At 42.9% G+C, this 238704-nt stretch overlaps 75 protein-coding genes across 75 annotated transcripts; 38 read left to right on the top strand and 37 right to left on the bottom strand.

The window, feature by feature from the left end:
• Positions 1-2921: 2921 nt before the first annotated feature.
• On the bottom strand, positions 2922-4905 carry FOBCDRAFT_240646 (general substrate transporter; the record flags this gene model as incomplete). Its single annotated transcript, XM_031187420.2, has 8 exons — positions 2922-3067; positions 3132-3333; positions 3382-4104; positions 4159-4288; positions 4342-4566; positions 4621-4670; positions 4729-4755; positions 4816-4905. 8 exons carry the CDS (start codon positions 4903-4905, stop codon positions 2922-2924), a joined length of 1593 nt encoding a protein of 530 aa, XP_031038555.2.
• Positions 4906-6259: 1354 nt separating this feature from the next.
• Positions 6260-7450, bottom strand: FOBCDRAFT_137680 (uncharacterized protein; the record flags this gene model as incomplete). The annotated part of the gene is made up of 3 exons (XM_031187421.2): positions 6260-6298; positions 6355-7131; positions 7199-7450. 3 exons carry the CDS (start codon positions 7448-7450, stop codon positions 6260-6262), a joined length of 1068 nt encoding a protein of 355 aa, XP_031038556.2.
• Positions 7451-7996: 546 nt separating this feature from the next.
• On the top strand, positions 7997-10339 carry FOBCDRAFT_184278 (uncharacterized protein; the record flags this gene model as incomplete). The annotated part of the gene is made up of 5 exons (XM_059608594.1): positions 7997-8070; positions 8132-8632; positions 8768-9195; positions 9258-9870; positions 9916-10339. The coding sequence occupies 5 exons, from the start codon at positions 7997-7999 to the stop codon at positions 10337-10339; spliced, it is 2040 nt and encodes a 679-aa protein (XP_059465066.1).
• Positions 10340-11614: 1275 nt separating this feature from the next.
• FOBCDRAFT_137526 (putative arginine permease) lies at positions 11615-13393 on the bottom strand (the record flags this gene model as incomplete). The annotated part of the gene is made up of 3 exons (XM_031187424.3): positions 11615-12070; positions 12127-12817; positions 12903-13393. The coding sequence occupies 3 exons, from the start codon at positions 13391-13393 to the stop codon at positions 11615-11617; spliced, it is 1638 nt and encodes a 545-aa protein (XP_031038559.3).
• Positions 13394-15149: 1756 nt separating this feature from the next.
• FOBCDRAFT_250985 (uncharacterized protein) lies at positions 15150-16988 on the top strand (the record flags this gene model as incomplete). Its single annotated transcript, XM_059610931.1, has 4 exons — positions 15150-15222; positions 15283-15594; positions 15650-16548; positions 16635-16988. 4 exons carry the CDS (start codon positions 15150-15152, stop codon positions 16986-16988), a joined length of 1638 nt encoding a protein of 545 aa, XP_059465065.1.
• A 483-nt stretch (positions 16989-17471) lies between these two features.
• On the top strand, positions 17472-18674 carry FOBCDRAFT_275027 (uncharacterized protein; the record flags this gene model as incomplete). The annotated part of the gene is made up of 1 exon (XM_031187430.2): positions 17472-18674. The coding sequence occupies one exon, from the start codon at positions 17472-17474 to the stop codon at positions 18672-18674; it is 1203 nt and encodes a 400-aa protein (XP_031038565.2).
• Positions 18675-18877: 203 nt separating this feature from the next.
• On the bottom strand, positions 18878-20253 carry FOBCDRAFT_275026 (peptidase M24, structural domain-containing protein; the record flags this gene model as incomplete). Its single annotated transcript, XM_031187431.2, has 3 exons — positions 18878-19216; positions 19267-19980; positions 20041-20253. 3 exons carry the CDS (start codon positions 20251-20253, stop codon positions 18878-18880), a joined length of 1266 nt encoding a protein of 421 aa, XP_031038566.2.
• A 10174-nt stretch (positions 20254-30427) lies between these two features.
• Positions 30428-31706, bottom strand: FOBCDRAFT_162672 (putative arabinanase). The gene is made up of 2 exons (XM_031187432.3): positions 31482-31706; positions 30428-31433 (listed from the first exon to the last, which is right to left on the bottom strand). Exons 1-2 carry the CDS (start codon positions 31682-31684, stop codon positions 30497-30499), a joined length of 1140 nt encoding a protein of 379 aa, XP_031038567.2. The 5' UTR covers positions 31685-31706; the 3' UTR covers positions 30428-30496.
• Positions 31707-32908: 1202 nt separating this feature from the next.
• FOBCDRAFT_275023 (uncharacterized protein) lies at positions 32909-33304 on the bottom strand (the record flags this gene model as incomplete). The annotated part of the gene is made up of 1 exon (XM_031187433.2): positions 32909-33304. One exon carries the CDS (start codon positions 33302-33304, stop codon positions 32909-32911), a length of 396 nt encoding a protein of 131 aa, XP_031038568.2.
• Positions 33305-34383: 1079 nt separating this feature from the next.
• FOBCDRAFT_250983 (ankyrin repeat-containing domain protein) lies at positions 34384-35163 on the bottom strand (the record flags this gene model as incomplete). Its single annotated transcript, XM_031187434.2, has 1 exon — positions 34384-35163. One exon carries the CDS (start codon positions 35161-35163, stop codon positions 34384-34386), a length of 780 nt encoding a protein of 259 aa, XP_031038569.2.
• Positions 35164-35995: 832 nt separating this feature from the next.
• FOBCDRAFT_184271 (uncharacterized protein) lies at positions 35996-36870 on the top strand (the record flags this gene model as incomplete). Its single annotated transcript, XM_031187435.3, has 1 exon — positions 35996-36870. The coding sequence occupies one exon, from the start codon at positions 35996-35998 to the stop codon at positions 36515-36517; it is 522 nt and encodes a 173-aa protein (XP_031038570.2). The 3' UTR covers positions 36518-36870.
• Positions 36871-37407: 537 nt separating this feature from the next.
• On the top strand, positions 37408-38965 carry FOBCDRAFT_275020 (S-adenosyl-L-methionine-dependent methyltransferase; the record flags this gene model as incomplete). Its single annotated transcript, XM_059611496.1, has 11 exons — positions 37408-37494; positions 37553-37585; positions 37640-37727; positions 37780-37802; positions 37854-37872; positions 37926-38048; positions 38105-38127; positions 38176-38213; positions 38263-38400; positions 38452-38871; positions 38920-38965. The coding sequence occupies 11 exons, from the start codon at positions 37408-37410 to the stop codon at positions 38963-38965; spliced, it is 1038 nt and encodes a 345-aa protein (XP_059465064.1).
• Positions 38897-40150, bottom strand: FOBCDRAFT_39269 (uncharacterized protein). The gene has a single exon (XM_031187437.3). It carries the CDS (start codon positions 40048-40050, stop codon positions 39190-39192), a length of 861 nt encoding a protein of 286 aa, XP_031038572.2. The 5' UTR covers positions 40051-40150; the 3' UTR covers positions 38897-39189.
• A 448-nt stretch (positions 40151-40598) lies between these two features.
• Positions 40599-43234, bottom strand: FOBCDRAFT_184267 (uncharacterized protein). The gene is made up of 4 exons (XM_031187438.3): positions 42635-43234; positions 42386-42580; positions 41614-42304; positions 40599-41558 (listed from the first exon to the last, which is right to left on the bottom strand). The coding sequence occupies exons 1-4, from the start codon at positions 43120-43122 to the stop codon at positions 41019-41021; spliced, it is 1914 nt and encodes a 637-aa protein (XP_031038573.2). The 5' UTR covers positions 43123-43234; the 3' UTR covers positions 40599-41018.
• Positions 43235-44819: 1585 nt separating this feature from the next.
• FOBCDRAFT_184264 (uncharacterized protein) lies at positions 44820-47386 on the bottom strand (the record flags this gene model as incomplete). Its single annotated transcript, XM_059608593.1, has 4 exons — positions 45788-47386; positions 45438-45737; positions 45207-45377; positions 44820-45070 (listed from the first exon to the last, which is right to left on the bottom strand). Exons 1-4 carry the CDS (start codon positions 47292-47294, stop codon positions 44820-44822), a joined length of 2229 nt encoding a protein of 742 aa, XP_059465063.1. The 5' UTR covers positions 47295-47386.
• Positions 47387-48264: 878 nt separating this feature from the next.
• Positions 48265-49428, top strand: FOBCDRAFT_39232 (uncharacterized protein). Its single transcript, XM_059612177.1, has 2 exons — positions 48265-49110; positions 49163-49428. Exons 1-2 carry the CDS (start codon positions 48506-48508, stop codon positions 49395-49397), a joined length of 840 nt encoding a protein of 279 aa, XP_059467319.1. The 5' UTR covers positions 48265-48505; the 3' UTR covers positions 49398-49428.
• Positions 49429-51941: 2513 nt separating this feature from the next.
• FOBCDRAFT_240631 (uncharacterized protein) lies at positions 51942-53047 on the top strand (the record flags this gene model as incomplete). The annotated part of the gene is made up of 2 exons (XM_059610320.1): positions 51942-52157; positions 52451-53047. 2 exons carry the CDS (start codon positions 51942-51944, stop codon positions 53045-53047), a joined length of 813 nt encoding a protein of 270 aa, XP_059465062.1.
• Positions 53048-53427: 380 nt separating this feature from the next.
• Positions 53428-55122, bottom strand: FOBCDRAFT_224959 (uncharacterized protein). Its single transcript, XM_059609679.1, has 3 exons — positions 54753-55122; positions 54590-54690; positions 53428-54541 (listed from the first exon to the last, which is right to left on the bottom strand). The coding sequence occupies exons 1-3, from the start codon at positions 54883-54885 to the stop codon at positions 53711-53713; spliced, it is 1065 nt and encodes a 354-aa protein (XP_059465061.1). The 5' UTR covers positions 54886-55122; the 3' UTR covers positions 53428-53710.
• Positions 55123-55468: 346 nt separating this feature from the next.
• Positions 55469-58237, top strand: FOBCDRAFT_224956 (fungal-specific transcription factor domain-containing protein). The gene is made up of 6 exons (XM_059609678.1): positions 55469-55588; positions 55638-56331; positions 56391-56583; positions 56633-57137; positions 57192-57645; positions 57697-58237. Exons 1-6 carry the CDS (start codon positions 55505-55507, stop codon positions 57906-57908), a joined length of 2142 nt encoding a protein of 713 aa, XP_059465060.1. The 5' UTR covers positions 55469-55504; the 3' UTR covers positions 57909-58237.
• An 816-nt stretch (positions 58238-59053) lies between these two features.
• Positions 59054-62002, top strand: FOBCDRAFT_294121 (uncharacterized protein; the record flags this gene model as incomplete). Its single annotated transcript, XM_031187445.3, has 1 exon — positions 59054-62002. One exon carries the CDS (start codon positions 59054-59056, stop codon positions 61922-61924), a length of 2871 nt encoding a protein of 956 aa, XP_031038580.2. The 3' UTR covers positions 61925-62002.
• Positions 62003-62140: 138 nt separating this feature from the next.
• FOBCDRAFT_162648 (Rieske [2Fe-2S] iron-sulfur domain-containing protein) lies at positions 62141-63573 on the bottom strand (the record flags this gene model as incomplete). Its single annotated transcript, XM_031187444.3, has 2 exons — positions 62578-63573; positions 62141-62531 (listed from the first exon to the last, which is right to left on the bottom strand). Coding segments are annotated over exons 1-2 (1293 nt in total), but the record flags the coding sequence as incomplete, so codon positions are not given.
• A 784-nt stretch (positions 63574-64357) lies between these two features.
• On the top strand, positions 64358-66154 carry FOBCDRAFT_162646 (major facilitator superfamily domain-containing protein; the record flags this gene model as incomplete). The annotated part of the gene is made up of 5 exons (XM_054704911.2): positions 64358-64516; positions 64563-65064; positions 65102-65546; positions 65598-65839; positions 65886-66154. 5 exons carry the CDS (start codon positions 64358-64360, stop codon positions 66137-66139), a joined length of 1602 nt encoding a protein of 533 aa, XP_054560886.1. The 3' UTR covers positions 66140-66154.
• A 99-nt stretch (positions 66155-66253) lies between these two features.
• Positions 66254-68507, bottom strand: FOBCDRAFT_275008 (uncharacterized protein; the record flags this gene model as incomplete). Its single annotated transcript, XM_031187447.2, has 6 exons — positions 66254-66721; positions 66775-67667; positions 67726-68033; positions 68082-68183; positions 68243-68293; positions 68347-68507. 6 exons carry the CDS (start codon positions 68505-68507, stop codon positions 66254-66256), a joined length of 1983 nt encoding a protein of 660 aa, XP_031038582.2.
• Positions 68508-68969: 462 nt separating this feature from the next.
• On the bottom strand, positions 68970-70347 carry FOBCDRAFT_184244 (FAD dependent oxidoreductase; the record flags this gene model as incomplete). The annotated part of the gene is made up of 2 exons (XM_031187448.3): positions 68970-69056; positions 69190-70347. The coding sequence occupies 2 exons, from the start codon at positions 70345-70347 to the stop codon at positions 68970-68972; spliced, it is 1245 nt and encodes a 414-aa protein (XP_031038583.3).
• A 977-nt stretch (positions 70348-71324) lies between these two features.
• Positions 71325-73361, top strand: FOBCDRAFT_184242 (uncharacterized protein; the record flags this gene model as incomplete). Its single annotated transcript, XM_054704910.2, has 4 exons — positions 71325-71673; positions 71726-71900; positions 71947-72293; positions 72351-73361. 4 exons carry the CDS (start codon positions 71325-71327, stop codon positions 73349-73351), a joined length of 1872 nt encoding a protein of 623 aa, XP_054560885.1. The 3' UTR covers positions 73352-73361.
• Positions 73362-74561: 1200 nt separating this feature from the next.
• On the top strand, positions 74562-76469 carry FOBCDRAFT_137267 (uncharacterized protein; the record flags this gene model as incomplete). Its single annotated transcript, XM_031187450.3, has 1 exon — positions 74562-76469. The coding sequence occupies one exon, from the start codon at positions 74562-74564 to the stop codon at positions 76467-76469; it is 1908 nt and encodes a 635-aa protein (XP_031038585.3).
• A 400-nt stretch (positions 76470-76869) lies between these two features.
• Positions 76870-78603, bottom strand: FOBCDRAFT_138214 (uncharacterized protein; the record flags this gene model as incomplete). The annotated part of the gene is made up of 4 exons (XM_054704909.1): positions 76870-77031; positions 77095-77106; positions 77164-78496; positions 78557-78603. 4 exons carry the CDS (start codon positions 78601-78603, stop codon positions 76870-76872), a joined length of 1554 nt encoding a protein of 517 aa, XP_054560884.1.
• A 289-nt stretch (positions 78604-78892) lies between these two features.
• FOBCDRAFT_137026 (Six-hairpin glycosidase-like protein) lies at positions 78893-81379 on the top strand (the record flags this gene model as incomplete). The annotated part of the gene is made up of 1 exon (XM_031187452.2): positions 78893-81379. One exon carries the CDS (start codon positions 78893-78895, stop codon positions 81377-81379), a length of 2487 nt encoding a protein of 828 aa, XP_031038587.2.
• Positions 81380-82200: 821 nt separating this feature from the next.
• Positions 82201-83835, top strand: FOBCDRAFT_136913 (and other transporter-domain-containing protein; the record flags this gene model as incomplete). Its single annotated transcript, XM_059607965.1, has 10 exons — positions 82201-82422; positions 82479-82575; positions 82704-82746; positions 82808-82868; positions 82916-82957; positions 83024-83067; positions 83121-83198; positions 83257-83584; positions 83651-83729; positions 83777-83835. The coding sequence occupies 10 exons, from the start codon at positions 82201-82203 to the stop codon at positions 83833-83835; spliced, it is 1053 nt and encodes a 350-aa protein (XP_059465059.1).
• A 1282-nt stretch (positions 83836-85117) lies between these two features.
• FOBCDRAFT_184236 (Alpha/Beta hydrolase protein) lies at positions 85118-86925 on the bottom strand (the record flags this gene model as incomplete). The annotated part of the gene is made up of 4 exons (XM_031187454.2): positions 85118-86088; positions 86146-86321; positions 86392-86679; positions 86756-86925. The coding sequence occupies 4 exons, from the start codon at positions 86923-86925 to the stop codon at positions 85118-85120; spliced, it is 1605 nt and encodes a 534-aa protein (XP_031038589.2).
• Positions 86926-87505: 580 nt separating this feature from the next.
• FOBCDRAFT_320180 (uncharacterized protein) lies at positions 87506-89984 on the top strand (the record flags this gene model as incomplete). The annotated part of the gene is made up of 5 exons (XM_031187455.2): positions 87506-87941; positions 87998-88215; positions 88267-88682; positions 88762-89358; positions 89411-89984. The coding sequence occupies 5 exons, from the start codon at positions 87506-87508 to the stop codon at positions 89982-89984; spliced, it is 2241 nt and encodes a 746-aa protein (XP_031038590.2).
• Positions 89983-91010, bottom strand: FOBCDRAFT_224943 (NmrA-like family protein). Its single transcript, XM_059609677.1, has one exon. It carries the CDS (start codon positions 90997-90999, stop codon positions 90052-90054), a length of 948 nt encoding a protein of 315 aa, XP_059467318.1. The 5' UTR covers positions 91000-91010; the 3' UTR covers positions 89983-90051.
• Positions 91011-91175: 165 nt separating this feature from the next.
• On the bottom strand, positions 91176-92416 carry FOBCDRAFT_162623 (uncharacterized protein; the record flags this gene model as incomplete). Its single annotated transcript, XM_059608406.1, has 3 exons — positions 91176-91371; positions 91437-92275; positions 92350-92416. The coding sequence occupies 3 exons, from the start codon at positions 92414-92416 to the stop codon at positions 91348-91350; spliced, it is 930 nt and encodes a 309-aa protein (XP_059467317.1). The 3' UTR covers positions 91176-91347.
• Positions 92417-92725: 309 nt separating this feature from the next.
• Positions 92726-93765, top strand: FOBCDRAFT_250966 (uncharacterized protein). The gene is made up of 3 exons (XM_059610930.1): positions 92726-93186; positions 93250-93477; positions 93538-93765. The coding sequence occupies exons 1-3, from the start codon at positions 92766-92768 to the stop codon at positions 93756-93758; spliced, it is 870 nt and encodes a 289-aa protein (XP_059465058.1). The 5' UTR covers positions 92726-92765; the 3' UTR covers positions 93759-93765.
• A 716-nt stretch (positions 93766-94481) lies between these two features.
• On the top strand, positions 94482-96232 carry FOBCDRAFT_202524 (major facilitator superfamily domain-containing protein; the record flags this gene model as incomplete). Its single annotated transcript, XM_059609036.1, has 3 exons — positions 94482-95127; positions 95182-95754; positions 95820-96232. 3 exons carry the CDS (start codon positions 94482-94484, stop codon positions 96230-96232), a joined length of 1632 nt encoding a protein of 543 aa, XP_059467316.1.
• A 281-nt stretch (positions 96233-96513) lies between these two features.
• Positions 96514-99937, top strand: FOBCDRAFT_136586 (uncharacterized protein; the record flags this gene model as incomplete). Its single annotated transcript, XM_059607958.1, has 5 exons — positions 96514-96953; positions 97006-97199; positions 97278-97416; positions 98076-98281; positions 98340-99937. 5 exons carry the CDS (start codon positions 96514-96516, stop codon positions 99935-99937), a joined length of 2577 nt encoding a protein of 858 aa, XP_059467315.1.
• Positions 99938-100806: 869 nt separating this feature from the next.
• Positions 100807-103063, top strand: FOBCDRAFT_202521 (flavin-containing amine oxidoreductase; the record flags this gene model as incomplete). The annotated part of the gene is made up of 5 exons (XM_031187461.3): positions 100807-101179; positions 101247-102748; positions 102798-102891; positions 102943-103007; positions 103061-103063. 5 exons carry the CDS (start codon positions 100807-100809, stop codon positions 103061-103063), a joined length of 2037 nt encoding a protein of 678 aa, XP_031038596.3.
• A 1644-nt stretch (positions 103064-104707) lies between these two features.
• On the top strand, positions 104708-105768 carry FOBCDRAFT_136453 (fatty acid desaturase-domain-containing protein; the record flags this gene model as incomplete). The annotated part of the gene is made up of 2 exons (XM_031187462.3): positions 104708-105026; positions 105125-105768. The coding sequence occupies 2 exons, from the start codon at positions 104708-104710 to the stop codon at positions 105766-105768; spliced, it is 963 nt and encodes a 320-aa protein (XP_031038597.3).
• A 2097-nt stretch (positions 105769-107865) lies between these two features.
• On the bottom strand, positions 107866-109081 carry FOBCDRAFT_184220 (uncharacterized protein; the record flags this gene model as incomplete). The annotated part of the gene is made up of 2 exons (XM_059608592.1): positions 107866-108290; positions 108345-109081. 2 exons carry the CDS (start codon positions 109079-109081, stop codon positions 107894-107896), a joined length of 1134 nt encoding a protein of 377 aa, XP_059465057.1. The 3' UTR covers positions 107866-107893.
• Positions 109082-110013: 932 nt separating this feature from the next.
• FOBCDRAFT_240610 (uncharacterized protein) lies at positions 110014-111014 on the bottom strand (the record flags this gene model as incomplete). The annotated part of the gene is made up of 2 exons (XM_059610319.1): positions 110014-110265; positions 110325-111014. 2 exons carry the CDS (start codon positions 111012-111014, stop codon positions 110014-110016), a joined length of 942 nt encoding a protein of 313 aa, XP_059465056.1.
• Positions 111015-113108: 2094 nt separating this feature from the next.
• On the bottom strand, positions 113109-115111 carry FOBCDRAFT_184218 (uncharacterized protein; the record flags this gene model as incomplete). The annotated part of the gene is made up of 3 exons (XM_031187465.3): positions 113109-113439; positions 113495-114085; positions 114135-115111. 3 exons carry the CDS (start codon positions 115109-115111, stop codon positions 113109-113111), a joined length of 1899 nt encoding a protein of 632 aa, XP_031038600.3.
• Positions 115112-115707: 596 nt separating this feature from the next.
• FOBCDRAFT_184216 (fungal-specific transcription factor domain-containing protein) lies at positions 115708-118547 on the top strand (the record flags this gene model as incomplete). The annotated part of the gene is made up of 5 exons (XM_059608591.1): positions 115708-115760; positions 115818-117206; positions 117254-117978; positions 118026-118362; positions 118443-118547. Exons 1-5 carry the CDS (start codon positions 115740-115742, stop codon positions 118545-118547), a joined length of 2577 nt encoding a protein of 858 aa, XP_059465055.1. The 5' UTR covers positions 115708-115739.
• Positions 118548-118636: 89 nt separating this feature from the next.
• FOBCDRAFT_240608 (uncharacterized protein) lies at positions 118637-119668 on the bottom strand (the record flags this gene model as incomplete). Its single annotated transcript, XM_031187467.2, has 1 exon — positions 118637-119668. One exon carries the CDS (start codon positions 119666-119668, stop codon positions 118637-118639), a length of 1032 nt encoding a protein of 343 aa, XP_031038602.2.
• A 505-nt stretch (positions 119669-120173) lies between these two features.
• FOBCDRAFT_261512 (general substrate transporter) lies at positions 120174-121974 on the bottom strand (the record flags this gene model as incomplete). The annotated part of the gene is made up of 5 exons (XM_031187468.2): positions 120174-120564; positions 120617-120903; positions 120955-121504; positions 121582-121856; positions 121912-121974. The coding sequence occupies 5 exons, from the start codon at positions 121972-121974 to the stop codon at positions 120174-120176; spliced, it is 1566 nt and encodes a 521-aa protein (XP_031038603.2).
• A 1030-nt stretch (positions 121975-123004) lies between these two features.
• Positions 123005-123773, top strand: FOBCDRAFT_224936 (uncharacterized protein). The gene is made up of 4 exons (XM_059609676.1): positions 123005-123173; positions 123233-123468; positions 123521-123595; positions 123648-123773. Coding segments are annotated over exons 1-4 (420 nt in total). The 5' UTR covers positions 123005-123172; the 3' UTR covers positions 123756-123773.
• On the bottom strand, positions 123774-125429 carry FOBCDRAFT_224933 (S-adenosyl-L-methionine-dependent methyltransferase). Its single transcript, XM_031187470.3, has 9 exons — positions 125288-125429; positions 125201-125233; positions 125039-125129; positions 124953-124994; positions 124751-124905; positions 124665-124702; positions 124481-124618; positions 124008-124427; positions 123774-123957 (listed from the first exon to the last, which is right to left on the bottom strand). The coding sequence occupies exons 1-9, from the start codon at positions 125333-125335 to the stop codon at positions 123924-123926; spliced, it is 999 nt and encodes a 332-aa protein (XP_031038605.3). The 5' UTR covers positions 125336-125429; the 3' UTR covers positions 123774-123923.
• Positions 125430-125682: 253 nt separating this feature from the next.
• On the bottom strand, positions 125683-128075 carry FOBCDRAFT_224930 (uncharacterized protein). The gene is made up of 5 exons (XM_059609675.1): positions 127908-128075; positions 127792-127821; positions 127706-127737; positions 127593-127652; positions 125683-127539 (listed from the first exon to the last, which is right to left on the bottom strand). The coding sequence occupies exons 1-5, from the start codon at positions 127986-127988 to the stop codon at positions 125748-125750; spliced, it is 1995 nt and encodes a 664-aa protein (XP_059467314.1). The 5' UTR covers positions 127989-128075; the 3' UTR covers positions 125683-125747.
• Positions 128076-128664: 589 nt separating this feature from the next.
• On the top strand, positions 128665-131364 carry FOBCDRAFT_294117 (glycosyl hydrolases family 31-domain-containing protein). The gene has a single exon (XM_031187474.3). The coding sequence runs from the start codon at positions 128704-128706 to the stop codon at positions 131239-131241; it is 2538 nt and encodes an 845-aa protein (XP_031038609.2). The 5' UTR covers positions 128665-128703; the 3' UTR covers positions 131242-131364.
• A 196-nt stretch (positions 131365-131560) lies between these two features.
• Positions 131561-133491, bottom strand: FOBCDRAFT_294113 (glycosyl hydrolase family 71-domain-containing protein; the record flags this gene model as incomplete). Its single annotated transcript, XM_031187475.2, has 4 exons — positions 131561-132619; positions 132673-132725; positions 132776-133304; positions 133351-133491. 4 exons carry the CDS (start codon positions 133489-133491, stop codon positions 131561-131563), a joined length of 1782 nt encoding a protein of 593 aa, XP_031038610.2.
• A 1730-nt stretch (positions 133492-135221) lies between these two features.
• On the bottom strand, positions 135222-136816 carry FOBCDRAFT_320167 (glycoside hydrolase superfamily; the record flags this gene model as incomplete). Its single annotated transcript, XM_059612041.1, has 3 exons — positions 135222-136090; positions 136148-136227; positions 136287-136816. The coding sequence occupies 3 exons, from the start codon at positions 136814-136816 to the stop codon at positions 135297-135299; spliced, it is 1404 nt and encodes a 467-aa protein (XP_059465053.1). The 3' UTR covers positions 135222-135296.
• Positions 136817-137906: 1090 nt separating this feature from the next.
• FOBCDRAFT_138190 (uncharacterized protein) lies at positions 137907-138263 on the bottom strand (the record flags this gene model as incomplete). Its single annotated transcript, XM_059607990.1, has 1 exon — positions 137907-138263. A coding segment is annotated over one exon (357 nt), but the record flags the coding sequence as incomplete, so codon positions are not given.
• Positions 138264-139829: 1566 nt separating this feature from the next.
• On the top strand, positions 139830-141522 carry FOBCDRAFT_137079 (uncharacterized protein; the record flags this gene model as incomplete). The annotated part of the gene is made up of 2 exons (XM_059607972.1): positions 139830-141095; positions 141166-141522. Coding segments are annotated over 2 exons (1623 nt in total), but the record flags the coding sequence as incomplete, so codon positions are not given.
• Positions 141523-141890: 368 nt separating this feature from the next.
• FOBCDRAFT_320165 (L-asparaginase II) lies at positions 141891-142958 on the top strand (the record flags this gene model as incomplete). The annotated part of the gene is made up of 1 exon (XM_054704901.1): positions 141891-142958. One exon carries the CDS (start codon positions 141891-141893, stop codon positions 142956-142958), a length of 1068 nt encoding a protein of 355 aa, XP_054560876.1.
• A 393-nt stretch (positions 142959-143351) lies between these two features.
• On the bottom strand, positions 143352-144697 carry FOBCDRAFT_224921 (aspartic peptidase domain-containing protein). The gene is made up of 2 exons (XM_031187479.3): positions 144509-144697; positions 143352-144461 (listed from the first exon to the last, which is right to left on the bottom strand). The coding sequence occupies exons 1-2, from the start codon at positions 144614-144616 to the stop codon at positions 143415-143417; spliced, it is 1155 nt and encodes a 384-aa protein (XP_031038614.2). The 5' UTR covers positions 144617-144697; the 3' UTR covers positions 143352-143414.
• Positions 144698-146476: 1779 nt separating this feature from the next.
• Positions 146477-148242, top strand: FOBCDRAFT_320163 (uncharacterized protein; the record flags this gene model as incomplete). Its single annotated transcript, XM_031187480.3, has 2 exons — positions 146477-148012; positions 148063-148242. The coding sequence occupies 2 exons, from the start codon at positions 146477-146479 to the stop codon at positions 148165-148167; spliced, it is 1641 nt and encodes a 546-aa protein (XP_031038615.2). The 3' UTR covers positions 148168-148242.
• Positions 148243-148300: 58 nt separating this feature from the next.
• FOBCDRAFT_136710 (alcohol dehydrogenase) lies at positions 148301-149598 on the bottom strand (the record flags this gene model as incomplete). The annotated part of the gene is made up of 5 exons (XM_031187481.2): positions 148301-148600; positions 148660-148860; positions 148921-149313; positions 149372-149415; positions 149481-149598. 5 exons carry the CDS (start codon positions 149596-149598, stop codon positions 148301-148303), a joined length of 1056 nt encoding a protein of 351 aa, XP_031038616.2.
• A 568-nt stretch (positions 149599-150166) lies between these two features.
• FOBCDRAFT_137877 (uncharacterized protein) lies at positions 150167-151119 on the top strand (the record flags this gene model as incomplete). The annotated part of the gene is made up of 2 exons (XM_054704900.2): positions 150167-150323; positions 150380-151119. 2 exons carry the CDS (start codon positions 150167-150169, stop codon positions 151117-151119), a joined length of 897 nt encoding a protein of 298 aa, XP_054560875.2.
• A 2171-nt stretch (positions 151120-153290) lies between these two features.
• On the top strand, positions 153291-154940 carry FOBCDRAFT_261501 (FAD-dependent pyridine nucleotide-disulfide oxidoreductase; the record flags this gene model as incomplete). Its single annotated transcript, XM_054704899.1, has 1 exon — positions 153291-154940. One exon carries the CDS (start codon positions 153291-153293, stop codon positions 154938-154940), a length of 1650 nt encoding a protein of 549 aa, XP_054560874.1.
• A 1560-nt stretch (positions 154941-156500) lies between these two features.
• Positions 156501-158477, top strand: FOBCDRAFT_202500 (uncharacterized protein; the record flags this gene model as incomplete). Its single annotated transcript, XM_054704897.2, has 4 exons — positions 156501-156561; positions 156751-157279; positions 157463-157828; positions 157865-158477. The coding sequence occupies 4 exons, from the start codon at positions 156501-156503 to the stop codon at positions 158475-158477; spliced, it is 1569 nt and encodes a 522-aa protein (XP_054560872.2).
• A 1674-nt stretch (positions 158478-160151) lies between these two features.
• FOBCDRAFT_138026 (uncharacterized protein) lies at positions 160152-162858 on the top strand (the record flags this gene model as incomplete). The annotated part of the gene is made up of 7 exons (XM_031187483.3): positions 160152-160220; positions 160272-161622; positions 161682-161806; positions 161857-161950; positions 162004-162144; positions 162203-162435; positions 162493-162858. 7 exons carry the CDS (start codon positions 160152-160154, stop codon positions 162856-162858), a joined length of 2379 nt encoding a protein of 792 aa, XP_031038618.3.
• A 3316-nt stretch (positions 162859-166174) lies between these two features.
• On the top strand, positions 166175-167464 carry FOBCDRAFT_184176 (bacterial hemoglobin; the record flags this gene model as incomplete). Its single annotated transcript, XM_031187484.2, has 1 exon — positions 166175-167464. One exon carries the CDS (start codon positions 166175-166177, stop codon positions 167462-167464), a length of 1290 nt encoding a protein of 429 aa, XP_031038619.2.
• Positions 167465-169244: 1780 nt separating this feature from the next.
• Positions 169245-170717, bottom strand: FOBCDRAFT_136441 (uncharacterized protein; the record flags this gene model as incomplete). Its single annotated transcript, XM_031187485.2, has 2 exons — positions 169245-170262; positions 170320-170717. The coding sequence occupies 2 exons, from the start codon at positions 170715-170717 to the stop codon at positions 169245-169247; spliced, it is 1416 nt and encodes a 471-aa protein (XP_031038620.2).
• Positions 170718-175646: 4929 nt separating this feature from the next.
• On the top strand, positions 175647-176585 carry FOBCDRAFT_240590 (uncharacterized protein; the record flags this gene model as incomplete). The annotated part of the gene is made up of 3 exons (XM_059610318.1): positions 175647-175814; positions 175864-176233; positions 176443-176585. The coding sequence occupies 3 exons, from the start codon at positions 175647-175649 to the stop codon at positions 176583-176585; spliced, it is 681 nt and encodes a 226-aa protein (XP_059465051.1).
• Positions 176586-178649: 2064 nt separating this feature from the next.
• On the top strand, positions 178650-180302 carry FOBCDRAFT_250947 (uncharacterized protein; the record flags this gene model as incomplete). The annotated part of the gene is made up of 4 exons (XM_059610929.1): positions 178650-179028; positions 179079-179347; positions 179423-179541; positions 179603-180302. Exons 1-4 carry the CDS (start codon positions 178818-178820, stop codon positions 180300-180302), a joined length of 1299 nt encoding a protein of 432 aa, XP_059465050.1. The 5' UTR covers positions 178650-178817.
• Positions 180303-180473: 171 nt separating this feature from the next.
• FOBCDRAFT_224913 (uncharacterized protein) lies at positions 180474-181772 on the bottom strand. Its single transcript, XM_031187488.3, has one exon. It carries the CDS (start codon positions 181747-181749, stop codon positions 180586-180588), a length of 1164 nt encoding a protein of 387 aa, XP_031038623.3. The 5' UTR covers positions 181750-181772; the 3' UTR covers positions 180474-180585.
• Positions 181773-182515: 743 nt separating this feature from the next.
• Positions 182516-183452, top strand: FOBCDRAFT_261496 (uncharacterized protein). Its single transcript, XM_031187489.3, has 3 exons — positions 182516-182642; positions 182734-182834; positions 182943-183452. Exons 1-3 carry the CDS (start codon positions 182560-182562, stop codon positions 183284-183286), a joined length of 528 nt encoding a protein of 175 aa, XP_031038624.2. The 5' UTR covers positions 182516-182559; the 3' UTR covers positions 183287-183452.
• Positions 183453-183514: 62 nt separating this feature from the next.
• On the bottom strand, positions 183515-184945 carry FOBCDRAFT_261495 (PLC-like phosphodiesterase; the record flags this gene model as incomplete). The annotated part of the gene is made up of 2 exons (XM_031187490.3): positions 183515-184779; positions 184831-184945. 2 exons carry the CDS (start codon positions 184943-184945, stop codon positions 183551-183553), a joined length of 1344 nt encoding a protein of 447 aa, XP_031038625.2. The 3' UTR covers positions 183515-183550.
• Positions 184946-187843: 2898 nt separating this feature from the next.
• On the bottom strand, positions 187844-188272 carry FOBCDRAFT_136931 (endoribonuclease L-PSP; the record flags this gene model as incomplete). The annotated part of the gene is made up of 1 exon (XM_059607966.1): positions 187844-188272. One exon carries the CDS (start codon positions 188270-188272, stop codon positions 187844-187846), a length of 429 nt encoding a protein of 142 aa, XP_059467312.1.
• Positions 188273-189534: 1262 nt separating this feature from the next.
• On the bottom strand, positions 189535-190965 carry FOBCDRAFT_240587 (uncharacterized protein; the record flags this gene model as incomplete). Its single annotated transcript, XM_031187495.2, has 6 exons — positions 189535-189917; positions 189978-190108; positions 190161-190384; positions 190436-190677; positions 190729-190765; positions 190822-190965. 6 exons carry the CDS (start codon positions 190963-190965, stop codon positions 189535-189537), a joined length of 1161 nt encoding a protein of 386 aa, XP_031038630.2.
• Positions 190966-192447: 1482 nt separating this feature from the next.
• On the bottom strand, positions 192448-193623 carry FOBCDRAFT_294098 (amidohydrolase; the record flags this gene model as incomplete). Its single annotated transcript, XM_031187496.2, has 1 exon — positions 192448-193623. The coding sequence occupies one exon, from the start codon at positions 193621-193623 to the stop codon at positions 192448-192450; it is 1176 nt and encodes a 391-aa protein (XP_031038631.2).
• A 1345-nt stretch (positions 193624-194968) lies between these two features.
• Positions 194969-196766, top strand: FOBCDRAFT_162558 (double-strand-break repair protein rad21). The gene is made up of 2 exons (XM_059608405.1): positions 194969-195327; positions 195378-196766. Exons 1-2 carry the CDS (start codon positions 195064-195066, stop codon positions 196689-196691), a joined length of 1578 nt encoding a protein of 525 aa, XP_059465049.1. The 5' UTR covers positions 194969-195063; the 3' UTR covers positions 196692-196766.
• Positions 196767-207067: 10301 nt separating this feature from the next.
• FOBCDRAFT_240584 (beta-lactamase/transpeptidase-like protein) lies at positions 207068-208792 on the top strand (the record flags this gene model as incomplete). Its single annotated transcript, XM_059610316.1, has 4 exons — positions 207068-207145; positions 207336-207529; positions 207627-208325; positions 208375-208792. 4 exons carry the CDS (start codon positions 207068-207070, stop codon positions 208790-208792), a joined length of 1389 nt encoding a protein of 462 aa, XP_059467311.1.
• Positions 208793-210480: 1688 nt separating this feature from the next.
• Positions 210481-211414, top strand: FOBCDRAFT_294097 (uncharacterized protein; the record flags this gene model as incomplete). Its single annotated transcript, XM_054704893.1, has 2 exons — positions 210481-210532; positions 210657-211414. 2 exons carry the CDS (start codon positions 210481-210483, stop codon positions 211412-211414), a joined length of 810 nt encoding a protein of 269 aa, XP_054560868.1.
• A 1916-nt stretch (positions 211415-213330) lies between these two features.
• FOBCDRAFT_294093 (uncharacterized protein) lies at positions 213331-214499 on the top strand (the record flags this gene model as incomplete). Its single annotated transcript, XM_031187501.3, has 1 exon — positions 213331-214499. One exon carries the CDS (start codon positions 213331-213333, stop codon positions 214492-214494), a length of 1164 nt encoding a protein of 387 aa, XP_031038636.2. The 3' UTR covers positions 214495-214499.
• Positions 214500-215692: 1193 nt separating this feature from the next.
• On the bottom strand, positions 215693-217526 carry FOBCDRAFT_320153 (uncharacterized protein). The gene is made up of 3 exons (XM_059612040.1): positions 216686-217526; positions 216332-216634; positions 215693-216283 (listed from the first exon to the last, which is right to left on the bottom strand). Exons 1-3 carry the CDS (start codon positions 217301-217303, stop codon positions 216122-216124), a joined length of 1083 nt encoding a protein of 360 aa, XP_059465048.1. The 5' UTR covers positions 217304-217526; the 3' UTR covers positions 215693-216121.
• Positions 217527-238704: the final 21178 nt, after the last annotated feature.

Here is a 238704-nt window from a genome sequence, read left to right as displayed (position 1 = left end):
TTATAAGCTAGATTTACCCCTAATAATCTAATATTACCTAGTATATTATATCTTAATACTAGAATTAGCAGCAGATATAATATATATTAAAACCAGTAATAAACTATAATAAATTACAAAACTAGAAGTTTATAAGGCAGAAGCTATTAGGGATATAAATAAAATTAATAGATAAACTATATACCTAATTAAATAGAAAAACTACCTAGAAAATAAAAACATATAAGAACCCCCGAAATACCTTATAAATGCCTAGCAGCTCCTAAAAAACTTTTACCAAAATCTAATAAAAAGAAGGCATTTAAGAAATTATCCCTAAGACCTAAAGATAACTAGTCTATATTATTAGGAATATAATCTATCTAGAGCTTATGTATTATAGTATCCTTATAAGTATCTAATATAAATAAAATACTATCTTCCTTTTTAACCTCCTAAAGACTATAATATATAGCTTTAGAATACTTTTCCTTTACCTTAGTATAAATCTTTTAAATATAGGATAAATACCTAGTAGCTACTATAAGATAAGATTATAAAGCTGCTATTTCCTTATAAAGCTTTAAAAGGTTATTACTAGCCTTATCTTTATTTACTTCTAATTTCTTCTTTTATTTTATAAGGGTAGATACTAAGAAAGGCTAAATTAATTAGGAAAAAAAATCTAAGGAAAAATACTTATAAGATAATATAACTCTTATATTATTATAAGGTTTTTACTTATAAATATATTTATTATACTAACTAAAGTCAGGAGATATTAAGTATTTCTCCCTAGTTCTTACTTAAAAATAATAAGTATATAATATATCTGCCTGCTTGCCAAATAATATAATAGATTTAATAAGCTTTATAATATTATAATCCTTTTTAAGTCTTTCTAACTTGCATTTTATATAAGTTTTATAGGAATACTGCTTAGAGATATAATTAGATATTATATAATATAATAATAAAAGGTTTAAGTTAGAATGCATTAGATAAAATTTAGGTTAAATAGGATATATAGGTCTTAAGGATAAGACCTAACAGAGGAAAGAGATTATATTATAACCCCTGCAGTTATATTATATATACCCTATAATTTTATCTAATAATCTACTAATTATAAAATAAGTTATATAGGATAACTATTATAAGGATGCTATTATTTTATAAAGTAATATATCCTAAGGATAACTGCGTCTCCCTAAGGTAGTATCCTGGCACCTAGGACTCTTAGTATATAGATTATATTTATTAGTACTTTTATAGACTTAGCTTACTAGCTATTAATAAGACTTCCTTATATTAATAAGCCTAATATGTATTATTTAATTATTAGGAGATGTGATACCTAACCTGCTTAGTATTAAATGCCCTATGCACTCTGTAAATATAAACCTAGTATGGACTAGTTTCCCTGTTTAAAACCCTATTCGTTATAATAAGGCTAGGATAGTATTATATTATAATTAAATGCCATAGTAGTAGTAATATAAGGTCTTAAAGGGTATCTTATAGTTAGTTATAATATATTATAAACTTAAATTTAGGTTATTTTAAAAGACCTAAAGGGCAAAAAGGATTCTAGCTTTATTTAAAGACTATATTATATTATATTATTAATAATTATTTAATTAGATAAAAATATTATAAAATAGGGAATTTTTAACTTATTATCTTAGATAACCTATATACTTATTAACTATATTACCTTTTTTATAATTATATCTTTAAAATAATATATCTTTTACTTTAATTATTACTTAATAAAGTTATAAGCCTAATACTTATTAACTAGTAATATATTATAATTAGCTAATAAAGAATTAATTATATTTTTTATAAATTATAATTATATTAAAAATCCTTATAAATTTAAATTAAAAATAAACTTAATTATTATTTTTTCTTTTAAATTAGATAGTCTTTATAAGACTAGGATAGTATTATATTATAATTAAATACTATAGTAGTAGTAATATAAGGTCTTAAAGGGCATGTTATAGTTAGTTATGGCATATTATAGACTTAAATTTAAGTTATTTTAAAGGGTCTAAAGGGTAAGAAGGATTCTAGCTTTATTTAAAGATTATATTATATTATATTATTAATAATTATCTAATTAGATAGAAATATTATAAGGTAAGGGATTTTTAACCTACTAACTTAAATAACCCACTTACTTATTAATTATATTATAATAAACTTTATAATATAATAATAAAAGTTTAAAAAAACTAAGGAAAAAAAGATAATAATAATTATTATAAATTTAATAACCTTTAATTATAAGATCCTCTTACTTATATTGCCTTATTAAAAGCTAATTAATAAAGGCTTCCTTAATACTAAAATAAAGTAACTTAGTAAGCTAAATAGGAAGTTACTTAAAGGGGCAAATCTAGGCCAGAGGGAGAGGAAGCTCATTAAGGCCCATGGCTTATATGATAAGTAGCTCGAGGCCATCTAGTGGCAGGCCAAGAAGGTACTGGAGTTAACCGAGCCCTGATGATAGATAGACCAGGCTGGTCATAGTCTTCGACTATAAGGGCGTAAAGATAAGGGGGGTAGTATACTGCAATATAGATAGAAGAGGGGTGATTGCAAGGTTCTATAGGAGGAAAATATAATAGGTTTCTATAACAGCTCTATAATCTATTAACTTAATAATAAGTTTATTATATTGTTAGGCGCAGTGTATAATGCCTTATCTTATGGTTGTGTTTGAAAACACCTTATATTACTTGACCTAATAAGATTTAATTTTATAGTCTGCAGTTGCTTACCTCGAGTGAATAATTCACGCTATCAGACACATCAGGATTATGGTTTCAGCTTCCTGAACTACTAACACTATTGCACATCTGTTTTAACAGCATGCCTGCATCCCTGTATTATAAGATTGCCGACTACCAGAAAGTAGCTTTCTAGCCCTTCTAAACCTTATCGACATGTTCAGTCTTAGGATCAATGTCTTCCTTCGTAATACCCCCTACTGCAACTCCAGCCAGTCGAGTCGGTGTGAAGTTGGCACGTACATCATCTTGTGCGAAGAGTTCATCCATATCCTCCAGAGCAAGTCCTGAACATTCCTGTTAGTAAGGCCGAGAGAATTCTAAAGGCAGAGTTTTAGCTCGAGAACCCACCTTTAGTTTCGGGAACAAAGACCCAAGCAAATACAACCATCGTAAAACAGAACGAGCCGTAGACAAAATAAGTGCCAAACCCTCCCTTGCCAAGCGTAGCAAACATGCTTGGTGTGCTTTTGGCAACCACAAAGTTGAACAGCCATTGGCTGGCAGTCGCCATGCCCATCTGGAGAGCTCGCATACGAGCAGCAGGGATTTCCTAGATGCTGTTAGTTATGAAATGAAATCAGACAATATAAGTCATTACCGAGCAGTAGGTCCAGACCACAGGACCCCAGCCAAACTGATAGACAGCAGCAAAAATATAGATGGCCACTATGGCAACGTAACCTGGAGCTCCAACAGGAGAATCAGGCTTAGGAGGGTCGAATCGAACATAGAATCCGACGTAAAACAACGCCAATCCTTGCACAACAGCAGTCCATAAAAGACTCTTGCGTCTCCCAAGTGTGTCCGTTACAAAGAAGATAAAAATGGCACAGGACACCATCTTTACAATACCATAGATTCCGGTGGCGAACAATCCAGCTGAAGAGGACGATAACCCTACGGATTTGAAGATTGTAGGTGAGTAATATGTCATCGCATTGGTACCAGTGAGGTTACTCCACATCATGAGCATGATGCAGAGAAATGTGCGACGTCTATATGACTTGACGGTGAACGCTTCTTTAATCAGAATCCAGCCTGTGCTGTTAGCGGCTAATAATCCCTCTTCCTCGAGCTGTAAAGAAATTTTATCCATCTCATCCACTATATAAGGATGGTCCTGGGGCAATCCTCTCAGCTTGGAAAGAACCATGATGGCCTTGTTTGGGCTTTTCTGGGCAAGAAATCGAGGCGATTCGTTGGCAAATACCATGCCGAAAGATAAAATGACAGCAGGAAGAGCCTGCAAAGCAAGGGGTATGATGTATTGTGCGTGTCCCTTGACGTGAAGCAGGCAGCCGTAATTGATCCAGAACGCGAGCTGTCTCAAGACATTAGTCTATCTGTTAACCATTGACTTTTTATCGCAACTCACCGTCAAGCCTGTAACAATAGAGAGCTGGTAGAAACCAGTAAGCAGACCTCGGATGCCACGCGGAGCGTTCTCAGATACATAAAGTGGGCTAACGGTGGAGGCGATGCCGACAGCAATGCCAGTGATAAACCTATGCCAAGTTAGCACGGTAATGTGACAATCTGTGAGCCGTTACCAACTTACCTTCCGATATACATGAGTGAAAGATGGCCGCTAGCAGCAGCTTGCATGGCAACACCAACGAATACCAGAAGAGCGACAGCCATAAGGGAGAGCCGTCGACCGATAAAGTTGGCTAGCCACATGGATATAATACAGCCTAGAAATGATCCAGCCTGGATGGTTGAGACAATGTTCGAAGAAAGATTGGCGATTTCGGCCGCAGGTTTATCGGTTAGACCATACTGTCTTTGCCGTCTGTTAGTTCAGATAGAGACTTGACATCAAGGCGTAGCTACTGACTCTTTGAATGTAGGCATGGTAAGTACGCCTCCCATAACACCCATATCCATCTAAGGGTATTAGTTATTCTCATTCTTGGTTATTGTGTTAATGAGTTCGTATGCTTACGCCGAAGAGGAGTGCACCACCGCATGCCTGTAATCAGTAGTTAGTAAGTCGATCTGCCAGAGGCTTCTACAACAGTCACAAACTTACTATCAAACTAACCAATACAGTCCTCACATTGTAGATCTCTGGGGGGTCGTTCTTCGTTGCGTCGTTGCGCACAAACCTTTGCAAAAACATGATGAGTCTAGATGGTGAGACGATCTGGTGCGGTAAAGCTACTGATCAAACTCATTTATTCGTGACAAAACCATAACCTTTTAACTATCCCGACTCTGTAACTTCTGCGCTCAGTCACGAGTCAGTTCTAGAGGCCGAGGCGCCTCAAGTCTTAACGGCAATAGACGGCGACTGGATCTATCTCATTCAAGCCTACCCCGCAAACGCCTTCCAAGGATAGCGCCATCTATCTAAACCTTATGCAGGTCTAGGCTTGTAAACCCCACCAAATACTCTTTCCTCGCATCATTGCCACTTCGCTTAGTCCGGGGAAGGGAGTGACTAGGCTGTGAATACTGGGGAAGGGCGGCTGTAGACGGGGTATCACGCAACGAATTCGAGATATCCATTCCCCGCTCATGTGACATATCCTGCCAAGCCGGTGACTCGGCGCATTTGGGTTGCATTTCCACCAATCAGATTGACCACAGAAGATTAAGGACATCGACACTGGCCATGATCTCATTCTCCGAGGTATCTATTGCCGTCTTGACCCCACATCTTGTCCGTAGGCTTGGATGTGTTTTCGTGCTGCATCAGTTAGACTTGAGGGTTTACGGAATATTGCTGGTTAGTCCGGGGGCCTGAGTCTCCGCCAGGCAGTCCTTCGGTCTTTTGAAAGTATTACATGGGATAAATAGAAGTTATTTTAAAGAAAAAGTTATTATGCACTCCTTAAATACATATCATACTTCACTACTACGACCTCTTTAGTAATAAATAATTACAGCTTCCTCTTTTATAATATTATTACCTATTATTTATTTCTCCATATAGTATTAATTACTTCAGCCACCTTTACGAAGTATAAACTTATATAGACTATAATAGGGTAGTATAGTTAAATATCTTAGCAGCTTATAGTGGGTAGTAACCAGGCTGACCTGCACTGTTAAAAGCAGCGCCGATTTAGGACTAATCTATATACTTAGAGCTACTAAAGAGTATGCTCACCTCTGAGCCAAAAATGGCTCAGAGGCATTTCTATCTCCTAAATAGACAACAGATCCGCTTAAAATGTAGAGATATGTACCTAGAAGTCGCTACTCTGTAGCTTACAAAGCCTATGCTATTGCTAAGAGGAAGGTGCACATGTACAATACTATGATACTAATACCTTGTGACATATTCAGTAACAAAATACCTTCCAACGATGAACATTACTTCTGCAACATCCGTCTTCTAACATATACTGGATAGTCACAGCGCAGCGGAACAAAGACATCTTTCGAGCATTTGAACTTTACAATTTGGCCATTACTTATGCTCGAAACCTTGCCCTACACTGAACTTTGATCCTTCCTACGCAATGTATCTACAGTCCATCCAAAGGTCTATAGACCTTCATCCAACGCTAGAATCCGTCAGCATCCCACTGGAAGTCACTCGTAGAAGAAAGAAAACACTCACAGTATCATAAGGTTTCTCAGGGTCGACGAATCTCACATCTGTCGCAAGGCGAATCTTATTCTCAGGATCCCGATTCTTGCAGCTAGCATGGACCATGTAAGGATTATGGAAGATGACGTCCCCTGCCTCATACTCGGCAATGAGCCACTTCCTCTGTGTCTCCTTGCCATAGGCGACCGTGTCTCTGCTCAGAAAGCCACCATCATTCATATTCTTGTTGAAAGCACTGACCCGTTCCTCGTCGGTCAAGTTATGTGCGTTCTTGGCAAAATCATCCTCCGTTTTCTTGCCAACATCGGTTGAGCCTTGCAGGTACATAAGACCACCTCCCTCGAGGGAAACGTCACCAATGGGGATCCAAGCAGTCAGACTGGTGGGAGGACCTGCTCGAAGGTACATTTGATCAAAGTGAACCGGCGTTAGCTCACTGTTGGGCACAAACGCCCGTAACATCGTGCGTTGCAGCATGTGAGGGTTCTTCCAGCCTGTAAACTGACGGACGAAGTCGTGCAGCTGCTTATTTTTGCAAAACTCAACGTAGAAGTTGGCTTCGTGTGCCGAAATCATAAGATCGACGTATCGTTCACTGTCCGGATCGTCCTTGAGGCCGAAAAGACGGCGAAGGTTACCCGGAGGGAGGTATTTTCGGGTATCTGCACCGGAGTAAATGCCATCAACTAGGTCGCTACCCTCCTGGAGAAGACCGCTGGGAGCCATGTGTGTAAAATAGTCCCGGCGGCAGTCAAGAGAGGCTTCCTTGTTGATGCATCCCTTGACCTACGCACAGAAAGATTAGCAGCATGTTCATGATGCTTCCAGCGTTCATGTTAATGGATATACTGACGAATAGGTAACCATCTCTTTCGAATCTCTCATGCATTACCTCGATTGGAGTGTCCTTGGTTGTTGGTTGAAGATAACCAATCATATCGGACTCCATGGGCCCATAGTTCGATTCGAGATTCAAAGTTGCTGGGTCCTCTGGAAAGTAGTGCCCATAGGGATCTTGAGAGGCTCCGTTCAATACCTTGAGATTGTGAGCTGAAAGTGTCGCAGGCTCTTCAGCGGGCAGGATCTCGGTACGGCTGGGGGCCATATTGAAAGGTATCACGCTGAAAAGTGTTTGATGAGAGAGGTTATAAGAGCAATGGCTGGATAACTCGGACTTGAAAAGTCAGGATATGTCATGGCATAACGGATTGATTGATCATCAATTGACGAGTAGTGATGCTGTTCTTATATCCACTCCCGCAGACAACTCAAAGCGAGTGGTTACGATATAGTTGTCCGACAAGCTCCACTGAATTTCATATTCAATGGATCCAATTACAATCTTTCTAACGTAATTTCTAATGCACATTGGGTCAAGCCGTCGAATGGTCATTCGCAGAGCGCTAACCCACACAAGCAAAATGATTTCATGTCAGCATTATGTCCGTCTATAGCCGTCTACAGCCTAGTGTAGAATCTCGGCAATAGATGGTTATAGTTGCCCCAGTCCTTCCCCGCAAGGAAAAAGTTGGGGGTAACACATTCTCCGTGCTGCTTCAACCAATGGTACCTTGGTCAACCCTGGACTTTATCATCGTGCTCGACGGATTTACTGCTAAAGTTGGTCCTTTCAATATTTTTATCTGGAGCTATGACAAAGGGTTTGGGTTTCAGGCAGTACCGAGCGTGCGTTCGATGCCGTTCGCGGAAGACGCGTTGCGACTTGTGGGCCACCCCGCACCTCAGAGGTTAAGAGGAATAACTATCGCTGACTGATTGATTATAGAGGCTCTGGTGGTGATGCTGGAAAACCTCCTTGTGCAAAATGTCTTAGAGAGGGTGCCGAATGTATTCTTGCAGGTTCCCGAAGAGGAGGTGATTATTCTCACCATCGTCGCTCGCGTCAAACTACCAAAGACTATCGAGGAAAGACAGCCCGTTCGGTATCTTTAAGCGACCACGTCTCTCCGCAACAGACAAGCATTGCAAAACCCAGAGAAGATAACGTCCATGACAAGCTACAGAACCCTAGCGATGCTCTGCTTGTGCTTGCACATGCAGCTGGTCAACCTGAAGATGAAGATGGCTTGGACCAGAATCAGCATGCGTCCAACGAATATGAGAGCCAAGTAAATGGAACAGAGGCGTCACCATCAACCATCACGATGCAGATAGCTCGACCTGGCCACCTACAACCAGGAATGGCCAGTGAGGCAACCGTCAACGATTACCCTCCGGTCAAAGATAGGACTCTCGATCCGATCATTCTTATACAGTTATTGAGGCAGTAAGTAAACCAATCTGTGAATGAGGCTAATCGCTGAACTCAAATATACCATTTCACCCAATACTAGCTTATACGCAGTTTGCACCTGAACATGAGAGAATTTATAATCGTCCCATAGCTAACACTAGCCCCAAGCTATGCAGACAATTTCCACTGTTTCTTTCCCATAGTCCCCACGGATGTATTAAGACCAGAATGCATCCTTGAGACAATTAAAACGGAAACGTTTCTCCTCACAGCTATCCTAATTGTTGCCTCAAAAGAGCGGCCTGACCTCACAGAAACGCACAAATCCATCTGGGAGTACATGAGAGGTCTGATTCTGAACGTGGTCCTGGGCAGGGCTTCCGTCCGTAAGGTCGGGACCGTCGAGGGCCTGTTACTAATGGGTGAATGGACCCTGCACAACCGGACCCAAGTTGATGATGGTGATGAAGCTGCGGCCTGGTCAATCGTTGGTCTGGCTGTGAGACTCGCATACTTGCTACGTTTAGAGGATAGTGGCTTCAAGGGAGAAGATGTCGAGCTTGATTCTGTTCATCGAGAAAGACTTGCCTGGACATGTAAGCCTCCCATCCCCATGGCATAGATAAACTGAGCATCAAGCTCATATGTACCCTTTCAGTCACATATCTCTCAGACCGTCAGATCTCGATTCGAATGGGCCAAGCTTTTTGGTGCCGAGGTCCCGCTCTCTCAGCACGTTTCACTGCCCGAGACTTCCCGACGCTGCAGCCTACACGGTCTCACGATGAAGACTTTGCTTCGTTTATTCAAGCTCAAGTCGAATTAACGACGCTCTTCGGTAACGCACACGATATTCTCTTTGCCTCCAGATCAAGGACCGCTGAGCTCATGATGCGAGGTGACTACACCAAATACGTCGATGACACAACAAAAGCCATGTATTCGTGGCAGCATGCATGGGCATCTTTGTCCATCTCACCCCATCTCAAGAGTTGCTTGATTTTAATGCAGGAATATCTTCGTCTCTATGTGAACGCATTTGCGTTTCAAGCCGTCATCTACCGTGCATCCATCAACAATGGTACTGGCTCTGATTCTTCGAATGATTCTAGGCCAAGAGCTTCTAAAATATTTCCTGACTCTGCAATGGCGAGTCCCGATGCGCGACATATTTACGAAGCTGCCGATGCTGCAGAGGCGTTGATCAGGATTGCGACAGATGACATACATCCCGAGAAGCACCTGCGCTACATGCCTGCACGCTTCTACCTGTAAGTGTGTCTGGGATCATGCTAAATGGATGCTGACTGGGACAGTTACGAGATTCATTCCGCTGTTTTCTTATACAAAGCTCACGCCTGTGGTGCCATTTCTTCAGGAAAGCATACTCATTTAGCATGTCTAATGGGTCGCTTTATTTCAGTTCTCAAAGTTGCCGCAGTTGATGAGAAGCACATCGCGGCGTCATATGCGAGGCTTTTGGAGGGACTGTGGTTCAGACGAACGCATACTTTGTCGGTCAACAATGAAAATCTGAACAACATCAATGACGAACTGGGAAATTCTGCGATGGCAGATACACTGCCAACCGTGGGAACAGATGCTTCCATAGCTCAAGTTCCTTACTTTGACGATCTTGGCCTGCAATCATTTGATTGCACAGATACAATGGACGGTTTATTTTCAATGCCGTCAGTTGCTTCATGGGATCCGATCTCTTTCTTCAATATCACAGCTTAATAATGAGATTCAGACTTTGACAATACTGTATTTGAAGTTTCCCACAGCATTTCTTTTCTGACTAGGTAGTGCTTTCCCGGCGTCCTCTATGTACTACTTGTGGTTTTAAATCAATAATACATTTACTAAAGAGGCTATACCTGATAATATCGCTTAGATTCGGGCTTGACGTTTATGAAAAGGATAATTATATATATCACGGGCGTATATAGTAAAGCAGTCCCCCAGTAAAACCTCTCTAGGTAAGAAACAAATTAACATTTTAACTTCTAATAGTTAGTTCCTAAAGTACTCTCTTTTATAAAGATTTATCATACTTATTATAAAATATCCTTTTCTTAGTTAATTATATTTTTATATTAAGACAAGATGCCTAACTTAGTGGTTACAGATACTCGACATGTGGTGTAGTCCTACAATGATGAGGCCAGCTACGGGCGGGGCCCTAAGCATATAATGCAGTCGTGATAGGTAGAGAGCCGATATCATGTTGGTCCTACCGTATTGAACCTTGACATTGCAAGAATCAATGATCACAAGGAAATTGCACGTCATTCGAGCTATGCTTGTACTGATAGAGGGTGACATGCCTAACTGAAAATAAAGGCCGCTAAAAATTTGAGTACTGTTTATATATTAACATAATTACATACCGCGTACTAAGGATCTTTCTTCATTTAATAATTACAGCTTGATTGTGTGATCATCGCAAGGCATGCATGCTTGATTAATACAATCATCATCTTTGTTCTCCACATCGGATTAATCCCTAATCAAGCATGTAGACCAGAACTGCACCGCATTTCCACTTCCGCACCAATCAGAATCTCCATTTTCTTACCCCGAATTTCCCCTCTGGAAATGCGTCGCGTTTCTTCCACGAAGGCCCGTGCCAACCATGTAGACGACCGCGCTCTACCATGCAGTACCCACCTGCCGGTCAGCGAAAAAGAAATTCCCCATACAAAATGTCAAACTTCACTTGCACAGTGCTTGGCCAAAATTGAAGTTATTTACATGGAACAGATCGTGTCTTATTAAGAGTTTTATGCTGTTTCATATTTGAATGTTCATTTGTATTTTACATAAGCAGTTTGGTCGCATGGCACTAATGTAAAATTTCTCAAAATGTCTCCTTCATCACCCAGCCTCCCCAAAATTTCACCAAACTTTTATCTATAGCAGCTTCCTTTAATCGCCTTGAAAATGCCGCAATTCAGTTCAACCCTAGTAAGTGAAGAGCCCGCTGTTCAGACATAGCCAACTGCAAATCCTCTACCAAAAATGCACTAATTGAGCCATCTCGGTCCAGAATCCAACAGGCTCACCCAACAAAGAGCTTTCATAAGCTTCAATCTGAGGACGTTCCCAAATCAGATCTACCTTATGAGGCTTGATATACTTCGTTTTCTTGACTACCTTCCACCCAATAAAAAGTATTAGAGCAACGATCTGCATTGCATAGTTCTGAAAGAATGCTTCGACGCTCCACGAGCGGAATGCGTAGTACCCGTAGGTGAAGAGAATTGTGGTCTGGATGACAAGTGAAATCCAGGCGCCATAGGGTTGAAAGTAGCCATAGTAGGGACGGCTCTTGCGGTCGACGTTTTGAGCTACACATGCTCTGTGGTAATTGATGAAAGTTATGGACATAATGACGAACGAAATCAGTCCACCGCCAGTGATCAGAGCGATAAGCCATGTCAAGACAACAGCTGAGCTACTGCTGACCTGAGTGAAGCATGTCAACAGAACGTTAAGAATTCATGAAGGTAGTGCACACTTACCTGTAGGAAAGATAAGAGAGGAAATAGCATGACAATGTAAAAGCAATACACTGGAGTTCCTCTCTTGTTACAATACCGTAGGAACCGCGGTGCCCGACCTTCAAGGGCTAGTGAATACAATGCTCGAGTAGCACAATAAGTATATGTATTACCAGCTGAGAAGATCGAAGTGAGGATCAAGGCATTGACAATATGGGGCAGAACTCCAACGCCAAGTGTCTCCATAGCAATAACATATGGCGAGGCTGCAGCAGTACCGCCACCTCCCCCACCATAGTATAGCTCGACCAGAGTTGGGTGATTATATGGGACAACAATACCAACAGCCAAGGCCCCGATAACGAAGAATATGCAGAATCGGTAGTAAACGGTGATAAAGGCGGATTTGATATATGTAGATGGTCGTTGTGCTTCTGCAGATACCATTGAGATATATTCGGGACCAACAACCGTAAATGACGCAGTAAAGAGGGCAGCAAGAAATCCTTCAAAGCGGCCAAGGTCGCCGGTCGATAGATAACTCGCAAATGGGGTCGAGAAATGTCGAAAGCCGTATGCATCACCCTGAGGGTTGCCGCCAACCATCGTGATAAAGGTGAATGCGAAAAGAATAAAGATAAGTATGAGTTTTCCGCCAGAAAGCCAGAATTCTGCCTCGCCATATCCGCGTACCGCTACGATGTTGATAAGTCTGTTGTCACAAAGTCAGCAACTCTTGGTGGTTTTGGAACTCCGGAGGCGAAGTCAACCATCAGAAATAGTAGAGGAGGCCATACCCATAAAGAATAATAACAACAGCACAAATACCAGCGGTTGGCCCTGGTTTTGTAATCTCTGGACTCCAAAAGGATATAACCAGATTCAGAGCAGTGATCTCGAAGGGGATTAGAAATGCTTCATAGAGAAAAAAGTTCCACCCCGCAAGAAAGCCCAGGGCATCATCGACCCAGTAGCCCGCAAGTCGAATAAAGCCACCGGCGACTGGCATATATGTGTTCATTTCGGCCACGGAGTTATTGACGAGGGCAAGAACCATTGTGTAAAGCGTAAAGGCGAGCAAAAGATTGGCAGGGCCACCCTTGGCCAGCCCACCCCCGATACTGATGAAGAGGGCTGTTCCGATAGAACCACCAGCCGCGATAAGTTGAATTTGTCGATTGTTCAACCTGCGGCGCAGATGACCCGTCTCAGCCAGGCCATCGCCCTGACCAATGCTACCAAGATCAGCAGAGCCCACGTTGTCTTGCTTCTCTTTGTCCGAGTCCATTGGGGCAGACGAATGAGGATCCATGGCGTTCAGCATAGAAGAAAAGATAGAAAATAGACAAAATGATGTAGCGTAATGGGAAATGAGAATTCAAGATGGAAGAGACGGAATGCAATGGGAGGTGTACGGATGTTAAATAGTCAAATGAGAGATGATAAGCTCGAGTCCCACCTCCGCACCATCGTTCCATTATCCCTGTTATTCCCTAGTGGCTCTAACCGTACCGGATGAGCGGGTCGGCTTTCGACCTATCGAAAGGTAAACAAGCCTCTTGGTCTCGGAATCCCTCCTAATAATGATTCTAGCCATTGGGTGTTGAATCAAACAGCCGGGCCACTAAGATCCGGAACCGTCTAGACAAGCTGGGGAAATCCGGGGAAGTCTGCGGTTTTGCCCCTTGACTCTGTCCAGAGGCTGAAAAGCGACATGCGGGTGGCCCAGAGTGTCGATATTTGCAGTGGTTCTGGTTTCAATCTAATTTTCTACGATGTTATTGCTCCCTTTCGTCGCTTTCCATCCTTCATCGAAGAGTTACTAAGTTTATCTTTCGTCTACTCCTTATCTCTGCCATTGATACTGCCACGGATCGGAGTCTCCGCTCCTGGTCATCTTCCGCCATTTCTTGAAGTGCACCTTCCGGTTGGAAAGGGGCGAAAGATTGGAGTAGAGAGCCTTGTTGGCTGCACGCCACCATTTTCCCAACCCTGTTTTGTACATGCCGAAGGTGGGCATATCATAGTAGGGCCTTTTCTTTTCTCTTCTCCTCAGGCACGGTTTAATGTCGCTAGCCTCCGGTCACTGTTAATGATGAATGTTTGTTTAGTTATGCAGTGCCTTGATCGATGCTGCCTGGGGTAACTGTGGAAGTCCAGTATTTCGATTTTGACAAGACCGGCTACATGAATCACGCACTAAATTTGCATTCAACGCAAACCAAACAAGAACTTTGCATACCATGAATCAAGAAATCCGAATACCGATCCTTACCTCTTAAACACGGTCTCTCCCATATGCCAAGGTTGTCTGTTGCGTGGAGTTTGTAACCCCGCTCTTCGTAGAATAGGTCTATACTCAAACAAGCATAGGATCGCCACACGTTCCGCTCACGTGGTCGCAATCATCACCCAAACTTAAACCTTAGAACGGAAGCGGAACTTCGGGGTTTCAACTTTCAACTCCATGTTCCCACCTACCTCGGAGACGCGTTTTATCAACTATTCATGCAACGAGCCGGTCAGCACCTCCAGTCAATAATGGAGAACGTCACCCGTGAGCGAGACTCACGAAGTCGACAGGCGTGTGAACCCTGTCGGTGAGTAATCCTTTGGCGCAGAGTAGCTGGATCACTGATAAAATTCCTTGTATAGTGCCAGGAAGACTAAGTGTACAGCTGAGAGGCCCGCTTGTTCTTGCTGCACGCGTATCGGCCGGACCTGCAGGTATCGTTCCAGAGTGGCGCGACCCAGCAATGCATCTAACAAGAAGTGAGTTACGATTTTTGTCTGCTATCTGTGGCTGCTGACTCGAAATCAGGGCGAAAAAGGCGACTTCTCTACGAGACAAGTTTCAGGATTTGGAATCACAGGTCCAGAACATTTACGACCTGTTACAGTACGCCATCTGTGTCCAATTGATTCAACTGTCAGTTGCTGTTGCTGACAAGGGAGAAATGCACCCAACGATGGCTCAGCTTTACCTTCACAAGCCCCTGAGCCTGAACAGGAATCGATAATAGAGTCAGCCGAAGCACAACAAGATGTCTTCGATGCTGACGAAGTCAATATTCCAGATCAAGATCCTTCAATCCCATCTACATTCGCCCCCATCGAGTAAGTCCTAACTTCTTTCAACGACTGCGTCGAGATTACTGACGCTTCGTTTAAGCCCAGATGTACCACTCGAAGCGCTCGCCGATGTTGTTGACATCTACTGCAGGATGATTCATCTGCAACCTCTGCCCTTATTCCGACCAAACGAATTATTAGATTATCTGAGGTCTTCGACTCGACATCTTCTTTATAGCTTCCTGGCACTTGGCCTCTCGCTCAAGGCACAAATCGCCCATCTCCCAACACGGTCGGATTTGATCGAGAACTACGCACGCTGTGCCAGGGACGAGGTTCAAGATCTTGCTTCGCAGGGGATCGCAAGGCTCCAAGTTGTCCAGTCATTGTGTCTTCTCGCCTTGAGTGACATCCTGAGTAATCATTGACCACCAAGCCTAATTTGCTGAGTTGTCTAACAATAGTTGATTAGTATGCAAACCATATCAAGCGCAAATGACGATTGGAACCGCATCTCGACTCGAAGCCTGTCGTTTAGCGGCCAACGATGCGTTCTCCGAACCCGTCGACACCGACCTAAGTCTTCGATGCTCCTGGAGCGTATACATTCTTGAAAGAGTTTTCAGTCCTCGCTTCTGTGTCTCAGACGAAGAAATACCCGGTCCAGACTTCCCGCAAAGTGCGCATATACCTCCACCATCGTCTTCAAGTGGTAGCGAAGATTATCCATCGGATCTCTACAATCCTTACACCTCCAGCGTTGACCACGGTGTTACTGCTTACTACATAAGAATGGTTTCAAATTGGGGTCATATCTCGCTTTGGTTGCACCATATTCAATATGCAAAGCCTGAGTCTCCGTGGTTACCAGGATCGAAGTATGCACAGCTCATTGCGAGGGTATACGAGTGCGATTCCCAGCTTCCAGCAGGACACTTGCTGCGGAACGTCGCCTTCTCTAAAAGGTCTCCGACTGAAGTCCTGCAGCAGCGAGAATATTGGATTCCGTGGGTACTGATGCAAGTCCAGTGTCATGCATACTTATCCATCCTTAATCACCCTTTTATACACCTAGTTGCTGTACGTAATTGCTCCAAGGGGCTTCAATCTGGAATTTTCCTACAGCATACCATAGATGCAGCCAGATTCCACTCGAATTGGGTATTCCACTTCTTGCGACTCTGCGATGAGCATCAACTCGAGCTGCGTGATCCTTTTATCGGGCACTTGGTTGCCGCAGTCGCTACTATTCCCTGGCTGCTACAATTTGTGGAGGATAAGCAAGTATCTCAGAAAGCCGCACATGATGTCACCTGGTGCAGCATGTACTTGTCCCGCATATCACAGACGTGGCCTTATATATATCAGAAGGTAGATACTTGAATGGTAGCTACTCGCTGCTTTTGTGTCAAGATGACTCACAATACTTGTATTGACTCGGCTAACAATGAACGCAGTTAGAGTTGATACAGAGTCTGCAGCTCATCGCCGAGTATCATGGTCAGAATCTACACGACAACGGACGGGGAGTGACTTTCCCTCCAAGGTTGCTATGGGAGTTACTGGATCCTGACATGTGCCACAAAGGTCCTCAAAGAGGAGGTCCAGAACAGGCACCTCAGGCCAGAATCCAGATCACCACCCATATGACACATCCGTTGGCGGAATCGTCAACACGGCCTACAGCTAGTGATTTAGCTCCGGACTTGAGTAGCACCTTTGATGAGAATGGTGGGGATCCGGAGCAGGTCTACATAGATGACTTGGTGAGCCACTTCATGCTCTATAGCGGCTATGGGCAAATTGCGTAATGCCAGGAGTATATAGTTCTGCATATCTATCTAAAAACAAGTTTTTGTTAACACACGCACCTGAAGACATGTAAATCTTGACAAAACTCAAGCTTGGCCTGAATTGACTCAAGTCTTTCTGCCACAATACACTAAGGTAGCTTGCTTAGACTGGACTAGAACAAGTTTTGTCTCATACGCTAGGGTTAATTTACTCCACGCCCAAGTTCCAGACAAGGTTCAATTTCCGACAACTACCGGAACAACGTAGGATGAAGGGTGGGATCCGGCCGATCAGATGACCGGCACCTTTCAAGTGTCTGACAGTAAAGGAGTCTCGCCGCGAGTGAGAAATACGTACCAGACACATTCTCTTTGCTGTGCTGCGCCTTGTGTCGTGCAACATCACTAGACGCCGCGGCACAGTATTTAGACGGCGTGCTCCAGCCTAGAATAACGAATTTGTATCAATTCAATTTGTAGGTTTATTGCAGATCAAAACTAATGTCCCACGCTGCAAATCTTCTTTACCTGCCGGTTAGTGTATCCGCCCTGATCTTTGCAGAGCTTGACCCCCAAGACATCCTCCATCTCCGACAAACATGCAGTGTAGTCCATGCCAAAACCATCACAATATTTGCCAGGCGCTTTTTCACCGCGCGCAGAATCACATCAGATCATGAAAGCCTTCAGAAGCTCGAGAAAATATCCAAACATCCTCGCCTTGGCCAATACATTCAAACGCTAGAGATCGTTATTGACCATGCGTCACTCTTTAACCAGTATATGGCGAACACGCACGCAGTCAAGAGAGCACTAGACAACAGTGACTCAGAGGTCTTAGTCAGGACTGAGTGCGGCACAGAATGCTTGTCACGAGCATTATTGAACCTGACAAACTGCAGGAGAATCGGAATCAGGAGTGCATATCGGATACAAGGAGCTGGTCAACATATCAGCACGAAGCGGGGACCCGAGACTGCCCAGATCTTGGCAAATGAGGCAAAACTTGCTTACCGCATCATTCAAGCTGTTCTTACTGCTGTCGCGATAAGCCAGCTTCAGATTGAGATACTTGATATAAGAATCGGCAGCTCAGCGGAGATCAAAAGCTGCATTACTCCTGATCTACTCATTGGACCATCTGTCGCTATTATTGCCAAGTCTCGGCTTATTAGTCTTCGCCGGCTACATCTTGTCCTAAACCCCAACAACCCAAAGCTTGCGACAGATTCCTCGGCATGGGTACCGAGTTTCCTTCATTTCATCGGGTTACTACCTGATCTATCTGAGCTGGCTTTGGAGTTCGAGGGACGTGACACGAGAGGACGGTTCGCGCAACTCTGCACCCTGATGCGCATTCCAAAACTGCGGGCGTTGACAGTTGGCTGGACCGACTGTACAAGCATGGAACTGACCTTCCTGCTCCTTCGACACAGAAAGACGCTTCGGGAGATCAATTTCGACTCTGTCGGTCTTATCGATGATGTAGAGGCTTGGCGATGGCTTGTCGAGACTATTCGTGACAGCCTCAACATTGGCTTCTTTTCGATGACAGAAAGCTTGATTAGGGGCCAGGAGTTGATTGAACCGCACGGGGCTGGGCTCCTATCCCAACGGCTGGAGGCTATTGACACTCAAGGTTTATGCGATATCGCTGATTTCTTAAGTTATAGAGAGACAACTAGATGGGCTTCTTGCTGTTAAGAGACGTACATTTCTTAGGCAAGACGACGGTTGTCGATTTTGATAGTTGACAATCCGGTGTAGTCTTCCGTGAAGCAGCCGTTGTTGCTTATTAAAACTGTTCAATGCTCCAATTAAAGGCTGCCAAATGTGCTGAAATAGCGAGAATGTCAATTCCTTTCAGCTTCATGTATACATCTTGACAACAGTTGAAACCATCTGATCTAATCTAGTAAAGAAGACTCAAAGGGGAACTCTGAAAGAAGTTTGATGCCTGTTTCGGTAATTAATACCTGTTGCTCAAGCTTGACACCCTCGGTTCCCTCCTCCTCGCCGATATAACTTTCTACGCAAATAACCATACCCGGCTCGATAACACCATCATAGCCTGCATCGGGGAAGTCACCGTGGTGATAGAGATAGGGGTATTCACCTGTCAGCCCACATCCGTGGGCGGAGAGATAATAGCGATTCTCGTAGTATTTAGCTGGGATGTCCCAAGATTGATCAGAGTATTCGCGAAATGTCATGCCTGGTTTGAGGATTCTCATATTATGCGTAACCTATACACGGCGTCAGAGGCCTCTCCGTGTTGGGGAGAAGGATAACCTACCTGCTCATGTGCCACTCTATAAAGCTCCTTTTGTTTCTCGCTGGGAGGGTCGGGCCCAGCATGAAACGTCCGTGAGAAATCAGAATAATACCCGTGGCAGCCAACCACGTCAGTGTCAAGAGCAACAAGGTCGTTAGGTTGTATCTTGTAGCTTGCTGTCTCTTGAAACCAAGGGTTGGTGCGCGAGCCTGCACTTAACAAGCGCGTCTCGCAATAATCTCCATTTTGTTCAATAACAGACTTATGTAGCACTGACCAGAGCTCATTTTCAGTCAGGCCTGGACGAATTGCCTCGCGCAACTTTCCCACAGCAACCTCGGTGGCGCGCAAAGATGCAACTACACACTTGACCTCCTCTGGAGACTTGATAGCGCGTGCCATTTCGACAGGCCTTTGCGCATCTACGATCTTAAAACCAGAGTCGCGAAGTTGTATAGCAGTATTAGCATTGAGACGCTCCAAACCCACTGCAATCTCAGCCGTGGGCTTGTCGATGATTTGGCTGATAAGCTCGGCCATGTCCAACGCCCAAGCCTTTTCTCGTTCTTCGATCTTGGGACCGGCGGCGACGAAGCTAGCCGTTTTCGCAGCGCGTACTTCGTCGACTGTTTCGTATCCGTCAGCGAGATGAGAGCACCCTGTAAACTCGAAAAGGATCGATCGTTTGGCCGTGAGAAGGAGGTAACGAGATGGGGCATTGCGCATGCTAAAGATCTGTTGTTGCAAAGTGAATTAGTATATGGTCACAGCTAAGCTTGAGAGATAGCTACCTACTTGCATGTTTCGGGTACCAGTTGCATAGCGGATGTTGACAGGATCAGATAGGATGACAGCATCAACGCCGTACTTGACCATCTGCTCTCGAAGTCGACCTTGGCGATAGAGGCGGACTTGTTTGAGATCGATACCCTCGCTCTCCGGGGCACGATCCAAAAGTGCGATACCAGAGAGATCAGTTCTCTCAGCATGCCAATCGAAGTTAGCCATAATGAATAGGTGATCCAAGACTCGATGATGGAAGTTTGACGGCGAATGACAGCAGTTTTGTAAAAACTGTCACAAACTACAGTACTGAGAGGACGTTGAGATGGTTAGAACAATCGAGGGTATTTTATGAAGCCCTCTATACCTTAACCCGAGAGCGTTACTAACACACACGCTCTGCATGGTCGGAATTATCGAGCTTCGGTGTTTCCCGAACATCAGTCTCTGCAGCAAGATGGCGAGTGTAGCTACAGCTAGGAGCAGTTTAGTTGGCTTTCGGGCTTTGCCTTGTGGCTATTTCATTCCGAACCCGCTCACGTGACGGGCCGGAGTTTCGGCGCTGGGCAACTTGGAGCCATTGTGGGCGAGATTTGTGATATGACCTACAGCTGAACGATGTCATGATTAGTTCGTTCTTAGTTTAAAATTTTCAGTGGCGGAACGCTTGTCCACTCAACAGCAGCGACGCGGTTTAGCCAGTCAAGGTGCAGCCTTCCCGATTTCTAACCCTAAGAACTATTAAGAGGTGATTTAAGTCAAATCGCATACCAAAATAGGGTTGCAGGGTATGGAAATTTGGTTTAAATCGCTTTAGTTAAAGCTAAGTCGCTAATTAGTTTAGATTAGCCCTAACTCTATACTTAGGGTTAGCTAGTGCTAACTTAGGGTTAAAGTAATATAGAGGAAAGAGGACTTTAATTTATAGAAAAAAGAATAAGACTGCTTTTCTTTTTACTTTTTATTCCTAATATAAAAGAGATAATATTAAGTAGTAATAAAAGATATTATATAACTTAACCTAAACTAGTAGATACTTATCTACTAGTTATATTAAGTAGCTATTTAGCCTAGTATTAGTATTAAGTTATATTTTTAATTTCTCTATTAGCTAAAGGGTTTAATATTTAAGAATGTTAAAGATTACTTTAAATATTAAAATTATCTAACTTAAAGCTTATTATAATATCTAAAGATAATAGCCTAGTAGTTAAATAGCTTATTATATGAAATAAATATAATTATAATATATATTAATATCTTATTATTATATAAAATAATATTATTTAAATTAATAAGAGGTAAGGTATAATATAATAAAATAATAATTAATTTAAGTATAACTTATATAATAAGTAAATTTAATAGATAAGTAAATACAATAGCTTACTTTTTACCTTATACTTAGTTTTTTAAAAGCTTATAAAAATCTTAACTTAAGCCTAAAATAATTAAAATTCAATTAAATAATATATAGCTTATAGAATAAGTTATATAAATCTTTTTAGATTTTTTATTAACTTATTTTAAATACTTTTAATTAAAAATAGATTTTATATTATATAACTAAGTGTTTTTAAATAAAGTAAAATAGTTAAAATATTAAAAAAAATACTTTTTATAGTAAATAATTATATAATAATAAGCAGGTTAGCTAGGAAGTAAAAAAATAAAAGAGTAGCTTATAAGTAATTATTACTTAGCTAGCTTATATAAAGCTTTAATTATAAGGTAAATTATTATTACTAATAGCTTAATAATATATTAACTAAGATATTATAATAACTTAGTAATATTATATTAATAACCCTAAGTAATATGTTATTTAAATATAAAAGTAGGAAAGAATTAATAAGTTAATATAAGTCTATTAATTATTATTACTTAAGCTTTTACTAAAAGGTATATTATATTAAATAAAAAAAAGTATTTAAATACTAGGCTATTTACTTTATAAATAAGTAATAGAGCTTATTAAATTATTATACTTAAAGAGGTTAAGAGTAATAGGGTTATAAGTATAACAAATATAGTTTTAAACAGGGAAACTAGTCCATACTAGGTTTATGTTTGCAGATAGTATAGGGCGTTAATACTAAGCAAGTTAGTTATTATATCTCTTAATAATTAAGTAATACATATTAGGCTTATTAATATAAAGAAGTCTTATTAATAGCTGGTAAGCTAAGTCTATAAAAGTGTTAATAAATATATTCTATATACTAATATCCTAGGTGCCAGGATGCTACCTTAGGGGGATGTAGTTATCCTTAGGATGTATTGCTCTATAGGATAATGGCATCCTTATAATAGTTATCCTGCATAACTTATTCTATAATTAGTAGATTATTAGATAAAATTATAAGGTATATATAATATAACCGCAGGGGTTATAATATAATCTCTCCCCTCTGTTAGGTCTTATCCTTAAGACCTATATACCCTATTTAACCTGAATTTCATTTAGTGCATTCTAACTTAAACCTTTTATTATTATATTATATAATATCTAACTATATCTCTAAGCAGTATTCCTGCAAAACTTATATAGAATGTAAGTTAGAAAGACTTAAAAAGGATTATAATATTATAAAGCTTACCGAATCTATTATATTATCTAGTAAGTAGGCAGATATACTATATACTTATTATTTTTAAGCAGGGACTAGGGAGAAATACTTAATATCTCCTGACTCTAGTTAGTATAGTAAATATATTTATAAGTAAAAACCTTATAATAGTATAAAAGTTATATTATCTTATAAGTATTTTTTCCTAGATCTTCTTTTCTAATTAATTTGGCCTTTCTTAGTATTTACCCTTATAAAATAAGAGAAGAGATTAGAAGTAAATAAAAATAAGGCTAGTAATAATCTTTTAAAGCTTTATAAGGAAATAGCGGCTTTATAGTCTTATCTTATAGTAGCTGCTAGGTATTTATCTTATATTTAAAAGATCTATGCTAAGGTAAAGGAAAAGCATTTTAAAGCTATATATTATAGTTTTTAGGAGGTTAAGAAGGAAGATAATATCTTATCTATATTAGATGCTTATAAGGATACTATAGTATATAAGCTCTAGATAGACTATATTCTTAATAATATAGACTAGTTATCTTTAGGTCTTAGGGATAATTTTTTAAATACTTCCCTTTTATTAGATTTTAGTAAAAGTTCTTTAGGAGCTGCTAGGCATTTATAAGGTATTTTAGTAGTTCTTATATATTTTTATTTTCTAGGTAGTTTTTCTATTTAATTAGGTATATAGTTTATCTATTAATCTTATTTATATCTCTAATAGCTTTTGCTTTATAAACTTCTAGTCTTATAATTTATTATAGTTTATTTCTGGTTTTAATATATATTATATTTACTACTAATTCTAGTATTAAGATATAATATACTAGGTAATATTAAATTATTAGGGGTAAGTCTAGTTTATAGATATCCTTTTTTTTCTTTTATTTAATTTTAACTAGTCTGAGATATTTATAGTCTAACTTATGACTTAGTTAGTCTATTTTAATGTTTTTAGTAGATAGGTAAACCATATCCCCCTCCGAGAAGGTTAGTTTTTTTAACCTCTTAGGGTTATAATGCCATTATATCTGTTTTTTAATATATTTAAGTTCTATTTTTATTTCCTTATATAGGTTTTTTAACTTATTACTTTTAATTATAGCAGCTAGGTTAATTAATTTAGGTTCCTATGTATTATAATATATATCTGGTATAAATCTAAAATTTGCATCTAATGGTATAAGCTTTGTGCTTTTATTATAAGTAGTATTATAGGCTAGTTAGGCGTATAATAGCTTTTTAACCTAATTATCCTATTTATAGTTAATATAATACCATAAGTATTACTCTAGTACTTAATTTATCTATTTTATCTATCTATTTATTTAGGGTCTAAATACTATTAAGAGTTAATAATTTAATCCTAAATATAATATAAGTACTTACTAAAATTTTAATATAAAGGTAGGTCCTCTATCTAATAGGATTTCCCTTAGTAGTCCTTTTTCTCTTACTACCCTATCATAGAAGATATAGGCTATAGTTTTTGCATTTATTACCTCTCTATAAGGTAAGTAAATAGAAAACTTTATAAGTCTATCTATAATAACTATAATACTATTATAAAAGATTCCAGTTAAGGGTTTTTCTAATAATAGTAATTTAGTTATAAAATCTATTATAATTAAGCTCTATAGGCATTCTACTACTTCTAGTAGTTATAGTTCCCCATATGGTTTATATCGTTATGCCTTTATTCTTATACATAGGTTATATTACTTAATTGTTTTTTCTACTTCTTTCCTTAGGACTTTATATCCTTATTATAGTAGTTATTTAAGGGTCTTAGTGACTCCTTGGTATCTATATAGTAGATATAAGTGGAATTTATAAAGGAAGTTATATACTTTATTTTTTAGGATTTCTCTTATTAATATTATTTATATCTATCCTAATATCTGCATTAGTTAAGTAAACTAGTATTTTTCTTTCTGATTTTTTTCTAGGAGTTATTCTTTGGTTTTTAATGCGCTAAAGTCATAGTCTAGTTATCTACTAATTATATTTACTCTTCTGTTATCTAAACCTTTTTTATAAATAATCATAAAGTCGAATTTATATAGATATTCAGCATAATATAATTATTATCGGTTAAGTTCTTATATTATGGCGAAGTGTGAAATATTCTAATAGTTAGTATAGACTTTTATTTAGTATATACTTCCTATAAGGTAGTGTCTAAATTCCTTAAAGTAGTTAATAATTACTAGGAATTCTTTATTATAGATAGGGTAATTAAGTTCTGGTTTATATAGCTTATGTAAGTAGAATGCAATAGGGTATAGCTTGCCTTAGTTATCTTATTAACCTATTTATCCTCCTAGTATAAAGTCTAATAAGTTAGTCTTTAGTTCTATCTCCTTGTTAAGGTTAAATATAACTAATATAGGTTTACTAAGGATAGCTTATTATAGCTGCTTAAATATATCCTAGGCTTTTAGTAACTAAATAAATTTTCTTTCTTTCTTAGTTAGTTCTATAAGAGGGTTTATAATCTTACTAAAGTCTTTAATAAATTATTAGTAGTAGTTAATAAAACCTAAGAAGCTTTATACTTCTTTAACTATAATAGGTTTTAGCTAGTTAGCTATTACTAAGATTTTCCTTTATTTTATTTTAATTTTGCCTAAGGTAATAATATATCCTAAAAAGTCTACTTCTTTTACATAGAAGTAACTTTTTTCAGGTTTAACTAATAAATTAGTATCTTATAGGGCTTTTAAGACCTTATAAATATATTCCTTATATTCTTCTTTATTATCTAAGAAGATTAGGATATTATCTAAGTAGTATATTATAAAGATATCTAAGTACTATTAAAGTATATTATTAATTATCTGCTAAAATATTATAAATGTATTAGTAAGTCTAAATAGTATTACTAGATATTTAAAGAGTTTAAACTTAGTTCTAAATGCTATCTTCTATTTATCTCCTTCTTTAATGCAGATTAGGTTATAAGCTCCCTTAAGGTCTAGAGCAGTAAAAATCTGTTTACCTTATAGGCAGTCCTTAAGTTCTATAATAAGCAGAAGTAGGATCCTATCCTTAATTATAAGGGCGTTTAGCTTCCTGTAATCTATAATAAGTCATAGTTTCCTATTCTTCTTAGGAATAAATATTACTAGAAATCCTGCTGATAATATAAATATCCTAATATTTCTTTTTGCTAATTCTATTTCTAGGTATTCCTTTAAGGTAGTAAGTTCTTTTTTATTAAGATTATAAATCTTCTAAAATAATAAGTTATCTGTTTTAAGCCATATTTCATAGTCCTAGTAACTATGCTATAGTACCTTTATTTTAAGTTCTTCTTTAAATAGTTTCTTATAGATTTAGTATTTTTCTAGAATATTCTTAAGTCTTTCTTATTTTTCTCTTTCCTTAATCTTCTTTTATAGCTTTAGTTGCTTATCTAGGTTATATAGTTAGGTTCTAAGGAGACCTAAGATCTGGTAGTTTTATTACTTCCTGCCTTTTATATACTTATGTTATGCTCCTATTAGAGGTAGTGAATTCTTTGCTTTATGCTTTCTCTTACTATCCTCTTTAGTTAGGGTTTAAGATCTCTTGTTATTTATTGTGATTATTTTGTTATTACTGTTAGCGTCACTGGAAAAGGTGACTTGGCCAGTCCTCTAGTTAATATAAGGGTTTTTCTTTTATAGCCAGTCTATACCAAGGAAGATATTTACTTCCTTATCTAGAGGAAGGATATTAAAATCTATTCCCTGATTTCTTCCTTAGATAAAGACCTTAAGGTGATTAAGCTCTTAGTCTATGACTTTATTATTATAATTAAATAGTTATCCCTCTGCGTTAATTAGTAGGTAGGCATCTTTCTTCTTTCTCTATAGTAGTTTTAGCTATATGACTATTTTTAGGTTAATAAAATTTCATTTAGCTTTATAATTAATCTAAGCATCTAGCTACTTCCCCTTAATCTAAACTTTTAGTACTAGGCGTTTTAGTATAGGTTCTTTATATAATCCTAGAGCATTTAGTAATCTAAGTTATTCTTGCTTCTGCTTTTTGCCTATTTAATGCTCTGTTATAGATAGTATATAACTTTTCCTGATGCGTCTTGGTGTATTTATTTGTATTTGCTATTATTATACCCTTCTCCGTTAAGGCAGTTGTTAATAAATTCTTTATCGAATAGCTGTTACTAGAAATATTCTTCCAATTCTATGTTTTATTTATCTAATATAAGTCTTTATCTGGGTTATTTGTTATTAATTAAGGCCTGATTAGACCCTTCTCTAAGGTCAATAGGTTCGAAGATGTATTCTTTTTCGAGTGATAATTTATTACTATTTATATCTTTTTATAATTCTTCTCTGGTGTCTAAGCTTGCATTATTAGTTAACGGCCATTTTATTAGGTGATTAATCTGTTTGATATTAATTTGTTTCTTTTTATAAGTATACTTTCCTTAAGTTATTTCTTTAAATTCTTTTTTAGCTTCTTTAATTAGCTACTAAGAGTACTTAATTCCTTCTAGTAGTTCCTTTGTCTTATAGATTTATTTATAGTGCGCCAGGTTGAATTATAGTATAGCTACTCCGAGATTTTTATGCCAATAATGCACTAAATATCTATATATTTCCTATTTATAGTATAGGTTATTATTAGGTATACTAGGTATTACTACTAGGAAATAGTTATTATCTTTCTTATTCTATTAATAGTGCTTACACTAATAGTTTTTATATAATACCTATAAAATATTTTTATAGTTTAGGTTAGTAGGTAATATTCTAATATTATTATCTTTATTAAACTTTTATTCCTGGTATAGTAGATTTATAGTATTATATTAGTGGTAAGCTCTAATATATATTTCTTTGACTTTTTCTATATTTTTATATTCCTTGGCTCCCTGAATATACCTATCTTTAAGTAATAGGTATATTCTTTTTCTAACTTTATTATATAGTGGTTTATAGGGTTATTTCTATTTATTTTTAATTTATTTATCTTCCTTGCAGAGGTATTATGCTGTTAGTTAGGCTGCACCTCCTCTGTGTCCTATGCTTCAGGAGTATTATTAATAATAGGTATATATCCTGGTTTCTACCTCTTATTCCTATTTAATAGCTTTCTTTTTCTTTTAAAGTATTATTATAGTAAGTTTAGGTGCTTTATACTTTATAATATATCCCTTTTTAGTATTTACTATAATAGCTAATCTATCTTATTAAATAGTTATTTTTATAGGGATATTATTTATAATACTAGATATTAAGGCTTACCTATTTATTTTAGGGGTAATTATCTTTCTTTCCCTAATTACTCTAAGAGTTTAAGGTTCTCTAAGGTATTTCCTCTATTTATTTTCCTATTATTACTTATTCTCCTCTTTATAATACTTAGGGTCTTATTATTTCTCCTTTTTATATTATTTTCTTTTCTCCTTTATTTCCTCTTTGGCATTATATCTTTATTATGCCTTTTATAGGTCTTTGTAGTATTTCTTAGCTTTGGCTTATTCTTTTATATCTTTTTCTGCTTATTTCTCTTTTACTTCCCTAAGGCGTTCTCCTAGGTAGTAGCAGAGTTCTATATTATATCCTAATTTATATATGCCTAATATTTATATATATATTACTATTTAAGGGTCTTATTATTTAATTAGTCCTAGAGTCTACTTACCTTAGTTTGGGTCCCTGGCTCTTCTAGGTTCTAGGCAGCTACATACTATATATTTAAATTAGTTATAATTATAGTATTTACATTTAGATATATCTTACTAGCAGTAGTTATTACCTGGTTAGGTGGCTTTAAGTATTATAGGTCTTAATTATATTTTATATAAGGTGTTATTTTATTAATTGCCTTATTACTATCCTTAGTTTTAAGAGTTACCCTAATTATTATTATTATATTACTAATTAGGGTAATATAAGTTAAAATTATTTCCCTATTTATAGTTTACTTTCTCTCCTTTATATTTATACTATTATTTATTAATTTTAATTGCCATAATAATATACTTAGTTAAACCTCCTTTTAGTTTATTAGCTAGATATAGTTTATCCTTAACTTCTTCCTTTAGTCCTTTATAATATATTTCTATTAGGGCTTTATTATCCTATTTAGTCTTAGATATAAGTTATTAGAATTTAGTAAAGTAAGCTATATAGGACTTATACTACTTAAGTGCTAGCAGTTTAGCTGCAGCTTATTATTTTTTATTAATTACTTTAAAATTATCCTTAAGGGCTTATTTAAAGTTATCTTAATTAGTAAAGATATTTTAGGTATCTTATTCCTATAGGTTTTTCTTATTTTCTAGGAAGTCCCTTATAATAGGTTCCTATTATTCTTTGGCATCTCCTTAGATTAATAGTAAAGTATATAGTACTTTCTTAGTAGTAATATCTAGGCGATTTAGAAATAGTTAGAAATATGCCTTTATTTAGGTAATAAATAGGACCATATCGGCTACTTTCCCCGTAAAGGGTTCTAGCTTAGGTAGCTTTAGTGCTTCCCTAAGGTCTCTTTCTCTATTAGTAGCCTGCGTATTTATGGCAGGTAGTTTGTTAATACGGGCACAGAGAGTATTAATAGTGCCACGCATCTGCTGGATCTCAGCCATAAGTTTAGCTATACTAGGTAGTGCTCCTATATAAGGGGGTGCTAGTCCGGTGTTAGCGTTGCTAGTCATTTTAGCAGTATAATATTACTCAGTCGTTTAACGCAGTATATTCTAGATAAGAGCTATTAACATATAATAAATATGGTTTCAAACAGGGAAACTAGTCCATACTAGGTTTATATTTACAGATAGCATAGGGCATTAATACTAAGCGAGTTGGTTATTACGTCTCTTAATAATTAAGTAATATATATTAGGCTTATTAATATAAAGAAGTCTTATTAATAGCTAGTAAGCTAAGTCTATAAAAATGCTAATGAATATGTTTTATATACTAATGTCCTGGGTGCCGGGATGCTGCCTTAGGGGGACGCGGTTATCCTTGGGATATATCGCTCTATGGGACGACGGCGTCCTTATAATGGTCGTCCTGCATGACTTATTCCATGATTGGTGGATTGTTGGATGAAATTGTGGGGTACACGTGACGTAACCGCGGGGGTCGTAATAATAAGTAGTTATAATAATAGATTCTTTAATAGTAAAAAGAAATAAGCAAAGGATAAAGATAAAAATAAAAATAGAAATAGAAATAGAAATAGAAATAGAAATAAATATTAAGATAATAATAATATTAATAAAGGCAAGTAAGAGGATAAAGGTATAACTAGCCTATAGCGACTTAAATATTTCCTAGACATAGCGGGTTAAGTATATGATGTAACTGAAAATCTTAATATCTAAAATGACTAAACGTGTGAAAGAGGAGGAGGAAGGGGGTGAATGCGAGTTGAACGGGAGTAAACGTCTTTTTTAACCCATCAGATGGGTTGGAATATAATCCACACATAAAACCGGCCGACAAAAGTACTTCGGCCTTTTTGAGTGGTTTCTCCACCAGATATTTCTGTCAGCTCAGCTTGCTGTGTGGATTATTTTCCAACCCCTGCCCATTTTATCATATTTCACGGTTGTTGGTTCTGTTATACGGAACCGGCTTCTGCCTAGAATATCGCTGAATTCTCCGTAAAATGGAGAGTTCGTGGATCTTTTTGGGCAACGTTAGCGGTAAATTAATTTCATTTCTGTTGTTGGTTGTAAAGTCAGGCCACGGACTGACTAATGCCAAGGCGCTATATCCTGAATAAGAAACTGTGATTCGGTCGTGAAAGAAGACCTCTACAGAGATTTCAATCGCTGCTGTGATGAGGATGTTTCTCATGGTTTGTGAATTAACTAGTGCTAGCGACTATCTGATTCCCGCGGTGAATAATCAGCCTTATTACATCTAAGACAAGTTGGGAAGCTTAAAGACACTATCGGTAACCCAGTTATCACCATTGAGATATCCAGCACTCATAACATACAGCCAATCAGGGTTGTCCATAACCATAGCCTGTCGAGAATAAGCACCAGGCTGAGGAATGTCGTAGTAAACCCAAGAACCCGCAGCGCCAAGGTTAGTGTTGATGTAGATGCCGTTATCGCTGTTAGCAGTAACAATCAGAGATCCACTGGATCCTCCAGAAGGTGACCAGGTCAGATAAGGCGAAGAGCTAGGCGCACGGCTACCAGCTGTGAGGATCTGGTTGGACGCACTGTCGAAGGTGAGAGGAGAGTCGGAGATACGGTAGTAAACAGGGAACGCGGCGTTGTTGGGCGAAGCTCCTCCACCGTACTCGAAGGTCATCATCCACTTTCCGTTAGGAAGCTTAGCAACGGTTGTCATGCCAGGGCGTTGAGAGTAGGCAGTTCCCCGAACGTCGTTGACGACAGCATCCCAGGTAACACCATCGCTGGAAGTCTGATGAACCAACTTCTGACCATACGAGGGATCGCGCTGATCAGAGTAGTAGCACACGAGCTTGTTGTTGTACACCATCAGGAAGGGCTCCCAGACAGGAGTTTCACCGTTGTTGGGAACGGCTTTTCCTCCAGTAGCAATGTTGGAGATGTACTTCCAGGTCTTTCCGCTGTCGGTAGAAGCGTAGAGATCGATCTTGGTCTTGCTGAGATCGGTGGGGATGCTATTTCCAGCAAGGAGGATAGTTCCCTTGGCGAGGTTGCCGATAGCCTGGGGCAAGACGTATAGGAAGGGCTGGTAGCGAAGACCCCAGCCGTTCTTGGTGTCTGTCACATTGGACAGAGGCGCCCAAGTTGAGCCCTTGTCCTTGCTCTGGTAAATGGGGAAGTAGACCAGAGGTGGCTCTGGGCTGTAGTTCTCCCTGCACAGTGTTAGCTAATGCCTTCCCGGATCTTCCGGATTGACTCACCAGGTGGCAAGAATAGTTCCATCAGCAAGCTGGACGTTGCGACCGTAAAGAGTCTTGGGAGTGTTGTAGTTGGAGGGAGGCTTGTAAATGGTCTGGAACGTAACGGCATGATCCGCGACGGCCCGCTCCTCAATGGCTCTGCATGATGCAGGGTTGAGGAGAGCCAAGCATGATAACAACAGGGAAGCCTTGATGCCAAGCATGATGAAGAGAATGGTGTGAAATGTATGGATGAAGTGATCTGCTGATGATCAAGAAGGGCGGACGAATGTCTGTTTAAATATCTTGGCATCATGACAGCATACCCCTGCCCGATTTGGTGTTACATTTCCCAAAGTTCTCTAAACTCTAAGCTATTCCTGGGTCGCAGAATGTCACCGTTCAGTCCAACCTAAACAAGACTCGTAATGCCCAACTAGTTTTGAACCTTTATCTTGACGCGCCAATTAACCTCTCAGAAACTCGTCCGACTCAGCTAAATCGTCATGTTCCTGGCTCATAAGGTAGCGCACCAATTGACAACTGTCGCAAGAGTCTTTCCCCGCGTCATGTGCCGGTGGAAGCTCCACGCGCTAAGCTCTAGGTCCGGGGCGCTCCCCTTACATTGACTAGCGAGGTTCGGTCTGATTGGAGCGCATCGGATGGTTCTGGAGAATCTGGGGTCCCCAGGTCTCGTGGATTCGGCCTTCGGCACCTGACGTTTTGTTTTGATCTTGCAGCCAATCAGAATGGCATGTGCATGTTTTAATTGCCTCGGTCTATGGTACGATGCTTGGTGAATTGATGCTTTGTTTGGTAGATGAATTGTTTTGTCTATTTGTCTATGCTGAAGCTCATATTGATGAGCCATGCGGGTAGCATTTAAAGCCCTTTCTTTAACTAGTGTGCAGACGTGAAAGCCATTTACTATAGCGTTGAATATCGTTTGTAACTTAGCAGCTGCAGCAGAACAGGTAGCACTTTTATAGGAAGCACTCTTGGTCATTTCAGAAACCACTGCTGTTGATTGCAAAACTCTAATCTTAATAGAGGAGTACATCGCGGATAACATTAGACATGGCCATACCCAAACTGGGCAGGATGGCACTGACTATCGCAATGGCAGAGAAGATGGCGAAAATGGCAGCAGTCAACTTAATGATGTGATGTGCTTAGATAATAAATCAATTTAATAGTGAAGATATTATTTAGTAATAAAGGATTCATAATTACTTAAGGTGCTAGATACAAGGACAGTATAGTATATTATCTTAAAAGCATCTTATCTCAAGCGCATTTCATTTTAAGTACACTTTATCTCAACACCATCTCAACTTAAGAGCATCTTATCTTCAAGTATAGAAACCTTAGCTCCATTTAGCTATTTACTATTGCCATCTATAAAGCCTATCATAAGACCGGATTAATACCATACATTAAATCCCCTCTCAACCGCACTGCGCTCTGAAGCTCGCCACGCCAGTGACCTCAAGCTGAGGCTGCAAACAACCCTCCGGGTCCGCACTCGTCAAGATATCAATAATACCCCCATCATCACAGTTATCATTATTGTAGATGTACACCGAGCACTTATCACTGATCTCCCCAGTCGTGTAAGAGCCAAAGGAACCATTGCGGATTCCCTGAGTACACTCTTGGGTTCCGTCGCCGCTGTATGTGTCGCGGGCACCGGTACATCTTTCGCTGCTTTGATAGACGCTGAAAGACCAGGCTGGGTCTTGGCGGTTTGAGAGAGAGGTGGAAGGGTTGCGGCTCATGTGGATCGCGGCGGATTGGCCGAGGCCGAGGAGGGAGGTGATGGAGAGGATAATTGTGAACTTCATATTGAATTTTTGGTGAGACTTGATAGTGCTAAAGTTGATGAGTTTTGGCTGTCCTGTTTGCTTTGGTGTGCAATCTGTAGTATATGGTGTATGGTGTATAAGGTGTGAAACTTCTATCTCTGAAGGTATGTGGGTAAGATGCTTTGTTTATGATGTCTGTATATCTTTAATAGTTGAAGACGACCTGACCTCTATATAGTGCCCAACTACTTCCATCGACCTCATTGTTTCCCTCCTTACATTTGTCAGATGATGCAATTGATCAACACGCAAACGCCTGATCACAGAGACATCGCAAGCCGCCTTCCGTAAGAGACGCCACGATGACTCCCATTGAATCCATCCACTGCAGAAATCAAGCCATTGTCAGCCTTGATCCTCAAGAACGCGACGCCCGAGGCCCAAGCAGACTTCTAGCCCCCAACTACCCACTCACATGTCTTACAAAGGCTTACAAGAAGGATCAGTTGTGACGTTTAGACGTCTGATCACCGCGTGGGGTCTAGCGTAGTTCAAAAGTTCATCGGCCCTGAGCCGCGTGGGGTTAGAGTTTAGTGATATTGGAGATGGATCGGCCCGCTACAGTAAGCGTAACAAATACTCTGGCGTGATCCTTCAGCGTTTAAGACGACGATCGTATACACATCGGGCACTCTGTACGCCTTATGGGTAGATGGCCCAATGGGACGCTGGTGCCTTGACTCCACTGGTGAGCGTATAGCCTCCTTCAGATTTGGGTATTTAGCAACGCAGGAAGGACTTTTGTCGGGAGTGAGATTATGATACGTTTCTTTGCAGACTTCCATCTCGATTCCTTAGGGTTACTGAGTCATGAGCATATTAAGAAATGACTCGTTTGAGATCTGCATGTCAGAGTATGAGCGTGAATGGACCAGATATTTGCTTGGCGCTTACAGCTGAAGGTGATCAAGCCCCGCAAACATCAGTATGACGTTTGTCATTTCTCCAGCGTATGGGCTGAATGAGGCAATTAGGAAGCTAATTATAGGGATTGAAGGATATGCCCATTAATGAATGTGTAAATGTATTTTTGACTACTCTATCGACGGTTTAACATTCTACTTTGGCTCTAGAACCTCTACCATCTCTGACGTAGCCTTGCCCTGCTGCTGCAGTTGATTCGCAAGCTCAATAGCTGAAGTACCACTACTTTCAGCAGCCCTAGGATCAGCTCCATGTTGCATCAAGATTCTAGCTACGCCAACATGCCCAGCCTTGACTGCCACATGAAGAGGAGATGCACCAGTTCCAACAGAAGGAGCATCACTGTCAGGCCGAGCCCCCTTCTCCAGTAGATACCGCATCATAGGCTCATTACCTCTCCTCGCCGCAGCAGCAAGTGCACCTGAATTGTCAACCTTAGCGCCATACTTCAACAGTAGGTCGATCGCTGCAGTGTCCTTGTACAGCCCTGCAACCAACGCAAGCGGATACGCAGCTGCATCAGGCTCTTGGTTGGGATCAGCCCCAGCCTCAAGAAGAAAGCGCAAAAAGTCAACGTGCTGTCGACCCATGCATGCAACGATGAGAGGTGTTCCCCGCATGTCGAACTGCATGTTGATCACAGATGGATCCTTGGTGAGCAAGGCCTGCATAAGCGGGATTGAGCCCGTGTTGACAGCTGCTCGGACGATTTCCTCGTTGACAGGGACTGAGCGGTACTTTGCCAAGAGGAAGCGGACAGTATCGAATTGGCAATTCTTTATGGCTGTTGTGAGCACCTCTTGGATGGTTTCTTGTGATGGGGGCTGTTCGGTGGTTGAGAGGAGGGTTCTCATTTGATTGGCATCTCCAGTTGAGGCCAAAGCGATTAGCTGATCTTTGAGCGTGTCTGTCATATTCGCGATGTAAAGTGATGAATTCTTGGTGATGAGGTGTATTGAGTTGGAAGGTCTGAGTACGTTCTGATCCTTCAGAACTTTTTATGATCGACGTTGTTTTTCGTTTGTCATAGCCTGCGGCAACATCCCGTCCTGCATCACATGAGGCTGCACACTTCTTACGTGAGATTTCTGATCGGCAGTAATCGATTGCCTAGTAAATGCGTCATTCACGGCGAGGCATCGAGGCTGTGGTTTTGCGTACCCCGCTATCTGGAGCGGGCGGCAGTTGGGAGATCTGCATAGCTGAGCTGACATCGATCCTTCGTGTGCTAAATTAGTCTTCCGTTTGGCTTGCTCCTTGCATCGGGGATTATTCCACCGACTTGGCATCCCGGAGCTGACTTCTTGCTATTCCACTTTGCTGACGGTTATGTTGATCTATGCTCATCGCGAGCGTGATGTCGATGGTGATGGTATCTGTCTCAGAGAACAAACAAGTTCATCGTTAACGATCTCGATCTTGGGAGAGGAACTTTTGAGTACGCTGCGATCAGCCTGATATGGAGCCCACTGATAGACTGGAGGCTTGAAAGGATGCGAAGGAGTTCTGTATGATGTCTAGGTGGGATGCGTGGACGCTCGAAAACAGGTCAAACAGGGCTTCGTCTTGTCTGCCAAGTCTCCCAGGTGCGTTGCTTGACAATAGTATAAAAACCGTTCCACGTCGCTCCATTCCAACCTCTATCACATCAAGGCAGCATACAAGCAACATCACAGTCTTTCGCTTCATTCCCTTCCATATCACAACACTCAATTTCATCCAGCCCCAACTCCCAAGCCATTCAAGATGAGACTCTCAAACATCCTCTCCCTCACCCTCGCCTTCATCAATCCAGCCACCGTCCTCGCAGCCCCAGCAAATACCCTCCACCGTCGAGACTGCCCCTCAGTCGATACCATCCGCCAATGGATCCGCGACAACGCCAGCGTCGGCGAAAATACAATCTTCTACACCGCCGGCGCAAAGCAAGAACAAGCCAAAGCCTTTGCCGAGCAAAAAGTCACAGACGGTAACTACTGGGGCAAAGTCTTTGACAACAACAAGTACCTCGACTGGATTGAAGAATGCGGCGAGGGTCCTGAGCAGGATAAGCTGTTTCCCCGGATGGAAGAAGCTCTTGCTAGGGAGTCTAGTGGGACGGCGTATGTGGTCATGATCAAGGGCAATGCTATTGCCAACTTTTGGAAGGATAATGAGTATCCTTATCTTGATGAGAATGGTGTCAAGATCATTGCTGTGAATGCTGAGAACTTTGACGATCAGAAGGATTATAACGGTCAGCCTTTTAAGCGGGCTATTGAGTTCTAGATTGCAGCCATTGGCACATTTAGTCAGAGAGCAGAGGCATTAAAGGAGATATGGAAATGGAGTTGATGGCAGGGACGATTGGCAGAAGTATTGTAGGGCAGTCATTTAACTATCGCTGGCATACATAGTACACCTTAAGTATATATAGATAAACTAGGTCCTGTCAACAATACATTCAGAACAATTATAGGACCGCAGCAATTCATTAAATGACAATCCTTACAAGACCAAGGGTCAGTTCCTTCAATAGCGATTGGGTAAATGATAGCATCATGACTCGCCAGTATCAGATCACTGTATCGTGTTTTGACCCCGCCTGCTTCTGTTCTTAAGGCTCAAGCTGTTGGTCCTCCCCTGTCTCGCGGATGCAGGATTTCCATCCCCACGGACCCCAAAGTGTCCAACTGGGGGATGTAACCTTGCAGAAAGGATCAGAGATCCACCACTCTGCGTGGTCCAGCCATTCACGTCCATCCGCAGAACGAGCTGTCACCTTTGGGTAGACCATCGCGGCGTACTTGACATATGTAATCAAAAGACATCAAACGCGTTTGGAGGTTTATTGGCCGTATGAGTCGCCTTTAAGGACTGGCTCCGATCGCAATCGCAACGGTTTGGAGATGAACCTTGAACTGTGAGATTGCTCTTTGAAAATGCATGACGTGAAAATGATACAGTGACATATGCTGGCTTTCGGCGCAGCACTTGGCATAGAAATACCTCGTTTCTTCAGGGTTTATTCGCAAATCAGACCACGAGCGGATAAAGTGCCAGGATCAAACCAACAGTCAACATGTCTCAAAAGCCGACGACCCCGCCCGTACCCTCAACATGCCATTTGACCTCTCTATCTGCACGACTATCACCAGCAGGAAATTGAGGTGCACAAGATGGCGAATGACAAATCTAAGAGTTCCTCGCCAGCTGCAGAACAATCACCTCCTCGAGATGCTGATAGCCCTGAAGAGGCTCTCCTCGTAAGTGGGACGACGGAGCGGAACGATCGGCCAGGCTAGCATTGACCTCGACCATTAGGAAGCGGGTGATGACGACTCAGCACTTGGAGTTGTAAGTCCTCAGGCCCCATCATGGTAGCAATGGTAACTCAATGACTGTATTAAGACCGATGATGAGTTATCGACCGCGTCTTTGCGCTCCAGTATTTACGAATACCATATGATCAATGGTCGCGGATATCATAAAGATGAGAGTAAGTGATAATCTGATCGCGTATCTTGTCTCTAATTAGTTTATAATCATAGAATACTGGCTTCCTAGTGATCAAGTAAACCCTCCCATCCTTTTCGATACTACGTCTTCGCTAACATACTCCCAGAATGAATCAGAACGCCTAGGTAAACATTTCCAGCCTCTTGCTACAAGTTTGAAGCTGACAATAACGCAACAGATCTCCAGAACCACCAGCTCCTCTTAACTTTTGGCGGCAAGAGGTACTTCTCTCCCAACGCTGACACAGCAAAGCGAGTCCTTGATGTCGGAACTGGCACGGGAATTTGGGCGGTCGAGTTTGGTATGTTGAAGCGTTCCTCGTGTTGAACAAGAGGCTAAGTGCGGTATCGGTTGAAGCCGATGAACATCCCCACGCTGAGGTAATACTAGCTATATAATTGTCTTGGATAGACTCCTGATCGCAATAGGTCTTTGGTATCGATATTGCTCCCATACAGCCAGACTTGTAAGTATCTGACCTTAAGAATCCAAGTATTCCTCTGATGGTGTCTCAGCGTCCCTCCGAACTGTACCTTTGAGATCGACGATGCTGAGAAAGAATGGACGTGGACTAAGCCCTTCGACTATATCTTCGTCCGTCTCATGGTCGGCAGCATAGCAGACTGGAACAAGCTGATCCGCCAATGCTACGAGTACACCACTCCACACCCAAGGTCTCCGCTCCCCTTACTAACAGCATCCAGGAACTTGGAGCCCGGAGGCTGGGTAGAAGTCATCGACCCAGTATTCCCCGCCAAATCCGAAGATGGAACCCTCAAGCCTGACTCACCCTTACACCGATGGGACGAACTAACCGCCAAAGGCGCCTTAGCTCTCGGTCGTCCCTTTGACGAAGGCGTGAACCACGAAAAGCGTCTTAAAGAAGCTGGCTTTGTCAACGTCACGCGAAAGGCGTTTAAATGGCCTACCAACACTTGGCCCAAGGATCCAAAGTTCAAGGAGATTGGGCTCTGGACCCTTGCTAATATCGAGAGGAATCTTGAGACTATTAGTAGCTTTTTGTTGAGGCAGGGACTTGGGATGAGTCATGAGGAGATTCTAATGTTTATTGCTGAGGTTAGGGCTGAGATGAGGAATTTGAAGGTCCATGCTTATTGGGAGGTGTAAGTATCTTTGAGGATATGGGTTGATAGAGCTGACCGGTTATGCAGGTTTGTTGTTACTGGGCAGAAACCAGAGGAGCAAGCCCAAGAGTAGGTGCATCAGTTCAAGAGTACAGAGATAGAAAGGCGGCCTTTGCCATGGTTTGAAATAGGCTCACAGATATGGACGTATTTCTTAACAGGTAAATTACTCGATATATAACATGTGATCAAAGTAAACACCTGAAAACATTATTATTCCTATTGCATTAACGAGTAACTCCGTGAACTCGAGGTATGAAGGTAATAATAGAAAGACTCCGAGCCTAAAATAACAGTCTAAGGCGTCGCACCAGCCATCAAATTCGTCCTCTCCTCCCTCTTCGCCTGCTTCAACGTCCTCACCCGCTGGATACTCTGCCACTTCTTCTCCCGCCTCTTATCCCTCAGACACATGCCCACCAAAACCGCCATGCACCCCGCAATAAGCGCCCCAAAGAAAGTCGCTACGATAATACCTTCAGTTCCAATGTCATTATGCTGTTCCATGCAGACTGTCGCGCCAGAGTCGGGGTGGATCTCGCAGAAGAGACCGGGGGCGCAGGTGCTGGATGTCATGCGGTTGGTGATGCATGATGCGCTTTCGGTGCGGCCGTCGGTTGTTATGGAGCATACTACGCTGGTCGAGACTGTTGTGCTATAGCATGATGCGCCGGGCTCGGTCGCTGTGATGCTGCTGCTTGATGTAGAGGTTGAGTCGGTCGATGATTCGGTGGAGGTTGATTCAACGGTTGATGAGGATTCTTGGGTAGTTGTTTCTTGCGTTGTAGACTCTTCGGTCGTCGACGTGGGCTCGTCAGTCGTTGTGGGTTTGTCCTCCGTTGTAGTAGTCTTCTCTTCTGTCGTGGTCGGCTCGTCTGTTGTAGTCTCTTCGGTTTTTTGAGTCTCCGATTTTGTTTCCGTCGTTTCCGACGAATCCGTATCTTGTCGCCGAACCCATTGTCGCCATCGCTGCACTAACGGCCCCTTCTCCCATGGATCTTGCTGCACCTTCTGCGCATTGAGAGGAGCTTCGTGGCCACGGTTTATAGCGGTCGGTGCATCGTAGTACGACGGATCGGGCGGTACGTCATTTTGCTGATGGCCCGCGACCAGTAAAGCGGGCAGGGCAAAGAATGGGGTTAGGGAAAGGAAGCGCATGCTGCAATTGCAAGAATAAATGACAGAACGAAAGAGGAAATGATTAAAGTTTTAAGTTCAAGAGCTTGTTGAGATGGCAGAAGAAGGTTTGCAGAAAGATAAAATGTTTTTTTTTTGTTGCGTGATAGCGGAGATATTATCTCGTATTACCATGTTACTATAAAAAGAACTCTGGCCGCGCGTAGCCAGCTCAGGTCGTTCCACAAGACGGCGATCAGTAGCACAGCCGCAAATTCATTGGATTAAATCGCGTAAGCTGACACATATATCGCAAGATTACGAGCTATACCACAGCCAAAGAGTGACAGGCTGTTCAATCAATTTTCTGTATATCCGACCGTTTGTTTCGAATTTTCCTTTCGGCTTAGTTGAAGGTGTCACGGGCTTAGCATGGTGATACCGTTGACCGTTCTGGCTGGAGTTTCTTAAAATAGGCGAACTAATCAGTGGCGTTTGAGCTGGGGGGTCTAAACGGCATGACGTCAAATTGTATGGTAAATGAGCACGTAGAAATCTAATAGCGAACTGGAAATCCAACAAAGGATATATCCAGACTGATTTTATTTGCGCAATAAGCAACGCCGTACTCAAAATATTAAGTTCGATGCTTGCGACTACACTCTAGTCAACGCCCAACGGTGATGGCAAATACCGGCCTGGAGTTAGGACAAGACATTGGGACCTTGAAGCTGCAGGCTGATCATCCTCTCCAATATCAATCAGTTGCTTCGCCTGCCGTCTGTCAGCGCTGTTCCGAACTGCCGATTAATTAACAGACCGTTCCCCTAGGTTGCGCCAGTTTCCTACGTGGTTATGACGACAATAGGGGAATTTAATATAAATAAATAGTGGTTTTCCAATTTAGTATAGATGCTAGGAGAGTTATCTGAAGCGAGATTATACAATCCCATTGCTTTTCAATTTAAACCAATCCTTCACATTCCTTCATCAGCAATGCGTAGTCATCCTTAGCTGGACATACTGCCGCTACTATAGTCAGAGTCTCCCGTCGAACAAGTCCACTCTGATTCTGAATCTTCTGTAACGTTGACATGCGGATCAAGAGCATTAGTCCACAAGCCAAGAAGTCTGCCCAGGCCTGTGCCGATTGTGTCCGGGTCAGGAGACCATGAGTCGGAGAGTCGAAGCAGCTCCTCCATCTCGCCGTGAATTTGTTTCATAGTCGGCGAAGCACAAGCATATGCCGACGAACTGTCAGAAGTAGTAGTGTTTGCAGAAGGAAGGTTACCACTAGGACCAATATTCATAGGACGAATGATTTTAGGTGGAATACGACCCTGAGGATTGGAAACGAATCCTGGCCAGCCTAGTGGTATGCCAATACCAACAGGTTGAATATTCAAAGTCATGCCAGGACGGCGTAGTGATTCCCACGCTTCATGTAGAATGACGGTTCCGTCATCGGTACAGAAAACATACTTTCCTTCTTTCATGATTGATGCCATGGCGAGTCCCCAGTCGAGGCTAGAGAGTCTTTTATGCAACAACTGCGGTCAAAATAAATCAGCAGGTGCTAAAGGCTTCATTATATCCTTAACTCACATCAAGATTCTTGTATGCTTCATACGGGAAGGTGAGCTTTCTACCCGAGTGTGGTTCAAAAACGTGTATGGGCTCTACCTCATCACCGAGTCGGAAGAAAAGAGTGATGGAAGCATCAGCCTGAACAGCAGCCTCGGACCTTCTACCGTTAAGGTGTTTGAATGAAGGGCTGGCGATTGACATGGCAATCCAAGTTCGTTCCCTAGGGCTCGATTGTTTGGCAGCATCGATACCCTCATCGATTCGTTGGCGGACGCGTTGATCGAGTGAGTCATATTGCTCGAGGAGTTCTGGACGCTTTCTCCACCTGGACTTGGAGGTCACCTGTGAGAGCGCGGACCTCACATGTTTGTCGTCTAGTTCAAGCCGTTTAAACGTCTTACTTGGGACGCTATTGAAATGGGCGCCAAGATCGATTTGCCAAACCTCAAGGTCTTGATCCTTCCATTCATCGTGCGACCCTGGCATGAGAATTCGTTTGATCCAGTTTCTGGTAGCAGTGATCAGACTTGAGCCGTGTTCTTTGATCGGCTCTTGATCGATTTGCGTTGGTTTGCTGGTGGTCTCCGCAGTGGTATCAGCCGATACCTCAGTGTCCTTGGGCAGTTCTAACGCCGGAGTTTGAGTGATTGGTATGGTTTCAACAGGTTTGATCTCTTCAACCTTTGTGTCAAGCGCAATGGTAGGTGTACTGCAAAATACCTTAGCGTCAGTCCAACTCAAATATCTTTGTCGCCTAAAATAACGGAAACAGTTTTAAAAGGTGCTTTACCTTGAAACAGTGCAAGTGCTGTTAACATCTGCCAAGGAAACGTTGCTACAAGGTAGTGGTGGAGTAATGATGGTCCATTTGGCCACCTTCTTGGACCAATATTTGTAGTGACTTGCTCGTTGACTGGCCACTTGTTCTGCAAGCTGTCGGATTGTATGCTCTGTCTCAAAGCTTCCTGGGACTCGAGTGTGCGCCCTAGTAGCATCATCAAGTTAGCAAAGATATCATAGGAGAATGATCCGAGCTTACCGCATCTGGTACTGTGCGATACTACCTAAAAGATAGCGCAGCATGAGTTCAAACTTGTTTTGGGTCAACCGGTGCCGAAAATACCTGAGTTGAAGCCCGAGCAGCTCCCAAGACTCATAGCGCCAGACATTGGTGTGAGCGATGCAATACAGATACTTTCCTGTTTCCTCCCGCGGGATCTCGTTGATCTCCTTGTCGCCAACAACACTCTCTGTCTGTCGTACCAACATGATCAAAATACCGATGTAGATCTTTTCGCACGTGGCTGTTAGGCGCGTGATGTCTTCCAGGCATAGCTTTGTGAAGGCATCTGCATTCTCTTGAATGAGATCGTCAACTTTTGTCAATGTCAAGGCTGTTGAGTTGATTAAATTGATCAGCTTGGGAAGACCTTGTCGGGCTCTTCTGTTGGCTTCGGAGTGTACTTGTAGGGAGCTTGCAAGACTGAGGCCTAGCTTGGCGACAGGCTTAATACCGTTGTGGGCCATGGTTCAACAAGGACCAGTGCGGCAATAAGAAAGGAAGGAGAATCTAGAAAATAGTTCAATGTCCTCTCGCTTTATTAAAATCAGGCTGCGTGTTGAAAGCACGCCATTGTATGCTTATCATTACCCCTCAATACGTGAATCAGTGCAGCCAATGATCAAAGTTGTTGGTTGCACTTCTGCCTCACGTGACTCTAGGACTATTAAACAACGTGTCATACATAAGCCACCATTGTAACGATTGGCATTTGGGTAACTAATTTGCTGCAGTAAGACGCATCTGGAAGAAACCTTAACCGCTCCTTGCGGGGTTAAAACGTGTCTCCACGGTGATTTAGATGGTAGTGAAAAAGTCCTCTAGAAACGGATGACCTAGGGTCTGAACTGCGCTTTTGCAGTGGGTAATGTAGATGACTCGATATTGGAATATAATGGGCGATACAGGTATATGTGGATCAGTCTTTATTCACTCCCGTTGAGGACCTTCGCGTTGTTATCGCACGCTTGAGCAATGTGCGATGTCATTCTGTCTGAGACATCAGACGGTTTCGATTGGTACATTAGAAACAAGGACAAATTACATTAGTTGGCCCCCAATTCAAACATCTTAGAAGAGAGCAATGTGCATGATTTGATATAGGCACCTCAAAGGATTTAATAACTAATTAAGCTAAAATAAAGAAACAAATAATAAGCTAGGTCTTAAGTAATTAAAGTATTTTAATTAATTCTAAATTAAATAATTAAATAGTTATTATTATCTTTTAATTCTTAATAATTATAAAAACTATTATTTATTTAATTTTAAAAGGTATTATTGAAAAACTAAAATTATTGTATTTTATATATTTAAGCTTCGACTTGCTTAATGCACCTCGGTCAGTTTCTCTTATATCTCCGAAATTAAGGCAGGTTCAGGAATAGGGACGATGCTTGGACGCTGCGACTTCATCCTCTGCGCTTCGACGCAAGTTAGAGCCAACTGATTAGGCTGGCAATTTTTCTCGGCAGCGGTCTTCTTTAGGTTCGAAACAGTGCACCTTGTGACTGTCAAGAGAGCATGATTAGTGAACTATACCGGGAACTCTTTACTGGGGGCTGGAAGTCTGTTACTCCGTGACTGGAAGAGGTGCGTTTTGCCATGAGTAGCTGCTGTTGGAACTCAGATGCTGGCGATATTTGGGACGATTTATGCCGGCGTATCCGATAGTTGTATGAGAATCGGAGCCTTCGATTACTTTTAGGAGAGCAGAACAGTGACGGGGAAGGATGGTATTCTGATGAAGTCAATTAAATTGATTCGAATACGATGGAATTGGACTTCAGATTCAAGACTACGTTCGATCACGTAAAGGCTTGACGAAATTCAGAATGGCTCCTGCGTTGATCGGGCTCTTGGTGCGATAAAGGACGAGAATGATGTTATAAAGGAGGGAGAACGATGCACTCGCTACGAATGTTTTGGATCATGTGAGAGGATCGGGGGCAAACATTGGTACTTGTCAGTTTCAGATAGAGTATAGAATATGATAGTAACCTGAAACGGGGCACAAACCACATAGGTATGAGATGATAAGATCCAACCATTTAGCAAAACGAAGCACAGGGAAGATAGAAAGTCCCATCCACATTGAAGTTTCCCATGTTATAACGGAGAGACTAGCTGAACACACATAATAGACTTCTGACGGAGTCTATTCTCAGTCATCCATAGTCGGAGGAGTTGGGTATGTATATGTAAAGAGAACGGCCTTCAATGACTCAGCCAGACCTTCATCCAGTCGAGCGGACATTGCTTTCTTGAATTTCCGCCTCACCATCACCCTCGTTAACAACTCGACTTTGTTGTCTTCGCTGAATCGTGGATCATCAAATTCCGGTCGCTTATGGGTATTGGCACTGAGAATTAACGATTCCATAGATGCAGCGAGTTTCTCAATCTCATGTATTCCTAATTCTTGGTCAGCTTAACGACCTCTTAGCGGTATATTATAATTAGCTATTTTTACCGCAGTCTTTTATAGAGCCTTGAATATCGTTACTTTGCATATCCTCGGGGTCAACAAGAGGTATCAGGTTTCACGTACCAGGCAGCTTGAGGGTAAACTTCCATGTAATAAGATAACTTTCAAGTGCTTCCATCCGGGATGTTGCGTAACACCATCTATCGAGCTCGGGATTCTGCTTCATGTTGATATCATTCTCGACGGTGCAGTATATGAGATGATTAAGTCTATCTTTTCGGACAATAGTTTGGACTGTGAACTCGCGATGCAATTCGTTAGCCACTTGCTGTAACGATACTGATTGCTAAATACCTTTACTGAAAGTGTCCTCTGGGCCTTCTCGGAAATTTGGGTTGTTGAGGAGTTCCACCAACGGCTGAACAGTGATAAAAATGTTTTCTGGGCTCGATAGCATAATTCGTACCCGTTTCATGTAGAGCCAAAACCTCGCTGGTGGTAGGAGCATGTACATCTGAAGTAGTAAGTTGCGGTTCCTGTTTCGGATGGCTTCATCCACACCGTACTGATAGCTCCAAGAATCAATTTTGATTCGTAGCTGTTGCATACGGCTAGCCTGTTCCCAATCTTTCAACCAAGTCCCAGCACCACGAGCTACGCTATATCAGCAATTGCAAATGAGATGCGCTTTTTTCGTAACTTACCAAAGGCTTTATATATGGCCAGAAAGCTACTGTCATGTTCCACACCGCTCTTCATGTACTGGTGATATGCAGTGAACTTTGCCTCGTGCTTCTCGCCACTGAGCATGGGCGGACTGGGAAATTGAAACCATTGAGATTGTCGCTTTGAGCCCATCTCCTTCATTAGTTGATCCAACTTCCGTAGCTGTACAACTATGGCGTCAGCATCGCAACCAGTGATACCCTTTGGCGCGGTCATGTAGTATTCAAGAGTGCGCAGAAAAGAAGCCTGACTCCCGAACACGATGCGAGAGCAGTGTGATGAGTTTTCGAGGAGGATTTTGTTGAGTTTGTTGACATGATATCGCCCCACTGGAAACAGGCTAAAATAGAATTTGTCATCTTTGGTATAACAACCATGCTCCCCTTCAACCCGTATTACCTGCCCGTTGACGATCTTTGAATAGCTGTTTCTCGCCTTTCTTATGGGAAGATCTTCCAGTGAAGACTTTGTGTCGACACCAAAAGTATCGTCAACGGAGGTATAGCGCATAGTCTCTCTCAATTCACGAATTTCCGGGTGACGGTCTTCCTCTGGAACTGGCAAGAGGAAGTGACGCAAGACGATCATTAATCTTGGCGAGACCGGAGCAAATTCGTGAAAGTTGGCATCAGCTACCCCGTGGACCTCCCCAGTCTGTATATCCTGTGCAAAGTGGTTGGGCCCTTCGAAAACATTGTAGCTGTTATCGGTAAGGATGAACTCGTCATCAGGATTCGACGGTGTGCAAATAGCCATGTACATCTCTTGAACATGCATGATAAGCCAATTAGCATCATGTGAGTACATCTGTTGTTTAATCTTCTCCATCCACTCTCTTTCCGGATCCATCTCTAGCGTCATGATTGTTTTGAGACTCTCAAGCCACACCTGAATAGGGCGTGTAAAGCCATGATCTCGCATGTACTGTCTGAACATGACTTTATCATTGGCCCAGTAGTCCTCAACTGCTTCGTGGTAGAATCTTTTATGGAACATGGACCCACGAAATTTCAGAAGAAAGAGAAATTTGCGGATGAGATCTCTTTCTGATCTTGGGAGACATACGACTTTGTCGCCCTCTTCCAAGGCCTTAGTGATTTTTCGGAAGACTCTCTGAGCTTGGTTCTCCATCTTGCTGAACATTTCTTCTACCTCATGCTGCTCCTTTTTAGTGGCGCCATTCTTGTCCCTGTACATGTCTGTCAATCCGAGAATTCGCTTGACCGGACTCTCGTCAATGACATAAGGTGTTTGAAGCAGGTTAACGTTATTGACAACCTTGTCGCCAGGGTATCTTTTCAATTTTCCACTGTCGAGACTAGGGCGATTCTTCTGTTTCTTCTTCTTCTTTCTACTTTCTCCTGGTGCTTCAGACTCGGTACAGTCCTTGGGCTCGAAGTCGTGAGCAAAATTTCTTAATAGAAATTGAGGAACGAAATGATGATACTGAGACGTGTTGTCTCCTGCTAGGTCGATGGTCGCCATCTAAAGGGCTCGACAGGATAGCAATAGATAAACCAGAGGGTTCTCAAGTGCAATAACGTCTGTCCAAAACTGATGGATGAAGATGGTCAAAGCTGAGATGTTGGCAACGATCAAAACCTGCGTATCTTGTAATCAGGCTGTGGAATGAGGCTGTGGAATGAGGCCTCCTCTGCTCCCGTTTCTGCATTGGTGCCTGACAGCCCGATTGGGGCCTACAATCGTATGTGTAGGCTTCCCCTTTCCGCCAATGAGAGGTGCATACCAAGGTACGTCATTTTGGTGGAAGGTATTCGCTTGAAACACCGTGCAGGAAGCTCGGCTGATAAAACCCCGCAGAGCCGCCTTGTTTTTCGCTCCTGCACTCCTTTTCTATCATTTTTCTTCTTCATCCCTTTTCTTCAACATGCTTCAATTGGAGGTTTTCTCTGTGCATCTTTAACCTTCGTGCCTGGAAGCATAGTCAACTCTCAATCATTGTAACAATGCTTCCAGGCACAACCAATATTCCATGCCTTTGAGATTGGAAACCTATCATGTTATCCTCAAGCCTTTTGTCACCAAAATATCGGTAAGGTTTTGTTTGTCGTTCCTACCCACGAAGTAATCACTAATGTGACCGTGCTATGTAGAACCCTACACAAAGGACTACTAGATTGTGAGCATCGCGGATATCTCAAGTTTTCAGTTTTGGATTACAAAGAGGTGGTTCTTGTATCATGTCATCGACAGTCCAAGAGGGTAGCACTTTGCTACGGAACCTCACTGGCTCTTCCGATGCCTTTATACACCTTCTATTTGGGATCGGAAACTGAATTCGAGAGATGTCTAGCAATACGTCGCGTCGGTCTTCGCGGGAGAGTGAGGAAAGAGATTTCTATTTCAATGCAATGAATATCGACTCATCAGGTACGTGTCGTGACTCAGCGAGAGCGCGGCTTGATGGAGAACTTCCTCACTGACTCAAGCTTTGGATTCAATAGATTGAGGACCCGGATTATGTCATTAAAAGGTGTCCAATCACTCGTCCCGTTACCAATACGACTGTCGAGGATTACTTGAAATTATTTTGCAGCCCCAACAGCTTCCGCAATTCTACGCAACGCAACCACCCAACTTACCTACAACCTCTAACTCAACCGCAGAAGGCGGTCTACCATAAGTACGAGTTTCAATAAGCCCTCGAATTAAGGGCTAGCAAGTCTATACTCACAATGGATGCTGAGTGGCAGTACAACCTGCTCGACGAGGATATGTCGCTAATTATGGACCTGAATGATCCTTTTGGGTCTATACCTTCTGAGATAGACCTCTCCCTCGTTGACTCATACCAACTAGCAGACGACACGGCATTGACTATGGGAGATCCACTATTGGGCCGCGCTATAGCATGCGATGAGTACCTACCTGATGGAGCATACCCTGACTTTCTAGCCGACGTAACGAGCCGAACAGATAACAGCTCTTTCCCAAACACAGACTGTCCGACTACCTTTGATGAGCTGATTGTATCTGATGTGCTTGGTTCGTCACAAAATAGCATAGATCATGTAACATTCTCAAGTGGCTCATCGCTATCACCTAGCTTCGAGAGCACTATCATTTCCCCTTGCATCACACGATCCCCCGCCCTATGGCACTCGCCAGAGATGGATTACATGCGGAACAATATATCTTCTTCCAGTTCTGCCCATCAATATTCACCTTTATCTTCTGCAACACTTTCAACATCCTCTCCATCAATCTCTATAAACGAATCATCACTGGCGCAAAAGGGAAAGGCTACTAGGGGGAAGAAGTCACCGCTTCGAAATCTGAGGTATATTTTAGAAGCCATCTTAGGAACAAAGGCTAACCTGTTTTTACTTCAGTCGCGATCTTCGCCACATTTTCAGACCCGAGGTGTGCCACCTGTGCTTCAAGGGACATCCATACACACGAGAGTTGGAAGAGCATATAAAAGTTCACCATCCGGCAGAAGCTTCCAGGTTGCGAATTAATATGACTCGTCCAGTATGCAACGCCTGTAGAAAGACGTTTTCTCGCCCGTGCAACTTGAAAAGGCATATGGATCATAGTTGCAAGGGCTTGCCAGTAAAAGAGTAAATACAAGAGTAAAATACAAAAAGAAGCTAAGCTAATATGTTTATTTTCCCTTTTTTATGTATTTATAGCAATTCTTTTACTTAGTAGTTTTATAGATAAATTAATTAGTCTAATTCTATCTTATTTTAACTGAGATATAAATAGCAGGGTTATCCGCTTTGTATTTCAAGATATTTTAAAGTAAAGTATTATATATTAAAAATCGAAGTAATAATTTAAGCAGGATTTATATAAAATGCTTTATTTCTTAACTAATTACTATTATATTTATTAATAGGCTACAGGCTTTCTATTTACAGGAAAACATGGATTATTTTATGCTATTCGACATTTTTCAGCTTTTGGTGTCTCATGCAGAATAGGGTAAAGCGGGCTTTATAATAAGCCGAAACCGGTATAATCAGTTATTAAGGAAGCTTTCCTACTCTAGAGGCATACTCCTATTTATACCCCCAAAATAGGTAGTAGGTATATATAAACCTTTCTGCTGGTATGCTTTTTTAACTTCTTAATAATGTCTACCCCTAATAAGAGCTTAGGGCCAGTTAAGTTAATTATCTTACTTATATACTATTACTACTCTAAGGCTAGTTGCAAAGGCATAAATACAGATACTTATTACTAAGAGATATACTTACCTAGTTAGCTATAATATAGCCTGCAGCCTTGCTAAGTTTACTACCATCGGTCTAATATTTAAGCCCATTATTCGGCATTACAGCCTCTAGAGCTGCCTCAGGCTTAGCTCTTAGGTTTAAGAAACCAGCAAAGTTACTCCAAGAATATACGCAGGATACTACATAAAGGATTATATATATAAGTCTACTTGCTTTTAAGTAAGACTTAGTCTATAAATAAGTTTAAGTAACTTATGTAATACTAGAAGTTCTATTTATACTACTACAGAAAAAGAGTAAAGTATAGATTATATGGCAGATGCTGACTACCATAGCTGTATTGATAGTATTATAATATAAGGTAAAGCATTCCTCGCCTATTAATAGGAATAATATAAGGAATAAAATATTAGTACTAGAATAAGATTCCTCTAATATTAATAGTTTATAAAGGTTACCTTTATAAATCTTAACTCCTATATTTATAATTCTGGCAGGTATAGCAGATATATTATAAGATAAGAGCCAGAGTTATAATACCAGAATAAGTTTTTTTATCTAAGCTTATGTAAAGGGCAGAGCGGCTAATGCCATTAGTTAAGCCTAGACCTTTATTAGCTTTACTACTATTATAAGGTAATTCTTAGATTATTACCTGTAAGGATAATTATATTTTGCTTTAAACGTAGGATATAAACTTTGTAATAATATGCAACCAAACTGCTATGTAGAGTGTGGATCTTAATAGAATAATGTGATATAAATCTATATAAAAGACTGAAATTTCTAAAAGCTTAGGTTATATTAAGATTTAATATTCGCACATGCTGTACATCTTGCTGTCGCGCTGTGTAAATAAACGAACACGACAAAGACGGGCCATGATTAAGCGACTACGATTACAATCATAAGTCATCTCTACCATTTGTATCGCATTCCCATACACTACCTCCGTCTATACTTGGTCATCAACAGCTGCTGCCCCGATGCTCTCATCATCACCATCCCAATCCACGCCGAGCTGTCGCCAGCAAAAGCTCCAGGGAAGCTACATCTTTCTTTTTAGTCAAGGAGCTTGAGCTGAAAGATGTAAAGGCCGCCCATTCTGGCACAGCTCGACTTGTGGGGTATAACGAGACATTGATGCTACCAAGCTGCAGGTTGTTCATTCTCTCCAACGTTAATTAATTGCTTCGCGTACCATTCATTTCCCAGCTCCGTTTTGAACTGCTGGTTGACTAACCGACCATTCCTCAACAGGTTTACCTGACCAGGATCAAGTCTCCACTTCGCAGCCCGACAGCCGACTTATCCTGTAAAGCGTGCATGGTCATTTTTATATTGTCTCTCGGCTACATCGGCTGTACCGGCTTTGGATAGTACTATACTGAAACCATAGGGTAGCAGCATCTAGGTTGTTCTTCATACCGGCCTAGCCGAGTAAAAGTATCTGGACCGTTCTTTGGTGGGAGGCATCAGTCATCCTCATGGAAGCGCTGTAGGGCGTTCATAACCCCGCGAAAGCAGGGGTCAAGGTACGAATAGCTGCATCGATGGGGCAATTGAAGCGAGTCACCAGGCTCGTTCATGCATAAATTAAAATTGTCGGAATTATGATGCATGTCGCGTGGCCTACGGTAGTCAGTAATTAACGGATCTGGCGGCAGACAATAGGCTCAACTCGCCTGTCCACCCGCCCCCTAAGAGTTGCACGGGAGACCTAACTAAAGCCAGTCTGGGCAAGGGTAATTCTATTATAAAGAATGACATAATTGCAAGTCGCCATTCGAACCCTCATACTACTCACTGGGGCTATACATAAGCCGTTGTTTCCCCTTGAGCAGTGTCCTTTGGCGTTAACTCGGCGGAGAAGTTGATGTTTCATATATCTTTACCTAACTGACATCTTTTAATCACAACTTTAGATATGGCTCGCTGTCGACGGTTTTCTTCCCGTGGAAGTCTAGAGGAAGACACTGCTTCTGCCCGCACGCCAATGGCGCAGCATTGCCATACATTCAAGCGTAGATCCGCCAGGACCGCACCCAGACATGGCAATACTAGCATAAAAGAGTCAATGACGGACAAGTCGCAGAAGAAGGTTCGTAAGGCATGTGTGAGATGCAGAATGAAGAAGACCAAGGTAAGCCATCAAACTCCGAATTATACGAAAATCAACGTGGAGCTCATAGATATAACAGTGCGATGGTAACATCCCTTGCAGAAGATGCAAGGATGACCAGAAGATTTGCACAGCCAGCGCTAGAAGAGCCATTACCTTCAAACAGACTCCTAGAGGGTAAACGATGTGCCTCTCCCAGCTCTCATCGGCATATCGCTAACAGCAAATTCAGATACGCCGAGGTACTGGAGCAGTCCCAGTACATCTTGATAGAAACTGTCTGCAAGCTATATGATATGGTCAGGAACTCCCAGCCCTGGAAGTTGGCTGAGCCTCAGCTCAATGAACACGGCCAACCCGTCGCCCAACACATCGCGAAGCTCTTGGGCTGCGTTCCACCAAACAGCGAGATCGATCTCCCAGTGCAATCCGTCTTCCCCGAAGATGCAGACAGCATGGAGGAGCTGTATCGCGAGCTGGAAGAACATGAGAGGTCTGAAGCTACATCCACGCCGAGTCTTGCGACAGACAAGGAGTTGACCTGCGACGAAACTGCGATATCGGAATCGCAAGACTCAGATATTGAACTTCCCTATTACGCGGTCGATTGCGGCACACACGGTACCGTGAATCCACCGCTCCAGACTGGGAGTAATGACCTGGATTTCGAGGGGGCTGCAGCCGCTGACATGTACGGAAATACACTGTTTCCCGATACTCCGCTCTCACCTTTCACATGGTCCAGGTACAACGCCGGGTATAGCGACTTGACAATGTGTCTTCTGCAAAAGGCCGGCGTAATGCAGGGTAATGGCATGCTCCAACAGGGTCTGTTAGGACCTGAGTTTGATAGCACGGAGCCATACATCCTGTCTGGCGATCTAGAGGGGAGATATAGAAGGGTACAATGAGCCATAGACCTTAGGATACAATGGAATGCAAAGTTAGAAATGACCATACAGTTCATAGTATATATTGTCTATTAATTGCAATCTCAAAGACTTGGTCTCTGGCGTCTTTCTGCTGTTTTCATCGAGCATCCAATGCGCTGCCGCAAACATGACTGTCCGCATCGCGAACGGATGCTAACCATACATTCGTGATCACAATTGGGAAAAGTAAGGCACGAGTTACCTTGAACTAGGATAGTGGCAAAATTGTGGTTCGCCCTGCCCAGTCGGCTACAAGGCTAACACAAGCTTAAACCTGCAAACAACAGTCTAGGTCACAGCTTACAATACCTAATTGTGACATGAATGCGAACCGGATTTATTGCAATAGGGTATATGCATCGCCACGTATTTTTATACTATTAATCACCACATCGTCACCATGAGCGCCTACCCCCCAAACCTGTAGAGACCGGCTCGCATGCCTAATGCCTCTTCAACTTGCAAGAAAAACAGCATTATGAAAAACAGAGAACTCGCCTCATCTAACAGATAGCCGCTGGTGGTTTATCTGCGTCTGCCTCTATTAAACATATACCGATGGGTTTGTAGTATAGCTAGGTGGTGCGCCGATAATGATGGCTTCAAGCGATGTCTCAACAACCTAGGCTCCATCAGCAATGTTCAAATCTTGCAAAGTGTTAGACATGCCTGAGTCCTCTCGCTTCCGCCTATAGATATCCCCACCAAAATGCGAAGCGAATGCGTCGTGTCCAGCACGCACGACTTACACGTTGGCAATGCATCCATGATCAGGTATTGTCCCCAGGTCCCTAAATCCACCTCAAAGTGCTCTCTGTTGACAGGGAACAGTCCTTGCAAGTTCCAGCCGCTCTGTGTCTTGGTCACAGTCTTTGTCACCAGTCCAACTTTGGCTTCTACACAACTCTCCAACTGCGCTTCGACACTGCGGATATAGATATTCTCGCTGGCGACAAGCTCTGACGGAGTATGCAGGATTAACTGCATCTCCGTCGGCCTCCCCGGGGTCAGGATGGGTGGTGACGGAAGTAGCACCTCGAGCTGCAGCGTAGGCTCATATTGAGGTAGACACTCATCAGATCGTGATCTGATCCTGGAGACGCCCTGATTACCCAAAGCCTTGTAAAGCTTTGGAAACAGCTTGCTCGCAGAGAGGGACCCGATATTCGACGTTGGTAAGACGGGGATCGAAGGCTCTGACTCGAAGGATATGACTTGGCGTAAAGTTTTGAGTCTAGATACTCGACAGAGGAGACGGTGTCTGACGGTCACGGTGATGGCATATTCGACCTTGATCGTGTGTCCGGACGACGATGTCTCGAGTGATGGCGGTAGTTGACAACGGCATTGGCAGCTGCTGCGTGGGAAAGTGAAGTCAAATGGGGCGTAGTAGTCGGCGTCATGATTGCAACTTAGTGGATTGAACGTCGAGCTTTTCGTGGCGAGTTTGATCTGCTTGGACTGTTCGAACAGCTACTCTCCATTTAGCACAAGTCACCGAGTGTCGGATGGGCTAGTTACTGTATGCACCACATGCTCTGACTTGTTGCATGGAGAACCTGTGTATGTAGAGGAAGAGGTTCCACCGTTTTGACGCTTGTTGGAGTGTAAACTTAGTTTACCTATGTACGCCCGCCTTCAGCGTCAGGGACATACGGTTTATCATGCTGTTGAGAAGACCCACCTTGAAGTTCGGCAGTGATTTCTGATGCCTGCTTGAGTCTGTGACCCCGGATAAGCAACTCTCCACGTACATGATCGCCCGGGCGGTACGAGTGTGCATTGGCATTTGCTTCAAGAACTAGCTCAAGGCGCATGGTTTAGGTGGTGGACTGGAGACAATTGAGTGTAGGATATCCCTGAAACAGCGAATTAATTGAGAGAAAAAGTTGCTCAGTTCAGCTGCGCAGGTTCATGGCGGAGGTCCATCACGTACAAGTAGAAAACAAGCCCTTGCATCTGGTGATGGTGATCTCAAGCCTTACAAGAGCGGTAGCATCTCAGATGCAGCCGGAACTGAAGCATAAGTCGGAAACCCGGATGTACAGGATCGAGCATGACATTCAATTCGAAATTTTATGTAACAGAAATGTAGAAGGCTTGCATCCTCGTTCAAGGTTCAATCCAACAGACGCACTCTCCCATGTCACGATGTATGCTTAATAGGCAGGGCTGCTCCTCCAACTTCCCATTCCAGTAAAGCACAAATGTCAAACCCAATGAGACGCATCTAAATTAATAATTCGTAATATCCTCAGTTGAGAATCTCCGTGCACACCATACAACCGGAGAAACAACAACAACGGATAATCGGATAACTCGGATCGGGCGGCTATACCGCCTAAAACCCCACATGGAACAAAAAGAACAAGTATCCGGCTTCTAGCCGCTGTATCAAGCCAGAAAACGAGCATCGTCAATTGAAACTCGCATATCATGGCAGACGCCTCGCCCCGCGCCGGCTTTAAGCGGAAGCGCGTCGCCAAGGCGTGCCATAAATGCCGGTCTATGAAATCCAAGGCAAGCTTATCCGCTTTATCTTATCTTTTGCTTGTTATTGATGTGTTAGTGTGATGGGAAATGGCCCGAGTGTAGTCGCTGTAAGGGCTACGGGTATGATTGTGTTTACGCAGCTGGGGGGCGGGCCAAGAGGCGCCAGGAAGCTTCTACTGATGACGGCTCGCTGGACAGTGCTGTTCAAGGACATGGAGATCTGCGTGAAGCGATAAGACAGTACGAGTCGTTATTGGACATGGTAGTGTCGAAGCTGCCGACACCGCAATATCAGAAAGATGCATCTACAGTGTTAGCTTGCATGAAGGCCGCCGACAGAGCCTTATCCAACATCGACGCAACTACTCTGACGGCAAGGCTAACAACAACCTTGACTGGCTCCGATGCTCTTTCTTTCCGACCGCAGGTCAGTCAGGCCGAGAGGTATCTTGGCAAGGTGAGCGACGTGTGCTTCTTCAACCTGGTCAAGCGGGTGCTGCAGGCCCAGCCGGGTTCTGCCGACTCTGACCAGAGAGTTGACAGCTACGAGCAAGTCGACGACATTGCGTCTCCGAGTGTGAATGTCATTCCTGGTAGAGTTGTTGAGCTGCCGAGTCGTGAGGCGGCGAAGGTTTTTGCTGATGTTTACTTCTCTACTGTGCATCTGGCGTTTCCGTTTATTCCGCAGTCGCTGTTTATGAGGTCGCTTGATCAGGCTTTAGATTCATCAGATGATTGCTCGTTGGATAATACCAGACTGGCACTAATATGTAAGTCACTAGTTCTTTCTATGCCAGCCAAGGTTCTATTCGGCTTATACTGTGGTTAGATGTCATTTGCGCCATTGGAGCTTACTATACCAGCATACCGGGAGAACAGATAGGAGCAAACAAATGTCACGAAGTTTACTTCCTTCAGGCACTCTCTCTAGCTCTACCTGCAGGGGCAGACCGGTCAATCCATCATGTATCTCTGCTCCTGGCCCAATGCTTTTACATGTTAGCAGTCTGCAGAACAGACAGGTAAGTCCGAGTCCGATGTCAGTCTACTTATGTGTAGTTAACTTGGCAGCTGTTGGGCAACATTGGGCCAAACCGTCCGTATGGCACAGAGCATTGGGTTGCATGTAGAGCAAAACGATCCCCAGAGGCTTAAAGGGCCAGGCCGGTTACTTGTAGAGCGGCGACGGCGAATCTGGTACTGCATATACGTCCTAGATCGCCTGATCTCTCTGCAATTGGGTCGACCCCCAGCGATCCATGAAGACTACTGCCATGTTCCGCTGCCCTCTCGGCTTGGCGACTCGGACATCGATTGGGATGGCGACGAGTTTCCGACAATGTTTGAGGGGCCTTCTGTTGGCGACTACCATCTAGAAGTTATCTCCTTCTCCAAGATCGTAAGCCAGGTCCTGCGAGATCTGTATAGCCCGAGAGCCGGCCAGAATTTGACTAGTGATCTGTTCAATACCAAGGAACTCGACCTCAAGCTTATACAATGGAAGCAATCACTGCCCAGAACATTGCGATTCGACTTGGGACACGCTTTTGATAAGTCCTTCATCTTCAAACGCCAGGTATGCATCTTTAATAAGGCTGAAAACTCACTGATCGTTACTAATGTCTTGAAGCGGAGCATGTTGGCTATCAAGTATCACCATCTACGAGCTCTCATTCACAGACCATACCTATGCTACCCAATCATGCGCAATCTTGATGACGAGACCGACATTGCACTCAGCCAGCCGAACTGGGCCCTTGTCAGCATGTATGAAAAGGTATGCATCGCCGAGGCACGCGAGACAGCACGTCTAATGCACTCTATCTCGTGTGAAAAGGATTTGGTGCAGGAATTTCCCTGGTGGCAGATGATTTCGTGTTTGATATGCGCTGGATCTATCTTAGTAGTCTCGAGCATCTTTAGTCAGCAAACGGGTGATGCGTTGGATGGCTTCGATGCTGCTGGTATTTCTGATGATGCGGAGACTTGTCTGAGAGTGTTTGAAGCTTTGAGTGTTAACTCGACGGGGGCTAGGATTGCGAGAGACATGATGGAGGGACTAAAAGAGTGCGGGCTGAGATGGAGTATGTGCATGCCATGTCTTTGGTTCGAGCTGGTACTGACATATCTTGCAGGAGACGCGACGCTGACATCTGAGCCGCCATATGCGACACTTCCAGCATCTCATACAGCCTTGACCACTAGAGGTCACATTCCAAATCTAGATGGGCAGGACGTGTCCGTGTCAGACTTTTCTTTTACCACGCCAAGTGCCTGGCCAGCAGAAATCATGGACTCCATGGCGTGGTCGGTCCAGTTCTTTGGCGCCGTTCAATCTGGGGAGTAAAGATGCATCCAAGGAGGCTGGTATCCTCCCTGCAGCGTCGAGGAGGATGGGAGAGAGTTCTGGTCACCGAGTTGTGAATCTAAAGCGAGACGAGAATGGATTGCTACGTTCACGACGGCGACGGGATCATTAGATATATTATACATGTCGAAAGAGGCTTATTGAGCCAGTGCCTGCAACGCGTAGTGTTTTTACGCGTTTTGTGATGACGCGACGCGACTCATGCTGTGGTGGGGATACCAGCAGCTCTTAAACTAATTAGAAAGCTCAAAGCTCTGACTTACCAGAAGTTGCAGGGTAGTTAGTTATTTAAAATAATTTACCAGTGAGCTTCAAGTAGTGAAATACAAATTATAATTTATTAATATGTTTATATATACTAGTAATTTAATATATACTATATTTATTGTTTAGTTACTATTACTTTGAATTTACTCTATAGATTTGATATTGCTGCATCCAGTTTGTTTCAACGCTATCTCATTTCATTTCCAACGCAATAAAAGATCTCAACCTAGTCAAAGCTCGACAACTACGCAGTAGATGACAAACTATCTAATTGCGTCACACATGAAATTCACACCGACACAGCACGCAATAGCCATAATCCTGTTTTCACACGCTTGACAGCTCGGCAATACTAGTCAAACACGTGCCCAGCACTTCAAGCTGAAATGATGCAATCTCCATTAGTAGCGCATGCGGCTGAAGAGTCCAGACCAGGGAAATAGCGAGAAAGACGTAACCCCAGCGAAGATCATAGGTTGTACAATTATGATCGCAGTGCAACTCCGAAAATGGGGAGCTAGAGTATGTGGATGACGGAATGGCGCAGAGCTCTTGGCCTAACTTGGTAAGATCGGCAGGGATGTCTTGGTCCAAAGCTGGGAAACCCAGACGTCAATCAACCGATTTGGCTGCACCCCACACGATCTGTTAGTTCCCGTGGCGGTCATAATGATGTCGACGACGTAGGCAATCGAGCTGTCCTTGCTTGGGGAAGAGGTGAAGTGGTATATGAGGCGGTGAAAGTTCTCATTTGGTAGAGCTCATCATCAACCACTCACGACTCAACAACAAAACAACATCTAGCAACTCACTTTTGATACCCATACCTTAAAACAAATACCTAAACGACATTCACAATGAGTCTGAGCGCAAAGATCAAGGATATCCTCCACTCCGACGAGTCCAAGGATACCACCACAGAGACATCCCATCACCCCCCAGGATCATTCCCCACAGAAGAGATGGAGCCCAGCGAAACATACGAAGGGTACTCCAAGGGATACGAGCACAACAAGCTTCACAAGGCCGATGACCCTCGAGGTCATGCACACAAAGACTCTGGCGTCGGTTTCACCGAGTCCAACGATCCTACCTCCTACAAGCCCTCCAACGAACCCATCTCCGAGCGACGCGACGATCCTCTAGGCAGATCTACCGACACTACTACAACCGCTGGCACTACAACCGCTGGCACTACAGCTGCTGGAGGTTTAGGCGACACCAGCAAGATCCCAGCCACCGAGGGCGCGACTGGCGCTGCTGCACCATCTACCCAAGACCATCCCTACTGGGGAGATCTTCCCAGTGGAGGCGTTCACAACACTGTCATCGGCCACGGCAGCCCTGAAGATGAGAACGCACGTCACCGAGCTGTTCACTCTGGCGCGACCGAACCAACTCGAACTGCTGGTACTCTCGAGAGCGGAACGTTCCTCCACCGAAACGACCGCGACACAACGTCCTCTACAACCAACCCCCACGATGCTCAGCGATCTACTCAAGAGAACCCCAGCCAAACATCTGACTCTCACTTCAATGAGGGTGTAGCTGGTGTCGGTGCCGCTGGCGCCGGTGCCCTTGGAGCTCACGAGCTTAACAAGCGCCGTCACGCCGATGATACCCAAACACCAAGCAAGGTTGACCAAACCACCGATAAGACCCACGATGAGCACAAGGGCCGATCATTCCCTCTTCTCGGAAAGGACCACAAGGACAAGGAGACGCATCACAAGGAGGACAAGCACGCCAAAGAACCCAAGGAGAGCAAGCTCGGCGCTCTGTTCCATCGCAACGATAAGACTGAGACGGAGGCCAAGGCTGATCAGGAGGCTGATCAGGAGAGACATGGTCATTCCAAGCCTGCTCTAGCAGCTGCTGGTGCTGCGTGGGGTGCGAACACTGCTGGAAGGGGTCATGATGACAAGACTCAGCGTGATGCGACAGCACAGGAACCCACTGGTACTCGGGGTGCGACGCAGTATCCTGCCTCTGGACTTGGCTCTACCAGGGATTATAGCAGCCAGCCTGCTACTGGTACTACACAGCAGCCTCACCAGCAGGATAGTTCCCACCGAGGCGCTGGTCTTGCGACTGGTGCTGCTGCTGGTATTGGCGCTGGAGCTTTGGCGTCGCACTATGCTCAGCGCTCTGAGAATGACCGAACTGGCACTACCGGCACTGGCTATGACTCCCAGAGCTACGATCCTTCTAGGACATCCTCTAGAGATCCTACTTCTCAGACCTACCAGCAGCAGGGCTCTTATGGAGATCACAGCCTCGCCAAGGGTACCGCAGCTGGTCTAGGTGCCGGCACACTTGCTTCTCACTCCGGCCAGCACTCTAGCTCTAACCAACCTTCAGCCCTTGGCTCTTCTTCAGCATACGGTGCCCAGCCAGACCAGCCCGCCAACTTCTCTCACAAGGACCCCGTTGGTCAGACTTCCCAGCATGACTCTCATCGCGGCACAGGACTCGCTGCTGGTACTGCTGCTGGTCTTGGTGCTGGTGCTCTTGCTTCCCGATCTGGTCGTGAGCACGAGACTACTGGCCAGCACACTGGTCTTGACTCCAGCCGAGGTTTGGAGTCGCAGGGCAACCAGTCTGCTTATAGCTCTACCAACCCTACCTCTCAGCACCAGCAGCATGACTCCCACCGTGGTGCAGGCCTCGCTGCCGGTACCGCCGCTGGGCTTGGCGCTGGTGCCTTAGCCTCTCGATCTGGCCGCGATCACGAGACTACTGGTCAATCAGGACTTGATTCTAGCCGTGGCCTTGAGTCGCAGACTACTCAGCCTGGATACACCTCCACCAACCCTACCTCCCAGCACCAGCAGGGTAACTCCCATCACAGCACTGGTCTAGCCACTGGCGCTGCCGCCGGACTCGGCGCTGGAGCCCTGGCCTCTCGATCTGGTCGTGATCATCATTCTGACCAGCCCACTGGCCTTGACTCCAACCGAGGTTTCGAGTCTCAGACCACTCAGCCTACTTCTACTTCCACCCGCGACCCTACGTCTCAGTCCTACCAGCAGGAGGGATCTCACCGAGGAGCTGGACTTGCTACTGGTGCTGCTGCAGGCCTCGGCGCTGGAGCTCTTGCCTCGCATGAGTCCAACAAGCGGGATGTGGATCGATACTTGAGCAACGACGGCTCCCGAACAGCCCAGACTGGTACCACCGGAACTACTGGAATTACTGGTACTACTGGTACCGGGGCTGGCTTCGGTACTTCCTCCTCTGCTTTCGACAGCTCTCGACACGAGCCCTCCCGAAAGTCCGAGCACTCCCAGCGCTCAACCGGCTCTCACCACTCTACCCTCGCAGAGAACGCCAACGCTGGAAAGTACAACACCCTCGCATCCGGCACTCCCTCCGGCGTCGCCTACGATGACGATCTCTCCACCAGCCGCTCTACCCAACAGCCCGCATCTCAGAAGAAGGATGATCACTTCGGCGCCAAGGCAGCTGGTCTAGGAGCCGCCGCCGCCGGAGCTGGTACCGCTGCTGCTTTATCTCGCAATAAGGATGAGAAGCCTGTTGAGGACAAGATTCGCGAGGAGCCTGAGACTGAGCGTAAGCTTGATCGTGATACTGAGTCACACAGGCCTATTACTGGAGCTGTTGCGCCTCAGGTGGGAACGAACAAGCCTGTTATTCACAAGTGTCAGAAGTGTGGTGAGGACAATGACATTAGCAAGTACTTTACTTCTGACTCTGGAAAGATCTAATTGGATTGGGATGAAATATGGGATGAGTATACGATTATGACGCATGTCTGTGTTTAGCCTTTTAGTTATGGAGTTCAGTAACACGATGATTCCAATTTGTTTTACCTTGGGTTTACTACATCCCTGTACATTCGCCCATAAAGTCTTCCAGTAACATGCCTGCTAAATGACCTTTAAGTTGCCGCTGCTTGTCTACCAAGCCAATTGTTCAGCATCCTTGCCGCAAGCCAACCCTGAGCAAAATCCCATATCACTCTCCGTCCCTCGAGAAGCATCAGAAGGGACATGCTGCGCTGGATTGATTTCCTTTCCAGCTGCCTTCTCCAACTGATAATGCCCATTCAAAATACCTCTAACGCGATGCTGAAAGTAAAGTGGTCCCTGCTCCATCTTAGGATGCATCTCACCATTCACAAAAACGCCGGCGTTAAGGTTCTTTTGCGCGTTATTGCAGAGCCATTTATCCTCAGCCAAGATCCTCTTGAACATCGCGTCGATGGTTTGGAAACCTTCGTCGGTGGCGTTCTTGTGTCTGTAGACTTCGTATTCCATGGAGCAGTGGCCGGGGGAAGTAGGAACGCATCGCATCATGTAGAAGAAGTTGGGACTATGATGTTAGAAGTTGTAGAAGGCTGGATGAAAAGGGGACTTACGAGACAGTCATGCAAGCATTGGGGAAGTAGTAGTTACTCACGATCCTGAGGCCTTGTTCCTCCATCTCGGGTTTCGTATTAGCAAAGTGCTCAATGTTGCCGCCCTTGGTATCGACTCGATATGCCGATAGGTCTGCAACGTCAGCTGCATCTGGATGTGCGGTCTTGCAGTGATAACATTCGTTGTAGTTATCAGCCAACGTCTTCCAGTTGTAGTCTCCGCTCATGCCCCAGGTATGATCAAAGTGATAGTCCTCGAAATTGAAGCCCTCATGTCTTGCCATTTGATCGATGTTCTTGAACTCAGTTGAAAAGTCCTCGGGCGTTTTTGAAGAGTCGAGATTGACCCAGATGAAGCCTTTGGCATCAACATGGACGTGGATAGGCAGAAGACCGTTCTTTGTCTTATCGAAGCCTTTCATGTCATCATATCCCGGAGCTTTTGCAAGTTGGCCATTGAGACCGTATGACCAACCGTGGTATTTGCAAGAGAGGATACTTGACTTTCCCTTATCTTCAGTCATGATAGGAAAAGCTCGATGTCTACAGATATTGTGGAATCCATTGATCTGTCCCTGTTTATTCCTAACAAGAAAGAACTGGAAGCCTGCTTGCTCAAACTTGACCCACGAGCCTGGCTCTGTGAATCTGAGCTTGTGCGTTGTGAGGATCCATTTCTTAGCAAAGATAGCCCGTCGTTCAAGCTCGTATACTTCTGGAGATCTGTACCAAGAAGCAGGCAAAGCTCGTGCTGTAGAAGTGGTGTCCTTGAGAAATGCGGGGACGGGATCTTTATGGGGTCGGGATTGTGAGAGATACCTCGCTAGCAAGGATACGAGCGCGGCAAGGCCAGCAGCTGAGAAGAGATAGTGGATGAAAGAGGGCGAGATGGAGATGGACATGTTTGCAAGGGTTAGACAAGGTTAATGGTTAAGCCGTTATTGCACTGACGAGTCATGAGGAGGGTCTTTATGAACATGATTTGAGACTATGCCCAGTGGCTGACTTTATGTAATGTGCAATTCCACTATCATCAACTCGGATTCTGGCCGCTGAGAAACAATAAGCCGGGGAGCCAGAATTCGAGTCCGCCGTCAGGTGATTGTAGCGGGGGGGGACGGAGTCACCCCAGTCAAGGCACGGGAAGAATCCGTGTTCGGTCCGTGTCCGACCTCGGTCATGAGGCTTATCATGATAAACACGGAAACGAACCCAAACCAGACGACAATTCAACTACAGACACTCTAAATAGCAACAGTCAATACTAAGATTCATGAGTTCTTTGATGGAGATATACTGATAAGCTGAGGAGGCATACATGCTCACGGATTCTCCACCGTGACACTCACCTCTCTCTAGACATTGCTCTGTGACAAAGGACATATCGTAGCCATCAACCATTCCATAACTATTACCAAATACATTCAAGCAAACGTAGAAGTCGCCCCTCTGGAACGGTCTCGCCAAGGGATATCCCAGTCATATCCCGCCCTAAACAAATACACTCAACCTGGATCATCTTGGCCAGATCATAACACCTCCCCCTATTGGTGCCCATATCTCCCATCCCTTCACCCCGCCTTCTTTCGATAGCGCTACTCTCCCAGTTTGTGGGGTAGCGCGTATCAATTGCCACTGAAGCTTGGATAACCGAGCGGCCAAGTCTGGAGAATTATCATGGAAATTTCCTGGTTTGGGTTTAAAAGCGACTTCCGTCTCCATGTTTGACTCAAGATCTTGGATATCATTTCTACATCGTGTGATTTGAGAACTTGTTACAATGTCGAATATCGAGACCTCAGGTTCTGTTAAGGAGAGTCGTGATCGTGAGAAGGACGTCATGGCTGCTGATGATGTGTCGTATCATATCAGCACTGTCAATGAGCTTGGGAATGTCGTTGATCCGGTCCTTTCGGCTAAGATCAATCTTGTCAACGAGGTAAGATCACTGAGAGATGATAGGAGTTGTAATACTGACTTTCAAGGCCATCAACGAGATTGGCTGGACTGGTTTCCATCTCAAGCTCTGCTGCCTTACAGGCTTTGGCTTCGCAGCTGACTCCCTGGTAGCGTTTCTCCAGAGCGTTGCAGCCGGCCAAGCCTACCTTGAGATCGGTCACGGGGGCTATCCTACTGGCTCGACTATGGCTCTTTACGCTGGACTCCAGATGGGAGCTCTCTTCTGGGGCTTTGGTGCTGATATCATCGGTCGACGAATCGCCTTCAACACTACGCTATTCATCGCTGCCATTGCCACCATTGTCGCAGGAGCTGGTCCCAGCTGGGTTGCCTTCTGTGTCTTCGTTGCCTTCCTTGGCTTTGGAGCAGGCGGTAACCTCGTCTTGGATCCAACTGTCATGCTGGAGTTTGTCCCTGCTAAACAGCAGTGGGTCATCACAGCTATGGCGGGATGGTGGGGTGTTGGTCAGGCCAGTGCTGGTTTCATCGCTTGGGGCTACTACTGCAAGTTCTCTATCCCGTTTAATCGTCAAGGACTCAGTGACTAATTTGGCTCTCTTTACAGCCCGAAACGATTGGACTTGTGTCGCTATGGTCGAAACATGCACATGGCAGAACAACAAATCTTGGAGACTCATCATGTTCACCGGTGGAGCCCTCATGTTTGTCATGTCCGCCCTGCGTATTCTCATCATCCGACTCCCTGAAACCCCGAAGTTCCTGGTCACCAACGGCAAAGAGGAGGAACTTGTTGCCATGCTTCAGAAGCTTGCCAGCACTTATAAGCGACCTTGCTCACTGACACTTGAGGGTCTTCAGGCTTGCGGCACCGCTCATACCCCTGAGAACGGTGGTAGCAAGGGATCTTCTGTTCGTGGCTTGGGAAAGAGTCTCGTTGGTCACGTCAAGGGACTCTTTTCGACCAAGAAGCTGGCTCTATCGACTTGTCTCATCTGGCTTTCTTGGACTTTGATCGGTCTTGGATATCCTCTATTCTTCCTTTATCTCCCGTGAGTTCTACTAAGTCCATAGACTAATGGAGTCCAGACTAACAGATGCAGATCCCTTCTAAACAGCCGTCTTCCCGACTACAAGCCCTCCTTCACCGAGACCTGGCGCGATTACACCATCACCAACATCTGCGCCATCTTCGGTCCCCTGATTGCCGCTGGTCTTGCTGAAGTGAGCTTCCTTGGACGACGATACACAATGGCCATTGGAGCTGTGATCACTGCCATCTTCTTCTTCTGCTATACCGTCATCAAGACTCCTGCTCAGAATCTTGCCATCAGCAGCTGCATCTGTAAGCCCATCCTGTCCGTCATGTTGGTAGTACTAACAGGTCTCAGCTATTTGCATCAACCTCTACTATGGTACACTCTACGCTTATACCGCTGAGGTGTTCCCATCTGCGCACAGAACTACAGGCAATGGTATTGCAGTCTCGCTCAACCGTATCATGGGTCTTCTTTCTGCTGTCATTGCGGTGACTGCTGATACAACCACTATAGCACCCTTGTATATCTCGGGGGCTTTGTTTTTTGTCATGGCTATCGTTTCTGTCATTCTGCCATTCGAACCATATGGTCGAAATGCATCCTAGGGAAGGGAGGCTCTCAGGCTGTCATGAGAGGTTCAAACCTCGAGTGCCAACCGCGCCAATGGTTGTTAATTATTATTATTTATCATTTAAGCTGTTTTCCCTATGACTTAACTTTTAAAATTGATTCATGTCCCACCAGTCTATGTTCATACTAAAGTTCTCCCCCATCGGCCCGAGATTCTCCCAAGGTCCCCAGGCCAAATCATGCGTAGTCACATGTTCATTAGTAACCCCATGCTGGGTCGTAATCGCCCCATTCTCTACTGTCTCTTGCGGGTTCGCGTCTGTCCTCTCCGACACCCAAGCTGGAGGTGACGCGTACTGAGCTGTTGACTCTCGCATATCTATTGGCGGTGAACTCGCCTCGGACGTTGGTAGGCCATCTTCGTCCTGAGTGGCTGCATGACCGCCCCAAACATCTCGACCATGAACGCTTTGATCATGGTAGTTGGGGAATTGCGGTGCCGCTACATCCAGCAACACCCAGATGAGAGATGTTCTGACAACGGCTGGGGATGATTTGTCAGCCGCCATTTGAGTTGATCGATCGGTTGACTCGATGAACTGATCCAGAGTATGTTCCTGATATAGGTATTAGTGATCAGTAGAATATCTTTATGGAGTGGAGGGCATACAATCGTTTTGCAAACTGGCCAACATGTCGCCATCTCCCTCACAAGATTCCTGCAAACTTCTAGATTTCTCACGGAAGATGCCTGCAGCTGACTATCATTAGTTCTTGTCCAGTACAGATGCAATGTACTGGCGATTGCTGCTGCTTGAGCAAAGAAAGGATCAGCCAGTCGCAGATTCTTCTCCTCCGCTGTTCGAATCAACCTCGAGACCCAAGTACAATGTCTCAAAGCCTTCAGGTAAGATGCTCTCCAGAATGAGTCGCCTCCAAGTCTACTCTTCGGTGTTTCAGCCATGACTGTATACAGAGATGGGTGATTGAGGACACAGTGTATGGTATGGTAGGTCACCTGAATCCTAAGCCACGGCAGCCAATCCATACGGTTGTTTTCTACCTCTCGGGGAGAAAGCTCCGGGAACTTTGTTGCGTTATAGCTCAGGGAGATTGGCCAGATCATCTCAACCTCCAATAACCGCGAACAAAGTCTGGTGTAGTCGGAACCTGGATGCCAAGGACGTTTGGCTAAGCCTTCAAAGCACTTGGCGACGTAGAGTCTAACATCACTCCATAGCTCGCAAACCTTTAGGGACTGAGACCAAACGTCAACCAGAGTCTCCCGTAAGCCAGAATCGGTGGCTTTTGGAGCAGGAATGCAGCTTCCCAGAGAATCTCGGGTCTCGACCGTGAGCATTTGAGGGGCGTCGATACTTGTTGGTATAGACGGCAACAGGACTGGCCTACCGCAAGAAGAGCTTAGGTACTGGATACTCCAGAATAGTCGGGATTTCTCTCGTGAGATTGCTGAGCCGCTTGAGTTACGCTCACTACCGGGAAGAAGCTGGATCATGTTCTGGACAGTTGCTATGTCGAAACCAGCTATGGGGATGTTGCCCACTAATACGGTGTTAGTAAAACGGAACGTTTTGCTATAACAGAGCGAATATGAGTTTACATATGAAGTTGTGGTATGCCAGTAGGCACAGCGCCTGAGCACATCTGACAGTCACTCTGCCCTCTGCAATTTTGAGCATAACACCTCTCCGGGCAGTTTTGTTGTACGAGTCAGGGCTTTGGAGGTTATCCATAGGCATATCTGCCATATTATAAGTCATGCTTAACGCTAGCATGGCATAGATCAGTTCCTCAGATGTATCTGAGGGTAGTAAAGGGCGCTCGCCGAAAAGCCACAAAGGTTGTCTATGAATATGGCGGAAGTAAAAGTCAATTGCTCTTGTAGTGACTTCTGTTGGTATTGACGATCTACTCCTCATTAATACGCATAAGCGTGACTTAAAGGGAGATACTTACATTAGCGGAAGTGCTGTGTGAGGAGAGGTTGATGAGAATGATGGTATACGGTTATTCCTGTCCGACGTCGAGGTTGGTGTCGTTTCTTGCATTGATGGGGGACTGCATATCGTCAGTTTAGACGGCCCCGCTGCAGGAGCTAAGAGTACTATTCAACGTACACAACTCTGCTTATTAAGCTATCCAACTTATCCTCGAGTTGTTCAAGTCGACTGGACTGCAGCTCTCAGTAAGAGGTATGAGATATTCGGATGAATGCCCTTACCATGCGATTCTCCATTCTACTCGTGGTATCCTCACTGATAGGGTTGGCCTCGGTGAACGAGCATTGTTGGCGAAGTCGTGTACATGCTGAGCATCGTGGTCTTTCACCTGGGCAGCGAATCTTCTTGCGGCTGTAATGTCATCAGCAATCATATCTGCCATTGCCGATATGGGCATAAATGTACCGGCAATTATCACAGGCCTGAGCAACGCGTCGATATTGTCTTGATCGTGGGGCACTCATGCTGTGTGTTTATTGATGTGATTGATATGGCTTGTGCAGAGACTGGAGAGCGGTTTGGTGACATTCAGAATTGGTGCAGATTATGTATCCTACGCGTCTGGCTACTGAGTCTAGGCCCTGAGTCAAAAGTGCGGGGGTAAAAAGCCACTGAGAACAGGGAGCTCGCCACTGGCTCGGCCTGCTTAAAATTCCGGGTCTTGTCTTATCAGACACCTAATTTTGCGATAAGAGACGCTGGCTTACAACGGCGAATGCCTTCTTTTTATCGGGCTCAATTGTTGAAGGAAGTAACTGTAGTGCGTGTTAAACTCTTTCATGCGACTATTGCATTGTTTTTAGTTTTTATTCTTCCGATTAAGTTCAGACAACGGGCGACGCTGTCAATAGGTGTTATCCTGTTGTTTCAATGCATGTAGACCGAGCCATCGTTTTTGTGAAATGAAACCAACAAACTGCATGAAATCATCCTGTACCAAGTAGTATAAGTTGTCTATATTTCTTACGATCTCATGGCGACAATTAGACAGTTTTAAGCCAACAGTGATATCTAATTAATGCTGTCTAAATGCTATGCTCCTATAGTTTGCTGTCTGGTCCTACCCTAGGGATGCCAAAGTTTGAGATATCCTCCTTTGTCTCACCATCTATCGCAAGCTCTGCCAAAACACGGCCAATAGCTGGAGCAAACTTGAACGCATGACCTCCACCCAAGCCCACAATAACATTGGGATGATTCTTCAAAGGGCTGATGACGAATTGACGATCAGGCGTGATGGCGTATTGACAAGTGACTGTTCGAATGGCCTGGCCCTTTCCGGGTATCAGACCGCCCATAAAAGAGGTCAATTCGTTGAATAGATCATCAGATGGAACAAAAGTTCGTTCTTCGGGTGTCATGAAGTTGTTGGAAGTATCACGGCCTGCCTTGATTGTTGGCTCGCCATAGCTGGGGAATCCGTAGAAATATCTGTTGCCAGCCCAGATCCATACAGGAAACTTGGTATCGTCAAATGGCGTAACATCAGCTGGCTTGTAGTAGGTGACCTGTTCTTGCATAATCTGGAGCGGGATGTTTGTGCCAAGCGGAGTGATGAGCTTGTTGGTCCATGCATCGCATGCCAAGATAACCTTGTTGGCGTGGAATTGCCCTCGAGATGTCTTGATTGTCATGCCCTTGCCGTTTGAATCTGGGATCAATGCATCAACACGCGTCTTCTCCTTCAAAACAGCGCCGTTTGCACGAGCTTGATACTGCATGGCCGCCACAGACTTGGACGCATGCACGATTCCTGAGTCGGCAGTGTAAATGGTCTGAACGCCTTCCGCGATGTCAAACGAAGGCCAGCGTTTCTTGACTTCTTGAGAGCTGAGGACCTCATACGGGATGTTGTTTGCATCAAGACTTCTCATAAACTCAGAAGCACTCATGCTCTTTTCGAATTTGTTCAGAGATGCTCCGTCATCAGCCAGTTTAGGGAAGAAGACGACGCCTCCAGTGATAGTGAGCATTTGAAGACCACTTCGACGTTCCAGTTCAGCCCAGTCTTTGTAAGCAGCTCGGGCGAGTGCTACATAGTCTGGTGAGCCGTAGGAGGTTCTAACAATACGTGATGTGTCGTGTGAAGATCCATAGATGTTTCCAAAGTCATATTGCTCGAAACCGATAACAGTAGCTCCTTTGATGGCGGCGTGATAGGCTGCTGCGCTACCCAGAGCACCGAGGCCAACTACGGCCACTTGGAAGTTGCTGTTTGACATTGTGGGGAGTCTGACCAGAGATCGTGATTAAAAGACAATTCAAAGATTGTCGAGGGATAAAAGGAAGTTGAATTGGCCTGCTAATCTCATACTCTTGTCACAACGCCCTTCCTTATAATCGCGTCTAGGCCGATATAGCATGAACCTTATCTTATCTTATCAGGCCAGTTCCCCGAGTTTGCGGGGTACATCAAGTCATGAGATAAGTTGCCCGTACCCACTTGAGCCGTGACGGAATTTCCGTCCCCACCACGGATTCTCGCGGATTCTTCAGCCGAGACCAAACTGTAAGTCTGGGCCAGCAAGACATCTCTGTTAGTAAGCCTGCGACTATCACCAATACAAAGGAGGCTCCAGCATCTATCGCAAGAAGATGCTTCCGTTCGTTTAACATATATTTCTCTGCTTTTGGAACATGATGAAACTCGCCATGATTCGCCCTCAACGCCCCCCAATCAACTAGAGGAGAACTTGCCAGGATGGTCTCTGAGCTGGGGAACATGTCCGACCTCATGAGACCCTCGAACAATGAATACAGAAGACAAGACACGCTCCTATTGGCAGACCTCCATGATGGGACGGAGACGCTGGTAACTCTCCGCGAGGCATTGCGGCAGCGACACTCTCTGGATATAAAGCGGTAATAAGAGTTTTCACAGACTGAGCGGCAACCGCACCTTGGGGGCACAGCGCGGCAACAACACCAGGCGTTACACAGCGGCAGCGATACCATTGGGCGCCGCGGTTGATGTATTCTTGAGTGTAAAGAGGGGTTGAAGGTTACACGATGACGAGCCGAGGGAGGCTGACAATTATTTTGTCTGCATTTTAGAGGAGTTGTCTCGTAAATATTCCAGCTTTCAACCCAGTCACAGGTGTTCAATTTCACATAAAGCTGCACTTGCCGTTCTTGTTCAATTAAATATATTAGTTATTCAATTATTCTGCGACTATTGCTTTCGCCAAGCGCTTTCATTATGGGGATAAACTCATCAAACCCAGCTCATGACCCCGCGATTGTCCTGCCGCAGACAATGGACAATAGACCAGTCTTGGACCAGAAATCCATCACTGACAAAGTGGGAGGCGGATCCACAGCTCATGCAAATGCTGCCCATGAAACGTTCACTTGCAAGGATGCTCCAGTCGAGAACCAACGTCCTCTCAAGGTCCGTGTAATCGGCGCTGGATATTCCGGCGTCTACCTTGGCATCAGAATCCCGCAGCGTTTGCGCAACATTGATCTCAAGATCTACGAGAAGAATGAAGGTGTCGGCGGAACGTGGTGGGAGAATCGGTATCCAGGTTGTGCCTGCGATATTCCATGTAAGCCAGAAAACCTTGTATGAGACTGCGATGCTAACATACCCATCTGTAGCTCATTCGTATCAGTACACTTTCGCCCCAAACAAGGCTTGGTCAGGCTTTTATGCCCCTTCACACGAGATTTGCGCCTACATCGACGGCGTGGCTGAGAAATACGGTGCCAAGCGCTTCATTCATCTCGGGCACAGAGTAACCAGCGCAACTTGGAATGATACCGCCAAGAAATGGTATTGCTTGCATTGCCTCATCTCGACCAATGCTGACATCATCTAGGCACGTCACAGTTGAGACCAACGCAGGGGAGAGCTTCGCCGAGGAGGTGGATGTCGTTGTTGCAGCTAGAGGTAACCTCAACACAATCTCCTGGCCTGACATTCCTGGCTTTGATACCTTCAAGGGCAAGAAGATGCACTCAGCAGCCTGGGACCAGGAATATGATTTCAAGAACAAGAATATTGGTGTCATCGGTGGTGGATCAAGCTCTATCCAGATCGTGCCAGAACTGCAAAAGGTGGAGGGTGCCAAGTTGAGTTGCTTCGTTCGCAGTAAGGTATGGATATCGAACCGTTTTGGTGATGTGACTATGAAGCAATTAGGGTGGGACCCTTCCGATATTGAGTGTGAGTTATGCCTCAGGGCCTACCCAAACGGAATGACTCAAGCTAATGTGAAGATAGTCTCGGCCGAACGTCTGGCAGAATTTGTCAAGAGCGATGATGAATATCTCCGCTTCCGCAAGCGCATCGAGGACGACGGCAACTTGGTTCATCTTTCAACTCTCCGAGGCTCAGAGATGCAGAAAGAGTTCGTGTCCATGTTCTCAAAGATCACCAATGATGTTCTTGGTTCACGACCCGATCTTCTCGAATCGTTCTCGCCAACTTTTGGTGTTGGATGTCGTCGTTTGACACCAGGACCTGGTTATCTCGAAGCTCTGTCTCAGCCTAACGTCAATTTCATCACTCAAGGTATCGAGAGTATCAACGAGACAGGCCTGAAGCTCAGCGGGCCCGAGGGTCGACAGATCGACGTCGATGTTTTGGTTTGTGCGACTGGCTTTCAGACTAACTATACCCCTCCTTTCCCTGTTATCGGCAAGCAAGGAGTAACATTGAAGGACAAGTTTAATCCGTTCCCCGCAACGTATCTCACTATGGCGGTGGATGGTTTCCCAAACTACTTCATGATGCTCGGCCCCAACTCAGCCATTGGCGCCGGCTCTCTGACCTGTCTTCTCGAGGCAGAAGGGGATTACATCGTCAAGTGCATTCGAAAGCTGCAGAAGGAAGACTACGTAACCATGACGCCCAAAGCATCCCGCGTCCAAGACTTTGCAGACTATATTGGGGAGTACTTCAAGAAGACAGTCTACATGGATGACTGTAAGTCGTGGTATAAGATCGGAGGCGGATATGGCGACAAGATCTCGGCTCTTTGGCCTGGAAGTGTCATGCATGCACTAGAGACGTTGAGGGCCCCGAGATGGGAAGACTTTGAGTTTGAGGAAATACATGAGAATAGACTTCGGTGGTTGGGCAATGGCTGGAGCATGTGTGTCATGGAGGAAGAAGAGCAGGGTGATCCGAGTTGGTACGTCAACCCGGATATAGTGGATGTGCCGCCCGAAGGGAAACCAGAGAGAGATCCTAAGTATCTAGCCAGACCTTTCTCATACTGATTCATTTGCCTTTTTCTCAATAAATTGATACTTTTACTCTCAACATGTTGGTCGCTGTCTCACCTACGCATGCTTCTCTACTTATGGGAAGCTTTGTTTTATACATTGCTCTGTAGTCTATTCTTTCGTCAAGTAAACACGAGGATGGAAGCTATACTTGCGTGGTCTAGCAAATCATCTATTAATTCCATATCCGCAAATCAACTATGAGTCAATCTTTGAGCCATTTTATAGCTTCTTCAGTGATACAACCAGGCACTGACAAATCTCTGCCCTAAAGTCCCTTTTGTAAAGTCCGGAGGTAGTGAAGTCAAAGCGCAAACACAGTCAATCATTGCATTCCACTCAGGTGTATTGTCAAGTTTGACAGGCTTCAACAGTCTCTTCGCTGTGCTGAAGTTAGTCAGCTCTAGTAAGTCAGTAGAATGCAGCCGTCTCATATGGAATACGAATAACCCACACGCGTTTAGGCAGAAAGTCCAGGACTTTCAGTTTCGCTCTAATTGTGCACTATGTAGTATGATGCTCTTTCAAAGCGTGTACTTTTAAGCGCATACTGCACTAGCTTGCACTAGAACTCCGCGGAAGTGTGGCATGCCCGGAATGACATTATGGGAGGGCTTAGGCTATTTGCTTTAACCTCCTCATCTCCTCGTCTCCGCGGACACGCCCACGTCCTAGAGTATTCCTTCTGCTAGGCAAAGAAATAGGTGCATGTAAATGTGCTCATACTCTAGCTAGAATAAGTTAGGTCCTCTTGGTATCTGTATCTTAAAGTTCGCAGTACGAAGCAAGCTTTGATCGCATTTTAGTCGAGCCCTGGACTGAAGAGGCTAGCGGCTTTGAGGTTGGGAAATGCACCCCTGCGGCTGTCTTTATTCAATGACGGTATAGTTCAATTCCTTCTGACCTACCATGGGAATTTCCTTGCATAGTTTGGTGCAAGGTAGCAAAGGTGGAGTACTACCCCAGTCTGCCCTATATGTTTAAAGCGCGGAAAGACAAGCACCGAAATGCGGGGGAAGGTTCTTGGATAATTATATCCATGTCGTGTACAGAAGACTTGGTAGATATATATAAGAATGAACGGAATCAAAAAACATACTGCTCTAGAATACAAACTCATCTCATTATCTTTCTGGCTCCCATCGATCACATAATCCCTACATACCAGCATCACACCCTTGGGTATAGCTGTTCGCTTATTGCGATGCTTGCAATGCAACTTCTTACAGCTTTCGCCATATCCTTGGCCGGGCAGGGCAGTCTAGTTACAGCTGCTGCTATAGAGCCGCGCTCCGCAAACTCTGTCCCACCCCCGCCGAAGCCGGAGCCTGTCCATCTGAAGAGACTGCCACTACCCCCAGGCATCTCCAATAATGCACCGGGAGCCTGTACCACCAAGATCAACCCGCGCGGAACAGGATGTATGCCAGTCAAGAGCTTGCGGGCTTTTCAATCCGGGGAGTTTCTCCCAGATGGCAAACACGTTCTTGCGCTTGTGCCTTATATCGGTGCGCCTTTGGCTCCGGATCCTGCTAGCATATATAATGGCTCCCAAATCATCATTATAAAGACAGACGGATCCAAATTTAGAAATGGTGACAAGTGGAAATGTATCACTTGCGGCGTACCGGCGGAGAACGCCGTCGGACAAACCCCAACCTATGACTACCCGCAGGCCTTTGATGACGGAAAGCGCATCTTATTTGGAAGCAATATTGCCGACTGCGGAGATCACTTGCTTATCAGCGATGAGTGCACGCCGGACCAGCTTCATGTCTACCCTATTCACTGGGATGTCAGTGCAGATGGCTCTGGTGCTGGCGGCAGCATTAGAGAACTTCGACTGCATCCAGACAATGTTCATCTCGGTTTTAGCTCCTTCACCGTAGGGGCCAAGCTGGGACAGTTTGCATACTTTGGCCGTCTCAAATTCAACCCAAAGCCAACGACGGGCCTGCCGCTCGCGCCACGGTACGACTTGATCAAGGTGTATAGGCTGTATCGAACCGATCTGCCGGCGCCGGTAGCAGCCCAAGGATCTCAGCTGACCTTGAACACAAGCGCCATTAGTGTTGGTGAGCTGAGAGGATTCAGCGGGCGCGGCGACGAAGCTGTCTATGTAGGAAACCCGGTGGAGTCCTGCAACCTTGACATATTTGCAGTAGGCCTACAATCTGGCCGCGTTCGTCGTATCACCTCGGACCCGGGTTACGTTGACCCGATCGAAGCTTCGCCTGATGGAAAATGGTGGGCTATCATGGACACTCGCGGGACCGATAGACAAACGTTTCTGGCCGGAATGCGAAACGTCCCTCCCCTGATTGATTTGGTGACGACAACTGTATCATCTTCGATCCGAAACAATGGACAACGTCGCTTCTTTTCGCCGTGGTTGCTCGACGCGTATGGTGACCGCCAGAGTGACAACTACTATGGCCAGAAGATCAACGGTCCTGGTTCTAGTAAGTCTGGCAGTGGTGATCTCCGTGATCCAGAGTGGAATGGTCAAGCCGACCCCCAATGGTCCCCTGACTCGACCCAGGTCGTGTATTGGGAGGCTCACGTTGAGGCTCCTGCTTGCGGTGGCATCAATCCGTTGCCTTGCTACCCTTCGAAAGAACCGGATGGCAAAGATATTCGTATCGTCTTAGCCACTTTCACTGCCCGTAGGCCAGCCAAATACACACCAGTTGACACTGTACCCGACGATATCCCATGGGCTGAGCTATATGTCCCCGGAAGCAGTACACCAGATAGAAAGGGTGTTACTCCCGGGCGATACACCCTTGATGCTAAGGCTTCAGGCTATGCTGAGGTAGCAATCACGCCTGCACAGGTTGCAGTCACATACCATAACTATTCAGATGACGGCAAAATATTTCTCAATGGTTGGGAGAATGCCACAACCGCGTCTGACAGCTTGACTCAGAGCCATGTGGATTGGTATTCCAACCTGACACAGACTGGCCCTGGTATCTACAACACCAAGAAGACCAGTGCTGACGGATTCCACATCACCATTGATGTACTGACTAACGAGTTCAACGCCAATGGCACCTTGACTACGACTATTGATGGCAAGAAGTATTCAGCGCCCCCAAACGGTACATAGCTGGATGGATCGTCATGATAGCTTCTCTGTAAGTGCGCCTTGAATGTTGTGAGGGGCAGTCGCGCGTGGCTCTATGAAGCAGTCGAGCTGTGATAGGATATGATTGCTTCAGGGAGATGGACTGGTTTACGCGAGCGATTATCTGTTCCTTCTGATGTCGCCGGTATCGATAGGCTTGGTCCCATTAGCTTAATCAAGAGTTCGACATGATTACACCATAAATGTGACCAGTTCTATTCCATGACAGTATGATCGAACAATAGGCAGTTCCCTGAACTGGACGAATTCCACTCTGAAAAATATACACGATAGTTGTATTATCGATAATTTGTAACCAAAGGGTACACCCTCGATGCTGATCCATCAAGAATACGATCAGAATGGTGACTCTTGTATCAATTCACAGCCCGCCAGCAAGTTCATCCGAAGCTTTTGAGTCCAGCTGTGCCAACAAATCCAGCAAGTTGTCGAATTGAGATCGCGCAACTCTCTCAATCGTGGCGTTTTCGGCGTTGTCAACGAGGTGAAGGAGTATGGTCCCAACACGACGAATTCGCTCGACCTAGACAGAATGAGCGTTTATTTAGTTTAGTTTACGTATCATGCAATTATTATTGACACTCACCGCGGGCTCTCCCTGGACTTGGAAGCAGTAGAAAGGCACTATGTGTAATTCATGTAGGAAATCTCTTACAATCTCAATCTTCCGGGTAGCACAAGAGATAGATTGACGGTTGAGCCCGACAAGAGCATGGAAATCATTATCGATACACTCTTGTAGAATAACGAGCCTTATGCAATGAAACACGGTCATTATATTACTTCTCTGCGTCCAGAAGCACTTGTTCTGGTAAGAAGTGACCTGCCCGTCCTCCCAATCGGAACCATGGTCAGGATTTCTGAGCCATGCTGGTAACTCGTCCGCAAGACTCGTGAGTACCAAATATAACTCGCTCAAACGAGAAATTTCTTGTTGCACGTCTAAGGGTTGTATCGAGCCGGCCAGTTGGCGACTCGAGAGAGATCTTACGTCGTCGAGCAGATTGGCAGCAGCAGCCCAGATGCGTCGTTTCAGATGGAACCCAACAAGAAGACGCGATTCAAGGCTGTTTTCGTTTACCTTCCGACTAGGGTCCAGTAGGAAATTGTCATCGTGGCCATTTTCAAGTAGAGTAAATTCACGCTTAAAGAACTGCTCGTTGAGGATCGGAGGACGTGATTGCAAAACAGCCGAGGTTTTGTCCGCTAGATACAAGAGCCAGAAACTCGCACGGAGCGAAGGCACCTCAAGTTTGGGATGCTCCTGCACGGACACCTCGTTGTAGAGCCTCATTCGCTGCGCTAGATACGCCGCCTCTGCGTGATAATGGTACGACGTGCCGACCTTGCCGGTGCTGTTCTGCATAGCAGCAGAATGCCACATACGGATAACAAGAGATGTCGAGTCTGGATGCTCGAGGTCATGTTCCTCATATCTCCTGAGCATGGCTCTCGACGCTGATAAAAACGATGCCGCCAAGAGAACTCGCTGAGAAGGGGGACGATCGGGCAAGACGGACATGACAGAGGCGCAGAGTGCTGTGGCCAAGGTAAATTTTCGCAAGTATGATACTTGCTGATGGAAATCCGAGGCTGAGGAGATGAGGCTTGCAAATGGTGGAACGTGCTCTGCCGTGATGAGGAGAGCGGCAGCACGGAGCGTGGGCTCATGAACTACCGGGGTATTTGGAAATTGATACTGGACGAAAAAGTCAACACATTTGCGGACCGCGTCGGCGATGGGCTCTGGGCTCAACAGGGCGCCAGCTGTGGCCTGAAGAGTTGAGTGAACATGTGCAGGGTCGGGGTAGAAGTCGAGTCCGTGGCTGGAGTCACGACGAGCGGATTCGGCGCCTGGAGGGGGTAGCGATTGAGGGGACACCGAGCTCTGGAGCGTGTAGTCCGTGGTGCCACCCAAGGTATGGTCATCTTGCCCAGAATCAATAGGAATACTCCGCACACTCTGACTGCGCCGTGTTGAGGGATGGCTGTAAGTGCAGTCAAGGTGCGAGATTCGACAGTTAGAGCAGGGCTCAACCCCGTCACACCTGACTTTTCGTCTCTTGCAGGCATTGCAGGCATGTGCAGGTGGCATTGCGTCTCCGTGGAATGCGCGAGTGAGCGTGAGAGTGAGAGCAGTAAGTCAGTCAAGGGCTATTCCGCGGAGCTCGGTCTGTCTTATGGGGATCAAATGTGGGGTTGGGAGCATAAGGGCCTAATTTAGTTAGAGAGCCCTATACGCGTATACGGCGTGCATCTCGTTCCGGAGTGTGCGTGCTGTTCCGCCCAGGCCGCTTGTAACATGACACTGCTCATTAACGTGGCAAATCCCAGCGTGTTCACCTGGCCAACTCATCTCTTGTCGGCTGCTCTCCTAACCCAGAATGTCAGCCACTTTTGACAGAACATGGATGTGGCATCCATCATTCTCTGAAGACATACCCGATACAGCTGGACTATTCGTCCATTTTAGGAGGCAGTTCTCGATCGAATCTGACAGAGTACCCGAGTCTCTCAAGATCCAAATCACTGCCGACACCAAGTACAAGCTCTATGTGAATCACCAACTCGTCGCTTTCGGCCCCGTCAAAGGCGACCATAACTTATGGTTTTATGATGAGCTTGACATTGGACCATATCTCAAGGAAGGAGATAACTATATCGGCGTTCATGTTCTGCGCTTTTTTTACTCGACACAATATGCCCCAGCCTTTGCTCGCCTGCCCACCGGGGGATTGAGAATCACCACTCAAGACACCAACGCACCTTGGCCAGAGCTACTCTCCAGTAGCGATTCATGGGAGACTGCAATCGACCCTAACAGTTGCCTCCGAGTTGACGAGTCTGAGGATGTCTTTCTTCACATCTACGAAAGCCACCAAGTACAAGACTCTGGTCGTCCGCTTGATTGGTTGCCAGCTCAGGTCCTCAAGTTCAAGAATTCAACTGGCAACTCGACACCCTGGAACCTCTCGCCTCGCCTCATACCGCCTCATCGCATTACGGCAGGCACCGGTTTTACAGGAATATACAACTTGAAGAGCATTGTGCCAATGGAGATATGGAGTACGCTCTTACTTGGACACGAGCATGGCACACCTCTGCAGCGTAGACTGCATCTTGAGCCAGGATCGCATCATGAGTTGGAGCTTGAGGTCGCCTATCACACAACGGCTTTCATCCGTGCCTGTTTCTCAAGGCCTCCAGAGAGAGGTGGCTATATCAAGATCACGTATAGCGAGAGCTATGAAGATGAGCCGGACTACTATACAGGCGCGAGAAGGAAAGAGCATCGCAGCGATCGAACGAAACAACTCTTTGGTCCACATGATATATATCATTTCCGGGGAGCAGATGGATTCAATCGCCTGGAATATTACGATGAGACGAAATATGAGACCTTTGCCCCGTTTCACTTCCGAACCTTTCGCTTCATCAAGGTCGAGATTCTTGCTGGAAGCTCAGGCTTGGATTTTCGGGGGCTTGATTTCCAGATGGCGCATTACCCTCTAGACGTTAGAGCGGTACTTTCAGCCACACGAGGTCCAAACCATAGCAGCTCTGCCGCTGCTGTGGACGATTTGTGGAATACTAGCGTACGCACTTTGGTCAATTGCATGCATGACTGCTACGAGGACTGTCCTTTCTATGAACAGATGCAGTATGCCATGGATACTAGAAGCTCTGCACTCTTCACTTATTGTATCTCCGGGGATGATGCGTTGGCACGACAAGCTATTATCCAGCTGCATAATTCTTTCCATCCGAGACTCGGATTAACAGCAAGCAGAGCGCCTACTCATAGACAGCAATTCATCCCTCACTTCTCACTATATTGGATCCTCATGTTGTGTGATCACCATGACTTCTACGGTGATGGAGAGTTTTTATCACAGTTCATGCCTGTCGCCGATGCCATTTTGACATACTTTGAATCTCGCGTCGACTCTGAGTTACACCTTGTTAAGCTCGAATTCGGACCAGATGCCGGTAAATGGCATTTCATAGACTGGACAAAGGAGTGGAAGCCTTACGGATATCCAGCTGTCTTTGAGCGTACTGGCATCTCTACCTACACAAATGCGATCTACGCCTACACTTTGAACGCCGTATCCAAGCTCATCAGTGCTCTTAGAAGGCCCGCCCTTGGAGACGAATACAGGGACCGTGCCAAGCGTATTGCTTCATCTCTTCGGGCGCACTGTTTTGACGGCGAGTTCTTTACTGACAGCCTGGTGTCTGCTTACGCTGAGTGCGAAATGCCAAAATACAGCCAGCATAGCCAAATCTGGACTGTGCTGAGCGGAGCTATCACCGGCGGGGAGGCACAGACACTGTTGCGGAAAAGCATAGATCGAACAGTCGCTGGACAATTCATTCAGGAATCAATCGCCATGTCCTTCTATACGCTTCGAGCCCTTTCCCTCGCAGGAGGAAACGTCTATGATGACCATTTCCACCAGTTTTGGAAACCGTGGTATGATCAGCTGGGACTGCATGTTACCACCTGGGTCGAGGATGCTGTCGCCCAGCGGTCTGACTGCCACGCTTGGGGGAGTGTTCCCCTCTATGAGTTCATGGCGGAAGTTGCTGGAGTGAGGCCAGATCGCCCCGGCTGGAAAGCTATCAAGTTCCAACCAAGGTTGAAACTCTACTCTAGCCTAAGTGCCACTGTACCTGTTGGCACGGTTGGCGGTGAGACATTGGGAGCCGTACATATTTCGTGGACTGGGTCTGACGCTGGCGTGAAGGTAATTGTTAGAGGGGAGAGACTAGTATCTCGACCAGTTCCTTTGCATGTAATCCTGCCGAACCAAGAACTACGTCTAGATTGGACAGGGCAGCAATTGGAGTTTACGATAAGTGCCTAGATGTCGCAGATGACTTGGTATAGATGCATAGAAATACATTTTAGTTACGAGCTCAAAGATGTCGGGGTTTTGATGTCATTTCGCTGGAGATTGATGAGCTTGACTATACTATACGTTCTAACCACTAACGCCCAAAGTCCATCACCATAACTAGTCGCTGCAGCATCAGTGAGCTTGCCATGTATAAGCGGGGGCAATCAAGCCATTCGATTTATCTCCAAAGAACTGTTGATGTGACCAAACCCGCGAGCACTTCTCTCTCCATAACGCATCAGTACGCTTGGCTCGGCTTCGTAGAGACATAGGTGGCGGAAGCCGGGTTTCGTTCCGCACGTTGAATTATTAACGCATTCTCGATCTTGTGACTCTTTTGGTGAACCAGACGGAAACTTTTGCTTTCAATGGACCCCAGATACCCCTAAGGCGTAGTGCGTTGTACATAAAACCTGTGCTAAGAACGTTCCACGGAGCCGGGCCCCGGGGTATGGAATGACAAAGCATTCCGCGGAGTGCAAGGATCCCCGCAGCCGTGGCATCAGCCCATGAGCTGTAGTGATGCGGGGCCTGGGCTGAACTATCGCGTCTGGGGCCCCAGATCGACAGGTAACCCCAGGGTTCCCCAGCCTCGGGTCAGAGCTTACCGAGTTCAAGGATTTCCCCATCCCTGGAACCAGCAAATTGTGATTCTGGGTTGTATGTCTAGACTTCACATGGGAAAAGAATATATTTAGAGCCAGCCACCACCTCTCAATCAATTTTACCAACGCTCTATCATCTCTAATCCAAAACCGACAAGTTAACGTGCTGCAACCAACGACACAATGGCCCATTCCCAGAAGCCCCAGTCAGACAGGCCTGACCTGGCGCACGTCGAGTCTATCCCGGACGATAACAAGATATCCCCCAATGCCGAATATCATCCCGACGAACTCGTCAAGTCCAAGTTCGATGACCTGTCCATCCCGCGCACCGTCTGGGTCTTTAGGCGGGTCGCTCTCGTCGCTCTCGCCGTTTATACCGGCTATGTCTGCGAAGGCTTTGAGGTGAGTGATTGGCATTGGGTTGCTGAACTGAGGCTCACACGTATTTTGTCACCCAGCTCAAAATCGGTAACAACATCATCGCGAATGCCGGCTTCATCAAACAGTTTGGACGTAAAGGCGGTTCGGGCGTACAGGCACTTGATCCCACTTGGGGTAAGTTGGCATGCACGACCATAAGCGTGAAGTCTCTGATGCTGAACATCGTGAATAGTATCTACATGGACTTCCCTCCTCGTTGGTCCACCTTCTCCTATTCTGAAACCGAAGCCGTGACTAACCAGATCAGAACGTCGGTCAAATTGTTACCTTCCTCTATATCCATTGGTAAGCCGTGCTGTCTGCGCTGTGCGCTTCTGCCATCATGTCCAACTGCTAACCCTTGCAGGTTCTCTGATAGATTCGGCCGTAAGGCGTGCCTCTATCTCGCTTGGCTGTGGCTGGCAGTCGTAAGTAGTATACAGGCAGGGTAGGGTCGCAGGACTGACTTCTCTAGGGTTGCACTGTTCTCAATGTGGCAAAGACCCCTTCTGTATGGGTGAGTCCTAGCTGCTAACTACCTCTTGTACGAGGCAATGTGTGAATGCTGAAACTCATGTCACAGGCCATTGGAAAACTTTGCAATGGTGCAGGTGTTGGTATTCTTCAGTAAGACCTATCTACATTACATTCCTTGTTATTCAGTTGTTAACACTCCCCAGGGTCACTTGTCAGGTCTACGTCATGGAAATATGCCCAAACAACATTCGCGGTGGTATGCTCACCTTTCAAGCTGTCTGGTACGTTTCGCCTTGCTCTGAATCACCGCATGTTTGCATAAATTGACACTCCGTATAGGAGTAATATCGGCAACATCGCCTGCAATGTGATGATGCAGAGATTGAACAAGAACCACCCTGACGATTACACATTGCCATTGAGAATCCTCATCGCTCCTGTTGTAATGATGCTTCTGTTTTGGGCTTTCGTTCCTGAATCACCCTGGTATTACGCACGCCATGGGCAGAAAGAGAAAGCCATGAAGTCATTGAAGCTCCTGTATGGCAACGTTGAAGGCTATGACTTTGAACAGGAATACAGTATCATCGAGAAAACGATTTCGCATGAGAGGGAACTCTTGGACGAAGCACCCAAGCTTACACACGTTTTCAAGGGCCTGAATTTGGTATGGTGACTTTTTATTTGTTTCCCTGCGCGTTGAATCAAGCGCTTAATACTGACTCCTCAACAGAGACGAACCCTTACGGTCTTGTTGCTTGCTGTCAGCGGGCCGTTTGGCGGTCTGTCTATCATTCTGAGTTACTCGACCTGTAAGTTCGTTGTCATTCTCGTCCTAAGTATCATCCTAACCGTGCAGATTTCTTTGCGATTGCCGGCCTTTCTGATCCATTCCTTGCAACTCTCATCCTTTCGTAAGTCGTACCTTGTGCATAATACATCTTATATCCTTGTAGAGCACTAACCCTAATCTCCCCGCTACTAGTTGCTGCAACCTCCTTGCGGTCAGTTTATGGACTGTGACGACTGACAGATTTGGTCGACGCACGTTCATCACCATTTCCCAGACTTCCATCTGTGCTTTCCTCTTTATCGCTGGATCTCTGTGGTGGGCTGGAGCTACTACTGGCAACGTGGCCACTGGCACTGCTCTTGTACGTCATAGTCACTCCCCTGTTCTGTTCTTTGCCTGCTCTTCCTTTCACTGAAGGGCAATACTAACACGCCTCAGCTATTTATTTGCTGTCTTTGGTCGTTCATGTTCCAGATCGTCAACTTGTCTTATTTTGTCATGTCGGCTGAGATTCCGTCGGCTCTCCTTCGAGGTAAGTTACCGTGTGCTTCTTTGTTCTAATAATGATTGCATTCACTGACAATGATGTAACAGCTAAGACTGCTCCTGTTACATTCTTTGCTCAGTCTATTCTGGGAATCGCTTTTAGGTAAGTGGATAACGCTACATTTAGTCAAGTTTTCTTTCTAACTCTCATAGCTATGCTGTCCCACGTTTATTACTTAAACTCAATATTAAGGCATGTTTTGTCTTTGGCGCCTTTTCCGTGCCAGTCTGCGTTCTTATGTGGCTTTATGTCCCAGAGACCAAGGGGTAAGCAAATTTCTGTCTTTTGGCATCTCCACAATTAGAGCAAAACAACACAGGGGATAAAGCTTTTTACCTAATTATGGAGCAAATTAGCTGACTTTTGGTTGTATAGTCGATCCGCCGCTGAAATTGATGAGCTGTATGAGTCCAAGGTTCCAGCTTGGAGATGGTCTAAGACTATCACGTCAGCTGAGAGGCAGATGCATACAGTTCTGCTAACTAAGGATAATGATAAGGAGGAGATATAAGCACATTACTACTTCTATATTTTCGAAATGAATTGCACTTTGACTAGGATCTTATTATTTATATTTACTATTTTCTATTCATAACATCCTATGCAAATCACATAACAAGCAGCCCTAAGTAATTAAACTGATTTTATACTAACAGCGTCATTGCTGACCTTCCAGACAAAAACGTGTATTAAGTGGCATCAGACAAGGCGAGGCCAGGTTGCGAAAGCGTGCTCCGCGTCATCTAAACAACAATGAGAGTCGGCAATAGGTTGTTGTGACACTACTAAGTAGCCAAAGCCCTAAGAAAATGTTTTGTGCAAGGTCAAGGTGTCTTCCATATCTCGTCTAGTGCCACTAACTACGACCTTGCGGAGTAAGCATCCCAAGCTTGAGCTAGATTATCGCGACCTATCCTTGACCAAAGAGCTTGGACTTCATAAGACGGGCCCACCTCATAAGGTGTGCCCACCGTGGCTCTGTGAAGTTCCCCATTTCCATTTGCCCCATACACTCTCGTCTTCTTCGAAGCATGGAACTCGGCCCAAGGAGCCTCCCCGTGGGTGAAACTAATGACATCTCGAGCAAATGCCGTTGCTGTCTTCTTCTGGGAGTCATTCATAAAGCCATTGTAGTTCAAGAAAAGATAAGCTATGTCAAGGCAGTGAGCTGAACGACCTTTATGCGGCCCTTCCCATGGGTTAGACTCATTAAAGTAATAGAGCCATGCCTGAGCCGGCCAAAAGGTAGCATAGTGTTCTGACGTGGCGAAATACTTAATATCTGTTCCCAACTGGAGAATCTTGACGCATGTTCCATCATCACTGTCATCTTTTGAAATTCCATACTGACTGATAAAGCTCTCCAGCCTGACGTGGTACTCCTCAGGAATGGACTTCATCAAAGATCTGGTGAAGCCTTCAGCCAAAGATCCCTTTTCTCTGTCTGCGAAAAGGCCCAGAATTTCGAAGACAACGGCATCAAAGTCAGTAGAACCAATCATTAGAGGAGGTCTATGCTTGAGTGAAGCTAAATGAGTCTTGAGTGATCCGAATGAAAGCATTTGGTCTGTCTCTACCACGGGCCGCAGAGGAATCGAAAGCGGAACCTTGGATAGAATGTCCTCTGGTGATATGGCAATCAGCGCTTCTAACTGATCCTCGCTTGATAGTGCTGAGTCTATTGCCAGACATTGGAGTACCGCATTATACGCATTTTGGGTTACTTGTTTGGTAGATGAAGGAACAGCTAAGTTGTTTCCGCTTAAACAAATGGCTCGATCGAAAAGGGCTTCTCCAGGTAGGTCCAAGTCAAGTAGGTGCATGATGGAGCCTTGTAGAAATGATCAGCTGACTTGTCTACAACAACCGAGCTGTCATGAATACTTACTGCCTCCTGCGCTTTGGCCAATGGCAGTGATACGAGTTGGATCGCCAGCAAACCCGCCAATATGGCGACGAACCCATTGGAATGCTGTCTTTTGATCGAGAATGCCTCTGTTTGGTGGGATACCCGTAGCTCTCATCTCGTCACTGTCCAGAAACCCTGCGACTCCAAGTCGGTAACTGTTTGCCATCAGCAACAGAGACCTCCAGCAAGAACAAGCGTAGGCTTGATCTGAAGAAGGGGCCCTACTTGATTGACACACCAATGATAGGCTTTCCGATAGACTGGGAATATGCAACGATGGCAGCCATATCATAATGTGGCGCCCCGCTGTCACCTATGATGAATGCTCCTCCATGAATAAAAACAAGGACGGGGATCTTTGCATTGTTGTCGTTGACGGTTAATTCGGGAGCGGTGATGTCGAGAGTCAGGCCGTTAAGGTCAGACATAGGACGGTCATGTGGCTTGTCTAGAGCTTTTTGGATGAGGCCAAACTCAATATCGCATGCCAGGGGTGGTCTAACAACAGTTGGGCTGTGAGGAGGATGGACAATTAGCTCAAATCATGCTCGCAGATCTGGGGAAGAGCCTGGTGAACGCAACAACTTACCCGCGATTTGTCGCATCAATTGTTCCCCCATAATTGGCTTTCAGTTCTGGAGCAGCAAAGCGATGAGCTAGAGTGGCATACTGAATGCCCAGATATTGTACGACTCCTTGACCATCTACCTTGAAGCCTTGGATATCACCCAATTGGGTATGGTTAAGCGTAAACGCCATGATTGGGGCAAAAAAGAGGGGAACGTGATATTATCAAATGTTTACAAATGGCGGAGTAAAGAGGAGATCGCTACAATTGTAGCCGAAGCGAGGACTTTAAGACGTCAACGACTTTTATGCAATGCGGAGTAATGAGTTCTACCTTACCATCACTGGCCAAACTCTTCCTTGTTACCCCGGATTTCTCCCCGCCTAGGTAGCTATCCGACGGACCGAGCTGGGGATAAGAGTGCACTTGCCGCCAGATGATACCTCAAATATCGCGTGGATGAATATCATTACCCGGCCCAGTAACTTGTCATGCATCTGTAAGCGAGAGACGAGGAGCTATTCGTTTATACCCCGCTAAACCTAGGTTATGATGTAGTCTACCCCCTAGCTTCCCCGCACAATGTGCAGATATTGATATCACTAACTCGCAAGCGTTAGAGTCTCGGCTCTGGGGGCGGCAGATGATTGTAGACAATTCTAGGTCATATCCATCTTGGCATAGCTGATTGATCCTGAAATCAATCCCCACTAAACAGCTTTTGATGAATTGGCAAGCGGCAAGTGTATCATTACAACCAAGATTCTCATCATGCCTCGTCCTAAAGTTCGCGCGGAAGATCGTAGACGCGCTGTCATAGCCTGCGTACCTTGCCAAAACAGCAAGAAGAGATGTGACTCGCAAACTCCATGCGCCAATTGCCGCCGGCGGGACTACGTCCCCTATTGCATCTACGATCCCGAGGCAGCTCGGCCGCGTCGCATGAGCAGCAAAGGACAACGTCGAGCGATGAGCCGGAGCAGTGACATCATTTCCAGCGGCAACGATGAATGCTCTAGTCTTGATTACATTGTTTGCTCTGATGTAGTAATATCCGCCAACGAAAGCGATACACACGAGCAAGTGCAGGCACCTCAGACGCCAGAGTCTACAGTCGGACAACAGTCGAATGAAACTCCCGACACAACGTTCTCATCTTGCATGTCAAATGTCGGCAGTCAGGATAAGAGTTCAGAGGGCGAAAACCGTGAGTACAGGTCAATGAATAGCCAATCAACTCTTCAAAGCTTACTGTCTTTGTAGTATCAATGGGCGATTCCGCATCACTCTCATTCCTCGACTTCCTACGTCACACGTTCCTCTGTTATATGGGGCCATCCCCGTTCACCGACAAAGAACGGGCCAAGGCTATGCTGGAGTCATCGTATCCTCAAGCCTCGCACGACATTGCCGAGGACAGCCCGGACAGCCAGCTAACCTTGGAAGAGAAGCGAGACTACATCCAGAGATTCTTAGTCGCAGTATGGTTGGCGGTTCACTCTGGCAGGCAAGGAGCTAACAGAGTACCTTAGACGACCGGGATTATATATATTTACTCTCCTAAACAACTGTTAGAGTTGCTCGAAGAGACTGAAGAAGGCAGGGGCCGCTCCGGCGCCTCTGGTCTATCCCAATCTTGCCAAAAAGGCGCCATCATCGACTTGGCTATTGCCGTCGGCGGGCAGGGCTGTAGAACGAGCCCCAAGACTCTTTATCATGCGCAGAAGCATTTTGATCGTGGTCAAAAGGTAGCCTTTGAGGGTATGCTACTAGACCCTACAGGTGATCTAGTAGCCATCTTTCTACTGATGAGTATCTACATGGTGAATGCGTGCAAGAGAGACGGGGCTTTTATATATCTGGGTGTTGCGACTCGAGTGGCACATGCGATTGGTTTACATTTACCCGAGTCTTATCGCAATCTGACCCCAGAAACACATAGATTCAGGTAGGTGACCTTATGGATTTAACCCCAAATGCTTGACGAGAGCAATAATGGTGAGAAGCTGACACACGTGTACCAACAGGCTTCAGGTATGGAAAAGCCTGCGCATCTTAGACATTGCATTCGGGGCCGTCCTCGCCCAGACCCCAGCCTCATCCCCAAGACGTGGAATAAGTAACCCATCATTCTCAGTACCAGATGGCCCAGAACCGTGCACGCCGGAGTTCACGTCCATGTCAGCATGCTACGGAGTCTGCACTATACTCGAACAGATCACATATCACCTCAACAACAAACAAGACACGAATCTGACGTCGATAAAAGAACTTCTGAGACAGCTCCGTGACTGGAGCTCAGCATTGCCATCGAGCATGACAAATTGCACAGTCAGCTCGCCGATGTCTCCGGAGCAGTGGTGGCAGACGTTGGGCAACTTTGCTGTCTCAGCCTTCTATTATTACGCTGTTATGTTGGCCACTAGACCGATTCTAATATCCTGTATGCTCGTGAAGCTGAAACGCCTAGATCGGTCAGATGGTGCATTTGGGCCATATGGAACAAGCGATCGAGAGACAAAGGAGTTGGCTCAGGTCTGCATTGATGCGGCTGTCTTGCTGGTGGAGACAACGCGGAGAACGCAATCTGCTGGCCTACTCATACAGAACATGACGTTACTCAAGTAAGAACTCTCACTTCCCCTCGATCGAAACATGTCCTAACTGTAGGTCAAGAGCTTGGATTTTCAGTGCCTGTCTCATCATGGCCTTTTCCCTCTTCGTTGAGGCCACGCTATCAGAAAGATCAGCAACGTTCGAGACCGAGGCAGCTCTACATAGCGGAATTGGTATTATTCGGGATCTGGATCGTACAAGTCCTCAAGCCCACCGCTATCTAGATGTCTTAACGGAGCTTCGCAACGCACTACAGAGCTACCGCGAGCGTCTTATTCCACCTCGGAGAAAGAGCAGTGGGCAATTTCTCAGCCAGATCTTTACACTAGACCATGAGAAAAGTATTCCAGCAGATTCAGACACTGAAATATCAGCATTCGCTACGTCTGCTACGCTCAATGACGCAGGCGATGAACCATCTGGAGGATTGCTGATGCTGCAACAGGTGACGGAAGCGACGCAGACCATGGGTAGTATGTGGCGACTACCAGATGAAGGCCAGGCATTTGTTGATGAATGTCTGCCCATGGCACTAGGAGGACCTGATATTCACTGGGACGGGATATCAGTCCAGGGAACAGATAACTTTCTGTTCGATACGGAGCCATTTACTGAGATGTTGAGCCATTTCTGAGCGTTATAGTTATTCTTTTATTTAATTCCACTTATATATACAAAATACCCAATTTTATTCAAATCACTTAGTTATCCCCAACCAATGTCTTGAGAATTTCAGCAGGTGTATTCTTGGGCGCAGCAATCTGGAGGACCTCCTTGCTTGTCGTGGCAACTCCGCATTTCCCCTCCCATGCAGTTTCCGGAGCATGCTTAATTGACAGGATGACATTCTTGGATTGCTGTGTATGGGCTGCGAACTGTTCAATCATCGACATGTCCTTGAAGACGACATCCTCAACCTTGGTACCGATATACTCCTCAACAAGACCGACAATTTGACGTCCAGTGATATCCTCGGGCCCATTCATGACGTATTTAGCCTTGCTGTGCGGAGTAACATCCTCCGAAGCCAAAAGGTGGGCTGCAAAGACTCCTACTTCATTGGAATCGATGATGCCAACAGGAGCATCCTCTGAAGCCATGAGCCTCAAGGTTTCTTGCTTCCCGGTCTCGCGGAACGTCTTGATCAAGCCGGCCGCGGGACCGAGCCAAAATTGCGTAAATACATTAGGCTGCAACGAAGTCCATTTTAGTCTATCAAACTCGGGCGAGCTCAGCAAGGTCTCAATCGCCCAATGCGTCCTTGGATAATACGCGGGGCAATCAGGACGGACGTTCGCAGCAGTTGTTGAGATCCGCACGACGTATTCCACGCCAGCGTGGAGAGCAGCGAGATGGAATGTAGACTCCTCGGCGAAGTGATTGGGTTCGTTGTGCGAGGCGATAAAAGCTCTGACGACGTGGCGTTCTCGGAGCCAATCGGCGGTGATCTCAACCCAATTCTGTTCGATGACCTCGACGTTTGGCAGGCGAGCGAGTTGCTGGGCAGCAGCTCCGCTAGAAGACCGTGTGAGAGCAAGAATCTTGTAGCCAGAAAAGGTCTTGTTGTCTTTGAGAAGTTCCGACAACGTTGCGACAACGCCTCTTCCGGTATTGCCAGTGGCGCCGGCGACAAGAAATGCAGGAGACATGTTAATGAGAGAAGTTTTAAAGAAAGTAGACACTTAGGTATTGCAAATCAAAAAGAAGTTTAAATTAGATAATGGAATTTTATACCTTTGCTATAACTGCAGGAGTTGCGATTAGTTATCCGGCCGTTGTAAAGGTTCGGACTGATTATTAAACAAACCCTATTATTAATATAGAGCTGCGGACTCCGCTGCTGTTAATATGGAGCTGCGGACTTTGCTATGCTTTGTCAACTATGGAGATACCAACCCACAGAAGAACAAGACTGGCACTATGCTCATACTAAACCAGAATTCAAGCCACGGATGCTAATACAAATAACGTTATACTCATTGAAGATGGCACATGTTTCAAATATCAGACCATTCATCGCCCTAATGTCTGATGTTAGCAAATACCCTCTCAAAAGTACATCGTAGAAGGAAGTCATAGTACTCACCGTCCCAAGGGCCTTTTGCCCACGCCAGAAGTCCTCCGTAAGAGGCCCAAACCACTCGGACATTGTCCTATCAATGCCTTCCTCAGTGTCATACCCTTTGCCACCAGCCACCAGAACAGACTTCCCGTTTAAACTCTTATCCGCCGCCAGCTGAACGATGAACTGCGCAACATCATTGGGCGCATTCAGCGGGAGACGGTGCTTGTCCCAGATGGAACGGACATTGTCGATCATCTGCGTGTCTGTCGCCCAGGGACATACGACATTGATGCGAATATTGAACTTGGCTGTAGATAGTGCTCGTAATGACCTCATCAGTCCTATGATGCCATGCTTTGCAGCGCTGTAGGCGAAGAGACCAGCTGCCTCTGTTATTCCAGCGATAGAAGACACCAAGACAATAGACTTGGAGAAGTCGCTTGAATTGATCGTGTCTGCATTTGCCTTCATGAAAGCAAGAGCTAATCGACAAAAGAGAACAACGCTCGTCAGGTTGATGTCGATAGTATTCTTAAGCGGTTGTGGTTCCGTCATTACTGCCTCGAGGCTCAGTTGGTCCGGCCCAAACCAACCATTAGGTTCTATGATAGCAGCGCAAGAGATTGCCATATCGACACGACCTCTTTCTTCATAAGGCGTCTTGAAGAGCTGTAGCTGTTCGTTGTAGTTGCGGACGTCGAGCTTCTGGAAATGTACCGTTCCACCACTGTGAGGCATGCTTGACTGGAGATGGCTGACCATTTGACGACCCTTGATATCGTCCACGTCACCGAAATAAACATGGGCGCCTCTCTCATACAACAATGAAATTGTTGCTGCTCCAATTCCTTGCGCACCACCTACGCGCACCATCATCAGTAAATGATATAAAAGAGGACTTGATGAAACTTGGTAGTGAAATGTTGGGCAGTACCTGTCATGACAACAACCTTTCCCTTCACATTATCTGCGATATCTGACGAGAAGAATATTTCGGCCATGGTTGGTTTTGGTAAAATTGGGCAGATAGAGAGAATAGTAAATGACGGAGACGGCAGCGACAGGCAACCTTGGAGAAGTAAATGCTTTTGAAAAGTCTTAGATGTTAGACTAGTGGTCTCTGTGGTTGTGCTGTAGCGTGTAGGTGCTGTTGCCGACAGTGGGGGAGCACGGGTACTCGGCATTCCCGCGCGGCATCGACACCTATTTACCGTCCCGCGTTTACATCTTTGCATTGCACTCTGGAATCTCTACTATATCTGCGGGGAGAGTATTATCAGTTGTGGTTCATTGCATCTCAGCATCACTGAGTTCAGTCACTTTCGTCTGATTCTCGTCTTGACTTTCAAAATGTCGCCCTCTTTTGACTCAGCCACTGTCATCTCATCTCAGACTCAACGTTTGTCAGTCGTTGTGACCGGTGGCGCAAGTGGCATCGGTTTGGCTATAACCCGTCACTTCGCTTCCCAGGGTCACATGGTGGCCGTGCTCGACGTAAGCTTAAAGACAGGCCCTGATGTTGTTGCGGAAGTGTCAAAGCAGTACCCCCAAGCGAAACTGAGTTTCAAATGGTGCGATGTATCATCTTGGGAAGGGCAGTACGCAGTCTTCGAACAAGTGTATCGTGAGCACGAGAATCGAATCGACATTGTCATTGCTAATGCGGGAATTTCTGATCCTGTAGTCGGAGCTCTCGATTGCACTCCGACAGAGTTTCCCCGGAAGCCGAACCTGAGAATGCAGGACATCAATCTGAACGGAGTAATCTATAGTCAGTTAAACCACTCCATGGGATGCTTATGATGTGTAGGCTGACGGGCAATGATGGCCGTAGGTGTTGGACTTGCCGTGCATTATATGCTCAAAAACGAGGTTGGAGGCCGTCTCCCAAATTCGAGAGGCTCCATTGTTTGCACATCATCATCCGCAGCCATCTATCCGTTCCCTGTTTCACCACTCTATTCAGCATCAAAGTCTGGCATCATAGGACTGGTTCGTTCCATGGCTGTCAGGCTTGAAGAACGGAAGATCCAAATCAACGCTCTTGCACCTGGAGTATTGGGTCAGTTTACGGTCCCCAAATACCTGAGTATTGCTATCCGCCTGCTGACAGACGATACAGAAACAAATATCACTCCGGATAAGGAACTCTTCAAGGCAATGATAATCACACCAATCTCAACCTTGACAAGAGCTGTTTCGCAATTTGTGACAGACCCTTCCAGGACTGGTCAGGTGGCTGAACTGAACGAGGAAACCATTACACTGAGACCCCATGCGGATTATGCTGATGCTGGGGCGGAGCATAATAACAAGATGTTTTACAAATTAGGTCATGCTTGAGATACGGTAATGTGGGCTGGATATTCAATTGCCTTTACAGCATCATTTCTTCCAGAGCCGCGCCTTCTCAGTTTTCTCTTGCTTGATTGAAGTGCTTTGCTACCAATACGACTAAATTGTGCTGAAATACATGGCCTTTGTGTACCGACAACCCCATGTGCTAGTGATATTAGTCCCTTCAGTTAAATGCCCGCTGCCGAATATTGAGACAGCCAAGCAAGCGGCAAAGGGACCGACCCATGATGTCCATCCATCCCGCCCCCGCACTACCCCACGATCTGCATCTTAACACATGGCCAGAGACTAACGATGCAAGCTTAATGGAGCAACAAATGCGTTACTACTGGCTAGCTATGGCTGTAACTCCAGCTTCCTTGTCATGTCTTGGCAAGATGTTGGGCCTGTAACCCTAATGACGATTAAGTGTCGGCAGATGGCCCTTGACAACTGTCGGCTGGAGGGATCAACTATACAATTGGTCTACCACGAAGCGAAAAATGGCTTTGTCAATCCAGTCCGTGCTCCTTTAACCCATGAATCCTGTTCACTCATCATTAGCACATCCCTAAGTAACATCGGCCATATGGCCCCGAAGCGACGTATAAGTTACCCAGATCCTCAGATCCCTCCTTAATTTCCTGGTCATACCTCTCTATCTTCTCTATCCCCAGCTCAACTACTATCTCCTTCCATTGCATACAAGATCCGATCTGGCTATCTAACATGGGTCTGGGTGTTCTTGCTGATCATCACCTCTCCGATGTCCCTGGAACATCATTCCTCAATGAGAAGGGTGTCTCTTCAAGCGTAGAAGACTCTACCGAGAAGAACCATGCCAGCCTCAAGCACGATCCGACTGGCAAGATTGTCCTTGTTCCTCAACCTTCTGACGACCCCAACGACCCTCTCAACTGGCCGAGATGGAAGAAAGAAATGTTCACTGTTTCTATCATCATTGGCTGCGGATGCGTTGGTGCGATAGGACCTCTTCTTGGTCCGGCATTGGTACCTCTTGCCGAAGAATTCGATGTGCCTCTTCAGACATTCACTCTAGGCTTCACTGGGGCCCTCCTAATCGCTTTGGCGTTTGGTAACCTTTTCTGTAACTCGTTGGCAATGATGATTGGCAAGCGGCCGGTTTACCTCATCACTGCACTGGGCCTGCTGTGCTCAACGATCTGGACCGCAGTAGCCAAAGACTTCGTCTCGCTCGCCGTCTCTCGTGCTATTCAGGGTTTTTGCATGTCTCCAATGGAGGCTCTGGTTCCTGCATCGATTTCTGACATCTGGTTCGTTCATCAGAGGGGATTTCGGAACGCGGTTTTTAATCTGGGCGTCCTTGGTGGCATCAACCTTGCTTCGCCTATCGGTAAGTCCTGGTTTAATCCTCTATCTTCCTCCGTTTCTAACTTTTCACTACTAGCTGGCGCTATCATTGACAAATACGGCTACAAAACCTGTCTCTGGGCCATGGCTGGTGCCTTTGGAGTCCAACTTCTACTTACCTTCTTCTTCATGCCCGAGACAGCTTACAAGCGCCACGCCGAAACAAGCATCCCGGTGAACTCTTCTGTGGAGCAACCCTCTCCTGTAGACGATAAGAAAGAGTGCGTATCTGAAGTTGAAAATAGGGCTTCAGTTTGCGATAATGCACCTATTCCGGAGCAACATTCATTCATTTATGAGCTCCGACCCTGGAGCGGTTATTACGATTCCTCTGGATTCTGGTATAGCATCTTTGCGCCTTTCAAGATGCTTGGTTCGCCCGTGGTTATTTGGGGATGCTTCCAGTTGACCATTTGCATGAGTTGGCTAGTGCTCCTTGCTTCCACATTTTCGCAAATCTTCACCGGGCCCCCATACAACTTCTCTGTTACCCAAGTAGGGTTGACGAATCTGTCATCGTTTGTTGGTACTTTCATCGCTACGGCGCTGGCTGGTCTGATGGTAGATGGATTAGCCACGTTTATGGCTAGGAGAAATGAGGGAATCTACGGTAAGACATCATTCACTGACCAGAAAGTTAGCCAGAACATATTTGCTGACAGCTCCTTATTGCAGAGCCTGAATTTCGTCTTCCAATCCTTGCTCTTCTGACTACACTTGGTGGCAGTGGCTTTTTCGGCTATGGCCAGAGCCTTGCAAACGCTGAGCCTTGGCCAATCCCTGTCATCGTCTGCTTGGGTATGGTCAACCTCGGAGTCCAATTCGGCATCGTTGGAGTTGTGTCCTATGTAGTCGACTCCCATCGTCGTGAGGCTGTTGAAGCATACGCAATGATGAGTTTCACCAAGAATGTCTTTGCCTTTGGCATGAGCTTCTATATGAACGACTGGGTTGCGATCCAAGGTGTGAGGGATGCCTTCTTCGTAATTGGCGGTATGACCATTGCGATCAGCTTGGCAACAATCCCTATGTACATCTACGGAAAGAGAGCACGAAGCTTTGCATTTCGTCATGGGTTTCTTCTATGATACTATTGTAATCAATAAACTTACACTTTGTTCATAATTAGGAAGTAATATTATTTCATTGAGATTCCCAAGTCGGGGCCAATGTGGCATTAATGCATATCTGGGCTGATGTGTTGGCACTTTCTGATTGATCGCCTCATTCGCGAATCTGCCTTGCCTGCCTCTCGACGTAAGCCCCAAATGCCAAACGAGGCTCGGAAGAACAAAACAAAAGTCAGCACTTCCCCAGCCACTTTACCCCGCCAGACTTTTCCTCTTTTCACAAATCTCGTGGAATCAATATGGGTGACCCATTATCTATTGCCAGCGGCGTCGCTGGTCTCGTTTCACTTGGGTTTACTGTTTGCAACGGCCTTCATACCTACTTCAGCGCTATCAAAGACAGAAAGGATGATATCGCAATTGCCACTCAGAGCCTTGCCCTATTCAAATTCCATGTCTTCGCTGTTCAATCGAGTGCAGCAAAGCTTGGCCATCTTCATTCCCCAGCCATCGATGGCTTACAGCTGAGTTTGATAAATTGTGAAATGCAGCTTAGATGTCTCGAAACATTGCTCAACGAGTTGATGCCAACCCAGGATCAGTCGCTGGCAAAGGATATTTGGAGAAGGCAGAAACTGATTGCGCGATATCCCTTTGATCGCAAGAAGCTGGTGCAGCTGGAAGAGTATCTTTCACGAGCAAACACTACTCTAAGTAGCTTTATACAAGCCCTCAACCTGTGAGTGATCTCCAACAATGCTGAAACACATATCTGTGCTAAAGAACAACAGCGATATAAACATCCGGATGAGTGACGACTTGGAGGCTTTCAAATCATCTCTCGAAACACTTGATATCAATACCCAGACCACGCTGAGAACGATCACCACCAGACTCGACGTCATCGACCCCAAAGCGGAATCTAGCCACCTGGAACTTCTTCCATCCAGAATAGAAGATCAAATTACTACCACCAGCACTAACGGTATGGTCTTGCACCAGGCCGCCGTGAGTGTCGCAGAGACGAAGACTTCATTCAACGGAAGTGAGCGATGTTTCGAAGACCTCACCAGCGCCCACTCCACGCCTCGTTATCTGCAGAATGCCGAGCTCGAACAAAGGCTTTGCAAGAAGCTAGCAGACATGTATTGTACCTGTGGGGCTTCGAAAAGCAAGACTAGCAATCGTCCTGCAAGTCGCACGTACCGATTTTGGGGGGGACTGACCATCTCAAGACAAGGAGACGTACAAGCAAATCATCGCCCCGGGTGCATCTTCTTTCAGAAGACCAGGAAAAATATTTCAAGAACTTCACTGACGTACTTCGGGCTTTTATCCCTCTTTTCCCAGTCCTTCACAGTTTCCCTTTCGCAGGAATACTCCGCCGGACCATATAGCGTCTCTTTTGGACTGCAGCCCTGCAATATTGTCAAGAGCAGCCCAGCTTTCCAACTTTTTAACATGTATTCACAAGGCATCCATGAGATCTTCAATCCTAGCATATCCAACCTTGATCTAGACCACATAGCGGAAAGTTTTATCAAAAAGCTAAGACGTATCTACAGATCAGGAGAGGCATCACCTTTTGATGTCGACGAAGACGGTAATAATATTGCTCAAATATGCTTAAGTGTGGGTTAGCTGCTGTTTCCTTTTAACTGCCTTGAACTAACGGCCTTGGTAGACCGTTTTGCACTACGTCAACTTCCATGCGAGATTAAAGTCCAACGATATGGCAATCAACTCCATTTGCAAGATGCTGACCTACCTGGCTGATATCGGTGTTCCCATCACCACATCGAATTTCAATCAACTGTAATCAAACCAGACCGGATTCCATGACATACCTAACATGAATTAGTAACGTGTTAACTCTATCGATTAAATCATACCGGTGCTTGTGGATAGTACCGAGGCTTTATAGATTGATTATGAACCATGATTCCAGCTTTTGCCATCCCGAAATTGCTCACGATGACCGCCTGGATGCAGGTCTGTGGGTTTCAAATATAGAACCGTGGGTAAGGCAGTTAAATGTTCTATATGAATATCCCGAAATATGTGAAGGTGGGATTACTGTCACCCGCTTTTCACCCTTGTTTAAAGCACTAATGTTTATACCCAGAAATCGGATTCTCGGAGCTCTTTTTAGCTGTTATAAAGAAAGATCATGAAAGACTTCGAACTATCCTGGAAGAAGAGGATGATATTTCAAAGATTTCGCAAACAGATTTATACGGGCGCAATATATTGCATTTGTGCACCAACTGGCCTGATGGACTGAGACTACTTTTACAACGGCAAGATGTTCGTCCCTTGATAGACTCGAACTGTAGAGCATTAATGTATCCTCTCTCACCTCTGGATTATGCTCTCTTCTACAGCAAGATTTGCTGCAGTGCTCCTGACCAGTGGACTCACTGTGATAACTGTAGTTGCTACGCTACGGTTCAGCTTCTACTCGAAGCCGACTGCAGTGTCACAGTCGGTCAAGAGAGTCCAGAAACCCTAGCTGGTTGCTCTTTGAAGGCCCGAAAATTGTTCTTTAAGCATCTCAAGGACAGACGTGAGCGATTACGGAATGTTGCTCTTGGCATCCTTCCCAAGAAAACCCTGCGTCAATATGGAATAACCGCAAACTTCTTACCTGACAAGACTGCCCCCTTGTTGTGGAGTGAACTGCAGGAAGCTAAGGAACAGCGGGATCAGCTACCAGTGGACCTTACTAATAGCCTCAAGCCTTACAGCGGCAATTTTTTCATTCAACACGAGAGCTTTTTCCGCTTCCCTCATCACCTACAGGTTGCAGAACTGGCACTCGACTACGGTTTAATACCTAAAGATGAAAGTGGTGTTCCAACACTTCTGTCTGGTAATTTCATGCCCGGCCATTCAGTTGGGAGGCCAGAAAACGTATCTAGAAATTATCTAGAATGGCTACTCCAGTTCGACCTAAAACTAGAGCTCTGTCTAGGGCCCTTCCGACTTTCCACGCTTCATCGGGCTGCGGCTTGCGTCGGGGACCAGATCTTCGTGTCCCTACACCGATACAAGCACTTCGACCATTCACCCCAAGACGTCTCTATATCTGAACTACAGGATTCAAAGACACTGCTACCAGCGATATGTCACAGCAAGGCTCAATGCAGTATTCCATGTCCGTGCTCATCGGGAATGTTTGCCCGACCTTTGGCACATATCTTACCCAGAATGCTGTGGTGTCAATATCGCAGTGACTCGACGAACCTTTTTGAGAACATGGCAGAGAATATCGAATTTGTGGTGACCTCCATTGATCTGTTGAAGCTTCCAAAATGCAGCTCTGAAGAATCATATATGGCGAAATGTGCAGTTCATATTCTGACCATGATGTCCTTGGGGGTAAGGCACTTGCCGATCTGTCTCAGTGGATGTTATTATCATCTACAGATTTCAGGGTGCGAAGAAGAATGGAAGGAAATATTAGATGAGGACCGAGAGTTGATCGATCAGCTTCAAGCCCTTGACGAAGAATTTGGAGATGCCTTTGATCGGCAAAATGTCCCCATAGGAGAGTTTCTCCGGGGCTACTGGCTGACAAGAATGAAAGAAGTCATCGCGGATTTGAATAAACCCCTAGATGATGACGATAGATATGGTCTTTGGGAGGCTGGCGTGGTGTTGGAAGAGGACGATGCGGATGGTTCTAAATGTTGTATTGGGTATACGGAGGACGAACTTTGAGTTCAGGTTGTTTCCTTGGGGATGGATGAAACTGGAGACTGGCAGGATGTCCAAATCTGATCATCGATTCAAGAATTTTGCATAAAATTAAAAAATCTATGTCACGCCCCAAAACTCGTCAACCTAAATATCTTGTCGCTCCCCTATCAAGGAAACTATAACAGCATATGTTAGCTATCCGGATATATGTTCCAATGGATAAAGATCTCTTATCTCTGTGTACGTACAGATTAGGATGTATTAGCCGGAAGCTTATCTTTTGACGTAGAGATCTGCAGATTTATATCCCAGTCTATCGTGGTTTATCTGCGGGGTTGCTCCATTTTCACTAAGCGACCATGCATCAACTAACCCATCTTTCGGGTCGTCGGCGCGCCCTTTAACATTGTCTTCTTATTAATTCCTCACCGTTTGAAGATAAGCATACTTTCGTAACCTCAATTGTCCTCTATGACTAGCTTAACGCTGATAAGCGGAAGTAACGTTAAACCCCCGATCTCGGATGTACCATCGCGTCTGCAACTCATATCTTGCTGCAGCACGTCTCTGACCACTTACAACATGCCTCGCGTTTATGTAGCCAGGATTTAGATGGAGCTCCTGACTTGGCCGACGCCTTTGGATATCCTACCATGGCCTCGGGGAACTAGCGATGCCGACGGTGCAAAGGGCGCTCAAAAGTTCGTTGCAGATAAGTCGATGCGTCTTTTTCGGTTACTCGTAGTCGCCGACGCTCACGTTGCCCTATCTAATCTCAGAAGGAAAGCGTAGGTTGATTGACTATTGTAGGCAATATATAGTTGACAATTTCATCTCCTCTTCCAGCCATACTCATTGCTGGCTTTAGACCTTTGTTGTTACCTGTTGCCATGAAACAATCCATTGCAAGTGTTATCCTTGGGCTAGGGGGCGCCATAGCCTCTTCTCTACCCGTACAACTACATACCAGAGGGTCCCTAACTTCTCACTTAACAAATATCTACGTGAAATTTGATCAAGCGTCAGAGGGTCCTTTGTCATTCACTTATGGCCTTTGCAACAGCAAGTCTCGTTCTGAGTCCCACTACACGATAGCCGTTACCGAAAACAAAGGTGTCTCTCGATTAGTCTGGATCATCCCAGATGATTCACACGACAACGGCTGCATTTCAGCATGGAAAGAAGATAATGTTCTCGTGGGACGCAGTGAGCCCCAAAGGCTTCATCGTGTCAGGCGTCGGAATATCCAGAAGCGGGCAACAGGTGAGTCATAGTCCTTTCCGTGCGGTTCGACTTGAACCGTTCGAGGCTGACAACAAGGTTATGACAGATCCAATCCTCATGAATGCGGAGAATGGTATCGATACACTGGGACCATGGTTCGACGGCGTTGAGCATCTCTCAAAGACCGGCCTCTCTGCACTCGATGCCGACGCTGCCAAAGAGAAGCCGATTGCAATTGTTGGTGCGGGTATGTCGGGCTTGATGACCTACCTGGTTCTGTCACAAGCAGGTATGACCAACATCAGTATCATTGAAGGCGGTAATCGGCTCGGTGGCCGCGTTCATACCGAGTATCTCACCGGCGGACCTTTTGACTATTCTTATCAAGAGATGGGACCTATGCGATTTCCCTCCACTTACAAGAGTCCTGAGACCAACGAGACAATGAACATCACGGACCATCAGCTGGTGTTTCAACTTGCAGAAGAGATGAACAAGCTCAACAACCACGACAAGAACCTCAGTGTTGACTTCATTCCTTGGATCCAGAGTAGCCTCAATGGCCTATCCTACAAGAACGAGTTCAAACTTCCAAGTGGACTGCCCCCAACGCTGAAGGAAATCGCAAGCAATGCGTCACTCAGTCCTGCAAGCGTCAATGACCCTGCGACCCAGGATCTCCAGACCAAGGTTGATGCATTCATGCCTGGGTCGGAGTTCAGTACGCTTATGGCAAAGAACATGTTCAAAGCCCATAAGCAGTGGCTCGAAACTGGTCTCAATGGCCTTGGTGGTGATCAATGGTCTGAATACGCCTTCATGGTCAACTACTTGAAGGGTAGTCTCAACAGCACTGACATGAATGGCGGTTGGTCTGCCTCTAGCTTCTGGGACTCGCTGTACGAGGGAATGTATTTCTCGGCTGCCAGCTACAAGACCATCAACGGCGGTCTCAACAGGCTTCCTTTGTCGTTCCATCCTCTTGTTGACAACATTACAACAATGGAGCGCAAAATTGAGCGTGTCAGGTATAGCGAGACCGACGACAAGGTCACATTGCAATGGCGTAACGAGTACAACGACACAACATTCCAGAACTCAACTTTCGATTACGCTGTCATTGCAGTCCCCTTCTCTGTTGTCCGAAGGTGGCGTCTTCCCAAGCTCCCCGCAACTATCTCCAACGCCATCAAGGAGTTGAACTATGGATCCGCCTGCAAGGTTGCCCTTGAGTTCTCTGAGCGCTTCTGGGAACACTATGAGAACCCAATCTACGGCGGTTGCAGTACAAATACGGATATTCCGGGCATTGGCAGTATCTGCTATCCATCCTACAACTTGAATGGCACGGGCCCTGCTACCATTCTGGCAAGCTACATCAGTGGTGACATGGGAGTTCGGTTGGCCAGCATGTCCGAAGAAGATCACGTCCAGATGGTCCTTGATGCTATGGTTGAGATTCACGGAGAGTTCACTCGGGATCTTTATACCGGAAAGTATAACAGAAGATGCTGGGCGCTTGACCCTCTTGAATCCGGAAGTTGGGCTAGCCCGACTGCAGGACAGCATCAACTCTATATACCCGAGTACTTCAAGACATACAACAAGGTAAGCAGTGCAGCGATTTCGGCGAGTCATTTTCTGACGATTTGAGTAGATGATCTTTGTTGGCGAGCATACCTCGTATACTCACGCTTGGATCGCCTCGGCTTTAGACTCGGGTATCCGTGGCGCAGTCCAGCTTTTACTAGGTACGAATTGATGCGGACGATACAATCATTCACACTTGCTAACGGAAACAGAACTTGGTCTCGTTGACGAGGCAAAACAGGCGGTGGAGAAGTGGATGGCGAGATGGATTGAAGTGGTAAGACAATTTAACCTTGTTGAACGTAACATTACTGACATTTCGGGATATAGTAAGCGACTGTATACGCTCTTACCGGGACTAAAGACGTTCAAGTGGAACATTCGGTAACAGTTAAAACAAGAGATTGGCTTTTATGTGTCAAATTGTTTGGCAAGCGATACGGGCCTTGCCGGATTGTGTAATTTGGTAGACAATATCTATCGGCTGCCAAGCCTTGTTATACGCGTATCCTGACGATTACGTATTCCAATACGGCGTAGCCAATCAGAGTAAATGGATGTTCTCACCTCATCTCTGTGCTCACGGAGCGCTCCGGTGTATCCAGCAAAAGTCAGGCGATTTTTCCCGTGCAACCCGGAGACGCTTGGCTCGCTGTAGAAATTGTCAACTTGATAGATAATTCCGGATCAATGATCTAAGTATGGATGGGATTAAGTTGCAGTAAGACTAGTCATTGTAGTTAACCTATGTCTCTTGTAAACGTGAGCCCTATATCCCATATATAATCGATAATGCGAATAGTGGAATTCTCTATGCTTCTCAATACAGGCATCGTCTATGAGATTGCTGTAGCAAGATAATGATTAATGTCATTTGAACTGTTAATTCCAAGGACGGACAACAGCTCTTGTTGATTTAGCAGTATTGAATCTTACAAGTTCTCTAAAATATCCAACAGCATTTCTCTTATTTTTCTCATCAACGGAGCATCATCTCTCTTATATGAACCCTCTATCTTAGCAAAGGTGACTTTTTCTGCCCAGCTTCCATTTCTCGACCATTTCTTTTACTCAGGGTATCTTTATTCGCAAGCCAATCTCTACATGCTCGTCAATAGCATTTCAACCCTCCCGCTCTCCATTTCCATGTCAATCACCACGGTGGTTGACATAGACTGTGTAATAAATGTCAATGCCCAGTGCGAACCCTGAGTACTGTACCTTCACGTGGAACAATGGTGACTGTTCCTCCCCAAGATAGGGCTCAAATGACCCATTTTCAGTCGTTAATGAATGCGTGTCGGACGTTACCTGCCATTCTTCATGTGTCAATGGTCTCTGCTGCGACACGGACAAGCTGCCTAATGGTGCGAGTGATTGTCCCACTGTTGGCATCCTCTTGGGTTGCTGTTTTGCGCACCAACCGGGCATGGGGGTACTTTGTGTTTATGCTTCAATCGAAGGTACCCGATCATCCGAGTTATCGTGCGGTTGCTAACCGGGTCATTGCGATCGGATGAAACAGGCCTTGAGATAAAGGTCTACTGCAAGTTTCGTGGCGCGCAGGAAAGGACAGCTTGGCTCAAATGTCTCTAGCAGATCTCGTTAAATAAGTGGAGCTCAAGATTGATAAGAACAACAACTAATACTTAGTCCACCACAGAGAAGAACAAGAGCAACCTCGATACATGACTATGAGGAATAGCTTAACACCAAGTCCAATAAGCACTGGTTATTAAATAAAAGGAATAAATAGGTTCAATAAGAAAAGTCGTACGATGCTTACGTCTAGAGTAGGACCTACCCGGAACTACCGGTAGTCACGTGACGCTAGTATCCTAAGTTTGATTACGTGTAAAATTTTCGTGCGCTCAGCCACTTACTATTCTCATTGTGCACAACCATCGCAGCTCCCTTCACCGCATAATGGCTGAGAAAATCGCCCACCAGCAGCCGCCATCGCCAGTGCGGTCTGGCATGAGACATAACGAGGATATCCGGTGCATCGTGTCCACGATCCTTTTTTTCCTCGTCTTTGTGATTACTTGGCACAATTTCTCATCGCCGTTGGCGGGAGGCTGGGTTTCGCTTACACTATGGCTGTCGCTCTTCCAGCTGTCCTTTATGGGCGCTGTGACAACGCATAATGCTATCCATTTGCCTGTCTTCTGGAGTAGGAACTGGAACAACTTCTACCAAATTTGCTTGTCTCTTCAGTACGGCGGCGCTGTTACGGTCTTCATCCCAGGTCACAATTTGTCTCATCACAAATACCCTCAGCAAGCAAGAGATGTCAGTAAGTAGCTTACTTCCTTCCTATTCAGACCCAATTGTCTGACAGGAAATTAAATACCTCAACTTCTCCGCATATGACATTGCTGACCGCATAAACAGTGCGCACCACTAAAGTCCGATACAGCTGGAACCTCTTGAATGGTCTACTGTTTTTCTGGCATGTTGTCCTGTCAGGGAATAAGGATGACAAGCTGTACTTTGAGGCCCAGGCCCGTCTCAACCGACCTATCGTGAAGCAGCGCCGCCGCGAAGAGATTGCTGTCTGGGGTACTACTGCAGTGCTCGTCTTGATGGATTGGCGTCGATGGATCTGGTTTGCGCTTTTGCCGCAGTTCTATGCAAAGTACTGCATCCTCTCATTGAACTTTCTTCAGCACGACGGCTGCGATATGAGCTCAAAGTATAATTTCGCGCGCAACTTCACTGGCAAAACGCTCAATTACTTGTGCTTCAACAATGGCTATCATACCGTGCACCATTTATACCCTGGTCTGCATTGGTCTGTCCTGCCGCAGAAGCATCAAGAGCTCATTGGGCCTCGTATTGCCCAGAGCCTTGAGAGCTCCAACATATTAGTTTATATGTGGAAGAGCTTTATTTATCCCGGCCTTCGTCTTGACTATACTGGCCGTCGGCTGGTGATTACAAAGGAGGAAAACGAGATGCCTGACGAACCCTGGTTTTACCAGGAGTCAGAGACTTTCTCAAACACGAAAGAATATCTTTCCCAGGGTATGAAATGATCGCATAATATCTGAGCTAGACTTGTAGAATGCAATGCTTGGAGCCTGCACATACTATAGATATAGATACCAAAAGTCCCTTATGCCAGCATCAATTTTTTAAAGTTTGCATTTGCGTTTCATATAACATACATCAACAAATTAGTTAAACATGACATCACAGCAGTCATGCTGCCTGAGCTTTGCTTATATATAAATGCATCATTAACAGAGGACACTTGAAAGTGCTGTAGACTAATTGAAGGGGCCATGATTTACCGAGCGAGACTTGACGACACCATCATCCTGAGACCTGGCGAGCTCCGAAAAGTTAGTCCATTAGACTGATAAGATGACATTTAGCCAACCTTCGAGCGAGTGGTCCCTGTCTATTTAAGCATAATTTCGACGATCCGGGATCCCGATGCCAACGGCTGATGGTTTACTATAAGAGTAGATATCCAGGTCTTGGAAGGAGACGTATTCATGTCATCTCACTGCCACATCTACGGATTCAGCGGAAACTCCGACACCGATCAAGGCTATATGTCCAAGATAAAAGAGTCCGCACATCCGGATCAAACATTGTATCAACAATTCAAAGTATCACAGCAGACCACCAATACTTATCATCGCACTTGAGTAAACCCTCCGCTCCTCATCCGTCATCGAACCACGCGCACAATTTGCGCCATTCATCAACCTGCACAATAAGCAGCGATTAAAGAGAAAAGTACAAGAGTGTCTCATCTGAATATTCCGTTAAATATACCATCTATGGCTATATCCCTAACATAGGTAGAATTGCCTTCTATGCCATTATATTTAGTACTTACACCCACATCCAAGTATATTACCACATTAGATACTAGCGATAGTATGAAGGCTATACCATCCTCACTCTCCTCAGCAGTCTTATATAGTATAATAACTACACATAGTAAATACTTATATCTAAGAACCCCTAGGATAGGAGATTAACATCCATTTAATCTATAGTGCCTATAATTAGTCTATTATTCCTTACTGCAGCTATATATAACTATTTAGTTACCTGTTTAATACTTTAGTAAGCAGTATATAAAGCTCCCTGCATAATTCAAGACACAGCTATTTATTATTACTAATATACTTCGCTTCTTCTATCAGGCGGTCATTAGTATTATAGTATCTATAACAGAGAAGTATAAAGCTATAGAAGATACTAGCAGATTTATTATAGCATTCGGCATAACACTTTAGGCAGTAGTAATAGCTACTGCTAATATCCTTACTATTAATATTACTTAACAATACATTATTAACAAGGAAGTGTATTTAGGGATCTTTCTAAAGATCTTAATACATTCTTATAATCGTATTCGGACGACAATATACCCAGTTAGACGAACTATCGATGATCTTCATCAGTCTATCTACTGTCCAGCGTTTGTTGATGCTGTTCGCTTCTTCCACCATGCTAAGTTCTAGTCGTATGCAGTCAGAAGCTCTCTAGATGTGTCCCGGCCATCACTTGCGGTGCCTGCCCGCAACGACAGATAGTCAGAGTCTAGAAAGCATGCTAGAGCCGTCAGGTTGGTAACCCCCCTGGACAGCTTTGGGTTAACCTCTCACCTATCAAACCGGTGCCAGCCAAGGACGAAAGCATTGTGAATTTTCATTTAAGCTACTGAGGACTTCAGAAGCCGAGAGTCCCAGAAGATGTTGGACTAGGAGAAAGGCATTCGAAGCCAACAGAAACACCAAACTTTACGACTCTCCATCGCCGTAAACGTAGATAAACAAGTTCGGTCGATAAGTAATCACATCTGCTGCTGCTGGTTCAGATATCTTTGCCATCATTGTGAAATTAAATGGGGTTCAAGGTGCCTCGATAACATATTCGGCTACAATATAAAAGAATTGCGTGATCTAATGCGCTGAGAATAATTAACCTGTTAGAATACAGTCCCAGTAACCAGTTCTCGTTGACAGCGAGAGGACTCTGCATAATAGAGTTAATGTTTTTGTTCTTCAACCCTTCTTCCTACAAATCCTCAACGTATCCATGCGTCGTCAATCGACGAACTTCAGCGTTGACTCCGCCTATGAGAGTCTACGAAGCATTCCAGGTCGTTCGTATAAGCCATCGCGTGTTCCGGTCATGCTACTGCGTTATTGGGACTGGTGGTTGTTTCGGAGCTGTACCGAAGATATCATCCCAGAATCTGGAGGTAACACCAAAGCCATTCTCATAGTCAAGAAAATGATGCTCCAAGTGCTGTTTCTTAAGTTGTTTGTACCAAAGAGGGAGGTTCTGATGATGCACTAGATAATGAGTCATATCGTAGCAGACATAGCCGAATACTGCGCCACAAAAAACAGCGGTAGCTACATACCAGCTGCCGAAGATGAGGAAATGTGCTAGCTTCCAAAAAGGAAAAGCAAGGACCACAAAGAGAGCTGGCGGCATAACAAGGCGGTATTTATCCATGGGTAGGTAATGGTGGATGCCATGCAATAAGAAATGTAGCGTTATGGCAATCCTGTTATCGGGTAGGTATCTGGCGAAGAGGTTAAGCATATGTTATTTGGGCTCCATTTAGGGAGTAACTCACTCCTCGATGTGGAATAGGAACCGATGCATACTATACTCGATCAAAGACCAGATGCATAGTCCAAAGAGCCAGTAAACAGTGAGAGCAAAGGAACTGTCGATGCCTAGACTTGCTAAGTGAGTTCCATACACAACGCAGGGCAGCCATAGTATAGGGATCGTCCACCATGGCGTCTTGGAAAGAGGCTCGAGGAAGTTTCCAAAAACCGGCGCAGAATTGCCCCCCTTGTAGTGGCGTGGACGGTGTACCTGATCAAGATAGAAGTCCTTGCTGAACCTACCGAACCAGATCTGTGGAAAGAGAGGACGGCTGAGATCAAGGAATTTATGTTTCTTATAGTCGCTTTCAATATCGGTTACCTTGCTCAGGTCTTCTTCACAGGATACGCCGGTCCGGCGGTGCGGTTCGACGCCACCATCTTGAATGCCGACACCATTGTGGGAAGACTGGACAGAGTCGTTGGAGTCGGTAGCTTTTGGAGACACTACAAAGCCCACATGGTAGTCGCCGAGTATCTCATATGCAGCTTCAGAATGAGGATGAGACGCGTGGTCTTGTAGGATCTCCTTTGCGTCCTGGCCTGCATAATCAAGGATAAGGTCCCTGCCACCAGGGTGGTCTTGGACGAATTCGGTGACATCGTACACTTCAGAACCGATGGTCACGTAGCACGATGACGCGGAATTATGCAACTTCACTTCGGCGGCTGTGAATGTTGGCTTTGTGCGGGACGGCATCGTATAATGGTGGCAAAAGTTTCGGATAAGAGGCAGATAGGGGTAGTGATCTGACCGTGAAACGGGAAAGTCCTTGATAGGTAATCCAAGACGAGGCCGGAAGTCTAACTCTCTGAGATCGGGCTTAATCAGGAGTTCAAGAATACAGTAGCCGTTGCGGGCTTAGTGACAGTTTTAAAGGAACAACGTTCGGAGTTGTGACAGGGAATTCAGGCAGGGGCAGGGCCGTTTGGTTTTTTGATTAATAAACGAACCCAGTAATTGCAAATTATGTCTCCACTTCTCAGTGACTAGGATTAGTATAAGTAATCAATTAAACCCTGTTTTGCGGTACTGTCGACTGGTAGAGAACATATATACAGATAGTTGACTGAAAAGGACGGTTGGTGACTCAGGAAAAGAGCAAGAATAAGAAATGATAAGTACCTAGTTACATGTTTCACCTATATACGTGATCAACATAGCAGTAATACTGCAATATTAAGTAGCATAGGTGATACTGCGATAGCTAAAGGGCCTAGATTATTAATCAAGCCGGCGACTGTCCCATATTATTAAAGTTTATTGCTTTCGTTCCAGCTCCTCGTTTCTCGTTCCCAGGAACTTCGCATCTGGTACTGTCTATCCCAACGATTTTTCCCTCGTTCTTTATCTCATTTCCCAGTTCACAGTTCTTCCCAGCCCAGTGACTACAATTTTGTCTTTATCTATTACTCACTCGTGACAGAGGTTGAATTGATTAGCAAACACTCTGACACTATCCGGCTTCACTACACAAGCTCGGTTTATAACTCGATGTTTATTATTTAAGGATAATGAAGTAATATTTCCATGACATTCGCAGTTGAGAGTGATCCTTCTCGGTTAGTTGAATTTTGAGCTGATATGACCGGGGTCGCAACACCCCTGTAGACTAACAGCTACTCGACCAACTATACAAGACTCGGCCAGTCCTCAACTTCCATATACTCCTTCAGAGTAGTCGTCTTGGCTCCGGGTGACAAATCCTGTAGAGTGTAATGTACATCAGGGTCGCCACCAGTGTAGCCGAATTCCAGAACATACATCATTGATTCTTGGAACTGTCTCTTGAGAAAGTCCGGAAGGGTTTTGACGAGTTCCTCTACACTGGACTCTGGGATATCGAGTTTGACATTTTGTGTATCCGCCCAGAGAGTCCAAAACTCATGGTGAGTGGCCGTTTCGGAAAACGCGAGAATGTTCTTGCCCGGAGTGCCTTCACATAAACACCGGTGTCGCGTTCCGCGAAAATCCAGGGGATCTTGATTTCACCCGCATCCGGAATTTGCACGACGAATGATCCATCTGCCAGCCTCTGAGGCTGGCCCAGGCCCCACTTCCAGTTGCTTGTGTATGCTCCCACCTGGACGATGCTCAATTTGGCCGCCAGGTCAGGCATCTCGGCTTTGATACGATTGACTGCGTCTGCCTTTCCGTCGAAGTGGAAGTTCCAAGTGTACTTGCTGCGAGACCATCGCTTGGTATCGCTCAGGCTGCTGAAGACGAAATGCGTGAGTGTGGCGGAAACAGCAGGAGAGCTGGCAGCTATGGCAATATTCATGGCCAGGTTGGTCTCGATATTGCGAGCATATTCGTTAATGGTGATCCCGGCTTCCTGCGCCCCGGCGATACTGGCAGGGTTAGCGGCTTGGGAATAAAAGTCGGTAACTCCAAAAATCGCAGTGGCACCTCGGAAGGCATTCTCAAGCGAATTCACGTCATTGAGATCCCCTTTGACAATTTCGACGCCTTTCGAAATCCAATACTGGGCGGCGGGGGAAGATGTATCGCGGCTGACTCCACGAATACGCCAGTCGGGAAGCTCGAGGAAGGCATTCGCGACTGAAGATCCCTGCCTGCCCGTGATGCCAATCACGATCAAGAGTTTAGAGGCTAATACTGAGGCTGTCATGTTGAGGTAATAAAGAGACTGAGAAGAGATGTGCTGTGATTCTGTTCTTGAATACTTAGCACATGTCACGGATTATATAGAGATCGATATGCTACCAGATGTGTTCTTACTTCCGACAGCACTTACAATTTATAATCATGGAGGAACGGAGTGATTACCAACATAAAGTTCCTTCTGTTCCTCCTTTTCCGATGAGTTGAAAACATGGGTTTAGGAAGAAGGCCACTCGCACGAGTCAATTTACACACGCTAGACACGTCATGCAACTTATCTAACTACAATTCCGATTACAAAGCACAGAGGTTTAACTTTCATAACCGCCAGCAAGGTCTCCCCCGAAGCACGTAGTGCATAGAGTTGCCACTCATCTCCTCCTTTCTCCCCACACTCTTCGTCTTGGAGTAATGCCGATACACATATTAAAACTGTTCTAACTCAGTCGGTTGGACTCACGGTAACTTATAGTGACCTTCGGCTGCTACATCCTCCATCAATCTAACGCTAAAAGAGCATTTCTACTGGCGCACTTACAATGCCAATAAACTATATTTCTTCCAAACATTGATCCAACATCTATAATAATAGACTTGTAATTATTTGACACTATGTGCCGTTCTATGATTATACGTTAAGATTTCTCTAGCGTTTCCATCCAGGATTATCAACAAGTGATCTTTATTCTATGCTATATGCGGGCTATAAATCAGGTTCAATCTGACCCTATTTATTCATTCTAGTAAAAGTGATTGCCCGGTTGTAGTCCAAATCGACCCTCTTCAACTCACATTAGGCAAAAATAGTAGACAATGTCGTGAATCTCTCGAATAAGTAGTAATTAACATAACATACACAAGCAAGCCGAAGATATTATAACGGGGCATTATGTAATACGTTCATTTCTGACTTATTTATGCTTTAGTCTTATGCTCTATTTGGCTCAGCGAAAGTAAAAAGAAATATAGTCAGGTAGCTACAGGCGGTTTTCCCACGTGACGCTTTTTTAATAAAAGTAAATAAAGAGTATAAAATATTAATCTACATAAGATAATTTACTACTTTCCCTCACGTTTCCGGTATATAAGAATTACTATTAACCTTATACCTAAAAGTAAAAGGCTACGACACCGGGTCTACTAGGCGATCGTGGTACCATTATAGTACTAGAGGGTTCCACTGTGGTCTTATAAATAACGCGGATTATAAAGCTAACACTGGTCTCGACAGTAATGGCTCCAAGTTCAGAGAGGTTAATTAACATTCCTTTCAAAGCAGATACAGCGAGGCTGGTCTCTACTAGACTAGGGTAAAAGATATAGCTAGTAGCCAGGACCCCTTAAAATAAAGATAATAAATAAACCAGTTTAAGGCCGCCTTACTGCTACTATAAGGACTACTAGTTAAGAGGAAGCCTGCTAAGAGCTTTAGGATAATTAGCTTAAAGCTATCGCCCCTTAGTAAATTTAAGAGAATCTTTAAGGTAAGAGGGATCTCAGATAATAAAAATAGCTATAAGAGAGGGCCAGGTAATAAAGAATTAAATAAAGCCTTTACTAATACCTTGGTTTCTATTTATGGTAAGAATTATAGATAGAGCAAATATTATATATATATTATTCTTATATTTTTATTCATTTAGTAGTTCGCTTAGTTGAAACAAAGAGCATAAGTAAATAATAGTATAAGAGAGTTTTCTTCTCAATCCTTCTAAACAGGAACCGATTGCAATATATATAATAAAGTGCAGTCAACTTAGGAGCCTCACACATCGGCTAGCTTAGGGAAGGGCAGAATACCCTTCAAGTCAATCGTCTCTAGTCTCCAACCATGCTGGATAATCTCATGTGATCTGGGATCAATGAACCATGTCTTGCGCTTTAAAAGAAACATTACTCAAACATAAGGCCCAAGATCTAGATAACCTAGATAAATCATGGCTTTGAAAGTTTAAAAAGCATCTATTGCCGTAAGCTGGTCGATTATCTTCTGCAAGCCCTACTATGCTCTTGCCAGTTACCAACGCATTCCCAACAAAACTCGTACTGACAGATCTTACCTAGAATATATGTTAGTTACACAACCGATAACAAGCCCAAGCTAGAACTTACATGTCATGTGTAAGCATCCTTCATCCTTTTGGATATTAATACCACATCCCGGACACTGCCTAGTATTCGTCGCCACCCATTCCTGCGTCTCTTGATAATCAGGATCACCTGTCTCTTTCAAACTGTCATATTGCTCGCATGTGAGGTTGTCGTGCCATTTCATTTGGTGGCTGAAACACATCTCAAATTCGCATTCGGCGCAGGCAACATGACTGTCCAAGATCAGATCATGAATCTGACCGTTCGAACAGTTGTCAGATAAACACCACATGAAAGAGGGCATTTTAGTTAATGCTTCAATTTTCAAGTACTCGTCATACCTTGGTCACGTTAGCAACTAATCTGAACCATACTTAAGCCCGAGTAATAACTTACTTTGAAAATGTCTCCTCTTCTGCATATATCTGCATTTCCTCATACGTGAGCACACGCTTGCATCCTTGTGATGGACAAAGGATGTTTTCACAGGCGCCTCTTCCGAATGTCTCCAGCTGAACTTGAATATGTTGCTGTAAACACGATGTGCAAAAATCGATAATGTGATCGCATTTTGTTGCAAGTTTCTGGGGGAATAGAAGAAGCTTCCACATCCAGTCGCCGTCAAATTCAACGCAGACTTTTATCCATTGGTCAATGTGGCCATAACAGACGTCGTAGATGGAGTCGGTGCAAACTACACACTCAGTCGGCGTCTTCTCAACACGAAGCAATCGAGTTAGAATTGGCATACGTAATGTTTCTCCAGCATATTCAATATCGTGTAGCTGAACAAGTTGATAATTTGGCGCCAGTGGAAATCCGGTTTCGTCGTAATCTAAGTCCCGAATCTTCAGGTCAAATGGTGAGTACATTAGGCCATTTACCACCATTTTCCGATGTATGCGTGCTGCTAGGTCTCTGGCGTTTCGTGCAAGCGGCGGGTTGATGCTATCCAGAATTCTCATAACTTGTAAAGCCATGTCGTATCTATGAGCAATGTTATTTTCGTCACTCAACACGACTCTTTCAAACTTACGTTCTTAACTTTTGGATTTCGAGCTTCTCGTCACCTAGGTGTCGCAGCAATTGTATTAAGAAACCGCGGTCATTTATAGAATTTCCGTTACCCGCGCAGCCGCAAGGACATGAGATGGAAATCGTTGGCCCTTTGTTTGTCCAGCATGACTCTTGAAGCCGATCTAAGGAGTAGGAAACTGCCTTCAGATAACACTCTGAGCAGACAGGGCTAGTACAGCCAGACCTTGGAAACACAGTGAGGAATTCGTCAACAGGCGCGGCAAATGCAACGCCGAGATACTGTTTGAACTTGTGTTTTCGACATACACAGCAGGTGACAAGTGCTATCGTCTGCAGCATGTCGGTACCGAACCACCTTTCGAAAGTTGAACAGAGGCACCGAGTTTCATCAGTGCTCAGTAAGGTGTCGAGTGTGCCTTTCAAATTGGTAGTTAGACGTCTATCGATGGACTCTGAGACAGTATGAGTACCGTCTCCATCTGGACATCGCGGATTCTGTGTTGAATAATCTAACAGCTTGCTGACAATAATGGTTCTGGGTGTAGCTCTTGGCACCTGCAGGAGCCTGAGTTCCGATATTTCATCTCGAAGGTTATCCATGGTGTCCGATATGACACTCATTTTGTCAAGGGTCCTTTGCAGTTCCTGATTTGCAGATGAAACTTTCAATCGCAGAGAATTTGACTCCTCAATTTTGTCGCCGAGTCTATCAATGAGAAATTTGTTCCTATCGAGAAGGTTGCTGACAGTATTCTGCAGATTTCTAATATGTTGTGCTTGTCCATCCAAAATGTTTGGTACGTCGACTTCAAGCAGTTGTGACGTTTTCGCAATATTTCGGCTCGGGTAGGATAGCGACGAGACAGGATGTTGTTTGGTTTCTCCCTGCCTTTGAGTAAAGTCTTGAGGACGGGGCGTGAGCGTGAGTTGCCGCTCAAGAGAACGTTCAGAAGTAGTCCGTTGTACCTGACTCATTTTTCTGAGATTTAACCAAAAAAGAGTATGATTATTGATAGAATCAAAAGGCCAGACGAACCGCAGTCTGCGCTCAGGAAAGATATAACCTAACCATTTAAATATCTGTTTTCAACCCCCTTCCCCGCACCAGAAAAGTGTACAATACATTGTTGGAATGGGCCAATGAAAATTAAATGTAATAATGGTTGGCCTCCAAGTTACTAGGCCTTTGTCATACGCCAGGCCACTTGACGGCCAACACCATGACATTGAATGGCCGGCCTCCGACCTTATCAGGCTTTACTCTATAATGCAGATTCAATGACGTAATAGCGACAAGCCACGGACCGTAAGTAAGATAAGTGGATGGACTGGCTATTATCAAGCTCCAGTTTCTAGCCATAGGAAATACAAGTCATTTCTTTATCATAAACCAACACTAACAGAAATAAAACAACTAGTAAAAAGACCTGATTACTAACTTAGCGAGCTTCATTAGTGTATTCCGGCTAGTTGGAAAGGGTACTGGTGCTAAGCAATCGCCACGTGATGATACCCCGCGAGCCTCGTTAAACCTCAACAGTTTAATTGTCTTTCTTTACCTTGTATATATCCAATTTTCCAGTTATTTATTGCTTTAATTATAATGGCAGAGCCAAACTACACTGTATGTCCTCAGCTGAATATCCTTCTGCCGTATCTCTCTGCTAATGCCCTTCTGAAGCGCGCCCTTCAATGTCCGGAATGCACTCTGAAGTTTTCGCGTCCTAGCCATCTCCATCGGCATCAACTCACGCATTCTGCATCCAATCACAGACAACATATACCTTGCCCATATTGTTCAAAGACATTCAGTAGGCGCGACGTTCTGCTGCGTCACCTGCGTCATGGGCATCAGGTACAAGAACAAACCAGACGATCAAGTCAGAAGTCGTGTTTTCGATGTGTTGAACGGAAGGCGAAGTGCAATCGCGAAAGACCCTGCAATGGCTGCATTCGATCAGGGAATAATTGCGAGTATCCTGCGACAGACGATATGAATGACTGGGGGCCGCATGAGGGCGCTTCTCCTACAGGACAGTCAATTCTTCCTTCCAACACGCAACAAATACAAGAACAGCAGGATGAATCAATGACCTCGCAAGCGAATGAAGAAACTCGATCCTTCCAACATGAAACGGGACCTGACGGCCTCTTATTAGACGATTCAACAGAGCATATTCCCCTACCAACAGCACCTTTAGTCCATCAGGTCCACGGTGCTGACATCATGGATCAAGATCAAGCTTGCCAGGTTGGCCCTTTTTATAATCTAAATGATAAGCCGACAAACTCTCCAACTATGGAAATTCCACAATCCTTCAATGTCTTGCCAGTAGATGCAGCTCATTCGGTGTTTGAAGATACTTTTGCTCTTTCTCCCTCTTCCATCCTTCCAGGGCAGACAAGCTTTCGGACTGGTGGGTTTGACTGGTTGAACTTCGACATTGGCAATAGTCCTCAAGGCTTCCAAGTCGATACTTTTTATAATAGCTATATACCAGAGTTCTGGTTTTCCAGTACAGCCCAGCAAGTCTCCGAGTCAGAAGGGCTTAGTAGCAGTGGCACTGGCAATAGAGTACAACAAAGAACGAGCAGTGGGGAGTCGAGCCGGGATTCACAAGAGGAAGGGCTACCAGACGTGGAACAAAACACGCTTGCGTGGCCTTTTGATCAGGCGCATAAGCAATCTCCTCATCGCTATCGGCTCCCTCCACTTCGCGATATTCTCAACGGTTATTGCCCGACAGACAGACCGCGGCCTGTTCAGACAACACTTGTAAAAGGCTTCATCCAAATTCTCTCTGAGAATCCCCTTCCTCAGCTTGAAACCTTACGAGACCCTCATTCTATCCAAGCTTTTTGCAGTCTACAGCGTCTTGTTGACTCCTATTTTTCTCGGTTCCACGACATTCAGGCGATTATCCACAAACCTACTTGGACCATGTCGGCTTGCCCGCCTATTCTTCTTACGGCCATGGCCTCTGTTGGTGCATTGCTCTCTGATAGTCAGTCAGATTACGAGCTCTCAGTAGCACTGAGTGAGATCTGCTCTACAATGATTAACTGGATGGTTGGTTTTCAGTCCTCACCTACTGTACGTAATACTGATTATCCAAGGGCGCCTCAGATGCTACCAACTACAGTGATGTCTCATATCTTAATGCACTCTGCCTTTACCAGATCTATTCGCTCGGGTCAGGAAAACGACAGCTATATCAGAATGCAGACAGGTCTCGTGGACTCTTGATCGGTGGTTTACGGGGAATCGGTCTGCTGAATCCCCGCTCTTCGATCACTCTGAGTCAGGATCACGAGACCATTCGTGGTTCTGAGGACGACCATGTTCTTACAAAAGATTGGAAGAACTGGATCAAGATGGAGTCAGGAAGGAGGGCATCTTGGGCAGCATTCGAGTATGACTGCAGTCTTTGCACTCTCACAAGTCGTCGAGGCATTGTTGACTTGAGCGAGCTGCCATCAGAATTGCCATGTCCTGAGTCCATGTGGAACGCCACCTCGGCACGAGCTTGGTTTGCTCTGATGTCTCGTCTTGGTCAGGATGACTCAAGACCAAATCTATCTAAAGTGCTGAAGCAAGCACTGGCTGGGAGAGAACTACCATCGTCCTTGGGATCTTGGGCTAAGAGGCTCTGTGCGCAGGTAATCGGGCGGTTACTCTGGGACCTCTGGCAAATCGAGGTTGTCGCAATGCCAGAGTACCTCGGCCTTGGATCAATTGTGGCTGCGCACCAAGACACGAAGAGGTCGCTGCTCAAGGGCTTGAATAACTTGGTTGAATCTCTATCTTCGCCATCATCGACGAGCGATCTTACCAGCTACAAGTAAGTGATGAGTCCTTTATCGGCACTATATACTGACAGAAATACAGTATAGCCAGTCTTCTTTGCCACTATTCGCACTTGTGCGCGGCGAATGGCGTCCTCGACCTCATCCTATCCATCGTGCGGGGCCTCATCTCAATGGAACCTCGAGTACATGACGGAATCAAGGTAGCCCGCAACCGGCTCAAGTTGACATTTGCCGGAGACCCAAAAACAGCAAGAAGACTATGCTGGCACGCAGCCCAAATCGTCGCAATCGCTAATGAGTACCTGGTGTCTGCCCCTTGCGAGATTATGCGAGTCTTTATGGGTTACATCTTCATCATTGCCTACTCTGCTTATGGGGATCATACTAGATCATCGCCAATAAGGGTCACGCAAAGTGTCAGGCTGGACCTCCATGATCAGAACCTTTCTCACAGAAGAGTCGTTGTTAAATGGATTGAGGTTGGAGGACCAGCTAGCTCTGGATCTGTTCCAGATATTGGTACGGACGGTTGCGTCCCTGCCATCAGCACCGACGCACAAGAGATATTGAAGAAGCTGCAATGCTGGGGACTGGCTCATAAGTTTACCAAGGTATTTCAGGTATTGGAAACAAAAGGACTGTAGTATAAAGCGTGGAGTTGCTCTACTACTGTATGCATAAGTTAAGGCGTTAAAATATAGCTATACAATTTGGAGGAGTACTGACGCCTCCTGGCATGTTCAGAGGTGCCGATGTTATAAAGAATTCCCATCTCTGCTCTTCTTGACAAATGCGGCTAAGGCCCTCAAGATCAAATAGTTCGCCAACTGGCATACCCCATCCTGCAATCAGATATTCATGCATAAATAAACCCTTGACTGGGGCATTCTCTCCTCGCTTATAAGACGGCTGCGGAGGGTACACTTCAAAGGAAATAGCATCACTTGCCACAGCTGAAAAGCCTTCATTCCAGATCCATTTCAACATCTCTTCTGTGCCTTCAACTCCAGCATGTTGCGGGTTTGAGCTTTGCGCATAAGCCAGCTTGTCAGCTGCCGTCATTTGTAGATCCCACTCCCTAACAACTCCAATTCTAACGAACAGGATATCTCCGCGGAGGAACTTGACGCCTTGTTCTTTCGCGACGTCAAGTAGTACATGAAGCGGGATAGAATGGCCTGAGAATGTCGTGTAAGATATTGAATGACGTCGAGCGTATTCAGCATAGTCCAGCAGAACACCACGGCCGCAAATGCCCTCTTTGGCCCAATGCTGAATGCCTATGCGAGTATTGTTTCTGTCTTGTATCTCACCCGACGTCATTCCTCCATAGAAGAGGCGACGGTTTGGGTCTGAGGGAGTTGGAGCTGGGGCAGAAAAGTGGCGGAGCCCGTCCCATTGAGACGACTGTTGAGGGTTGAAGATATAAACATCATCATATGCGGCGCCGTTTAAAAGCGAGACAATATGATGCTGGGCTGGAGCTCGATTGAAGTTGGCAATGTCCAGCTTGGTCAGCTCCCAGTTTAACGAGGTACGGCGACCTGTCTTGATGCATGTTGATGCCGCGTTGGCTACCACTTCTGGTGTGAGCAGTACGAGACGGCCGAGACCTTCTTCCCTAGACCCTGGCTTGCCGGTCCAGACTCTTTTTGGGTCCGGCAGACTATCATAGTCTTGATGGTGTATTGAGGCTTTGCTAGTCGTGATCATAGAGCCCATGATGGGAGATTTGGAAGAGTCTAGGGATAATGAAAAAGAGAATTTAGGTGTCCCGCTTAAGGAACGAACTGGACTTTCTTCACTTTTACAGAGCACGCATTCCCCTTTCAACAGCTAGAATTGAATCCACTAAACCAGAAGAGTGTAGCTTGGGAAGCATGATGCGGAGAAGGAGTCGACCCCGTGGGGTCAGGTGCCATTTACCGACCTTAGCCTGGCCACCTGAACCGGAGCGTGCCACTGCGGGGTCGACAAGAGACCACGCCCTCACATCGACCAGGAAACAGTGATGTAGTGCCGAGATTATCTCATCTTGTCCCAGGGAACTGGTCATTGGGTCATGCAGGACGAAGGGGAGCTGTCAGTCTTGGTCACCGCTCTGGTATTAGTCATTTACTGCAAATATGACACAGAAATAATAAAGTAATAGATAGGTGAATTATATTAACGGCTATTCAACTGCCAGATTGCTCTGTCGCTATCCTGGGCTCCTTGTGTCCTAGCACTACATCATAGCCTTACTTTTAGCTGCTGAATCCTCCATATGGGTAATATCCAGCTTTCCAATAAACTCGTCAAGCTCTTTGCGCTGCTCGGCCGGAACATCGTTGACGTGAACGGCAACGTCATCACCGAAACGGGCAGAAATCTCCTCAAGTGACAGCTTAGCAGTCTCGGGAAAGTACAGGTACACAATTGGTATGAAGAAGATGCACCAAATAATGATGACCAGGTAATACTTCCAGCCGATGTTCACGAACCCAATTGGGGCTGTTTGAAGCAGAATGATGGTGCTCGTGAACTGGCCGAACAGAGAGAAGCCCATGCCGATAGGGCGAATCTCGGTTGGGAAGATCTCTGCAACGTAGATATACATGGTCGTATCACAAAAGGTTCTGGAAATACTGTCAGTCTACAAAAGCTCGCAGGTCAGGCCGGAGGACTTACCCTTGGAACGCCAGGTATAGAAAAACAAAGAAGACGCCTGCTGCATTACCTGCCTTATTTGCAGTCCCGGAAAACTCGGAAATGCAGGCAGCAAGTCCGCTCGTGGTAATCAAGCAGCCGAACAAGCCGGTCATAAACATCCATCGGCGTGAATTAATTCTGTCGTGAAGCCAGGCGCCGAGCGGGTTGTAGATGATGCCAGCGGTTGTAAGCCATAAGGCCGAAAGGAGCAGAGGCATAGACCCAGTTTGACCGAGGTTGGTGTAAAGAATGACCGAGTAGTTGTTCTGACAGTATTAGACTTTGAAACAAGTGAAGAGTAATAAGCATCAACTTACGATAATTAGTGGTCCGGCGAACTCGGCGCCCCATTGTGTCAGGAAGCCTATTGCCAACCGTTTTCGGTAACTCTTCTTCTTAATAACTGCCTTGAGAGGTCCGCAACCTAGTGCCTTAAGCTTGGCAGAGTCCAAAGCTAGCTGTTCCTTGATCTGGTAGATCTCCTCTCGAGCGACTAGATCATCTGGATCGTCCGGTGACTTTCGCAAGTTACGAACAACGGTCCATGCCTCTTCGACCCGGCCCTTCTGCAACAGCCATCGTGTAGACTCCGGGATCCAGAAAGACGTTGCCAGAAGGACAGTGGGAGCTAGACATTGCATGCACAGCGGAAATCTCCAAGCGAAGCCTGGCATGCTGGCCGTTGCAAAGTAGCAGGCATACCCGAGCCAGCCTGAGAGCATGTAGCCAAAGACAAGAAATATGGCGTGGTGTCCTACAAGCCATCCGCGTTTGTCGTGTGGTGCGAGCTCTCCCATGTACATTGGGCAGACCGTGACGAGGATTCCGATGCCGATGCCAGCCAAGATTCGGCCAGCTTGGAACATGCTGTAGTGCCAAGTCAGTTTGCTGAACCTTGCCATGCATAGCTGTAGCAGCCATGCGAGCAAATAGACAAGACTCACCTCAGATTTACTGCACCGCCCTGCAAAGCACCTCCCAGCAACGCAAAGGCTCCACCAATCTGGATAGATCTCTTCCTACCCAATGCCGTAGCAGCCCACATGACAAAAAGCGTGCCAATGGCACCGCCCGCGCTGTAGATTCCATTTGCGGTCGAGATGGCTTCAGTCGTCTTGGTGCCATAGCCAGGCTCACCCTGCTGGGGCAAGTCGAAGAAGTTGTACCATCCTGGCTGTCCGATTGTGCTGCCAATGACGGAAGAGCAGTAGCCGTATGTCTGGACAAAATGAGCATAATGCAGCTGGATGTGAATAGCTGTCAGGATAACTTACCAGGGAGCCAAAGGCGACCGCGACAGTGACCAGCCTGTTGTAAGCAGTTGTGTGCTTACCCATTGCTAGCGGTTCGACACCAGAATGCTGGGGGTATTGTAACTAGCAAATTGACGATGCTGTTGCTTAGATATGGTTTCTTCGTGCTGGGACAGTTTGGGAAGGTAGTTGTCAATTTATCCCTTGACAACGGCTTCTTATAAACGAATGACTCTCTAGCAATTACCGGTCTGGCTATCGTGTGAAGAATGTTATTCATTCACCCCGTTACCCCGGATTTCAGGAGTTCGGTGGTCCACTTTCCCCACAAACAAGCAATGCAGCAGTGGGGCAACTCCGAAGTGGCTGGCAAGTCTTCGGAGCGTGCCACTTTTCGGGTAACTTGATTTAACCTTCGGTAATGCTTGTGCCAACCCAGGCAAAGGTGGCGTTGTAACCAAAGGAATCCCATGTCATTTCCCTTTGCTGGAATCGTTATTTGGTAAGTCTCTTTGTGAAGGCTCCTTGTGACCAGCAACTTAGTCGCTATAGGAGGAACTACATGCCACGTGGGACATCAGGGCTTAACAACGACTCCTCAATCTCGCTGACAGGTAAAATCATGAAGTGACCATGCCTGCCCACGTTAAGTTGATTTTCGTTGTCTTTCTGCAGACGACGTTAACAAAGAGGTTCCTGGCAATGCGTAACACATTTCTTATATCCAGCATTGTTCTCATCTTCTAACTAGGTAATGCACAATGGGAAAGAGAAAAAGTCTAATGGAGTACCTGAGAAAACTTAAAAGATTCACTTATTAAACAAACGAAACAATAATGGGTTCTGAATGGCGTCTTTGAGATACTTTTAATCTGCTGTTTAGGCTGCCCCAGGGTAGCGAGATAGACAAGAGTCCCGATAAGAGAAATTATTGATTGATAGGTGATAAGCGATAAGTGATAAGTGATAGGCGATAAGCCTGTTCACCGCCCGTAAAATAATCCGGCGAAACGCGGTGGGGTCCCGATCATGTGTTTTGTCGTGATCCAGCTTGACTAAGCGACACTGACTCTGTTTTAGGCTTAGTTCCATTACTGATAAGCCGTTGCGTAACTCTCAGGCACGGAGCTACGGGCCCGGAGCCGTATCCCGTATTGTTTGTTCCATGTATATGCCGAGAATGCTCCGTCATGGCTTGGTATTTATATAAACAGAGCAGAGAAGTTGTCATTCAACGTTTCCTTTCTATTTCTGTCCTTGCAATTATACCAAATTCGCTAAAAGTAAACTGCATACCCTGAAATGACAAGCAGAAGGATGTTTTACTAACCTATCTGTGCAGTGTCTAACAAGATCGTTCCTCTTACCATTATCAAGGGCGCCGGCCATGAGCACATCCCCATTCCCGATGGCGAGTGCGCTATTATTGCCGACTTCCACTCTATCCAGAGTCAGCGCAACGACTCTGCTCATTATCTAACCACGGGTTTCTATAAGGTCGTTCCTGGACCTACACGATATGGATCCTATGACTACGAGGAGACCAAATACGTCCTCAGCGGTCAAATCGACGTGACTGTAAATATCTCTCCCCGTGGGTTTGCAAGTACATGATACTAATTACGGACAGGATGAGGCTACCGGTATCACTCACCATCTCGTTGCTGGAGACTGGGCCTTCTTCCACGTTGGTTCCAAAGCTCAGGTTAGTTCTCTTCCTCCCATAGCTTTGTTAACAATAACTGATCTGTATTTAGTTCTCCACCAAGTCGCATGGTGTTGCTTTCTACGCTGTTACTCGGCCTGCAAACGACACTCCTCACATTAACCTCAAGGGTCGTGAGGAGAGCACTTCCAAGTTGTAAAAGTTCAAAGACATCATAGTCTGTCAATAGAAATTAATGAATGATTATGTCATAACGCTACAGGACCAGCGTAGCAATCAGAGTCCAGTCCGCATCGAGCTTTTATTGTCCAGTGCTCAATCCTCAACTGTTTCAATCGTTCCTATCTTGCATGAGTATGATCTGAGACTATTTCGCCGGCTTACGGCCATATACCGAGATACTAACAATGATTAGCTCACATAGAATGATAGCGAAAAGATCCAGACTCACATTGGCCAGTATGCATGAATCCGAGGATCATTGAGTTCTTTCCTGGCTTGAGCGATGAAAACAGTGACCTCTTCCTTCGACCATCCCAAGGCCCGCGTAAGCGGAGCTATCGCCACCGCCTCGAGAAAGAAATTCGCATTCTCGTTATTCCATACGCCTAATTCCTTATGCTTCTTGTCTTTTGGCCATCGGTTCGTTGGCCACTTGAACTTTGCTTCCGTTACCTCTTCAAAGCCAACCTTTGAGAGAACGTCCTTTATGTTGCCTGGGTCGAAGTATGGTCTTCCCAGTTTGACAGATGCATCGTATATAAGCTGAGCCCACTGCCATAGATTGTGCTGCGGCGTCAAGGTGTTGTCGTCAGATTTAGTAAAGACATCGATCTCCTGTAGCTCTACATAGCCACCTGGTTCCAGGTTCCTGTCCCGAGTCAGCTTTGTCGGTTGAAGGGATGAACATGTGAAGGGCCGTACTCAAAGATCTTGGTAGCATAGCTTTCCCAGTCCGCGACACTAGAGTTCATCATTCGACTGTGGATGTAATCAAACTTTGAAGAGTATTGCCACTCCTCTTCAATATCGTCAATAATAAATCGTACATTTGGAGGGACACTGATACTCTTAGCTGGGTCAACAAAAGGGGCATAAACATACATACAAGCTAGGTTGAATGGGAGAGAGATCGACACCAATGACCTGAAAAACATTAATTGGTAACCATCAAGGAACAATTGACTAACGAACCTCAGCACCTGGATGGTCGTCTGCATAGTCCATGACCCAGATTCCAGTGCCCGTGCCTACATCCAGAACATGCTGGACATTGGCTTCAGGCTTGCACGGTGGGGCAAAGCCGAGTCTATCGTCAAAGGTTCGAAGGAACAGAGCATGTTGTAAATCTACATTCTTTAGCAAGGATGCCTATCAGGTTTAGTGGCTTACATACCGAGTCTCTCGTTCTCTTCCTCGTCATTTGGAACATTGTATTCTGTGTGATCAGCAACCGTCAACTCCACTAATCACGGAACTCACTGCCATCTTTGTAACCGTGGTAGGTTCTCCCATTTTCCTGACGGTACTGAAGAATGGAACTGCTTATACTTTGTGTCGATGACTCCACTTCCTAAGGTAAAGAAGGCAGTTTGTCAGCCTGTATCTTGTTTAAGAGCAGTTGATTTGAGAGACTGTACGTACCTCGTCATGTCCAGAGTCGTGGTCTTCAAGGACCTTGAAGTTGTATTTTGTCAAATAATGCAATCAATGATGATATCAGATGCTTACATTCTCACTCTCGTCAGCAACGAGCGGCTGATTGTCTGTGGCTGACATTGTGGACTTGTGAAGTTAATCCAAGGGTGCCTCAAACGTCAGATAATAGTATGAGAGGAGAAATAGAAGAGGAGAAAATCCGGGATCCGAAATGGAGTGACATGAGTTTTGAGTTTATAAAACAACCAGGGTTGCTGGTCTGATTCGTAACCAGATTGACACGTCAAGTTCGGTAGCCAACCTGAGTGGAGTCTCAGGACGTCAGGAGTCTCCCTGATTCGCCCTCGAGCTGAGCTCATTGGCATGTTGGGGCAAGGTTACATTTCACGCAACTTTACCAATAGCATAGCAAGATGTTGCATGGTATGACACTTGTTTGGCGGTAAAATGCTACGCTATGGCAATCCGCAAAATCTGAGTATGATATACTGTCTACCCTGTTACAATAGGTTTCTGGTTTATGAATGCTACTTTACATAGAAAAGTCAATCAGAGCCCAATTGATGCTGCTCCCATTTTCTCCAAACTCTTGTGCTCCAGCAAGAAGTTCATTGATCCAACCGGTCTCATTGATCGGAGACGAAAACAGGGTCAGACCTGGAAAGTCCCATTCGAAGACAAACTGATCTGGGACAAAAGACTCAAGTTCATTGTCGCAATTCCTCTCTTGGGTCAGAGGAAAAGATGGTTGTCCTCCTCCAGAGCCTCCTCCATCTTGACCTAACCAGCGCTTATACTTCTGTATACTTGTCTTTAGAAGTTGGAGGTAGAGTGAACTGGTATTTGATCGAGTGTCGTCTTTGTGTCCTGCGGCAGCAACTAGTTCCAGTTCCTGTAGCAAGATGCTAGCCTTTATAACAAGCTCATTGCTAAGACCTTGTGTCGGCAACTTCTCCGCTTCAGGCAGCAAAGCGGAAAGCTTGAGCAGAAGAAGGCAACAGAAAGTATTCTTGGCCCAGACAAAGTCCATTGCATACCGGATGCTCTTGAGATATATCCTTGGTTCTTGGATGATGATATCAAGATGTTGCTGAAGCGAAGCTTTGGTCATCGATAAGATGTTCTTCTGGATGGGCGACATAACGTTGACGTTCTCCACGCCTGCAGCCCTCACCGCACGGCAAAGAGCCATGTTATCAGCCCAGCAGCGCTGAACAGACAGGTTAGGCACAAACCAAGGCATCGAGTCATGATGCGGCTGCGAGATACGTATCCAGTCCTGGAACCAGACATCGATGTCAAGTTTGGCATCTTTCACAAGATCGAGAATCTCTTCGTCACTCAGATGGGCGCCCTGGGGCAAGGATGCATATATCTTTGCACGAAGAACGTTGAGCTCGACTTGAGCAAAGAGATAATGATCCATCCCGGTAGCGAGAGGACTTTGCAGGAGGACTCTGCATCTGCGTGAAGCACCTCGAAACTTGAAGGTTGGCATTCCACCAGCATCCACGTGCAGGATGTAGCTCATCACCAGCAAATGCAGCCAGACTCTAGTTTTGCGCATGTGTGTAGTGTTGTCGTTGTAGGTAGCTTGGTCACCGTTATCGATCTGCATTCCGCCCAAGACTGATTCCGCAATGAGTGTATCGTATGCTTCGGGGAACCCAAGATCCAAGGCCATGCGCGTCGCGATTGCAATCAGAAGTGCCCTTTCTCCTGCATAGCAAGCTTGAACGAGGATTGCCTGTACCGTCTCAAGACTTCCCATCAACGGATTGGCGATAGCGGCATTGAGCATGCGTTGAGTCTGAAGTGCAAGAGCTCGCCATCTCGAGCTCGTGCCGTTGAGTACACGGCATCCGACTGAGCATATTGTGATGAAAAGCAAAGCGCTGTTGTTGCGAATGCTTTGGATCGAGTCATAACGTTGGTCAAAGACAGGAACGTAGCGGTCACAGCCAGAGAAGAACGCATTAAAGTACAGTTGAGCCTCTTCGTCCTTCATCTCAATCCCAAGTTCGGCAGTTGCTGGAGCCACTGAATCAGTCTCGAACGCTGATTTTGATCTGCCGTGTGCTCTTGTTAGGTATATAGCGGTTTCTGGTGAGCTCGTGCTGGTCGATGCCACTGGCTGCGCAGAGACTCTGGCTGGTGCAGATGCATATACGCCATGAACCGGCATGTCCGTACGATTCGCTGTCATGAATGGCGGCTGATCCTCTGCCGAGTAGGTAGTAGGTGAGCATTCCATCATAGGTGCCGGAGTTGATTGTAGGCGTGATTTGAGAAACTCGATCTCTCTCTGGAGCGCTTCAATCTTTCTGAAACGACTCGATTAGTGACGTTGTCTTAAGCGGTGACAAGGGAGCCAAACAGTTCATGGTCCTCTTTTGGTCTCTCGACAAAGTGGCATGTCTTTTGAAGCTGACAACACCTGTGTTGCCTATCAGCGCTGTGAGTCCATAGCCTTCCACATAATATACACACCGAGAACATGGCCGCGAGCCATTGCACTTCACCTAATCAAGATGTAAGCTGCGTACGTCCAGAGACGTACTTGAATGCCTACTGACTTTGCTCTGGCGACAAGCTATGCATGCTTTCTTAAAAACGTGTGTTAGCTTCTTTATACATGCACGCAATAACTTGACGTCGAAGTTCGCTCGTCTCAGGGGCAAGGCGGCTATACCGGTAATCTTTTCTTACGGATACGTGAGGATGGAGCCGTTTGTGAAGTTCCCCCTTCTGAAGGTTGATGAATTTGTGACATGCTGATCTCGATTCATCTTAATATGTAGGCCTAAACTGATTTTGAATGCCGAAACGCGCTTCTCATGATGTTCGTTCTCTCTCTGGCGAATCATGTTTGCGCGGGGAAATCCAGAACCGAAGTCTTGTCTTGACGCCTCAGGCAGTATTATCATTTCTCAGCTGCTGATAGGTCTGAGTGACAGGCATGTGGAGCTCGGAGTCTTTAATTCTCAATATGACATTATGAGCTGGATCTCACTTTGATCTTGTTTAAATATAAATAAAAACTAGTTCTATGTCTCTGGAGTACTGGAAAAAGAAAACTGGTTCAAAATCTCCGGGGTTCAATCGAGCTATATGATCATCAGAAATAATGCCGTTGCTGGCTGTCAGAGTGGACTTTTTACCCCGTGGGGATTCTCGGCAACGAAGTCGGACTTTTTGGTGTTTTCCCCGACTCGAGCGTGAGGGGTTTAGTACTGAACAGGTCACGAGGCAGCGCAGAACCGGATTTGGGCAGAATTCTCCGGCGATGGCGTCGGACAAAATGAGGCAGACCCGATCTTGGCTTCTTTTCGGTAGATATTAGTTGTAAATGAGGCGATACTTGCATCCCGAACCCGGCAATGAATGCATGTTGCGTAAAGTTAAAAGAGGAGCATTCCCTCCTCTATTTTCCTCCTTCAATCGTTAACTATTGAGTTTGCACATCAGAGCTCGATTATTATTTCATCATGCCTCAACGTGAACGCATTCCTTCTTCGTGGACTGTCGAGGCAGCCAGTAAAGACAGCAACCAGCCGTCTGTCCACTTGCGTTGCAACGATGCCACTCTACCGTTCGAGTTCAACTTTGAAGCCGTCCGTCCCAACGTCTTCAGAACCACCTTCACATCCGCCACCCATCCTCTACCGCCTCGCCCCAGCGTCCCTCGTGCTGAGACGAAGCTGGATGGTGCTCAGCTAAAAGTCACATCAACCGACAAAGGCACCAAGATCCAGATCGGTGATGTGATTGCCAATGTCGACTACGCTGGAGAGACACCTCTTCTCTCTGTAGGCTTCGACGGTCAGCCACCGATCCTTCAGGATCTTGATAACAGATCTTATGCCGTCAATGGCGACGGTGTCGCTCACTACACTCAGTATAACCGCAAGACGTTCCATGTCGGTCTCGGAGAAAAGGCTGCACCAATGGACCTCTCTGGTCGCCGCTTCCAAATATCAGCAACCGACAGCTTTGGATACGACGCCCACCGAACTGACCCTCTGTACAAGAACATCCCCCTCTTGATCAATGCTACACCTCAAGGCTGCGTAGCCATGTTCTCTACCAGCCATACAAGAGGAGAATACTCCATCGGCTCTGAGATGGATGGTATGTGGGGGTTCTACAAGGTCTATCGTCAGGACTTTGGAGGTCTGGAAGAGTACATTATTACCGGAAAGACACTCAAAGAAGTTGTCCAGACTTATGCGGATCTTGCTGGTTATCCTCTTCTTGTACCCCGCTGGGCTTTCGGATACCTCTCTGGCGGCATGAAATACTCCATGCTTGACGATCCCCCTGCTGGCGAAGCTTTGATCGAGTTGGCACACAAGATGAAGGAGCACGACATTCCTTGTTCAGCTTACCAGATGTCATCCGGGTATACCGTGGCTGAGCAGCACCCCAAGAACCGACACGTCTTTACCTGGAATCGTCACCGTTTCCCCGATCCCGAGGACTGGATCAAGGAGTTCCATAAGCTGGGCATGCGTTGTATCGCCAACGTCAAGCCATATCTCGTTTCCAGTCATCCCGAGTACCAGAAGCTCAAGGACGCTGGAGGTCTCTTCCTTGATCCTCACACCAAGGAACCAGCTGTCACCAAGCTTTGGAGCGCAGGAGGAGGTGAGAGAGCCAACGGTGGTCATATCGACTTCACTTCCGAGGCCGGCTACAACTGGTGGTATAATGGGATCAAGAAGCTCGCAGAAGAGGGTATTGACTGCATGTGGAACGATAACAACGAGTACACGATCCCCGATGACGAATGGGAGTGCGCTCTCAACGTCAACAAGGATGTACTCGAGGTTCCTGAAGGCCTTGAGAAGCGTCCTCAAGTCGGTCTCTGGGGCCGCAGTCTACATACCGAGCTCAACGGCAAGGCTTCTCACGATGCTCTTCTGGCTGTCAACCCAGACTCGCGTCCTTTCGTTCTTACTCGCAGTGCTACAGCCGGTACTATGCGCTACGCCTGTAGCTCTTGGAGTGGTGACAACACTACCAGCTGGGATAGCATGAGAGGCTCGACTGCTCTCGGTCTCAACGCCGGTCTCTCCCTCATGCAATGCTACGGACATGACATTGGTGGCTTCGAGGGTCCTCAGCCCGACCCTGAGCTTCTTCTTCGATGGGTCCAACTCGGTATCTACTCTCCTCGATTCGCAATCAACTGCTTCAAGACAGGCGAAGACAACTCAATCGGTGATGTCATAGAGCCTTGGATGCATCCATCTATCACCCATCTTGTCCGCAAGACTATCAAGCGTCGCTATGCATTGATTCCTTACATCTACTCTCTGTCTCTTGAGAGTCACCAGACTGCTTCGCCACCACAAAGATGGATCGGTTGGGGCTACGAGTCTGACCCCGAAGTATGGAAGCTGCTCGATGGAGAGAATCAGTACTGGCTTGGTGACTCCATGCTCGTCGGAGGCGTCTTCGAGGCCGGAGCAAGCAAGGTCAAGTTCTATCTCCCCAAGGCATCAGATGACGATGAGGGGTACCTGAACCTGAATGCGCCATACCAGTATCTCGAGGCTGGTCAATGGGTTGACCTTGACGTTGAGTGGCATGGTGCTGGCATTCCCGTACTCGGCAAGGTTGGCCGTGCCGTCGCTGTTGGTCGAGATGTCCAGGTTCTCTCTCCCGGCGAGAAGGAGAACGTCGCAAACCTCCCTCTTGATGACTACCGAGCTGTCGAGATCTTCCCTCCTCAGAAGGCGTCTCGTGATGGCAAGTGGTATGAGACAACGTGGTATGAAGATGATGGTACCTCTGTGTCAACCAAAAACAAGATCTCTTCTTACACTATTGCTTACTCGGCTACGGAGTCTGAGATCAAGGTCAAGTTCTCCAAGGATGAAAGCTCTGGCTTCCAAGCACCCTGGAAGTCACTGGTTGTCATTCTGCCCTTCGGAGACCTGAGAACGGTCGTGAGTGAGGATAAGGAAGTTGTTTCCTTGGGTCTGAGTGCAGAGGGCAAAAAGCAATTTGAGCTAAAGTAGATGTTACGTGGGTAATGAGACAGTTTGTCGGATAACAGAAGCCAGCGATAGTTGGGCTTTTCTGCTGTATTGGTAGTCTAGTTAAACAGTCCTTAAGAGCGAACCCAATTCATGATTTCTGGATGTCTTACGTTCGCGTAAACGCGTTTTGGTGGTATTCCTAGGCATGAAGTGATTTATATTACAAGGCCTGGGTGGGTGGCTAGCTTGGTATTTCAGAAGAAAATCATTATAAAAGCAAGAGTATTCTGCGCCAATCACTCAACATAACATGACTCCTCTGCCATAATATTCTTACAGCCACGTACCGATTGTATCCTTAACAGTATCTACAAGCAGTATCTGGACAATACCCATGGTTGCAAGTGTAACTGCACAGTCCTTTATAACTGTCCCCAAGACCGGAAGCAGGGCAACCCTCACGGCCATTGGAAGCTGGAGGTGATAGAGCTGTTCCATACCTAGTACACTTGCATTGAGCTGGAGGGCAGTAGTTATAGGCACAAGTAAACTGGCAGAGACCAAGATAGTTACCGCTTTGACCGTCTGCTACAGCACCCTCGATACAAGCCTTTCCGTTTCCTGTGTCAGTCACCGTGGGGGGGTCATTTCCTTGTGTCGGAGAAGCAGGGTTGGTTCCGAGAGAAGGCTTAGCCTGGCAGGTTGTGACGTGCAGACCAACAGTCAAAGACGCGAGACCACTGCTGTCGAGAGGGTCAGAAAAGCCGGCGGCAACGGTACCAACATAGGCATTAAAGTTGTACAAGCCACAGGAGCAGACAGCAGTGATGTCCATAAGAGAGGTATCAGCCAAGACGTTGGTACTGCCACGCTTGAGAGTGAATGTCTGCTTGCCAAGGCTAGCATCGACCTTAATAAGAGTAGCTCCAGCAGGGACCTCTTTCGTGACAGTGTTGCTTCCTGATTTGATGATCACTGTTCCAGCAGACTTGAGCAGACTCACAACGTAGACAGTGTCTTCCATTGATTGCCATCCATCTGGGCGACCCTGGAAATAATTCTCATTGGGCTTAGGTGGCGCTCTACCAGAGGTCGTATCGGTAGCATCGCAGTTGAGACCCTTCAGATTACGGCGATACCAGTAAATGATTTGATCTTTTTCAATGTACTTGGCCACGCTGGTGTCTTTGTTCTTATATGCGGCGATAAAGGGCTTAGAGAGGTCAAGCCAACCGTTGTGAGGCATATCGTTGGACCATTTGGATGCTCCATCGTCGGTGTGTTTGTTTTTGAGGGGTCCGATATAGTGAGACTCGCCATAGTCGTTCCAGGTAAGGATTTCAACCATGGGGAAACCCTTTTGAATAACCTCGTTCCAGCGGTCGAAGATGAGTGAGCCGCTTGGGAAGACCCAGTTCTGATATTGTTATTTTTTCGGCCATTCCTTTTCCATGACAAGAGGGAACTAACCTTGGACCAGTCGACCTCAGGGCCATAGTGAGTAAAGAACCAGGGCGAGATAGCTAGTTATGGGTCAGTCACCTGCACTAGTATGTAGAGGAGGGATACGTACGAGCCATGTACTTTTTGTTTCCAAGCCAGTTCGTGTAACTCTTGTCACCATCGGCGACACTGACACTCTTACCATCCTTAGGCGCCTTGTTATTACCATCGTTTGGCCAGCCCATCCAGTTCAGAGCACCATCAATACCGTTCGTAGAGCCTCCCCAAGGAGTAAAGTTGGGGACGAAGAAGATATTAGAGCCAGAAGCACTTCTGACAGCATTGGCATCGAGATTATCTCCTGCAAAACTGGACACAAAAACTCTGTTGTCAATGCGTAGCTGACCTGGGCGGTCGGCATACTTCTTGACCTTCTGACCAACAGCGGCTGCATCGCCAACCGACCAGAAATGAAAGTCAAATGAGATAAAAACCTTCATGCCATTACGGTTGGCAGACTCGTACGCGTAATCGAGCTGTGCATCCGTGTAATCGTCGGTGCCGATGTTGAGGGCAAAGGCGTCAATGCCAGCGGACTTTGCACGCTTCATATCATCGTCATAATCGGCAGAGCTTTGTCTGTTGCCAACAATACCGATCTGATGATGTTAATTGAGATTGGACATGAGCGGCAGATATGCATACCATGAAGTGAGCGAACACTAGACGATCACTCGACGAGGCTCTTTCATCAAGCGATCGACTGTCAAGAACAGCACCTTGACAAACCGTAGCAGCGAAGGCTGCAAGGCCAAGGCCTTGGAATAGGCGAGAAACGAGAACCATAGTGAACTATGTTCGACTACCAAACTGCTGGTCGTTGGTTTGTCAATGAACATGAGGGATTAAAGAGCAGAATCTGCTGCTTTTATGTACATTTTTAAACTTGAAAAAACAACCCAGGTTATACGGAATGGGCATGCAGACCGTGCAGGCAAGGAGATTGCAACGCTGTGGGTCAGGAGATCCATAAACATGCAGTGGGCTGACAGCGTGTTTCATGGATTAATGGTGTGTTTGAAAGATATTAACATACGCTAACCTGAAAGATCGATCCTGTAAGCTACAATGAGGTACATATTTACACGTTAGAGAAATGGCAATATAGCTGTATTTTGTCACTACCTTTGCTCCTAAGGTTCTTTGTCTAAGAGTCGTCAGATAAGTGCCAAGAGGAGTCTCCAGTTCAACCATGTCTATGGGCTGCAACCGAGTATAAATACGAGGGTGACAGGGTTCTGAAGGATTCACCAACTCCGCACTGTCGGCCATAATAGGAAATCAATTACCATTTTGCCCAAATTCACGGCAATCCGGCGTTAGTATTTGGTCACTATACACAAGTTCCCAAGAAATAGTACGTAAGATGCTAGTCAACATGACTAGGGATGCATTAGCCATGAGTCGCAAACGGGTCCCAGTCATCATTCAAAATATCACTAGGGCCGGAGCAGGTAACCTTGAGAAACAAGGTATCAATCGCTTATCCGCCAAGGCGAAATCATAGGAACGTAAACTGAAGAAACCTTCATCGCCAGCAGCACTCACGAGGCCCAGCCACGCCAACAAGACAAAGAAAATCGGGGCTACCGTTATAAACTTCCAAGTCGAAGACATCAGCCTATAGCGTCGGTTGGCTGATGTTGGCATTGAATCTCTTATAGGCATAGAGTTGAAGTCGTGTGATCAACCTTGCCCTCAAGGTGGATACCGATCGAGGAGAATTGCTTCTAACACCAGTGACGGTCGACTCGCTGAAATTTATCGCTCGCCTGGCGCTAGCAACGGGCTTAATCGAGGGTAAGCTGTCGGATGGAGAGAATCCGAGGAAGGTGTTTTGTCTAGTGCGGACCAAGAGAATGCTCTTGTTCCATCTTGATTGATCACTGCACTAATTGTTGAGGCCTTTAAACAGCTTGGCTGTTGGTTGAGTCATTGCAGCAGCGGTGACAAGGCTCAGTGACTGTGGATCTTCCGCAGTATCAGCGCTTAATGAAATGGGTATACAGATTTTAGGACGCTTGCAAGGGTGGTAGATATTGACAACACCACCAGACAGCTCACGATACCAGTTATTCCTGTACCACGCACTTCCAACGAAGCTAGCCTTGAAGAGCTCTCTACCTCGACTGGGCAGTTGCCTCAAATCTTATTTACCGCGCTGGAAAGCCGTTGGCTCAGGTTATATCGACCGAGACGGATGGATTCCGAATTCTCTCTCGTTCAGCCGAGGCCGAGGACTTTTTGCAGGACTACAACACAGCCACGCTTTTACCATTATGCTCACAGACCAGATATATGAGCTCATTCAGGGTATCTCTCAGTAAGCTTAAAGTGAGTGACCTCATATTTTATCACTAGAGATTTGGTTAGTAATCCTGAAGAGTGTTTAACATTTCATGTCGCAAGCACTTCAGGATAGGGTAGTATAGACAATCAATCAGACGCCTCCAGACATCATCAGTAATCTTTTTGTCGTAGATATCGATGTCACTAACTTTCTTATAATAAACTTCCTCGATTTGGCTATGTTTAAAGTATCTAGCATGGCGGACCAAATGCCAACTATCTGAAAAAATTGCCTCTTGCTATCAATGACCAACTGCAAACTCAAAAGCCCAAGCAGTGTTTTTATCAACATTCGTCTGGTAAACAGGAAACGTCACGGAGTTTCCAGAGTAGGTATGCGAATACACTCCTCTATCAGTGGGGGCTGAGACTCCTCCATAGTGGCCATTATCAACAAATCCATAGGTGTGGATAGCAAGACTGCCTGAAGTCGGGAGACCCACGGAGCTGAGGTTGTTTATGGTAATGTACCACGTACCAGTAGCGATATTCACGCCCGTCAAAACGCGAACCTTGTCTGTTCCGATAGTTGTATACACGTCCAGCTTCCCGTCCCCGCTCCCAGTCGTGGTGGCTCGAGTGCCGGTCATGTTGAGGTTGTAATACTTGTAGACTTGGTACTCGCCGTTGGGGACGTACCCTCCGGCGGTGCAGCTGTTGTCATCGGACTTGCCTAGCAGAGATGCCATGAAGTCGTGCAAGGCGCATCCGCTGAGCCAGTTTCCACGAAGTCCGATGTAGTTGTATCGCTCCAGACGTGAGATCCACCAGGCTGCACCTGTCGCAACCTGCTGTGAGAAGACGGCGTATTCGTTGATGTTGACTTGGTTGTCGGGTGCATTGTACTGCTGACGAAGTGCTTGCCAGTTACCATGGTCATTGGCCACGTCGCCAGGTTCGTCATGCCACGTCCACTGGTCGGGAACTACCTTATTGGCCATGACATATTTCACAAATGCCACCCACCAACTGTTTGAGGTCGAAGGCTGTCCAGCACTGGAGGGACCGACGAGGAGGACGTTTTTAAATGCGGAGGCTGATGGGAGTACCGGAGTTAGTAGAATTCCTCCGCGTTCAATCCATCAAGACTTACAGGATCGAATGCGTTGGTATGTGCGCTTCCACATCTGCAGATATTGATCTTGGCTGCGGCTCCAAAAGTAACCATCGGCTCTGTGTGTGCTGCGTCAGAATAGCACTGGCCAGTAGCATAATACAACACTTTCACTTACTCGTTCCAGATGTCGATATCCAAGCCGTCCAACATGTTGTTAGATTGCAGGTCACCAAGCAACTGGTTCAAGAACTTGTCGTAATCTGTCCAATCGCCATTATCGCCAGGCCAGGCCGTAGTTGAGGTTGCATGATCAGTGCCCCAGATATCGTGGGGCAAGAGCTGGAACCTGGCACCGAACTTGCGAGAGGTCAGATAGTTCTGCTTGGTCGAGTTGAATCGCGCGGCATAGGCTTGAAGGCCCTGAACCCAGCCACCCTCGTTCATCTGTGCGCCTCCGGCACGGGCATAGTTAAAGCCCATGTCAGTGTAAAAGTGATCAGGGATCTGAGTTGGGGATTGGCCAAACCCGGAGTCAGGAATGCCGTAGATAAACCCAGAAGCCAAGTGCTTCGGCGGCCCACGACCCTTGGAGAGGTCGACTGTAGCCGTGTTGGATGACGTTTGGCGGCGCTCGAGGGCAGACGAAAGGCCCAGCTGAGGTAGCGCTGCCAAGGCCACCAGGCCGCTGATAGTCAGAGATCGCATAGTTCCAGGTAGGTGAGAACCTTGGAGAAGACGTAAGATTTTGAGATTTGAGTAAGTAGCGAAGATGTTGTCGTGATGTAAAGGCTTGAACTAGAAGCGATACATGTGTCGTGGGATCAAAACTATACTTATACTTGACAAGTTAGGGGTATCACGGAACTCGGCAGTTTAGCTGGTTCCCGCACTAACTACCCCGTGGGGACGGATGAGGCGTCCGGCATTGCCTCATAGGCTTCAAGGTCAAGAACACTTCCATGCCCCTCTAGCAAATGCTCTAGAGGTTTTCATTAGTCTACGTACTCGAAAGGTCCCTGTCTTAGTTCAGCACGTCTCTCCGGTGGGAGGCTTTGGTCTATAATTTGTGTCCGGTGGGGAAAGTCCGGTGGGAGAGGCGATGGTTGATCAGTGTGTATGCGTTCGCATGACATCCATGATCCAAGGCTAACATTGCGGGGTAGTATAGGAGAAGTTTCACGCGATCCAATCATCTCACAAACTTGTCAAAAGGTGGGATGACCCTGATTGGTACGCTTTTTGCTGATATTTTATGGTATTAAAAAAGCAGACCGAAATTACAAAGGCATATCTAACACTATCTGGCTTAAAATCTTATACCAATGCTTTGCTGATGAGTTCGTTTGTGTCCTATCATATTCTGACCATATAGTTTTAACAAGCCGCCGAAAGCTATCGCTCGCTTTGTACGGCAAAGTTTGTCTAACCACGTCGAGCCTTGACAAGACGAAACGTCTTGTTTCTGTAACCCTGAGAACGGACTGCGGAATAAATGCGGTCACGGTATGTGATCTTCCTCATAGACATGCTAACGATGTAAGATCCAATAAATCCCATTCCAGCCGCGAAATGAAGATATCAGATGGATCATTATTGACTCCCTCTGGTGTTCTTGGACAGTGAAAAACTTGAGACCCACTGCCGCAGAAACATATCACATGGGGTGAATGAACTTTGAACCTGATTCAGCTGGAATCCTTTCAAGTGTAGTCACAAGCTACAGAGTCAAGTCAATGAGAGATTTCGCTCGAGATGCTTTATCCTTTGCAACATCAGAACTGCTGGCTGATGCATTTTATCCACCGCTTGCGTTGACGACAAGATCATCAAAGGTCAGGTACAGCTGCAGCAACCCAGCTTTACGATATGCCTCGGCTGTTTCTAGTAGATGAGACACGGGGGCGTTATGATCCCGTGTATCGACATCAAAGTCTTGCGGCTCCTCTAGAAGCACGATAGTCTTAAAGTCCACACTCAAAAGCTCTTTCTCGAGCTCGCGAGCGACTGCTATGTCGCAAAGGGCCTTGCTTGCTATTTTGAGGCCAGTGGTTGTCTGATCTTGTTTGTAATCGCACGTGTTTCGACAGAGGGCCAATAGCCGGCCGAAAATCTCAATGACCTCGTTCGATATGCCACACCAAGAGTTTGGAAGTGTTCCTAGTGGCTTAAGACTTGAACTGATTGACTAATGCTCAGATGATGTTGTTCCAAAAGTATCATCTTCTGGTAACATGGCCGGACGAAGTCTGTCCTGGTATTTCCGTCGTCTTTTCTCGACATTTCAGGGGTTTGAGCCACGGTCTACCAATGCAAGAAGCATCTCCCAGTAGACCAAAGCTTGACAGAAATAGGCATATAGCAGAGCGTCCGCCGCCTAAATCCCAAGATTCTAGATAGAAAGCAATTCTCTAGCTGATTCCAGCCACGGATCGTCCGAGTTCCTAGAAGTGACCCAATGGGATGAGGTTCACATTGCCAATACAGCAAAGACCAAATCAGCTGTAACTTGACCTACGCCTACGTCTCGTACTCGGGATATTCCGTGGGTAATGGCGAGAGTAGATTGTTCTCTCAGCGACGTTATGGCTTGCCTCAGATGGGGCATAGTGTCTACAAGACACACAGCCGACATGACTTGCATCGTGTAGAAGGCGGCCTCAGATTTATCCCATGAGTTTCGAGCAAATAAGCGATTGTTGTTCACCTCGAAATCGAACGTGGAGCGAACTGGATAAATGTATCGAAACCAGTATTCGATTAGCGTTGTTGATATGTGAAAGGCGGGGACTGGATATTAAAATCATCTGCTTGAATTTCAGGTGGTGGATCTTGCGATTGGTCATCTCTTCCAGAAATCGTCCGTTCAGATATTGATGTCTCGGCCTGAACTGGAGTAGGGTGAGCATAAGCTATGAAGAACGATATATCTATAAACAAACCTTGCAAGTTTTAAACGGCCGTATACTGTGATAGGTAGTTCTCGGCCGTTCTTTCTCGTTTCTTCGTATCTAGTCAGCACTTATAATGCGGTTGCTGTTTCTTGGCATTTCCGGTGGTGTAGGGTCATGAAGAAATGCGGGCCTAGGTTAATCCGCTCCCGCATTCATTTCTTCCAACTCATGATTTCCACTACTACCAGCCTAGCTCCCTAAATTCGTCATCCTTGAAGACAATAGCAAAGAGCATGCCACCTATTAACCCAGGCCTCGAGCCTCTCACTCGCCACGCCTGCGAGCCATGCCGGTACCGTAACATTCCCCCTACATGGTGTCGAGACGCTTACCTTATGATAGACGTAAGAAGACAAAATGTACGGCTGAAAGACCTGTCTGCTCGTATTGTAAACGTCTTGGAGATCAATGTCATTATCTACCAAGAGGTCGGCCTGGGTCTGACGGTGGGAGGCCGCGAAGAAGAGCAGCGTAAGCCGGACTAATGCGAACTTTTACTACGACTAAGACTTATTTTCCATGACAGCCGGAAACCTATATGGAGTACATCGGCGCGTGCAGCAATTAATTCCAATGACCTAATAAGCTATGCTAATCATGCAGTGGACTCCGAAAATCAAAGATGCGCAGATCAACCCTCTCACGCTATAGACCTTTTGTCAATGCAACAGACTTTCGATATATTTTCTACCGCAAGGTACTACCTTTTATATTATCCTTAGGGTTAGCTTGGAAAAGATTTTATACTGATTTGATGTCTTGAAAGACCCGATCCGAGCTTGCCAGTCATTAGTCATTTTATTGATGTTTATAAGAAGAAGATCCACCTCCAACCCTTACCAGTATTTGTCGAACCAGACCTTGCTGCAAAGCTAAACACAGCACCTCGATATCTTCTCTGGAGCTTCATGTCTCTCATGTTGAACTTTTCTACTCACAATTTTTTTAACGGCCAGGAATCAACTGCAGCTGAGTTCTACTCACGCGAAGCTGAGCAGACTGTCATGGAAGAGTCCTCCGAGGGGGTACCAGCGATAGAACTAGTACAGGCTTTATGCTTAATAGCTTTGAAGCATCTCAAGAGTACGCTAAGTCTGTTCCTAAAATTTATTATACTGACCGATTATTCAGCCCAAAAGCTCAACCGTGCTTGGATGACGACGGGGACTGCCTCAAGAATAGAGGCCCTACGGCTTCTCTCCTACGAATGTCTATCTACACCCAGGGACCATGCACAGACTCGATCCTACTGGCTTGTACATGCTCTCGAATGCCTTTTTGTACCAATTAAAACCACTACGTCTGATTTGCAAATTCCAGACTATCCCGACTTGACTCTGATACCACCTCTGCCTGACTCTTCTGGTACAGAAGAAGCTGCCCAGGATACCGTACATGTGACTGGCTCATCTACCACTGAGATCGATAGAGTCGGCATTATCGCACACAGTTTGCGCATCATCGACATATGGGGAGAACTCACATCCTATTTGCACACTCTTCGACAGGGCAAAACTGAAAAGTCTTGGTCGCCTGACTCAATACATATGAGAATAAATCTTGAGCTGATCGAGTTTGAAGCCAAGAGTCCTAAAAAGCTCTTTCTTTGCAATGCATACCTCTCTAGGCGAACCAAAGATGAAGTTTCTCGGTATCCCGAGTTTTGGAACCGCTTTATGGTAGGCCAGCTGATGTGGCACGCCACCCACGCCATTCTCAACCACCCTTTTATCCATCTATCTGTCTTGGCCTCTCGAGGTAACATCCCTCCGTCATGCTTCTTCATGCAGCAAAGGATTGATATGGCGATTTATCATTCCAACTGGACATTTCGACTACTCGAAATGTTCGATAACCTAATGGATATAGTTGATCCGATGATTGCGAACGCAATGGCCAGTACTGCGACGGTCTCCTGGTTATTTCAATTCTCCAAGGACCAGGAGATCGCTCAAAAGGCGCAGAATAACTTAAGCAAATGTGAAGAATTCTTGTGCCAAGTAGCTCAGACCTGGCCGCACATTTCACAGAAGGTATGTAGCAGATATTATGTAAACTTACACGCCAAGATATTCAAGTCAAGAGCTAACACAAAGACCCGAGATTGATGCTCTACGAAAGCTCCAGGCACTCGCTAGGGAGAACTACCGGCAATGCTCAAGTCAAGGCACAACAATCAGCTTTCAATCTGCATGGTTTTGGGACCTCCTTTCACCCAGGCCTTCGTTCGGGGCGAATGAGGCTCGTGCACCTGACTTGAGAGGTGAGACCAAGTCCGAGATTAGTCTCAAGAACCATTTTGTTTTGCCTCTGCATGATGGTTTAGGCTCCGAGCCAGGCAATCCCCTCGTTGGGTTGGCTGTCGATCCGTTCTTGGTCATGCCTGGAGAGCTGGAGCTGTTCAATATTGACTCATTGTCCCATGACTTTTTCCAGAGCGGACTTTGGGACCCAATCTGATGAGGGCAGCATTCATTTTGGCCCAGTCTCACATGGTCGAGATTGGTGTGCCAAGGGCAGTGGGTACGGAGCTGCAGAGCTCAACTTTGGTTGGCTCAATTGTGACTATAATATGGGTACGGAGGCTGACTTAGACTTATTCGGTTAGCTCGCGACGTATAGAGGAATATGCGGCGGGTACGGAGTCGCTGGGTATTCCCTAACTGGACGTGCTAAAGTGAGATTGAGGGCTTCAGCCTCCGAAATCTTCGTTCTGGAGAGATATAAAATCATTTCGTATGGTAGTAAATCATGATTAGTTTTCCGTCGTAATTCATCGTTGACCTATCTTATCTCTAGACCAAGCAAAACACGCTGCTCCCAGTACTATGACACGAAGCACAGCAGCCCGACACAACCGGGTCACCACGGATAGAAATGGCATAATCGAAAACGTCCACTATGTCCACGTCGCTGTCACCGACTCTGAGGGCTGTATCATCTTTTCTGTTGGCGATCCCACAAGATTCACCCTTGCCCGCTCAACGGCAAAACCTGCACAAGCTGTTGCAATCATCGAGACAGGGGTCTGTGACACTGTCTTTGATCAAGTTGACCTTGCCCTCATCTGTGCTTCACATAATTGTGAAGATAAGCATGTGGAAAGGGCCAAGGCCATGATGGTCAAAGCTGGAGCTCAGGAAGTACAGTACCGCTGTGGTGGACACGCGTCCATATCTCCGGCTATCAACAAGCTCTGGGCCAAGAGAGGTGTCGACTACACTGGAGGTGTCTATAATAATTGTTCTGGCAAACATGCTGGTATGATAGCTGGTGCTCTCGCCATCGGTACCGACCCCCAAGACTACCACTTACCTGAACATCCCATGCAAGTCCGTACCAAACAAGTGGTCGAAGACCTCTGCCCTAATCCAAGCCTTGTCCAATGGGGTGTTGATGGGTGCAACCTGCCAGCCCCAGCCTTCCCACTCTTCTACTTGGCTCAGATGTATGCCAAATTCGCCGCCGCGGCCGATACGCCAGAGATATCTTCTTCCACAAGGACTAAGAACCTCGCACGAGTTTATCATGCCATGACACAACACCCCGAGTTTGTTGCAGGAGAGGGGAGATTCTGTACAGAGCTGATGGAAGCATACGGAGGACAGTTGATGGGCAAGCTAGGTGCTGATGGGTGCTATGCTGTAGGGATACGCGAGTGCGCCGACACTAAGCGTCTAGGAGTCCACGGTGCTGTGGGCATTTCCGTCAAGGTAGATGATGGAAACTACGAGGTTCTCTATGCTGTGGTAATGGAGGTTCTGGAGCAGCTCAACATCGGAACAATCCAGACAAGAATGTCACTACAAGAGTGGCATTATTTCAAAAGGCGGAATACTGTGGAAGTCGTTATTGGTTCCGTCAATCTCGACGACATACAACTGCACGACGAGTAATCCACCTAGACAATGCACTACTGGTTGCACAACACGCGCTCAACAAGAATGTCAGAGACATTGCATGGCTATGAAAAACTGTGATGACTGTATCGGGCACCTCTTGATCATGGGCGGAGCAGAGTCAGCTGCACTAGAAGCTTGCTCTCAGCCAGGTATATGTTACAATTATAAACCCCATTACGAGGCCCCAACGATACCGAGCTAATGCATGAATAGTACTCTTACTACTGCAACTGCGGCTGATTCGTAATGGAGTTGAGCGCTGGACTTAAATGAGAGACATGCACAAAGCTTCAAATAATCTTTAACGGGGAGCATTGCATACCTACCTCCACAACTCATATGAGGGACAGAGCATTGGTCAAAGAAAGCGGAGCGGAACAAAAGCGATTTAACACGAAGAAAGTCGTATAAGTATATTGCCCAGCGAAACCAGGATACGATATTATTGATCTATTTGCCTTCCTTCAAGTAGCCAAAAGACAGGGTGGGACGGATGAACCCAGCCTCCTCGGGGAACACGCCGTAGTCCCAGACGGTGTAGAAGTTCTTCAGGAACCGAGTACCAAGCAAGGCGAAGCCCTCAGCCCCAGAATCCATCGGTGGCCAGCAAGCATCGTCTCTGTTTGCAAAACCAGGAAGAGCCAGTTGATCGCCGGTGACGTTGAGGAACCTGCTGTCACCGTAGTAGCCAACCTCGAAGGCAACAGACCAGTCCTTGGTAAACTCGCTGCACAGGGGAATATGGTCGCCGTTGAGAATTGCCGTCCAGTTCATGCCGATAGATTCGTAAACTTCGACGATCTTGGACTCGGGAAGTGTGATACCAGAAGCTCCAGTGTCAAATACAACCCTAACATCGATGTCGACCTTAGATCTGGTCTGGGAGCTGTTCTTTCCCTTTGTTGAGGCGGTAGTGCTGTGAAGTACGGATCTCCAGACATCATAGTCATTGAGGTTGGTGTTGATCGGAATATCAATCAAGTCGCCCTTGACGTACTCCTTCTCCTTGGACCCTCCTAGTGTGAGGAGGCCCTTTCCCGGCTTGCCCTTGGTATCGTCGCCATCTTCTTTCGAATAGTAAATTCCGAATCGAGGCTCGTCCACCTTCTTCTCCGCCATAAGAGTCTCGAAAACGGGTGTAGCGCCGCCATCAGCGATGCTACCAAAAGCCAGGCCCATGAAGCCGGCAGCGGCCAGCGAAGACCAATTGCTCTCGTTGGCTGCGATAAACTTCGACTGCCAGGTCAGCCCGTGCGCCTCGAAGCGCTCTTCCACGGTCGGGCCAGCAACTTTTCCTCCGAGATAGTCGATGGAGGCGTCCTCTCCCGTGTATTTGCCAGTAGAAGATGCGGTGAAGTTATACCCGACTCGGTCCTTGTTGTAGTGGAGACACTCCGTGGCGCACTCGCTATCGATCATCCAAGTCGAAGCACTTCCAGTGTCGAAGAGAAGAAGGAAGTCTTGCTCGGGCTTTCCGACGCCGACCTGAACCATTTTCTATCAAAGTTAGTTTTCGCATGTACGACACAGTCCGATCAACATACATAGCCATCCTTGATGACCATGGGCATGTCCAAAACGGCAGCTGAGGCAGCGCCGAGAAGGGTCGAAGTCGCCAAAACGGCCGAAGCGAAACGAGTGACAGAACCCATTGTTGTATGAGGTCAATGACGAGGTCGAGCAAATGTGAAAGGGGCGGGATAGGCCGTCAACAAATCGTAGGTTGCTGCGATGTCTTATAGGCAACATACACCATGTGACGTATTGCGCACCGAACGAGATTAAGTGGCCAGCGACTCCATAAACACGAACTAATCTCGGCTGTTGTAGCTATTATTAGGGTGCGCAAAGCTAAAGGACGGCATTTGCTTAACATCCCTTGCATAATCTGCATCTATGCACTTCACAATCCGTCCATATATCTAAGCCCATCAGATAGCTCGAATCATCTCTCACTGTAACTCACATCGTTGTCCATCACCTTATCACAGCAGAAGCCACCAATCGACAGTTTTCTTTTCCAATTCGAGCGCGGGCTCTTGGTGAATGAAACCCTGATACATGAGGCCAGATGTCGCATGCCAAAGGAATCATAGAATTCTTTATCTGTTGTGGTGATCTTACCGATGTTTACATCAATTGATAGGAGATCGAATGTTCAGTGCATGATGTTTGTGAGACATGCTAAAAAACTTAGCGCTTGTGCAGTCTTGGCTTGATACGAGCAATCTCGGTTTTTTAGTGGACAGGATTACGCTGTAGCCGGAGATACCGAGGCATGGGCTCATACTCTATTGGTGGCTTCAGCTTCAGGGTAGCAAAATCTGTCTTTAATTTTTGTAAGCATACTCTATCCAGTATGCTTTCGAACACTCTTTCAATTGTCAGAAGTGTATCAGAGACACTTGCATCGTGAGCAAAATGGCCATATTGCTTTGGGAGGAGACTAACTGGCAGATTGGTGCATCTGTAGCCAGAAGGCCTTAATAACTATGGGGCAAAAAGGTACATTTTCTTTGCTGTTAGATGAACTGAATTGAGTGAACGATGATACTTTCTTTCTTGCTGACCGAAAAACAGTGATTTAGACCTGCTCTCAGCCTCTGGCTTATATAACCTATGCGAGATACCTGCGGCTTGCTCCAGGAAGCAATTGGTGTTCGATATGTAGTATTTAAACTTCACGTGATCCAAGACATACGTCACAATTACGTATTATTTACTGTACTGCCCGTCTAAACGATTAACCTAACTTTAGGAGGTTCCGCGTATTGTGTGATGAGAATCGTGCAAAGTCAGTCCGATGAAAACGCGAATTTGAAAACCGGCTTGAATGCCGAAGTTAAAATTTAAGGAAGACGCATAAATCTGTCATGATTGGCGGGATTTAAGCATCTCCGTCCGACGATAAAAGTGTCCAATCAATAGCCGACATTAGTCTCGGCAATGACAGCGAGCATACCTGTTCCAGAAAGGTTCGAAACCTACTTCTCAACGGCTCTAACCGTCTTTGGACTACCACTTCTTCTGAATAATCATGACAAACGGTGAGAATTTGCAAGCCGACCGGGATACGACCTGTCAAACTTGGCCCCAACACAGTGCTTGACGTTTCCTAGGCGGACATGACGAGTGTTTCACGGCAAACCCGGAACACCTGACTAATGTAGACACTCTATCTTATCAAGAATTAGCGTGGAATATGGAGCCAAATCGGCGAACTGTGAGGATCTTAACTCATCGTAGCATGAATCAGCTACCATGGCACCCACCATCTGCTCGGCGTTATTGCGTAGACAGTATAGTCTTCGGGCTTGGTTAACGGAAATGCCTTGGTTTGCTCCATCGATGAAACCTCATGAGCTAAGGGTCTCGAAAGCATACAATGGGGCGACAAGATCGGGTTTTCAACAACCAACTTCTTAAGAAACCAGATTCCCTCACCATCTATTGACAGTCCCATGCCAGTCATTATCAATCTATAAAGTGGATCGTCATTTCCCAGGCTCATCATGCGCTTCTCATCTCTTTCGGGCGTGTCTGCCCTTACCTTGGCCGCTCTCACGGCACCGGCCTCATGCAAGCCCGCCGATTCTACCTACGATTACATCGTTGTTGGCGGTGGCCCTGCTGGCCTGATCACAGCTGAGCGACTCTCCGAGGCCAACAAGAAGGTGCTGCTTCTCGAGCGTGGACATGGTCCAACCGTTGCAACTGGATCCAATCACACTCTTTCTTGGGACTCTTCGCTCACCCCGATCGACGTTCCTGGTCTCTCTTCTGCTGTTGGTGGACTTGATCTATGGAACGAGTATATGTGTGATGATACTGCTGCATTGGCCGCTTGTGTCCTTGGTGGCGGTGTCACTGTCAACTACATGGTCTTTGTGCATCCTCCTGCTCGCGACTTTGACGACAAGTGGCCCAAGGGTTGGAAATGGAACGATGTTGCACCGGCTGCCGACAGACTATATGCTCGCAATCAAGGCACTCTAGTCCCCTCCAAGAATAACGAGCGATACGACCAGGGACTCTACAATACCCTGTCTGGCTTTTTTGATAATCTGGGCTGGAAATCGGTTGACATGATCAAACAGCCCAACGAGAAGCACGAGGTTTACAGCTGGCCATCCTGGAATGTCAAGAATGCCTTGAGAGCTGGGCCCGTCAGGACTTATCTCCCCCTTGCCCAGAAGCGAAATAACTTCACTCTTCGCATGGGTTCCAAGGTCATTCGCGTTGTCCGATCTGGCTCACGAGCTACTGGCGTCGAGGTTGAGACTGCTGCAGGTAAGAAGGAGATTGTCAAGCTTTCCAAGAACGGTCGCGTTGTTCTTTCTGCTGGCGCCCTTACAACTCCTCGCCTGCTGTTCAACTCTGGTATTGGTCCCAAGAAGCAGATCCTTACTGCTAAGAAGACTGGCGTCACTCTTCCTGCTGAGAGAAACTGGATCAACCTTCCTGTTGGCGAGAACCTCATGGATCACCCCATCTTCACCTTCACCGTCAAGACTGATGGTGCTTGGGGCATGCTTGACACTGATAGTGTCTTGAACGGCACCGATACCAAGAACATTGATCTCTATGAGCAGAAGTCCTCTGGAGTCCTGACTCAAGGCCGCCATCGCATGATCTTCTTCAGCTCCAACAAGGGTTCTGATGGCGTCACTCGATACTTCCAAGGATCATGTGCTGCTGGAGGTGATGGTATCGCTTCCATCAAGGTCTACATGACCCACGGCCTGACCTCCACCGGTGTTCTGGGTATGACTGAAGAGGGCAAGACTGTCATTGAGAAGTCTCCTTACCTGCAAACAGATGGAGATGTCGAGGCCGCGAAGGCCTTTGTTCAGGATATGGTTGAGAAGATCACTGATTCTTCATCTGGATTCGTTCTTCAGAAGGAGACCAACACCACAGCTATCATCAAGGCTGTCACCAGCGGGAACCACTATGCCGGCACTACCAAGATGGGTACTGATGACGGTCGCAAGGGAGGCTCTTCAGTTGTTGACACCAACGCCAAGATATATGGCATGGACAACCTTGTAAGTGTAGCTTGTCTCTTTCTACCGATCTACTCGCTAATCATCTCTAGTTTGTCTCTGATGCTGGCATCCACCCCGACCTTCCTACTGGTAATATCCAGACTATTGTCATGGTTGCCGCCGAAGCTGCAGTTGCCAAGATCCTTGCTTGTTGAAGAACCTCAGTTTTACAAGGGTAAAAAAGGGACTCTGATAAATACATAAAATAGTACTAGCGGAACATATTGGAGATAATTTTATGCTTTAAAATATTGTAATAAGTGCGCTGTAGCATCTAAGTAGGTGTTTTTAGACACTTTTGACCACCTCGATGCAGACCTTGCCGAAATGCTTCATGCTCTCCAAGTATTCGAAAGCATCCCTGGCCTCTTCGAGGCTGAAAACCCGCCCATCAATCACTGGCTTAATATTGTTGGCTTCAATTGCACGATTCATCTCCTCAAATTGCACGCGGGGGCCCACGTATGCGATACGTGTAGTGCAGAACCTGAAAAACATGTCCATAAGAACTGGCTGCTCTTCAGGGTGAGCACCAGCCCGTACTCCAACGACAGAGATAAGTCCGTCCATCTTCACCGCAACCAGGGACTATCAAGTTCCGGCAAGTTAGCAGTAGCACATCAAAAGCATGCGAGTCCCTTCTATACCTGTTTTAGAGTCGCACCGCCTCCGATTTCGACCACAACGTCAACTCCATCCCCTCCTGGCGTAAGAGCCTGCGCTTGGGCACCCCAGTTTTCAACTTCGCGATAGTTAATGACATGGTCAGCCCCCATTTCTTGAAGCTTCTTGGCTTTTTCAGCTGAGGACGTGGTCGCAATGACTTTGGCGCCAGCTGCCTTGGCGAACTACAGTCCGAGTCAGTTTGATGTTTTTGGCTCTGGTTAATATAGGCAACTGAGACTTACAAGGATAGCAAAGGTGCTTACGCCGCCAGTTCCCTGTGTGAGAACCCACTGCCCCGGGAGTAGAGGGCGACCTTGGGCACCAAACAGAGCGTTCCAGGCAGTCAGCCCTGCCACTGGCAATGTGCTACCCTCAATAAAGCTGAGGTTGCGTGGAAGAGCAATCACGTATTGTGCTGGAATGACGACATACTCTTGGAGGACGCCATGATAAGCGTTTCCCAATAGCAAGTTGATGTAGTGCGGCTTCATCGGACCAGATTGATGTGCTCCGTTCATGATTGTCGTGACTCTGTCGCCGATCTGAAAGTCCTGGATATTAGACCCGATGGCTATAATAACCCCAGATCCATCCGAGACAGGAACGACATCTTTCAAGGCATGTTCGAAATGGCCCTGGATGCATGTTAGTATAAGCCGAGGCGGATGGGGATAGGGAAAAGCAAAGACAGACTCTGGTGGTGCCGACGTCGTGGTAGTTCAAGGAAATAGCGTGGACTGGATTGAAGTGAGCAGGAAAGAAAATGACCGGAACAGAGTCGATGAATTGAGCGATCTCTTACCCTTTATCATGACGTCGTTGGGCCCAAGTTGAGGGATAGGCGCCACCTGCATCTCAAGCCCCAATGGGCCATCGAATCGCTTAACCACCCACTGTGTCGATTTCTGCGGGAGGGACATGTTTGAAGTGAAGTTATGGATATTTCTGTCTGGCTAAGGGCAATGGACAGGCTTCTATTTAAATACTTGACTTCATCTTGGGAATGTCGGCCGTCCCAGTTATTCTGAGACCAGGAACTCTTCCCGGTTAGCTAGTCCATGTCTCTCTTGGAAGCTCTGATGGCAGGGCAGGGTAGATTATCATTGGCCACGAGCCTGACGCTAATGCAACTTGCTTAGGTATGGGGACAAGTTAGTTCTGAAGCTGCAGGTGGCCTGATGCTCATGTAGCTTGCTTAGATTAAAAAAATATACGATAAATAAGTAAGTTCTGAATAAAGCCCGAAGAGGCCAGAGCCCCGGGTTTATAATGGAGACTATCATTGATTGGCCAAGAGCCTGACGCTAATGCAACCTGCTTAGAAATGGAGCCAGTTAGTTCTAATCCGAGCTCATTGTGGATCCCCAGATTCTCTCCAGAAGTTTATCACAGACATCTCAGCGGGGTGAAAAAGGAGCTTCCCTAACTTGGCGACATTCTCAGCTCTTGAATATGACGGAATCTAGTCCGCAACAAAACAATACGGCCATGAAATATCCAATTAACGTGGATGCGGTCCCTCTCATTAAGCTGAGTGACATGGCGCAGCGTAGAGAGATACGTACCGCAAGCGAGGACTGGACTGGCATAACAAGCAGCGCTGAGAGACGCAAGCTGCAGAACCGCCTCAACCAAAGGGCATATGGTGAGCATTGGTTGAATTTTGGAAGCTGGGTACCTGCTTATACTTTGGGATTGCAGAAAGAAGAAAAGCGTCAAGACGATCGGCATCATTACATCTAAAGCAAGGCAGCAGACCGCGTTACGTTTCCATGGCCACAACAGATACGCCGGATGCGCCGGAACCACCATCTGCTCTTCAGTATCTGAATCTGATAAAACCTCCCGCAGGCTTCAAGCCTAGATCGGGATGTCTACTGCTCCGCCCGGACGCCCAAGGCGCAATCCGCGAGTTCGTCAAAAAGGCCTATGAAGATTATGTGCTGGGTTGCCCGCAGCCATGGTACTTGTCAACTCTCATCCAGGTCAACGTCTTCAACGCCCTTGTTCAGAATGGTATCGCATTGGGATTCTCAGACTGTTGGCAAAGAAAGAGTGTCATCTCTCCTTTCTCTATAATTGGACCAGTGCAGTCCTGTGACTCTTACCCGCTAAATCTTCAGCCAACAGCCTTGCAGAGGACTGTTCCCCATCATCCGTGGATTGACCTTTTCCCAATCCCCCAAATGAGGGATAATATCCTGCTCTCACTCCGCCACCTGGATATGGATGAGCTATGCGGCGACCTGCTCGACGTTAAGCCTGGCTTGGACGGGAAGCCGAGCCTGATAGTCTGGGGAGACCCTTGGGACCTCCGTGGATGGGAGGCAACTCCTTTATTTTTACAGAAATGGGGGTGGATGCTAGAAGGATGTCGAGATATCCTTCAAGCTACTAATCACTGGCGTGAGAGCCGAGGAGAGGACAAAATACTCTTCTAGAGGGTAGACAATAAATTTGCATTATAGCGTTCCTTGTGATAACAGATAAATCTGAGACTCATTGGTTTATGCATAGAGTTGGCCATTTAAGCATCTCCCTGCCACCTGTCCTTACTGTCGAAGCTTACATTCAATAGATCCCCACTGGTTCTTAGTAGCATGCCACCAACCGTCATTGATAAACCGCGGTAAGCACTTTCTGTATGTCTGAAACTCCGCATGCAGGTCCTCGTTGGCTGCTCGGCCACACTGCTAGTCCCCCCCGCATTGAGGCTTGACATTGTCCTAAAATCCGTTGCATATACCGATAACGTCGGGCACGCCATCGGCGCCGATGTAATAGCGGAGGCCGTTTACTGGATGGTCGTCATAAGTGCAAAGAGATGCGTTGACGGTGGCCAAGAAGGTTGCGAGGGTGGTGATAGCTGAGAACTTCATTGCTGGCTTTGAGATGTCAGGTCAGCTTGGGTCAGAGTGAGGGAAACGTTATACATACTGAGTTGGAGCGTTGCTTTTATAGAAAGAGATAGAGATGTGTTGAAGTGAGTTGGATGAGAAATGTTGAAGGGAGTGGCTGGCTACTTATAGCTGCTGGACACAAGTTGCGCGCAGAGGTGTGGACACACTGGTAACAGAATTTGACCACGAGAATGGTTGGATGAATCTATAATTGGTCAAGATTCAATTACAGAAAGTGATCGAGATCCGTAGCGTAGTATTAAACGGCCAATGCTAACTCAAGTTCCTCGTTCACAGGGACCCAGACCTCGAAAGTGACATGATATGCATTGTGTTGGTATCAATTGAACTTTGGATGAGGACTACGTATCACAGTATAAAGTCAGTTAGGACCTGCAAGGCCTATCAACCTGGTCTATTCATTCCCAGCAACTATCATTCAACAGAGAGAAGATGCTGTTATTGTTGTCGCGGGGCCACTGGAAGCCTTGGCTCCCACCTTGTGGCTTCTTTGCAGTCAATCCCAGCGTCAAGTCAGTGGTCTGTATCAACAGATCTTGCAGCATCTCCACTGAAACGCGCGAAACTGAAGGTTTCTCGCAATATGGCATCAACCTATCTTCCCCTGTTACTTACAACCTCCGTTTCTTTGAGTTCAGACGTCGAATCTTCGTCTTGGGCTGATTACGAGTGGTTGGGACATTATGACACCCGCATAGTGTATAAAGCATGGACTACAAGTGGCACGCGGTCCATGGCTGTTCGCTCAGGATGGACAGAGGGTTCTTCATGGAGCAATTTTGGAAACTTTGCATTCTAGGGTCAGTCTGCTCATTCACTGCGTTCTTGGCCTAACTTGAATGGCACAATGCAAATACAGTGATTGCCCTTCACCAGTCCGCAACAAGAATGCCAAAGCTATCGCGCATTGGAGATGAAGCTGACGTTTCTGCCCCCTGTTTCGTGCATCACATTGACAACCCTGTAGGCAAGTGATGAAAGGAAGGATATGTTACTTGTGCTGGCTAATACTATACACATTGCATCTAGCGATGTTTTACCATTCTGTGACTGACTGGCAGTATATCCCTTGCCACTTGCAGAAAAAGAACACTCAGCTGGTCCTGTTAGATTGCAATTCCAATCGCCATGTTATGAGATTGTTTAGTCTAGACACTGCCAAGGCGGAAGAGCATTTAAAAACAATATTTGAGTTATTATTCCTACATAAGTTGCAAAGAAGTATATCAAGTCTTGGAAGGAGATGGGGCTCTTGGCTATCGGTGATTTCGGGGTACAAACTTTAAATGATCTTTGCTCGCCATGATGATACCTTCATGATCTGATGTTTTGTGGAGGTAGCTCACAAGCTAATGACAGAATTGGGTAAGACCTAGCGAGGCTGTCATAATAGCCAGGAAAGTTTCACGAAAGTTCAGGCCATTTATGACTGGCTATTTATATCACCAAACTCAATACTACCGGCTGTGAACTTGATAACCATCATACGAGTCGTTTTGACCCAGCGTTAGTATCATACCAAATCGCCGTATCCAGGAAATCAGCGCTAGATTCGGGGTTTAGTTTATACTGCGAACCATCAATCCAGAATTCAGAAGAACAGTGATAAAAAGGCTTCAATTCTGCTAATCATGAGAATCATGTCCCTCCCAGAAATTCTCAACTACTACTTATATTAAACTATTTTAAAAATGCCCCAGAGAATTATTATCATTGGTGGTGTTGCGGGTGGTATGTCCGCGGCCACCCGTCTTCGGCGTCTCGATGAGTCAGCCATCATTACTGTATTCGAACAGGGAGCTTATACCGGCTTCGCCAACTGCGGCATCCCCTACGCGCTGGGCAAGGTTATTGAGCATGACGAGGAGTTGATCCTACGCACACCGGATGACTTTAAGCAGCGATTTAATATCGATGTTCATCTTCACGCTGAAGTACTCAATATCAATCGTGAAAAACACTCAGTCAGTGTACGGACTGGAGGAGATGACTGCATTCGTCAATTTGGATACGACAAGCTCATCCTTGCCCAGGGTGCCGAGGCACTTCGCCCTTCATGTGCTGGGACGGAATTGGGCAACATTGCCACAATGCAGACAATTGCTGACCTTCAAAAGGTACATGATTTGCTGTCACATTACGATGCAAAGCACATATGTGTGATTGGAGCCGGATTCATCGGTATCGAGGTGGCTGAGAACTTGCGAAGGCTTGGACTCGATGTTTCAATAGTCGAGTATGGGTCGCATGTCTTTCCGCCTATTGATGGCGAGATGGCTGAGATACTTCACTCAGAACTCCGTAACAACGGAATCCAGCTATTTCTGAGCGAATCAGCCCATAAGATCGATAAATCCCAAGTCATATTATCTAGTGGATGCGTACTACCCGCTGACTTGGTGATTTTGGCTGCAGGGGTCAGGGCAAGAACAGGTCTGGCAAGGCAGGCTGGTTTAGTATTGGGCGCGACCGGAGTCAGCGTCAACACTCACATGCAAACCTCTGACCCTGACATATATGCAGTCGGAGATATGGTTGAGACACAAAACAATATCATGGAGAAGCCAGCAATGCTCGCCCTAGCTGGTCCAGCCAACAGACAAGGTCGAATGGCGGCTGACCATATCTGCGGCAAAGCGGTGAATTATCATGGTAATGTTGGCACATCCGTCTGTCGGGTGTTTGGTCTGACGCTCGGCTTTGTCGGACTTTCGACTCAAGTACTCCGTCGACTTGGTCATGATCCTCTTTCGATCACGGTGCACCCCCCTGATCATGCAGGATATTTTCCAGGTTCACAAACTATGACTATCAGACTTGCCTTCCGGAAAGAAACAGGCCACATAATGGGAGTGCAGATTATAGGCAGGGGTGGTGTTGACAAAAGAATAGACGTTTTGGCGACAGCTATGCAGTTTGGCAGCACGGTCTTTGATCTCGAGCATCTTGAGCTGGGATACGCACCACCATATGGCTCGGCAAAGGATGCAGTCAATATGGCTGGCTTTGTGGCATCTAATGTTCTTCGTGGAGACTGTAAGATTGTTCAAGCTGAACAGCTTACTAGAGAGAAACTCGACAAACTGCAAGTTGTGGACGTCCGCTCCCCCGAGGAATTTGCTCGTGGTCATCTTCAGAAGGCAGTCAATCTCCCGCTCAACGACCTAAGGCAACAGTCGGGCACCCTGGATAGGTCAAGACCAACTATGGTATACTGTCAAGTTGGTTACCGCGGCTATTTGGCTTACTGTATTCTCAGACAGTTCGGGTTTGATGTCGTTAATCTGGACGGGGGCTTCAAAACAGTAGTTCAAGGAGGATATCAATCGCTATATAGTTGAAGTCTGCTCTCAAGTTGCCTTTAATAAAGAGTAGTGATTGCTCTTATACAATCCGCTTTTTGCACCCTGGACCATACCTCTTTGCACTAAACCAATTGCGGTGGCTTTTTTTTAGGTACATCAGTCTTCATAGCTTATGCTCACCTTTGCACCTATGTTCCTCGTACTCTAGGTCAGGCTGGTCCTCCCAGTGTAAGGTCTCTGGATCACTCGAGTTCTCAAAGATGTACTTTGCACTCGCATCAGAATGAGGACCATGGGGATGGCGTTGGCCGCTGCAGCCTCAACAAGTAACTGGCATTGACTGGCCCGCTCCACGAGAGTTATGAGGAAGCACGTCCCATCAACTGTCGCACCAGTTGTAAGGAGACCATAATTTTGAAGAATCATAGCCTTGCCCTTGGGTCGTACATACTGTTGTTATTACAAATCGTGGTGAAGGAATACAGAATCTCCAAACATTCCTAAAGCAGCGCCGATCTTGCCACCTTCTTCTTGAGTGACGAAGACACCTCCAAAGTCCTGTACATCATCAGAATAAAATAACCAAGCAAATAAGCTCAAACACAAACACGGTAGACAGCCTGGGCATCACCGTAAAGGTAAGCAGCGTCTTATGTGATCGTTTCTATTGGTCGCCCAAAGACACTCCATACCATGCCATGCACGCTGTGGGTATGGCATGCGGCGACAACATCTGGTCTCAAGATAAGACTGGCTCTACTACAGCGAACTGAGTTTCACGGCTTCCAGAACGACCAAGGTATCCAGTCACTTTGTCTGCCCAACTGGGCCAAGGCAAGTCGGCCGACCCTGGGGGAGGTTAGGTCTTGACAGTGTGGACTATCGTGAATCTAGAATGAGCTATTATAATAGCTCATAAACCTTGTTTTCTTCCGTGAGTGCCAAGGCGTATCGGTAGTGCAAGCACAGGTCGTCCACCCTGCCATCCTACCCAACATTGTCAGCCGCCCTGCCCCATAACTGCCCCCTACCTGTAATTCAAAACCTGGCCCTAAACCCCAAAAGAATATTCCGTGTATGGGGCTGCCGTTAGGTTAGATCCTCGGGCAGATAGCTTAGTCTTGTCCACCGCCAAGAAAATCATATGTGAGAAGCCGGCATAACAATCGTAAACTGCTAATCATACAACTCAATAACTAACAGAATAACCCACAGTAAGCTTGCATGTCAGCAGCCCCTAACTTCATTCAACTATTCCGGGATATACTTATAGTCTAGATCACATCTAGTAGCATATGTTATTTATTCCGCGCCGTTCATATCTACCTTCTAAGTCAGGAATGAGGCAAGAGAACAACTCTAAGCGACTACTAGAAGAGGATAAGGTAGTGATTAGGATATTCACAGCGAGGGCGATGCCTAACGGCCCCCACTTTGCGTACTCTCAGTTGTATTGGGATTGAGATCCTTTTTGCAGCATAACCTACTATTACAAAAAATCATAATTTAATAATAATTGAAAAGAAATAAATATTTATATTTAAATAAAAGATATAATCTCTACTTTGTTATCTTTTATAAAAAAAGCTAGCCAATATGTCTGGAATCGACAGATCTAAGTTGCTGAGAAGACTTTGTCCCGGTGATCAATTTCAAGGTTGGCAACAGGCTCTTGACCTTGAGCGCATTCCTGGTTCATGCCAATGGCTTTTCGACGACCCAAAGCTCAAAGAATGGCTTTAAAAGACTTCTTCCGGCCTACTTTGGCTTCAAGGGCCATCCGCGACCGGAAAGACGCTCCTATCCTCCTGTCTCGTCTATCACATTGGAACAAATCGTGGAACAGTTGGCCACGCAGCGGTAACCTGTGTCTACTTCCAAGAGAGGCACAAGCAGTATGATGCTGCCGACTTCAATCACGCTTTCGCCTCGGTTCTAAGACAGTTAGTGTCACAATTGCCTCAGACGTCTGATACTCTACGGAAACTAGAACTGGCAGAATATGATAAAATTCCACGGCTATGGGGAGATGAATTTACCCGACTCCTACACAGGATTACTGGCGAGCTTGGCAAGGTGTTGATCATCCTCGATGGAGTCGCAGCCGATGTCACTACCAAAGCTTTGACAGACCTAATACTCGCAATCAATCCAGACAGCGGTTCCGATCAGATAATCCAAGTCCTCTTCACTAGCCAGGACCCACCTCCTATAGACTTCAGTACATTGCACCAGATCGTTAAGACCCAAATTTTTGCCTCTGATGCGGACGTGAAAAAATACATCATCAGGGCACTTCAAAGCATCACCGGTAAAGACTTGTCCTCAAGGCATTCTGAGTTTGTTAAAGGCCTGGTCCGAACATTTGACGGCCGGTAAGTTTCTAATATTTCAGACTTTAGGTATATGCTTTGCAACAAGAGGCTACTATCCTGCAGCTTGCTTCCTGTTCCTACTTGGCCAAGCGAGATGCCCATGCCGGAGTTGCTGGCAGCCATTGATCAAATTACATCCGCCTGCAAAGATGTATCGGTTCATGACTAGGCCGATGCTTTCAGTAAAGAAAGTTTCCTGAGAATCAGGGCTTCTCAGTCAGAAATGGTTCTTTGTATTCTCTATCATGCGGCTATGGCTGCTGACGCCGGCTACTCAATGACAATGCCCATGGCAGTCGAGGCGTTGAATGCATGGAAAATCTATCGTCAAGACGAGGATGGGAAGCCTTTCCAGCTTGTAGAAGTTGTCCAGGGTTGCCGCGGTCTCATCATCTGGGGCGAGAATGACCGGTCGTTCCGCATTCGATCTCCCCTTCTTGGCGACTACCCCAAACGTGAGGCCTTTGGGACCGACTACAATAGGCGATGGGTTACCGCTTCACACCGCTATCTGTCATCTGAAATTTTCGCAAATGGGGCCTGCAGATCGTCTGCTGCTCTCAAATAATGCTTCCGGGAAAATAGGTACCTTTGGTTCGCATCGGGATTCCTCGGTTTGGGGTTGGCCAAAGCTGTCCCGGAAGCATTTGTGCAAGACTTCAGACAGCTTTCGTCTCGAAGAGGATCAATCGAATCATATCAGCAGGCGGCTGAAGCAAATCCCTTTGAAAACGAGACTAGTTATGATGAACTTGAGGAATATCACGAGCGCTGGCATTGTTTCACTACTGGATACAGCCCGCTCCACTTGGCGGCGCTTCCATCAGCTCCGGCATATTTGATCGATGTACTAGTGGCATTTGGAGAAGATCTTGAAACCCGAGATTGCCTTAGGCGTACTGCGCTTCATTTAGCTGCCGAGACAGAGGGCGATATTAGTATCATGGAATCTCTCGTCGAGGCGGGCGCTAAGGTGTTTGCCAAGGACGACGATGCAGGCGATACGCCCTTGGTTAATGCCGTCATACACGGGGGCCCTGCCTCTGTTAAGTTTCTCTTGGGGAATGGTGCTGAAATCAGTGAGCTTAATGAAGGTATTCTTAAGCAGTGTCGACAAGAGAACCCAGATGTTGCGGTCTATTTGCAGGAGCTAGGCATCAACGCTCAAGCTGCTGATGCGAGTGAGGCTGAGGATTGAAATAGTAACCAAGTTCAATAAAACCAACCTATTACTTACCTCTTTTCTTTTTTTATCTATATATGCTAATGCTTTTGACTTCTTATATTTATTCTATTCTTATTATATTTTACCTCTTTGCCTTTTATTCTGGGCTTAAGATATTATATTATAAGAGAATATAATATTAAAGTAGTAATAATATATAATCGTATATATAAGCCAGTTCAAAGCAGTTAAGATAGGACTAAAAGTAAATAATAAGACTTAATAAAAGGTATATAAGTATTAGTAAAATTACTAGCTTATAAATAATATTAGTCTTATTAGTAGTATATAAACTATAACTAAGTTATAAGTTTTATAATAATATAATATAATTTCACATAATTTAAAATTTATTAATTTAATTTAATATAATATATTTCTTAAAATTACTTAAATATATATTATAATAAAATTAATACTAAAATCTTATTAAGTTATCTCTAAGGGCCTTTCTTTAGTAAGGGCCCTCTTTAGGCATTTAATACTATGAAAGCTAAAGAGGCAGAATATAATAGCAAGGTCCTTAAAGGGGAATACTTTAAATTACATATAAGCAAGGTAGCAGCAGCCATCCCAGGCATAACACCAAGTGAATCTGGATACAAGCTCTTATCCAAGCTTTTTGCAGGCCTATCAGAGCCTACACACTGGTCGTTAACAGATTCTCCGACCACTCGGCGATCTGACCGCGAAACATGCACGGGGCTGGCATGGGCACAAATGCGCGTGAGATCCTTTTGACAAGGCGGACTGCAATTTTGGCGTAAGGGTTATACTGTAATTGCAGAGGGGTTTAGGTGTGGATGGTCCCCGTTCATCTAACTGGCTGTGCCTGAGCAGGGGATCCCACCCCCGGAGCACCGTGCCGCTCAACCACTATCAGTTGGTTGTGGGGGAGAAAAGGAGCATTAGCCTCCGACACCCGCTTCTGGAAATAGCGGGAACTTGCACACATTGGGTAATATAGCAATGCTAGGTGAAGGGAGCGCGTCGACACGAGGCTCACCGAATATATGGCAGACGTACGAGTGTAAGAGCATACAAGCTAATAAACCCGAAATGCCAGTGTTTTATAAATGTTGTTCGGCTCTTGTAGAATGAAGGACTCTGAGTTTGTTTGGCATAGAGGAATTTTTTCTGTCGCAGATTGATGGTAAGCATTCTGGGATGATTTACAGACAACTTAGATACACGGCCCGGGTCTCCGTCATCTAGAAAGGAAAGACACAAGGTTCGTTCCGTCCAACATAGACCCCTGCAAGGGCACATCCCATTTTGCTTTCTTCCAGCGCCCAATATAGCACCTAAACACGGCATCGGTCCTTGGTCATTTTCGACAGCGTCTTGGTTGATCATGGCTCTCATTGGTATATGAATGCGGCTTCTGTCGTGTTTTTCGAGATCACGGTTACCGAGATCCTACCCACGACCTTCACCAATCGTCGACTGGGGTTTCGTCATCATGGTTTCCCACCGCTCTTTATGGCTTCTGGCCCTAGCGCCTCGTGAGTCTGAATATGTTCTTCAACAGTTTTAGAGTGCTGACCTTGAGAAGTTACCCAGTATGTGTCTGCTCAGCAATCAACACCCGCACCTTACACCGATCCCGGGACTGGGATCGTGTTCGACACATGGACCGCATCCCGCATGACTTTCGGTTTCAGTTTCCCCGAAAATGGACAGACCACAAACGCCGATGAGTTCATTGGATACCTCGTAAGGCAATATTCGAAATCAATAGCTCTTCTTTTCTGACCATGTAAACAGAATTGCGCCACTCCCAACGGGGAGGGCACGGGATGGTGCGGTCTCTCCTACGGCGGACCCATGACAAACTCGCTCTTACTCTTTGCCTACCCTCACGATGGCGATATCCTTACCGCCTTCCTTTGGGCTAACGCCCAGGTCGAGCCTGTCCCGTACGAGGGCGAGGCTGTTCTGACCCAGATCTCTTCCAGCATCACTGAGGATGGCTTTACGCTTATCTACCGCTGCCAGGGATGCACTTCCTGGTCACAAGACGGAAACTCCGGTCAATTGGCGACCACGTCTCCGGTCGCCGTTCTCGGTTGGGCCCACAGCACCACGAATGTGATTAACCCTGAGTGCCCCCGTGAGGCCCGGATGGTCCAGCACGAAACCCAGAGCATCTTCGGTGGCCAACTTACCAGCAACGCTTTTAATAATGAGTATGATAAGTGGGCTAAGCTCGCTACTAAGGTTGTCGAGGGCAACTGCGACGGCGGTGGTGAGGAGCCCACTTCCACCGCCACCGGTGAGCCTACCTCCACCGCTGCACCACCCACCGGTACCCCCGTCCCGGACGAGACATACGACTACGTTGTTGTAGGCGGTGGTGCTGGTGGTCTCCCTGTCGCTGACCGTCTCAGCGAGGCTGGCAAGAAGGTCCTTCTCATCGAGAAGGGACCTCCATCCTCTGGCCGTTGGGGCGGTACCCGTAAGCCAGACTGGCTTGAAGGCACCAACCTGACTCGCTTCGATGTTCCCGGTCTATGCAACGAGATCTGGGCCGACTCTTCCGGCATTGCCTGCCCCGATACCGATCAGATGGCCGGTTGTGTTCTCGGTGGAGGCACCGCCATCAACGCTGGTCTGTGGTGGCGTCCCAATCCAAAAGACTGGGACTTCAACTTCCCCGATGGCTGGAAGGCCAAAGATATGGCCAAGTACGAGGGGCGTGTCTTCGGTCGCATTCCTGGTACACGTGTCCCATCTATGGATGGCAAGCTATATCTCGACCAGGGTTTCAAGGTTGTCGCTGGAGCACTCGACCAGGCCGGTTGGGATGAAGTGAACGCTCTTGAGAAGCCGGCCGCGAAAAACCGTACTTATACCCACCCACCCTTCATGTTCTCCGGAGGTGAGCGCGGGGGCCCCCTGGCTACCTATCTCGTCTCTGCCAAAGCGCGGAACAACTTCAAGTACTGGACCAACACCCAGGTCAGGCGTGTCGTTCGCTCCGGCGGTCACGTTACCGGCCTTGAGGTCGAGCCCTTCGCTGGCGCCGGTTATGTCGGCACTGTCAAGCTCACTCCCGAGACTGGTCGCGTTATTCTTGCGGCTGGGACTTTTGGTAGTGCTAAGATTCTCCTTCGCAGTTAGTCTTGTCTTATCCGTAGGCTATCAGAGTTTATTGGTTCTAATCATGCTTCATAGGTGGTATTGGCCCGGATGACCAGCTCAAAATTGTCGCCAACTCTAGCCGCGATGGTGGCTCCATGATCGCCAAAGATCAGTGGATCAACCTCCCTGTCGGATACAATCTCGAGGACCATACCAATGTAAGTGCATATGACAGAGTCATCAGATTGTCCGGCTAAAAGTATGCTAGACCGACACAGTTATAAAGCACCCCGACGTTGTGTTCTACGACTTCTACAAGGCCTACGATGACCCTATCCCAGCTGATGAGAAGAAGTACCTGGGTCAGTATGCATGATATTATGCAACTTAGCTATGAAGTCTAATTTGGAGGTAGATGAGCGCTCCGGCATTCTCGCTCAAGCTGCCCCTAACATTGGCCCGGTCATCTTTGACGAGATTTCTGGTGCTGATGGCCGCGTCCGATCCATGCAGTGGACCGCTCGTGTTGAGCCCAGTCTCGGTGAGACTAGCAACAGTAAGTACCGCTTGACAGTTGGTGCAATGTATCAGACCAGACCTAACTCGTGAATCAGAGTCCATCACCATTAGCCAGTACCTCGGCCGTGGTGCCAAGTCACGTGGTCGCATGACCATCACCAGTGCTCTCAACACTGTCGTCTCTGGTAACCCCTACCTAAATGACCCAGAAGACAAGAAAGCTGTTGTGACTGCCCTTGACAACCTTCGTGAAGCGCTTTCTGGCGTTAAGGGTCTGGAGTGGCTCCAACCCGCTCCTGATGTCACCTCGCAGCAATACGTCGATGATGTAAGTGGTCCATGAATCTTTGATGGTGTTCAAGGCATGATCTAATGGTACATACAGATGGTCGTCTCATGGAGCAACCGCCGTGCCAATCACTGGATTGGAACCAACAAACTCGGCAAGGATGACGGTCGCCAGGGCGGTACTGCTGTCGTTGACCTTAACACCAAGGTCTATGGCACCGACAACCTCTTCATCACTGACGCTTCCATTTTCCCAGGCATGGTTACCACCAACCCCAGTGCCTACATCGTCACCGCCGCCGAGAGGGCCAGTGATGCTATCATAGCCCTTCCCGTCTCCAAGGCCCAGGGGCAGTACCAGCAGTGCGGTGGCATTGAGTGGACTGGGAACATGCAGTGTGGCAAGGGCTTCTACTGCAAGTCGCTCAACCCCTACTACTCTCAGTGCTACCCTGATGCCTAAATGATAAGGTTGATAGGGACTGCACTGCATCAGGCAAATCACCCCATGTATATACTTTCATCACAGTTCTGGCATCTTGATACACAATGGCAGGACCTCGACTAGTAACATCGACTGAGAATCCTCTGCGTCTACGTGACATTCACTCTATCATCCCGTGATCAATCGACATAGGCTGTGTGCGTCAGCAGTCCCTTACCCGACGCGGTAATGTCCATACGCACCTCATTTCGATCTAGACCTCGGCTTCGGGTCCTGGTTACCTGCGTTTCGTCCAAAGGTTACGCTAAATACATTTAGAAACAAACATGCCAAGTAACCTAAGATGATTATTGCTAGCTCACAGTTGAGTATCGAGATTGGAGGGTCACGGTGCTATAGAGCACGGCCACGAGCCATTATCCAGCCAACAGCGAGTAAGAAACATTAGACACCGATACTACTTTGGCCAGCACTCCTGCAATACAAGTAGAAATGGTAGATGCATAATCCCCATGAGGGGACAGTCGCACGCTTAGTGGAGCCTCGGAGGCTGCCCGCCCGCGTTTGGCAGTCTCCTTTCGGCAGCCCTCGGAGGCATGATCTTCAGTGCCGGTTGCCAAAAAGAGGATGTCATTTAGACTCGGATGCTATATAATGGCCTTGCTCTGAGCGGAGGAGGCGTTGGAAACGCAGTGGGAGTGATTAAGAGTGAATGCAGTGTGGCTGCAGAAGGTTTGTTAATACGAGGGGGTGCCAGGCAATTTCCAGCGATCGCGGCCAGAGCTAAAACATCTAAAATATCCACTGGCTGGATTTTTATAGGTTATTAGATGAATATAAGTAGTATTAAATACAAAATTTTATTTTAATAGTATTTCTACTTATTAGTACTTATATGTTAATACTAAAGTATATATTAATAACTATAATACTTTAAACTATATTTTAATAAAGGCTCTTAGATATTTATATATTTTTTTATTTTTAAAGGTCTTTAAAGCCCTTTATAAATAGCTTTTAAACCTTAATAACAGGCCTACTTAAGTAATTAAAAATAGTTTATATATTTTAATTAGAAATAAGAAGTATTATAGCCCCTATAGCTATATTATATAGCTTTTATAATTCCTACTTATTACACTAGGATTACTTATCCTAGTAATAATCCTCTTCTATTTAATTCCTTAGATTATAATACTCTAAGGTTAAAATTACTATAGACTACTACTAATCCCTAAAGATTTAACTCTTAGATTACTTTTATTTTTTACTTAGCTATTTAGCTATTAGCTATCTTTAGTATATAAATTATATTTATTAGTATTTCTATAAGACTTAGCTTATTAGCTGTTAATAGAACTTTATTTTATTAGTAAGCCTAATATATATAAGTTAATATTAAGGGATATAATATTTAATATGTACTTAATGTAATATCTTAAATCACTTATAAATATATACCTAAGATAAATTAAATTCTTTATTCAAAACCTAGATTATTATAAATATCTATATAATAAGATTAATATTAAAAAGAGGGTTAATTACTTAATTAAATACTTATATAATATATATTTTTAACTAAATTTACTTAAAAGAAAGATAACTTTTTTATTATCTTTAGAGAGGTAAATTATTAGATATAAAAAAGATAAATTAAATTATAATATAATAGTATTATACTAAACTCCTATATATATAAAAAGGCAAACTAGCTAATTAACTATTATAATATGTAGTTAAGGCATGAGTATAAAAATAACAGCTATGTACCCTGAAATCTACTTATAATAATACCTCTCTTGGACAGATTGCAAATTTTATCTATTTTCTCTGATATGCCCATGCTCCAATGTCACGTAGCGTGATATGCATAAAGGGCAGGCATAATGCCGCCTCAGGTACCATAGAGTAAGGCAACCCGAGTGAAATATATGCCTGCACGGTAAGCAACGGATAATATCACTATCCGCTATCGCTTCCAAGCATATAGCGCTATTAAGAATCGTCAACTAAGGATAAAACTGCCTATTAGTTTATGTATTCCCTACCAGATGATAACTTCATAGGGACACGTAGAATGCTCCTCTGAGCCTGTAGTTTCCATTCCTGTCGTCACTTGCTTATATGCCTGCGGTGGAGCAGTCGAGTCCAACCGCTGCAAGTCGCTAATCTCGGAACTTATACTCCTTGCTGGCAGATCGCTCTCGGAATCCCCTTGGATCGGGATCTGGTTATTCCTAGAACTAAGTCTTTGCCATACTTAGCTTGTGAAATAGAGGTTTCTAGCCTTATTGGTGGGAAATGGCATACTCGTATGTAATAAGAAGGGCATAAAAGATGAAAAGAAATACAAAAAAGATAATAATAGGCAGAGATTGAATCCATTCCTCTGACTTGATGCATCCAGGACTTGTCATAGGGATATGGGATACATTCGCTATCGCCATGATGGTTCACGACTTTTCAAGGCTTTCTATGCTGACCTTGGGGAGAGCCTGTCGCGTCGGAAGCCTTTATTTAAAGCCATACGCAGCTTGAGAGATATGCTGCCATCAGGCGCACTTGGTGTAAACCCTTTGAGTCAGATCATACGGAAGATTCTGGCCAGTGAACATATAATAGTGACATGATCACACCACTTCAAGCTCCAGAGTGCGAGGGAAGCATTAGTATCGGAAAGGAAGCTCCGGCTTTGAGCGCCTATTAGAGGTTAAAAATCAGGTCGTGTTAAGTTCTTGGTTGTCCTGTCCCTAAATCAATTCAGTAACCAAAGAAAAACGTAAAGCTCTATTAACAGTTATATAACTCTCTAAAGGAATACACCGTAACCCAGATGTAATCGAATAGACAGAATATACTCGTTTTGTGTCGAAAATGGTCTGATCGGCTCCCTGTATGTAACATGGCCTTTTGCGCAAGCAGAAGAGGTTAATCACAGAGTAAAGGTTAGCTTCTATTCAATCCCAAAATTCTGTTACTAAGCGCTATAATCAAAGTGAATTCAAGGGTTAGCACTACCGCATAGGTGTCTGTTTTGGGGTTTCTTGCCGAGGTAGCCGGGCGAGGTAAAGGTAGTCATTTTCACACTGCTGGTCATCCACTTAGTATGTGAAATAATGTAATCAAGAAAGGAAGCCATTGGTACAAGCCATTCGGGGATGATGTTAGTGAGGTCATATATGTGTAACGTCCAAATTCATCATGGCATCATATGGCAGTCCATTGGACGCCTCCGCACGCTATGCCAACTATAAATCTCCCCGCAGCAGCTTCAGATGACCTTGAAATGAATGCATTCATAGCCATTGCAACCGGCCCAAAATAATTCAACATGCTGGCTCGGACCATTATCTGGCGTGCTGGACGCGGGGCGCTCTATCAGGTGTATCGAAGAACGTATGTCTCGACCGCACTGACTCCGGAGCAGATCAAAGTCGTCCAATCGACCATCCCCGCACTGGAAAAACACGGCGTTGAGATTACAACGCTCTTCTATCGCCAATTGCTCAATAAACACCCTGAGCTCAAGAACATCTTCAACACTGCCCATCAAGATACTGGCGAGCAGCCAGCCGCCCTCGCGCACGCCGTGTGGGCATATGCCGCCAATATTGAGAACCCCGATGCCATGAAGGCAGCTATTTCCCGCATTGGACATAAACATGCGAGCTTGGGAGTTACTGCAGACCAATATACCGTCGTCGGCCAAGGGTTACTCTCGGCGATCAAGCAAATCCTTGGGGACGGAGTTAATTCAAAGGTCTTGGATGCTTGGGAAGCTGCATACCGCCAACTCGCCGAGTATTTCATTAATTTTGAGGAAGGATTGTATCAAGAAGCCATGGCGACACCCGGCGGCTGGAAAGGATGGCGCAAGTTCTTCATCTCTGACAAAGTGGGAGAGAGCGAGGAAATTATCTCATTCCATCTCACACCAGCCGACAAGGGAGCTCTGCCATCCTATAAGCCTGGCCAGTTTGTCAGCATCCGATGCTTTATGCCTGAGCTTGGGGCATACCAGCCCCGGCAATATAGTCTATCTGACGTGCCAAATGGAAAGTATTTTCAAATTTCCGTTAAAAGAGAATTCGCATCTGATATAAAACCGGCCGGCCGAGTATCCAATGTTCTTCACGATTCGCTGCCGGAGGGGTCGGAGGTGGATATCAGCATGCCATTTGGTGATTTCGTCTTGGACATCAACAATACAGCGCCCGTGGTGTTTATTAGCGGAGGAGTCGGACTGACACCTATGATGGCAATGCTGAAGAAGATAACAGAGGAAGGAAAACCGAGGAAAGTGGTGTTCATCCATGCTGCACGCAACTCACGTGTCCATGCTATGAAAGACACTCTCATCGAGATTGTGAGAGACCATCCGGAAGTCACCCGCCTTGTTTACTATGAGCGGGTTGAAGAAGACGATATACTGGGGCTTGATTACGATCACGAGGGGCGCGTGGACCTTGCAGAGGTTAAGCATAAGGTGATTCTGCCCGACGCGAATTACTACATCTGCGGGCCACCGCCGTTTATGAATTCACAGAGCAAGGCACTTCGGGATTTGGGTGTTGATGAGAAACACATTCACATGGAGGTATTTGGGTCGCCAGCTTCCTGATGCTATATGGAGGTTTCCCCTTATCTACAACAGCTTAACTTTTAACTTAACCCCGCAATTCCAACTATTCCCTGGCCAGGCTATCGCGACATTGCCAAGCCTGGTTCTCACACTCCTGAGTTCACGACTGGTTACGCTCTGGCAGATTGTCGCGTCGGTTATAAGTACCCAAGCCCCAGCACTGTTTTCTTTGTCATACCATTAGTAGTATAAAGTCAGAATTAGTGTCTCTCATTGTCTTTCTGCTACGTGAACTTGAGCGATTATCGTCAAGGGACTGAGGTACTCTAATGTGTTCTCTATTGGTGACGATACTTCAAATGATCTGATCGGACTGATTGATCGATGTAAGACTGCTAGTCCTGTTAAAGGGGACTGTCACTTATTGTCACGGGTAGATCAATATCTGGGGTCTATGCCATTGCGGATCATGATAATCCTCATTTGGATCAGGCCATTAAGTTCCCAATCTACAAGCCTTCTAGTAATCTGCGCAAATGGTTTGATAAGATAAACAACTCTGCTTACTTGATGCTGAAGAGGTCAAGTTGCAAAATGTCGTAACTTGCAATAAACGAGGAGTCTGATCACTGGACACTGTGTGAACGCCGACAATTTGACAGTTTGATCTGATACTTCACATTAGCAGTGGCTAAACACAGAGATAGTGCGACACCAATTCTCAATAGAGGGGTTCATTGACTGTTGTGCAGACGCAAATGCAACTCTACCCCCTGGTCAGTGGCTTTTCAAAGGGTCTGGATCTTGGCTTGTCGGTTGCTTGGCTTTATAGCTCTTTCAGATGATGATCCAGTTATTCTGTCCGATCGGTGCTCTTAATTTGTGAAAGAATTAGCAATCGAGATACCAGAAACAAGCTCTCTGCTAAGCTTAACAGCAAGTTCATAACAGGCAAAAACCTCGACCGAGGTAGAGGGTTACTATGACTGACTTTTCCAGGTTCTCTACTGCACAAAATTTAGGCTGTCTCTAGTCAACTTCGACTCCTGTTAAGCAAAGTAGATTATTAATTCATTATGCCTTGCGTACATCAGTCTACTTTTTATAAGCTCTAGTAACTGGGGTAGTTTAACAGAATGCCCAATTGTAAATGTTATCATATCCTTATCGCTCAATCATTCGTCACAAACATTGCCAGTCCAAGAGATAGACCATTCTTGAAATGGTCGAGAAGACTTTACAGCAAAATGATAGCAGCTTTTCCTGGGCGCTGATCGCCTTTGGCCAGCTGCTTATTGACGTTTCAGATGTGGCTTCGTGTACAAAAACCACAATGGCCAAAGTTCTGTTCTCGAACGCTACAGTAACAGGTTGTTACATAAGGGTGTCGAATTCGGCATTGCTCAAGGAGGATTTTTAATTGTCATGCCAAACTAGCTTTTCATTGCAGACTAAATCGTGACGCGGCTAACATATGTTTCTTAAAATTTCTAGGCTGTCTACAACATCTCTCTCTGATCTTCCTTTATACATACTTTTTCATCCAGGATATACCTTGTCCACTCACTTAACCATAACTATTCCTGATAACTTCAGCATATACCATGCTAAACCTCGTGAAACGCATGTACATTGTCGGCAATGCGCGTTCCTTATAGTGCACCCCATGGCATTATAGCCACTCTGTTTCTTAGTGAGCCTACTGAAGACTGAAAGTGTATTGCAATCAAATTGCATCCCTGACAAAGACGGATATCATAAACATCAGATGCATTCGATAGCCCACCAAAGTCAGAAAAATCCAAAGGGTGAGGTCTCATCACTTCTTCCAGCTCATGGTCCAGATAACATGAGCAATGTCACGGGCGGTTTTCACCGTATCTATGATACGGCCAAGAATGCCGTCCGCCGATGGTATTTCTTCCTCCTCATACGGCATGAGCATGCCAGAAGGAGTTATTCGCATGCCCACCGGCTCTTCACAAAGACTGTTCGAAGTGAGCCACGAGGGAAGGCCGCTGGTAGTATTTTCAGCGGGCGCTGGTGGCCAGCTCTTGCAGGGGCTCAGCCGTGCATCGTCGACACTGTCTTGGTCCCTTTCCTCGAAAACAAAGATTTGGGTCTGCTTAGCAGGTCGATGATTATCTTCTGACGAAGAGGGCATGAATGGGCCTCGAGAGTGCTTGCTAGCCGTCCCTCCTTGTTCTGGATAGTCTTCCCAATTCTTGATAGTAGTGGATGGGAGCATGGCAATTGTTTTCCCTTCAGCTAGCTTTGACTCTGGAGTGTCCCGTTCAAACAACGGCCACGTCCTTGTCTTCCTGCACTTCACCATCACGCCATCGTCTGGATCACTATCATCGCCATATCGGCCAGTGTCCGGATCGTTATCATCATTGTGGATTCCTTCAACTTCGACAGCAATGCATTGCTCGACTTGTTCGTTGAAATGAGTGCGCTTCCGCTCGCCATTTGGGGATATAGTTCCAGAAGACTCGGTGACTAGAGTGACACTGCTGCTTGCACTATGCAGTTGACCTCGAGGAAATGGTAGATAGAGATCCTCGGTTGATAAAAAGCTTATATGAGTGCAATCTCCGGTCTCCTGCATTTTACAAGCAGCTCTAGCTTGCTTGGATATCGAAGCTGTTGATAACGATCGTTGTAGTATTTCTTCGGACATGCTCCGCTTCTTTAGGATTGGCTTCCTATCGAGTTTCACATGTGAATCGGTTTTGGGCAATGGTACCTCGGACAGCTCGTTCTGGGTGGTATCAAAGGGATTCGGTACCGAGTGTAGAGGACCATAAAGCCACGTTACATCGTGGTCCTTGAGCCTTAGAGAGATGTAAGTATTCAAATCAGACATCATGTCTAATCCCAGGAGTACAAACCAATTAAGTGTCTCGGGAGAAATTGTTGTTAGGTCATATTTGGCCTTAATCCACGTTCTCCAAACAGCATTTTCTAACCGTTCGCTGTCAGACAAATCTCCTCGGCGCATCACAACGTAACGCCACGAGGACCAAATATCCTCCTCCCGCCAATCATGGGATAAGTAGTCAACCTGGTGCGAGGGCCTGCTAGAGACAGCCATGTCATCTTTGGTACACTCGCTATCTTCAGGTGCACCAGGCCTTAGGATGCCGTTAGAGAGTTTTGAAGTTGCGTGATCCTCGGTAGAGATCGTGTAAGAGCTGCCACTTCGAAAACTTGATAATGTTTCTTGGTTATTATCAGTGTCAATTTCCTCATGGAAGTAGGACTTTTCTTGTGCGATAGAAGAAAACATGGCGTTGCATTCAGGTGACCTTGTAAGGTCAAGACCGTCGTCGTAGTCTCGGACACTGGAGGGATTGGTTCAAAGGCTAAATATGAATAAGAGACGGGCTTATTTGACGTGGATGGCCCTGGGAAGTAGAGTCAACGGGCAGCTACGGATGGGATTGTATAAATGCCAATATAAAAGACGAAGGAAAAGGCAGAAGACTGCAAAATGGCGTTCGGCTGAAGCGGGCGCGTCTCGGTGAGTCCTGTCTAAGCAACTGTCATTGCGGGAGGGGAGAATAACGGCTCTGATGAAAGTTGAAGAGTCGACTCCAGATTAGACCATTTTGACGCTGCAAGAGCCAGAAATGAAAGTTAAAGGGGATTCCGTGGTTAGCGACTTATGGAATTTGCGCCCGCTGATTTGGTGTTGGTGGCTACAGTGTGTTTGATCTTGACGTAGGGGTGATGGTTGATGCACCTTGATACGTGGAAGATAAGGGAAGGAGGGAGTGTAGGATGGAATAGGTAAATAAATGGGGCATAGGTGAGAGATATAACTTATAAGAATGAACTAATAAGAAGCGGAAAAGACATAATAAAGATGTAGGAAGCACTACGCAATAAAAAATGGGACATATGGTGAGGGGTAATGAACAAGTCAAAGCGTAAATCTCAAAGAGGAAAATAATATACGATTAAACGCGAAAGTAGAAGGGGCTGGTAAGGAAAGTACAGGGTGTAAAATTAGGTACTGTTTAAAGAGTGGTAAGGGAGAGGGGAGTATGAGTAAGGACGCGCTATGTATGAAACTGTGTAGGCGTGTATGCGGAATACTAATAGCGATCAAGACTGAGATCATTCCTTGGTATTTCCCGCTTTTTGGGAGGGGGCGGTGGGGAAATCTTCAAACCAAAGACATGACCGGCAAGTCTATATTAAAGATATGCAGGCTTATAGAAACTGGCAATAGACAAACATCAGGGAAATCCAAGGGCCAAAAGACAGCCGATTAATTATATATTCTTAATCAGAACTATCATTTTCGTGAATTTTGAATCTACTATACCGCCACTGGTTATCCGAGGAGTACAGCATGTGGGAAACACTGCGCAAGCCGTGATGCCCATACCAGTTTGGCCTTTCTCAACTCACGGTTCCTGTCCCTTCGATCTCACATTTCCTTTCCCGAAATATCAGTCCTGTCCGCAATTCAAACTTTCAAGCCGTGGGTCCATCCGCCTCTGACCCGGAGGCATTGGCCCGGGGGTTAAGTTTAGTTCTGGGACAGTCAGAATGCAACCCCCGCACCCTTGAGGGTTATGATACCAGCACAGTGGAAGCCAAAGCGATAAGCACGCGGATATCTCCGTTTCTTTACAGGAATAACAAGGCGCAAGAAGAATATTTCTTTCCCCTTCCTTCGTTTCTTCGTTTTGCCCTCGCAGACCTTATTTATTAGTAAGTAAAGCAAGCATCTGTAGATAAGAGGAAGAAAAAGTAGCAGAGGCTGTTAGATCGCATTGCCAATTAAGCTTTAAATTAAAGACTAAAGTATAAGCTGCAATATAAAAACTCATTGAAAACCTCAATGACAAAATATCCGGGCAACTCCTGCTTCGCCGCCACCTGGCCCTGTAAGATGTTTATTATGCCGCTAGGGCCTGTCTCCCCCAGCCATATGGTCCTTGAAACATACGCTGATTCTTACGTCACATTAAGTCGTGCCTCTGATTGTGCTTTTGCGTCTTGGGTGGCGTGCGCCATGCCCCTGATTACTGTCTCTGTATGCGCAAAACCTAGGTTATCTAAAAACGCTCCTGTGTGCCTATTAGAACATGATTACAGATGGGTTAAGAGAATTAAGAGATTTCAGTAAAACGAACTTTCAAAGCAATTGCTTTAATTTTTTTTTTATTTTTTTTATTTTTTTTTTATGGCGATTGCAGCCCCGTTGCCGTTTCCAGATGTAAGAAACATGGTATTTCAGCAGGCAACTTCTTAACGCTCACTATCCACGGTAGATCGGCTTGGCAAGACACTGTAGGTCGAGTCCCGGGGCTAAGCTAATGTGATAGAAGTAATTAAATCTGTCAGTGGTACGGGAGAGGCAAGCCAGAGCCGGGTTTAACTGCGTCACGACGCCATCATGTTTCAGCAACATGACGAACACGGCCGTGCGCAGGCCTTATCCGAGGTTACCAGATCTCCGCGGGAAATTCCTTGACTGTGTTTGAGAAGCCAACTGAAAACGGGGGAAGCGCTTAATGCTCGGCGTGATGGAGCTTGAAGTTCAACTCCAAAACTACAATATGCTTATTCACATGCCTGCGTTGAATTGTTGTCCAGCTTCTCATATGCAACGCGGCTCTTCTTATAAAAGTCATGAAATTGCAACTCCGAGACTTAGTATAGCCCTTAGTCTGCTTTCAATATGCCGTTGGGAAACTGCATAAGAGAAGCTTGCGGGCGGTATCAGTTAAAATGGATTCCAATTGTCCATTTGTGGCCCTGTATGTACCCAGCAAGCCCAGGGTGCCCGGTGCATCACAAGCATGCAGTTCCAGAATGCGATGTTAAGATGTGGGTTTTCGGCTGTTGAGAAATCTAGCCTTTGTTGCCGGTAGATGCCTTTCTGGTACGGACTAATGGCGGTTCTTGAACAGGGCGGTAGCCCACGACAGCTAGGATTAGCTCATTTCGACGACGTTTTGGCCCTCATCTGTGTCGGCCACAGGGACCGCCAAAGCTGTAACGAGACGCTTATGTACGAGATGTTTTTTTTTTTTTTTTTTCTTTTTTTTTGCAGAGTGGAAATCTTTATTTGAAGGAGATGGTTGGGGATTTAAATGCGCATCACGTTCGTTTATCCAGTTGCTGCCGAATATCAACCACGGACTGTTTCCGGGGCCAACTTTGTCGACACCGTAGGTTCACTCTCAGGTTCTGTGGAGCCTTAGTGATACTGTCCAGCTTCTTGCCGTCGCAGGAGATACTTCGGGCTACCTTGCGAAGGTGTATTATTGTCGAAGATGCTTTTGTATCACGGGATCATTATCTGAAGCTGCGGATTGTATAGCAGTGAGGTTTATAGGTCGCTATGTACTACTTAAATATTAGATACTTTGGGGCTTACGCATGAGTGCGCATTGGCGTTTTCTTTGCCTTAGAACAGTCATATTATCGACTGACATAACACGGCCCAGGTTATGCTTACTGAGAGATTAGAACTTGCGTGCTGGAATAAGAGACTGTGGAGTTCCTTGCTGATGCTTGCTGCCATGGAGGAAAATCCCGACGATACCAGAGACGCAGACCCAAAGAACAATTAAACACGGATATTACACCAGGTTTCACAAATGGTCCTTGATATCATAACCACTCATGATCTAGTGTCTAAGACCCCAGGGCCGCACAGACGGGGTTACCAGAGCCCCCCAGGAGATCGACAGGGTACCCGGCTCCTTGGCTAGGTCCTGGTTATCTTGCAAAGCAAACAGCAACCAGAGTGCATCCTGCTATAACGACGTATGAAATATTTATGTTTTAAGTAAGTTTGACTTGTGATATCCTAGCTGAGAACCGGTACCCGGCCTTGAGCCAACTTTTGGTGATAAAGGTAATTGCGTCTAAAGGTCTCATACAGATGTAGCAGGCCGTTTCGGACCACCTAAAGTCGACTTTGAGAGCCCATTAACTCAAACAGTATTAGGTGTCTTGGTTCATGGCAAATATCATGCGGTTTTACCGTCACCTGCATGAATGACCTGCCATAAAGTATATGAGTGTTAGGACCAAGGAAGAGTGGCGTCGGCATGCCAGTCGGGTTCATAGGCCGATCACCACGCAGTGTTAAGGCCCGGAACGCGGATGATGATACCGGTTGTTGAAACAACGCACTACAGAAGCGGGATGATGGCGGGGAAACCCTCATTCCTGAATTTGCGTAACCTCAGAGGGTTAAGATTAGGATTTTGGTCTCCCTAGCCTAGCTGCATATGAACTTAGCAAAATGGCTTGAAAAAATCAGTCCATATAGGGCTCAAAGGATAAAACGTTAGCAGATATAGATCGATGATTGGATGGTCTCGTTGAATCAGCTTTCTTGATACTCATAAGTAAATCCTCTTTTTCTTTTTTTATTATCTAATTGGGAATTGCCTGCCGTGGCAAAAGATATCTAAACAGCGGTATTTTTGACGTTTATTGATACTCTTGAGCCCTGCAGCTTTTACCAGCCTGGTCCTCGGGCCATGACCCGTCCCCCCGGAATGCGCCGGCATACTGTCTAGACTGTGTCTCCCTGAATGTACGGATGTGTAACCTAACCGGACATATACCCCTGTATCCGTCCTGACCCGGGACTTGCGTCATACTGCTTTTTTCCAACAGTCCAGGAACGCCACACATCATCCAATCCTAGCTCAGGACCACTTAAGTCCCTGTTAACTGAATCCTCGCTTAAATCCGATCGAATCATAAACCCAGCCTTAACGCCTTTTCATCTTAATTTTGGCTCGTGATCTTGTCTTTCCGACAGGGGCTTGTTTGGCCATTTCTCAACTTGATGAGGCTTGACCACTGATTTTGCTGTTATCTGAAGATTGGAACAGAAAACCTCATATAATAATGATAGCAACTAATGTTGCCCTGTCCGTCCTGTGCCCAGGCATCAAGACGGTGCGCCTCATGATTTGGCGTCCTCAAGTCATTGCGATGCGACATGTCGCTGCGCTACGGCGTGGCTGACATTAGTACCTGCGATGGGGTCCCCCCTGTGACATGCTGACGAAGGCTGGTACCACTGCGGGTTCCCAAGCCGTCCTACTTCTAGCCTAAGGCCCGCTCTCAACAATGCCAATACCCGTTTAATTACCCTCAGAGCGTGCAGAGAGCAACCCTTCTCCCATCTGATCCTCGAGACTTGACTGAACTGGTTTTAGTCTTGTCCGTAATGGAGTCGAATGCTTATCTGCCGCATAGCTCGCTTGGACCGCGGGCTCTAGGTATTGTCACGCCCTTTCTCATTGTTGGCATTCTTGTCTTCACAGTGAGGATCTACACTCGCGTAACCCCTGTTTACAAATTGGATGCCTCAGACTACACCATCTCGGTTGCTGTTGTAGGTATAAGACAATCTAGATAAAGAGGCAAGACTGACTTAAGTGTAGATTATCGAAGTTATCGTCTACTCGCTCTTCATAGCAAGTGTAACTTCTGGGCTGGGCCGTTACAGCTATGATGTATCTCCGGAGCAAGGCGTTAAGACTCTTCGATCTGTTTATGTGGTTATCTTACTGTCGACGTTTGTGCCCGCCCTTGTCAGGATCTCGGTCGGATTTCTACTGTTAAAGTTCGTGTTGTCCAAGGCCTGGCGCGCAATAATCTGGTGCACCATTGGTATCCAAGCTGCGTGCGCTATCAGCACTGAAATCTTCCAGCTCATCCAGTGTCGACCAATCAATGCCCACTGGGAACAGGTTCCTGATGCACGGTGCTTGAGTGCACGACAGATCTGGATATGTGGCTACACGACTATAGGTAAGCTATCAACCACGACATTGGCCCTCGTTGCATGATTCTGACTCGTCTTGCAAGGTGTTGCTTTATTTGGCGACTTGGCTTTAGCAGTCATGCCAATGTTCTTAATCTGGAAGCTCAACCGATCGACTCTTGAACGTTGCCTTATTAGCGTCTTGATGGCACTTGGCCTGGTTGCGACTGTGACCGTCATCATGAGGCTCGTTGAGATGCGCACATTGGACTTTGCTTCTCCGGAAAGGTTCAGGACTCTGATACCGGTATACTTCTGGCTTCGAATGGAAGAGGCCATTTTGATAATAGCTTCTTCGGCGCCGATGCTCAAGTCCCCAATCGAGCACGTCCTCCATAAATTCGGCCTGCCTGTGTTCCAGCCCAGAGTTAGGAAACTGACCTCGTTTCACTCCAGTAACCCGGTTTCGGATACAACACCACGCTTGCACCATCAACGGTCGCAGCAGGAGCTGGTAGGATACAAGCAACCTATCTTTATGCATGAGCCCCGGCTCGAAGGCGCAGAAGACCCTCCATCAATATCGAACGATATACGGTCCCTTAGCGATATTCCTCAAGCACTGACGCGCTGATTATCTCATAGTGAATGGCAGCAAAGGGCTTCGAAGCCTGATCTGATAGCTCGGGATGAGACATGGCTTAAAAATGAAATGATTTTTGGAACCAATCTATGGATTGCGTTGAAGATGCGAAAGAGAAGAATTTCAGGAGCTCCTATCCTGCCCAACTGAATCCCAGATCCTCACGACAGCCTCCTGAATAAGCCAGATTGTATGAAAACGCGATTATGTCATGGAGATTCTCTGAGTAGTTTCGTGGAATGACAGATTCTGACGAGACAGACGCAGTCAGGTCTGAGATATAAGGTTGGAGTCTACTTTTTCCAGCTCTTGACCCCTCTTATGCATCCGCCTAGGCTACATTGATATTAAGTCTTGTCTTGCCCACACAATACCATTATCACGCCACCATTACTATCTACCTTAACGCCCGATTATCATTCTCTCCAGCTTTAGAGATCTAGATGCACTTTATATAATAATAGATTACCTAGGTTAGAGCCACCTTATGATTTAAAATATAGGGAATTTCGCATTTAGTTGAGATTTAAGATGCATAGTTTTATTGGTCTTTATGACTAAAATATCTTATGCTATCGACTGACGTCTATATAGAGGTTATAGAGGCTGATACTATAATTCTTCTTATTGTAATTATTTATATCATTATATGACTTAATTTTCGAAGTCTTATATTAGACCTAGAAGGGTTATAGACTTTTATATCTATTTATATTAGAGATCTATATCTTATATAAAGCCTTAAAAAAGATAGCACCTTAAGGTGCACTTCTCTGCTATCTATATATAATATCCTAAGATAGTTATAAATATAATTCTTATAGTATTTTTTAATAGCCTATTTATTATAAATTGCATATTTTATATAGGTTTAATTAATAAACTTTTAAATTTTATTTTCTTATTTATAGCTTTTATTAAAGTACTTGCCTTACTTTAATTATATATATTAATTTTTTAGTTTAATACTCTTTAAGAAAAGTAATAATTTAACTTTAACTTTATTTAATTATATTTACTACAGATTAAAGATTATATATAAAACTAATAAAAGTAAGTAACTAAAATAAATATTTGTTTTTAAAAAAGAATATTTAAAAGATTAAAATTTATAATAATATTAATGTTTTAATATATTATTTTAATTATAAATAGAGTTAGATATTTAATATATTATTTTATTATATATAAAATTAGATATATCTCTTATAAGAAATAAATAGAACTAGTAATAATAAAGCTATAGAATAGCAATAAAGCTGGCATTAACCTTAAGGTACATACTTAAATATATACTATTAGCGGCATTCCTAGCACATTGTTTAGCAAACGTAGGGTTTATTTCCTCCTTTAATCTAAATTAATACTTATAAAAAAAATAGCTATTCTTTAAGATATTTTTATTTAGTTATAAACCACAGTTTTAGTGAGATTTATGCTATGTAATAGAACTTTTACTCGGCACTGTGCTGTAAGGCCTTGCCCCTGTAGGGATCTTATCCTTAAAACGGGTTAGGTGATTAGTCAACGCCTTGCAGTCTGCGGCAATTACAACCATTACCCTAATCTTATCCATTTCGAGTGCTTGCCTTTCGTTCGGCTTTAGCAACCACAACTCACCCCATGCGTATAACCCAAATAGCAATGTCGTATTCAATTTTCGTCAATCGCATCCAGTTCATATCTTAGGGTTCGTTTTAAATGCCGGCCTTTTGCGGGGTTAATGACTGGGTAGCCACGACCATCTCTAGCTAATACTTCAAGCCGCGTCCCAGCAACCTAAAATGCCCGAATACGAATTTCATGTGTCAACTGGCGCACCAACACAGGCCAACAAGGCCATACGGAGCCATGCCATAAAGACAGCCCTGCAGTTGCGTTCGAAAAGAGTAACTAGAGAGGATTTGCCAGATAGCTCAGCAGCATCAGCACAGACAGCACAACGAGAAAAGGAACTGAAAGGCCAGTTCAGAATCAAGACGGCCTCTATGAAGAACCCCGGTCGCAAACCAGGAGCAACGCACCAAGCGGTGATACGGCACGATAATGGAAGCATGTCTGTCTCCGTGAATATGAACCAAAACTGTTTTAGCAGCAACTACTCAAGTCGAGTCCAAAGGTTCTCAGTTAACATTCTCGACCCTTTTGGAACAATCCCAATACCGTCGAATCCGCAAATTGACACGCTTCTCAAGCATTGTATGTATTACTCGTTTCTGCTACGCATTGCATGAGCTCACCACCCCTAGTCATGGTGCTTTTCGACTACTTGACTACAACAGTTCCCAGCAACAACACGTGGCTGGGTCTTGCGATAAATGACCCGCTTCTCATGCGTGTGACTCTCTGTACGACGGCAGCTTTCGGAGCTACGGTCACACCGTTATTCAGTCCTGAACTGCGAAAGGAAGGATTGAAACTAAAGTGCGACGCCATCAAGGAACTAAATTTTATCCTCCAAAATGGCCAAGTCCCAGAGAATGTACTTGCTGCCATTGCACATCTAGGACATAGTGAAGTGAGTGATCGAGTGCCTTGAGGTCCGAATTCTTCCGGGCGATACTGATACCAGTCGTTGACATATGTGTTCCAGAATTTAGAGGGCTCCTCCCAAGAAGCAGATATCCACATGAGGGGACTTCGAGCGCTACTTGATATCAGAGGAGGGATCAAGTCTATTAATACTTATCAAGTGGGACGATTCATAAACTGGTAAGCGCGAAGCATCCTGTGCTACGCGACTTGAAGAGAAATTTGATCTAAAACTCTTTAGGGTGGACTTGGAATTAGCTACGACTCGAGGGCGAAGACCTCTTTATCCCCTGCACTACGGCTTGGATAGAGTCAAGCTTCCACACGATATCGTAGCGGCCTGCGAATTTCCAACTCTTTCTCGTTTACAAAGTCTTGGGCCAGCACACAAAACCGTTATGACCGTTATTCAACTGGTTCGACAAAGAGTAATGGCGGTAGAATGTGGCATGGATCCCACACAGCGAGATGTTCGCGCGCTGTCATTTTCCGCAGCCTTTCTCGCTCTCGAACAAGTTGATGATATTCCAATTACTCTGGAAGGACAACGTGTCCATACCATCCTGTTAGCTGTGCATCTCTTTTTGTGTGCGGCCATGAAACAAGACTTTCGATGGAGCGGATCCCTCCCATGGATGATGGCACAACGCCTACGGGAGTCACTCGAGACCGAGCCAGTGTATTCTGAAGTTTGGGTGCCACATCTTCCTGAGTTGCTCTGGGTGCTCTTTGTTGGCGCCGTGGTAACTGAGAAACATCCACAAGGCTACGGGACATGGTTCGCTAGGCAATTACAGGTTGTTTGCCAGCTCCTTCGATGTAGCACGAGACTGGATTTCGAGGATCATCTGCACTCTCTGGTATGGGATAATAGGTTTGGGATTGAGTTTTTAAATAATTGGTTCGCGCCTACTCTCGGTGGCTATTATCGTCTGTCATAAGACTACTATTAGCTGCCTCCTGCGGCGAACAAGATGGAGATTTAGGATGCTTGGTTGCTTCGGATCGCGTGGTGACATATGACACGGGTTGATTAAAATATTCATTTATCACCAAGGGCGAGCAGGGCGGTGATGGACCTTCAAAAGCCGGAACGGCCAGTCAAGACGAACGCAATGCAATAAGTCTGTAACTTATTTAGAAACTCCTGGGGCTAGGCACAACTATTTGTTCTTATTCATGCCAAATAGGATATCGATCCCAGACCTTAGTAAGGTATCCTTACTACGCCTCATCAGAGATCTTCACGATAACCTTCCCTCTCGCTCGTCCAGACTCCACCTTGTCCCAAGCCTCAGCAAACTCGCTGAACCCAACCACGCTATCAATACTTGGCTTCAGCTTGCCAGCCTCCAATAGCCCCGTAATGACGTCTAGGTCCTTGCCGAGTGGCGTGATGACAAAGAACAGGCTGCGGACCTCTTTTTTAACATCTTGCGGGCGACTGTCCTCTGGTACACCGCAGACACTAATAAGGCTTCCCCCATCCCGAACTGCATACCAGGCTTGGGAGAGTGATGGGCCCCCAATGCAGTCAAAGACAAGGTCAAACTCTCGACTACCGGCATCCTTAGCTACCCAGTCACCGCTGCTTTCTTTTGTATAATCTATTATTTCCGTCGCACCAAGTTCTCGGACAAAGTCGAAATTCTTTGGCCCGACAACAGCTACGACAGCAGCTGCTCTGGCCTCTCGAGCGAGCTGGACTGCCCAGCTACCGACTCCACCAGCCCCGGCGGTGATTAACACGCGAATCTTGGAATTTTTGTCCTGTGCTGCTTTGTCACCTGACAGCGCCAAGGGGTCTAATCCGCCATGTGTAAAGAGCGATTGGTATGCTGTCAGCGCGCTGATAGGAGTTGCCGCTGTTTCGGCCCAGCTAAGGTTCCTGGGCCTAATCGCGAGCTCTGGTACACGAGCCAGAACATACTCGGCTGCGGCGCCAGGGCGTGTGGCCTCGATCCGAGCGTAGACTTCGTCACCAGTCTTGAAGTCGCTGTTTGCAGGAGCAGAGACGACTGTTCCCGCGACATCCTGTCCTGGGACGGGGATCTTATCTTTTGGTATAAAGTCAGGGAACCAAACAGCCCAGTCGAGCTCGCCCTTGACAGGAGAAGTGGCGTGGACCTTGACCAGAACATCCTCAGGATGTGTAGGCACGGGGACAGGTTGTTCGGATAGAGTGAGCTTGTGGGAGTGTTTGTCAGGCTGGAGAACTGCCTTCATCGTTGCCGGGAGGTTGAGTGAAGCCATGGTGCGGGTAAAGCTTGAGATAGCGGGTCTTAAGACTGACTGGGATGGGCTTTTCGCAAGATTATGAGAAAGGATAAAACTGTATGATAAACCCCTATGTGAAAGAGCATAAGTTCTTGAGATGATTCTTGACATGTGAAGCCGACTGCAGCTTTGACTTTTTTATTTTATTTTACGTTTCTACCTGGGTTGCTCAGTGTATTTATACATTAATCGACGCCTATTCTTTCCAGACATAATGCCCTTCGCCAAGCGTCTTTGCTAACCTTGATTATAATAACCTTGTACTTTTTCAAAACTGACATGGCATGAAAGCACGGTGTTTTTAGCACTATTTTCCTATTATGGCAAGTGGGTCAGATCAGCTTAGTTTCAGGGCCAGCCCCTCTCACGGCATCATACCAAAGTCATCCCAATAAACTGGTCAATCAGCTTCCAAAATTGACAAGCCTCCGTGATTGAAAGCTTAGTAAAAACTAAGTAATCAAGCAGGTGACTGTAATGCTGACGTGTCTCATTACTCTTCAGATTGCAGACTCTGAGAGGTCATGAGCCGAGGGACCCAGAATGTCAGCCTACCTCTATTTCAGTCTTGGACCTCCGCTCACCCGCCTCTCATCAGCTTGTGATTCTGCATTAAGTAACGCTATGTGACCTGGTTGAAAGTTGTGATTGCTTCTGTGACCCAACACCTTCCCCTCACGTTAAGCCGCCTTGAGCATCTCGACACTGTGTGAGGAAAACCAACCTCCCGTAATGCTTGCTATTGGCACTGAGAAAAATTGGTCTCCGGATACAGGCGGAGGTGAAAAGATAATAGGATGTTGAATAATTATGGGATTAAATCCTTTCCTCGTGATGATAAAAGTAACAGTTCTTCTCTTATAAGAACCAACATATTCCACACAATAGGACCAGAATCACCCTCAACGCAGAACCATAATCATGGCTTTCCCCAACGTCGACTTCAATCTTCGGTGGCAGGATCAAAACGTGGTCAAAAAAGACGGCCAGTGGACGGTTGACGGGTAAGTGTTATACCTATGTGCTAACGAAATCATAGAAGATGTCACGCATTCTGTGAAACACTTACAAGTAACATGCTGATACCTTGTGCAGACGACCTACTGTGAGTGTTGCAGTATCTCATGTACACCAGCCACCCAACTTGCCCAATAACACGTGGCTTGGGCTGCTTGTAACAGCTCCTCCAAATGCCGGTGAGTATATTTTATCTGTACCTTCATACATTTTACCATCACGGGAACTTGCTTGAACTCAGAGATTTCCCTTGAAGCTTGTATAAAGCAATACTGACACGGGGTTAGCTACACCCCCTCACACTCATGCTGGAGCCGCCATCGTTGCAACAGTGATACGAGGTCATGTTCTCAACCAAATGGTGCATACCCAAGTTGATCAGGCAACGGGTGAGACACACACGCATGATAGTGGTGCCAAGGTGTACGGGCCAGGTGAGAGCTGGTATGAGGCTCCAGGCTGCCACCACGTTCGTTCTGAGAATGTCGGTAACGATGAGGCTCTCTTCATCGCGAACCTGGTCGTTAGTACCGACGTTTTCAAGGGGTTAGACGTGAAAGCTCGGAGCGAGGAAGAGGACTTTGCAAAGATTGGCCGTGTCTTTATTATTGACAAGGATGTCGACGAGTAGAACTTTATAACGACTAGAGCCAAGAGTTGGAAAGTTTAAAAAGGATATGAATTATCCTTTCAATTATTACAAGGCTACCACTAGCTTAGTTCAGGGATATCTGCCCAAGTACAATGCATCAATGAAGTGGGCATTATTCACTGCTAAATGATCCTATGGTTCTTCTCCTCATAAGATTGTGAGTTACAAATGGCACTTCATCCCTTCATGTAACTGGTTATGGACATGTGAAAGAAATAGTAAGTTCATGTATAGATGCTGTCCTCAATTGTTAAATACTTTATCGTTAACCGCCACCACAAGAGCGGTATAGTCTGAGTTATCGACATAATCGATGTAGACAACATTAGGAAACGAAGTATTGTTAACCACGGGGAGTAGACGCGTCACCAGTTCTTTGTTGCAGGTATATGCCAATACTCGAATTGGTTTGAGGAATGCGACCACCTTGGTAGCAAAGTCCACAAGGTTGCCGTTCCAGGATGGGGCTTGCTGTGTCAGCGTCCAGGACAACAGAAAGAGTTGTTTGTCTTTAGTAGGCATGTGTCCTTTCATTTTGTTGATCTGATCGCTGACCATGACTACTGCGTCGTCCGTGTTAGAGTATTGATTGTAAACGTTGAGCTGTGAAGGTTTGTAGAACCCCTTGTTCTTAAAGTCTCTCATATCAAGACCTTCATTTTCCACGACACAGACGACCGCTCCACGCCCGTTGCCGATAAAATCCTGAAGTGGAATAAGGCTTAGGTCTTGCGCCTTCTTCTCGTCTTGTACCACATATCGGTTCTCAAGTTTCAGCAACTCGCCCAGAAGTCTGCGCCACTCATTATCGTTGAATGTCCTCCAATCACCTCCGACATCGGTCTGGAGGGTGTGTGAGAAATTGAGAATTACCAGCTCTGGGTATTGCGACAGAAACGAATTAACACCAGAGATGATGCTGGCCAGTGACTCTCCGCGGGCTCCAATCTTGCCCGTGTAGTGACCCGTCCAGAAACCACCGCCAGAGATTTGAGGACGAATATCGAAGTAACGAGCGCCGTACGCAAGCTGTCCGTGAACCGGAGTGGCCTGGCAAAGCACGTAGTCGTCGATCAGCCCGTTTGGTATGTCACTGTGGGATACAAAAGACATGCCCGAGTCATGGCTGCCAAGCATGCAAATTTGTGACAGCGGTCGAGGTCCTAAAGTGGCAAGGTTTTGGTGCATCCAACCGACAGGAGGATTGGTCGTGTGGAAGCTGCCTTGCTTTCCCGAAAGTACGAAGCTTACAATGCCATCATGTCGCCACCCTAGCTTTATCGATGAACCCCTTGGGTTGTTAACTGCTTCTAACGATACAAGCTCCACCCAGATTCGGGATGGAGCATCGGAGACATGGATGCGAAATGAGCAGTCTGTTCCTTGTAAGGTATATGCAGTGATACCTCTGGTGTCTGAGCGCTCTACGAACAGGCCTTGCTTGAACTCAACGTAATTGCTTGTTACAGTGCCTGTGCTACGGTTAGTCGTCCCTTGTATGTTTGTTCAACTTGGGCATCTACCTGGGTCGAGCAATTCAGGGAGGTTCCAAGAGTTCATCTGATAGCTGCTCTGATTTGTTCGGATCCATTTGTATGGTGTGCCGTTGACGAGCGCAAGTGTTCCGCCTTCACCCATCGTGGTGACGATCGATCGTTATAGAAGGTCCTGAGCTTGTCTGGTTTGTTTTATGAAGCAGTGGAGGTCAGTCACATGGAGGCATCTCACAATCGAAGAGCAAACGATGAGATTATATACTTGTTCTTAGTGGCTGGTGGTTGCATGCGCTCGCTATTGGCAACACCGATCATCGAAGCATCACTCTCGCATATTATGCATTAGTTCAGCCACATGGTTACATTTTGGGTCACAGACTCTTCAGTATGTTCAACTATTCTCTTTCGCAGAAGTCAAGAACTCATGCTAGGATCGGGCCGCATGATGTCGTTGCAGTAAATGGCCGATGATATTGGTTGATCGCTTTTCCAACTTGTGCTTGGGAATATACAGGAGGTATAATACACATCAAATAAGCTGGAATACTTTCTGTAAACAGCTTTGTACTTCCTGTATATCCCAACGGATAGAGTGTACTTTTTAGTTTCCTTGCAGCTGGACTGATCATGAGATGGTATCATGAGATAAAGGAATTTGGCTCAGGTGGCCTGACTAACCGCTTGGGGTAACTGGGAAAGACATTGCGTGGATGAAGTATCACATGTGATTCTGCGAGTAATTGTAGACTCAGCGAAAGGCATCGCATGTTCCGTTCCATAATATGGTAAAAGTCTAACCTGCATTCTCTAATAAAGTAGCTGCGGCATGCACAAGTCCATGAAGACTACAAGCGACATTGCGGAATCTCCAAGAATCAACAAGCCGCGAAATTCTTCTACCAGCAATAAGTCAATCTAACACTAAGGCGCCTACTCCGAGTCGGCAAGCGAAGTAGCATAAGGGCTATAATATCCCCGAATAACTGCTACCTCAAGTCCGTTGCTGTTATAGCTTTGGACACTTGCAGCTTCTTCTTCTTCTAAAGTAACCTTGGATTTTAGACGTGGCCTCGCACAGTACAAATGTCGCGACCATGAATGACTGTGTACTTTAGGGCCTTGAAACCTATGACAACATTCTATCGTCCCTGAGTGTGAGAGGGAGGTTTGTTCAGATTCAAAATAGGCTGATAGCATTCTCATATTTACCGGAGAAACACCAACTCCTTCCCAAAGACGATTTAACACGGGCTTAAAATTATGGCTCAATTGGGGGACAAGGAAGTATGGCGGCTTCAGAAAGTAGGAGGACGGGCGTTTCGAACTATCGATTTAGACTCCACTCCCTCGGACTCGCGCATTGACCTCGTGACTATGGTGAATGGGGTGGCTCGGAATTAATGGGTGTGTATGAGGAAGTTAGCTAGGCCGGTAGGGGCCAGTCTAAATAAAAGTTAATAAAGGAGATAAGGGCCTAATGTATCAGGCTCACACTTTAATACTGAATACCTCATTCACCTGAGTTAAGTGCATTTAGGGCCCACGGCGAAAAAGTAGAAATAGGCTTCTAATTCCGATAAAATGGCCATTAATAAGGTAAATTGATCTACTAGGATGTCGCCGCCCTAGACCTTGAAGTGGGCTTGTTGCGGAGAGAAAACTGTAAATGCCCCAGGACTGTACCTGCTATTGAATAGTGGTAACTAGGGAAGATAGCAGCAAGAGAAAAGGCAGAAAAACAATCTTCTTTTAAATAACTTCCATTTACCTATTTATTACTTTCAAAAGACCTAAGGGCCACCTGGCAAAGATATAGGCTCTTAATTAGTCAATATCTGCTATTGCAAACCCCGCATCTTACATCCTCATCGTCATGTGGTACTCTAGATATTTTAGGCAGGGATGTCATGGTCCTCAGTAAAAGAGGACTAAAATAGTAAGACATCTTAGAAGTAAGTATACCTTTAGAAATCGCTTATTATCTTAGTATTAACTTAATATATCTTAACCCTTATAAGTTATTAATATTAAGTATTAAAAAAGAGAAATTAGTAATTCTAAATTATCTAAAAAAAAAAACCTTATACTTAATATTAGCTACCTCAATGCTAAGGGACAAACAGCATTAATATAAGCTGGAAAGGTTGGTGATAAGGATATAGTTAAATGTCTGCTTGGAATTAAAGGCATTAATGTGAATGCCTTAAATATAAATAGAAGTTATCTGCTCTTATGGCAATTCAGAAGTATATTAATGCACTGCATTTCGTGCCAGACAGATTAGGATACAGGAGTCTTGGTTAGAATGACTATATATACTTAGCATTTCCTCCTATATAACAAGGTAACAAACCCCTATCTTTCCATACTTCCTTCCTATATCTGATATATCTAAGGATGATAGAAGAACCTTAGGATTGGGGATTCACTAGAACTATATGAGTTAATATTCACTGCCCAGGCATCATTCTTCCTATCCGCTTTAGTAATCAATACACTAGCTCCAACACCGCTACAGCTATCTCAGCTTCCTCTCCCTTTTTAACTTATCGAAAACTGGGGTCGATGCGCCAAGGTCTGGGTCACATGGCTCGAAGAAAATGGTGGTGTTATCAATAGCTCGAAGCAACCAATGAAGAGAATGGTAGGTCTAAGAAATGGAATGGATCTCAGCTTCAGTAGTATACGTTTAGCTTAGGGTATTCATTTATATGCCCATATAAAGATAGAACGATCAAGAGCTATTGAATTGCCCCCTACTCATGTATTCAACGCCCTGAGAACCCGGTCATCAAGTTCATGCCACATTGTAAATTTCGACTCCTCCAACGGCAGCTTCGTCCCTTCGAACATAGCAAGACTGATGAGACTGCGTCTCTTCCGAAGGCATTCCAAGCTCCTGTTGAGCGATCTCGTCATATACAAGTCGTATCCACAGGGATCTTCGTTCAGGACTCTTATTTAGCCGTAGATGAGTATACGATTCGTTACACAGGCTTCTCAAATTGACACAACACTTATCAAGGGTAACCCGAACCCCCTAGTTTAACCCTGTTCTAGGCCCATTCTTCTCAGGCAATACTGCCTCAATCTCAACCTCAATATGCACAGTGTCTAATGCCAGCTTCGAAACCTCGACGGCCATCCACGTAGGCCGATGATTCGGGAAATGGCGCTTTGAAACCTGCACCAGTGGCTCAAAGCTGGATCGCAGGTCGGTGTGAAGCGATCGCACCGAGCAGGCGTCGTCAAATGAGAGCTCAGAGTTGGCTGATTGTAGTGCTCTTAAGATGTTGTCGTAGGTGGTCTTAAGCTCTTGCTCGAAGACGCAAGGAATCTCGCCGGTCTCGTTCCAACCACCTTGGCCAAATAGCTTGACAATGTCGCCGACTTCAACAGCTTGTGAGTAGTAACCGAAGTCAGAGAAGGCCACGCCTTGGCCAGGGTAGTTGAAGAGTTGGAAAGACATGGTAAGAGGGCAGCAGAGAAACGGTATGAAAGTCTTAATAAATGATGGGCAGTTCATAGGCCAATGTATGATTCAAGTTTAATATTTAACTTGGAATATCATCAGAGGTTCGCGTGTAGTTATAGATGTTCGAGTTCCCTTCTTAATAAACACCTGCCAAGCGATATACATAATTAGTCACATGCACGTCAGTATTACAGTACGCATTATAGTAAATTTGGCCATTGACAGGGGTTTCCAAGAAGCTATACGGTATGTGCAGGCTGATAAATGCTGACTGTATACAAGCAGAGTGATTGTCATCATCACTCACCGTTGTCACTGGAGTATTTTGCTTGTCTCGGCTGCACAGCGGGGTCGTGTTCTATGCCGTGGGTAACAACAAGACTTTTGCTAATCCTTGGCTGTTTAGGTTCACATTTGAAATAATTCTTATTCATTAGAGTATTTACTTAGGCAACTCTGGGCCTTGAGGGTAGGCCAGGCTATTCCTAACCACCACGATAGTAAATCGATTCGGAGCATGGAGATCCATCCTTATTGATGAAAGGAGAAGATGTATCGCCGCATTGGAAAAGAATCTCGTCCACGTTCAAGACGTCGTTGACAAGTCTATTGATTCAAGTACTCTTTTTAGTTTCAAGGCTGTAGAGAATTGCCTCGTCTACACACCACTTCCTTTACTCATAACCTCTGCGCGACCTTCCTTCCCTGCACATCCTCTGTAGTGTGCCTTTTATCTCCGTTGCAGCGTCTTCTGTATTGTAAGAGATGCGCTGCAAACTTAATCTTAAGGACTATAATTTGGTAGATCAAGCGCAAGGTCTCTTTCTTTTAACTATGCTATAAAGTTTAAAAGCCTGATGCTAAAACCCACCCTTCGCAATTAATTAACGTATTACCTCCTGGTCATATTCTTACTTTACTAGCAGTGCCAGTTAACTACTACGCCGAGACAATAAAATACGCGATAGCATAGTACTCGTGCGATCCCATATGCGCGAGTGGACATATACCTACTTGTCCCTCTCTGCAATTTTGAAGTACCTTGCTAATTGAAAAAAGCCCAGTCTCTTTCCCAATAATACTATGCAAAGGTAAGAGGGTATCTTAATGGCAGGCTTCAGAATGCAATTATACAGTTAAATTTCCTCCTATTGGAGTGTTTACTAACTACTTATATATAAATCATAATACAGATAACTCCAAACTTTGGTAATTGCTCTTCTCCTTCACACTGTTTCCAAGCTGCCTGACCAGGGTTACTTAGAACCATCTACTATTATCTCATTCGTAATGGAAATTTGACTCAGGTCTGACTCAAACCCTCCAGCTCCAGCTCCACTCTGCCCCATGAGAGTTGATGTGTATTTGATGCCACCTGGGTGATATTGATCGGCTGCATGGCTCTCAAACTCGGACACTAAGCCGCGACCACTACCATCATCTGAAACGGCCAGCTGGTGGGTTGAACTGGACTCGTCGTTGGGGGCACTCATGCTTATGGTATCGAGGCGAATGGACTGCTTCCTTTGACTGCGGCTGTATGAGTTCCCGTAGCTGTTTGAGCTTGCGCCAGTGACTGTTCTTGGGTTTGTGCAGGTGAAGATAAAGGTACATGCTGGACGGATTACAGGGAGAGAAGCTGTAAAGTAATGTTAGTTATTCTATCGCAGTTATACTGAGGCTCGACAGTAAAACCTACCAGAAACATTAATAAGGTTCACCTCGACTGTTGCCCAAACAACGATTGTTACGATATTCCACGTCAGATCTGGTGATGTATCGTCAAACACTCTAGCGGCGACAATCAACCGAATACCGGCCGCGCAAATACTTCAATTATTAGCAAGTCCATCAATGAGCATATGTAGTAAAAGCCGCTTACAAGAAACCGAACGTGAACATAATCATAATGCCAGCCTTTTGCAGAATAGGCAGCTGCAGCTTTCCAATCTCCAACATAGGCAGAACCAGGATGGCGATATCAATGATATTATGAACTAAAGTAGTTCCGAAGAAGAACTTTTTGTCCTCGATGGCGCAGTACCCGCCGGCAGTAGAGTCCCAGAAAGCCTGTACGGGGACGCAATGAAATATCCCCATAAAAATCTTGTAATAATTATTAGATTCAATTCCTGATCAAGAGAGTAGAGTACTTACTCGGAAGATAATCCATGTTATAGAGCATCCAAATAGAATTTGAATTGGAAGTCTAATATTCGTGATGCAAAACATACGCCAGTACAGACTTAAGATAGAGACCTTGGCAAAGAAGAGGCCGAAAGCATAGAAAAGCTCTGCAACAAAGAGCACGAGCTTGCTTTCGTAGAGTGCTTTGTCGAGCGTTATGCCTTTGACATCCAAAACATCCATGATATGAAGTCCAAGGCCGCGGTTGATCCCTTTCCAGTCTTGTTAGCCAATTGGTCAGTCGACATGCGCAGATGACCTACAGTAAGGGATAATGACGATCCAACCAATGGAAATGGCCTGTAAGAGTTAGCAATTTTGTTGCTTTACAAGTCAACGCAGTAGCGAAGACGTACATAACCGCAGAGCGCAAAATAGTCATCCCATGACAGAGAATTTCTCTTGAGCCTACGACTTAACAGACGGAGTATTGTGACGATAGTCGCCGCTGTAAACGTGACAAAGAGCACCACCCAGAGATCAGTCTGTTTGGACTCCATTTTTGTCTCTGTATAAGATATCAATCAAAAACACTGTCAAGTCAGGACGGGTATGATTCAGCACTTTAGCCCATCAAAAGTCAGACGGCTGCGTGAACTGGAGAAAACGCAAGGATAAAGAGCATCAACATGAGGGGATTGGACAGATTATGTACAGAAGACCCCCTGACAGTTTGTTAATCCATGCCGCATCTTGCTAAAGAAGCAGAGGCCTGTAACTTTCTTCCTCTTTTGACTTTGAGAAGTGCGAAAATTAGAGGCAGTACTCAGCACGTAGATCTCGGCGCTATTTGGTTAGTTTCTTATAGCGTTACCTTTTCGTTGGAAAACTCAAGTGCCGTGACAACAACCCATATCGGTACTTGCGGCGCTAATGACTCAATAGTATAGGTATAATTACGCGGCGAACTTAACAAAGGAAAGATTTGAGTGGAGGTGCTAAGTGGACCACAAAAAGGAGGATATAAACTATAGCGGTCTTCGATGCCGGTGTTGTAACAAAAAGTTGCTAAAATTCTCGCACCCACGCCATCGGTGACGATCATACCGTTGGGGATCTACAATGCCAAAGCCGAAAGTCTACTAGCGCGTTGAAGTTCTCCAACGAATTTCATGAAGATATTCGACTAAGGCTGAAGGGTGACACTAGTGACTGGAGCTAGTCCCTTGATGTTACAGTCACTGACAGACATGTCATCCTCTCCAGGAGAACCTGTTCTCCCGAGTTCGATAATCAACGGTCATAGCTTTTATACTTTGTTCCAGGTCATCCTTGAATTGTATATAAAGATAAGGCTGCGCTCCTCTACCACTCTGATGCAGGCAGCGAGATGGTTTATGAATATATGTCAAGCACTTGTCGAAAGGCTAAAATTGACAGTGACATGCAAGTGGAGATTGTACGTAGAAAAGTGTAGTAAACTGCCTGAACCTTAATTCTCTTCAAACCCAAGTTTATTGTCACGGAATTTCCCGGTGGCTTCGCAAGTGGCATGTCAGCTACCCTCACTAGTCGCAACGGCCGTTTCTATTGCAGTTACAATACCCCTGACGGTGACATTTTTTCCCTTGCCCTATGGATAAACGAAGCTGTCGATCTCTATAACCTGGTTTGCTTATTCCGGCTTACCAGGTCTCTTATTCCGAGAGCCGTTTACTTTGACGTTGAAGGAGGGAAGCTCGCTCCCTCTGCTCCATCCCCCTTTCTCATCACCGAGACAATCAGGTCTAGCTTGCGGAACTAGCAGTGTATTGGTGACCTCCTCGGAAGTCCTACTTTTAGTTTTATCCCACTACATGGACTCAATATCCTGTTTCAACATGGCAGATGCGCGGCCGTTATCCATCGGAGCGATCCATTACGGTGCCAAAAAGCGCCTTTAGTATATATTGATGAGACTTAGAAGCAATGAGCATGGATAGAGAATACTTGCTACTGTTAATTCTTGAATAAAAATTAAGTCGACCAAAGAAGTATTGCAGTTAGTTTCTGTTATGTTCAATTCCCCCACACCAAACTCGCTGGATTGAACGCGTTGCTCGAATGTCTTTGATGGGGTCATCACGGAGGAGCACCAAATCGGCTCGTTTCCCTGGCTCAATCACCCCACGATCACTAAGTCCAAAGCTCTTCGCGGGTAGAGACGTTGCCGCCCGCAAGGCGTCAACCGTCGACATGCCGGCCTCAACCAGGAGCTCCAATTCATGGTGTAAAGCCTCTCCGTGGCGGATCTGAAACGGTGAGTCTTCCTCCTCGTTTGAATCTGTCCCCACCAACACAGGCACACCAGCACTGTATAGACGCATAACTGACTCTTTGCAATGCCCGTACGATTCAGTCCCGATAAACCATCTCCTGCCCTTGATGACGGTCCACAGGAGTGAGGGTTGAAACAACAGTCGCACTATGGCGCTCCATCCTAGAGGCTTGCATATAGTTTCCATCATGGTTAGGGTAGGGACGGATACCGTCTTGTCAGTCATCATGCGTGCCACAGACTCATCGCCAAGTGCCTTATCCCGCGGGACATGCGTGATGACGTCTGACCTTGCCTCAAGCGCCATTGTGAAGGGAATATATGTCGCTGCATGGGTAATCACGAGCTTCCCTTGTTCATGAGCTGCAGAGACCAGGGCATCCAGCATTGGCTGATCCGGCCCTGGAAGGTCGGCAATAACTTTGATGTAGTCTGCCCCCTCGGCTAGCCGGTCTCTCACAAAGCTCGAAGCATCTCCTGGTCCGGAAACGAGGGTTTCTGGAGGAATCGGGAGTAGCTTGCTGTGAAGACTTCCGGGCGTTGTCGCGGGAATACATGCGCTTCGGATGTCGGTAAGGCCTTCACGGTTACGTAGTGCGTGTAACTTCTCTGTCCACCACTCTCCCATCCCCAAGGCTGTGGTTACACCCCAGTCGGCCATTCGTTGCAGATGTCGTTCGCCTTCCAGGTGGACGTGCGAATCGATCAGTCCCGGAATGAGAACGCCATTGGCACCGTCAATCTCCTGTGCTCCAGTAGCATCTGACACGATGACTCCACCATCAATCACGACTGACGTGGGCGCGGTGAGTTGCTCGCCATGGAAAACTCGAACATTCTTGATGGCTACTTTCTGAGCCGTCGTTAAAGCATTAGATATAGGATCTTTTAGAGACGCCATTTGGATTATGGAGTGCCCCGTAAAGATTATTGCTGTCGATATTTGTATTCACCTGCTTTGTGGAAATATGAAGCATGTGAAATTCATATCCCCTCAATTGCCGAAGGCTCCCCGAAGGCTCCCGCCAGATCATTTAAGGGATATTTGCCCAATTAGAACGCGAGAAGGAAATGTGCATAATTTCCTACATAAGTTAGTCCACGATAGATAATCCACAGTATTTCAAGTTGCAAACCACATGATTGCTTTTCTCAAATCCCTAAATTAACTGTTACTTCTTCTTGTTGTTACTGACCGGCGCATATAACTTTATTGACTTTCTTGGCCTTGGCTACCTAACCCGGTGACCCTAATAAGCAATGCAATTAACAGCGCCACCTAGACTGGGTGGCCACAGAAGTACTTTTTGCTTGGTGCATTTTAATTAGCTATTGCCCTTATAGTAATATAAATCTAGCCTTAAGAACTCTTTAGAGATAAATTATATTAATATATTAAATATATATTCAATCTACTGTCTAATTTAATTTTTATCTTATATATTCCTGCTGCTACTGAAACTGAACAGACATTCGCCACCCCTTGACCCGATCCTACTTAACCTATTATTTTCCGGTCTTTTAACCATGCTTGGGCGCCAGATTACCGGTTTTCCAAGCTAGATAACGCGAAGACGGTATAACGGCGACGCGGGAAGCGAACATGACGCGAACACGGCGCGATGCGCCCTGGGAAGATTACAGGAAACCAACTTAGCTGCAAGGTAACGCGCATCGACAAGCTAACAAACCTTAAATGTAACCCCAACCCCTCGAAATTACACAGGAATTAAGGATGAAAATTCAAGGCGCGGAGATATGCTGAAGGAGGGATAAGGCAATTGCAGACGGAGATTCGGCAAGGTAATGCATATATAGCTTAATATAACATTGTAGAAAAGAAGAATGGGAGGGAGAATAAAAGTAGAAGAAAACAAGATAGGAAAAAGAAAAGAAACAAATGGAAGTAGCGTCCCTGGTAAGCGGGTGCCATAGCAACTGTTGAGCTCCGACCGCTGCAGAAATGATGGCAAAGTGACATAATGTTATCGGCTGGGTGCGCAACGCTAAGGGCTTCTTGCAGCAGGCCAGGCTTTCTAGCCATCGTTTTGACACCAGCTGCCTTGAACCAACTCAATGATAGTATTAAGATTAGGGCAAAACAATTAAGACTCCAAACCTTCTCCCTCGCGCACTCATTTCCAATGTCCAGGTCCCAAATTCCCCATTTATACCAAATCTCACCCTACAATCGCCTTCAACCTAGATATTTGTCTCTAGAATATCTCTTTTATCACCGCCTTTTGCTTTGTTCCTCGTGCTACCGCTTCAAGCGCGTATCGGAACCTACTTACTGTGCTTATTGCTGTGCTTTCTGCCCCGCCAAAAGCTCCAATACACCATGTTCTATTCCGAGACTCTTCTCCGGAAAAGCGGGCCTCTTGCCAGCGTCTGGCTTTCGGCTACCTTCGAGCACAAGCTCTCTAAGAAACATATTCTGCGATCGAATATCGCTGATAGTATAGCGGTCATTATCACACCCAGCCAGGCGCCTATGGCCCTGCGACTAAGCAGTCAGTTACTACTTGGTGTTGTTCGAATTCATCGGCGCAAAACGCGCTACTTGCTCGATGATTGTGATCATACTTGGGTAAGGATGAAGATGGTATATAGCCTTCTCTCTTCCCTTCCAACATCATATAATAAAATGACTAGGCCTTCCGACCAAGCGTTGAGCATGATCTTCCTGCCAGCCGACAACTTCCTGAACGCGAAACACTCACACTTCCCGATAAGGTGATACCTTACGACGGTTTCGAGCCACCCCCTACTCTGGATGTGAACTGGCTTCTGTCCCAGATAGAGGAGGTAGAAATAAGCCCAATCGAACGCAAGCGTCGCGTCAGCTTACGTGACATATACTTACCAGAAGAATTTAGTCCTAGTCCTGACCTTGGCTCGCATGGGGAAGTGTTAGAGCCCATGGAAGGCCTTGATCTTGAACTAGATTTTGGTATTGAGCTTGGCCGAGAAGCGCCAGCTCCTCGCCCATTTCAGGAGGAAATGGTTAGCGAGCTAGAAGCCATGCCGCCCGAGAAAGAGGGCGCTGAGCGCGAACCGTCTTTCGAACTAGGGTTAGCCGGGATTCCGATAGGTGGTGAGGAATTCGAGTTCCACCCGGCCGACATCAGTCGCGCTCGAATCACCGAATCCCCTCTCTCTGAGATCGACGAAGCACTTGCTCAGGAGGTCGAGGCCGAGTATGACGCGATCCGCCAAGCTGAACTCCACGAGCCTGAAGAAGAACACGTTGTTATGCGGCGGCCTGAGCAACGCACCAAGAGACAGAAAGTTTTGGTCCCCGATGAGGAGATTACTCTATCCAGTGCCCAAATTCGGGAGCAGCAAGCTAACCGTGACAATATTACTAAACCTACGGCATTCCTCCCTCGGGACCCTTTCTTGGCCACTTTGTTAGATATGCAAAGAAGCGGTGGTTTCATTTCCTCTATTATGATGGAAGGACGAAGCTCCACGTGGGCACCCGAACTACGAAAGATGCTCTCTCTAGATACTATCCAAGCGTCGAGAGAGCTAAAGCGGAAGCGCCCCATTGAAGTCCCCGAAGTTGGGCCCGAATACGGCGTTTCAAAGTCACCACGTCTAGAACTTGGCGACGAGACCATGGCCGGTGAAGAAACAACTTTGGAAATCCCCACCTTCGAGGAGATCACTGCCCCTCTGTCTCCCCCTGCCGAACAACCCCCTATCTCGATAGCTACCGAACACGCCATCCACATTCTGCGAGACCAATTCGGCCCTGAAGATGCGAGCAGTCCCGGCAGGAGAGCGACCGCGTCTGTCGTCTTCCAAGACCTGCTCCCCGAGCATCGGACCACCAAGGCCGAGGCTACTAAAATGTTCTTTGAGTGCCTGGTGCTTGCCACTAAGAATGCGATCAAGGTTGAGCAGGGCCCAAGGCTGGGAGATGATATCCGGGTGTGGGCGAAGGAAGGTCTTTGGAGATGAGCCAAGTGATATGTGAGCGGCGAGACATCGCATCCATCGGAGCAGTCTCCCATACTGTTAAAATACAAAGACTACCGAAGGTTAGGCATTTTTCACGCAGCCGTAAGCAGCGGTTAGTATGAAACAAAGACCACAAGAGAAAATAAAACACATTGTTAATCTTATTAAGTTTATATTATATATTTAACTAAATTAACTAGTAGTTAAGATACTTACTTTATTTACTATATTATTACTTAAGTCTATATAATAAGTAAATTATATAAATAAGTAAATTATATAAAAGTTTTAACCTTTTTAAGATAAATTACTATAGAAAATAATAATATCTTTAATTAATTAAAGCTACTTATTATACTTATTTCTTATTATAAGTCTTATAGTATTATATACTTATTTATATTAAACTTCTATATTTACTACTTTTTTAATAATTTAGCTATTACTTATATATTTATATTAATATAATTAATTAGATTTATTTCTTTTTGTAAAGTTAAAATTTCTTTATTTTATAATTTAAGTCTTTTTTCTTTATATTAATAAAAGTTTATTTTATTTACTTATTTAAAATCTTTAACTTTAGCCTCTAATAAGGCATTTATTTATAAAATTATTATTATTCCCTTTATAAGAGACTTTAAAGCTCTTAGAATTAGTATTATAGAGTTATTTTTATATAAATTAATTTACTTATTAAGATATTTAAATTAGAATTAGGCCTTTAATATTATTTTTAAGGCCTTTAAAGTTTAAAAGGTAAAAGGTTTAATAAGTATTTAATAAAATACAAAGCCTATATATTATGACCTAACATATTCTAATGCATATAAATAAGTGCCCTACTTTTTCTCCTAATTAATAGCTACCTACCCTGTAATAAGTTGAATATATGCCATTTGACTTATATAACAAAGGAAGATAGATAGAGTCAAACTAATTATATTTAACTTATATATCCCCTAGTATATATATATATTTATTTAGCAGTAGATAAAACTTAGCTTACTAGCTATTAATAAAGTATCTTTATATTAATAAGCCTAATATATATTACTTAATTATTAAGAGATATAATACTTTATATTACTTAGTATTATGCCTTATATTATCTGTAAATATAAACCTAATACGGATTAGTTTACCTGTTTAGAAACCTAACTATTATATATTAATAGCTCTTATTTAGACTATACTATATAATGCTAAGTAATATCTATGTAATAGCACCTGTTACTCTAAGCCGCCCTTTAACTGCAGGATATACCTAGTATAGTACCCCCCCTAAGGAAGTATGACCCCTTGCAGAAGAATTATAGGAGGTTTTAATAGAAATAGATGAAGAAGATAAGATTTAGAGTCCTCTTATTTACCTAAACTCCTATAAGGATAAAGTTAAGAAACTTAAAAAAAGACTTTATAACCTAGGAAAATAATATAATACCCTCTTAGATAACGCTAAGAATAACACTAAGATTATATAAAATAGGATTAAGGCTTTAGAGAAGAAGGTAGCTAATTTTACTAAAATTATAAAATTACTTAGAAAGATAGCTAAGAATAATTAGAAGCTATATAAGGAATATATTAAATATATTATAGCTCTTATTATTACTAGAAAAGACCCTAGAGAAATCCTTAGACCTTATTAGCCTAACTTATTTAATAGTAATACTAATAAATTATAAGGATTCCTTATTAGTCTTTAGAGTTACTAGATATATTACCTAATTTAGTTTACTACTAAAGAACTATAAGTCTAATATAGAATAGGATTCCTTAAAGATAAGGCGCTATAAATAATAAAAACCTATATCTATAACTATATTAATAACCTACTAAATAAATAAAAGTAAATAACTAAATATATCTATAAGAAATATAAATATTTTAAGTTTAAACTTAGAAATGCCTTTAGAATTATAAATAAAAAATAAATAGTAAAAATAAAGATCTAATAACTTAAATAAAGAGGATTAGCTGCAGACTACCTAGCTAAATACTACTACTAGGCAGCTAAATTAAACTAGGGCAAAGAAGCCTATATAATATAAATATACTTAGGACTTAAATCTAAAGTTAAAGATACTATAGTAAATATTAGGCCTAAACCTAAGGATCTAAATAAACTTACTAGTATTACTATAGAAATTAATAATTAGTAATATAAATAATATAGAGAAAAATAAATAGAAAAATACAGAGGATTATATAGCCCCTGGTAGAATATAAAATAATAAAATACTAACTAAGGATGCAAATAATATATTAATACTTAATATAGCACTAAGCCTAGACCTATAGTCCTTAGGGCTATATAATAAGATAATAATAGGAAACCTTATAATATATCTAAGGTTAAATATTATAATTATAACTAATTTAAATATATTACTAATAGATATTTAAAACCTAAGAAACCTAGAGACCTTAACTAAGGTAAGTATATACTAGGAGTAACTAATAAATAAGACCCCTAGATAGCTATATAAACCTAGATATTAGGTATAATATAAAGCCTTTATAATATAATAACTCTATATAAAGAAAGTAAAGTAATAATAAGATAGAATCCTTACTTAGATAGCTTAATCTAGGAACTATAAGATAAATTCCTAATAGAGGAAGATATAAAGATTAAAAATATATCTTAAATTCTATTATTATATTAGATAAAGATTAATAAATATTGCAAGAAAAGATAGGAGGACTTAGAATATTAAGAGAAGGAAAAGGCAAAATTTTATACTTAATACCTTAGAAGAAAAAAAGAAAATAAATAAAAAAAGCAGGAAGTAAAAGAAGTATTTTAATAATAATATATATAAGGGAAATATAGCGTAAATAAAACCCTAGGTATAATAAGAGAATAAAGACTTTTAAAATAAGAAATTAAGAAGTACCTTAAAGGTCTATAAGAGAAAGAAGTTACCCCTAATAAGGGTAAGCAGCCTAAAGCACTTTAATAAATTAATAATATTCTAGTTAGAACTACTTTATAAAGTATAAAAAAAGCTTAGAAAAAAGAATATAAAGCTAGAAATTATATCTGCATAAAGAAGTATTAGAATGCCTAAAGTATAAGATATAAAGGAGGAGCAGCTAGATAAGTAGCATAAGACCTCTGTAAATAAGATAAATAATTTAAATAAAAGTAGAAATAAAAGTATAAACTACTTTATAATAAATTTAGAAGCCAGATATATACCTTATATAAAGATTTCTGCCTATAAAGAGCTAGAAAATATAGAAATACTAATAAATTAGAAATAATACTAGTTAGAGTATATTATATTAATAATGCTATAAATCTGCTATATAAAGAAGAAAAATATAACTAATAGGATAATATTTAGATACTTCCTACTTATAAATAATATAAATAGATATTATAAATCTCTTATAAGTACTATTAGTATAATATATATAAATAAGAAAAGCTTAATAATAACTGTTTTCTAATTATAATTCCTAGAATACCTAATAATAAACCCTATTTCGAGGAAGAAACAGAAGGATATATACCCTTTATTTAGTATAATAATCTTAGAGTATTAGAATTATAATTTAATATGGCTTATTACTGCAAGATTTAGAAGAATAAGAACCTCTGCTAAGGAATTAAATAAATAATATAAGGAATTATAGAAGCTAAGAAAGAGTTTAAAGCCCTAACCTTAGAAGAAATCTAAAAAGGAAAGATTAAGTTTATTAATCTAGGAAAATATAATTATAGAGAAAAAGATAAATATGCATAGGAAGCTTATAAATAACTAGAAAAGTATCTCTATAATAAGGAATATTTAGAGTAAGAATATATCCTTAAACTTATTGACTTTAGTAAAGGACCTAATTAGGTCCTAGTTAGTAATAAACTTAAAGAAGAATTAACTATAAAAGAATAATAGAAATAAGAAACTAAATAGTTAGTAAGGAAATAACTAGAAGATAAGAAAATATTAGGAAATAAGTTAAAAGATACCCTTAAATACTATAAGGGAATTAACTATAATAATAAGAATTATAAATTACTATACCTTATAAACTTAGGAAAAGCTATATACTTCCTATAATAATAGAGCTATAGGAATATAATAATATAAGATAAGAGAGACTTAGACCTATAAGTGCTCTAGGAGCTATATAAGATAATAAACCTAATTACTTAGTGCTATAAGCTTAGATTAAGAGAAGATAGCTAAATATATAAATTAACTATAAAGTAAAGAAAAACTTTATTAATCTAAGAATAATTATAAAGCTAGGACTATTATAGAAGAAGAAGTAATTATTATACTAACTTATAAACATAGAAAGATAATACTTTAATTATAATAATAGTATTATAGATTAAGAGATTAATTACCTTAAGGTTTATATTAGAGGAAAGAATTAAGAGATAAGCTTTAATATTATATCTTTAGGAGAGAATATAAATATTCTACTTAATATAAACTAGCTTAGATAATAAAACCTATATATTAACTAGAGGACTGGCTAGGTTATCTTTCTTAGTAACCCTAATAGTAATAGTAAAATAATTATAATAAGTAAGAAAAGATCTTAATCTATAACTAAAGGAGAAAGTATAGACTGGCATAGAATAAAGATTCTACTACCTTTAAAAGGAGTATAATATAAGTATAAGAAAGGCTAGAGAAATAAAATAGAGATCCTAGGTATTCTCTAATAATAAGATCTATAAAAGGATAGACTACTAACTATAAGCTAGGACTAACTAAAGAATATTCTAGAAGAATATTAGATATATAATAAATTATTTAAAAAAGAATTAAAAACAGGAGTCCTTAAATATAGCTAATAGGATTATAAAATTAATCTTATAAATAATAACTTATTATTTTAGAAGTTATATCTGCTTAATAAAAGAGAGCTATAAGTATAAAAGGAATATATTAATAAGATACTAGTAAAAGGCTATATTAGGGAATCTAGCTTATTTTCTATATTATTTATATTCTTTATATTAAAGAAAAATAAAAAAAATAAACCTATTATTAACTACTAACTAGTTAATATAAAAACTATTAAAGACTAAACCCTACTTCTGCTTATTATAGAACTTAAGGATTAATTATAAGGTAAAAAGATCTTTACTGCTTTAAACCTAAAGGGAGTATATAATCTAATTTATATTAAGAAAGGAGATAAATAGAAAATAGCATTTAGAACTAGATTTAGACTTTTTAAATATATAGTAATACTATTTAGTCTTATTAATATACTTATAATGTTTTAATAGATAATTAATAGTATACTTTAATAATATCTTAATATCTTTATAATCTATTACCTAGATAATATCCTAATCTTTTTAAATAGTAAAGAAGAATATAGGGAATATATCTATAAGGTTTTAAAAATACTATAAGATATTAAGCTACTAGTTAAACTAGAGAAAAATTACTTTTATATTATAAAAGTAGATTTTTTAAGATATATTATTATACCTAGAGAAATCTAAATAGAGAAGAAAAAAGTATCTGCAGTAGCAGAATAGAAAGTACCTAGTAATATTAAGGAAATATAAGCCTTCTTAGGCTTTGCTAACTATTATAAATAATTTATTAAGGACTTTAATAAGATTATAAACCCCTTAATAGAACTTATAAAGAAAGATAAGCCCTTTGCCTAGAATAATAAGGTATAAGAAGCCTTTAATAGGCTTAAATAATTAATCCTTAGCGAATTTATATTAGTAATATTTAATCCTAATAAGGAGATTAAACTAAAAATAGATTTATTAGATTTTATATTAGGAGGATAAATTAGTTAATAAGATAATATAGGAAAATTATATCTTATTGCCTTTTATTTATATAAGCTATATAAAGTAGAACTTAACTACCTAATTTATAATAAAGAGTTTTTAGTAATTATTAACTATTTTAAAGAATTTAGATATTACTTAATAGGAAGTAAGTATTAGGTTAAGGTTTATATTAACTACTAGAATATTTTATACTTTGCTATAATATATAAACTTAATTAATAATAGCTATGCTATATAGAATACCTATATAAGTTTAATTTTATAATTATTTACTATAAAGGATTTAAAAATAAAAGAGTAGATATAATTAGTTAATAATTAGATTATAATACTAGTACTATTAAAGTAAAAGAATAGGTATTAAAAAAAAATAATAAGGGAGAATACTAATTTACCTAGTAAATATAAATATTAGGATAGATAGAAGTAAAGGTAATTAAAGAAATCCTAGGGGATTTATAGGAATTTATCTAAGAATTTTATGTATATCTACTATATAGATACTAAGGTATTACTAAGACCTTTAAAAGACTATTATAGTAAGGCTATAAGGTCTTAAGAAAAGAAATAGAGAAAATAGTTAAATAATATAACCTTTATATAAAAACTAAGTTATAATAATATAAACTATATAGAGAATTATAGCTGCTATTAGTAATATAATAACTATAGGACTTAATTATAATAAATTTTATAATTAAACTACCCCTATTAAAAGAACCTTTAACTAGAATCTTTTATAATAGTATTATAATTATAGTAGATTAACTTATAAAGTTCTTATATTACCTACCCTATAGAGAGGTAATAGATGCAGAAGAACTTATATATATCTTTTATAGAAATATTATTAATATATATAAGTTACTAATAGAAATCCTTTTAGATAGAGGATTTATATTTATAGCTAAGTTTTAGTAAGTATTTATAGTACTACTAGGATTAAATTATTAGCTTACTATAGTATTTAGACCTTAAGTAAATAGGCAGATAGAATAAATAAACTAAGTACTAAAATAATACCTTTAGTATTATATTAATTATAAATAAAATAATTAGGTTAAAAAGCTATTATATGCCTAATTAGTATATAATATTGCCTATAATAAGAGTATAAAGCTTATACTAGCTTATGCTAATTTCGGATTTATATTAGATATATATTATAATATATAAAAACTTAAAACTACTAACCCTGCAGTAATTATTAAAAGTAATAATTTAAAGAATCTATATAATAAACTCTAAATAGAACTAGAATTTATAAGAAAAAAGATATAATAGTATTATAACCCTAAAAAAGTAAGAGGTCTTACCTTTTTAGAGGGAGATATAATATACCTATTTATAAAAAATATTATTATAAAATAACTAAGTTATAAACTTAACTTTAAATATATTAGACCTTATAAGATTATTAAAAAGGTCTTAAAGAGTAACTATAAATTAGATCTATTACTAAAGGTTAGGCTCTATTTAATCTTTTATATTTTATTACTTAAATTAGTAGAAGGTATAATATAAGTTAAGATAGATAATAAACTAATAGAAGTAAAAAGACTAAAAGTCTATAAAGCAGAAGAAATTAAAGGCATATATATAAAGAATAGTAAAAAAGAATATTTAGTAAAATAAAAAAACTACTTAGAAAATAAAAATATATAGAAACTATTAAAATACCTTACTAATACCTAGTAACTTCTAAAGAACTTTTATTAGCCTTAAGGAAAAAAGAATTTAGTATAGCACTCTAGTTAATAATACTATAGTCTTTTAATAACTAAATATTATTTAAAGCAGAAGATTTTGCGGCCTAATAATTAGCTAACTCTTGATTTTCTAATGCCTCTAATTTATTAAGATCCTTATAATTATAATAGATTATTTTAGCAGCCTTTTTATATAAATACTTTTCCTGGTAATATAAGCATTAAAGGCAGGTAAGGGCCTTCTAGAGGTTAGCCTTAGCCTGCTTTTTCTACTTATTAATATAATCCTTTTTATATAATACCCTTATAACTATAAGAAAATTAGCAAGAATAAATAAAGAAGGAAGTGCTTTAAGATAGATATATAAGCTTAAGAAGTTATACTACTAAAGTTATAATTAATATACTTCTTAGAGATATAAAAATCACATTACTATTTACCTTCTGAAACTATATATTAGGGATAGTTAGTATAAAAGCAGGTAAAGCAATAAGGTATCTTAAAACCAAATTTATAGATTAAGTTAGAAATATCTTTATAATACTTAGAAGCCACTTTAGGATAATTAATATACTTAGAAATACGATTAGATATATTATTAGTATAGAAAAATGTTTATAGGGGTAAGTTTAGATTATACCTATAGATTTTATGCTTAGTTGCTTATAGGCCTTAAGGATAAGACCCTAGAGAGGGGAGAGATTGTGTTATAACCTAATATATTCTGATGCATATAAATAAGTACCTTATTTTTTCTCCTAATTAATAGCTACCTACCTTATAATAAGTTAAATATATATTATTTGACTTATATAATAAAGAAAGATAAATAAAGTTAAACTAATTATATTTAACTTATATATCTCCTAGTATATATATATATTTATTTAGCAGTAAATAGAACTTAGCTTACTAGCTATTAATAAAGTATCTTTATATTAATAAGCCTAATATATATTACTTAATTATTAAGAGATATAATATTTTGCATTACTTAGTATTATGCCTTATATTATCTATAAATATAAACCTAGTATGGATTAATTTACCTGTTTAGAAACCTAATTATTATATTATAGCTATATACTAAGCTTTAAGAATATATATTTTAAGATAAAAAAAAATACCTAGCTCCTTTAAAATCTTTCTTAATATTTCTTTTTATTATAATAGTTAAAATGTAATATAAAAAGTTAAAAAGAACTTAATTTTAAAAATATAAGTTATAAAGTATTTAATTAAGTACTTTATTTCTTAATTATAGGCCTTCCTAAGTAGCCTAAAGTACTTAATATTAAGAGGCTATAGTATATAAAAAAAAAGAATTATATATATATAGTATAATATTATTATTTTCTTATAAAATATTTTAAAGTTAATTAAGTAATAACTTTTATAATTATTAAGAATTAAAAAATAATAAGTATTAATTAATTAGTTAATTATATATTAAAGCCTAATAATTACCTAATAGAATTAATAGCCTAATACTTATTAACTAGTAATATATTATAATTTTTAAATAATTAGCTTATTATTATTTTTAAAATTATATAATTAAAAAGTAAACATTTATAAGTTTTAATTAAAAATATAGTAAGTCATAATATATTTATTAAACTTTTTTAATTTTTAATAATTAAGGATTATATTAGCCTGGGCTTATATATTATTTATTTTATTTATAAGTTTTATATAAAGCATATTATATAGTTTTATAACTTATTATAATCTTAATTTAAGGTCTGCCTTATAGGCCTAAAGTATATATTATATGTGAATTACACCATATTTGAATGGAGGGTCCCAACCGTAGCTGGCTAGATTACGTATTTGCGCGAGGGGGGATCCCTGGCTGTGGTCTAGCGCCGCTCCATGGAAGCAGCCTCCCGATAGCGATGCGACGAGGAGCGGCCAGCATGTTGTAGTGGCGAGTATTTATACCTATCCATTGAGCCAGCATGTGCCCTTCCTGTGTACTACCTGTCCGGTTGTTTGATGGATATTCTTAGCCACCCAGTTAACAGGCAACTGACCGCTTCGTCAAGCTGATGAGTGCATATGGTCTTGTAGGTATGGCCGCATTTACGAGTCCGTGTCGCATCCCTATTGCTGCAATGTAAAAAGTAAAGTCTTGAGTTCTCTGAAGCACGGCTCTTGTTGTAAATCAGTAGCTCGCGGTCAAAACGAAAGCAAGGTTCGGGCGTGGCGTAATAGGTAGCTCTATTGTGGATGCTTTCTCAGCTGGGAATTCTCCATGAGGCTCTCCTGAGCTTCTTCCTTCTTTGGGGATAAGTTAACGGATCCTTCTAGACCTGCTTGAAACAAGGTCTCATCGTTCCGTTTCTGCAGTCTCGTAGGTACTCATATCGTGTCCTCGAGGTTTAGTTAAAATTGCGGCTTTATGAACGGGCGGCCTCCAACACATGCCAATAGCACACTCGGTGAAGTACACTGTTATAGTGAGGTTCTTCGGTCCTTCTACAGGAACATGGGAAAGCCGAAGAACCTACGTGGCCCTTGAGATTACCACGGATCTCTTCTTTAATCATCGCAATAACTTGTAAACTAATCCTGGAATACATTAGTCACATATATTGATATCAACGACGCGTTTTAGTTTGATATGCCATGTTCCTGGGTCCCTCAGCCACGATACTCATGAATCATGAACATAAACATTTATTACGACTGCACGCAAACATGACCCATTTCAGGCGAATTTTGCCTAGTTCTATCTTACCTATGAGTATATGGCGCATGCCATCATGCTGGCATGGAGTCAAACACCGTTATTCTTCACTTTTGCCTCCCGACATTCGAGTTATCTGATCAACATATAAGTGGCATTAGTGGTGTATAAATGTACACCATGCTAAAGCTTCGGAACCTCATCGCAAGCCTCACGATAGGGTACTTCACCTTCAGGGGTGTAACTGCCCAGTTAAACGTTCGCATTCCGCTTAACAAGGAGTTTGACAATTTTGCGACAGAGACATTGGATAATTGGAAAGTCCCTGGTTTATCGATTGCTGTTGATCGATGGCAACGAAGCCTTCGCAAAGGTATGCGCTTGACTCCCCTACGCTCTGCATCATCGACTTAATTGCATGAGTAAGGACGATACTAATGCGATATAGGGATACGGATTTGCGGCATTGCCTGATAAGCCAGTCACACCGGAAACGCTTTGGTACACCGCTTCGACTACAAAGGCACAGACGTCCCCTACTCTAGCCCACCTGATCGACTCTGGAGAGTACCCGGCTCTCGCCAACGGTTGGTCGACGACAATCTCCACAATCATTCATGACGATTTCGTGCTTCAGGACTTGTAGGCAACGGAGCATATCACCCTGGACGATGCTATAAGCCATCGCACGGGGATGGCAGCTCACGATAAAGCCTACGAGGGGCTAGTGAAAGGGGAGAAAGCCAAGTCGAAAGATATTGTCCACAACTTTAAGGAATCTACCTTTAACCACCGAACCATGGGTCAAGTACTCTTATACGAATTTGATGTATGCCACAATCTCACATGTTATTAAGATTATCACAGGCAAATGGCTTAGAGACGTGCTGAAAGAGCTGATCTGGGTGCCGCTGGATATGGACTCAACCCTTTTCGATCTCCAAGACGCAAGCCATGCCCCTAATCAACTTGCTTCGGGTTACTATTGGGACATAAAGGAAGGAAAATACGGTGAGGCTCCTTTCATAAACGTTACTGAGCTCAGCGGCGCCGGGGCAATTTTCTCAAATGTCCTCGACTTCGCTAAGTGGGTAAAATGCCTACTTCACGAGGCAGCTCCATTCTTCAAAGAGGTACACAGAGATATAAAGTCTTCAAGAATGATTGAACCCACGCAGCTGGATGAACCCAGCGACATGGTGACATATGGACTCGGCTGGCACCACAGCCTCTTTAAGGGGCATGCTATATATACTCACAGCGGAGGGGTGCACACCTATGGAGCCCAAGTCTATTGGTTGCCTAGTATCAGGTATGGCGTCGTTGCGTTCGCGAACACGGCCCTTACTTCAAATGCCGTGGAGGAAATCCTGGCATGTAACTTGATGCAGGACCGACTTAAAATCCCAGAGAACGAGCGTTCTGATGTCAAGTCTAAGTCCGACACGCCTTCCACTGTCCTACGAAATATTTACTAATTAAGTGAGATGTAAAAAGATGATGAAGGAGCTAGACCCTCCTGCAGATGAGGCTGTTGATATTCTCTACCCTGAGCGTCCTCAGCCGCCGTTGCCGCCTACTCTGAACATTACGGAGTTGGAGGGCATATCCTACGACCCAGGGTATGGACGGATTACGTTACGGGAAGACCCTCACCCTGGTGGATCAGGTGAGAAAGTTTTTGTCGCAGACCGCCACGACATGACGTGGAAGCACCAGATGAGGCTGCATCACGTTTCCGGTGACTATTGGACTATCTACCTGCCTGTTTTGGAGAATCCAGGGTATATAGTCGAGTTCGTGGCTGGGGAGTTCAAGATCGGGAGTAATGGAAAGGTGGCTGGACTGCAGGGGGGAACGAATAGGCAATTATTGGCTGTTATTAGCTGTAACGCGGCATGTTGACCCGCATACTTTGTTAGTATCATATTGTCCTCCGGCAGACTGGCCGGCTCCGCGGAGATCCCTTAATCATGGGTAGATGGTATACTACCAATTTGACCTTGAAGAAGGAAACATCTTACTGTATTATAAGTGTCAACCATAGTCGAGACTTGTTTCTTTCCTTATTTATTATATACCCATTTGTTGTTTTATAACTTGTAACAGAAAGTGTAGATGAAGTGGCAAAAGAAAATATTTTCTCGACCGATATTGCCTAACTATTTTTAAACTAGTACTGCCTAAAATGCAAAGCTGCAGTAATGAAAAACTAGTTATGCACTTTGCAAGCCATATTTCTTATTACCTTTGTTGAGCTGAGGTGATGATCTGCAAGTTTGCAAGGGCAGCTCAATAACTGTCGTCTGTTCGAACGAGTCTTGAATGTTACTCATGGACCGATCCATTCTTGTTGACATGAGAGTGCGGCAGGGGATGTCTTTCTGTCATTGTAGTCTGATGGTTGTTGAAAATGTACATGTCTGCGGTTGACAATTCTTTCAAGTTGGGCTCTGATTGCAACAGCGTGTTCGCAATCACAGAAATACACGATCCCAAGGAATCATTAGTGCGAGCGCAGATTGTCGTCAACAAGTACTTGCATGCAAGACGCAGAGGCTTAGCAAGGTGATGTTAGGGGCCCAACAAAAGAAAGGTCGCCCAGCAATGGAATGTTCGAGTTTACTCACTCCACGACAGCCGCAGCTGACACCACTGGAGAACCTACCAGTCAGTTGGTGGAGGTGTGGGGTAAATGTGGAGAGCCTGGGACTGGTTTAGCCTAGAGAGTGGGCAGCATCAATGTAGGTTAAATACAACTGATTACTTGTTATGACACGATTCTCCGTGTGCAGACGGCATTGCTCTAGTCCAAACACATTCAAAACAAGCTTGTGGAGAAACCCGACCCCTTAGTTGTGTGGAACCCTAGCAACAACCAGAAAGCGGGACTTTCGCTCTTCAGTTGTACAGTACGGAACCATATTTATATATTTGCGACCCTTGTAACCTGTATTTTGTTTCTGGATGGGCTTGGCCCATCCCTCCTAACGGAGCCTGTCACAGGAGTAATCTGATTGGTTATTTCTGAGTTACGCCGAGATTACGAAGATTGGTGTCCATCTGTCTCATTCCTTATGCACAGTCATCGCGGCTTGTTAGACGAGACGTTAGCGAGACAAAATTTGACATCCCGTTGCCGTTTCTGCAGGTATGGTGTGCATTCTCGGCTCTCGGTTTGTTGAGACACCCCGACTGTCATAAAGTCAAATAAGACATCGGTTTCTTAGAGTGCAGATCTCGTTAAAGCTAGTCTTAACCCCGGTCGTCTAAGATTGCGATATATCGGCCACGAACATAATATTAAAATGATGGTGTATTGGGAGGAGTCAAGGCCTTTGGAAGTCTCCCCAAGGGCTTAAGGAACGGGATTTGAGGCATGTCGAATTTACACACCCTCCCTTGTGCATATTTCTTGGAGGCTTGGGACATGGAGGATACTAGTAGTCTACCATCGCCATGCAGGTGGCTTTACAAGTTTGGGAGAAGAGGGACACACTCGCACAAAGGCAGAACAAGAAAAATAGGATATTTAGTACCTCCTGCCCCGCCTGCCATCCTTTTTCAGTCGACTTTCCGCCTCCTCATACACAATGAACATGATCCAATCATTATCAACAGAGCCCGGGAAACCCAAGCGAAACAGTAAGTTGCCTCGTCTCTTTCTTTCATTTAATGCTATGGATCTCCGATATATTTTATTTAACAGAAGTAAAGGGAAGGAAAGCAGGGCAAGCTATTATGATCATACTAATATAGCGTTGTTTAGAAACCAGAAGGGTTTCTACCCTTACTCCTGAACAGCTCGCCCGCAAGAGAGCCAACGATCGAGAGGCTCAGAGGGCGATACGCGTCCGCACCAAAGAGTATATAGAGCGGCTAGAGCGCGAGCTAGCGGAGCTCAAGAGCAACCAAAGTCATGATCAGACCATCCAGGATTTATTACGCCGAAATACGGCTATAGAGAGAGAGCTGATCCGACTCAAGGAGATTACGGGCGCGCCAGCAGCCTCGTTATCTTGCCATGAATCAGATCCAACTGCACGACAACTTTTATTTCCCGACGAGTTGTCAACAACAGCACCACAACCAACAACAACAACAACAACAACAACAACAACAACAACAACAACAACAACAACAACAACAGTTTGCAATGGCAACGTCAGCACTGGTAGCGCTGCCATTTCTAGCACTCACAGAGCACCATTCTCGGAGGACTACAACAGCCACCACGACTATAACCAACAATATATCCCCTTGTCTAACAACTGCGAATCCTTGGGGAGCACCATCTCCTGCGCCATCCCCTCCAACATCTCGACCTCCTCAACACCAGGCGACTATAGTGTTAGAAATATCCAGACCAGCATGACCACCTCGGTCCTTCCCTTCAGCAATACCAGCTCCTCAAATATTTGCACTATATATGATAAGGATGCCATCAAGGTAGAGTATATCGAGGTGGGCTATCTCGGCGCAATACCGCAAGCGCTTCATCAAACTGATATGAGGTATGGCAAGTAGATCAGTCATAATGAATATCTAGAAGCCAAGTTCCTCGTCAATACTCCCCCGCTTTATCCCGACACCCCTTACTCTCAACCCTCCGTAATGCATCACTAGCAGTAGCTATCTGCCTGGAACATGTAAATAATGTACTATACTCAGCCACATTCGTTAGTTCAGTAAATTACCCCGGCAGTTGAAACTGGTGCGTATCCACATGGATGTCATCGACGTGTCGCGTTGACGATCTTCTGGTCAGCTTCGGCCATAACTAACGCCGGCAGACCCAGGAGACTAGGCTACGACGACCTGCCAGATTATGGGATACGTATAACCCCGCTCTCTATGCTCTAATTCTATACCCCCATATGATGCTGCAAGCCACGAAGTATAAACCACTTCCAAGCTTAGGGTTACATCACCAAGAGACTCCCAGATAGCTGTCATGTAACTGGACAAACCTTGACATCCTAAGACAGTATGAATAAACCATTTGGGATTAGGTGATCGACCTGTATTCCGCAATTGTAATATTCAAGGCTAGTCTGTAAGATGGCATATTGTCATTGGTTGCGTCCTGGTATTAAATAGCCACTCACCGCCCGTCACGGGTGGACTTTGACCGCCGAGTGATCGTCATAAGAGGGTCGGAGTAGGCCGAAGGCGAAGGCAGCCACTTTTCTTGCTTGCTAACAGTGACAGCTCTAGCAGTTTGACCAAATTAAAACCCCGGATGTTGTCCTTGTCGAAGATTACGACTGCAGCATATATACCTTTAACAAGTCATGTTTAGCATAGAGGATACAAGGGACATAAAGCTAACTCATGATGGTTAATGTTATGATTTTGTCTCATTGGAAATGCTACCCAAGGTCCAGGGGGACTCTTGACGCCCTGACTTCACACTTCCAGGAAGACCTTCCTTTTTTTCATCTAAGATTAGATGAAAACCATGAAAAAGAGTGTGCTTTCTTAATTGTTGTTATTAAACTAGCTGTTGTAATAGAGTTTATTTTCCCCTTGATGATTGTAGTTCTCAGGAGATGGACTTACTACGTTCACAATAAACGAGGCGATGTTACCTTGTGGGTCAGGCTAGACAAGGAAAGGCCTAGGCCGTAAGTACTTTCGCCATTAGACCGCGGTCTAGAACTCGCCATGGTACCGAGGTTTGAAAAGTCCAGTTTCAATGACATATGGCCATCTTCACAGTAATGTACCGTCTCAGAGTTTTAACTTTGCTGATTGTGTTATTTCAGGTCAGATCCTGTGCATCCCACTCCTTGCTTTCCTTGAGCATCAAGTTCCTTAGCCTGGCAGGCGTGCAATAATAGTCACCGCAAAGGCAGGCAGTATGGAGGCCACGGGTTATATTTTCAAGACTAAAGGTATGTAGACATTAGCCAGCCTGAACCAGTAGTTCTTGAGCCAAGAATGCTAGTCAGTCCAGAGAATCACATCTAGCTTGTCACTTAGGAGCTGCATGACATGGACTGCGCTGCCTGAAGGGCCTTCAAGCACCAGCAAATGGTTGTGGTGGCCAGCTTGATGGAATGGAGACGCAGCAAAATATGACCAAATATGAATAACAAGAAATTTATGAATGATAACATATCAAATAACTAGTCAGATAGCAATCGCAGGAAGCCCCAGTGCTCTACAGAGTTAGGTGGATGTACAGCTATTCTTATACAATAAACCCCTCACCCCGTACCTTGCGCAATCTTATGTCCCCGATGAAATAAACGTAATTTAACTTTGGACCGCCTGTTGACTGATGGAGAGAAACAAAAGTGCCGCAAACATGCTAGCGCACTTGGCCATACGAGTCCTTCCGGGCGGAATGAATTTATGCATTTATTGACCGCCATTGCCACCCCTGGTCACACTGGGAATTTTGCATGCCCTCGTTCGTCGTTTCATGGCGGACCAAAATGGAAGATGAATCTTCAGTGCTGGCGACTACTCTTTCGTCAGATCCAAGCCGCGGACAACTCTCCAGCAAAGGTGACATAGCATGTCAGCCTCCTCATATTTCGATTGATGTCTCAGCCCGACAACTGCCGCCGCCTGACGACTCAGCGGGACATCTCTATGAATTCCACTACTTCGCAAAGCTACCGGCGGAAGTCCGAAGCAAGATTTGGAACCTGGCGTTCTCTCTATCTTCACCTCGAATATACATTCCGTACGCACGCCGAATAGAAGGAAGTGGCAGGCAGTATCCTCACTATCGACATGACTTGCCGGGACTTATGATCTTGAGCAAAGAAGTCAGGGAAATCATCATCAGAAATCGAAAACTTTCTCTCATATCGGGCAGGTATGATATCTGTAACTTGAAATATGTCGACCGCATATATGGCTGGGTGGATCCAAAACGCGACTTACTCTATATCGATCTTCATCGGCGCATCCAAGGTCATTTTTATGATATCGAAAACGTCTTTGAAACTGTAATTCTCTGTCCAAAGAACATCGGGAATGCGCTTCATTTAGAGGAACTGTCTCGTTGGTCTACAACACTATCTTGTTTTTATTCCTCAGAATCGGGCCCATCATTTTCATCGAAGGTCAAAGAACTACAACTCGTTTGCCGATCATACAACCTTCCAATCTCTAGGTTTTCGGTCGGATCACAGAACGACTTTTTGGTCTTAGACCTTGATAGGAAGAATGATGTAGATTGGCTTTTAGCATTACGGGACCGTTTTCCAAAGTGCGATATTCCTTGGAATGTTATTGAGAATGATTTTTGTCGAGAAAGAAACCTTGATTGGCAACTTGGAGTACTTAACGATTGGAGTACAGGAGTACAGGAGTTCGAGGGTCAATATCATATTCGCCTTGGCGATGCCGACAGCAAAGACGTGCGACATCTTTCTCTGCCAACGGATGTGCAAGTGGATGTTTTGGATATTCCCAATGATACTTGGGTTGATCCAGATGGTATATCGGATAGTTTACATGGCTATTTTTGGTTCATGATGCCATGGGTGGATTATGCGACTTTGGTCAGTCAGATTTGGGCCTCATCCATCGGCGTAGCAACATTTCCCGAGGTACGACGGGTTGTACAATTTCAACTGGAGGGTTAAGGCACACGATTGACAGCTTCAAGACTGAAACAACGCATGCAGTTTTAGATGAGTTTCGCAAAGCTGCCCTCAAATCAATTTATCAGATTAGGACCTAAATCCGATCTGAACTGACAATTTGCCTTCTGCATCTGATATGTTTAATATATGATTAATGTATGATATATCATACCGTATGCGAAGCTATTTTTAGCCTTGGGGCCCTGTCCTTAGGTTCTGACTAGTCCTGTTGCTGCTTCATAGCCTCCCTAGACTAATACACCCTCCCATAACCCAGCTCTTCAGTAGTTGGACCGACTCAATGCTCAATCCAAGCAGAGAATGCCGCTTTAAGGTGCATGTAGGCTTCATCAGACCAAATGCTCTCTCACCTGGCTACCAAACATGGAATAGCAATCGCATCCTATGCAAATCTTCTCAAACGTAGGAAAATGTTCTTTTAATTAATCTACCACCAAATAGGATTATCCAAACGTTCTGTTCCAAGCTTATAGTATCATTCAAGCTCACTACCTGTTACTGAGGGCTTTGTCAATAAGGCTTGAGCAAGGCATTCAGAACAGGGCAAAGTCTATATATAATACTCCTAATAAAAGGAAAGTGAAAGCAGATATAGTGTTAAGTTTTTAACTTTGGTAATAGTAGTCTATGTCGTAGTGTACTGCTCTAACTCTAATTATCCAAAGTAGAGAAGCTTCAACATAATTACAGACTCGTCTCACCAGGATGTGACAGGCTTTCCCCAAACTTCAGTGTCCAGCAGCCGACTGAATCAAAGTATTCACTGTCCCAATAACCAAACGTCATCAAACATGCACAGCAAGTCTCTGAACTAAGCTATAGTAATTACGCTCTGCTGACCCCTTAACTTGCCCCCTTTCACTAGCCAGAAGCCGTTCTTCACTACACTCAATATCAGCCCACGATAAGCTCGTGGGGCACTTACGTCTGTGTTTATATGTTAGTGTTAGCAGGTGATCAAAACTACCATATCTACAGCCTTGAGGTCTTGATAAATATGGTAACTATTGTGAAAATCACTTCAACTAGGCTTAATATGTGGAAAAGGAGTAATAGGTATTTGTGGCTAGCTGGTATAGAGGTTCCTTACGTTTCGTTAGTCACTGTGAGTAAGCGTAGCTAAGCTCAAAAGGAATAAGCCTGTTAAGTGATATATAAAGGCTTTGTTACTGGTATCGCTCTATTGATGTGAGGCTCAAGAGGATCTTTTATATAAACCGAAATCTACTCTGCTTAAAATAGTCCTAAAGATACGTAAGAAGAAATAATTTAATAAATAATAGCAGTGCTGTGGCCCTACTCGCCAGTTTCTAAGCTCCATAGTATTGCAAATAGACATACAGAAACCGGCCAACGTTGACAGTCCAAAAATGAAGTATTGGTACACGTCTGGATTACGTGTTGTTGGAAGGATTGCGGTATGAGCGAAGCTAGCCTCGAATATCCATTAATCCTTAACGGGAAAGTACCCTAGGATGGTCTTTTAATGGTGGATGACTTTTAGAATATCTGAACTGATAGTTGAGAAATGATACGGAATGGTGACTCCTGGGCCGAAGCCACCCTGCAGCAACTCTGAGCCTCGCAGCTGAAGTGCTTTTTCGGGTTACGGACGGATCGAACTTGCTTTTATTTGACGCTTATTTTTTAGTTTTGCATAGTGTAAGCCGCATGCGTTACACAGTGTCCTCATTCCATTAGGTCCGCGGCGCCATTCAGGGGTCTGGGTTCGGCCGCAATTTTGGCATCTGCCAGTTCGGGACGCACACTGTCAATACGTCAGTTTTTCGTTTCCCCCTCTAATAAATAAACTTACTGCCAGTCGCTTCGTGGTTCCTGTCGTACCAGATGAGGGCTGCAAAGCATATACAGAAATAGTCGCATGGTTCTCCTCCTTCATCTTGGCTCCTTCACTAGCCCGCTCATTCTGAATCGATGTTTGCACGAAGTCCTCAATATGTTCTAGAGAACGCTTGATGAGCTCCATGTTACTCAGCATGCTGCTAAGTTCCCATTCTGTTGGCAGCCTTTCTAAGATCACGTGAGCCCCGTGCTGCTCACAAGCAATTCGATTATACTTTTCAGCACAGTTAAGAATGGTGCGGGATGAGGAACTAATCTAGACATAGTCAGTTCTGCCGACCTTGCATCGGGGCTTATGTTAACTCACTTGACTTAAAGAATCTCGGTAGCTCCAGCTCCTAGGGTGTCTTTTGACTGAGGCGTCATATCCGGCTTGAGTAGCAAAGCCGTTCCTGGGAGGGGTTGGATAAGGGGCAAGAGGTATCTGGCCAGGAGGCAGTGGGCGGGGTTGAGAGTAAATCGGATCTGGAGGGAGGGATGGTGAAGCAGAGTGAGAATGTACTTGTCTGAAAGGAGGATGAGGCTCTTGCGTCTTCTGCTGCTGGGGTTGGCGATGCTGAGATAGAATCTCCGCCTTGACTGAGGGACTCTGGCAAAAGTTAGAGACAGGAAGAGGTGATGGAAGGCTGGCGAAAGGTGGCGGTAGAGGATCCGAGACGGCAGGTAGGCTATGTTGTCGGGGAGGGAAGGGTGAAGCTGAGAGCAGTTGATGCAATGATGGGTTCTTCCCTGTCTTAGGTAGCGTTCGATGGATAGATGCGAGAGGCAGGGAAAGTCCGGAGTCAGTCTGGACGCTGGAGAGAGGTGTATGAGTACAAGTGGCTGGCTTAGTGTCTCGAATGAACTCTGAGATGGAGGGCAGTGGCTGCCGGTTCGGAGACAGATGGTAGTCGGCATACTTTCGGGGTACAACAGAAGATGTCATACTGGAGACCTGAGCACCGGGCGATGAATGAGAATAGTCCGAATATAAACTGATTCTGTTTTATAGTGAGTGGTCGGTGTAATAACGGTTCCTGTAACCGTAGTAAGAGGGTGCCTAATAAAGCTTTCTGAAAAGTTCGCTGGACATGGACTAGCGATATCGATGATACGAGTACCGGTATGGTTGAGCAAGACGGTTTGTCGAGAGATGGTACTGCTCTGTGAGCGAACTAACTGTTATTATGGGCATGACTGACACAATCAAGACAGGATGTTGTGGCAGCTCTTATATTGGACTTCAGATCAGATAGATGTCACTGGCTAGGCATGACAACCAAATCGATCTGTCAACTACCAATGTGGCCTAGCTTTACAAGGGTCCGCGGAAATATTAAGAGTTGAAGAAGCAAATAACCCACACGCGAGAAGCGCCTCTTCAACCAGCAAGGATTTACCGAGGCTGATAATATTCAGTAAAGAAGGACCCCTCCCCGCTTAGTGGGGAAGAAAAAAGAAAAGAGAAACAAAGATCCCGGAGTACATAGCCGTCCCCCCGAAATTCTGCCTCTCTACCTATTTTCCATTCCGTCATCATGTCGTTACTTTATAAAATTGAGCAACATAATGCGCAGGTGGGAGTGAACAGACCAATAGTCAATATCTACGTGGCTCTGGCTGGCGTTAGCTTTGTTTCCTCGTCTCTGGTATGGAATTTCTTTATTAACCACTGCAATGCCCGGGCTACCATCTTGTCTGACTTTCTTTCTTTTTAGAATATGTGGCGCTTCTTTCTATTCCTTTATGTGGCATAACATTTGGGAAAGCCAGTCACACCGCTCGTGTCATGTAATAATGTCAGCACACGAGGAGTACGTGGAGGGTTAAGTATTTTCATAAAATACTTTCAGCCAAATCCCCAAACAAATTTTTCGCAATTTGATTAATGAATGTGGATTAAATACTTAAAGGAACACAGGCATATAGTGCCTACAGCAATGGGATCTTTAAGAACTGAAATTAAGCCAAGAATGGGGCATGAAATCGTGCCTTTCAATACAGAAAACGCATTCTCATATGAACATATTGTTCCCGGCACCACTAGAGCTATCCCAGCCTTACGCGCCCATTGTCTTGTTTGACAATAGGTCATCCGTGGGTAAAGACGGGCTAGACAACTCCTCAAAGATGGCGCAGCTAACAGCTGGAATATCCCGGTTGCGAGCAACAAAAGATCCTGGCCCGGGGGAGGATGCCACCGTCAGAAGTGTGTATGGATCGGGTTCCTCATTTACCCATATAGTTACGCGGAAACCCCGGCAGCAAAGTATGGTAATGTTCCCAGGCCGCGAATCAACAACATCGATTTCCCCAACAGTTAGGACTATCGGCCTCAACTTAATCGGGATGGAATGCATGTAAGATTTGTGAAAGCGCTAGCAAGTGAGACCGTCTCGGACTTGATGCGCATTGACCCCCTCTTACCCGAATCCCTGGCCACTGGATCTCGTTTTGATCTCATCCCCGGGGAAAGGAATGTGAACTGCTAATGTAACGCTGTTACTTGCGCCACTCAGTTCCCCAACAGGAATATATTGGCTTTTAGTCTTGTGTTGGGCCAGCATCTATTATATCTAGCCTGTGTAGATACACCATGAAGCCTGCACCTTCACCTTCACTGTCTACAGGGAAAACTGTTGTTTTGGGAATAAGTATGAAGTAAAATAAAATAAAAACCTGTTCTTGGCCAAAGCAATAACAATCCTCATTCCCCGATAACGACTGTTTTAATTTTCACATCCAGGGTATGGGTAATAGATCCTCAAACAAGCTAAACTGCCTGCCAAGTCTTACCAGTTAGTTTCTGCAAACCGCCTTTAATAGAACGATCTAGACTCGACATGGCTGCGACAAGGGTGGGGAAAAGGCTTGATGTATGTTCGAGAGGTAGTTGTACTCTGAGTTGGCCCAGTTTTATCTCCATCCCTTAATCGTCGCTGAAAGCGGTGATTAATGGCTGCCAAAGTGTATGCTTCCGAATCGGACCTGACACGGTAATGTGATGTTAGGTTGCTCGCAGTAGTGGGAATAATTTCTTGCGGCGACTAATAGCGCTGACGGAAGCATGTCATCTATGCCATCACATTGGTGGAGGTGTGCTCGGTGGCATTGCCTGAGTCATCCTTCAATTCTTATTCTTCAGAATGAGTCTGAATATGTGCCAGTGAGGAAAGTGAAATTGATAGGCGTGGGACCTCGCAAAACACATGATCGGCAGTGTTTACTTATCCCCCAGCTCCCTTTCGCACGAAACTCTGACCCAGGATAGGGCGTCTGCTCCTGGAGCCCTGTTCCCGAAGAGTGAGGAGGGGGCTTTTATTTAATTTATTTCATTAGTCAGTTGTCCATAGCACTACTATTTCCACCTGCTGACTTTACTACAGAAAGCTGCATCGGCGCCAGGAGACAGCAGGGGGTTGTGGAGAATTCGTAACCAGATCGAGATCGGCGGCTATTACTTAGGTAGTATGATTTGATGGGGGAGATCAGGGTCACGCCGAACATCAGGGTAGCTCCCTGTCAAATCCCAGTTTTCAGCCCGAGGCTGCACGATACCACTTGGAAATTGCGTCAAAGCGCGGCGACAAATGATATAGCTCAGCTGTACGTATTGCGGCCCATGAGCCATGTAATCCCTGGCGGAGCCCAGAATCTCGGGGAGGCGGGGTACAGGCTTGTGCTTCGAGTTGGTTGGATTCAGGGGTTGGAGTCAAAATGGGGACATGGTGGAAATGAGCTTAGGTCAGGAAGGGCAATAGAGTGGGGACAGACAACAAGCCGTTTTCGTGCTTCTTCCGTTACAGACGAAAATTACGTGCATTTCGCGTCATGGTTTATCATGGTCCGACATAGCGCCGAATGGATGCCTGCAGATGATCAATCATCTTCACACCTCGCTCGGCCGCCCTGACCATGGGTCATACTTAATACTGTATTGGGTCAAATCGGTGTACCCCATCTGCACCCTGAGGCCTTAGCAAGTCCAGATGGCTACGCTAGCGGCTAGATGCCTGACCCCAACCCTGCCTCCTCTTCAGGGTTTGCTCTGAGTGCGAGAGTATAGACATTCTACCGCCAGAACGAGGCGTTGGCCAGACGAGCCGGAGGTTGTGGTTGGGAAACGCATCAGATTGATCTCATTATTAGCCCGAGTGTGAATTTCACATCCCTGGACCCCTACTTGTTAAACCCTTCAATTGGAGTCGCAACGCAACGCTCTATTACAATACCTGTGCCCGCACGTAGAGAATGTAAACCTATTCCCTCTTGACCTCCCCATGGCCTTGGCTCTATTACATGCTCCGTTAAGCTAGTATTTAGAGTCGTTCGATTGATATCGATATCTTTTTCGACGGTAGAAACTAAATTATACAGAGCCACACACTAGGGTCGAAGATTGCATTCTTCCCGGATCCCTTGGAACTACCTTCCCAATTCTCTGACTGGCTATTTTGCTGGTACAGCCACTTGATCCTCTTATCTGAAACTTGAACTTAGACAGGAAAGGAATTTATATCAGCTGCGATTCTCAGCAGCTCGTCTAATCTAGACAAACTTAAAAATACATTTCTTAACATACCCATAAAGTCGAGCAGCCATTCTCTGTATATCGCTTACCCTATATCTGCTAGTTACAAGAGACAGGGACTATATTACTCCTGATTTTATAATATATAATAGCCGCTATGGCTAAACTGCTTTTAAATACTTATAGAAAAATTATATTAATAGCTTATTAGCTTTAAACTTATATTATATTATTATCTTAAATAGTCTTAACTTAGTAGATTATACTTTTATTTTTAATATAAGTTAAGATTACTAACTTATATAATCTTTTAATAAATTTAGTTTTATTTATATTTATATATAAGTTATTATTTTTATTAAATAAAGAATTATAAATACTAAAAGGTAAAAAGAATATTATATGTATTAGTAGTAATATTAATATTAATTTTTTAATATATTTTAATAAATACTTAACCTTAATAAATAATAATTCTTTAATTATATTTATTTTTAAATTAATAAAAATAAGATATAAGGCTATTAGTATTATTTTTTAATATATAGTTTTTTTATATTTTTATTAAACTCTTATATTAATTTTCTTATAATATAATAATAATATAATAGTTAGGTTTCTAAACAGGTAAACTAGTCTATACTAGGTTTATATTTGCAGATAATATAGGGCATAATGCTAAGTAATGCAAAGTATTATATCTCTTAATAATTAAGTAATATATATTAGGCTTATTAATATAAAGATACTTTATTAATAGCTAGTAAGCTAAGTTCTATCTACTGCTAAATAAATATATATATATACTAGGGGATATATAAGTTAAATATAATTAGTTTAACTCTATTTATCTTTCTTTATTATATAAGTTAAATAGCATATATTTAACTTATTATAGGGTAGGTAGCTATTAATTAGGAGAAAAAGTAGGGCACTTATTTATATGCGTTAGAATGTATTAGGTTATAATATAATTTCTCCCCTCTCTAAGGTCTTGTCCTTAAGGCCTATAAGCAACTAAGCGTGAAATCTATAGGTATAATTTAAACTTACCCCTGTAAATATTTTTCTATGCTAATAATATATTTAGTTATATTTCTAAGTATATTAACTATCCTAAAGTGGCTTCTAAGTGTTATAAAGATATTTCTAACTTAATTTATAAATTTAGTTTTAAGATGCCTTATTACTTTACCTGCTTTTATGCTAATTATCCCTAGTATATAGTTTTAGAAGGCAAATAGTAATATAATTTTTATATCTCTAAGAAGTATATTAATTATAACTTTAGTAGTATAACTTCTTAAGCTTATATATCTATCTTAAGGTACTTCCTTTCTTATTTATTCTTACTAATTTTCTTATAGTTATAAGGGTATTATATAAAAAGAATTATATTAATAAGCAGAAAGAGCAGGCTAAGGCTAACCTCTAGGAGGCTCTTGCCTGCCTTTAATGCTTATATTGCCAGGAAAAGTATTTATATAAAAAGGCTATTAAAATAATCTATTATAGTTATAAGGATCTTAATGAATTAGAGGCATTAGAAAATTAAGAGTTAGCTAATTATTAGGCTGTAGAATTTTCTGCTTTAAATAATATTTAGTTATTAGAAGATTATAATATTATTAACTAGAGTGCTATATTAGATTCTTTTTTCCTTAGGGCTAATAGAAGTTCTTTAGAAGTTACTAGGTATTAATAAGGTATTTTAGTAGTTTTTATATATTTTTATTTTCTAGGTAGTTTTTTTATTTTATTAAATATTCTTTTTTACTATTTTTTATATATATGCCTTTGATTTTTTTTATTTTATAGACTTTTAGTCTTTTTACTTTTATTAGTTTATTATTTATCTTAACTTATATTATGCCTTTTGCTAATTTAAGTAATAAAATATAAAAGATTAAATAAAGCCTAACTTTTAGTAATAAGTCTAATTTATAATTACTTTTTAAGACCTTTTTAATAATTTTATAAGGTCTAATATATTTAAAGTTAAGTTTATAACTTAGTTATTTTATAGTAATATTTTTTATAAATAGGTATATTATATCTCCCTCTAAAAAGGTAGGACCTCTTACTCTTTTAGGGTTATAATACTATTATATCCTTTTTCTTATAAATTCTAGTTTTATTTAGAGTTTATTATATAGATTCTTTAAATTATTACTTTTAATAATTACTATAGGGTTAGTAGTTTTAGGTTTTTATATATTATAATATATATTTAATATAAATCTGAAATTAGTATAGGCTAGTATAAGCTTTATATTCTTATTATAGGTAGTATTATATGCTAATTAGGCATATAATAGCTTTTTAACCTAATTATTTTATTTATAGTTAATATAATACTAAAGGTATTATTTTAGTACTTAGTTTATTTATTCTATCTGCTTATTTACTTAAGGTCTAAATACTATAGTAAGCTAGTAATTTAGTTCTAGTAGTGTTATAAGTACTTATTAAAACTTAGCTATAAATATAAGTCCTCTATCTGAAAGGATTTCTATTAGTAATCTATATATATTAATAATATTTTTATAGAAGATATATATAAGTTCTTTTATATTTATTACCTCTCTATAGGGTAGGTAATATAAGAACTTTATAAGTTAATTTATTATAATTATAATATTATTATAAAAAATTCTAGTTAAAGGTTTTTCTAATAGGGGTAACTTAGTTATAAAATCTATTATAATTAAGTCCTATAGTTATTATATTACTAGTAGTAGTTATAATTCTTTATATAATTTATATTATTATAACTTAGTTTTTATATAGAGGTTATATTATTTAACTGTTTTTTCTATTTCTTTTCTTAAGACCTTATAGCCTTATTATAATAATTTTTTAAAGGTCTTAGTAATACCTTAGTATCTATATAGTAGGTATATATAGAATTCTTAGATAAATTCCTATAGATCCCCTAGGATTTCTTTAATTACCTTTACTTCTATTTATCTTAATATTTATATTTACTAGGTAAATTAGTATTTTCCCTTATTATTTTTTTCTAGTATTTATTCTTTTACTTTAATAGTACTAATATTATAATCTAGTTATTAATTAATTATATCTACTCTTTTATTTTTAGATCCTTTGCAGTAAATAATTATAAAATTAAACTTATATAAGTATTCTATATAGTATAGCTATTATTAGTTAAGTTTATATATTATAGTAAAGTATAAAATATTCTAGTAGTTAATATAAACCTTAACCTAGTGCTTACTTCCTATTAAGTAATATCTAAATTCTTTAAAATAGTTAATAATTACTAGGAACTCTTTATTATAGATTAGGTAGTTAAGTTTTACTTTATATAGCTTATATAAATAGAAGGTAATAGGGTATAATTTTCTTATGTTATCTTATTAACTGATTTATCCTCCTAGTATAAAATCTAATAAATTTATTTCTAGTTTAATCTCCTTATTAGGATTAAATATTACTAATATAGGTTTACTAAGGATTAATTATTTAAGCCTATTAAAGGCTTCTTATGCCTTATTATTTTAGGCAAAGGGCTTATCCTTCTTTATAAGTTCTATTAAGGGGTTTATAATCTTATTAAAGTCCTTAATAAATTATCTATAGTAGTTAGTAAAGCCTAAGAAGGCTTATATTTCCTTAATATTACTAGGTATTTTTTATTTTACTACTATAAATACTTTTTTCTTCTCTATTTGGATTTCTCTAGGTATAATAATATATCTTAAAAAATCTACCTTTATAATATAAAAGTAACTTTTCTTTAGTTTAATTAGTAGCTTAGTATCTTATAGTATTTTTAAAACCTTATAGATATATTCTTTATATTTCTTTTTGCTATTTAAAAAGATTAGGATATTATCTAGGTAATAGACTATAAAGATATTAAGATATTATTAAAGTATATTATTAATTATCTGCTAAAATGTTATAGGTATATTAATAAGACTAAATAGCATTATTATATATTTAAAAAGTCTGAATCTGGTTTTAAATGCTATTTTCTATTTATCTTCTTTCTTAATATGGATTAAATTATATGCTCCCTTTAGGTTTAGAGCAGTAAAGATCTTTTTGCCTTATAATTAATCCTTAAGTTTTATAATAAGTAGAAGTAGGGTTTAGTCTTTAATGGTTTTTATATTAACTAGTTAGTAGTTAATAATAGGTCTATCTTTTCTATTTTTTTTTAGTATAAAGAATATAAATAATATAGAGGATAAGCTAGATTCCCTAATATAGCCTTTTGCTAGTATCTTATTAATATATTTCTTTTATATTTATAACTCTCTTTTATTAAGTAGATATAACTTCTAAAATAATAAGTTATTATCTATAAGATTAATTTCATAGTCTTATTAGCTATATTTAGGGACTCTTATTTCTAATTCTTCTCTAAATAGTTTATTATATATCTAATATTCTTCTAGAATATTCTTTAGTTAGTCCTGGCTTATAGTTAGTAGTCTATCTTTTCATAGATCTTATTATTAGAGAATACCTAGGATCTCTGTTTTATTTCTCTGGCCTTTCTTATGCTTATATTATACTCCTTTTAGAGGTAGTAGAATCTTTATTTTATGCCGGTTTATACTTTCTTTTTTAGTTATAAATTAAGATCTCTTCTTACTTATTATAATTATTTTACTATTACTATTAGGGTTACTAGGAAAGGTAACCTGGCTAGTCCTTTAGTTAATATATAGGTTTTATTATTTAAGCTAGTTTATACTAAGTAGAATATTTATATTCTCTCCTAAAGGGTATAATATTAAAGCTTATCTCTTAGTTCTTTCCTTTAATATAGACCTTAAGGTAATTAATCTCTTAATCTATAATATTATTATTATAATTAAAGTATTATCCTTCTGTATTTATAAGTTAATATAATAATTACTTTTTCTTTTATAATAGTCCTAGCTTTATAATTATTCTTAGATTAATAAAGTTTTTTTTTACTTTATAATTAATTTATATATTTAGCTATCTTCTTTTAATCTAAGCTTATAGTACTAGGCAATTAGGTTTATTATCTTATATAGCTCTTAGAGTACTTATAGGTCTAAGTCTTTCTTATCTTATATTATTATATTCTTATGGCTTTATTATTATAGGAAGTATATAGCTTTTCCTGAGTTTATAAGGTATAGTAATTTATAATTCTTATTATTATAATTAATTTCCTTATAGTATTTAAAAGTATCTTCTAACTTATTTCCTAATATTTCCTTATTTTCTAGTTATTTCCTTACTAACTATTTAGTTTTTTATTTCTATTATTTTTTTGCAGTTAACTCTTCTTTAAGTTTATTACTAACTAGGACCTAATTAGGTCCTTTACTAAGGTTAATAGGTTTAAGGATATATTCTTACTCTAAATATTTCTTATTATAGAAATATTTTTCTAGTTATTTATAAGCTTCTTATGTATATTTATCTTTTTCTCTGTAATTATATTTTCCTAGATTAATAAACTTAATCTTTCCTTTTTAGATTTCTTTTAAGGTTAGGGCTTTAAACTCTTTCTTAGCTTTTATAATTCCTTGCATTATTTATTTAATTCCTTGGCAGAGGTTCTTATTCTTCTAAATCTCGCGGTAATAGGCTATATTAAATTATAGTTCTAATACTCTGAGATTATTATGCCAGATAAAGGATATATATCCTTTTATTTCTTCCTTAAGATAGGGTTTATTATTAGGTATTCTAGGAATTATAATTAGAAAATAGTTATTATTAAGCTTTTCTTATTTATATATATTATATTAATAATACTTATAAGAAATCTATAATATTTATTTATATTATTTATAAGTAGGAAGTATTTAAATATTATCCTATTAGTTATATTTTTCTTTCTTATATAGTAGATTTATGGCATTATTAGTATAATATATTTTAATTAGTATTATTTTTAATTTATTAGTATTTTTATATTTTCTGGCTTCCTATAGGTAGAAATCTTTATATAAGGTATATATTTGGCTTCTAAATTTATTATAAAGTAGTTTATATTTTTATTTTTACTTTTATTTAAGTTATTTATCTTATTTGCAGAGGTCTTATATTACTTATTTAGCTGCTTTTCCTCTATGTCTTATACTTTAGGCATTCTAATACTTCTTTATATAGATATAATTTCTGGCTTTATATTCTTTTTTTTAAGCTTTTTTTATACTTTATAGAGTAGTTCTAACTGGAATATTATTAATCTATTAGAGTACTTTAGGCTGCTTACCCTTATTAGGGGTAGCTTCTTTCTCCTATAGACCTTTAAGGTATTTCCTAATTTCTTATTTTAAAAGTCTTTATTCTCTTATTATGCCTAGGGTTTTATTTGCGCTATATTTCCCTTATATATATTATTATTAGAATACTTCTTTTACTTCTTGCTTCTTTTATCTATTTTCTTTTTTTCTTTTAAGGTACTAAGTATAAAATTTTGCTTTTTCCTTCTCTTAGTATTCTAGGTCTATCTATCTTTCCTTATAATATTTATTAATCTTTATTTAATATAGTAATAGAATTTAGGGTATATTTCTAGTCCTTATATCTTCCTCTATTAGGAATTTATCTTATAGTTCCTAGATTAAGCTATCTAAGTAAGGGTTTTATCTTATTATTACTTTACTTTCTTTATATAGGGTTATTATATTATAGAGGCTTTATATTATACCTAATATCTAGGTTTATATAGCTATCTAGGGGTCCTATTTATTAGTTACTCCTAGTATATACTTACCTTAGTTAGGATCTTTAGGTTTCTTAGGTTTTAGATATCTATTAGTAATATATCCGAATTGGTTATAGTTATAATATTTAACCTTAGATATATTGCAAGGTTTCCTATTATTATCTTATTATATGGCCCTAAGGACTATAGGTCTAGGCTTAGTGCTATATTAAGTATTAATATGTTATTTGCATCTTTAGTTAGCATTTTATTATTTTATATTCTACCGGGGGTTATATAATCCCCTATGTTTTTCTACTTATTTTTCTTTGTATTATTTATATTACTAATTATTAATTTCTATAGTAATACTAATAAGTTTATTTAGATCCTTAGGTTTAGGCCTAATATTTATTATAGCATCTTTAACTTTAGACTTAAGTCCTAAGTATACTTATATTATATAGGCTTCTTTGCCTTAGTTTAATTTAGCTGCCTAGTAGTAGTATTTAGCTAGGTAATTTATAGCTAATCCTCTTTATTTAAGTTATTAGATTTTTATTTTTACTATTTATTTTTTATTTATAATTCTAAAGGTATTTCTAAGTTTAGACTTAAAATATTTATATTTCTTATAGATATATTTAGTTATTTACTTTTATTTATTTGGCAGGTTATTAATATAATTATAGATAATAGGTTTTATTATTTATAGCGCCTTATCTTTAAGGAATCCTATTTTATATTAGACTTATAGTTCTTTAGTAATAAACTAAATTAGGTAATATATTTAGTAACTCTAGAGACTAATAAGGAATCCTTATAATTTATTAGTATTACTATTAAATAAGTTAGGCTAATAAGGTCTAAGGATTTCTCTAAGGTCTTTTTTAGTAATAGTAAGAACTATAATATATTTAATATATTCCTTATATAGCTTCTAATTATTCTTAGCTGTCTTTCTAAGTAACTCTATAATCTTAGTAAGATTAGCTACCTTCTTCTCTAAAGCCTTAATCTTATTCTATATGATTTTGGCGTTATTCTTAGTGTTATCTAAGAGGATATTATATTATTTTCCTAGGTTATAAAGTCTTTTCTTAAGTTTCTTAACTTTATCCTTATAGGAGTTTAGGTAGATAGAAGGACTTTAAATCTCATCTTCTTTATCTGTTTCTATTAGAACCTCCTGCAGTTCTTCTGCAAGGAGTTATACTTCCTTAGGGGGGGTATTATACTAGGTATATCCTGCAGTTAAAGGGCAGCTTAGAGTAGTAAGTGCTATTACATAGATATTACTTAGCGTTATATAGTATAGTCTAAATAAGAGCTATTAATATGTAATGGTTAGGTTTCTAAATAGGTAAATTAGTCTGTATTAGGTTTATATTTATAAATAATATAAGGCATAATGCTAAGTAATACAAAGTATTATATCTCTTAATAATTAAGTAATATATATTAGGCTTATTAATATAAAGATGCTTTATTAATAGCTAGTAAGCTAAGTTCTATTTACTACTAAATAAATATATATATATACTAGGGGATATATAAGTTGAATGTGGTTAGTTTAACTCTATCTATCTTCCTTTATTATATAAGTTAAATGGCATATATTTAACTTATTATAGGGTAGGTAGCTATTAATTAGGAGAAAAAGTGGGGCACTTGTTTATATGTATTAGAATATATTAGGTTGTAATAAATAATATATAAAACTTCTTAATAAAGTATAATATATTTAATAAGTATATTTATAAAATAAATATATTTATTATAAATCTCTTATTTTATATTATTATTATTTAATTAGATACTTCTTAAATACTAAGTATATTATAATATTTATATAAAATTAAAAATATTTTTACTTTTTAGGCCTTTTAAAAAACTTAAAATTAAGTTTTTAATAAATTATATAAATTTATAAAATTAAATATAATACCCTTTATAATTAAGAAAATAATATTTAACTATATATTAATTAGATTTTAAAGTTATATTAATTATTTTACTTATTTATATTAATAATATATTAATATTTAGCTAATTTATATAATAGTAAATTTCTAATTATAAATAAATTAAGTTATACTAAGTTTATTATTAGCAGATTATATAAGGTATATAACTAAGTTAATTAAAGTATTATAGCTCTTAATAATAGATTTAATATATATTAAAGTTAATTAATATAAAAAAGTTTTATTAATAACTAGTTATAATAATTAGGTTTTTAAACAGGTAAACTAGTTTATACTAGGTTTATATTTATAGATAATATAAGGCATAATATTAAGTAATATAAAGTATTATATCTCTTAATAATTAAGTAATATATATTAGGCTTATTAATATAAAAATACTTTATTAATAGCTAATAAGCTAAGTTTTATTTACTACTAAATAAATATATATATATACTAAGAGATATATATGTTAAATATAATCGGTTTAACTCTATTTATCTTCCTTTATTATATAAGTTAAATAGTATATATTTAACTTATTATAGGGTAGGTAGTTATTAATTAGGAGAAAAAGTAAGGCACTAGGTTTATATATATTAAAATATATTAGGTTATAATATAATCTCTTCCCTCTCTAGGGTCTTATCCTTAAGGCCTATAAGTAATTAAGCATAAAATTTATAAGTATAACCTAAACTTATTCTTATAAATATTTTTTCTAAATTAATAATATATTTAGTTATATTCCTAAGTATATTAACTATCCTAGAGTAACTTCTAAGTATTATAAAGATATTTCTAACTTAATTTATAAATTTAGTTTTAAGATACCTTATTATTTTACTTATTCTTATATTAATTATCCTTAATATATAGTTTCTAAGGGTAAGTAATAATATAATTTCTATATATCTAAGAAGTATATTAACTATAACTTTAGTAATATAACTTCTTAAGCTTATATATTCTTTTTTATAGAGGTATTTTACTTACTTTTTTTCTTACTGATTTTATAGTTATAAGGGTATTATATAAAAAGGATTATATTAATAAGTAGAAAAAGCAGGCTAAGGCTAATCTCTAAGAGGCTTTTACCTATCTCTAGTATTTATATTATTAGGAAAAGTATCTTTATAAGAAGGCTACTAAAATAATATATTATAATTATAAAGATCTTAATAAATTAGAGGTATTAGAGAATTAAGACTTAGCTAATTATTAGGCTGCAGAGTCCTTTGCTTTAAATAACATTTAATTATTAGAAGATTATAGTATTATTAACTAGACTATTATATCTAATTCTTTTTTCCTTAGGGCTAATAAAAGTTCTTTAAGAGTTATTAAGTATTAGTAAGGTATTTTATTAGTTCTTATATATTTTTACTTTTTAGGTAGTTTTTTTATTTAATTAAATATATCTTTTACCTATTAATCTTTTATATATCTCTAATTACCTTTGCTTTATAGACTTCTAGTCTTATAATCTATTATAATTTATTACTAGTTTTAATATATATTATATTAGCAGCTAATTCTAATATTAAAATATAATAAATTAGATAATATCTAATATTTAGAGGTAGATCTAATTTATATTAATCCTCTCTTATTTTCTATTTAATCTTAATTAGTCCTAAGTACTTATAGTTTAATTTATAACTTAGTTAATTTATCTTAATATTTTTAGTAGATAAGTAGATTATATTCCCTTCCTTAAAGGTTAGTCCCTTTAACCTTTTAGGGTTATAATATCTCTATATCCTTTTTCTAATAAATTCTAGTTTTATTCTAAGTTTATTATATATTTCCTTTAGCTTATTACTTATAATAATAGCTGCTAGGTTTATATTCTTAGATTCTTAAGTATTATAATATATATTAGGTATAAATCTAGTATTTATATTAAGTAGTATAAGTTTTATATTTTTATTATAGGCAGTATTATAAACTAACTAGGCATTTAGTAGTTTCTTAAACTAGTTATCTTATTTATAGTTAATATAATACTAAAGATATTATTATAATACTTAATTTATTTATTTTATTTAGCTATCTGCCTATAATCTAAAAGCTATTATAAGTTAGTATCTAACTCCTATAAGTACTATAAGTAATTACTAAAATTTAGAGGTAAATATTAGTCCTCTACTTAATAGGATTTTTTTTAGTAATTCTTATTCTCTTATTACTTTATTATAGAAAATATAGGCTATAACTTCTGTATTTATTACCTCTCTATAGGGTAGGTAAATTAAAAATTTTATAAGTCTATTTATAATAACTATAATACTATTATAAAAGATTCTAGTTAAGGGGTCTTTAAATAATAGTAATTTAGTTATAAAGTCTATTATAATTAAACTCTATAATTACTTTATAATTTTAATTAATTATAATTCTCTATAAAGTTTATATTATTATATTTTTATTTTAGTATAAATATTATATTTTTTAATAACCTCTTTTACTACCTTTTATATAATTTAATATTCTTATTATATTAATTACTTTAAGGTTTTAATAACTCCTTAATATCTATATAATAGGTATATATAAAATTCTTAGATAAACTCCTATAAATCTCCTAAGATCTCCTTAGTAGTTATTATTTATATTTACCTTAGTATTTATATTTATTAAGTAAATTAATATTCTCCCTTATTATTCTTTTTTAATACTTATTTCCTTACTTTAATAGTATTAGTATTATAATCTAGCTATTAGCTAATTATATCTGCTTTTCTATTTTTAAATCCCTTATAATAAATAATTATAAAATTAAACTTATATAGGTATTTTATATAATATAATTATTATTAGTTAAGTTTATATATTATTATAAAGTATAAGATATTTTAATAATTAATATAAACCTTAACCTAGTATTTACTTCTTATTAAGTAGTATTTAAACTCTTTAAAATAGTTAATAATTATTAAAAACTTTTTATTATAAATTAAATAATTTAATTCTACTTTATATAAATAAAAGGCAATAAGATATAACTTTCTTATATTATCTTATTAATTAATTTATCCTCCTAATATAAAATTTAATAAGTCTATTTCTAATTTAATTTCTTTATTTAAATTAAATATTACTAATATAGGTTTACTAAGGATTAATTATTTAAGTCTATTAAAGGCTTCTTATGCCTTATTAATCTAGGTAAAGGGTTTATCCTTTTTTATAAGTTTTATTAAAGGGTTTATAATCTTATTAAAGTCCTTAATAAATTATCTATAATAATAAGTAAAGCCTAAAAAGGCTTATATTTCCTTAATATTATTAAGTACTTTTTACTTTGCTATTATAGATATTTTCTTTTTTTCTATTTAAATTTCTCTAGATATAATAATATATCCTAAAAAGTCTATCTTTATAATATAAAAGTAACTTTTCTTTAGTTTAACTAATAACTTAATATCTTATAATATTTTTAAAACCTTATAAATATATTCCTTATATTTTTTTTTTTATTATCTAAGAAAATTAGGATATTATTTAAGTAATAAACTATAAAGATATTAAGGTATTATTAAAGTATATTATAAATTATTTATCAAAATATTATAAGTATATTAGTAAGACTAAAGGGTATTACTAGGTATTTAAATAATTTAAATTTAGTTTTAAATACTATCTTTTATTTATCTCCTTTCTTAATATAAATAAGATTATATACTCCTTTAAGGTTTAAAGCTATAAAGATTATTTTACCTTATAGTTAATTCTTAAGTTTTATAATTAATAAAAGTAAGGTCTAATTTTTATTAGTACATATATTAACTAGTTAATAATTTATAATTAATTAATTCTTTTTATTTTTCTTTAATATAAAGAATATTATTAATACTACTAATAAGCTTAATTCTTTAATATAGCCTTTTTATAATATATTATTAATATATTTTTATTAAATTTATAATTCTCTTTAATTAAGTAAATATAGCTTTTAAAATAGTAATTTCTTATCTATAAGGTTAATCTTATAATCCTATTTATTATATTTTAATAATCTTATTTTTAATTCTTCTTTAAATAATTTATTATATATTTAATATTTCTTTAGAATATTTTTTAATTAATCTTAGCTTATTAGGGTTTTTTCTTCTTTTTATAGGTCTTATTACTAAAGAATACCTAGGATTTTTATTTTATTTCTCTAGCCTTTCTTATACTTATATTATACTTCTTTTAAAGATAGTAAAATCTTTATTTTATACTAATTTATACTTTCTCTTTTAGTTATAAATTAAAATCTCTTTTTACTTATTATAATTATTTTATTATTATTATTAAGGTTATAAGGAAAGGTAATTTAGCCTATCCTCTAGCTAATATATAGGTTTTATTACCTAAGCTAGTTTATATTAAGTAAAATATCTATATTCTCTCCTAAAGGTATAATATTAAAGCTTACCTCTTAATTCTTTCCTCTAATATAAATCTTAAGGTAATTAATCTTTTAATTTATAATACTATTATTATAATTAAAATACTATCTTTTTATATTTATAAGTTAATATAATAATTATTTCTTCTTTTATAATAATCCTAGCTTTATAATTATTCTTAGATTAATAAAGCTCTTTTTTACTTTATAGTTAATTTATATATTTAAATATCTTCTCTTAATTTAAGCTTATAGTATTAGGCAGTTTAGTTTATTATCTTATATAGCTCTTAAAGTACTTATAAGTATAGGTCTTATTTATTCTTATTTAATACTTTCTTATAACTTTATTATTATAAGAAGTATATTTCTTTTCCTAAGGTATTCTTATAGGTTTATTTATAATTATTATTTATATAATTATTAGTAAATTTATTATTAAATAATTATTATTAGAAGTATATTTTTAGTTTTTTATATTATTTCTTTAATACCTTTAGGTATATTTTATATCTTTTAGATTTTATTATTTATTTATTATATAATACTCTAATATTTTTAAGGTATAATTAATAATATTTTTCTAGATTTATATATCCTTTAATATAATCTACTTTACTTAGTTTATATTATTCCTTTATAAGTTCTAATTTATATTTATATTATTATTATTATATCTTTCTTTATTTATTAATAGGCTTTCCTTTAATATTATAAGGTCTTTTGAAAAATATTATTATAGCTTTAAGCTTATTATTTAATATTACTTATATATCTTCTAAGCTAGTATTATTAATTAAAGGTTTTTTTATTAAATAATTATATTGCCTATTAGTAATTCTATCTTAGTAGTTTTTTTTCTATCCTTAGTACTTATCTAGCTTAAGGGTCTTAAGTTCCTTTTTTACTTTTATAATTTCTTATATTATTTATTTAATTCCTTAATAAAGGTTTTTATTTCCCTGAATTATATAGTAATATAATATATAAAATTATAATTTAATTACTCTAAGATTTTTATATTATAGGTTTACTAAGTATTCTTTTATTTCTTCTTTTAGGTAGGGTTTATTATTTAATATACTAAGGATTATTATAAGAAAGTAATTATTATCTTTCTTATCTTATTAGTATACTTAATACTAATAACTTTTATATAAAAGCTATAATATTTCTTTATATTTTATATTATTAGTAATATTCTTATATTATCCTTAATATTAAACTCTAGTTCCTTATAATATAAATTTATAATAGGATTTATATAATAAGTATATATATTTAAAGGTATAAGCTTATTAGTTTTATTATATTTTTTAGCTCCTTAAATATACCTATCTTCTAGTAAGGTTTATATCTTACTACCTATTTTATTAAATAGTTATTTATAAGGTTATTATTACTTTTATTCTAGGTATTTATCTTACTTATAGAAGTATTATATATTTTCTTATATTATCCTTCCTTTATATCTTATATAATAGGATTATTAATAATAATAGGTATATATTTTTATTTCTTCTTTTTATTCCTTTTAAAATACTTATTTAATATCTTATAGGGTAACTTTAACTAGGATCTTATTAACTTATTAAAGTACTTTAGGCTATTTGCCCTTATTAGGGGTAGCTTTTCTTTCTCTTAGACCTTCTAGGTATTCTTTAGTTTTTTACTTTAAGAGTCTTTATTTTCTTATTATACCTAATATCTTAGTAGGCACTTTTTTTTAGTTTTTCTTAGCTTTTTCTCTCCTTCTCTTATTAACTTCTTACTATTTTCTATACTTTTTATCCCTATAGGCTAGGTTTTTTTATACTTCTTTATAATATATATTTAACTTTTCCTTATATAGTATAGAAATCTATAAGGTATTCCCTACTTTTATATCTTCTTTAATTAGAAAATTATCCTATAGGAGGTTAGTTATATTATTAGGGTATTATAACTATCTTATTATAGGTTTAATACTTCCTTAAAGGGCAGTGCCTTATGCTATATTATAAGCACTTTATATTATACCTAGAGCTTAGGTTTATATAGCTATCTAAGGGTCTTACTTATTAATTACTCCTAGGGTATACTTATTTTAATTAAGGTTTTTAGGTTTCTTAGGTTTTATATATTTATTAGTTATATATTTAAATTAGTTATAATTATAGTATTTTATCTTAAATATATTATAAGATCTTTTATTATTATCTTATTATATAGCCCTAAGGACTATAGGTTTAGGCTTAGTTTTATATTAGGTATTTATATACCTTTTTTTTCCTTAATTAGTATTTTACTAAGGGTTATATAATCCTTTAAATTCCTTAGCTTATTTTTCTTTATATTACTTATATTATTAATTATTAATTTTTATAATAATATTAATAAGTTTATTTAAATCCTTAGGCTTAGGCCTAATATTTATTATAATATCTTTAACTTTAAACTTAAGTCCTAAGTATACTTATATTATATAAGCCTTTTTACCTTAATTTAACTTAGCTACTTAGTAATAATATTTAGCTAGGTAGTTTATAATTAATCCTCTTTATTTAAATTATTAGATCTTTATTTTTATTATTTATTTTTTATTTATAATTTTAAAGGTATTTCTAAGTTTAAACTTAAAGTATTTATACTTTTTATAAATAAATTAGGTTATTTATTTTTATTTATTAAGTAGATTATTAATATAATTATAAATAATAGGTTTTATTATTTATAATACTTTATCTTTAAGAAACCTTATTTTATATTAAACTTATAATTCTTTAGTAATAAATTAAATTAAGTAATATATTTAATAGCTCTAGAGACTAATAAGGAATCCTTATAATTTATTAATATTATTATTAAATAAATTAGGCTAATAAGATTTAAGGATTTCTCTAGGGTTTTTCCTAATAATAATAAGAGCTATAATATACTTAATATATTCCTTATATAGCTTTTAGTTATTCTTAGGTATTTTTTTAAGTAATTTTATAATCTTAATAAGATTAATTACCTTTTTTTCTAAAGCCTTAATCCTATTTTATATAATCTTAGTATTATTCTTAATATTATCTAAGAGGGTATTATATTATTTTCCTAGGTTATAAAGTCTTTTCTTAAGCTTCTTAACTTTATCTTTATAGGAGTTTAGATAAATAGGAGGACTTTATATTTTATCTTTTTTATTTATTTCTATTAGGACTTCCTATAGTTCTTTTATAAGGGGTTATAATTCCTTAGGGGGAGTAATATACTAAGTATATCCTATAGTTAAAGGGCAGTTTAAAGTAATAGGTATTATTATATAGATATTACTTAGTATTATATAATATAATCTAAATAAGAGCTATTAATATATAATAGTTAGGTTTCTAAATAGGTAAACTAATTTATATTAGGTTTATATTTATAAATAATATAAGATATAATACTAAGTAATATAAAGTATTATATCTCTTAATAATTAAGTAATATAGTTTAGGCTTATTAATATAAAGATACTTTATTAATAGCTAGTAAGCTAAGTTTTATTTACTGCTAAATAAATATATATATATACTAAAAGATATATAAGTTAAATATAATTAGTTTAACTCTATCTATCTTCTTTTATTATATAAGTTAAATAATATATATTTAACTTATTATAGGGTAGGTAGCTATTAATTAGAGGAAAAAGTAAGGTACTTTTTTATATATATTAAAATATATTAGGTTATAATATAATACTTTTATATAAGGCTAGTAATAAGGAAATAAAATCTAAAGAGAAATATTAATTATTACTAATTTACTACCTAATAATACTCTTTAGGAAAGCTATTTTAAGCTCTTAATAAAAGCTTGGAAAGAGAGAGACTTCTTATATTCTCTATAGGCTAAGGGTATATTAAACTTTTTATTAAACTTTATTATTTCCTTAGACTATTTATATTAATATCTGGCATACTAGAAGTAGTAATATTATTACTACGATAATAAGGTTATTATAATAAAGAAGTAAGATAATAGCTAAAATATACTAGAAGCTAATATATTATTAAATGCCTGTCTATATATAGAGTATTATTACCTAGTCTTATTCTGCTTTACACTAGCATCTTAATCTATATAGCTAAGTTTATATCTTATACTAAATAACACCCTTTAAGCCTTGCATAAGCTTAAGGATAAAGTAATACAGGCCAGCAATGCACCTTTACCTAGTATCGTGGATATATTAAAGTTATCTAAGCTTATAAGACTTTTTCTTTTCTTTTTCCTTGCCGTCAGCCTTATACAAGGCCATTAAGCTTTTTAACTTTTCTACAAAGGCTTAAACAGTGTCATAAGGCTTTTACTAGTGTGATATTAACTCTTTGTTGTTTTTGCTTGCTTATACCTACTCAAGGTCTGTGAAACCTTAAATGAATGCATTGACATTAAGGTATCCCCGGGGCGCGATTCTAATAGGCATTAATCTACTAGTCAACCTTGACCAAAAACCAGCATGTAAGCCATGCATATCCGAATATTGAACTTTTGTGACGTGTTATCAATGCAATCCATTGTGGTTCACCAGGCGATGTACACATGGCAACCCGGTGTGCCAAATTTCTCAGCATAATGGTACATAAAGCCGTGCCAGCTTCGTCGAGCAGCCCCGGTAGAGGAGCAACAGGAGAAGAAACAAGGACTGAGAGTGGCAATGAAGTGGCGACTCAGCCCGGGGGTCTTCAAGATATGACACAATGTTCGTTAGACGATGACGTGGTAGTCGAGGGGCTCAGTGACTTGGATGCTGTGCCTG

The sequence above is a fragment of the Fusarium oxysporum genome, chromosome VI, assembly GCF_013085055.1.
Source record: "Fusarium oxysporum Fo47 chromosome VI, complete sequence".
In the NCBI taxonomy this organism is placed as follows: Eukaryota; Fungi; Ascomycota; class Sordariomycetes; order Hypocreales; family Nectriaceae; genus Fusarium; species Fusarium oxysporum.
The sequence above is the reverse complement of the archived record's forward strand: the minus strand, read 5'-3'. Positions and strand labels throughout refer to the sequence as shown.

What these genes read in the sequence shown, in the direction of transcription:
- FOBCDRAFT_162672 (XM_031187432.3), bottom strand. Translation starts at nt 31,684, where the DNA reads ATGCTTGGCATCAAGGCTTCCCTGTTGTTATCATGCTTGGCTCTCCTC. An exon ending in GGAACTATTCTTGCCACCTG is followed by an intron (nt 31,434 to 31,481) that starts GTGAGTCAATCC and finishes AACACTGTGCAG; the next exon opens with GGAGAACTACAGCCCAGAGC.
- FOBCDRAFT_39269 (XM_031187437.3), bottom strand. Translation starts at nt 40,050, where the DNA reads ATGCGCTTCCTTTCCCTAACCCCATTCTTTGCCCTGCCCGCTTTACTG.
- FOBCDRAFT_184267 (XM_031187438.3), bottom strand. Translation starts at nt 43,122, where the DNA reads ATGGCCCACAACGGTATTAAGCCTGTCGCCAAGCTAGGCCTCAGTCTT. An exon ending in AGCACTTGCACTGTTTCAAG is followed by an intron (nt 42,305 to 42,385) that starts GTAAAGCACCTT and finishes GGTATTTTGCAG; the next exon opens with TACACCTACCATTGCGCTTG. An exon ending in AAGCATACAAGAATCTTGAT is followed by an intron (nt 41,559 to 41,613) that starts GTGAGTTAAGGA and finishes TTTTGACCGCAG; the next exon opens with TTGTTGCATAAAAGACTCTC.
- FOBCDRAFT_39232 (XM_059612177.1), top strand. Translation starts at nt 48,506, where the DNA reads ATGGATGCTGAGTGGCAGTACAACCTGCTCGACGAGGATATGTCGCTA. An exon ending in TCACCGCTTCGAAATCTGAG is followed by an intron (nt 49,111 to 49,162) that starts GTATATTTTAGA and finishes TTTTTACTTCAG; the next exon opens with TCGCGATCTTCGCCACATTT.
- FOBCDRAFT_224959 (XM_059609679.1), bottom strand. Translation starts at nt 54,885, where the DNA reads ATGCGCCTTGAGCTAGTTCTTGAAGCAAATGCCAATGCACACTCGTAC. An exon ending in AATCACTGCCGAACTTCAAG is followed by an intron (nt 54,691 to 54,752) that starts GTGGGTCTTCTC and finishes GGGCGTACATAG; the next exon opens with GTAAACTAAGTTTACACTCC. An exon ending in CAGAGCATGTGGTGCATACA is followed by an intron (nt 54,542 to 54,589) that starts GTAACTAGCCCA and finishes AATGGAGAGTAG; the next exon opens with CTGTTCGAACAGTCCAAGCA.
- FOBCDRAFT_224956 (XM_059609678.1), top strand. Translation starts at nt 55,505, where the DNA reads ATGGCAGACGCCTCGCCCCGCGCCGGCTTTAAGCGGAAGCGCGTCGCC. An exon ending in GCCGGTCTATGAAATCCAAG is followed by an intron (nt 55,589 to 55,637) that starts GCAAGCTTATCC and finishes TTGATGTGTTAG; the next exon opens with TGTGATGGGAAATGGCCCGA. An exon ending in CCTTCATCTTCAAACGCCAG is followed by an intron (nt 57,138 to 57,191) that starts GTATGCATCTTT and finishes AATGTCTTGAAG; the next exon opens with CGGAGCATGTTGGCTATCAA.
- FOBCDRAFT_224943 (XM_059609677.1), bottom strand. Translation starts at nt 90,999, where the DNA reads ATGTCTCCTGCATTTCTTGTCGCCGGCGCCACTGGCAATACCGGAAGA.
- FOBCDRAFT_250966 (XM_059610930.1), top strand. Translation starts at nt 92,766, where the DNA reads ATGTCGCCCTCTTTTGACTCAGCCACTGTCATCTCATCTCAGACTCAA. An exon ending in TCTGAACGGAGTAATCTATA is followed by an intron (nt 93,187 to 93,249) that starts GTCAGTTAAACC and finishes TGATGGCCGTAG; the next exon opens with GTGTTGGACTTGCCGTGCAT. An exon ending in TCTTGCACCTGGAGTATTGG is followed by an intron (nt 93,478 to 93,537) that starts GTCAGTTTACGG and finishes CAGACGATACAG; the next exon opens with AAACAAATATCACTCCGGAT.
- FOBCDRAFT_224936 (XM_059609676.1), top strand. An exon ending in GCGGTCAAATCGACGTGACT is followed by an intron (nt 123,469 to 123,520) that starts GTAAATATCTCT and finishes AATTACGGACAG; the next exon opens with GATGAGGCTACCGGTATCAC. An exon ending in ACGTTGGTTCCAAAGCTCAG is followed by an intron (nt 123,596 to 123,647) that starts GTTAGTTCTCTT and finishes ATCTGTATTTAG; the next exon opens with TTCTCCACCAAGTCGCATGG.
- FOBCDRAFT_224933 (XM_031187470.3), bottom strand. Translation starts at nt 125,335, where the DNA reads ATGTCAGCCACAGACAATCAGCCGCTCGTTGCTGACGAGAGTGAGAAT. An exon ending in TTGCTGACGAGAGTGAGAAT is followed by an intron (nt 125,234 to 125,287) that starts GTAAGCATCTGA and finishes TACAACTTCAAG; the next exon opens with GTCCTTGAAGACCACGACTC. An exon ending in CCACGGTTACAAAGATGGCA is followed by an intron (nt 124,995 to 125,038) that starts GTGAGTTCCGTG and finishes CTGATCACACAG; the next exon opens with AATACAATGTTCCAAATGAC.
- FOBCDRAFT_224930 (XM_059609675.1), bottom strand. Translation starts at nt 127,988, where the DNA reads ATGTCACAAATTCATCAACCTTCAGAAGGGGGAACTTCACAAACGGCT. An exon ending in TAGCTTGTCGCCAGAGCAAA is followed by an intron (nt 127,738 to 127,791) that starts GTCAGTAGGCAT and finishes CATCTTGATTAG; the next exon opens with GTGAAGTGCAATGGCTCGCG. An exon ending in CCAAAAGAGGACCATGAACT is followed by an intron (nt 127,540 to 127,592) that starts GTTTGGCTCCCT and finishes GAGTCGTTTCAG; the next exon opens with AAAGATTGAAGCGCTCCAGA.
- FOBCDRAFT_294117 (XM_031187474.3), top strand. Translation starts at nt 128,704, where the DNA reads ATGCCTCAACGTGAACGCATTCCTTCTTCGTGGACTGTCGAGGCAGCC.
- FOBCDRAFT_224921 (XM_031187479.3), bottom strand. Translation starts at nt 144,616, where the DNA reads ATGGGTTCTGTCACTCGTTTCGCTTCGGCCGTTTTGGCGACTTCGACC. An exon ending in TGGTCATCAAGGATGGCTAT is followed by an intron (nt 144,462 to 144,508) that starts GTATGTTGATCG and finishes TAACTTTGATAG; the next exon opens with AAAATGGTTCAGGTCGGCGT.
- FOBCDRAFT_224913 (XM_031187488.3), bottom strand. Translation starts at nt 181,749, where the DNA reads ATGTCAAGAATCATCTCAAGAACTTATGCTCTTTCACATAGGGGTTTA.
- FOBCDRAFT_261496 (XM_031187489.3), top strand. Translation starts at nt 182,560, where the DNA reads ATGGCTTTCCCCAACGTCGACTTCAATCTTCGGTGGCAGGATCAAAAC. An exon ending in GGCCAGTGGACGGTTGACGG is followed by an intron (nt 182,643 to 182,733) that starts GTAAGTGTTATA and finishes TACCTTGTGCAG; the next exon opens with ACGACCTACTGTGAGTGTTG. An exon ending in AACAGCTCCTCCAAATGCCG is followed by an intron (nt 182,835 to 182,942) that starts GTGAGTATATTT and finishes ACACGGGGTTAG; the next exon opens with CTACACCCCCTCACACTCAT.
- FOBCDRAFT_162558 (XM_059608405.1), top strand. Translation starts at nt 195,064, where the DNA reads ATGTTCTATTCCGAGACTCTTCTCCGGAAAAGCGGGCCTCTTGCCAGC. An exon ending in CTTGGGTAAGGATGAAGATG is followed by an intron (nt 195,328 to 195,377) that starts GTATATAGCCTT and finishes TAAAATGACTAG; the next exon opens with GCCTTCCGACCAAGCGTTGA.
- FOBCDRAFT_320153 (XM_059612040.1), bottom strand. Translation starts at nt 217,303, where the DNA reads ATGACATCTTCTGTTGTACCCCGAAAGTATGCCGACTACCATCTGTCT. An exon ending in ACCGAGATTCTTTAAGTCAA is followed by an intron (nt 216,635 to 216,685) that starts GTGAGTTAACAT and finishes GACTATGTCTAG; the next exon opens with ATTAGTTCCTCATCCCGCAC. An exon ending in GAACCACGAAGCGACTGGCA is followed by an intron (nt 216,284 to 216,331) that starts GTAAGTTTATTT and finishes ACGTATTGACAG; the next exon opens with TGTGCGTCCCGAACTGGCAG.